This window comes from Battus philenor, unplaced genomic scaffold, assembly GCF_028537555.1.
Source record: "Battus philenor isolate CCGP_79_NKW_IND1 unplaced genomic scaffold, ilBatPhil1.0.hap1 SCAF_19, whole genome shotgun sequence".
Lineage (NCBI taxonomy): Eukaryota > Metazoa > Arthropoda > Insecta > Lepidoptera > Papilionidae > Battus > Battus philenor.
The window spans coordinates 1,837,227-2,081,019 of NW_027181681.1; the positions used below are offsets into that span (position 1 = coordinate 1,837,227).

Here is a 243,793-nt window from a genome sequence, read left to right on the forward strand (position 1 = left end):
ATCGAAGATAGGTTCCAGGGTCACGAAAATACTAGTTTTTAAAAAGAAAATTGAACGAAGTAAACATTTAAAAAACAAAAATAATATAACTCTGCTAATAAATAAATTGGAATAATATTTACCTTTTTTGTAACCAGAAACCAGAAGTAAAAATTTATATAAATTTATTATTCTCTTTTAAAAAAGCACGACACACTACATTACAACACACTACGTAATTGAAACTGAACTCTAAAAGTAGCAAAACAAAGTGAAAATAAAATTGTATTCAAATTGCGTTGATTTTTAGTTAGAAATGAAATCCGCAAGTTTTGATGGCATGGCGCAATTAAAACAAAAGTGTTGCCATCTTACAGAAAAAAAAAATTCAAAAAAAAAATTTAAAGACTCGAACTCGAAACAACGCAACCTCGAAAGTCTAACGACGCACAGTGAAAATTAGAACTAATTAAGCAGCGACGCAACTTCGAAAAAAAAACGCAAAACGAAACGACGCAAAGCGAGGTCAATCATTTATACATACAAAATTTGTTTGTATGTTGTATATATACAGGATGATTGAAAATAGATTTAAATAGGTGAATTTATAGTGTATAATTACAGTCCATTAATATGTGGTACATCATAATAAATAAACTAATGATAATAAAGAAAGGCAAGCGTTTACGAAATTCGTATTACTGCGTATTAAAATTAATTATTGTTTACTGTCTGTCCCTATAGACTGTACTGCGTTTTAATTAAAGTTATTTGTCGGTCGCATTCTATTAGAAAAAAGAATTTATTTGTAACATATTTGAGAGTGATCACTTTATATAGGATGATTGGTAATAAGTAAGAAAAGGACCAATATTTAGCCACTTCCGCATATGCAATGCTTTCCTTTGCATGTGCGGAAGTGGCTAAATATTAGTCCTTTTCTTACTTAGGATGGACTTCTGCGAGGTAACGCCCGAATCCATTAAATAGTAGTATGTAGCGGTACTAGCACCTGCGCTTCGCTATCTTAAAAGAGTTTTGTTAATCCGGTCCAAAAAATATACTAAACACACATTGACAGGAAATAAGTTATAAATACGTTTTTTCGAAGTTGCGTCGCTGCTTAATTAGTACTAATTTTCACTGTGCGTCGTTAGATTTTCGAAGTTACGTTGTTTTAGCTTCGACTCTAATTTTTTTTTTGAAATTTTCTAAAAGATGGCAACACTTTTGTTTCTAATTCATCAAGCCATCAAAACTCGGAGATTCCCTTTCTAACTAAAAACAATACAATTTGAATACAGTTTTATTTTTACTTTGTTTTGCTAATTTTAGAGTTCAGTTTCAATTATGTAGTGTGTTGTAAATTACTCGTACACGTACACTACATTGGTTGTGCTTTTTTTTAAAAGAAAATAATAAATTTATATAAATTTTATCGTGTTGTTTCTGGTTACAAAAAAGGTCCAGGTTCCAATTTATTTATTGGCAGAGTTATATTATTTTTGTTTTTTAAATGTTTACTTTGTTCAATTTTCTTTTTAAAAACTTGTATTTTCGTAACCCTGGAACCTATCTTCGATATTTACATGGTTTGCTATTGAAAATCTTAATTCACTTTGCGACGTTTCAATTTGCGTCGTGTTTTTTTGGAACGTAACCGCGACGCAAAGTGAGGTATTCGTGTAATTTATTTGAAATTTGACATGACATATGATACAGTTTTACTTATGATATTTTTTATATGGCTCCCTCTTTCCCCCTGCTATGTGTTGGACAGGGACGTTATATTTCAAGTGTAAATAATTTTATGAGATTTTTTGTTTCGCTCCTTACCTTCCTCACAAATTCTGTGTTTCCTCACATTCTTCACTAAATTCATTCTTTTTCTGATCTTCTTTCACAGATCGCTTTGCTTCTCTTATCTACATTCCTACTAATGATGTTACGATGTTAAAACTTGGATCTTCATACTGAACCTCATCAAGCAGATAACCGATCAACAAACCATAGATAAGATTATTCTCGGGATTTTTTTAAGAAAATCAGGAATATGAATATTATTCGACAAATGAAATTATTGGTTACTTTCATAGCCTCGTGTCAGCATGCAGAATAGATTGCCGATGTGATCTTACAGTTCTAAGAGTCCACACATCGGCAAGCGTAGTGTACAACATCCACCCACACAACGAAACACTCTGATTACTATGACAAGGAAAGATTTTAACTACATAAGTTTGTATTGAATAAAATAGTTTTTAATCCTTAAGCATAGATTAAAAACTGCAACATACCATTTAAACATAAAAAGAGTACTCCCCCTAATAAGTAAATGCATAGTGTTGTATATCTGCAACGTAAGATTTTTAAATAAATAAGTATCACAAAACTGACATTTTTTTTTCTATTCTTCCCTGCATTGTAGTTGTCGTAATGTCATGATGTCATGTAAATGTCAAGCATTTATGGGTTAAACAATGGAAAATTGAATAAAGAAAATTAAAAATGTAAAATTGCGGAACGTGTGGTGAAGGATAAAAGATGAATCATAAATACGAGTACAATGTGAAAAGATGCCGCGAAAGTGAAAAAAAAGAATATGAAAAAATAATTGAAAAATATTTCCTTGTCCCAAAAATAAGATAGGGGAAAGAAAGAGAAAATCCACCTTCGTGGATGGTCTTTTTGTAAACCTATGGTTGAGCTCCATTACCAGTATGGGGACTTCTTACAGTTGACAAGACGAGGACCCCATTAAAGTTTCATGTTAAAGGTTACGCTAGTAAATACTTGTATGTAGGAGGCGGCCGAACGGGATCGGCAGAGGACAGATCCCGCTCGGAGACGACGCCGTCAGCGCAGGGACGCGCCTCGCAACGGCCCTCCGGTGAATGGTGCTCCCCTACCATAAACGGGGCCTTCGGAGTCGCGGGAGTTTAGGGTGGTAGTCCTAAACTCCCACTAGCTTCGGCGACTCTGAGGCGGACGATGGTTCGACGCGGTCTCGTACCATCGTGATAGCACCACTAGGGTTTGGGGGGTAGCGTATACACGCATACCCCGGGACGGGCTATCGAAAAATAGCACGGCGCGAGGGAAGACCGCGTGGCGATCTCTGACCGGGAGATACCGCGGTCTCCCGTTAAGTGGGTAGGAGTTTTAGTGGGTAGGAATCCCACATACCCCTGTCCTCCCCCCAGAGGCAGGGCATCTTGAACACCGGAAGATTTCCCCCACCGAAAAAAAAGTAAATACTACAGTAATGATTTAATCTACCTCCAACAAAAGATAAGTAAAGCTTGATATTTCTCTACAACTCCGAGTTCTCATTAAATCGAGTACTTTCGAGTTGTTTCGAGAGCAATAAACATTTATAGATGGTTAAAATAATAAAAGTCGTATGCTATAAAGATTTATTTCTTAAAACACCCGAGTGTAAGAATAACAGAACTAATAATAAGCATATATTATGTCAGGGGTGTCAAACTCGCGGCCCGCGTAAAAATATTCGTATTTATTTCTCCCGTAATATAAAAAAATAGTAACAGAGAAAATATTTCAAGCAAGAGAACAATGTAGTAGTCAAAATAAAAATATTTGTATTCATGAACCAAGTTAAATATGGGTTTGACACCCCTGCATTACAACGTTGATAGACCTAATGAGGTGTCAAAGAGACGAATGAGATAAACATTCGTGCGCTTTAAGATTAACATTGTGACAGATGTTTATTGTTTGCTTTAAGAAGGCATGTGCCTGTGTGATATATTATTGATACTTTTATAGAAAAGATATTTTCTCGGCAAGTACATAGCTTTATCTTCTTTTGGAGGTAGTAAAGTTCGCGGACTCCCTGGAACAAAAGCCTTATATGAGAACATAATGACTTAAGGGCGTCCGAGAAGGCGGAACAACTTTGTTGGTAGCTATTGTTTGCCGCACGCGCTTTTATCAGAGGACTGTGCAATTCATTGCACGACTACTGCTGCATAGCGGAAGTAGCTATATATTAATCTCTTTCTTACTTAATACGCAAGAATACCAGCTTTATTAAAAAAAATCTCTACTGCTGGACATAATCCTTCCTTAAAGATTTCTAATAAGATGAACTTAACACCTTTGTGTACCCACGTTGGGACTGGGCGTTCGCTTGCCCACTGCAACTTCTACTTGTCAATCCGCTGAACAATGCTTACATTCGTTCGTCTAGAAATTCCTCATTCAATCTCGTAATAAAATACCTAGCATAGCCCTCTCCGTGAATCGTTGAGCAACTGTAAGCTTGTGTCCTAATGAGTCTTATTTATAATAATATTATAAATATAGCACAAAGCACGTGCCTCTTCGAGGCAAGTAGTAACCATCTGGAGTGTTCTATCCAGTTCAACCGTTAGGGTCACATGCAGAATGGAATGGAACATGGAAAGTCCCTGGAGATAGGGCGAAAAGCGTCGTACTTTGATTAGTACAGGCCGGATTGGTGGTGTCATAGTGGAGGCCAAACCTGTGTGACGTCCGTAGCTTTGCTCAGAGCAAAGAGAATGTTGATGTGGTTCTTAGGAATCTATAACTAATTAGGGCTTACTCGGTATGGAAGTAGTAACCATCTATAGCAAAGAAAGTCATCAAGCGTAGAGAATGAATCTGTTACCAACGATTGCTGACAGTGCGTATAAGTTGCAATCTCAATTGACCTACTCCAAACATTGCCATGATGACCGGTATTGCGGTGCTAGTTTCTAGCGACTTCCTGCAACCTTAAGGCTCGTCTTCGATATACCTGGGCGGTCTGGTCTACCTACGCTGCTTCTACCGTCGTGGTCGCCACTAGAACCTTTTGTCCTCAACGTAAGTTGAACAAGCAAAGTGTCTTGTCCACTCGCACGAAACTCAAAGAGCTTCGTCGATGTGCTTGCTTCAATTCACATTATCTCGATTTAAAAATAAGTTTATATACATTACTAGCTGATCCCGCAAACGTTGTTTTGCAAAAAAAATTAAAGTTTTTAATTAACAAATGTAAGATAAGGGTTGATAGTAGAGGGGTGAAAATTTAGGTTTGTATGTATTTTTGTATGCTGTATCATAATAAAATAAAAACCAAAAAAAAATTGTCTAACAAATTAAAAATAAAATTTAAAGGTGGACCACCCTTATCACTTAGGGGTATGGAAAATAGATAGTAGCCGATTCTCAGACATACTGAATACGCATGTAAAATTTGGTAAAATACGGTCAAGCCGTTTCGGAGGAGTTCAAGTTCGAACACCGTGACACGAGAATTTTATATATTAGATAAAGGTTAGTACGTAGTGTGTTTATTTTTAATTTACGACTTATGTATGAAATGGTTGGTAAATTATTTATATGTTTGTAGAAATGTGTTGTCGTTCGTCCGTCGTCGGCGTGCGACAGGTCGTTGACCCCTGGTTCGTTACACCCGAAACCCGGCGCGCGCTCCGTCGCCGTGCTTAATCGCCGCTAATTCGGACAATAAGCCCGCTGCTGCTGTGACAATAATTCGCGAAATTTACGGACGTCTCGTTAACTTAAACTTTTTTTATTTTATTCCTCAATTTTGTAAACAACTATAAATAGTTGAAGTATTTCGTGTGAAAACAGTATTATGTGGCTTATTCTAGTATATTGAAAATTTATATTTCGGATATAGAGAACTTAAGGAGTGAAGACAGGTTTTTAATCCTAACTGAGATGAGAAAAATCTACGGTACATTGTCCTAAACTTCAAGGCATTTAACGGTCTATAGCGCTTGGGTAGCCACATGAAATAAAATAATGTATAATTGAGTAAAATTTCCAAATTGTATTGTTAATATGTATAATTTTTAACTGTATTTACCCATAAGAGAAAATTGTGAAGAAAAAATTGTAAATAATAATAAGACCCTGGGAGAAGAAAGATCCGTATCAAATAGCAGCAACCCTCTCCCAACTGTCTGCGTTTAGTAAAAGCGAAAAAAAATATTGTAAAAAAAATACAAGCGATACAAAATAGAATTAATAAAAAAACTTAAATGAGTAAATAGGAATGCTGTTCAAGACGGAAATATTTTAAAATTTCTTGTAAAGACTAAGTAATATAGCTATTTATACATTTGCAGTAATATTATCATTAAGAGTTCCCACAGTCACGTCGCGCCTGAATTGTTGGCTTGTAGTAATGTTTGGCAATGTCGTCTTGTTACACTTTAGGAGTTACTTTTTAATTATGTTTCCTCTACCATAGTTAAGATATGGACTTTGATTTCTTTAATCGACTGCTGAGTAATTCTTGCAAGAACTCATGAAAAATGTGGGACATATTTTGACTCCATGTTGTTTAAAAAACTCTCATTTCAAGAAATATCATTCAATTTTAATAACTCTTTTCCTATTATTTTCCTTCCGTCATTTAAAGCGGTACTGTGGTGATAAATAAATTAAAATATGTGATGGGTCATCATCAGTCAGGGTAGCACCAGGGGGAGGCAGAAATCGAGCGCAACTAAAACACTGAAACTGCGTCGCGGTGTTTGATACAAAATAACGAAGCGCTTTTGACTTTCTTCTCTTTCTTCACAGTTTATCGCAAAATTTTATTTATGAACCTTTCTTGCATCACTTATTATCCTTAACCACAATTCTTATTAGATTAACATAAATAACTATAAAACGATATAGTATAGACAAAAATTAGAGACAAGTCTCGATAGCGCAGAAGACATTGTCACCCTATTAATAAATAAGTTCTAGATAAAGCACTAAACGATATGTTATTACAATTTTTTGGTAATGACAGTATTAGTGGGTGAATTTGTAAAAAGGCAAGAGGGTTTATCGGATGGTTTTTGTAGGTGCTAATCCAATGTAAACCGATTTCGCTGTCAAGGGTATACAAAGGCATGTCATAGGATGACAAAACATTTTAAATAAAACAGATTATGTAATATAACCTCTATGGATATAGACATTATTTTGACTTATTTTCATGTTCTTATATTCTTAATTATATGTAACCACAAAGAATTAAATGAAAAAATTAAAACAAGTGTTTAACTATTTCAGTAGTAAGACGTAGTGCTGGTCACAGACGAGAAGGTTTCTCAAAGGTGTCATGAAATTTTGTTTTACAACGTGGTCTTAAAGTCCATCCCTATTTAATAAAAGTTCTAATTTTAAAAGTCACAATTACATTATTTAGGAAATGATTTTCACTAATTTTCTTATTAAACACATTTAAAATATTATTTTTGCGATTCCGTAAATAAATGCATATTTTATAAGAATTGTATTTTTGGTTGCGAATAAAAAATCTTGTAGCCTAAATTTAGTTTTTTAATACGGGCTCTAAATTTAATTAGCAAATACATCATATTAAGATAATATACAGGAAATTTCCCGTCGAAACAAATAAAACTTTTCTTATAAATAAAAATTATTAATTTTATGTCCGTCTGTTATTACAGATGCAATTAAAAACGTAACGTATGTGTATTGAACAAACATGTATTTCATAATGCATTTCCTGTTGATGCTCTCAAATTAAGAAATAAAAATAAAACACTTGTTAATTCGCGACCTTGATTCATTCTAGCATAAAAATCCAGAGGATAGCTCTCTCCACAACTCCTTGAGAAGTTGTGAGGCCACGTTTCAATTCCACAAGTCATTATTGGTAAAATACGTTCGTATACCTTTTTTTGACACACTGAAGGATATTGGACGAGATGATAGTACAATAGATTTTGTTATAAAATAATTTTCGTTTTAATTTAAGTTTGTATTATAAAAATACATACTTTATGCTATTATATATATTCACAAGTATTTTTAAAAAGTGAAGACGAGTTTTTTTTTAATCCAATCAGCGAACTAAAGGCAACGGTACGATTTGAATCAGACACACTGACATAGTTGATATTACGCGATGCGGAAAGGTTATATGAGGATAAATATTGTACAATGTTTAGTAAAGATGTGCGTAACATTAGCTTTGTGTATTGTATCGTAATACAAATAATACATTGTTTTATACACTATCTTTTGCATCTTTAAATCTAGAAATGTTACTGAATACCTATAAGACATATTAAATTTTAATTCGTACAAAATGTACTTGTTTTTGGCCAGTCGCAAGCTAATAAAAAAGGTAATAAAGTATCATCTTATTTAATGATTAAATGTATTAATAATTAAAAACAAATTACGAACGTAAAAAGTTTTCTATTCAGTACACTTAATCCTAATATAATTTTTTTGTTAAACTCTGTGGAATGTTTGAAAAAAGAATAGCGTGGTTTTTAATATTTTCTTGATGATTTTAGCATTTTTTCCAATTTCAAAACTTTGACGTGCCTTAAACAAAACATAAAAAAATGGTTGTTCCGTTCTCTTGCGCTAGGCAAGCTATCACACTAATACATTTAAATAGATTGAAGAAAATAATAAAAAATTATAATCATTATTTTATCAGTCGATTGTCCCCAACTGCAACGCTTTGCGCTGCCTGTATGCAGCGACTGCCAGCGGTCTTGACTATGTGATCTGACTTAAAAAAACATTATTGGACAATAATTAACAAAATTCAAACTCAAATTAAAAATAAATTGGCGGAAAAAGCTTATTATTCAATAAACGAATATTTAAATGACAAGAATTCGGGCATTCAAGGCAGTGATGTCGCCTGATTATTTTGATTTCATTTAGGTTATAAGCAGCTTCATCGGAAGGAGCTCCACGAACTTAACAAAATGAAACAAGCCTGACTTCGCCATTTGATCGAAGACGTTCGTACGAAGGTAGACCACACGCGTGTGAGTGTAGGTGTACGACGGTTGATGAAAGCGAGGAACACTTGGCGATCGAAAGAGGGATACGGGTCGTACCTCGGAGTGCGGCTTAAGGAGTCAAATGTCAATGTCAAAATTCAGAATGGTTATATTTGGTGTATCTCTTTGTTTACACATTATTTGTATAAAAAAGATAAAAATCATAAACAGCGATGTTAATGCCAACATTAAAAACAAGTTATTCCAAATTTAAAAGTGTTTATTTTTTAATTTAAGCCGTAGAGTTAACAAAATAATTAGCAATGCCTTTATTTTTTTTTAATAAAAGCAGAATCTGTACAAAAATAACGTGTAGCATTAACATGGGATAATAGCATACTTATAGCAGTATAATAGCATATAGCAGACGCGTTCGCTTATAGATAAACAAAATTTACTGTAATATTAAAAAAAATGTCCTCATCATTATCATTTCAGCTGTAATATGTCCACAGCTGGACATTGACTTTTCCCATAATTTTCGAATAGGACCTGGTGGAAGCGGCCTACATATAGCCTCTTTATACGGTCTCAAAAAAGTAGTTTGTTTATCTTATGAGTTTGCGTCCGACGCTGCAGTCCTGAAGTTATTTCTGCGTCTTAAAAACGTTATAAAATTTTTAATTTGTTTACGAAACGTCTTGAACATAAATTTTAAAGGTTTATTAATTTGTTTAGCAAAACAAAGATAATACAGAGGTGAAGAGTTGCGGAGACAGCTTTTAAGGCAAGGAGCGTTAACCTGTAAACCTACACGAAGGCCTGAATAGGCGTCGACGCCGCAATTTGCGCCCGTTTATTGCAAGTGGGCGGCCTGCTCACAAACTACGGACTTAGATGTCAACGAAAAAATCTCGGGGTTATAGATCTAGATAGCTCCGCTACTGGGGACCTCTCTTTCCAGCAAAGCTTCAAGAAAATGTTAGCGAAGTCTGACATATTTGGCCCCGATTCTCCGCCTTGAGGAAACGATTAAGAGGAAGATGTACCGAACTGAGGCTGCCGAGGGAGCCTTCGGGATTTTGGAGCGAGGTTTAAGACTCTCTGCGCTCTACCCCCTAAAATCAGCGGAAAGAATCAGTTCCGTCAAAAAAAATTCAAAATGACTGTAATCATTATAAAAGTACTGTCATAAGATCTTAATTTATAGGATGATTAATATAGTAATTTCATCACGAGAATGCTACAAAATATTTTAGAGGAATTAAATTATGTTTATCTCCGCACTTGACATCAGATGTTCGTGAAAGTGAAGATTTTTATCCTCTGACTTTCTTGTATTAAAAATACAACGACGCCATATTGGTATGTCTGTACATCTTCGACGTGTTTTATATTTCTCTGTCCGAAATTAAAAAATAAATAAATAATTGATAGGTTTAGTTTTGGTTGTGTGTTACGGAATACCTTTATGGTATATTAAATGCTTATTACAGATAGTTAAAAGCATAAACTGTCTTGAAAAGGAGCGGCTATCTGTGAGCAGGCATGGCCAGAATTATTTAAGTGCCGGAACGAATCGATTCACAACTAAGACGAATTTAATCGATTTTTTAAAATCGGCGCGGTGCGTCCGTAATTACGGTGTGTTTAAATTTTGATTGCTGCATATAATGTTTTTTTTTAATGGGCGAAAGTGCATCGTTCGTGCCAGCAGTTTACTGAATATATTTTTTTTAATAATTTTGCAATACTAGAGAAAATTTTGTTATTTGAATAATATAATCATATTAATATAGATAGAATTATAAATATAGATAGAATATTTTAAATTTCACGTTAGTTTTTTTTAAATTATAACGTATTTTAAATAAATTAGCACAGTTTAAATATTTGTTATAAAGAAAATTCGTTACAGTTCGTCCATTGAAAAATTATGAGGACGACTTATGCTCAGGAGTGACGTTCTGTGACTGAAAGAATAGAGAAAATTATATCCATTATTAGTAAAGTGATGACAAAAAAACCTCGACTGAGTCTCATGGAGTATTCTGACATGCGTTTGTAATCATCAAGTTTAAGTTAATGTATGTTATGTCATTACAAGAAGAGCTTGATTTGATAGTACCCTTTTTGTTTACTTCATATTAAGTACAGATTCCGTCTGTTACAACTTCTTCACTAATATCTATATCCACTTCGGTACGGTAAGTATCGGCCACAAAAACATACACATAGCCGAGCGTCGAATATAGTCGACGGCCGTAATATGAACGCGCACGGCCTAGCGTCGACTTTACTCGTCAACCAAGAAATTTTAACCTAACTCTGCTTAATATGCTCTGTGATAAAATATAAAATAACCAAATTATAAAATGTTAAATTAAAGATAGGGTAAAGTAAAAATAATGTGATTACCAAAAGCTGTGATAGTAAAGAACGAGGCGAAGGAAGTGAGGCGATTAATGAACGGTAGAAAGTAAGTAAAAGAAAAATAGATCATTTGAAGTATGACAGAAGAGCATGGAAATAAAAAAGAAAAGAAAGTGAATCATTAAAAGATAAAAACGTCTCTGTCCCATATATAAGAAAGAGGAACGAATTAAAAAAAAAGCAAAAAAAACCTAATTCTGCAATTATTGTTTATTACAATAATATTATATGAACGTAATGCGTATCTGTATCAGCATTTAATGTAAAACACTTTCATCATAAGTATGTTAAAGAGCAAGACGAACTCAGTGTCGCGGCAGTTAGATCCGGCTGTGCGCATTCACCTGTGGCCGTCGATTATAGTCGACACTCGTACCGAAGCGGTCAAAGAAACCCTTGGACACTAACTTAAGTAATGCACACCAATACTTCTGCGTCGTGGTTACGTTCTAAAAAAACGACGCAAAGTGAATTAAGATTCTATAGCAAACCATGTAAAGATCGAAGATAGGTTCCAGGGTTACGAAAATACAAGTTTTTAAAAAGAAAATTGAACAAAGTAAACATTTAAAAATCAAAAATAATATAACTCTGCCAATAAATAAATTGGATATACCTTTTTTGTAACCAGATTCGACACGTAAAAATTTATATAAATTTATTATTCTCTTTTAAAAAAAACACAACACACTACATTATAACACACTACGTAATTGAAACTGAACTCCAAAATTAGAAAAACAGACAAGTGAAAATAAAACTATATTAAAATTCCGTTGATTTTTAGTTAGAAAGGGAATCCCCGAGTTTTAATGGCATGGCACAATTAGAAAGTGTTGCCATCTTTTGGAAAAAAAGAAAGTTAAAAGAAAACTCGAACCCAAAACAACGCAACCTTGAAAATCTAACGACGCACAGTGAAAATTAGTACTAATTAAGCAGCGTCGCAACTTCGAAAAAAACGCAAAACGAAACGACACAAAGCGAGGTATTGGTGTATACAGTATTCAATGCAATATAAACGTCGCACAGTTGTTAAAATAAAATTACGAAATGTTCTTTAAATTAAATTGTTTTACACAATACGCGCGTTAGGGTTCCGTGTAGCGATCTATTGCGTCTAAATTTCCGCGAAACGACCCGGTGGCATGACTCCCTCCCCGCGTCCCGCGCGGCTTGTTTCTTTGGGGTGTGAGTTTTAAATGTTAACGAATTCTTGGACCGTCTTGTATTTTTTATATTTATATTTTATATTATTTTTTTAATTTTTCTTTTGTACACATGTGATTACTATAGATGTTTAAAATGAAGAAAAAGTAATCAAAATAAATTACCATTTTCCATCTTTTGGATTGTCATCATATAAAGGTATTATCATGATATTGTGACCAAGTCAGCCATGTTACCTTTCACATTGTCGACAAATAGAAGCTTATCCAAATTTTCTGAGCTTCTCCGTGCAATATGACTTAAATACTTGAGTATTTCACGCAAACAAACTGAATAGTTGATAGATATAACTTTTTGAGCGTAGACAAAAATATGCAGTCTTTTGGCAGCCTTGCCCACTGTCAGCTAGTTCTTTCTATATTATCATTACGTTATTTATCATTTCTGAAACTATTGATTAATGTACGATTCTCACAATACGGTAAAATAGTAGTATGTAAGAAAAGGACCAATATTTAGCCACTTCCGCACATGCAGTGGTAGTCGTGCAACAAAGTACACCGCCCGCCAGCCCGCTGATAAATGCGTATGCGACAAACAATGCCTCACGGCTGTGTCAAAAACAGAGTGAGGCATTGTGGGAACAAACACAGAGTGTGGCACCTCACGGCTCACTCTTTGTCTGACACTAATCGGTGTAACATAACTCCTGAAGATGCCCCGTGGAGAGGTGAAACACGTGTTGAGTCATTTGGCGGTGGCAGTTGTGTAATTCGGATTGTTTGCCGCATACGCATTTATCGGTGGGCTGGCGGGCGGTGCACTTTGTTGCACGACTACCACTGCATGTGCGGAAGTGGCTAAATATTGGTCCTTTTCTTATTTATACCTGTACCGTGTAGGTGAGCCTTCCACTAGGAGGACCGATGACAAGGTCAAGTTTGTGGGTAGATGGATGCGGTTAGAACAAGACTAATAACTGTGGCGATATTTGGTTTAGGTCTATGCTATGTAGGGGACGTATGTTAGCTGATACGATGACGATGGTGATATTTATACCTGATGGTACAGTCTCTAATTGTATAAAGGACATCGTCTGTGGTGTCTATAATACTTTAGTTAGGCGTGCCGGTTGTCCTTATTGGGTGCCGGACGCTGTGCCACGTGGGCGGACTCGAACTGCCTTGCGACTTTCTCCTCGATCAAGGAACAGAAATCTGTTTATTATCCATTTATATTAGCAACTTTTGATATTTTATAGTGATAACTTAAGTATATCGAAGATACAACCAATTGGAATAGTAATAAAAAGGTATAAGATATAAGTCCATAGAAGAGAGGTAAATATTGCGTTATAGATGTATATAATAGTAATAAGTAATAAAATAATGGACGCAAAATATAATTAAAATAAATAAAAAATTTGTAAAATATATTATGTTTGCATTTACTATATGATTATTACGTTGTTTATCATAATAATTATTATAATTGACAACAAATACATTCACTCCATTAAACCTTTAAATTTATAACTAATCACCCTGTAGAAGGAACATCTCATCATCCTGATCGTCCATCTTACGTTATTTTTAATTAAAATAAATATTTATTCACAACATTTATTTCGTAATAAATATTTATTGCGTACAACTTAAAATTGCGTACAATACAAAATTCGAATCCCGCTTCCAAGCCATACCACTCGCATAGCATTGTTTTTTGTCCAACCTCGGAGACGACAGCACGCGGGACCAAGGTATCCTTTTGGCCATAGGTTCAATGACCTCCTGGTTTTTATTCCTTTGTGTTCGAGAACAATTTAAGAGGGTCGCCCCAAAAAAAGGTGACAATTTGTTTATTCTTTTCAGGTAAACACAATATATCAACAAAGTAAGGTAAATTTTACAGACAGTTTTTGGATATTTATTCATGTGCAGAGAATATAACAAAGAAATATTGGCGTTCGAAAATCAAACCGGTCTCTTGGCGACGGCTCATATAACATAGGGGTCGCCAACCCTCGATCGTTCTAGATAAAAGCGTTCCTGGAGTTTCTTCTACCATTTCTTCTTCTCCAGCTTTCTGAAGAGGTTGAAATGTTCAGGCCGAAGTTCCGCTTTTTAAGACGCCTATGTGTCGGAATACTAAACGGATTTATTGACGAATGAACCTAAATAGAGGTTCCTCGAGGGAGTCGTTTACCGATCTGAGATCATGACATCAGGTGAAATTGTAGTATATAGGTACCTGCTTCGAGTTTCCCCGGGGAGACCTGAGTTTCCTTAAAAGAGGTTTTATTCTAGGTGTCTTGTGCCATGCCCAACCAACCAGCGGAATCTAACATTACAAGAAATGTGGCGAAGGATGGAAGTTGATACAAGAATGGTAGGTAAACGAAAATCTTGAATGACAGATGATGTGAAGAATTAAAAAACAAAAAAGCAGAGAATGTAAAGGAAGAAAGAAATTTTTTTATTAAGAAACAAAAACTCGCTCTCCCGTTTTCGGGGCCACACAAAAAAAATACTGTCTGAATCTGCACATGCCGCACACAACACAATGTTAAAAACCTTGACAATGTCCAGGGCATTGTAAAAAACAAACAAGACAAAAATTGTTACTTATTATTTCAATTTATTTTAAAATAGTTTAACATTTATGTTAGGAAATCATTTAAGAGACTTAGCAAACATTATATGCAGAAACGTGAGCAAAAAATACGGATAAATAAATTATTTTCATGCAAATTAATGTTTTCGAATTATGTACACATTTTTAAATGTATAAAATACACAAAAAAATAAACTCGTACATATAAAAAATATTATACAAATGTAATATTAAAAAGACATTTTAAAACATACGCATTTATCAGCGGGCTGGCGGGCGGTGCACTTTGTTGCACGACTACCACTGCATGTGCGGAAGTGGTTGAATATTGGTTCTTTTCTTACTTAGGATGGACTTAACGCCTGATTTCATTAAATAGTAGTATGTAGCGAGACTAGCTCGAGGAGTACCTGAGCTTCGCTATCTTAAAAGAGGTCTGTTAATCCGGTCCAAAAAATGTACTAAACTTACATTGACAGGAAATAAGTTATAAATACGTCCCGTTAAAGATTATGCAGCTAATATTACATGAATAAATAAAAAACTGACGTACCTAAAAATTTTAAATTGGTTGCGTTCGACACGCTTTTTAAATGTCAACACAGTCGTAACCTTTTTGATTGCGACTGAAAGTGTGTTCTGAACATTAACTGCTTGTACAGCCTTCTTCGTACGATATACAATTAAAATTTATCGATAGAGTTACACGAAAAGGGCGTCGCTGCAATATATCTCAGAGGACTCGAGGCGTCACCCAGCGCCGCCGTGCCGTCTGACATCGATACACTTCCTAGAACGAATTGCTATCAAAGCGTACAATCAGATTATATATCAACACGTCTCCTTGTCCTGAATTACGTGATTGTGTGATTAAGCCGTGTGACTTCATATGTATCAAATTACAAAACTAAACAACCAAATCTTTAATTAATAAACCTATTTTTTTGTTTCATGTCACTATTCACGTATAATCTTTTAACTAGATCGTCTGTTCAACTTCTGGACATACTGGTGGTAGTCCTGTGCTGATAAATGCCCATTTAAATAACGGTTTAAAATTAAAATTAGATTTTTTTTAAAATTTATGTTTTACCGTTATCGAGTGCAATGGTCCCCAATAGAGTACCGCGGTATGTAAGCGTTCATCGTTTTTATTTCTGGGATTATAAAAGACCTCAATCTTTAGTCACAAACTTCCAGCATAAACTAATTATATATTTATGCTCTGTGTTAATTTGAAGGAATTTGAATCACACTGAGTTCCCCTGTAACCACCACAGCGCCCGTTCTTGGATTCATCCTTGGCTTATCTGTAGTCCAATGTTTAATAAACTAAGGTCAATCAAGGTGTTTATAATTGTATGTGAATGTTATGTTGAATATCTGATGAACTCTTGTGAACATTGTTTTTAGATATATTTTTTTTACATCGTTCGCGGAATGCCTAGTTACATTCTGTATGTGAGCGATAGGAAGGGTAATATAGACAAAGGTAAAGGAGTCTTTTTCTCGAAGTACAGTATTTAATATGGGAAAATCCATTTCCACCACTACGGACGGATGAAATAAGGATCTCATTAGATGCCGTATATACACAACATTAACACCACACTGCTCTACTCGGGTAGAGCGGTTTTACTACGTGCGAACGTCATCGTACAGGAATGCTCTAGCTTCTGTTTTATTTTTAAGTTCACGAACTCTTCCGCTCCGTAAACTCAGTTCCGATGAAGCTGTAAAAGTCCCCTAACAGCATCAACTTCAACCGAAACCAAGCCAAGCTAGCACATCTATCAGATATAAAAATATCACAAATTTCCACCGTCTGCTTTACTTACAACCCTACTGGTTGTACTGTTGTTTGTCGAAGTCATCTCGTTGTCTGTAGACAATGTGGCTAAAATAATATAGACTCAGCGCGCCCCAGCTTCACATCTAACTCACTGCATTCGGGAGCAGAAATTTCCAGAACTGCGCTAGCCAGCTCTAAGAACCATTAAATAGGAACCTTATAAAGTATGGATAAACGTAATTAATCAACGCTTATAAAAAGAACGTAAAAGTTGGATAACTTATTCGATTTATCTCAACAACACAGTAAGTAACGAAAGCAAGGTTGCGTCAAGGAGACAAATCGATAAATATTCTCCTCTTGCAATATCAACGAACAGAACGGTGTGGGCTTCGGTGAGAGAAAAAAAACGTAAATTTAGATTTGATATATTAAGTTCCACATGTGAATAAGCTTTGTGATATTTTATATTCGATTTGTGACTTGTATAATTGAAAGCGGTGTGGGTCTCTTGAATGTAAAGGTCTAAAAAAGGTTCCAGAGTCCACTGACTCGCAAGCGCAACGTAATACGTTGCTAAGCTCGTCGGAAGACCAGGGTCTTCCTCACGAATACAGGCAGCTTTTAAGCGGTCTTATTGGAAATGTTTGGCAGTGGTCTAACGCCGAAACGATTTTGGCAATTTCTCTACGAGATCGTATCGGAAACGAGAAGATATATATACGAACGAAGATTACCATCATAGCCTAGTGAATTGGCAAGTTGAAGAGGCAAAGCGCGATTTCGTTGGGACCTTAAGCCTCTAGAGTGGTGATCACGGACCAGCAAGTACAGTAAAAGATGCCCACTAACAAGAAGGACGGGTACTGTTTTGGCCCAAATGACCACAGGACAAGGGTGATCGCGCGACTTAAACACAACGAGAGTCCCTTGTGTTTCTGTGATCTTATAGGTGGACCAGACTGTGGTGCATGTAACTACAGTCCCTTATTCAGTGCTTACTGCATTAAGCTAGGGAAGAAGGTCGGAAGTGTCAGCATTTCCTCCCTAATAGGGGGCGCAGGATGCCGCCACAGATTACTATACTCCGAGGAGGATAATAATGAAGTTATAACTATGAACAAAACCTAAGTTAGTTGGGTAATAATCAAAAATAGTTGTGATATAGTAATAAGAAAACATATTTAGACAGCTGAGACAAGCAAATATTATAACAAACAAATTAAAATAAAATGTAATATTGTGAGAAATTTGTCGACGAATAGAAGGCGATGTATGAACAGGCTGTAAATATAAGTTGTAGAGTGAAAGATATTGTGAAGGATGGAAGAAGAAAAATGAGGAACAAAGTATTTAAAAAAATCGTAAGCAAAATCCCTGTCATAGATTTAAATAAGAGAACAGAAATCAGGTCGGATGATTTTGTTAGGGTTGCTTGAAGACTTTGGACGCAGACCACTTCCCACTGTTCAACTGGAAATCTATGTGAAACGCCTTTGTTCGTTTGACGGCAGATGTATGTATATTACATTAAACCTTATGTAGGAATATTCTGGCTATAAATACCAATCATTCCTGTCATTCCTTTATCGTGGTCTGAATGAATTCTTGTCTTTAAAAGAACGGATATCTATCGGTTGTATCTGTATGTATATATCTATTTTCTTTTACTTTAGATAACCACAGACTATAAAAAGATGTGTATGAAATTAAAGATATTTTATCATTTCTACATTTATTCGTGATCATCGTTTCAGCCGTGACAAGTCTACTATTTGTAGGTTTCTCCTAAAGACTACCAATAGGACTAGATAAAAGCGACTTGCTTACATCTGTTACAATCACACATAGTGTCTACTTCAAGATAAATAAAAAGGCACAGTGAATAAACTTCTGATCTGATGAACTGTACCTGATAATACCTTGACATCAATAATCAAATTTACTTTGGTTACAAATAAAACTTGTTTAAATAATTTAAGGATCTTAACAAGATATAACCTTAAAACAATACTTTGTACATGCTTTACAAAAAAGATATACTAAAATTACTTTAAAAAGAATATAGTTAAAAGCCCGCTCGATTTAAAATAACTTCGATAAGCATGTAGGGAGTGTAATAACAGAAGTATTTAAGTATAAAAGTTTGCGATATACCAAGAAATAATTTGGCGGAGTCGTGACAGTAATTCCAAGATGGCGGCCAGGCCCGCGTCTGGCGCGCCTTGACCCAGTCGCCGGCTGAAAGGACAATGTCATTGTTCCATTTAAATCCCCGCCGCATGGTCGCCTTGCCTAGCCTGCACGAGCGGAATACTTTCATTTTGGAACGAAACGTACTACTATTTTTTTATTATTATTGCCTTTTTATCCTGCTTTGCACAGGCTATGTTATCTAATATTAGCTTAATATTTGTGGTTTCTTGGTTTGAGTTTGCAAGGGCCTCCTTCGACATTTTCCTTTCCTTTCTATCCTATGCCACTCTATGCCACATCTTTCTCGTCACTGGATATCTTACTTTACTTAGGTTAAAGGGTGGTAGTGTAGTTTTTCCTGTTGACTAGACGTTTTGGGGAAGTCAACTAATATACAAAATTTTATGGAAATGTTAAGTATTAATTATTGGCTCTAATAAAACAACCGTACTTAAAGGTTTTATATTTTTACTAATATAAAAATGTTAACGTAGTTTTAAAACGTCTTAGCGACAGCGTTATGTTTTCTCTCCAAAATCTTTGAAGCTTATGTCAACCTCGGGAAGCCTAAGGAGATATTGGGAGGTTGCTAACATCTCTTGTCATTAATAAAGAACCTCCTTGGAATGACTGGGCACGTGGGCCCTTTAGCTGGAGCAATTACTTAATAGACCTGTACCATTCCGTTTTTGCCTTACCTTGTCAGAAATATATATATATAAGGAATTCAATACATATGTCTATATCCATGGATCATGTTACGAATAGATAAACCACAACTTTTATATTTATAATCTTAAATCGTTAAATTTTTTACAAATGCTTAATTTTCAAGGATAATAAAGAGGTTAACTTCTCATACAATCTTTAATTAACTTTGAGTTCTTAAAAAAAACTATATTGCAGATAACGTAATTATCTAAAGGAAGCCATTTTATACCGTGGGTGATATTTTGTATTTCAATATTTAATTAATTCCGAAATGAACGCTTAAGAACGCCATTAAAATTAGCAAAATGGCGGACTTTTATGCTTTGGTAATGCAAAATTATCATATAAAAAGATTATTTGAATTAACGAACTTAAAGCGGTCGTTTTTAATGTAAATGTGAAACTATAGAGATAGGTTTATACCTACATATTTATTTCATCGAAACTATCAATGAATACAGGAAAATAGATAAAAAGATAAAATTAATTCCGTGGAATAAACCAATGTAAGTGTTATTGTATGGTTTGTTCGTTCGAATTCTTCGTAAAATACAAGGAAAATTTCTAACTCGGACAACAGGACAAAATAGAATTTTTTTTTCCAAAAACACTAGTCATTATGCAGGGAAAAAATGTTGACCTTTGGTTTTTTTTCTAATTTATGCTTGTCATCGTTGCTATTAAAAAGTACTATCTTTACACATTTTCACGATTATTAACGTAACTAACGGCTTAAGAATAAAAAAATATAAAAACTTTTTTTTATAACCTTTTTGAAGCTGTCAGTAAATGTTATATTTTTTCCCGCTCAAATCACTGTCTCTTTCTTTGGTGTTATAACAAATTAAGTTATCTCAATTGTAAAATAATAAAACATGTAAAAAAACTTTTAGACGCCATTTAAAGATGTATTAATCAAAATTTTTGTCTAAAATCTATATAATACTAGCTGATCCCGCAAACGTTGTTTTGCAAAAAAAAATTGATATTTTAATTTACAAATAAAAAATAAGGGTTGATCGTAGAGGGGTGAAAATTTATGGTTGTATGTATTCTTGTATGCTGTATCATAAAAAAATAAAAACAAAAAATTTCGTTAAAAAAATAAAAATTTTTTTTAAGTGTGAACAACCTTTATCACTTAGGGGTATAGAAAATAGATAGTAGCCGATTCTCAGACCTACTGAATACGCATATTAAATTTGGTAAAAATCAGTCAAGCCGTTTCAGAGGAGTTCAAGTTCGAACAACGTGACACGAGAATTTTATATATTAGACGTTGTAATATATGTTATAATAATTAATCTATCATTGGGAAAGACAGACATATTTAGTAAAGGTAAACTGTACAATGTATTTACAACCGCAATTGTTATATCTAAAATTTATATACAAAAAGATGTGGAATCTTTTTTAAAGATAAAATTCTTATTATCTTAACTCTTTTGAATGACAAGTTTGTCGACCCCTATTAATTCTGATACGTGGCCATTCACTTTTGTGGGATAACCTTATTGCTTTATATTTACATCTTTTCTTAAATTCTAGAAAAAGCATGTAACAAAACATTCTTATACAAAGGCAGAATAGAAATATAACAAAGCTATTAAACCACTTTTTAAGTTACCTCATTATATGTAATAACATATACAAACGACGAGCGATAAAATACATGATTTCCATCATATTAGAGTTACATAAACAAATAAAACTTATATTATTTACGTAAAATGAAAAATTAAAGAGTGTTGTTTTAAAGTAATATTAAACATCCTGTATGTAGTAACATAACTCCTGAAGATGCACCGTGGAGGGGTGAAACATGTGTTGAGTGATTTGACGGTGGCAGTTGTGTAATTCGCATTGTTTGCCGCATACGCATTTACCAGCGAGCTGGCGGGCGGTGCACTTTGTTGCATGACTACCACTGCATGTGCGGAAGTGACTAAATATTGGTCCTTTTCTTAGTTTGGATAGACTTCCGCAAGGTAACGCCTGATTCCATTAAATATCTTGATTCCAATAAATAAACATCCTGTATGTCAGCGTTTCCTAATGTGGGTCTGTAAGGGGGCAATTCAAAATGGAGTCGACACGAAATTTTCTACTTCATTAAATTTGTTACACCTTTGCCCAATGAAGCCGGTATATAGCCGCCTGAGCCGAAGCTCTCTAGGCAATCCTTGAGTTTCACTACCATGACAGAGGATTTAGTCTAAATCGAAAAGTCCTATTGTAGTGCAAATGACTTTTATCTGATTATACACATATCTCTCGATTTACACGGTAGATACGTTCCTGAGAAAAACGTGTAAATCGAAAATTAAAATTTTTTAAGCCAAAACAGTGTAAATCGAAAAGCTTGCAGAAAATGCATAATTTTGCTATTTAACAGTTGTGATGTTTTTCGCAATATTTTTACGTGCACGCAGAAATAAAAATAAAATGCATTCACAAGTTAAAATATTTAATATATTACGGCTTTAATCACAGCCGTTAATTTATAATGATGAAAATTATGTACTTACTTGTACTTTACGAATGTGGAAAATTAAATCTTTCTAAAACTGTGAAACTTTCACTCAAATAAAATTTTCCGTGGATAAAACTTTAATTTTATGCGAAGAAATACAGATACAGTGTGCGTGTGCAGCAAGTCAGCACATAAGCTCGGGATTCCCCGTGAAATGTGTACACAGCACACGTGTTCAATCACAGTAGCATTTAGTAGAGAGCGATAAAAACAAAAAAAAAACTTATTTGGAAAACCGTGTAAAAGCGAAAACGTGTAAAACAAGTATCGTGTAAATCGGGTGATAGGTTTATAGCTTTTTTTAATTCTCGTTCCCATCTTTGGGAAGGACAGGGTTGTTTTTGTCTTATTTTTTTTTATTGTCCTGTTCATTTTCATTCTCTACTATCATTCTTCACAAAATCTATCGTTCAATTTTTTCTTTCCACTATTCATTCTATCTCTTTCTCTTTCGTTCTAACTCTCATTCATAAATCGCCTGTTATTTCTCTATTTTACAATTTTGTTTACATTATTTCACATTTTTATTAACAGTTTTATGCTTACTCTATTACATCGTTTACCTTGTTTATTTTTGTAACATGTTTAACTATTACTTTATAAAAACTGAGAAACGATTCTCTACTTTTCGCATCTTCTAACATAGAGGCGATGTTTCCTTCTTTTATTTTTTCGCCCGACCGGCATTTGGAGTCGACCCGGAGTCCTCCGAATGCGGGACAGTGGGCTGATAATATAGCTTAGGAATAAATTTCTATACTACTGTATAAAGGATAAAGTAGAAATCGACCACAAAAAAAATTGTCTGAGTTTCTTGTGGGCTCTTCTTAGTTCAGGGTGCTGTTGGAATTCTCGTCACTTGAAGTTAAGGGATGCCTTGTAGGGGAGTTCAATCTGATTTAAGTTTCTATCAAATTGGGCTGTTCTGTTCTTTTCATGATATACACATATGGTCACTTAAAGGTGGTTAGACGCTGTATGAAGGCCGCTTCCAATGACCTGTCTTACAAATCTCTGAGAGAGTTTTATGTCCAACACTGGACATCTTTCAGCTGAATTGATAATGATGAATAAGTATGTAAGAGTTCTTCGGAAATTATTATTATCTTTCTTCATAGTCACATGTGCAAAGTAAACTTAAAGGAAAAGATCTGTATTTTCAGCTCATAGACGCCCATAGGCACAGGCCTCCCCCAAAGGTATCAATGGGGGATATTTATTTATTTACTTTATTGGAGATAAGCAGTAACAAAAGGTAGTAAGAGTATATAAAATTAGTTACAATTGTTACCTTCTAACTATCTCACTGAAAACATTTAATGATTTATGGTCAAACAATGACAGAACAAGTAAAAACATTAATATATATGGGTCAAAGATTATGGTTTATATACTTATATTATGTTTGTTTTTTATATATCTATATCACATATTTATATTATGGTTTAAATTGTATTGTGTGTACTCAATAATTTGGAACGAAATTGTCTTTTAAAATATACGAGAGAGCACGAGAATATATCAATATCACTAATATATGAATTGTGGAGGTCACACATTCTGTATAAGGGTGCACGTTTACCGATAATATACCGTAATAGCCACGCTTGGCCTATATAATTAATGCACAAAGCGTGAATTATATAAGATTGTGTGCCAGGAATCGAAGCCGTGATGTACGATCGCAAGTCCTCTACCGCTGGACTACTCCTCACTGTATTATATATACAAATAAATACATATTTATTTTGCGAGAGATAAAAAATGAGGGCGCCGCTCGCTAATTAATTACAATATTCAGTTGAATGTACACACGCTGCCACTCGGGGCTCGCCGACCAACTGGGTCAAATGATACAAATTGCAAATTGTAGATAACATTCACTAGATATGCTTTCAATTTAGCTTGCTCTGATAAAGTGAACTTTAATACAATAAATTAGAGTTTACGTTAGTGTAATTGATGTACATAGATGTAATATTAAAGTGGTCGATTGTAGCGTGAGTCAAGCCCATTTGCGACGGCTCTATCGCGGTAGTTGGTTCGATTCCGAAGTGCAAAATCATTTTATAGATTACCAATGACGTCCAACGATCATAACAATCTATTATTTATTTATGTTAAAATAAATAAAGTATATTTTTTAATAGTCGTGCAACAAAGTGCACCGCCCGCTAGCCCGCTGATAAATAACAGAGTGAGCTCTGTGTTTGGCAATAATCGGTGTAACATAACTCCTGAAGATGCCCCGTGGATGGGTGAAACACGTGTTGAGTGATTTGACAGTGGCGGTTGTGTGATTCGCATTGTTTGCCGCATACGCATTTATCAGCAGGCTGACGGGCGGTGCACGACTACTATTGCATGTGCGAAAGTGGCTAAATATTGGTCCTTTTCTTACTAAGGATGGTCTTCCGCAAGGTAACGCCTGATTCCATTAAATATTCCAGTACAATACGTTAGGTGATGCATCTGACAGATTTTTTTTTTATTTATTACCTCGCGGATTTCGAATCCGCGAGCCTTGAGTCCGACGAAGCTGTGAACGCCAAAACGGCTAACAGCGCGCATCAACATTCGAATATTGCCAGTAGCTGCATGAAGTGACTCGCGGTCAAACCTCCACGACCTTTGGACATGCTCACCCCACGGAGCGCTTATCATACAACAGCGTTGGAACCTTCGCTTTGAACACCCAACAATACTTGATCCAAAGAATTTAAGAATTCTGTTGCGAAGTTGGATTCAAGTCAGTACTGTGACAAGATACACACAATTACAGATACAAAATAAATTTAAAAAATATATAAGAATTAAAGACAAATAAGAAACAAACAGAATATGACAAAATAAAACACTGATAATTAATTATAATATTTCGACAGATATATTTGATGTGTCGCAATAGTACTCGTATGAAACAGGTAAGGATTTCATCAAAAACATTCAGTGGCTGAAACACTGATACTCAATCATGAAACCGCAAAACTTCACTGGCTGGTTAGTGAAAAGAGGAAAAAAAAAACTACGAATTCTGCCTATCATAGCTTGCAAAGACAATATAAAAAAATTTTAAATTACTTTTATTATACACAGTAATCGCCATCTTTATTAGGGTAATAGTGGTTTTTGTGATAGCCTCTCTGATAAAAGAAAAATCGACGAAAGATGACTTCCTGTCATACTGTAGAGAAATAATTAAAAAAGCAATTCACAAAAACCAAAGCTAAATAAGATTAATAAAAATGTAAATAAAAAATAAGTAATAATGATAATGACTCTAAGTAAATTGTACATAAGTAAAATTATAAAGCTAATGTGCAATAAATGTAAAACAAAAAAATAATGTAAATAAACAGAAATAAAATGATAAAATGCTAATGTGTAACGAGAGAGGAATGAAAGGTCACAGAGCGAAAGAGAATGGAAGAAGAAATGTGGAATGAACACCGAATAAAAGATCATAAGATGCATAAATGAAGAGTAAGAAAATAAAAAAAGACTGTGAAAAATTATATAAATGTAAACAAAAGTCCCTGTCCTACATCAGATAGAGGGTACGAGAGGTTTTCAAAAGCAAAAAAAATAGTGGTTTTGTACATTCGAACAGATGCCCACTGCAAGGAATAAGCCTTCTCCAATAATATCTATCGGGAGATATACCATAATCGCCACGCTTGTAAGGTTGGTGATCGTTGTCTGGTATTACGGTATACAGAGGATACAGCTGCCAAATCTCTAAAATCTTTTTTGCGAGCAATGGTACTCCTATGATTACATAGTAGTACCATTGCTAATAAACAAAAGAGTTTTTATTCGAATTTTTAAGTGTCAGATTGACATCTGTCATTCGTTTAATTAATTATAATGCACAAAGTATGAATTATGTAAGATTATATCCTAGGTATCGAACCCGGGACCTTTGATAGTTATTGTTAGAGCTCCATCATTAAGCTACCACTGCTTTAAACATATTATACTTAACAAGTATTAGCAAAATTGTACGTATATAACATTATACGTAAGTTTTGTTAACAGCTAAAATATGCTAAACGTGAAGTACACTAGTGTAATTAGGTAGTGTGTAAATTATGTACAGTCGTAGCTTTGTATAACATAAATTTGCTGAATCATTTGTTTTTTTTTGGCAACAAGCTTTTTACTAAGTAACCTGAGTGTAAAGAAATTATTGCAATTTATTTAAACATACATACTTTATTAAGAAAAGGACCAATATTTAGCCACTTCTGCACATGCAGTAGTAGTCGTGCAACAAAGTGCACCGCCAGCCAGCCCGCTGATAAATGCGTCCTCCGAGTTCTGTGTTTGGCACTAATCGGTGTAACATAACTCCTGAAGATGCCCCGTGGAGGGGTGAAACACGTGTTGAGTGCAACACCACTGCATGTGCGGAAGTGGCTTAATATTGGTCCTTTTCTTACTTAGGATGGACGAAGGTAATGCCTGATTGCATTAAAAACATACTTTATGTAACATCTTGTCCAAAATACTGCAATGTTTGGATACGAAAACCTTTGACCAGTGTGTTATCAGGCCGCTTACGACGGGCCTACGCCGACGGATCGCCTAGAGAGCAATGAAAAGGGGAATTCTCGAAGTTTCGATTCGAGATCGAACCAGAAATGGGACATCTACAGAAGAACCAAGATAGGCGACAAGAGAGGCGATCACATGGTAGGTCTCTCACTGGGTGAACATGTTATATATATATTTATGTACATATATATGTGTGTGTATATATAAGCATATATATACATAATAGTCATGGAGACTGTCTTTTGCTAAAAAGAAGATGAAGTAGGTTTTACGATTTAATCTCTGCTGATGACAGATAAAAAAATGATTTTAAATTTTGTTCATTATGAAAAATAGTTTACTGTGATGTTATATTAATAAATATAGAATACTTGACCACAAAAATGCATTAAATGTTATTTTTGTTTGAGGATACGTTTTTTATGTTATTTTATATGTAGACCTTCAAAATTAATTATCGTATATAGATGACTTGCAAATAATCCTATTTTATTTGCAATTTAACATAAATATTATATATATAATGACGTCATCTCAAACAGTAAAGTTAAATATAGACAGCAAGAGATATATGCCGAGTTTATTATTACATCGTAGTCACGTTTCAGATAATCTAGAAAACATTATCTCCAGTAATTATAACAGCTTATATGTGTGCGTTTGTTTATACAGGATGATGGGCTATAAAAGTAAAAGATTTGAATGTATAGCTCATTTGCTGATAATTTATAGTACATCGATAACAAAGAATAAAATTAGAGTGTCTGTTTGTAATAATAACATAACGATATACAAAAATTACATTTTAATTTTTTAATCTGTCTGTTAGTTCCGGCTAATTTTGGAAAAGGCTAGACCGATTTTGATTGGATTCATACTGGCTTATAGCTGATGTAATAAATAGTAAGTTGGCAACTTTAATTAAAAAAAAATTATAATTAATGTTTTTTTTTGTTAAATCCCACGTGGACGAAGTCGCGGGCTCAGCAAGTCTTATCTAAAACTCTATCTGTTCTTATATTATAATTACGTAATGATTATATAGTAAAAAAAGGTTTTCTGATTCATGTTACTACAAATTAAAATTAATTATTGATTTACTGTCTCTCTGTTATTACTGTCAGAAGTTATTGACCAGTTGTAATACAATTGAAAAAAAACATTAATGCAATATATTTCAGAGAGATAATTTTATACATGGTGATTGTAATTAGATGTAAAATCTTAAGAGAGTTTTGTTAATAAATAAGCTATATATTTAGCTCTTTAAAGTGACTAGGATTAAAGTGAGAGGTGACCTCGGTTTGGGCTTTCATTCATTCGTTCATTCATTTGTATTTATTATTCATATTGAATATTTTATAATCACCGAGCTTGAATATTATGAGAAGCAAGTCATTCTCTAGTTTCAGTTAAAATCCACATTAAAAAATGTTTTTTTTAACAAATTTTAATTTAATAAAATTCCAAAGATCTTAACATAATAATTTAGACGTTTCTTTTGAGTTCTTCTCTGGAAGGGTTTGAAAATCTCGAAGCTTTTAGTTGAAGTTGTTTTAGGGAAGTTCTATCTGATTGAAATTTCTATCTAATCGAGTTCTTCTAGCATTCTTTTCAAGAGTTTATAGCTGAGGAACAACTGAATGAATATAAAAGCTAATAAACAAAAGAGTTTTTATTCGAATTTTTAAGTGTCAGATTGACATCTGTCATTGATATTTTTTTCTATTTTAATCTATTATTTTGGTGAAATATAACGTTTCGATTGAAATTCAGTTTTATTATCTGCACGAAACTACATTTATAAGATAATTTCGGCTGAGCATTAAAACGCAAACATACGGTGTTTGTGTAAACGCACACACATAACCGCTAGTATAAATGTGTTGAGAATTTTGTGTGTAGATACGTGTTAATACAGTCCAAGGTGACGAAGCGTCATATTGGCTGTTTTTTTTTCATTTATTATTCGCACCGGTTTCCGACCTTGTGGCGTGCATTAGCGACGTACAACTAAAGAGGAAGTGAATCGTTATTAAAATAGTTTAAACTAGGTATTTTTTTTCCTTTTACAGTTTTTTTTTAAAGATTTTATCGCTCGCCGTGATAAATTCGAAGGAAGACACTCGAGTTGGAAGATATTAAATGGAAATATTTTGCGAGATGCGGTTAGCAACTGTGGAAGTATTTGTTCATGAAATATTTGTGAACTTTTGGAAAGCAACTTCTTCTATGTAATAATTAACACAAAAATAATAATGCCCCATTTTAACTAACTAAAATATAAGCTATCTGCTCCTCGTTTACATTACAGTAATACCCCGCTTTACGCGACCCTGTTATACGCAGTTTCACTATAACGCGAATTGCAAATTTCGCGCTCAAATGCCTCGAATTACGCTAAAGAGTGCATATAAATATAATATAGTCATCAACTTCTCTATGGTGTCTTGACCATCTGTCAAACAATTAAAAACAGTGTTGGTTGTTATAAACGTATTTTACAAGAACGTGAACAAAACGTTACCCAAAAGACAATAGATGTATTTTTCCGTAAAAAATAAGAGTATGTATTGCATAAAGTGTTCCTAGAATTAAAGTGATTGATTAAAATGATTTGTATTTTTTGTAATAATTTTTGACTATGTTTAATCATAAACCTCGTTATACGCGAATTTCAGTTAACGCGATTTTTTTTTGGAACGTATCCCTCGCGTAAAGCGGGGTATTACTGTACTTATATACTTTATATATTACATTAAATTTCTAGATCTAAAATACGAAAAATTTTAATGGAAGCTCACTGCAAAATTTAGGCATCCCTCAAAGGTTGTCAAGGTCTTGATATCGGTATCTATAATCGGTCTTGTACTGCCCGGATCTACAGACACCACTCGATTTTTTATAGCTAAATTTATATATAGTTTTTTGTATAAACACATGAAGACATTTAACACTTTTTTCTATCTTTGTACTAAATCATAAAATGACTTTTGCATTATGGCGGAGTAGAAATTAAAAGAAAAATTAGCAGTAAAAGTATTAACAGTTTTTTTTACTGTTTTAAAATATTGCTTTTAGTAATTTCAAAACCAGCCAGTTACGAATAATATAACCAATGTGATTTTATTGCATTCTTTAAATTTTAAAATGTAAAAAATTTTGATGGACGTTTTCTGAAAAATCTAGACCTTCCCCCGAAATCGCTACGATGACCGGTCTTTCACCGCATCCAGATACTTCCAGCAGCCTTAATTACATCATCAGCCCACCTAGTGGGCCTACTCACGCCACGTCTACCGATTCTAAGTCACAACTTGAGAACCTCGTCTTAGCGGCCATCGACACTAGTCGAAACGCTTGGTACACCTCCAAGGAAACTCCACAGTGTAAGGGTGGTTGAGGGTCTACTATCTCGTCCTATAAACAGGGTCTTTTTTATGGTTACACACACACAGAGAGTACACAGAGATAACAGTTACAATAGTAATAAATTCACTTCATTTTCTTATTTTTTTGTCATTCTTTCATTCATTCATATGTCATTCATTGATTCATGCATACTTTTTTATTCATCACAACAGAGAAACAGGGTCAGTGAGATAAAGTCATGAAGTTGCGCAGCGCATTCTTCAAAAGAATCCTTTAAAAAGATGACAGATTCGCTACTCGCCTGCGGTGTTCAACACTGAGAAGTTTCTTCAGATTCGGTTTTTTAAGAGAATCAAGAGCTTCGAGTTTTAAGCCGGGCCATCTATAAGGTGTCAGCAGTATTCTATACAAGACTGTACCTGTGCTTGATACAGAGTAGATGGCCCCGATGTGATTGTTAAATTATTATATTTTTATGTTAACTAGATCATGCTTTCAGCTTGTTTATTTCAAAATAAATAATAAATTAATTGTTTTCATTTCAGGAAGCTTCCCATATTTGTGATACAATTGTGATCGATATTATTATTTAAATTATTATCAGAATATTAATTATAATTAAAATAGGTCTAGGTCGAGTTAAAACTAAATACAAAATAATGGTGCATCATTAAATAAATAAATAACATAAATAGTCGTTGTTATTTGTCATTCAGACACAGTGTAGGTGTATCCAGTGGTGATAGAATGAACTTTCGTATAAAATCAGTTTTTTTTATGGCCACCGCTATTGGTGGCCTCTCGTACCTCTAACTTTTTAGGATCAGGGACTCTATATTAATTTTTTTCAGTCTTTTATTTATCACTCTCTTTCACGCGTCACAATATCTTTCATTCTTTACTTTTGTTCTTCAAAATATCTTTCGTTTTGCTCTTTTATACCTTCTTTCTTTCCTCGCCTTTCTTCCATCATCTTCTTACTCTAAGGTGGCTGGGTACATTTTATTTATTTTTATTCTTTAATCGCGAAATCAGTTAAAATGTTATTACTACTGTTACGCAACCTGTTCCACGCACTACTCGCTCAATATCGTAAGACTGCGTAGTAATCGGGAACACAGGCGTCCGCAAACATGCCCTTGGCGCTGTAGTATCTGAGTTTTATATAGTTATGCGAAGCATCATTATACTGAACTCAAAGTACATTCGATGCCTTCGTATAATTCGTCCAGAGTTGACATGTGTCGGTCAAGCCGCTGCTTTAGCGGTAGGCTCTGAATAAAGCGTCTAGCATGTTGTACCTGATTGCCAGGGCCTTCTTTCTTTTTTCTTCGTCTTTTAAATTCTCTGTAAGCGTATGTTCGATATAGTTTTAACTGCTTACAACTCAAACTGGTGCCTATAAATATACATTGTGGAGAAATAAATAAATAAAACGTTCAAATCGATTAAACATAGCTAAAACAGGACAATATTATTTTAATAGCTGAATAAATAGTATATTATTTCAATGGTGTCTGTTCCTCGGTTAAAAGTACTGTAGGAATATGTTATGTATATCTTTGATGCAGTAATTTCATATTTCTATTTCCTAACTCACGTTTATGGTTAGGTTTATAGAATCACATAATTATGCGCAATTAAACGCGTCGTAATGAACCGCATAATGCAGGAATTATACAAAAGAAACGAGTAAGAACTCAAGACTCCTTCAGTAATTAATTTAATAGCGCTTGTTTAATAGACTAAGGTCAATCAAGGTGTTTATAATTGTATGTGAATGTTATGCTGAATATCTGATGAACTATTGTGAACATTGTTTTTAGATTTATATCGTTCGCGGAACGGCTAGTTACGTTCTGTATGTGAGCGATAGGAAGTGTAATATAGACAAAGGTAAAGCAGTCTTTTTACAAATCGACTGTCTCGAAGTACAGAATTTAATCTGGAAAAATCCATTTCCACCGCGGACGGATGAAATAAGGATCTCATGAGATCCCGTATATACACAACATCAACACTTCACACAGCTCTACTATAAAACTACTCACCACACCACAACACCCGTTCTTAGAGCCGCCCGCTCCCTAACCGCGAACAGCGTGGGCGAACCGAGGTTGGATTTGGATCCATTCTTGGCTCGCCTGTGGTCCACGCTGCCGTCCCAAGCCGCATACACAACATCAACACTACACAGCTCTACTCTGGTAAAGCGGTTTACTACGTGCGAACGTCATCGTACAACTGGAATGCGTCTGCCCAGCTTCTGTTTTATTTTTAAGTTCACGGACTCTTCCGTCCCGTTAAATTAGTTCGGATGAACCTGTAAAAGCCCTCGGGTTAACAGCATCAACTTCGAAACTAAGCATTAAGCAAGAAACATTCATAAAGCCTATGCTAGAGTAACATCTATTAAAACCAACAAACTTAGCATCAGTGTATAATATTACTAGCTGATCCCGCAAACGTTGTTTTGCAAAAAAAAATTGATATTTTAATTTACAAATAAAAAATAAGGGTTGATCGTAGAGGGGTAAAAATTTATGGTTGTATGTATTCTTGTATGCTGTATCATAAAAAAAATAAAAACAAAAAATTTCGTTAAAAAAATAAAAACATTTTTTTTTAGTGTGAACAACCTTTATTACTTAGGGGTATAGAAAATAGATAGTAGCCGATTCTCAGACCTACTGAATACGAATATTAAATTTGGTAAAAAATCAGTCAAGCCGTTTCAGAGGAGTTCAAGTTCGAACACCGTGGCACGAGAATTTTATATATTAGATATAGCGTACTTAAAATTCAGGAAAAAACTTGAGAACTAAGTTGCAAAACCGCTTCCATAAAATATACACACGTTTTAAATAATTTAATTCTTCACAGATACAAAATTTCCGGTATAAATGTTTACCTATAGTGTTACTTTAATATGCAATATCCAATCTGTATTTTCAAAATGGCGTCTATAACGTTGTCGGCAAAAAAACAACGTATGCATTCAGTTCGTAGTTTTAAATTTAGTGAAGCCATTAGCGAGTAGCGTTGCTTCTTTTTAACAATTACAAAAACATTGATATCGCATTTAATGGAAGAGATAAAGTAATTCAGAAGTCTTCGATACTGTATATTTTTTACTAGTACGATCATTTGTTATTCGTACAAAAGATTTAAAGAGAGGTTAATTCCAAAAACCAGAGGTTCAAGTAAAAGATAATATGGTAGTAATGAAAAATGTTTTAAAAATGTGTATTATTACATATTAAAATTAATTATTGTTTAATATCTGTTCCTGTCTGTCGCCTAATTGGCCAGTCATATTATAATACAAAAATAAATTAATGTCACATATATCACAGTGATCACTTTATAGGGGATGATTGAAAATAGGTGTAAAAGATTTTAAGATTTTTGTTTACAAATGAGGCGTATATTCATCCGTTTAACGTTTTTAATACTGAACTATTTCGGTCGCAACAATTGTCTTTATATCTTTGTACTGTTTTCGGTAGAATTAGCGCACGTTTCCCAATAGCGTATAAAATCAATCGTTGTACGGTTAGCATGTATAGCTGCCGGGTTTTGATGTAGTTCGCCCGTTTTGTCCATTTGTTTTAACAACCGTCTATTGTTTTTTGTATTCACGGATGAAGCTCAAAGAATTGATTGTCTAAAGTGGTGGTGGGTACATCACTCTTGCACTTGGTGGAACAACGTAGTCAAGGTCGCTGAAGATGTCAGCGCAAGTCCTGTCTTCGTAGCTATCTTTGAGGGTGGCCTATGTCTTGCAGTCTCTATCGACCGCTATGATGATGATAGAATTTAATATAGCTTATTTGTTATTGGAAACGCTTGCTTAGGCTATAATATCTTCATATAACATTCTAGTTTTAAGCTTCCTAATATCCCAATGGTGTTAAAATATCATCATCAACATCATTAAGGTTGTAAATCGTCCATTACTGGATTTAGTAAGTGATAAAAGCGGCCTGCATCCTGCATTGTGTTTTAACTACGTAGTTTTTATATCATAAGTACTGTATTTAATATTTACGTGCTTCATACACCATATGTCGATTGGTCAGCGAATCGTACGTGATTTCGATAAATGTGTATATAGCTCGTGTGTGCTGAACGGTATCTTTTTATTTTTTCCTATTTGCTACGACCTCCGACGTGTTATTTTTTATATTGTTTTTTATTTAAATTTATCAAAAAGGTTTTATTTCAATACAGGTAGACTGTGTGGCCACAATTGATAACCGCACGCTCCATTTTTTTTGGCAACCATGACTGTCCAATCTGGAAGGAATAGCCGTCTGCGATAAGACCGCCATTTATTTCTTTTTTCTCGTTCTTTTGTTTAATTATTATCATATTTTTATTGTCTTGATCTACGTAAATAGATAAATAAATAAAAGATATTTTAGAACTATCATATTATGATACTTACGGTAAGTAGTCTTCATTCCAGAACCTTAGAACTCAGCGGCCCTCTGTTCTGCGCGCTATATGGTCTGCTGCTACTTCAACTGTCTCTTGCCGTGTGTCTTTAGTTCTTGAATGTTGACCTTTTACCGGCAAAAGGAAATCCTATCAAATATCATGTTTCTAAGCCTCACGGTTCCAGAAATAGAAGATAATATTTCGGTAGAAATTTCTTGTATTTATATATATATGCATAAAAACGTATATGCATAAATAAAGAACACTTCATAAATTCGATCTTCCTAATTTTCTTGTCATTCATGACAGATATATGACGGAAGAGAATTCATCTTACCAAACAACATGGCGGCGCAAAAACTTTTTTTTTTATTTACGCGGCAACGGCGATGACCTTTTTCGGTCGACCGGTTCACGCTTTGTTAAAAAAGGGTATCAGGTATAAAGGCAAAAAAAAAATACGATTATACCTTCGCTTAATCGGTTTAAGTATTAGCTTGAAAATTGTCTGATGTTAAATCCGTGTCCCGTACTAAGGTAACCCACCGGCACACTGCCCGCGTTGATGAATCACGACAATTCTGAGAAGCGCTCGACAAGAATTCGCTTTCGACAAACATCCGCCCGACTTCCCGTAGTAAGGTCACAGCGCGTGGACACACGAAACTAATAATATTAAATTAAATATATAGATTTTTTATATAATATTGGCTTCATTGATTGAAATGAGATATTTAATATTGTTGGAAATTTTTAATTCATAGTAGTTTACGTGTTAAACGCCATTTGTCTGATATGAATGTGACTTTGATATTCGTAAAATAAATTCTAATTTATCATGTAATGAATACAAGAAGTTTATTAAACGGGCGAGTAATTTGCGTCTATTTCAAAGAATATTTATGGCTCTTGGTACATGAGTGTACCCGACGTTTTATATAATTTTTGTGGTACATTTTAGATAAATATATAATATGTCTTAACATTCAAATACCGATTTGAAATAATTACAGTCAGTTTTCGACTTAAGACGGGGTTCGGTTCCACAACTTTTAACGTAAATCGAATTAGTCGTAAGTCGAATTTCATACAGAATAAATAATATAATATGATGGACATATATGTTTGTATTATATAAGCAAATATAATGGCTTTTATTTCTGATTTTTAATTGTTATTATTTTAGTTGGTTAATTTAATAACTACAAATATAAATAAGTACATACACCAATACCTTGCTTTGCGTCATTTCGTTTTGCGTTTTTTTCGAAGTTGCGTCGCTACTTAATTAGTACTAATTTTTACTGCGCGGCGTTAGATTTTCGAGGATGCGTTGTTTTGGGTTCGAGTCTTTAATTATTTTTTTGAAATTTTCCTTTTTTTTCTAAAAGATAGCAACACTTTTGTTTCTAATTGCGCTATGTCATCAAAATTCGAGGACTCCATTTTTACCAAAAAACAACGCAATATGAAAACAGTTTTATTTTCACTTTGTTTTGCTAATTTTAGAGTTTAGTTTCAATTACGTAGTGTATTTTAATGTAGTGTTGTGCTTTTTTTTAAAAGAGAATAATAATTTATATAAATTTTAATGTATGTATTTTGTACTTTATAAAATATTTTTATTTTTAAAAATATTTTATATAGTATCAATTAATATATTTCTTTGACAAAAATTATATCTTTTTGTATACATTTTAATTACGTATTTAATTGCAGTTCGGGAAAAATTACGTTATTTGAAAAATTACTACGAATGAATGTATGTATGTATAAATGTATGTAACCTAGTAGATGCATATTAGAGTGGTAGTAGGAAACGTATATAGTAAATAAAACTGTTGATTAACGAAAATAGCCCAACAGATTTAAGTGGTAGTGGGCATGCTACATAGTGTGTAGAACAGATTACCACGTAGAAAGTCCACCCACAAGATAGACAGATGATCAGATGCTGGATGCTGGCGGCTTCCAAATGATCTTATTCGAAATCTTTGTGGAAGGCCTATTAGATGATGAAGCCTTCTATTCTAAACATATTTTAACGTAATGTTTGTGTTACAAGTAAGCTTTATATAATTAAAATTCACAATATCTTTGTTCAAGGTAGCACTTCCATGCACTTTTGAATCGTAGATTATTTTAACATTATACGAGGTAAGATATCGCCGGTTCGGAACGCTCATCTGTTGAGAAGAAGTGACCAGAAACTCAACGGTTACTCTTTTAAATGAAAATTAACGATTTTTAATATGTACATTATAATAACAACCATGTAAATAAGTCAACAAACTAAGTGTGTAATGTGTGTAACATTTTGATCAACAAAAGCGCTTGAACGGTATAAGATTTATTTAAAAACATACTTTTAATTTTAGATTTAAAACTCAGAAAAAGAAGGCCTAAGATATCTCGTGGAACTGTATAGACCTATTAAGGATTTGTTAACTTTTTGAATATGGAATTTAGGTGTTGTGGCTTTATTTTTATTTATTGAGCTTATCATGTGTCTTACTATTTTTAATAATATATTTTATAAAATATTATGGCGCATAAATAATGTTATAATGTTATTTCTAATCATATGTTTTACATAAATATAGAATAAAGATAATATATATTTAAAAACATTCTAACGACGTCATTTTTAAAATTCGAACTCTCTAATGTGAATAAGGTCGCATCTACCATTGTTTTAGAGGCAATAGCTTCAACATTTTCCGTAAAATATCACACGGAAAATCCTGTTTATCAGTTATTGCCGGCGTTATCTGTGTCGGCTGAGTAATTAGCAAGATAAATTACAACACCCGGCACTTGAGAGTTGCATTAGCTAGAATACAAACTGCAACAAAGGGAAAATATTGTCTGTGTTCAATTTTAACCGACGTATTAATTTTGTTGATTTTTTTTTATAAACTTATTTAAATACTTACTTTGTTTTGTATTAATTATTTTAATTTATTATATGTCTTTAATTACTAATATAACATATTATGGTACGCGAAGTTCTTTTACAGATTTTACCAAAAAAAAAAAATGTTTCAAGAAATGAAATTAATTTTGTCTAAAATTAAGACAAAAGGCAAAGTTTTAAATGAACTGATTGAACAATATATCAATTTCTTTATTTGTAAAATAAATTCCGAATAGTATTATTTCAGGGTTTACATTCATATACTAGCTGATCTGACAGATGTTCTTCTGAATTAATAATCTAGTAAAATCTTAATAAATTAAAAGTAAATAAATTCCAAATACGTTTAGTTATATCTTAAATTATATCAAGGGAGGAAAGAAAAATAGATCACGGATAATTAACCACAGAATAGATTATGTGTTCGATTTCTAGAAAGTTCTATTTTCTGATGCGTAGATTATTAATGTTTATACTTTTTCGCGCTATGCGAAAAGGCATGAGTATTTAAAATTGATGTCACATACACTCTTGATAATACGAACGTCCTTGTGATTTATTTATAGACACTGCAAATGCAAGGCGCATTAAAAATTACATTTTTTCTGCTTTAAAACCACCTACAAAATATTAGGAAACTTAAACATGAATGAAATCGGTACAGTCATAAAAAAGAAATTAACTTTTGATATATTATACAGATTGTATTTTTAGATTAATCTATAGCACCGGGTGATGTATATTTAAAATTAGTTATATTATTTATAAATGTTTGTTAATATTTTAACCATATATTTGTGGTATTTATGAGTACATACCAACTCTCTGAAAGGAAGCGTTTCAGTCACAATATATATATATATAAGTTGTAAAACGTGTTAAGATTGTATGTTACAACCTTTTTGTACCAAGCTTAGCCTTTATAAATTAGCCTTAATAAATTCTCATGGCCCCCTATGTAGATTTATATTAAAGCGTAAGGGTTAAACTGATGTCTAATCCACTTTCGAATTACCCCTCTGCGGGGCTTGGGCGTGGGGCCATAGTTGTGAAACACTGAGTTAAGATCTTCTTCCCAGTCGTGCACTCTTTTAAGAGTGGTCGTGGTCTACGTGTTTGGCGGAATAAAAACATTCATTTATTGGGTTTTTGGTGACAGTTTTGATGAGATCTGCGCATCTTGTTGAAAAGCATCCACGAGATCGCTTGCCATCCACTTTGTCTTGCACCACCATACGTTCTTTTTAGTCGGGAGACGTCTAAAAACTATAAGTAGATTCAAGGGTCATATAAAGATAGATAAAAAAATAGTGACAGACACGTGATAAATATAAAAAAATAAATTAAAATAAACTCGTAACGCCTACATTTCATTTTCAAAAACTTAATAAATCCTTCATGGTTGTGTGTATGTATGTATAATAAAGTTTCACTACATATTTTAGATCGTAGTTTTAAAACTAAACTAGTATGCTACTAAATGAATCTTATTTTAGCATTCAAGAGTTTTTAATTGATCAAAATGTGTTGAAATTAGTTAATTAACTCATTTACATAGTCAAAATTGTTAAATTTCGTTTGAAATGAACAACTGTTGAGTTTCTGGGCAGAGTTCTTCTCGGAAGATCCGTGATCACAGCAGCTGGTAATATATTTATAATGTCAAAATAATTGACGATTCATACTTATAAATGCCTATATTAATAAAGATAATTTAAATTTAAATATATCCATGGAAAGAATATAATCATTTGAGAACAAAACATTGGAGCTATGACGAAACAAAATGGCCGATAAGCGAGGACAATCTTCGGACATAAAGTGCTTTGCTTCTAGTTTTATCATACAACTCCTTCTACGAAGAGGGTCATTCGAACATTCCTTATCTATGTAGGTTGGAATAATAGGGATAAGCGTCAGTTATGTTTAGCCTTTATTGAATACTGGCGGCAAATGTTCAATGTTTGTTTGCATTTTTTTTTCAACTATGTACTGTTCTAAATATTATGGCCAGTGTTTAAATGCCCTAAAAATTTTATTTTTACTATTAATATAGTATTTAAAAATGGAATTCCACGAAGTTAATTCTAGTATTTATGAATAGAAAATTAATCTTTTTTCACCTGAATACTCAAACAGTTTTTTTTTATTCTTTTGTCATATATGGATCTTTAGGCCACAGCAAACTTATTACATTTTAAAAGGTGACTTATAAATTGAGGGATTATTACAAGTTTCCGCTTATAGCATTATTACATACATTATGAGGACGTGCAAAAGGATTATAATCCTACATAGAAAAAAGTTACTCAATAAACTCTATAGCACATACAGGATGAGGAACAAAGCCTTACTAGATACACATAAACTTATACTCATATACTCATGCATATATACATGTATGCATGTGCATGCACACACACATATGCATACAATGTATAAATAAAAAAGTTGTTATTTTAAATTCGAGAACCAAAGCAATTGTTCATGTATCTGCACCTTAATGCATGTATTGACACTAAAAACGTCAAATTCTAATTCTTCGACTAATTCATTCAACCTACGCGGAGCACGCATCAAAAATCTAGTTCACGGACCCTTCCGCTCCGTGAACTCGGTACCGATGAAGCTGTAAAATCCTTAGGACTAACAGCATTAACATCTTCAGAAACAATAGAATACAATACGCATCAAAATGAGCTATTTCAATAGTTACTGCGACCATTGGGAACACATATTGTATCTGTTGATGTTAATGCTCGGAGGCTTTTGTAGATTAGCCTAGCTTAGAAACCAGCGTGAATTCGTGAGTTAAATGAAGACATTTACACGAATGTAGACTACACGCCTTTAGGTGTGTAGTATAAGTGTAGGAAATACGGATCCTGCTTTGGATTCTGATCACGGTGCGTGGATGCGCCTCCATAAGCAAAGCTGGTTGTGAACTATATGCTGCTTGATTTTGATGCATCGCTCTGGTGTTTCAGTGTAATATCTAATTCGAGGAGTTGTTGTTGTTGTGAGGTTCGCGTCTTCAGTGTTCCTATTGTCCAAGGAGGATACTTATCAAAGTTTAAACATTTAAATGTGGTACTTGTATAACTTATGTTATTTGCACTAACACTATGGACTTCTTTGGCTGACTGTCGTTCAATATGCTATACACGGGATATCTCTACATGATCGAAGCAAGAATGGGAAAATCCGTAAACGAACGAATGTGAATCAGTCCAGTGGATTGGCGAGTTGAATTGATAGGAGACAGGCCACGCAGCACGTGCAACTGATGGCCGCTGGAGCCAAGGTTTTGGGTGTCAGAAGACGCCGGATATCTACCATCTCCAACAGCAGTGCACAAGTGTAAACATGCTGTTAATTAAAAAAGTAAATTCTTAACTAAAGTTAATAGAGATGATTTTCGAACGCCAACCGAATTGGTTTTAAAACGCGTTGCTTCATGTCCATATGTGAGGCGGTGCCGCACGCACCGGCGGCTCCAACTGATTCTTTACCAGCTCCGATATCTATTCAGCTAAAATGTCTTCAGAGGAAAGGATCACATTTTTCTCCGAGAATCGAGTAGATATCAATTAGTCAACACAAATAGAAAAAAAATGGTCAAAGTCAGGGGATGCATATGACACAAGTTTTTTTTTTAATTTATTAGCACGTGGATTTCTGATCCACGAGAACTGAGTCCAAAGAAGCTGTAAAAGCCAAAACGGCTAATGGCGTCCAGCACCAATCGACTATAGCCAAAGATTATTTGCAGTTTTATACATAACGCGCAATATACATTTATGTTTCCTCAATAATTCCACATAAAGCTCGAACATGAAATGTCAAATATAAAATCATAAGCAATAATTTTTATTTCTCACACAAAGGTATATTTCCCAGAGACAATCGCAGTCCACACCTGCGTATTCCATTCATCCGGGCGCTGGTTACCTTGTTCGGTAAACATTAACATTTGTCTATGGCACGCAGCGCTGCAACTTTTAAATATGGCGTACAATTATTTACATTTCCTTGTACTTATTGCGCACGTGTTTGCGACGATTTCTCCTTCCATTGTCTAATATATGCTTAACTTGCATTTGAATGGATATAATTTTAAATTTAGAATGTTATTTTACAAGACTTATCAGTAACATAATTGAGATAAATAATAATTAAACAATTATGAAAAAATAAAAAGAGTCAGTCACCCAGAGAGCGATAGGGAGGGCTATAATAGAAATAAGGAGATCCTTGCCATGTTTTTCCGTGTTTGGTAGACCCCCTACTTACCTGATATTGATTTCCTGTAAATTTCTAACTGTAGTGAAGTTTAGTGTTAAAAACTTAAAGTAAAAGCACATGTTAATTTATACATTTATTAATTGAATTTAAATTAAAACTACTCAAAATAAAATTTTATCTGTTATGTAAATTATACGTAACATTGAATAAACATAAAATAACATAAGCAATATTTTTTTACTTCAAAGGTACTTTTATAAATAACGTAAATTTTTTCATATTATAAGATAGTATGATGTAAGTAAATAGGTACTATCAATGTATGTGTAGAGATCCACTGTCGTCGGCCCCCATTTTCATTTCACGGACCCCTAATTTTTTTTTCGCTGACGTAGACCCCTTGCAGGTTGTCATAGACCCCTAGGGGTCGATATAGACCACTTTGGGAATCACTGTTCTATATGAATTGTTCCATTTATAAAATTATTATCTACGGTCTACAATAAAGTTTAAAAAAAAATAGATTAAATATAGATAACTATACATAAAATTTCGAGTAACATTTGAGGAGGGAACTCGGAGCGAAAAACAAAAGAATATGACGAGGGAAATGATACCTAGATAGGTGTTTAGGGTAGTGTCGTGTCTGGCGAAAGCGGAAGGGCAAGTGCTTTAGCGTGGGGTTTGGCAAAAGGGGCTCGCTCGTATCCGCAATCCCCTTGGGGTGTTTAGCGACACGTGTAATAACTATCGATCTACTCGACTTGCTAAATTATATAACTGGTTGCTAAAGAAATTTGAAATACCTAAATACAGTCTCCACAGTACAGACTTTTGATCACTTACTCAGACACATCTCACGATTCGCATCGAAAAGACGTAACCACGTGACCTTATGTGAAAACCTTAATATACCTCTGTTCAGCTTACCGGACTTTCTCAAGAAAAAATCTACAGCAGAATCTTTTGATGAGTTGGCCCGGCACATTGTCCTGAATCTCAAGGCATTTAACGGTCTGTAGCGCTTGGGCAGCGACTTAAATAAAATAATGTAGCAACTAATGTATAATTGTGTATTCCAAATTGCATTGTTAATATGTAAAAATTTTAGCTGTATTTACCCGTAAGTGAAAATAGTGTAAAAAAAATTGTAAAAAAATATTATAAAACGCTGTCGTGCCTCGCAGCTGGGAGAAGAAAGATCCGTATCAAATAGCGGCAACCCTCTCCCAACTGTCTGCGTTTAGTTAAAGCGAAAGATAAATATTGTAAAAAAAAACCACTAGCGATACAAATTAGAATTAATAAAAAAAACCTAAATACAGTTCTGAATAAAAGTCTATTTAATACTTTATGACCTTAACTGTATCGTTGATCCACCTAGTGGTCGCAACAAGAACCTTTCGACTCCAACAACCATCTATCGCCCGAGCCAGCTGATACTTCAGACAGCCAATTATTCAAGTTACATCTATACGTTTGTAATATTAACTACTCACTTTTATTACTAGAGTTTATCAAGTGGGCTCCGTTTCATCATCATTTCAGCCACAGGATGTACACTGTTGGACAAAGGACACTCCTATATATTTACAGTAGAAACAGCCTGAATCTAACTACCTTAAGAAGGTCATCTCTCTACCTCTCTACAACTATAATTAATGTCACATTAATTTATTTTTCACAAACTCTGCAGGGACAAATATTAAAAAATAATTAATTTTAATAATGGTATAAGAATTTTGATATCACTTTTTCTTAATATATTATTAATATGTTACTTATTGCTTCTGAAACCATTGATTTTTTGTTACAGTGATACTATACATTTTAACAGCAAATAACCTATACATTCACCCCTTTAAAACTTTTACACCGATTTACAATCATCCTATATAACACTTGAGTAGAGTGTTTCACCGCCATTTCCTTATAAAATAAGCTACAAACTAGTTGTTATTCCACAAATCCCACGCAAAGTCCCTCAACCATCTCCAATTTAAATTATGGGTTTTATTAGTACGTGAAATGTATTCTCACCTTGACTCCAATGGCTATGTTTTGACAGTATAATACAATCAAATAGAGAATAATGCTTACAAACACAAAGTTATGTTTATTTTATAAATTTATTAGTTTTAAATGAAGGACGTAGATCTGTGTAACAGTGTATATTTTTTTGTAACGTATTACAAATAATTTCGTGTTAGAAAGTCATGTTCACAGTTACCAGTTGAAGTTAAGATATTAAGAATGTACGGAAATGTTTCAGTAATTTCCTGTCATCTTAATGGTGAAGATGGTGGCCGCTGGAGCTCAGGTCTTGGAGAGGAGACCCTGGATCGGCTAGGTATAATGGCTGGGGGAGTGTTCATTCAGAAGGTATACTACCTTGTTAGTTAGATGAAGCTGGAAATGGCTTTCTAAGGAGGAGGTCTATGTCCAGTGGTGGTAGTGGTGATAGTAAATGATGATGAAGTAGTCAAGCAGCGTGGTTGTCACAACGATGTGCCGCTACTTTATTAAAGCGAATGCCTTATATTTAACAATTTAAATACGGTGATGCGATGCATTTTGTTTTTCAAAATTCGGTGTACCATATATACTTTTAACCAAACTTCTGGAGTAGATTTAGTTCTTCAAGGTAAGTCATATGCGATGTTTCTGGATATATACCTGATACATATTCTTCTTTGTGAGTTTTACTGCTGAGACGAACATAACCAGACAAACATGGTAGTTAAAATAATATAAAATTAAATTTATAATCTGCACACAATGACAGATATGTCATTTTGAAATGTGTTTCCATTTTCAAATAAAAAAAGATCTACTTATTACAAGGTCAAGTTCGTCGTAATAAACTAGATACTGGCAGCTTCAAAAGAGTCTTATTGTAAGTCTATGAAGGTTGGCTTATATTCAAGAGTAAACATATTAGAACTAGAATGCATATGATTAAAAAGCGTTGAAATTAAATTTCAAACTGACATATTTAATTGTAGCATAGGATGAGCAGTGGTAGCTTAGCGGTATAGAACTTTGACTTACGATCCATGGTTGTGTGTTCGATTCTCGTAAACATAATTTGCATTGCTCACTAACAATTTTCTAGAGGATGGATAGCAGCGTCCTTTGCATACCATAACACCACACTACCATCATCAACCTGCCAAGCGTGGTGATTATGGTATATCTCCCCATAAATATATTTAAGAGAGGCAAATACGGTGGGCGTTGACGGGTTGAAATGATGTCGACGACGAAGACTAATGGATGGCTGGTTCTTTTGGAAATTTACTAAGGAGGCCTATTCAGCAATAGACATCTTATGGCAGAAATAATGATGAATAGTTTAACAAATTAACAGATGTCTGTCTTCTAGAAAATTCTAATTCTATATATTTTAAAATAAATTATGCTGTTGTCTTAGGTTTATTTCCCTCTACCTGTACTACATTTACAAATTTTAAGAAGATATATCTAATATATAAAATTCTCGTGTCACGGTGTTCGAACTTGAACTCCTCTGAAACGGCTCGACCGATTTTTACTAAATTTTATATGCTTATTCAGTAGGTCTGAGAATCGGCTACTATCTATTTTTCATACCCCTAAGTGATAAGGGTTGTTCACACTTAAATTTTTTTTTGACGAAATTTTTTGTTTTTATTTTTTTATGATACAACATACAAAAATACATACAACCCTAAATTTTCACCCCTCTACGATCAACCCTTATTTTTTATTTGTAAATTATTTTTTTTGCAAAACGACGTTTGCGGGATCACCAAGTAATCTATATTAGTGTTTGAAGTTATTAGATATTTTTGTATACGGTTTATCGATATTAAACTGACAACACTAGTCGTCCGCGCGGAAGTAAACACGCGCCAACCTCTTATTTATATTCAAGGACTTTTCGTGTTTTTGACGAATGTGTTTACCTATTGTTTCGTGTATTGGCTACGAATCATGTAAATGAATTCACTCGACGATACAAATGCGTTTCTAGCTAGGACTTCATTATTCATATTTATATTTTAACTTCGCTACGAGTATTGTAATGTAATGTACGGCAATTGGAAATGGGTATAAAAATTTAAAGGGTTGAGTATAGTAAGAAAAGTACCAATATTTAGCCACTTCCACACATGCAGTGTCAGAGCTCTGTGTTTGGTACAAATCGGTGTAACATAACTCCTTAAGATGCCTGATGAAGATGATGGGGTGAAACACGTGTTGAGTGATTTGACGTTGGCAGTTGTGTAATTCGTATTGTTCGCCGCATGCGAATTTATCAGCGGGCTGTCGGGCGGTGCACTTTGTTGCACGAATACCACTGCATGTGCGGAAGTGGCTAAATATTGGTCCTCTTCTTACTTAGGATTGACTTCCGCAAGGTAACGCCTGATTCTATTAAATAAAATAAATAAACTGCATATATTAGTGTGTTACGGGCTATAGAATAAATATTAGGCAGAGTGTCCACTTAAAAGGTGGACATCCACGATGCTCATAGCTGTACAAGGGTTCTACTCCAGAACCTCAAGGTACAAGCAGTTATCTATGTAGCTTACCTATTGCTCTACTGCTCTATAAATGTCAAAAGACTTACAGCATTGGTCTTAGATAAAAAAAACACAAAAGCAATTATCCACTGTGTTGAATACATGATAGAGAACTGGTTTTATTATTGCCACACATAAATAACTGTATTGACATCTTTAATTCACAGGACAGTTCTACAGGTATATTACTTCGTTTATATAATTTTATGATAATTGTATTATAGTTGAAAGAATATAAATATTCATTTCTCATTACCGTGTTTATAGCTGAGTACACGTGATTATCGTGTACTATTATTATACAGGATGATTATTTATAAGTATGTAACCTTTAAAAAGCTGAATGCATGCAATGCATTGTTCAGAAATAAGTTTCAAAGATTTTACAACTATTTTCAATAACAATGTAAATTGTGATGAACTCCATTGAAATGCGATAGCCATCTTCTAGCAGTACAAAAACCGCAATGACATTTAGTAAACAATAATTAGTTTTAATATGTAGTAATACGCTTTTTCTTACTATATTATAATTACGTTTTTATAAACATATTTATTTAATATTCTTTATCATACATGCTAGGATACATTTAAATAGTTTCACAATTATATAAAAAAATACAATGGGCGGTCTTATCACACAAGGCAATCTTACAGACAACCATAGTATGGAAAAGGTAGAAGTAATAATAATGGGTAGTTGACGTGTAAAAACATACGTATTTACAAACAAACTTACATAAACATACATAGACTTACATATTTAAACATACATACATATGTATATATAAATTGACAACAAATACAACAAGTGAATGTATGAATATACATTCACTTCTTTAAAACTTTCACGTACATCCAATTATCCTGTTAGTAGTTTTAAAATACCTTTACACCATAATAAACAGTGTTAAAAGCGATTACATTGTCCAGAATTGCTTTAATCTGTCAATCTAAAATGTTTTTAATATCTCGATAATTATACTTACGGATTTTACCACCCGGTTAACAGAATATGCAACAATGACAATATATTTAATGCTGAAATATCCGAGTTGAATATATTTAAAGACTTTGAAGATGCTTTCAGTGATGAAATACTTGAACACTTTTTGTATTTTTTTTTCTAAAATATCACTGGGAATGGCGTCCACCAGCCTGTACACACGGCATGGGTTGACACCCCTCTTGATGGATCAGCTACATAATCAAAGTCACAGGACGTCATTGGGCGCAAGGAGAGCAGGATCGGTTGTGGTGATCTTTGAGGGAAAGCCAATTCCTTGCTTTTCATTATTCATTTATTTATTTATTTATTTATTTTACAGAAAGCTTACAGACTAATAAAAAAATTTAAGATACGACAATTGCTTGCGACAATTGCTTTTGGCTCATATGAAATAAAAATTGTATATCACTCTAACGAAAGTGGAAGCTTAGCGACGTATTTTTTTTAATATAAATTGTCTTTGTCTTGTTTTATTATTACTTAAAGAAATGTTTACATTTTTTTTATTTTATTTATTGATTTATATATAAGCTAGAATAATTACGGCCAGAATTATGTACGCTTAAAATAAGCAAACTTATTAAATTATGTACAATGTTATACAAAACCAATGTAAAGTCTAATTATATTTTGCTGTTGGCGTCCATGTTAAAAATAAATAAATAATTTTGTTTATTGTTGTTCGTATTGAATGACGAGAAATATTTTGAAGATTTAATGTGATATATTACTTAAATCTGTTTTATAATGGCGCGCACTAAAATTCCATGACAGTAAAAAATGAACACGAAAACCGTAAACAGTGGCTCAAAACCGTTTGGCCATGGCGGCGAGGTCGCGCCTTTGCCCACAGATAACGAATATACGAAACGTTAGCGTCAATGTCAAAAGGTTTTTTTTTTCAATTTAGTCGTATGAAAAGCATTAAAATTTGTATTTTTAATACAAGGTCATACAGGGTGATTGTTTATTGCTGCAAAATTCATAAAGTGATAAATATTTAGCTCATTTGCCGCCTAATTGGCAGAATAGTATAACACTTTAATTGTTTTGAAATTTGTTTTGATTTTTAAATTCTGTAATTTTTTATCACATTTTAAAATTTATCTTATTTTGCCTTACTCTAATGTTTTGACGACGAAAATGGACAGGTCATAAAATGAGAGAGAAGAATGAAAAAAAGTGTTAGATAATTGGTATCCGCTGGACAGCAACAGACCTAGAGGTAACAGAATAAGAGATGGAAGGATGACGATATTAGGAAAATGATTCAATATGGATACGAACAGCAAGAGATAGAATTCAATAGAAAACTTTAAAGAAACGATTTAAAGACTGTTACCTTATTATTATAAATAAATATTTAATATACAGGCTTTTTATGTGTAAAAACAGCAATAATAGCTATTTTATTTATATATTTTAACAAATCTTCTTCTATTCAGCCGATATATGCTCTCTACAAGGCATGAGTCTTGCGTTACCCGCATCTTGCGACTTATCACCACCTGAGTCGTTGGTGCAGTTAGTGGGTACATAGTCATTCTGCGTCTTCTGGCTCGTGGTCAACAGTCTGGAATCTTTCGGCTCCAATAGAGATCAGTTGCAAGAGTAATGTGCTTCCTTCACTGCCACTTCAAATGTGCGATTCGTCAAGATACATTAGTGACTTTGGTTTTCCTGAGGATCTTCTCATTTCTGATTCGACCACACAGCAAAACTCCGAGCATAGCCCTTTGTACCTTGAGTATTCTACGGCCATCGTAAGCGACCGCGGTCATGTTTTTGTTTCTGTTATTTTAATGTATTGTACACGCTAAACATAATTATTAGTTTTAGATTAAATATAAACGTAAGAAATAACGTTTTAGATAATTCATATTGATAAATATTAAAATTAATTATTGTTTGCTATCTATTCCTCCAGACTTTGTATCTCCGGTTTTTAAAAAAGTAATGTAATACCGAGTGATTACTTAATACAAGGCGATTAGAAAAGCTTTTAAATGATAAATGAGTTATACATTTAGCCTTGTAAAGTTTTTACATCTATAAACAATCATACTGTATAATACTATTTATGATTTACAAAATATACTGATCAAATAAATAATAAACATAAAAAAATTAGAACGGAAATTAAAATTAGAAACAAAAAAAACAGAAGTTCTATAAATAATTTACAACGGTCGCAGTAAAGACAAATTATGTTTTGATTACAATACTGTCTACCATTTGCATGTTGAATTTGTAATTTGATTAATTAACATAACACTGGCAACACCGTTTATTTCGAGACGCTTCGAGGTTGCTGTATAGATGAATAAAACAAACATTTACTTCCTCGTTGTCTATGGTAATAATTCTGTGTACAGAAACTGTTATGGTACGAGTATAATTGTACGAGGAGTTTGACTAAAAATAGTTTTATTTATCCTATTTACGTTATTTAACAAACTATTTTTTTTTTCGATTTAAAATTCGAATTGACAAACAATTTAACTGTAGAACATTTCTATGTATTTTCTTAAATTTTCAATATACTGGATGGTTAGTTATAAAAATAAAAACGTAATGAATGTATATCTCATAAATCAGTGAAAGGTTTCTAAGCTAATACACTTATTTCTAATCATCCTGTATAAAGTATCCACTCTAAAATGAGTTACACTAATTTATATTTTCTATTGAAATTCGACAGACCAAGAGAAACGCTTTTTCTTTATATTAGTATATTATCATTACTTTATTTATTATGTCTAAAACATTTGATTTTTAAATATGGAGCACCATATATGCATTGACAGAAAATCGACACAACCTCCCATTAAAGCCTTTACACCTATAACCAGTCATCCAAAGGTTTATGATATTATTATTTACGAGGTTTAGTGTTGAAGGCTTATAAAAGGCGTAGGCGGCCAAGTCGGAAATTAAAGCCCACAGGTTATTACAATACGAGACCATTAGCAGTGGCCAGATATTTCCGATTTCTTCGGACAGACCTGAAATAAACATCTATAAAAATCGACATATTAAATATACCATACAAAGAAAACAAATATATTTATAATGATAAATGTTTAATGGAATCAGGCGTTATTTTGCGGAAGTCCGTCCTAAGTAAGAAAAGGACCAATATTTAGCCACTTCCGCACATGCAGTGGTAGTCGTGCAACAATAGTGCATAAACAAACAATATGTTTATAATAGATATAATTAATTGAAAAAATATCAGGAGGGCATAGTGTATTTACAAGGCACCAAAGAAACGGCCTGTGCCAAAAATACAACCGCAAAAAGTCTTATTTGTAATAAATGGAATAAGTTTATTGAATAAAATGCCGCAAAACGTTATTGGACTACCATTTACAATATTAAAAGTAAATTGACGGAAAAAGCTTATCATTTAAAAAACGAATATTTAAATAACAAGAATCCTTGGCAGTGATGTCGCTCGATTACTTTGGTTTCATTCAAGCTATATCTGATAAAGTTTATATATATAAATCTGTTTTATTAAATTTTATTAAAAGATGTGTTGTTGTAGAGTTTGTTCCTGCTTCGTCTACACAACTATAACACCTTGAGAAGCAGATTAGAGTCAAAAGTAAAATAAATTAAAAAATGAATAAATAATAAGTTGAAGATAATGAAAGTTCTGCTAAGTTCAAAAGTGAAATAAATATATTTTATCTTTATGTATACGAGATCGATTCAACAATGAGAAGCTAAGCGGATTGACAAATTGAATTGGCTATCGGCACACCATTTAATGCAGAATAAATATATAGATAGACTGGAAATCTAAACGCAGGCTTTATTAAGTCCTGACCTGAAGGCTCAAATTATGGTGATGAAAACTTGCCACCAGAAAAAAAAGTTTAGCGAACTTTATAAAGACGATTTTATTATATACAACGTGCAACTCAATAAACCTACATAACGCTCGGACATAAAAAAGCCAAATAAAGAATTACAAACAATAATTTTTAATTTTAGCAAAGGTCTCCTTGTAAGGAACATCTTGGAAGTGGGCCACTTTCAATCGGTCTTGTTGAAAGTGTAGTAATGTATTAAGAAAGCACAACCCAAAGAAAACTGTGATAAAAAATAGAATATGTCAATAATAAAATAAAGAATAAAAAAAATGTACCTAGCCACCTAAGAGTAATAAGATGATGGAAGGAAGGCGATGAAAGCAAGAAGAAATGAAAGATATAGAGATGGAAATAAGGTAAGAATAAAATAAATTGAGAAGAATGACAATGTGTGAAGAATAAAGATGAAAAATCTAAAAAACTAAATTGTAAACAAAGACCCTGATCTCAAGTAATTAGGGGTACGAGAGGCCTCCAATAGCGGGGGCCATTAAAAAAAAACCTATGTCCAGCTGTGGAAGTCGACTAAAATTATGATTTTGATACATTTTGTTAAATATATAAACGCATCCTTATCTCTTTATGAGCGAAAGTGCATATTCTGATAGTTATTACGCGAATGAAGGAGAATATAGTTAAATGTCAAACTTTTGCCGCCATTTTGAAATAGCAATTACCGGTGAATAGGTACAAAAAGACCAGCTGTCTAAGCACGACTGAAGGTCGTAACCAAGGTGAATATATTTCGCAGTTCTCTCCGCAAAAAAAAAACGGCAATTAAACGAATTAAGAATAATTAAAAGCAGCAACCAGACGTATTATGTAACGCGTTAAAAACAGTCGGTATTCGCCATTTTTGTTTTGCGCTATGCCACTTCATGCGTTAAATCGCTTCTCTTTTTTAATCTGTGTACGGTTTGACATGGCGATTTACGAAAAAAAGTAAATTGTAATTGAGATGTTTTTAATTATTTTAAGGTAATTTCGTTTTAATGGCATTGTATTTAAACTAATTAATTTATGATTAATAAAACTTCCTTAGGATTTTATTGTAACAATATTATTTAATATTATTTATTGAGATTATCATACGCTGGATGGCTGTTTCCAACCGGTTTTATTAGAAATCTATCGGGGAGACCTATGCCCAGCTGTGGACATTTAGCAGCTGATATAATAATAACGACACGAGTTTTTTTTAATCTTACCTCATCTTTTTTGTAGACAATTGTTTTATTCTTCTGTTTGTATATAAACGAAAAGTGTTATTTCTATTATTTAGTTGAAAATTTATCATTTATTTTCTCGCGACTTAATGAATATAAAAAAAATAGCCTATATGGTAGGGTAGAGACAATATAGCGTTTCACCCTTTACAACATATTTACATAGTGTTACATTTTTATTTGTATATTTTTATATATACACATAAATAATAGTATTTTTAAAACAAATTATAATTCGAATGATTTGCTTAACAATCTTTCTTTGCGAAACTTTTAAATGACTTTCATTTTATTAAATTATACGAGATTGAAATATAAATAAACTTTTACAAAAATATATGTAATGTATATAAGTGTGTATGTAAGTACGTACGAAAAACATATATTCTTTTAACATATTATATAGGTAAATATGTGTGAAAGACAAGAGCCCTACACATTGATATCATATAACTACGCTACAATATCACACGAAGAGGTCAAGAGATAATAGTTATAAACGAGCATTTAAAATCAATCAATAACACCGTCATGGCTGTCACGACCATTCTCGACGATTTATATTCTCTTTAAATAATTCTTGAGTTATATTATTACGTAATAATGTTTTATTTTATTTATAACTATATATAGCCTCATAGTGTTTTTATAAAGTGTATGTGTGTGTGTCCAAAGCGGTAATAATGTTATTCAGGCAAAAACATCCGATCAAATTGAAGTTCGGCGCTTTCACAGGCTTTCGAGTCGGAACGGTAAACGCGTACTTAATGGCCTATGCTATGGAGACAATTTAAGAACTCGGTGGCCCCTAAATCCGCTAATATTTCATGTAAATCCTGAAGCAGAAGTTCCAGGGAGATCCCTAGAGGTAATATACGTGAATGAGATATAGGTGCCCTCCGCTCTTTGTCTTAAGTCTAAATAATCCAATAGTTTAGGTATGGACAGATATAAAATCACGGGTTTACAATATGATAGCGCCATACCGATCGTAAATCTTTTCAGAAATTATATGATAAATATAGATTCTATATATATGTCGTGACCTCTTTAATTTTTATTAGTTAATCAATTCCGACATAAATAATGTGATGGAAACTTCACTGCTCATATGACATTTGCATATTTTTTTTCTTTTCACATGGCCGCCGCTATGGGAACCTCTCGTACCCCTGTTTATTGTGGGAGAGTGACTTTGTTTTTATTTAATAATTTTTTCATATAAATATTTTATTTTCGCACTCTTCTATCGTTCCTCCTATGATCTTTCGTAACTTTATTTTCTTTCTTTCAATAATTCTTCTTTCTTTCCCTTTCATATCCATTTTTCCTTTTATTCGATACCATTCTTTCTTCTTCTCATACCATAAATATTACAATTTCTTTGTTATTATTCTATAACACATTTTTGATCTTCTCCGGGTATACATTTTTTATATATATTATTTTATTTACTTCTTTATATATCTGCCTATTTTTACTTTCTATTTATAATTTTTTAATGTTAGCTCAATTCTTGTTTATTTTTATCACGTTTTCCGCAATCGTTCTTACATTTACATATTACATGGGTTGAAGTCGACAGAGGGCAGAGGATCCCAAACATGTGACTTAGTAGCAAAAGCTCCAGGGCTCCTTGGGGAGTCACAGCTTATGCCACTGCATGCTATTATTTAATCGAATTGGAAGACTGTCCTGTTTCTAGATTTTTTTTATCGACCTCGCTATTGGGAGCCTATCGTACCCCTATATTGTTTGGGACAGGGACTTTATTTACAAATATTTTTTTCAGGGTTTTATCTTTATTCTACACTCACTTTAATTCTTCTCAATTTCTTTTATCCTTCACAATATCTTGCAATTTTTTTTGTTCTTTCATTCCTTCTTGCTTTCATCGTCTTCCTTTCCTCATATTTTTACTCTTAGGTGGCTAGGTACAAAATTATTTCTAATCTTTATTTTATTCTTACATTTTCTATCATTACCTGCTTCTAGATTTCTTTTTGGTGGATGTTCCATGGAATGATTAGGGTTAGTCGTCCCCACAATGGAACCTCTGATTGGAACTAACATACTAGGCACCCTATACCGACACAGCCGATTAGTGCTCTTACGTGTCAAAATCAGTGTCGAACAGTAGCGCGAGGCAATCTTCTACTAGCGCCATCTATCGGTGTCGTCCGAAGTAATATCGATCCTTTCAAATAAGCTTTGCTTAACACTTAAATATACGTTATAAAATTCAAGACATTGTTATAACGTATATTTAAATATGGTTTTACATAAGCTACTGCCAGGTTCGACAATGATTCTATAAAGAATAACCTGCAAAAGAAACTCGATAGTTACACTTTTTTTTAATGGCCCCCGTTATTGGGGGCCTCTCGTACCCCTATCTTTGGTGGGACAGAGACTTTATGGGCAATTTTATTTATTCACATAATTATTTTTTATTTTCATTCTCTACTTTCATACTTCACATAATCTTTCATTCTATTCTTTTATGCCACAATTCTGCTTTCTTTCCCTTTTGCTCTGTTTACCTTTCTTTCATCCTCTTTTCATTTTACATTTTCTTAATTTCTTTTTTTATTGTATCACATTTTTATCTATTCTATATCACAGTTTTATATTATTTTATTTTATAGTTACACATTTGACGCTAATTTTACAAAATTTCCTGTTATAAATAAATAGTCTGTTTGTCACTTTATAATCAGTTTTAATACTAATTAATCGTGGGCATGTTTATATCCTATATAATATTTAATACAATAAGAGACTTTATTAATTAATTTTGGTTTAACATAAGCTTTAAACTTGTTCACGGATAAATTAAAAATAGTTTCTGGGATATTATTATAGAAGCATATAGTATATGTGTATCTACCCTTTTAGTCCATAGACACCCACTGCATGGTTTCTCCCGAAGATATCTAGTGAGGGATATACCTTCACAGTGAGGTTTTATAGATCGCAGAAGAAGTTGCTGCCTATGCTTTGAAAATTTGTTTGTGAGCCTATATAATTAATGCATAAAGTGTGAATCATATAAAATTTTAATCCGGAATCGAACCCGCGAATTATGATCACAAGTCCTAGATCTCTGTCGATTGGCTACAGCTACACAATTTAGCGTTTAGCGTTAAGTTTAATAGTCAAGCAAATTAATATCAGCGTTAATATAACATGTAATTGATAAAATAAATGTGAATTCGCTAGATATATAATATTCTTAGTGTACTATAAAAATGAACTAAGCATCCAGAGCAAAAAAAAAAAAAAGATCCGTGTATTATAAGGTAGTCTTTGGTCGTATAAAAACAAGATGATTGGTCCGCTGAACGACGCTCCGGTCGCATGGTCGTGCATGTGATCCGCGAGCGTGGTGAACACGTGACTTTATAAATACTAGATGCATCACCCGAGAATAATGATTCAGAATAACTATTTACCACGATCGTGCATCTTAGCAGATATGCAATTAGATTTATAATCTGCACACCGTGACAGGCATGCCATTTTGAGATTTATTTATATTTATAGATATAAAATCTCACAAGGTGGACTGACTTTGTTAAGGTCATATAAATCATATACAGGCTGATTCAAAATGATCTTTTTGGAGATCTATGTTACATTTCAAACTGCAATGTTTAATTATACGATGTATAAGATTATATAAATAATTCGCAAATTCGAGTCCTATGATAGAATTTCGTTATATAGAATTAGCACTGCTCGCAAACAATCTTGATACTTGGAGGATATAAAAAGGATAAACAGCAGCGTCCTCTGCGTACCATAATACACACACTGCGATGACCAAAACGGCTGACACGCGCGGTTATGGTATAGCCCTTGAAAGAAAATAATGTAGCAACTAATATGTAATTGAGTATTCCAAATTGTATTGTTATATATATATATATTAGCTGTATTTACCCATAAAGGAAATTGTGTAAAAAAAACTGTAAAAAAATTATAAAACGCTGTCGTGCCTCGCAGCTGGGAGAAGAAAGATCCGTATCAAATAGCGGCAACCCTCTCCCAACTGTCTGCGTTTAGTTTAAGCGAAAAATAAATATTGTAAAAAAAAACCCACTAGAGATACAAATTAGAATTAATAAAAAAAGCCCCTATAGATATGTTTGGAGGAAGCCTTTACCTTGCAATGGGCGTCTATAGGTTGAAATGACGATGCATAAGACGAGTATTTATAACAACAGAATTTATATGTCTATACTGATTTAAATACAGTTAGTAGAGTAAAGGAGTTCAGTATATTCAATAGGTATGCACGGCTATGGGAGATGGACTGAAAGATTTTGGAAACAGTTAAAATTATCTTTGATTAATACACCAATATAAGTACACAACGAACGACTGGCGATTCAATTCGTTCGCCATTCACTCGTCTCTGAGTGATTCCATAAAATGTCTGTGTCCCTACAAGTCGATTAACACAATAATGACTTTAATATCAGTGTCATTTGCAAATATCTATATACAGTAGTGGTTCTAAAATAGATTCTTGTGGAAATCCACAATATTTATAAACGGTTTTATTTAGTTCGACCCGTACGGAATTTATTTGGATCAAAATTAGAAATTGAAATTTAAACACCTTTCCGTTGTCAGATTGATCTGAAATTTGGTACACACATTTAATTTAGATGACAATACAATATAATAAAATCAATAACATTATAAATCTAAGATGGCCGCCGATACAAAATGGCGGATTACATATTTTTACTTAACCCCCTCAATATGGGTATCAAATGAAAGGGCTACATTAGTAAAACACGATGATTATGTCAAAATTTAAAATTCAAGATGGACGCCGTTCCAATATGGCGGACTAGGTACATATTTTTCCACAACCACCACAGTATGGGTATCAAAAAACCGTTTAACTTAAAAGTTTTTTAAATGTATTTTTATTAGATACACTGACGCATAGCGAACGATATATGGTAAACCTTCATTCAAGGCTGCAGGAAGGAAACCATGCGATAATGATCCCTGATAGTTCTGTAAGACTGAAGATATATGTCAATGTTTACGTATCAATGTTGCAATTGTTATAAACACGAAGTACTATGCCCGTATTTGATCGTAATTTAAACCGGACTAATATTGCTGCTCAAAATGCGTTTGCAGATACCGAGAATTCGAAAATGCAGGATGCAAAGGGCTGTTTTTATTGTTAGAATCAATGTTCCACAGATATTAGCGTCCGTACTTTTTTTAACATTCGCGTTTATTATTTCCGATTTTTTTTGCACACGTTTCTGCATGTTACAGTGTTTAATTAATAAAATAAGTCTCTTAATCTATCTAAACGATGTACTAACAATGTCTAGTTTTAACTTTACAGTTTGCGCGACCACTTTCACATTCCTACTCTATATTGCCATCAGGTTGTGCGGCGGCTACCGTATTCGTTACATCGATGAATCTCCCGATCGCATCTTGAGTTTCGTCCGTGTAATATTGGTGGTACAAAGGGTTCCTAGCCTGAGAATCCTTTTAAGGTAGCGAAGGTAAAAGTCTCCCCTCGGCTCGAAAGGGCCTCTGTATATCACGATTTAATCGGATTGAGAATCCGCAGAGGTCCTAAATTGCTTCGGCGAACAAATTCAATCGCTTTTGTCGGAAACGGGAGGAAACCACCTGTCATATATATTTAAATAGCTAGCGAAAACGTAATGTTTTACGTATTTTTAAGTGATGAAATTGGAAAACTATAAAGGGGTGATGGGCTATATCTAGTAGTGAACGTCCTGTGGTTAAAATGATGACGACAATAATGAAGTATCAAAATCAGCGTCATCACCAGCGTACTCTAGCCATATTTAATTTGTAAAAACATCTGATTGGAAACGAGTCTAAAGATGAAGAATCATATTTATCACCCTAAACAGTGCCACTATTATGTTTTTAACTAAAACATTCCATTACAAATAATTCAATATGAAATATCAAATTTATGTTTTGTTAAAAAAAGCGTAAAAAGAAAATCTAAACTTTTTAAAGTCACGTCACCCTCCCATTAATCTCTCATCTGTCATTTTGATATATCTCAGCTTTAGATAAAGAAAAAAAAAGTTAAGATTTTATCTTGCATCTTACGCATTCCACAACACAAAGACGTTCAGGAGTCAATCATTTTTTTGAATAGAGAACACCTGCTATAGGGTTGACCCTGGAAGGGCGACCTTATTGCTACACAAAGAAATAAAAAAATGTATTTTCTACTCGCATACAAGTATTTTATATACTGTCATAGTTATATAAAAAAAATCAAGAAATGTTGTATTGTACAAATTTTTTTTTAAGAATTCTGTTTTGGTATCTGATATGTTTAAAGTTACGCTGCTATCCATTTTGGTTTTGTACAGCAGCTTCTTCGAAATTGAGCTCTCGGGAACAGGAGGTCCGAAAGCTAAAAATTAAAACTTATAGATCATTTCCCAAATACGATGACGTCTGCACGAAGAGGGACTATACCCCTGTGGGTTTATAGTGTTGTACCTGTAGTGTTATGTAGGTTAGAAAAGAGAAGACTTTGGTTGGGAGAGATGCGGGCCTCTCATGCCCACTACCCACTCTCCCTTGAATGCGAAGTGTCCCATGTCCCATGAATTATTCGACAATTAACGATGTTGTGAAAGTGTCCACAAAAAAAGAAAGCAAAGGATCAGGGTGTGTTGGGAACCTCGAAGCTTTCAATTAAATTATACCATTGCTGATCGTCGTGACCATCACAGATCACATTCTCTTGACGAACCTGCGCCTCTGGTTGCCATTGTCATCTAGATGTATCTTTGTGTATATGTATCTTTGCAGTTTGATCTGTACCAGTGCATTGGGCTTTTCCCTTGTGGTCTTCGATCTTGCCTTTAACAATATGCATTTCGAGATTTTCTAGATCATTATGAGCAATGTAACCAAAGCACTTTAAGACTATTTGTAGGTAAATACACGAAAGCCTTTCTCATTTTGAGTGCCTTGAGTATCGAGATGTTTGTAAGTTTTGCCGACCAGGGCAAACGTAGCATTTTTCTCCAGCGTCCATCACATTGTCTAAGGTAGCAACTGGCTTCTGCCTCTTAATCTTAAAAATATTCCTCGCCTATTTCTTCTCTTCTTCTCTTTGTCTCCTGCCGTCTTTAATCACCATCCTCACATCAGCCTACAGACACTCATTACAAGGCATGAGTTCATGAGGCAATTCTACTAATAGTTGGGATATACCATCATCGCCACTTTTGGCAGGCGGTTTGGCGATGGCAGTGTTATGGTACGCAGAAGATGTTGCTGTCCATCCTCTAGAAACTGATCCCTCTGTCGCCTCGTTCGGAAATGAAGCTGGGTTATTGTATGCAGCGCCCACATGGCACCTTCAACTATTATTTTGCGTCTAATTTCGATATCAGTGCCATCACGATGGAGTCCATTCTGATTCTAGTTTCAATCAAGTCAACCCCTCTTGAACAGTTTTTGTAATACACACTCTATATAATCCCAAGTTGGTAATAATAGCAATAAATTATAAACTAATAATATTTTTAAATGATGTAATAAGATGAACAGTACATCCATTTGCTAGACACATGACCTTTAACAATGTAGAACTGTCAAGGATTTTGTAAGAATAAATCCATTGCAACTATGTGTTAGGCTTATGTTGTATGAAAACTATGCTTTGTTTATTGACTTTGTTTTAAATAAACTTTACTGTATTAAAGAAAATAATCAATGTATCGCTCTTTTGACTATTGTTTTATATTAAAATTATTGTAGTAAAATTTTTTGGTGTAATGTTAAATTTAATATTCTTATACATCCATTTATTTTTAAAAGATGTGTCATTATCATTAGTAAGAAAAGAACCAACACGTGTTTCACCCCACGACGGTGCATCTTCAGGAGTTATGTTACACCGATTAGTGCCAAACACAGAGGCACTTGTTGAGTGAATTAACGGTGGCGGTTGTGTAGTTCGCATTGTTTACCGCATACGCATTTATGAACGGGCTGGCCGGCGGTGCACTTTGTTGCACGACAACCACTGCATGTGCTAAGTGGTCCTTTTCTTACTTAGGATGGACTTCCGCAAGGTAACACCTGATTCCATCATTATCATTGTTATTTCAATTATGAAACGTCCTCTTCCTTTTGTTTTTCTTTTCAGCTGATGGACGCCCACTGCAAGGTTCAAGCCTCCTTCAAAGATCGCAACGGTAACCAATCCTACACTACCTGCATTCAACGATTTCCCGCGACCGTCGTCTCTGTGTCTATGTTGTCGATCCACCGAGTGATGATTGCCACTTCAGAACCTTGCAGCCTCAACAGCTGTCATTTACACGAGCAATGTGCCCCGCCCACTGCTACTTCAAAAGAGCAATTCTTCGAGCTATGACGTTGATTTTAGTTCTTTTTTTAGATCTCTTCATTTCAGATTCGATTTCGAAGTGAAACTCTTAGCATAGCCCTTTCCATTGTTGTCTGGGATGTCCACTACTGAATACAAATGTCTTTCGTACATTACCAAGAGGACCAGGTGAAAGCTGGCTATATCCAACGTCCTCCGGCAACCTCAGCAAAGTCATCTATACACTATATAGGCGAATGTTTTATGCTGTGCTTGTCAATCCGTGGCTTCCACTTTTAGACCTTTTTAGAACTTTTCAATTTGCCAATTCGCTGAGTTTTATCGGGATCACATTCCATATTCCATCTTATAGAGAAAATTCAACTGTCCAACTACAGTGTATTTGCCAATGGATATGTGTAATTAAAAAAAATATATCTATTCTTTATTCAGAAATTCAGACTATAGTAGCACAGCCAAATATCATTGGCGAATATAAAGCTCAACGAATCCGCTGGCTTGGTCACTTGGAGCGAATGGGATCGGATCGGAGCGTGAAGGTAGCGTACCTGGAAAAACCGAGGGGTCGAAGACCAGTGGGTAGACCCAGGTATCGCTGGATCGATCGCGTTGAGGCAGACTTGCGCGAATTGAATGTCAACCAAGGGCAGACGATTGCGCAAGATAGAGGAAAGTGGAAGTCCCTCACTTCTGAGGCCAAGACCCACTTTGGGTCACTGAGCTAGCGGAGTAGTAGTATTCTTTATTCAAACTAATGAATTATTTAATTTTTTCATATTGTTAATTTTCATTGTTGCAAGCAGTCGAACATAAAACGGGTAATCACGCACGTAGCGTGTATAAACGTTGTCCGCGTCGTAAAAAGAACCTACGGACGGTGATGGCACATAAAAAGTTATGGGTAATTAGCATCGAGCTACGAAGGAGACAGCCTCAAAGTTCTGAGGTCGGACGGCGTGCGCTTGGGTCAAGGCAAGACACCGTCAACTGTGCGCCGTGTTGCGTTTAACATTATATAGTTTTCGTTTCATAAAATTAAAATAAAGAATAGATATATAGTCTCCGGATATATCCTTTACATGTGCTTTTATGTTTTACATAATATACATGGTGGGTATATTGATGTAAAACCTTTTAAAAAGTAAATATATAGGATATTGTTGTGAATTAATGTATACCACACGCCCTATCCAAAATGTTAGAAAGTGTTTTCAATTTTATAGGAATACTAAATATAAAAATTGATTATTGTTTAATATCTGTCCCTACAGATTTTTTACTGCCAGAAGTTGTTGACCTGTAACACTGCAAGAGAATTTCAGAGAGATAACTTAATACAGGATATTTGAAAATCGATGTAAAAGCTTTATAAGATTTTTGCTGTGAAATGATCTATTCATTAATAGCTTTGAAACTTTTACAACTATAACCAATCACTCCGTATCAAGTGATCACTCTACAATATTTTCAATTTAATGCGACAGACAACTTCTAGCTATACAAATTCAAAGGTACAGTACCCGACGATAGATATTGCACATCGACCTTTGGAAAGAGACAATCGGCTAATTTCGGAAATATTATATTCTTAAAATCCCTAGCTAATTTTGAATCAATTTTGGTCATTAAGAGAAGAATGCTGAAAGACCACAATTTAATATGATCTAGAATACAAATTGTATTAGTAGTCTATTAAAATTTACGTAAATTGCAAAAGAAGTGGTTATGTAAACAGTTTCTAGAACTGGCGTCGAAACGTTCTAGAACTTTCGAACTCTCGTCCCTACTGTGACCCATTTGCGTAACGGTTCGATTAATCTAAATTCGATACGTTGCGCGCCGTAATGTTGCCAGTTATATCCACATGCATTAAACATAGAGACAATCGACACTTGCGCTATCCACAAAGGAACCGCGAGAACGAAATTCAAAATGGCGGCATGCAAATATTGTTTTGACGAAAGAATGCGTGCGCACGCACCATGGAAAATGTCTTAGGAAATATTTTTAAAGGGGAAGCTATAACTGACAAACTGCATCCTATAAAACGATAGATATAATGACTGCGCAGCATTTTGCGGTGGTAATAAAAATTTATGAAACAAAAACTACCAAAGAAATTCTACCAATAATTTTAAAAGTTTTTTTTTTTAATTATATTACAATTAAAGAATGATTTGCTTTATACGAAAATGATTAATTAAAAACACTATAAGTTATCTTAGTTTTCATAGAATCTTTGGTAGAGACCAACACATCAATTGGTTAAGATCTTGTGTTATATTAAACTTAATATAATGTCAACTTTTAATGTTAAATAAAACTATAATAGAGGACTACCAAGTACAAGATAAACTGACGTTAATTACGCCAGGAGACGCTATATGCATACCGCTTTCAACAGGACCTATTGGAAATCTCTGTAAGTTGCCTATATGTCCAGCTGTGGAAGTCTTGTGACAGGGATAATGATAACAATAATATAAATACATTCCAATTTTAAAACTACTCATAATTTAAACATTAGCAGAATAAAAAATAAGTAAAATACTATAATAAAATCTTTTTAATTTTAGTTTATTTCTTCAGCTTAAAATTTTATTTACAAAATACGTAATACGTTGTAACATACATCATTATATCAGTTGATAGACGCCCACTGCAAGGCACCGGCCTCTCGCAAAGGTCTAGAAAGATCTTTAAGTAAGAAAAGGACCAATATTTAGCCACCTCCGAACATGCAGTCGTAGTCGTGCAACAAAGTAGTTCACTCTGTGTTTGGCACTAATCGGTGTAACATAACTCCTGAAGATGCTCCGTGGAGAGGTGAAAACGTGTTGAGTGATTTAACGTTGGTAGTTGTGTAATTCGCATTGTTTACCGCATGAGCATTTATCAGCGGGCTGGCGGGCGGTGCACTTTGTTGCACGACTACCAGTGCATGTGCGGAGGTGGCTAAATATTGGTCCTTTTCGTACTTAGGATGGACTTCCGCAAAAATAACGCCTGATTCCTTTATATACAAAGATCTTTGTCACACATATTTTCTTACATTTTGAAAGATTTTAAATATTTCAATTGGAATCATTAGCTAAACACTTTCGACTACACACTAAGTGCGTGCGGTATTTTTTATAGATAATCTATTCTATTGTTTCAGTGTATTATTTATAAACATTTCAAATGTAACAATTGGGACAGAGGAAGTCCGTGCAAAACTATCTAAACTATGCTATGTTGTAGAGACGTTATAAACATGGAAATGTTGAGATTCATAGGAGCATACATATATATAAATATAATACAAATTTTCTTAATGCTCGTACATTAATAAGAGCAAATCGATTTCTTGCGGATATCATTATTATTTAAAACGTAATACGTCCAGCGCTGGACGTGGACTTCCCACATAGATTCCCAATAGGACCGCTTGAAAGCTGCCTACATGTAGTGTCTTTACCAATATTTCACTTGTACAATCTCTTCTCCTTCCTATCCATTATTATGCTGATGCCAGCCATATTAATATTACAGAAAAACAACTTAATAAGCTAGATCACCTTCAAAATTTTTTGTATTTGGTAAAATTCAGAAACATGGTATATTTGGTCTGCGCAAATATGACCATGTTTCTGAATTTCGTAATAAGCTCAAGTGGTTGCCGATTCGACTTCGCCGGAATGCCCGCATCCTTTCTCTATAGTATTTTGTTTAACCCGCTTACTCCCTCTTACCTTAAATCTAGATTTCTTTTCTTACGTGACTCACATGATAGACTTAGATTATCGGAGAACTTGAAATTGACTATGCCTGCTCATTCTACTATGTTAATAGAGTAATTTTTTATTATCGTCGCTGTCAGTTTATGAAATGAGCTACAAGAACCAATTTGAGGCGCTAAATAGCTGTCATAATAGTAAAAAACTGCAACATACCACTTAAACGTAAAATGAGTACTACACTTAAAAGTAAATGCATTGTGTTGTATGTCTGCAACATAAGTTTTTTTTGTTAATAAATAATTATGAGAAAGGTTTTATTTAAACATCTATATCTTTTTCCCTGCAATGTAGTTTACATCTGTAACTGCAAAATTTATATTTTTTTTATGTATAAATGAAAGTCATGCATTTAAGAATTAAGAGTATATCCTTCGCCTCTAAAATAGGATATTGTGTAGCATCTCTTAATTATTCCTATGTGTATATGGTAATGTATCTATATATATGTACGTACACCTTAAACTGCCCCCTCCTTCATGTCTCTCATCTCCATCCAAAGGTTGTCTGGTAGAGATCGCCTTCAACGATAAAATCGCCTCTTGTACCATACAAATTGTTCCATTTTTTCTTCTATTTATTGCCTATGGTGTACAAAAAAGTGTTAATAAATAAATAAAAACAAGAATATGACTGCAAAGGTCGTCTGTCCTCCTTGGAAGTAAACATCCTGCGCTGGGCTGTGCAACTGCGGGTCTGTGCTTTTCACTCCAAACCCTTATTCATGCAATGTGAATACACCTTCTATAAACCTTCTGATGTTATTTCTATTACTTTGACTCCATATTGGTACTTTTCTAATGTTTTGATCACTTTTATTTCACACTACAATGTTCTAAATTTAAAATATAATAGCACTATTTTTAAGTGTAACACTATTAAGTGCTATAATTATATCCAACTTTAACTCATCGTATCGAAAATAAAATGTGCTGTGTGATTGACATCAAATATTTTTATATATTAATATATATATTTAAATATTGTAGTTTCAATACTAAAATTAAAACTATATACTTAAATATATTTTTTTTTCATATCACACAAGAGACCCTCACAACAGATAAGCATTATAAGTCAATGGAAGTTTACTTTATAGGTTTAGGCTTTTAAAATTAAGTCTAATTACATCAACTTGGCTGGAAATAGTCTGTAATAATTTCTGAAGGTCAGTTGGTCACTACCGATGCAGTCGGTCGTTGTATCAGCTCCAAAGATATCTTTAGGGGGATATACCACTATCGTCACGCTAGGCATGCGGTTTAGCGATCGCAAAAAACTAGAAACTTGTTCAAGAGTAATGGAAACTGGACACTCGGTGTTTGGCACTAATCGGTGTAACATTACTCCTGAGGATGCCCCGTTGAGGGGTGAAACACGTGTCGAGTGATTTAAAGGGGGTAGTTGTGTAATTCGTATTGTTTGCCGCATGCGCATTTATCAGCGGGCTGACAAGCGGTGCACTTTATTGCACGACTACTGCTACATAGCGGAAGTAGCTATATATTAGTCCTTTTCTTACTCAGGATAGACTTCCGCAAAAAACACCTAAATCCATTAGATATAATGAAAATCTTATAATATAAGATTGTAACGAAAATCGAACCCACGACGTACAATCGCAATTCTCAGTACTCTACCGCTGAGCTGCAACTGTTCATTACCTAGTTTCTATTGACGTTGATTAATGGGACATTCTTCATATGCCCTACGAAGAAAGGCAAAAACTTTGGCAATAAAAGACATATACAAGAATTTATTGAGTGGGATGATCGTCATCATCTTATTAACTTATATATGCCATTGCAAGGTATAGGCCTTACTTAAAGATCTCCATCAAGTTTGCTTCGTTATCTTGATTATGTCATCGATCCACCGTCAGCCCCGATGGCTGTCGATTGCGCGACCGATATGTCCCGCCCTCTGCTTCTGCAGACTAGCTACCTCGGTGATCTTGGTTCTTCTTTGGATCTTGCTAAGCTTACCCTGACTAAAAATACATACTAATAAAAATCTATCTAGTAGGATATTTGAATAAATTACGCCATTACATTTCATGTAATTTTTGTGTAAGAAACACGGAAAAACCAGACGATCGAGGCCGGCCAATATAAACGCTACACTTTCACTCGCGTCGGCGTTCGGCGAGTTTGATTCCTGTCCAATATATATTAGTCTAACTACTTATGAATTAAATAATAATGTAGATATCTATGTTTATTGGTCAATTAATTTGTCTGATTTTTGGAAGCAATAAAATTATTTATGCCATGTGTATTTCGAATTTAAATTTAAAGAATAAATTAACATTATCCGCGTACTGTACAGCAGTGGTAGCTCTGCGGTTGAAGACTGTGATTTACGATCGCAGGTCGCCGGTTCGATTCCGGGGATACAGTCTTATATAACTCACACTTTGTGCAATAACTATTAGGTGGATCGGAAAGTAATATCGCTTTCTTAAGTTAAATTCACACGACTTCATTTTTAACAGTCTTTATTTCTAATCAACAATATACTCACCTTCGTTATCAACAATCTTTTGCCATCTAGTATACAACGCCTTTCAAGTATAAGCTACCAAATGATAATCAAATCAATCAAATCAAATCGATATGCGCAGAAACGACATTACTTTCCGGTCTCCCTTTTCTGTCTCTCTTTCTCCTCTCCATATATGATTTATTCAGCTCACAAAGTTTCCAGGGGATGGGTAGCAGCAATATAATTACACATTCGATCGCCAACATGTCTGCCGAGCGTGGCGATTATGGTATATCCACCATCTTTGAGAGAGGCTTATATCTTTATTCATTGTCTTCATTTATCATCCCGTATATTGCCATAACACAATTAACGTGCGTTCGACGCATTGGGAAAATGATTTTTGTTTACGCTATTTGTCTCTTAGCATTTTCAGATCTACCGGGTTAGTTATGCCCGGTATTTACGAATTTAATTACTTTAAATCATTTACTATCATTTTCTAATCATTCTATAATTATGAATCTAGTTACGGGTTTATGGCCGTATTTATTCTTTTATAGTACAACCAAAAGTACCGCAACTCAGGAAAGTAGTGCCGAGGCAAAAAAAGCATAAGCGCCGTCGCTGCGAGCGTTAACAGCGGATTGACAGTTTGGAGCGGTCGATTCTCTCCCCCGTCCCGCCGCGCGCATACCTAAGGCGCGGTACAACTGTTTCGGTAGCACTACAGCCCAATAATTTCACCATTACATTACTTTTACAAATACAAAAGTCAGATATCCGTATTTAAATGTCAACGTACAAAATATATGTAATTAAAAAAGTGTTTCGTGCCTTGGACGCTCCCAATTACGTATAATTTGAGCTACTAACAGGAGTGAAATGGATGAAGGCGTGGGTTTAATGCATAAGCCACGTTGTCTTTCATTACGTTAGTAATTACACAAGTCATTCAGTTATGTGTTTAATTTACATATAGTATTGTGTATGACAAAATTTTATATTGTATTCACTATGCAGTAAAGTGTACTATTTATATTATTGGTAAGTAATAACAAGGTAAGGATTCGTTTACATGCATCTGTAGTATACACGGTGAAGATACGTTCAATTACTAGCTTATTGGAGTAATTTCAATAGAAAAACAATCTTTTTAGTAAGTCTTATAGTTGATATTCTTTATTGCACACGCTAGAAAAAAAAATATAGTTGTATAATAGTATAAAATGTATAATGGGCGGTCTTATCACACGAGACAATTTCTTTCAGACAACCATAGTATGGAAACAGTAGAGGGATATTTAACGGGTAGTTGACGTGTATATATAGACAAAACATACATACATATACATATAGAATCTGCTTATAAATACGTATATATTTATACATTATATTATTGATATAAATGTTTAATACTGATCTCTTAGGTCGTCAAAGATGAATGCTGTAAGAGACGAGAGAACGCCTTAATATAATATTTAGATGATTTATTTCACAAGTCTTATTATTATTTAAAAAAGTTTTTAAATATTTTATATATAAACTTCACTGGCCTTTTGTTTATTTATTCTATTTTCAAATAATATCATGTATTTTTCTGACTAGCGGGAATATTAAATAATTTTATATTTTCATATGTGTATCACAACTTTTATATGCATTATAAAACAAATGACTGATCGTATTTGAGCGGCCATTTTGAATTCCGATCATATAAATCTAGTATCACCTCCGTAAACCTGTCTTTGCTTTTATTTATTATAGCTTTCAAAATCCATGTGCGGTATACGTGACCTACTGTTTTATTTATGCGTCGTCAGTTGATTTGAGATTAGAATTATTTAAGTGCGGTTTAAAGCGACCCGACTGTCCGACCGTCACGTAGCAGGTATAAGCTGCGCACTTGATCTTAGATGGAGGTCGCGGGGATAGGGTGACAAGGTAACACGGTCTCGTCCCGGACGCAAAGTCAATAAGGTCAATAAATCTAATATATAAAATTCTCGTGTCACGGTGTTCGAACTTGAACTCCTCCGAAACGGCTTGACCGATTTTTACCAAATTTTACAAGCGTATTCAGTATGTCTGAGAATCGGCTACTATCTATTTTCCATACCCCTAAGTAATAAGGGTGGTCCACCCCTAAATTTTATTTTTAATTTTTAGACAATTTTTTTGGTTTTTATTTTATTATGATACAGCATACAAAAATACATACAAACCTAAATTTTCACTCCTCTACGATCAACCCTTATCTTACATTTGTTAATTAAAAACTTTAATTTTTTTTGCAAAACAACGTTTGCGGGATCAGCTAGTACATACATAATATTACACTTAAATACGTATTCATCATCACATAAAAACTCTATCATCATTTCAGCGGTAGGACATTCAATATAATGAAAATGTCCTGCATTATCTTCCCGAGAGATTTCCAAAAAGACTGGTTAAGTCTGACCAGTACCACTTGCCAACCCGCTTGGATTTGTTGGTTACATTAGGCTTTTTGGTTATGATTTCAGTCTGGAGTTCTGCAAAAAGATAATAAGTAAAACATTAAAAAGCAATAAATAAATAAATAAATATAATACTACTACCGTTTTGGAAGAAGTTAGTGCTGTTAGCCCTGAGAGTCTTTAAAGTTTCATCGGAACAGAGTTTACGGGTCAAAGGGTTCGTGAACTATTCAAAATTTAAAATAGGCTATCGTATTTCAGCTTGCACAACGTTGATCGCATAAAGGAAATATACCTAGGTGAGTTTATGTGTAGCGGAATGTAAGGTAAAGCAATCTAAGGATACTGATCCTACTTTGGATCGCCCTCATTATTCGCGAGGAAACCTATCCCCCCCCCCCCCCTAAATTTTTGTCTTGTCTCAGCGGGCTGGTTTCCGCAACCGAGCGGCATTGCGCTAACTTTGCTTCGAGGTTGGTCTTAATCACGACAACCCAACTCCTCGGAATGTCCTAGCAGACCCTTGATTTTGCCGGCACTTGGAAAGGCACCTCGGCGATCCGAGATCGGTAAACCTGTACGGTGCTACACACGTACACCGAAGTACGTGAGCAGCAGTCTCATCCTCTTCCAGGCACGGTCTGCAGAAAGGACTGTCGACTCACCCCTTCGTTTTAAACAATTTTCTTTAGTCTTTTTTTCAATAGATGATCAAAGGTAACGTCTTTGCACTGCCAAAAGCTATAGACCTGTCACATTCCTGTGATTGAAAATAGGTGTAAAAGATTTAAAAGATTTTTGCTGTCAAATGAAGTATACATTCTATCCATGATAGCTTTTAAACATATAACCAATCACCCTGTATAAATATGTTAATAAAAACTTATCGATTTTGATAGATAACATGACATATTTTAAATTTCATTTTTAATATTCGATTTTCAATTCTTTTGTGCATTATGAATACGTATTTTTCAATATTCGCTTATGAATTCTTTATAGAGGTTCAATGGAGAATGCCGCCATTTTATTATATCGATTGTAATTCACGAACAAAGGTCGGTATGAATTCCGTAAATACGTCAAATCTTCCGAACAGAAACTCTGGGAATGTGTGAGGTCATTATTTCATACCGTTGGACATAGCTATTCTTAATTTAAACTTAGAAAGAATTTGATATAATCTATATTTTATATTAAAATAACAACTCGCTATTTTTCATTGTAGTAGAAGTGTTTAAATATATAAAATAATAGAAATAAATTGTACTACAAACAAATAAATTTAGGTTTAATAATCATTTACAAAATATATATTACAGATAATTCAGAACGCACCCTTACATTGTTATTCTAACCAATAAGGAACGCACCTTAATCGAGTCGTAAAAGAGTTATCGATATAAATTATCTAAAGTGGATATTTATATATGAATATCGAATGAGCTGATGTTGTCAATAAATGCTGAAAGCCATCATGTAACGAGTTGATGACATTAAATAATTTTTCTATGGACAATAACATATAAACGACCAAAACAGTTCCTTGATTAATACATTCCATGCCATGTGGGGCGTATATGATCCACGCTGCACTTTCCGTACAGGCCATTTGCTGTTCCCATTAAAAAAACAAAGAATTTTTAAACAAATGATTAGTAGGATCTAATATAGATAACTTCACGTATGTACATACGCTATATATATTGAAATTTATAACTTTTTCCCGCTAATTATAACTTTGCAGTATTGAAAAAGTGTTAAACCACGCGTCCTTAACGACTTTTTTAATTTTTATAATGTGGGTCGTATATGCACCGCGCGGCCTGAATGGAAAATCTTCAAAAATTACCGTGGCATAGAACGTGTTAACTATATACCTTGATAGTATTATATAGTAAGTTAACTATATATTAAATAACATGTCCTAAATTTTTTATCAATCTCATGGTCTCCCTAGCATGAAGGTGAATCCTCAACGAAGTAATCATCGAGCACAGAGCACGTACCGAGAATGTCCGACGTATATCAGGAATTGTAATTATCCGTTGCCGCTATAAAATGTTTGCTTTTTTATCTCCTATTATAGAATACTAATTATAATCTGTAGCCAATCCTTGATTCTATGATTGAAAGTAATCAACAGGATCGTATATATTTAAAATAAAGTACATAGTATTATTATTTGTTTCATAAACATAGGAACATGTAATGAATGGAAATGAATGAGAATGATGAGAGCAAGGGCGGCTCTAGCTCGTGTAGCGCCTGTGTGCAACGAAACCCTGGCTGCCCCTAGGCCTGACCCTCCACCCCGCGGCTATAACTATTAACTTTGCGATGCTCTTAGCTGTCTCAGGGGGCGTCACGGCGCTCCTTTCGGTTCTGTATAATGCAGGGTGTGAAATGCACACGGGTGCCGCCGTAGTGTTCCAAACACGCCCGAATTTGAGAAGACCTACCCACAAGAAACTCGGACTGGTTTTTTTGTAGTCACTTTAATACAGTAGTATAACAATTAATTTCTAAGATTTGTTACCATTTAAAAAAAATCATTAGGCATTTGTATTACATTGGTACAATGGAAAGAAAATTGAACAAAGAATGTGACCTTATAAATTTAGGGCTCCAGGCGAGCCACGGCTCGGGCCGCTACATGCTATATTTACCGGATCGGAAGACCGCCGTGCTCTTAGATTCTTTCGGTAACACTTCATGAAGTTGTCAAGGTCAAGGGCCCCCATGACGTAAACCGTGTTTACGAGATCATACGATGTATGAAAGACGGTAATGAAAACAAAAAAATATGTGAAAAAAATATATAATGTTGAATAGTCCCTGTCCCACACAAGATAGGGGGTACGAGAGGCTCCTAATAGCGGAGGCCATAAAAAAAACCTTGTTTGAGCAACTTTCTCGTAAGTTCCTTCAGGAATTTCGGTTCGGGTCATTACAATTCATTTAACGTTACTGGATAAAAATCAATATCATGTAACTCGGTGTAGTTACGCAAGTGAATAAACATTTGAAGGTTCCCTGATTTGTTACGTTACTCGTTCAGTTTTATATTACTCAATCACTTCAAGTTAAGTTGTCTTAAGTATAGATTTACCTTGATTAATGATAAGCTACTTCAAGCTTATCCAAGGTTCAGTTGTTTAGTTAATGATAAATATGTTTCAATATAACGCTTTATTATATATAACTAGCTGATCCCGCAAACGTTGTTTTGCAAAGAATATTAAAGTTTTTAATTAACAAATGTAAAGATAAGGGTTGATCGTAGAGGGGTGAAAATTTAGGTTTGTATGTATTTTTGTATGCTGTATCACAATAAAATAAAAAACCAAAAAAATTGTCTAAAAAATTAAAAATAAAATTTAGGGGTGGACCACCCTTATCACTTAGGGGTATGGAAAATAGATAGTAGCCGATTCTCAGACATACTGTATACTCATATAAAATTTGGTAAAAATCGGTCAAGCCGTTTCGGAGGAGTTCAAGTTCGAACACCGTGACACGAGAATTTTATATATTACATGAATTAGGTTAAAAATTGTACTTTATATGAGTCATATATGACGGTGTAACTAAGTTGTCATTATTTTTTGCGTAAGAAGTTCACAACTGTACATAGGCCAATACCACAGATTCCTGTACCGGTTGGAAGTGGCCTGCATCAAGTCTATCTACCTTATGGATGGACAGTCCACACTGCGCTTGCGCTCTGGGATATGATCATCCTAAAGCCTATACGTGTATTGGGTTCTGTGCGCTATGTGACTGCCATTTCAACATGCCAGTCCGTTGGGCTGTGTTGATCACTTACTTTTGCACAGAAATCCCGAGCCAACCCTTTTCATTGCCATATTATTTATTTAATATTTTGCACTGCGACAAACCGGTAACTTGTAACAGTAAGTTAATAAATAATTCTATTGAGTGTAAATAAGAGATATGGAATTCAAAAATTTTATTATTGATTCAGAACTCCTTGAATAAAAAACTATTTAAAATGGACTTCTGAAACTTTTATCCGTCTTACATTAACAATGCAATAAAAGATAGATAAGGCTGTCTTTATTAACAGAACACAATCGCAGGTCTACAATAGATGGCGCTGGCTGCGGTCTTGTTTACAGATTTTATTGCTGCCCATTAAAATAACTTTGGAAGGTTTCGATTCCGGATCCAATATAATGTAAGCTTGTGTATTCGCATAATGCATGTTTTATCTTTTGTTTAGAAACGTCTACGAAGTTTCTTCCTCCATTTGTCTCAACGCTAATGCTTTTCGAAGCAGTATAAATAGTAAGGTATTAGTGAAAATAGATAACATAATATAGCAACTGCGAGATTTACTCCCCTCCCGCACGAACTATACAAATGAACATAATCAGACAGGCGACAACAAACATGTTCCAAGCCGGTTGATCACCGAGAAAGACTGCGACCAAAACCCTTGCTAAGGAAAAAACTAATATAGAAATACAAAACTCCATACCCGGATCAACTTTGGAGGAGTCCTTCATCCGCGGAGGAGTTCTTGTGGATTAAAGAAACAAACTAGTATGAAACAAGAAATTCATAACTCTGTAACTTTTCTTTCTACAAGAAAATAAAGACTATTATTGTTACTATTACTATTTATTTTATTATTAAGACTATTGCTATTACTATTGCCACTACCACTACCACCGCTACTGCCACTGCCACTGCCACTACTGCTAATGCTGCTACTACTACTGCTGCTGCGACTACTGCTACTACTTTTACTATGACTCTTACTACTATTACTATTATTATAAGTAGTAGTAGTAGCTGAATTGACTTGTCTTGCGCTGCCCATATCCAGCGACAGTCTTCAGTCTACTTAGCATAGCCGTTATTGGCCCGTTCTGGACAGACGAGTTTGAATTCACTTAATTTCAAAAATCTTTTGTTAAGAATATAACAGATAACGGTAAAGTACGGCTTTAGAGGCGCTCATGTCTCAAAGAAGGTGCATTAATATTTTGATAGTAAAATACTTGGTTAGAAAGAAATTAAAAATATACGATCAGTTGAAAAAGCCCGCGATTGCTACTCTTTACATTTTCAGTTCAACATATATATGCGAACAATATTTTCAAGCGTACACATTATCAGGAATAAACTGAGAAGTTCAGTCTTATTAATGAGTACTTGGAATCATGCCTAAAATTAAAAACAACATATCAGGCTTTCTCAAGCTTTCCAAAGAGATATAAGCACATTGTTCATTTTAATAAATGTGATATGAGTGTAAAAGTTACTTTTATTAAGTTTTTATTTTATTTAGTATAACAAAAGTTTACTAAACAACCAGATTTACTCCCATTTTTTTTTCAAATTGCCATAATGTTTATATTTAGCTCTTTGACTAGAACTTTGCTCACCACCACGTGACTAAGTGAACGTGTCAATGTCAAGATGGTGCTGTCTTCTATGAACACATGTATAATATAGGGATAACATACTTCCTACATAAACTGTCGTTTTTTTTTAAATATAGCAATTATCGGATACTTACATTTTTTAATAGCAATATTGTTGTTAACATGTCAATGTAAATTGTCAAACCATCTCTCTGCAGTAATATACTTAGAACAAGGCGGTTTTTTATTCAACTATATCAATTCTAAAGGAAATACAACTTCGTTTTCGTTCAAAAATCTAATATATAAAATTCTCGTGTCACGGTGTTCGAACTTGAACTCCTCTGAAATGGCTTGACTGATTTTTACCAAATTTAATATGCGTATTCAGTAGGTCTGAGAATCGGCTACTATCTATTTTCTATACCCCTAAGTGATAAAGGTTGTTCACATTTAAAAAAAAATTTTATTTTTTTAACGAAATTTTTTGTTTTTATTTTTTTATGGTACAGCATACAAGAATACATACAACCATCAATTTTCACCCCTTTACGATCAACCCTTATTTGTAAATTAAAATATCAATTTTTTTTTTGCAAAACAACGTTTGCGGGATCAGCTAGTAGGATTATAAAAGTTATTGAAACTTTTTTTGAATCCTATCGTGGTAAAAGCGTGTACATTCCCTATAGAAATGATTGCTGATTTTCTACGGTGCGTCTTCCTAAATGAAGTAAGACTCGATCTCAAAATAAATAAATGTTGTTAAAAAACAACAGCCCGAACGGACATTTCTGTTTAGATACGGTTAATAGATCTCTGTTAAGCGTCTTGATTTGTTACGTTGTAAGCGGTAAAAAAACATGTAATGTATAAAAATAAATAATATTTATTCCGCCTATGTACTGACTTATGATTTCTCCAGAATCATAAGACAGAGTTGACATTTGATAGAAATATTTTTTTACCGTGTAGAGATCAGCTAACAGCCAATTTAAAAATCGCTGTACCAAAGATAAATTATATTTAAATTTTATTAATTATTTTATAGTGTAGATATCAAATATAAAAGAAATGTCTTAGCGAAGAAGTGCCCTTGAACATTGTTTTATTATTCTTTTGTAGTTATACGATAGCAAATTAAATAGGTTACAATAAACGATTACATTTCCCGCCTTTTTCAAATGACAAATAGCAAAAGTAACCGCCATTTTGTAGAATTGTGTAGAACATTTTTTTTTTAATTTATTGCCAGTAATTAAAATGAAGTAAATCTCCCTTGCATTTCCCGGTGCTAGCTTTGTCGGTGATGTCTGGTCGAGCGGCCGTATTAGCTGGAGGCGACAGGAGGCGACTGGCGCCCGTCGTGCAGTCGCGCCGTCGCGGCGCCTTCGCCCCGAACAGGGGAGCACCCTACTATCAACACTCGATTGCCAATTCGCTTTTTATAAATACTTTGTTTTGAACAAAAGAATTCTTAACTATTTTCACAATAACATAGAATTGATTTCGTTGTCTTCGTCACGTTGTATCTTCTGCTAATTTTAATTCTTCACATTATTTTACATTTTGAATTTTTGACACTGGCCGTAATATATAAGAAGAATAATAAAGAAATTGTATCCATGGAAAAGGCTTTCCTGGGACCAGGTGGAAGCATATATTAATATTGTCGGAAGACTTTGAGTGCAGGGCGTCATCTGTCCACCTGGAAGGTGAACGTGCAGCGTTGCACTTGCCACGTGGTCTCCATTCCAGAACCTCAAAGCCCTAGTGGACATCACTTCAGCTTACTTCAGTTCAACACCACACAAAAACAAACACTTCCAAAAATATTCCTAAAACAATAGTTAGAACAATTTGTTTCCGACCTGTATCATGTCACATGGAACTTTATTGCAAAAGCGTACGCAGTTACACACAATATATACTAAATTCAGAGCATAGAGTAATGTTATATATATCTCTATTTTTCTTATATTTACGGCCATTTTGCAAAAAGTAGTCGCTGAATGAAGGCACTACGACAACGAGGCCACATCACCAGGTCCTGGTTCGATTAGGTCTAAACCACACTTAGTACCATATTAGCTGAACTAATAAACATTGCTGAAGACCAGGAAGAAGGCGCAAGAGAGTGCGCGACAAAGTTTCCAAGGGTTACGATCCTCAGTAGTGAGGTACATGATACAGGGAGGACGAGGATGACAATCCGGGTAAGACAAGACAAGTTTTTGTAGTTCTCATTGAAGAAGGTAGACATATTATCTATTCTAGTGTTTCAAAATAAGTTAGTCCAGTTAAGCTGATCTTGAAGTAGTAGTCGTGCAAATGACATGTGTATGCGGCAAACAATGCGAATCACACAACCGCCACTGCCAAATTACTCAACACGTGTTTCATCCCTCCACGGGGCATCTTCAGGAGTTATGTTACACCGATTAGTGCCAAACACAGAGTGCTCTTTGACTCTGTGTCAGCGGGCTGGCGGGCGGTGCACTTTGTTGCACGACTACCACTGCATGTGCGGAAATGGCTAAATAATGGTCCTTTTCTTACTTAGGATGGACTTCCGCAAGGTAACGCCTGATTCCATTAAATAAGCTGATCTTAGTTAACTACCAATGATAATAATATGAGAATCCAATCATTAATTACATCATCATCAAATTAAATTGATGATATAATAAATAAGGTAGTAAACATGAACTATGCCTTAATCAAGAGCAATATCGGAAACAGAAGACTTCGCCATGATGATATTATTACTAACAGACGTCCACTGCAAAGGTTACTTTACCTTTTTTACCTTTACCTTTTACCAGCTCGTGTTCATCAGTAGTCCTTGGAAAGACCAGGCTTCTCAGGAGTCGAAACCTATTGTTTCTGGTGACGCATCTTCTCCGTATCTCGTTGCAGTCTCCAGTGTTGGTGATAGTGGAGCCCAGGTGTACGTGGATCATAACTGCTTCGCATACTGCTATGGTTTGGACGTCCGGTTGGTAGTAGGCGCGGTGTATGATCATCATTTTTGGTCTTGTGATGATGATTACAAATCCAAACTCTAATGCTAATGCATAAATAATCATAAAAAACTGTAGCGTTTGCAGTACCGTTATTTTATTTTGTATTATCTCCATAAGTACAGACAGAGTTCAATAGATTTATTGTACATATATATATATAAATCAATTGAGGTCGATACGTTTTGTACTTGGAACAATAGTTTGCGGTTACTTATAACTGTAATCCATATTAAGTGTTGTTTGCTTCAAACGCAATTGTATTAAAACAATACACGTATGCGGGACTTATAAGTATCTATGTCCTTTATCTTAATCTGGGTAGAGGAAGCGGTTTCTGTTTTTTTACGATAAATGTGAAGATCGCTATGATCGGATTTTCGCTGTGAGAATCAAAAATTAGTAGAATCGTAAAAGAAAAAAAGATTAAACGAACCATGCTCGAAAATTTGTTTGTCTCGAGTGGCAGTAGATGGAGCACATCGTTCATGCAATTGATGATCGTAAAGGCCGATTCATTCTTGAGTGCCAACCAGGTAGACGCGACGTAGGTAGGTCCCCCACTAGGTAGACTGACAACGCTGGGAGTGGGCAGCGCTGGACCGATCATTAAGGCGACCTTTGGCGAACGCCTATGCAATGAAGTGGGCGTCTATTAGCTGAAAAGAATAAGTCACTTTCAATAATTTATTTTGCGTCTAAAAACATGCATTTTATTTTCATTTATTTATTATAAAATTTAAGTTGTATTAACTGTTACAGCCGTCAGCGTAATTTGTTATTAAATATCTAAATAATTAAATAATGCATTCAAATGTACTAAACAACAAAAATATTTAAAGTCGAGTTAAAAATTGTATTAACACATGCAACTAACATTTATTTATTCGTAAATGTCTTTTTGTGTGTTTAAGTATGACATACTATTTTTTCTCCGTGACAATTTGAATCAATTCGAATTTTTGAGTACATCTTATATTAAAATAATTTATTCAATCTAACTTGATTATATATAAATATTAATCAATATATAAGAGATAAAACTAAGAAAGAATATTAAGAATTATACTAGGCAAGCAAGACAAATTGTGTTACCAGTTAACTAAGATAAAAAAATGCTCACAATGTATCTAAGGCCGGTAATTTTGCAGTACGACATAAATTCGTGATTTAATTAAAAAATAAATTATTTCTCTGCAAAACAATAATAAAGAGAAATTGTTAAATATATATAATCAAATTGTTTTTACTTATTTAATAATTTAAAATATTATATATATATTCAGTAAATTAGTTTTTATTTTTGTATATATATCATTTGTAAGTGTCAAAATATGTCACTTAATTTGTAAAATGTTATGTCACATTCACATAAATTAAATTTACGCAAATTTTCGCATTAATGCCATCAATTAAGTAAATTAATAAATAAATAAATCATGTTTTATTACTATAATTATCAGTTGTGTAAAATTGAACATTGACAGTTACCAATTCATGTAATGTGGCGCCATCTTTTAGCATATTTAATCACTAAGATGACTGCCTATAACAGTTAAAACTAAACACGCCTTACTTTATAGTTGACAAATACGACAATAATATTTACATATATCAATTCACACTTTACACGCGTACAAATATATGTACAATATAAATTAAAAGTGAATTCACTATTTCATACATTACTTGTTGTTGTAATTTACGCTTTTTGTGTTCAGTTCCAAATATGGTTAAATCATTTGATTTATTCCCAATTCAATTTTTATTCTTTCGAAGAAGTTGAATAGAAGTCAGTATTATTTATAACACATATCCTTGAGAAGTAGTATTTCGTCGTTTCTACCTGCAGACGCCCACTGCAATGCATAGATTTCCCCTAAAAATATTTATGCGTAATATACCATAATCGACACGGATGGCTGGTGGATTACCGATTGCAGTGTGATATTATGATACGCAAATGACACTGCTTCACATCCTCTGGAAATTTGTGTGTACAGTGACAATCCTATATAATTAATGCACAAACTGTGAATTAATTATATAGTCTCTTTAATTATATATGTTTTATATATGAATTAATTATATATCTCAGTCTGTCTTTACTGATAGGTTCCTACTGCTCACATGTGATTTTATTTATAATACGTCGATATTTTTTATTCACAATATATAGACAGCAAATATTTATTTCATTGCTTCCTACCTATTCAAACTCGAAAATAAATTTGAAAGAGTTTATTCGAATTTCAAAATAAAACGATGTATTTAAAAACTAATATGTATCTGTGGTCAACTTTTCAAAGATTTTTGACAATGGACATTTTAACCATGAATTGTAATATTAAATGTAATTATTTCAAAGATTATATAAATATTCTGGTAATTTTTTCTATAACTAATATTTTCGAGTTAGTGGACCGTGGTAAGGGCGATTAGCCCTATAATATGGCAATATTTTAATTATGTAGTTCGATCGGTGGGGTTGCCACTTACGGAACACGCCGCCGGTGAACTTGGAGCGTTGTGTAACCGCGCGCAAATGGGTCAGCAGGGGTCAAACATTTGCGGCCGATCAACATGCACACAGATAACATTACAAATACATTCTAATATTATTAAAGTTTACCAGATGCATCTAATAAACTAAAGTATACTCTCAAAATGATTTTTTTAACAGATAACATGTTTTATTTATCACATAAATAGTAGTTTGTTTAAATTATTTAAATAATTCCAATATATGCGAAATTCATTCTGATTATAGTTTCCATCAAATAAGTATCTTCGGGCGTTCTTTAAATGGTCACTGTAAATTATTATTTCCAGATAATAATATAATTGATTACAAAGGTTACAGAGAATGTAATAAGACACAAAACATAAAATTAACACATTATGAGTCGTGTAAGCTTTAATTAAATCTGAAGAATATAAACAAAATACAGATATAAAAATAAATAATATACTGTTATACAACAGTGATTAAATCTGTGACCAAAATTAAGTAATAGTACATTAAAGTAAAAACAGTGCATGTAATATTATAAGAAACGTGACGAGGGACGGAAAGTGATGCATAGAAGAAAAAAGAAGAAAGGGAATGTCAGATAATATAAAGTAATATAGAAGGACGAATAATAGATCATATGAGAAAAAAAGAAGTATAAAAATAAGACGAAATGTTAAAAAAAAATATGTAAAACAGTTCCTGATTTCAATATGATATGGTACGGTAGGCTTAATAAATGGTACCATCATAAAAAAAAGTTGTTGTGCCAAATATTTGTTTTAATATGACATTTACATTTATTTTCGAATTTTGAATTTTTTTATTCGAAGTATCGCTGTCAAAGATGAGCCAGATAATCTATTAAAATTATAACCTCAATTACTTCCTTGAATAGGATTTAACAAAAGAATTTTTTCGTCGGCTACTTCGCTAATTACGTAGAAAGACATAAAAATGGCGGCAGAATTCATTTAGGCAGCCCATTATTTGATAATACTGAAGAAAACAAAGTTGACTGCGCTGTTATTTCTTAGTACAAAGGTAACAGTATAATACAAGGTAGTTAACAATATAAATAACTGTTTACAAATAGGACACAGAGTACAGTTAAAGATACCAATGTGGTTAAAAGATTGAAAAGAAACCACGTGCTTTTCTTGGATACGAGGCATTGGACTCTATTAAAACCCACGTTCACATAACACATATGATTATAGTTTTCCAACTGATTTCATATTATATCTGAATAATAAATGAAACTGTAAATATATATTTTTAGTAAACTATGTCGGAATATTACATTTGGGAGACTGGAGAGTAATGTCGTTTCTGTTGACATTTTTTACAGAAAAACCGATTGATTTTTACCGCTCCGGCATTGAAAATTTGTATATTAAACGGCAAAAGGTTGTTGATAATGCAGGTGAATATATTGTTGATAAGAAATAAAAACTTGTTAAAAATGTAGGCGTGTAAATTTAACTTAAGAAAGCAATATTCCTTTCCAGTCCTACTAATTTATCGAAGAAAATATCACCATCATCACCACTACAAAACTTCTGTAAGCGCAGCGCTGAGCTTCGTTTTCAACCAGTCCTATTGGAAATCTATGGTATGATATTGCTTTATCATTCTAAATAAAAGTTCCAGATTTACAAGATTTGTTTTTGACATCGGCAAATTCGAGTTGACAACACTGAAATTATTCTCTATATAAAAACACTGGTTGAGGCCTTTTCCCCGAAATATATATTATAATTTTCAAAATTCGAAGTGGCTTAAACTAAATTTCAAATAGAAATATTTAAAAAAAGAATTGTCCAACGAATAATCTTTAAACTTTTTGCACATATTTATCCGCTTTATTGATATTGAGAAAACTGGCTGTCGGGGAAAACCCGAGTTGTGGTGAAAACGGATGAACGCGACCTTAATTCGGGGCACGTACCAACTGATGAAACTTCTACCGCGAACGCACGTTTAACGAAAATGGCGGGAATTTTTTTTTTACATGTCATCTGTCATAGATATCACTAAGTAATTAGTTACGAGAAAATATTTTTAAGCGTAGATTTTTGAAGAAATTAAATATTGGCTACAATTCGTATGTTCTATTTCCGATTCATAAACTCTGATAATTAAGTAATTTCGCCATTGCTCAAAAACGGTGTAAAAAAATATATACAGGATGAAAGTTTATATACACATTAGATGTAATAGCATTAAAAGGGTTAAATGCATAGCTCACTTGTCTGCGAAAACCTATAAAGCTTTCACAGCTATTTCAAATCACCTAATGTAAAGTGATTCTTTGAAAGATGTTATGTTTTCTATTGGAAACCAAAACCTTCTGGTGATACAATTTTATATAAATTTGTAATAAATAATGTTTTGAATTTTGAAAGCGGTTTTTGTTATTATATTGTCAAAATATTTTACGAAATCATTGATTTATACATGTGATATACCATACATTAATTGATGACAAAAGAGCTATATATTCACACCTTTAAAGTTTTTAGACATATAACCAATCACTTTGTGTATAAACTATGTGTATACATACAATAAATGCTTAGTTCTTATTTTTTTCCTTTCTTAAGGTGAAGTAAGTAGATTAAAACTATACTAGTGTATGTTACATATAAGTTTGTAATGTGCAGTAAAGATAAAAGTAAATGAAGATAAAGTAAGACGCTGAGAACGCTCTTCATACGAAAGATGTATTATATATCAGTTGATATAATATTAATTAAACTCATCGACCTCACACACGTGTTCCTTATTACACGGAGCTGCAAATATCACAGCCCGCACTACTAGTGGACGTACCCAATGAATTAAACAAATTTAAAAATTAACTAAATCTTTACAGTTTCTGTTATAAATATTGATAATAAATTTTTAAAAGAGATGTTTAATAATTGAAAAATGATTTTAATTTTATATTTCGAAAACCATTAATAAAATTATATTCATGACGAAACAAATATTTGTAACTTTTAAAATACTTGTGTTTTTTTTATTGTTCAGTAAAAACGTCATAGGAACTTTATTAAATGGGATATAACTAATAAAGATTGAAAAAAAAAATACAAATTTTAATTAAACATTATTTAAATGTATGTGCATATCCATACATGTTTAGTTTTTTAAGCTAAAAATTTTTGCCGAGAAGTGCTGTCACCAAATATCAAATATTACAGAATTATCCAGAGGTGTGAATAAAGGTGTTAAATTTTAATATTTATATATGTATTATGTTGTGTTTTTAATAAATATGATTTACCCTATTTTTAATAACTTTTGCATATATTTTTAAATAAGTATTTTGGCACGATATATAACGCAAAACAGTAGACATTAACGCTTCCTCTAGTAGTTAGAAATAAAATCATTATTACCTCCATGACTTTAAATTATTATTCCTAAGCCTAAAATAGATTAAAATGAACTAAAAAAATCATCCAACAGAGTGGCGCCCGTGAGTCATGCGACGGTGGCGCCGCGCGATTTATTGCGGACGTTTTTAACACTACTCGGTTTTGAACCGTCCCGGGAGTAATTGTTTTATGTTCTGTATCATTTTTTTGTCCAGCTTTTTAAAGAAGTATTTAATATTAGAAGTGACGTTTTGCAATTATTGTTATTTTTTTTCTTTCCATAATCTTTTATTTACTTATGTACACCGATAAAAAAAATCACTGTATCAAAATCAACAGAGGATTCAATGAGCGGTCTTATCGCAAAATGCGATTTATTCCAGACAGCATTAATATTTTCTTGTAACAAAATAAAATGGCAGACACTCTTTTGTAATAAAGTACACTCTTATCTGATAAAGATTAAAAAATACATGATAAATTAATGAATATATGTAATTAATAACATGTATAATTAACAATAAGACTAAACAATTTACATTGAATTTTCGATTTTATTAAATATGCCTTGGATTCTCCTCTTAAGACTGAATAGCTTGACAACAAAAGTTTGTAAAAAAAATCTGCAGTGTTTCATGTTAAGATAAAAATAGAATATATAAATCACAGATAATACGTAATAAATTTATAATTAAAATATGAATTTTAAAAAAAGAATATTTTAAAACCAAATTACATATGAAAATTCGAATCTGACGTAAATGTCTGTATTTTTAAATAAGTTTGAATATCGAATATCATAAATAATGTCAATCGGTGTACATAAATAACGCAACAGTCATTATAATGCACACCTGTTTGAAGGTCACGGCAATGACAAAGGTGCCAAAATTAAAGGGAGACACCGTGTCATCACCGTGCGATAAGGGAAAGTCATTAGTGATTAAACGTCACCAACCATTACAAATACTGACATTTGCACAGATAATACAACGTTTTATGTACTTTTTAAGAAGGCAAAGGTAACAGACCTGCAGCCAGGTTAATTTCACATGTTATCATAATTCCTATAATTTCGTTCCCCTACTCAAATTAAACACATATTAGATGTTGGTGGCCTTAACCGATTAATGTTTCTTTGGTTTTGTTGTGACATCTTTTTTAGCATTCTACACAGTTACTAAATATTACAAGAACCTACTCTAGTGGGATCGAAATACAGGTTGGGCCATTAAGATGAACAGATTTTAAAAAGCTTAAAATATAAAATGTACATAAGATAGAAAACACTCGGTTTTTAAAAAAAAATTCACTGAAGTGTGTGTGATCTAAACGTACACATTCTTCTAATATATTATTGTGATAAAAAATGTGAAATTGTCATTTAAAACTTCCGGGAATTAGGAAGGCAGGTAATTTTTTTTCTTAGGTTGGTAGGACTGTCTATAATATTCGCCTTGTGTGTCATCAAAGTCAATACTAATATTATTCCGCAACCACCGTATTCCTGATTTGGCACCGTGCGACTTCTGGCTATTTAGAAAACTCAAAACGACAATGCGGAAACGTCGTTTCGACATGTGGAGGTAAAAACCGAATCGAATAAGGTCTTGAAAGCTATAGCAGAAAAAGACTATTCCGACTGTTTCGACGACTGGAAAAAGCGTTGTCAAAAGTACCTTTCATAAGACGGGGATTTACTTTGAAGGGCATGAATTTGATTTTGAATTCACTTTATATTTTTAATTTCACAGTATTACATCGCAAATTGGCGAAAAAAACCCGCCCGCTTATATGTCGCTCGTGGGATTGCAGACATTTATTCACGAATATTATATTTCAGTTAAACAATCGTCGTCGATTTATTAGCATAAATACAACTCTTGAAGTATCCCCCGAAAAAAAAAATCCAGTGGTACGAGATCTGGTCTCCGTGGAGGCCATGGATAGTTCCCTCAACGCGATATCTCTTCTCCAATCGCGTCTGGTACCCTCATAGCTTTAAGTTTAAAGATGGCTTAGGAGGTGTTCAATCTGATTCTAGTTACAGTCAAATTGATCTCTTCTTGCAATCACCTCATCATGAACACAAGTGGTCACTTAAAATGATCTTATGTGGCTGATTATATAAATAAATAAAATAAATCTCTTTTTTTTAATGAGCACTTTTTTACCAACTGTTAATAATTCATTGGATGTATGGGATGTTCCGCCATCTTGTTTAAAAAATTACGCAGTTGTGTTAAGAAAAATAACGCAACATTGCTATATAGCAGCGCTAAGTAGCAATGCTATTTTGAAATTCGCGCGCCTTTGTTATCCCTTCTTTAATTAGACAATTATTAATATGATATATACAAGTGAAATCAATCTAAATATCAACATATCCCGAGTTAGAACAATTGCGAAGTGAACGCAAGCTAATTCCGCTTACAAATAAAATAATTAACGACCGATTCTAAATCCGTTTCAAGCTCTGTAGTACGAGGGGCCCTCGTGCGTGCTCTAGGAATAAACCCTACGCTAAAACCACGGCGCGATCTGTACTCTTATAATCCTAACCGAACTGTTAAAAAAACGCGGCGTTTTTTAAAACGCTTCTAAAATTTTTATTTTATATTTCATTTTTATTTATGTACCGATAATTTTAAATATAGAAAAAATTCGGAAACCAATATAAAAGGGTTGAATCCCCCAGAATATATTAGCTTAATTGTCAGCAAAAAGTTTTTATACCTATGTCCAATCAGCTCGTATTAAGCGATCTCTTTGAAATATGTTACAATTTTTTTTTAATTTTGGAATATGTCAAGCCAATAACTTCTCGCAGTATCCTACGGGGGTACTCTACAGATAATAAAAAAAATATTTTAATATGTAGTAATTCTAATTTTAAAACGATTTTTCGTACTATATATTTTTGCATAGATTATCATACATTGATTGAAAACAAATATGCAATAAATTCTAACATTTGAAATTTCTACAAATCAATCAACCTGTATATTAACCACAATTGTTTTAAATAATAAAATCTTAAATGACATATCTTTTAGTTACTTCCCGTTGATTTTATACACGTTCTCTTATGTTTTAACTTAAATAAATAATCACATTTTTTAAAATTAGAACGTAATTTCGTTTTTAGTAGATACCAACGCCCGTTAGTGTTGTCCGTTGTGCTATTTAGAGCGGTTCACTCACTGCTCTTCTTATGCTTGTTTCTCGACCGATTGCCTATTCAATCGATCTTTTTTTTTAACCTTGCGTAAGTCAAGTGTTAGTTTTATTAAAGCAGTTGCTTACAGAACGTATTGTTAGACATCGCACTTTGATTGTAACAACAATATTTTTAACAGGAAACTAAGATAATACAAGTGAAAATTAAAAATAACAAAACCTGTACTTTTGTTAGTTAAATAATTAAACTTCAGTACTCTTGTCAGCATAAAGACAACCACTGCAAGGTACAGAGTCTTCCCCAAAGATATTCCATAGGAGTATATATCATAATCGCCACGTATAGTAGATGAATTGGCGATCGCAGTGGGGTACGCAGAGAACGCTGTTACCTGTCCTTTGGTAACTTATTTGTTACCAGTGGCAATCTTATATAATTGATGCACAAAGTGTGAATTATATAATTATCCCGAGAATCCTACTAAAACCCCTGTGTTACTACTGCTCATAGGGCAGTTTGAAATATAGGTTCAACGCTATTTTATCATAAGCATTTGACATAGGCCACTCCTATAGATTTATTTCATTACTACTATTTTATTATACACTGTGGAATAACCTAAACTTTAACCTGTTTAAATGTAGACGCATTTAAGAATAAGTAAGCAAGTGGTAGTGGCCGCTACCAGACCACGTAGCACAGAACAGATGAACGCTGGGTCCTCAAGGTTCTAGAGTGACCAGAACAAGCAACGACGTCCACTTACACAGACAGATGACCTGTTGAAGGTCATTGGAAGATGTTGGATTCGTGCAGCTTCCTACTAGTCCTATTGGATATATTTAGGTAATTCCTATGTTCAGCCTTGGACTCCCAAAACCGCTGTTTAAAAAGTAAACGGTACAGCAGTTCCGGTCATTCTTAAGTCCAAATATAATAATGGAATATTATGATAAAATCTGTCTTGTGGCATTTACAGAATCTGCAAGTTCGAGATGGCAAAGCGCAAAGGACGCTTAACCTAAAACCTCTAACATAGCGTAGCATGGGCTTGAATCGCTACACATTACAGTTTCAGCGGATTAGGAGGCCATCAATAGAACCACATCATCGTTATTTCAGCTGTAAGATGTCCACTATTGGTCATTTGCCTCACCCAAATGTCTATTCAACTTTTGGGACTCAATGTATTTCAACTTACCAATCCATAGAACATTTGCAACAACAACAATACAGACAACTCACAATTTATGAGGATAGAAAGGAAATAAAATACTCAAACAAAATTATAACAGTTATGAATTTCCTTTATTATAAGACCTAAATTTAGAATGCCTAAATATATTATACTAAATAAAACTTTAAAAAAATTGCTTAACCTAAGTTGGATAAGTAATAAACAATTACACTTTGCACTTAAAAAGAAAAAAAAAATTAAATGTTAGACATAAGTCTTTTACTCGAGATTTAATTTTTTTTTTTAATTAAATAAAACTCAAAAACCATTACTTATCCTGAATTTGGTTAGCAATGAATGTACAGACTACCAAATACAGGAAAAAAATTAAAAAAAAATCTTTAAAGATTTTATACGTTATTTAGAATTTAAGATTTAGTGCCACGAAACATAAACTAAATAAAAAACTAAATAAAAGTAAAAAAAAATTCTTAACGAAAACTGACTTATCAGAGAACATACAGTATACAGTATATTAGGAATAAAAACTGAGTTTTAAATGTAGATAATAACAGATAGTATAAAATCATCCAAAATGATTTTTATTTTGTTAGACTCCAGTAACATTCAACTGAAATATAAAAGGATATATAACCTAAATTAGATTAACAATGATAGACAGATAGACAATATACTAAATACAGAAAAAAAAAGTTTTCAACGTTAGAAAATAACAGATAATATAAAATCGATTCACGGCCTTTACTTTTTAATATTTCAATTTAAGGTTAGTGTATCGAAACATTCAACCAATTAAAATGTAAAAAAATGACCACAATTGTGTTAAAAATAAACCATCAGACTAAACACCGATAATTTTTTTTTCAATATTAAATCAAATAACAGATAATACAAAATGTTTCAATTTAAAAAAAAATATTTTTAATCGATCTATCGATTTGAATGATTTCAATTTTCTTTGAATTCGCAAACAGTTATGAAGGATGTAGAAACAAATATATAATGAATTTATAAATTAATATCATTTTCATAATTAATTAAATTCTTTAAATGATTTATAACGGAATATATGAACAACTCGATTTCTTCAATCTGTTCGGCTTCTTCTACCGAAGTCATCTTGTACGTGTTGTGTGCATTCTGTTGGTGCTTTCGACGTATTGCGTCGTGGGTCATTATGGAAATCTTTTTCTTGATCGCCATCATACCAGCTCTTGATTGGACGTCTGTTCTTCGCAGTTTTCTCTGCTTATCGTCTCGACTAGACGAATGCTTCAATCGTTTAGGGTTACCCTCAAAGCTACGAAGAATTATAATTATTGATAAATGTTTACACACATTTATATCTTAAAACAAGCTGGCAATATAAAGTGGCGCTGGGCAGGCCACTTGGCACCTAGAACAGATGACATCTGCGGCCATAAGATTCTGGATTGGACTCTACGACTGGCAAACGCAACGTACGTTTACAACGTTCACTTGCAGGGTAGACAGAGGACCTTGTTAAGTTCGTGAGACACTGGATACAAGTCAAGGTCTATGCCCAGCAGTGGACCACCTATGGCTGAAATAATGATGATTACTTCCAACCACCCTCGTACCCACGTAATTTAATAATAGCATTAAAAAAGAACACAATTAGATTCCCGTTTGTATCAAAATGCATTCTTCCCATGACATACACAAGTGGTTCCAATAAAAAACGATATGTCGAAAATAATATGAAGTAAATACAATACGTAAGTAGTACGTAAGTTTAAAATTATTAGGGTAAATTTCTACCTTTGTATTATTTTTTTTAACTCTTTATTGTATAGGCAACATTAGAAAAAAAAAAAAAACAAAGTTATAATAACATGTAAAGGAATGACAAAACATGTATATAATTACATATAATTAACAGCGAATTAAAATAGATGAAAACGTTATTGTTTAACATAAAAAAGATGGTACAAAATAAATAATAACTTCTTGCACTTACGTTTTGTTTAACAACAGGTGCATTTCGATTGACAATTTATCGAAATACGGATCTAGGTTTCCCGCCTCAATTCTGCTCTTCAAATGCACGGCCACTAAACCTAATGAATAATTTCAAATAAATGTTTCAAGGGTATTTTTAAATTATTTATATTTTCTTCCATTTTGCGCAGGTACTCGAATATATTACTCGACTACAATGTTTGTGAGAAATTAAAATACCTTTTACGCTACTTCTCTGTGTTTTAAATACAAATAGCTTATACATAATAGTGCATTTATTAATAATAAGTTCTAAACAACATTATTATTACGGAGAAAAACGTTAGCAAATGTCAGATTACTAAATTTTACTTAAGATACAATTAACTTAAGTTCTCCACACAATTGAAATCATTTGATAATGTAAATATACCTTTTAATGTATAATGATAGAATTGTTTTAATTAAGTGTTAATTTCACGGTAAATTGAATGAATTGATGATTAAATAAATTTAAATTGAACAAGATCAAATTAAAATTATTAATGTCTTTTTGTTACTACAATTTTTTACTTTATAATTTTAAGAATAACCAACAGATTATCCTCAATCATAATCAAATACAAAAAACAATTATTATTAAACCTAATTTTCATTTTAAATGTAAATGACCACAGCATATATAGATTTTAAGTATTTTTTTTAAAAAAATTAAAATAATAGAAGAAATAAATTAAATTGACAATTTTAAGGTTATAATTAAAAAGTAAAGTAATTTTATTAAAATAATCCTATTTGCATAAAATAGAATAAATATAATATTTTAAAATTTGCCAGTCTCGAAGTCGGTCGGAGTTTATAATTTTTGCAAATCATTCCTGGCAGCTTATATAATATACTTAGAAAAACAAATTTTAAATTTACGTTTGACAGTTACTAGGCACAGGCATATTATAAGCTAAATGTTTCTTTATTTTTTAAAACTGCAACACCTGTGCGCTAATTTTTTTAAAGCGACATTATTTTTGTTCTAATGAATCTGTTCGTCTTCATTCTAAATTTAATTTTATGAATCATGAATTTGTTCGTTTTGTATTATTTACTAATTACAACTATATAAGCGTAAATGAATAGTAAATAATACAAAATGTCAAAAAATATTGTATCCTACTAAGTGGACTGACGACATAGGAGTCGTCAAAGTCGCTGGATTCTGACAGTATATCACCGCTGAACCTGGTGATATTTGGGCTTTACCTATACCTTAACGTGGGCGTCTCTAGGCTGACAATAATGATAATGAGAATAAGAGGGTGGTCTAACAAAATCACTAAGATTTCAAACAATTATTCTAGAAAATGCAGAAAGTTTAAAAGTCATAAATCCTCTAGTGTGCTCCAATACAAAATATTTCTGTATTTGCGATGTTTTTAGATAGTCTTTGACACCTAGTATAGTTCCTATATGCTAACTCTGAAGATCCCGACATAAAGAAAATTATCCAACTAAATATCAGCACAGAAACAGTTTTAAGTTTTAGTTTAAGAAAACCTTTTAGAAAATACTATACTTTTAACTGTCCAACCTTAGAAAAGAATATAATAAAAACAACTACAATTGAAAAAAAAGTTTAGTTTCCAAAGAAGTTTACAGAAGAAATAAGTTAATATTAAATAAGGTACAAATAATGTGTATCTTTATCTAATGAAAGAGTATGTCTTAAGTTTATAAATGGTCATTAGGTATTTCTATAAAACGTTAAAAAAATAATTTTATAAAAAATAAAATTGTTAAAATACATTTCATATCACTAACACGCTGCGCCATCTGTTGATGAGTAGCAATAACAATAAATATTTGCATCCTTTATTGTCCTCGATCTTACAAATATATCTCCATCTATATAAGTTCCATTGTAACCTATTTGAACTAAATTATTCCATAGATTAGATAATATGCCGTTTCATATTAAATATTTAAAATGCCGTTTTGTACTTAGGAGTTTAATTTATTAGTAAATAAACTCATCGGATCATTGAATAATGTAAACAAAAATGTAGTTTTTTAAGCCAAGCCTCGGGTAGTATTTTTATATCTATATTTTATTAAAAAAAATTAGCAGATAGACCAAATTATTTCGATCTATATCAGTTTAAACTATAATATTTCTTTTTAAATTAAAATTAATTCTAGTTATAAAAACACTTAAAAAAATAAATTGTTCCATAAAAGAAAAAAATAAATTCAGTAACATTATGTAAATTTTACAATATTCTTATTATAAATTTAAATTATATTTATTTACCATTTTTTGATCTTAGAAAAGTTAAAATAAATTATTCAACTTCGTTCAAAATGTATATTCGTCTAGTTTATATTTAAAATATTATTTACCGATTAATTAAGAGAGATTTTTACTTTTCAGTGACATTTTATATTCATGTCTGCTATATAATCCTGTTTATCTAAAGTTGAAGTATTGGTCAGTTATACGAAGCAATTTTGATTGTAAAAATTCCAGGATCAGCATACGCGCAAGCAGGTATAAATGTAGAAAAAGCAATATAGAAAAAAGAAAAGCAATGTAGAAACTTCGGCAATTATTACTTTTTAAGAGTATATTGCATATTATTATTACTTATTGGGTATTGCAACATTTTAAAATTATCTAATTTTTTTTTAATTATAAGATTTGTTATCTATCGTCTTTGTGATAAATAAATATATGAATAAAGAAATGAGACAAATATATAAAATGACGTGTCTTTTTTTTTGTTGGAAAACAGCAATATATTGCATCAGCATTATATCTGTTTCAAGAAGTCCTGGCAATAGTCCCAATGGTCGCTTCAATTAATTACAACAAGCAATTATTGTACTTATTTTAAAGCAAAATAAGGAGTATTTTTGTGTAAACGTACCGACTGAAAATACGAAGTAATTTTGCTCGCATTTCATTCATCGCTCGTTAAATTCATTCAGCTGAGAAACGAACGAAGGCTCGCGGACCTGTGACTAATAAGTGACTTCGGAACCGAACAGCATGTTTGCCAACATGACGACGTTTGCAATATTTTCGCGCCAAACGTTTATGTTTTAGATCACCGGATGTAATATTACTTTTGTATGGTAATAATAATTAAAATAAAATTAAGTAACGTAATATTTTTATACAAATTTTACGAATATAGACTTAACCAACAAATGAGGTATTACATTTGTTTAAATTTTTCAAATTGTAGGTTATCGCTTTAAAATTAGTTTATTATTTATTTCATATTACTAAAGACGGATCAGCAAATCAATCGATTACTGTTCGATTAGCTTTAGTATTAAAATTTACATGCAATATGTAATAAAATATATAAAATGGTAAAGAATATCTTATTTATAATGGAAGCTATGCTTTATTTACCAACTGCTACTGCGCATTAGATTTGTATACTTTATATCTAAAATAATTAACAAAGGGAATGGTGTAGAGCTGAGAGCGTCACTTTTGGTGTAATAATATGAACTTCTTACTGTGTGCAATTGGTATTTATTTCTTGTTTTTGTTTTACAATTTTTTTATGTTAGACATTGCATGACAATCTGTCATTTCTCCTCCTTTACGTTTTGAATGTTAAATAATATTTACTTGATTATGTGGCTATTCGCCACAGAGCAATTATTCGCTCTATCAATGTTGCCTTTACAAAAAATTAAGGCGCTTTTAATAAGAGCCGTGAAGAGGGCAATGTTCGGGAATTCTAGACGAGATATGGAACAAAGAGATATGTAAACAAGACAAAGTAACCGTCAAAGCCCAGAAGATTGGCATATTGAAGTGACAGATAAAATAGCGCGTCGAATAGATGGCTGCTAGATACTTTTGGTCCTTGAAAGGAGCCGACACACCGTCTACAAGGACAGATGACGTTATTAAGGTAGTTAAACAACAAAAAACAAAAAAATAATGTCAAACCAAGTGATATTGTAATAATCCTATATAGAAATAAAATAATAAAAATGTAAAAGAGTAATGAGAGATGTATGAAAGGCGTTACAGAGCGAAAGGAAAAGACAGAAGAATTGTGGCAAGAATGAAAAGAACGAAAGATCATACGATGTATGAAAGACGGTAATGAAAATAAAAAACATATGTAAAAAAATTAAATAATGTTGAATAGTCCCTGTCCCGCACAAGATAGGGGGTACTAGAGGCTCCCAATAGCAGTGGCCCAAAAAAAAAAGTAGTCGGAAGACATACGACTAAAATTATGATAATGATGATGACATATTTTATAAGCTATTATCATCATCATATCAGTAGATAAACGCCAACCGCAAGGCATAAACCACGACTTTAACTATGCCGTCGGTCCATCTAGTGGGTGGCCAACTCACGCCGCGTCCACTGCCTCGTGGTTGTTACTCCTGAACTTTTCGGCTCCAACGGCCGCCAGTTGCACAAGCAATGTACTCCGGCCACAATCACTTCAGCCGAGCAATTCTTCATTCTACGTCTGTGACTTAAGTTCTTCTGTGGATCTTCTCATTTTTGATTAGATTTTGGCAGGGCAGAGAGTAATCAATATTCTATATATTGAGACTACATTCGGCATGGCTTGACCATAATGATATTGCTACAAGTATATGTATATCTTTGACTATCAGTGTAGCACTCACTTAAGATTGTTATTAAAAATCAACATTTTATTATAGCTTACATTATATCACAATATTAGACCTGGTGGTTGCCACTTTATTATATGTAATGTTTGTATGATTATTCCTCCTCCATGATTCGTCGGCATTGTCTAAGTCGGTCTTCGGTGGTGTATATTCCTTCGGCTACTTTGATATCGAGCGTGATTTGGACCTGTTCGGACCAGCGCATGGCGCTGCGACCTTATTGGTTGAAATACTTTTTCTTACAGTCTGTATTAATAAATAAAAATTATTTTTAAATTATTTTTATTTTAAATTCTTTCAGAGTCCCAATTAACATATTTACAACGGGCATATATAATTACCTTGACCATCCGATAGTTTAACGTAAATAAATCATTCCTCGTCGAACTTTGAATTTGATTTACGGCATTACATTATTTACCTCACGAGGAAGCGTTGAGCCTTAAAACTTTTATAATTTAATTAAAAAATACATTCACAATTTATTTAAGACAGCGTTCTAATTTAATTTTTTTTTCTTTTCTTTTCGCTTTTAAAATTATAATAAGTCACTGCAATTGCGGCTCCTTTAAATAAACTTAAAATTGGCTTTGTTTACAAAACCAAAGCTCTATACACAAAGATTTACTTATTTGTTATTTTTTTTTAAATACGTAGCACCATTAACATTAATAGCCATGAACTTGACACACAATCTTTTTAATTGAAAGATTCTGGTACTAGATCGAAACTTGTGCTGTCCCATAAATCAACGTCATGTTCCAGGGCCATGCTACTTTTTTTCTAGAAGTCAGGGCTCGGATCCATAATCAAAGGAAAAATATATGTTAAGTACAATCACACTACTCTGATAAAGTTATTACTAAACAAACAAAACTCTCGCGGCGCTGGCAGCTTGACAAAACCGAACGGGAACCTTGAACTGTTTATGGTTCGGATTCGCTTTAAGCTGATCATTCACGGAAAGCGTTTCTGGCGCGCGGTGCAAGTTTTCATTCTGCGTTTTTTTCGCACGAGATTTCACGCATGACCACGTTTTCATTTTATCCGCAACAGACGTTCTTTTTTTTAAAAACGAATAAAAAAATATTTTCGAACTGGCAACTTATAGGCATGATCTGTCAAATCCATAATAATGTTTAATTTAATCATATTTAAAATATTAATGTCAATAATATACGTAAATAAATTGCCAAATAATTAACAAAAATGGTTTGCATTATTAACAGTTGTTTTTTAATCAGTTAATATCTAATCTCTTTTGTGGATCACAGCAAAGGAGAAAGAAACTAGTTTGAAAATATAAAAAAATAAAGTTTTAATTTGACTTAATGCATATTAAAGAATTATTTTACAAGAATAATGTTTGTACCAAAAATACAATTTTTGATTCTCCTCGCTAAAGAACAATTTTTTTTTCTTAATTTAAATTAACAACAACATGTTTTTGATTTCTAAGCCTTACAATAAATACATTTATTACTTATGAAGTCCAATGTTGGTATAAATATAATAAAATTGATTTCTATTTTTAATTCTCCACGATTTTTTGACTTTTGAACAGAATCCATGGTCACGTAATAAAATAATTAAACATAAGATTAAAGTATTGGATTTTTATTTGTCATAGTTATTCCGATATATATAAAAGTATAATCTGTTTTATTATTTTTTTTAATGAGTTATATTTACGTAAATTTAACAAGCCATTATGACACATTATGTTTATGTCAACAATTGCACAGAATTATAAAGATTATGCAATGTATTGCGTCATATTTATTCATATTGACGTCACGAATCTGTATCGATTTCTTAAAATACTGGCATTTGTCCCATTCGCCGAAACATAAGATCGACTCCATTGGACAGTTTTAATGTCATATTGTGTAATACGCTAGAATAAAGATTATTTTTGTTTACACGTTTCGATGACATCATGCGATTCATTCATTACTTTCGTTGCTTACGTTTTTATTTTTGTGTCTAACCACATGTTTTAAAGGATAATGAAAAAACATACCTCTTCTCATGTTTATAAAATAAACATATCCTCTGATTTACACGGCACTTGTTTTACACGTTTTCGCTTTTACACGGTTTTCGAAATATTTCTTTTTATTTTTATCGCACTCTACTAAATGCTACTGTGATTGAACACGTGTGCTGTGTATACACTTCACGGGGAATCCCGAGCTTATGTGCTGACTTGGCTCAATATGAAGAAGTTTACAAAGATCTTACAAAAATTCGAAGCAATTGTTAATAACTGATTTTATTACCATCTCTCATAATGTAAATATTTCTGCTTCAAATATCGAAATACAACAAATAACTTGGAGTGATGAAAGTGAATTCGAACCTTCGATTCCGAAAAAAAGAATGAGAGTAATTTTTGACAGTGATTGAGGATAATAAAACACCTTTGGTTTTATTTTATGTTCTTTCAGCGTTTCCGTAATATATTAAACATTTTAACTTGTCAATGCATTTTATTTTTATTTCTGTGTACACCTTAAAATATTGAAAAAAAAATCACAACTGTTAAATAGCAAAATTATGCATTTTCTGCAAGCTCTTAGATTTACACGGTTTTGACTTGAACATTTTTAATTTTCGATTTACACGTTTTACTCAGGAACGTATCTACCGTGTGAATCGGGGGATAGGTTTATGTATATACATATAATTATGTATGTATTAAATTGAATAATATTTCAAATGGTGGCCATATATATATATAATCTAGGCATAATTTTATTTCATCTATGCGTTATTAAAAAAAAAAAATGAAATCCAATCGCTAAAGATAATTAAAATTCGAAGCTCTGGTAATGGCATATACGTATCAATTGAGTTTAAAATAGTATATGATGTTTTATGTAGGCAGTTTGAATTAGTAATATACTCTGAAATGTTTTCTCTGAAACTGTTTCAGAACGACCTATCGATATGCAGCGGTGCCAAGAAAAAATATCTTCGCGATAGTACGTTCCAGTGAGAATAGTCACCCTTGCAGCACAGTTTCTTGGAAAAAGCGTTTCGTTTGCCAACATGCGGCACGCCCGCCAAAACGCGCTCGTTTACAGAACACGAACTCTTGATTAATGTTGCGATATCGCTAGCCATCAATAACATATCTATTGTACACCATATTTTTTTTACTACAAAAGTAATGTTTCGGTGGAAAATACATTCATAGCGTACTTGAAGTAGAAAAGTTCTAGGTCTTTAGTTAAGACAATTTATTTAGTTACCAGATAAAACTATATTTCACACGAGAGATAATAATTATTTCGATTCGAAGATCTCCGAGAGGACAAACTCGATTCGATCGGCTGCTAATGTGAGACTAGACTGGAGACCCGACGAGATGTCTAAGTTAGCGACGTAAAAACATCAGCGGTCACAATTCGTCAACGGGGGTCCAAGAAATTTTAATATTGGCTTGACTCCTATCAATGTAGGTAGATAATATTTTAAGAAGCTCAGAGACTGTTACTTGTAAAAACTTGCATATACCTTCTATATTTAGTACAACGTGTCTAAACTTGTAAAACGCCACCGCCGTCCACAATGCTTCTTTAGAATGGAAATCATCCGGAAACCGTTAAATTTTGAAAGTGGTTTGTGGAAATAACGCCTTGAAATTTTGGGGTAGAGTGTACCAAATTTGTTCTACGCCAGTTTTCATAATTTTCTTTTATATTTTCTTTCATGATTATTTTCAAAAAAATATATTTTATATCACATTGTAATTACTTTTTAGGCGTTACATCTGTATACAAGAAATATCATAATGTAGTAATACAATAAAATAAATTTTAATGCCATCTGTACTAAAAACACGCAACACTTTTACTTTTTTATTACCTATGGTTTAACCATGTGTTAGACTACTTTTATTTTTCATTGTGATATTTTATAAGTGTAAATAATTTCAAAAGTATTTTATATTAAGTTGCCGTTTAGGCTCTGTAAATTTAATAATTATTTAATTTTGTTGCTGAATTTAATATTTTCATACTAGCAATCCTAATTGTCTATGGTTTAGACGTCGTCTGACGGTTGGCAGGTACATCCGGGCCACGGAAGAAAATAGGGCCCTTTTTCAAGCGTACGCCATCGCTGGCGTATGGTTGTATATTTTATTGACAGAAAAATCAAAAGCCATCCAATATGGTGAGTACAGAACTTGTTAATTTAACTTGAAATTGTGTAGCGGTATCCTTGTTGTAATATTGTATAATGTTATTTTTACAAATTTAGTGTTAATTCTTGAAATAAAACTTAGTTTCCATCGACGGTCGTCTTTGTGTCGGATGACGTTTTCAAAGTGAGGTGATATGTCCAAGTGTTGTGCGGCCGCTGGATTATGCAAATTGTTCCGATAATTCATAGTAATTGCATGATAAATAATAAAACGATTATGAATATAAAACGTACGTGTTTTAGATTTTAGCTTTTGGAAAATGTTTATGTAGCGTATCGAAATAATGATCGGTTTCATGGTTTGTCCAGGTGAATTTCACGGTAGACGAAATCAGGGGGATGATGGACAAGAAGCGGAACATCCGCAACATGTCTGTCATTGCCCACGTAGACCACGGCAAGTCCACGCTGACGGACTCGCTAGTCTCCAAAGCCGGTATCATCGCTGGAGCGAGGGCCGGCGAGACACGTTTCACCGATACTCGCAAGGATGAGCAGGACAGATGTATCACCATCAAATCCACGTGAGTCCCTTTTCGTTTGCATTTGTCGTATGTTTAGTCTTCTTACAACCTTATGGATTGCATTTAAAAGGTTAAGGTACATATCCATATCTAACATGCTGCCACCCGAGCCTTGTTACCCATGCGTCGGATTATTTTTAAAGTCATGAATATTTATTGAAAATTCGTATATGGCCATCATTTACGAATCATGGAGATGGAAATATGTTATGTATAAGATCTATGAAAGTTTTCAGATAAGAGTAAGTCTTGTTTAAAATAGCGTCTGTGTATCCACCTAAATTAGCCTCTGAATGATCGTATTTTGTTTTAATAGGGCAGAGGTAAGTTCGTGAAAAAAAAGACAAAACATTTAATTCTAATGCTTAAAAATGATGATTATTCTTACCAATACACCTGATTATACATGACGACCTTTAAGAATGGCCATCTGATTGAAAAAAAAATCAAAGATGAATTTAAAATATTGTGAAATATGTTATTATCAGACTTCTCTTTGCAGTGCAATCTCCATGTTCTTTGAACTTGAGGAGAAAGATTTGGTCTTCATCACCAACCCTGACCAGCGTGAGAAGGGTGAAAAGGGTTTCTTAATTAACCTTATCGATTCCCCTGGACACGTTGACTTCTCGTCTGAAGTGACAGCCGCTCTCCGTGTAACTGATGGAGCCCTCGTGGTTGTGGACTGCGTCTCAGGTGATTTATTCATCCAAATATTGAAATAGAAACATTCTGATTGTAGTTTAATTTTTATCGTAGTTTCTCCAGTACATGTTACACAGACGTGTTTACAAATATGAATAAAAAGTGACATTAGGTATTAGTGTACTAAAATAAACAATGTATAAAAGTAGAGAAATATTCATTATTAATGCAAATAACTTTTTTGTTTACAAAAAACTATTTTAAATCATTTGACTCTGGAATGTGAAAGTAAATGAGAAATTGATGATGTGGCATTATTGCAACAGTTGAGTGAAAGATCTGTAGAAATTTATTGCACAGTTATATTGTATTATTTCAATGTATGTTATTGCACTTTGCATTGAAATAATACATCTATTTTTATTCTACAACATCTGTTATAATTTTATATTACAATGATTTTCAAATTTTTCTATATGCACATTGTAGGTAGGATTTGACATGTTTTTATTAATGGATTTGTATATTGAATTGATTATTAATTTTGAAATAGTACTCTTGTTAGTTTTTGTAAATTGAAATCTATAACTTTTGTGTTTAATGCCTTTTTCTTCTAATTGCTGGAAAATCTGAAATGAATTCACACCTATTCAGTACTTTTGTTTGCCTCAGTTATAGAAAAGACACAAGAGAGAGTACATTGTTAACTTTTACCTATTTATTAAAAAATATGAACAGTTTTATCTGTACTGAGTCAGTATGGGAAGACAATCCTGAGTTCGGAAATTAAAATGCAAATCTAAACAGTCCTATTTCCTAATCATGTAGGCATAGAAGTAATATGTAAAGGTAATATAAAGAACTTTTCAGTCTACCTGTAGACAGACATACATCACTTATAATTCGATACAAGCAATTTCTATAAGCATAAATTAAGTAAAAATGCATCAAAACATCTGAACTAATAAATCTATAGAAGACATAGATATATTTGCTAACAGAAAATCAAGATACAAATCTAAATTGTTTATAGTAAAATTCCAAATTTCAATATATCATGTTTATTGAACAGGTGTGTGTGTACAAACGGAGACTGTACTGCGTCAGGCCATCGCCGAGCGCATCAAGCCAATTCTGTTCATGAACAAGATGGACCGCGCCCTGCTCGAGCTCCAGCTGGAGTCTGAAGAACTGTACCAGACATTCCAGCGTATTGTTGAGAATGTCAACGTTATCATCGCCACTTACAATGACGATGGTGGACCTATGGGTGAGTCCTATTTTTAATTATATTTTTCTATGACTTGTGTTGAAAAAATTTTGCAGGTATGTAAAGAAATTCAATTGTATATTTGTTGATAAAAAATGTAATAGTAATGAAAAATCATTTTGATAATATTGCATATATATAATAAATTATTTCTTAAGTTTTGTTAAGATTTCACAAAATTATCAAACATATATAATATGTTGAACACATTACAAAAAACATAATGCTACTAAAAAACTACTTTCAATATATTGTTGTTTATGTTCAATGTTATATTCAAATAAAAATTACAAACCCGTGCTTTACATTAGCATGATTTACTTTATTATTTATTATCTTTATTTGTCTCGTGTCGCACGCGTGGCCTATGAATGGCAGTTTTTACACAGTGGAATACTTTTGATAAGCTATCATCAAACCATTTAGATCTGAAATCATTGTTTATCTGCATTAATGAATTTTTAAATTGATAATTCTTTGCTTTAATTTGCATCCATCTTTGAGCTTAATATTTTTCAAATTAGACTATTTCTAAGCACCAATATCCAAGAGTTTAATCTAAACAGACTAAATAAATATTACATTAGAAATAAGGCCCATACATAAAGTAATTAAAATAAAGATTCACATTTGACATATTAAATTCATGAAAAAAATGTTTCAAGAATATTATATTGGACCAAACATAATATTGCTATTGTAATGAACACTGGTGTTTTTTATTAGTGAAGTGTCATGTGAAGATATAACTTCTATATTTTTTTTTACACAGATTCTGTTCTATGCAAGAGTTTTTAATGATATTGTAACATTTTCCTTCAGAGTAAACTTAGTTTTTCAATGTATTCATATTATTTCTGTTCACATAAAGAATGTAATAAATTATCAGTAAGCTGGACTAGTTTAAAATTACTTGTAAGAGGGATAATTAAATGCTCGCTTGCCAGACAAACAAGGACGATTGATTGGTTTTTTAACTCTAAAAGGTAGGTTCGATCACGTGAAACGACAACTGCCTACAGCAAGGCATAGGGCTTCCCCGAGATTGCAGCAATGATTGGTCTTGAGCTGCTCGCATCCAGCTACTTTCTGAACTATGTCATCAGTCCACCTGGGGTATTAGGGGTCAATATAAAAAATAATAGTCAAATATTTGAAATAGTTCAATAATTACGTATAAAGTTACTTAAATTTTTGCTGACTTAGGCCAACAATAAAATCGTTGTGAATTCGATTAATTTATAATGCTATTTTTCCTCAATCATTAGAACAAGTTAATCAACATTAGGAGCGATGTGCCGCATACAAAAGACACGTGTCTGAATGGCAATGTAACATAGACGCGAATTCACAAAATAATATTTCAATATTAAATGTATTAACTCTAATACATGCAATATTATTATCATTTCTTATATATTACGTCATCGGGTAAACACGTTAATGTGTACATATTATGACAAGTGTTTGCTCTGTAACCAGTTTGGTTAATGTCAGGCTAGTTTTAGGTGCATATGCACTAAATAACGGGTAGGTCGTTTAGGGTGAGTTCGCACGAATAATTTTAAGATACGCCCCGTATTTACTACGTTTGTATGAGCTAAATATAACTTTTAAATGATAAATGAAACTTACTGCGTAGTATATAAATGTTTATCAAAAACTCCTCGTAAGTATTTTAACAGAAATGCGCCGCTATTATAGGTCTAGATTATTGCGGTATTTGAAGTTTTTATACCTTGTGTAAAGTATTTATTTTATTTAATTACTTAATAAACACAATTTGACAAAAAAGCCAATGATTGATTTAAATTACCGCCACAACATAAATTGGCACTTCGAAACAGTACTCTTAAGAATCAATAGTCTTTATATTTTCTGAATCGTACAAGTTTCTGTGCAATTTTTAATTTTTTGCCATGATAGCCATATACACAATATTAGAAATAATTCTATGTTATAGAAAATGGGAATAAATCAAAGACGTCACCGCCATTTCCTGTAATGTGTCAAAAAACAAAATATCGAAATATCTTGAAGCTCGAGCCGAGTCTTCCGAGTGAGCCTTCATGTTTAGTTACCGTAAAAATGTAGTAAATGTCAATTGTTTCTTATCATTCGTTATCATTGCTTTAATTACAAATCATTAACGTACAAAATAAAAAAGCGAACTAATTATTCAGATTTAATCTAGTCGGGAAATTTTTTATTATCTGGAGCACCCACCCAAGCAAGCTCGCGTGGTACGGCACGTGATGCAACCGTGGCCAATCGATAGCTCTGGCAAGGTCGTGCGTTTCGAAGCCCCAGTGCACGCGCCTTTCGGCACCCTTGCTTGTTGCAGTTTATAAATCTCTTAACCATCTGACTTTATCTATTGAAATGACTTGCACATTATTTTATTTAGAAGTTGTAAATGCTCTTGACCTCACCAACAATTGTTTTAAATTCTCGAATAAACTAGATGCTGGTTTATTTGGAATTTTATACCAAAATTCCTAATAAAATCTTACCGAAACATAGGCGTCGATGATAAGCTAGACATAATGAAATATGTACTTTTTAGTACATTTTTAACTGAAGCGCAATCGCTTCAAAAATAAATCTCAAAAAGTTGCTTAAATTAATAGTGTATGAAATAATGGTGTCAGGCTTTGTATATTTTTAAACTGCATGAAACTTCACGCCACGTATTCAACTTTAATAATAATCAATAAGCATAAAAAATAGTTTAAAATAATGTTGTTTTTGAAGTATTATTATTTACACAATTACCCTTAAAATACATATCTTCTGTGTATAAAGATGTTAGTAGTCTAGTAATAAAATTCCTAGTCCCAAGTGTTGCCAGATTATTGTATTAAGTAAATCTTTGGTGTCAAAGTGGACTTACAGCAATTGTCTTAATTTAGCTTAATTGCTGTATACTGCATGTCATGGCAATACAGAACTAAATAAGATGACAAACGTATTATAAACATGATTAGTTTGTATAGAACATTAATTTTATTTTTTGTCATAGTTACATTTATTCTGTAATTCCACCAATTTCAAGTGTGCATCGTTTCGTTTGTCTAATAGGTGAGGTGCGCGTCGATCCCAGCAAGGGTTCCGTGGGCTTCGGATCTGGTCTCCACGGCTGGGCCTTCACCCTGAAACAGTTCTCCGAGATGTACGCCGACAAATTCAAGATCGACCTTGTCAAACTTATGAATAGGTACACAAAATATTTCTTACCTATATATATAGTTTTTAAAATGATTCACATGATAATTGTTCTTAACACATTCCATGCCATGTGGGGCTTATACGACCCCCGCTGCACTTTCCGTTCAGGCCATTTGCAGTTATCATTGAAAAACAAAGGATTCTTAAACAAATAATTGTAAGGTCTAATATAGATAACTTCACATCACGTATGCGCGTACGTAATGCATATTAAAATTTATAATATTTTCCCGCTAATTATAGCTTTTCAGTATTGGAAAAGGTAATACATGTCTTAAACTCAGTTTTAATATTTGAAGTGGGTTGTATACGCACCACGCGGTCTGAATGGAACATCTACAATAATTGCCGCGACATGGAATGTGTTAATGATAGAAACATAACTGGAGTATATGGAGTATATTCCGCCGCTTTTCTGAGTGGTTGCTTTCCGAAGTGGTAGTGTAATGTAAGTCTAGTATTCGCCTTTGATATAACCAAAAGAGGTTCTGACCGCAGCTCTTACGCCCAGACTCTCCATGGAGCAATCAGTCTAAGCTACCTAAAAACTTGGCGGCCTCGAATTGGAAGTAGTGTACAATGTAATATCCTGAGCCACAGGTCATAAGAGAACCATCAATCTTTACTGTGCTTGTTTGCTCACTTCAAACTTGGGTGGAGTTAGTTCTATACATTTTATTTGAAACATCTAAATATCTATTCTCGTTACATAATCTTTCACATCAGGAGGTAATTATCAAAAATGGCCTAAGTCCCCTTACCAAATTGTCAAATAACAACTATATGCTAACCTAACAAAAGTTTATGCACAAAATTACTGCAATCATTGATACACCTATGGTTATATATTATCAGTAACATATAAAAAAAAATGTTACATTGTAGTGTATTATATATTAGTAATATAAACACGATGAAATTTTGGATTTAATTTACTAACTGAATTGGATTTGCCAATGTTTGAATTTGCGATTTTTTTTATTTTTTATTATAACATACATTCAAGAAGTTTATCTTCATATTGAGCTCAACAAAGTACCTAGTCTATAAAATTAAGATTCATGAGTTCCATGCAAATTCACTGCCTGAACACGGGCATTATTTTGCCATATTTCCATCTTATAAATTATAGATTTGTTTGTTGAACAAATATTTAAATATATGCTTTAAACATGTATTGAAATTTCATGAAAACCAATACCATTTGTTACTTGTGTTACCAATCTTTGTTCCTTGCAAAATACCTGGATTTTGCGTTTTAACAAGACTTGGTTTTAGATTTCGTTTTTGATGTAAAATATTTTATACAGAAATGTTTCTACTAAAGAATCAACCATGGAATGTTTGACCTTAACCCACATTTCTTAACAATCTGTTGAGAGTTACCAGCCAAAAAAGATCAATACTACTCCACACATTTTTCGATTGACACTTCGTAACCACGCCCACTTTCTGAGATGATAGGGATGATTGGAAAAAATAGTCGACAAATTAGCTATTATAATGACCACATTTGAAGCTTTCACTACTTATGTATAAGGTGTATAACCTTTAAAATAAGTATATACTGGTTTAAAAAAATATTTCTTCATTTTAAACAATTTATTTTCACAAAAATAAGACACTTTATTTAAATACAGATTAAAAAAGAATCTGAATATTTTTTAAAATGCTTTATTACTAACATAGTCCATATTTATTTTATTCAATATTAACTAAATAGTGCTTCATTACAATAATGCAATGGTAGACTGATTTATATTTGAGTCCCCTTGATGCTGAGTGAGCTTTCCATAGCATACAACAGCGGCAGACAGGGACTAATATTATTTTCTCAGTTTAGATTGGTGCTGCCTATCTATAAAAACTAAGATACAGCACTATAAAGATGTATTATATTCAGTTATCAGTAGTTTCAATGCACATTATCTTTTTAATTTTAAATTATTATTTTTTCCTTAACAATAGTTATTAATATTAGGGGGACTAGAAAAAAATTTCGTTTCTGTCGGCATATTTTACAGAAAAACCGAATTGCTCCAGCATTGAAAATTTGTATACTTATTGTCAGAAGGTTGTTGATAATGAAGGTGAATATATTGTTGGTTAGATATAAAAACTTGATAAAAATGCAGTCGTGTAAATTTAACTTAAGAAAGCGACATTTCTTTCCTGTCCCCCTAAACCACATATTTTTTTAGGTAACAATAGTGTGTTTGTTTGCCAATTTTAGATGACTAGCACTATTGTACATGCTATAAGTAAACATACAACATAATATTTGATCGCTAGTATATAATGGTTTAAAATCATCATAATAATGATTTCTATGTTTAATCATATTTTTCTATTGTTATAGACTATGGGGAGAGAACTTCTTTAACGCTAAGACCAAGAAATGGTCAAAACAAAAGGACAATGACAACAAGCGTTCCTTCTGTATGTATGTACTGGACCCCATCTACAAGGTGTTCGATGCCATCATGAACTTCCGCAAGGAGGAAATTGACGGCCTCATCAAGAAGCTCGGAATTACCATCAAGCATGAAGATGCTGACAAGGATGGCAAGGCACTGCTTAAGGTAATATTTTTATGTAAATAATTTGGGTGCTTTACAACTTTGTACAATAGTGTCTACAAAGGGTTCAAGATATTCCCAAAGTGGTCCAGGTGGACCCTTGCAGGTCCATGGGAGACTCAACTCAATTCAATTTTTGAAAATGAGGAGCTTTTGATAGAGTAGAACTAAAATGTTGGTTTGATTTCACCAATCAATTTAGGCAAATAACAAGAAGCTCAGTGACTAGTGCAAATTATACATTCAATAGAAGAGTGTGCATAACACAAATTGATTTCCAGATTAGATGACATTTTCTATTAGATTTGAAGAATATCAGTTTTTGTTGATTCTTGACTAATTTTTGATGTTATGACCAAAAGGATGTATCACTTTAATTTTTAAGTAAATTAATTTTTAATAATTAAATACAATAAAAGTATTCAAATAATATCGATATGTTACAAGTACTTTTAAAGTAACATACAGGCGGTAAGATTAAATATAGTCCCAAGTGTTGCCAGTTACTTAGTAAATCAGTTTCTGGGTGTCAAAGAGGACTTACAGTGAAAGTCTTTCCGGAATTGGTTGCAAGTTCACATTACTTGTGACCCCATAAATGAAAGAAACATTTTTTTAACAAACAACATAATAATGAATTTGAAAATAAATAAACTGCATTTCTCCTACCTTTATTTTTCTTACTTCATTAATAGGAATTGTATCTTTGTTGATCAGGTTGTAATGAGGAGTTGGTTGCCAGCTGGAGAAGCTCTTCTTCAGATGATTGCCATCCACTTGCCGTCGCCGGTGGTTGCCCAGAAGTACCGTATGGAAATGTTGTACGAAGGACCTCTGGATGATGAAGCAGCTATTGGTATCAAGGTAAATAAGGCTTTAATTAAAATGATTAAATTTCGCAATTTGCATGAAAAATAAATTTTTGATTTGATTCACTAAATCTGTTAATGTGTACAGAGCTGTGACCCCGAAGCACCTCTGATGATGTACGTGAGCAAAATGGTACCGACCTCCGACAAGGGCCGATTCTACGCCTTCGGTCGTGTGTTCTCCGGAAAGGTGGTCACGGGACAAAAGGCACGCATCATGGGACCCAACTACCAGCCCGGCAAGAAAGAGGTAATTGTTGTACTACATATAAATAACTGTTGATGTCTCTTGTCATCTTTACGATTTTTGCATTTAAAAGTATTATTATTTGAAACAATATATTAGTCTTTTATTAACAGAAATGTTAAAAAGAAGGACAAGGTAGATATATTTTTCTGTGATAACTCTATGAAAATGTATATAATTGTATCTTTATGAAATATAGCTTGAAATGAAGACAATTGTTGTTTTTGAGAAAAATTCTTGCAAATATTTAAATCAAATACAACAGTATATGTAGCAATTGCTGTCCAAAGCGGTTTTAAATTTAATAATTTTAATTTTCGTTATTACAACTGGTTAGTAGTTATATAAAGCAACTGAAAAAAAAACGTTAGTATGATAGCATTATCATTCTTCACATTGTTGTGTTGCTCATTTTGTTTTAAATCCCTTCCCCGTACCGTGCCGCGTCTGAGCGCGTGCGATGCGTTGCGTCCACGCACGAGGAGGATGACGGCCCCCGGGGAAGCAGAACGACACTCGCGCGCGTCCAAACGCTGCACAGGACCTCTGTCCTCATGTCCCGGGACTGCAAGCTACGGCGCATGCGATACATTATCATCAATACATAAAAATAACTGACTTAAATGGAATTATCTTGAATCCTTAATTTTAAACAATGCTTTCTTTTAGGATCTGTATGAGAAGACAATCCAGAGAACAATCCTCATGATGGGTCGTTATGTAGAAGCCATTGAAGACGTGCCCAGCGGTAACATCTGCGGTCTGGTTGGTGTCGATCAGTTCTTGGTGAAGACTGGAACCATCACCACATTCAAGAACGCGCACAACATGAAGGTAGATACATTTGACATAATTTATGTTTTAATTTATTTGAATGTACAATTGCTAATATCTTGTAAGTTAAACATAATTTTTTAAAATTATCTTGACTTATGTAGTAGTTGATTATACTTTTAGTCCCATTGATGCTGGGTAAACTGTACATTGCTTACTCAGGCGGCAGACAGGGACGCAAATTGATGTCTCGGGACGGATTGGTGAGATGTCATTTATTATAGACATTTTGCAACAATTTTCTGAGAAACATTTTAAAAACTCTTGACCCCGCCGAAGAGCTCTATAAGTTGCAAAAGCTTAACTCTATTAATAACAACATTCTAATAAAGATAATTATATGAATTAAATACGGTTCTGTTGTATGTAAAAATTATATATTTTAACTTTATATAATACACTGTCTTAACCCTTTGGTCTATGATCATGAGTCTGACTCGTGAATATAGGCCGATGGTTTAATTAACTACATATTAATTTATAATCTTTGTTTCACTGATTAATTGAATAAAATTGTACCATAGATGTCTTTAAATTACTAGTTGTACCTAAACACCATTCATTATTTAACAGTTTCATTCATAGCACTGAAATATATGTCATGCAAAATACATATTTTTCATCAATTCAGGTACACGGTTGAATGTAACGACGCGCATACTATGTTTTTGTTAACAATGTTAATAAAAAAAAATAATAATAATAATACAATTTTCACTTAACCATGCATGTAGCACAAGTTGTAAATCACTGTTTTACTAAATGTACATCCCAGTAGAATAGAACAGATTGAAATATTTGATCACTATTTTGGCATAGATAATGTATTCTAGTTTTAGGATTCTCGATAGTGGTGCAGGCATATTTATTTAAAAAAACTATTGTGTACAGGTCATGAAGTTCAGTGTATCGCCTGTGGTTCGGGTGGCGGTGGAGCCCAAAAACCCTGCCGACCTGCCCAAACTTGTGGAGGGGCTGAAGCGTTTGGCCAAGTCTGACCCTATGGTACAGTGCATCAACGAGGAGTCCGGCGAGTACATCGTTGCCGGTGCCGGAGAGTTGCATCTTGAAATCTGTCTTAAGGTATAATAAGCCAAAAATTAATTGTATTTGGTGCACTTGATACAAATTTGTTTCACAAAATAAAGAAGTGTTCAAAATTTTAAAAGAAAAAAATTCTTCACATCTATGCAATAAATAATGTTGTAATATAAAATAATACAAATTTATCTTATTAGAAATAACATTTTGATGGCACTGTGCTACTAATTTGTCAGAGGTGAGAATTAAAGAACTTTAAAGTTACATTTAAAAAGTTTAGAATAACAGATAAACGAAACTATAAAACTATACCAAAATTGTATTTAACTTGATATTAATATTTCAACAGGACTTGGAAGAAGACCATGCATGCATTCCCATCAAGAAGTCCGACCCGGTCGTGTCGTACCGTGAGACCGTCAATGAGGAGTCCGACCAGGTCTGCCTGTCCAAGTCGCCCAACAAGCACAACCGTCTGTTCATGAAGGCCATGCCTATGCCCGACGGTCTGCCAGAGGACATTGATGAGGTGTGTAGAAGATTTTAATTATGTAGATCATGTATTGTACACACATTAGTAATAGCTAATTCACATAAAAATTATATTATTTTAATAATACATTACATTACATATGAATATGAGATAACTAAAACATTTTAATGAATATAAATATACTAATGTGTTTATCGTTCATAGGGCCGCGTGAACTCTCGTGACGACTTTAAGACCCGTGCCCGTTACCTAGGCGAGAAGTATCAGTATGATGTTACTGAAGCACGTAAAATCTGGTGTTTCGGTCCTGAGGATACCGGCCCGAACATTCTCGTGGATTGCTCAAAGGGAGCTCAGTACCTCAATGAAATCAAGGATTCCGTGGTGGCCGGTTTCCAATGGGCTACCAAGGAGGGTGTCATGGCAGAAGAGAACCTGAGAGGTGTTCGTTTCAACATCTATGATGTTACCTTGCACACGGATGCTATCCACAGGTATGAGATGGTTCCATACAGATTATATTGACAATATTTAAATTCTATCAACAAATGATTTTTTTCTTCTGCATTGATTATTAAAATGCTAATGGCTTCATTAAACATGCCATGTGTGTTTGCTCCTAACAGAGGTGGTGGTCAAATCATTCCAACAACCAGAAGATGTCTGTACGCGTGTCTGCTGACAGCCAAGCCTAGAATCATGGAGCCCGTCTATCTCTGCGAGATTCAGGTCTGTATTGAAAATCATTGATATAATTTTAAAACTGGATTCAGAGATATATTGTTTTGACTTTTTTTTATTAGAGAAACCCATTAAAAATAATAAAAAATGCTATAATGCTAGGTAGTACATTGACAAACTTTCAAATTATGCTTTAGATGCTTGTTTTCATTCTTACAAAAATTCTTTACTAGAGTTGTATCATAAAAAATAGAATTTAATACGATAATGTTACATGTATGGTACATGGAAACAAATGAGCAGTAAATATGTTGTATTATTTAAAGATCAAAATTGACAAGTCATATTAATAAATTGTTGTATAGTAATATTGTAAGAGTCGCTAATTTTTCGTGTAAAAAGCCACGTGACATCCTGAGCGGACGGGCGCGCACTCGCCCGGCCGCCTTTCCGACACGTGGCAGAGCAACAGTTCTTTGTTTCGGCATCGTCGCCACCCACACGCCTTGCCTGAATAGGGGAACTAACATCCTGAACTAAATTATAACAATCACCTTGTATTGGCCAATCCTTTATGAACAAGATTCATTATCTTGCTTTAAAACATTCTCTAGAAAGAGGGTACACTCAATTCTAAACTTTAGTAGAGCCTAGTTTAAGTATTCACTTTGGCTCCTTAATATTTAAAACTCCTTACAGGACAAACCCAGATTTAAATGCTCTAGCTACCAAAATATACTTTTTTAAAAGTTGACTAGACATGTAATAATTCTGTTAAATGTAGAAATTAGATGCGTTATAATTAGAAGCGCCCTGAATGTATTCATATACATATACAAAGGTTTGTAGTGTGGAAGTCTGGAGTGAGCTTCTTTCCTGCTTCATTTTGTTACCATACTATTATTTCCAAAATATATAATATAAAATATATATTCTCTATTCACTTCAAATCACATTTAATGGTTCTTGTTGAGGTATTTGATATTGTTGTTGTATAACTGTGTACCTCTCATGTCAGATTGTATTTAATTGTTATGATACGTAGTGCCAATAAGGGTACAAAATAAATGATTCATCTACTTTCCATATAAGTAATATTCTAAAACTGGTTGTGTCCTGCAGTGTCCTGAGGTGGCCGTGGGCGGTATCTACGGCGTGTTGAACAGGCGCCGTGGGCATGTGTTTGAGGAGGCGCAGGTGGCCGGTACGCCCATGTTCGTGGTGAAGGCGTACCTGCCCGTCAACGAGTCGTTCGGCTTCACCGCCGACCTGCGCTCCAACACTGGTGGACAGGCCTTCCCGCAGTGCGTCTTCGACCACTGGCAGGTCCTGCCCGGTGACCCGTGCGACCCCGGCAGCAAACCCTACGTCGTCGTCCAGGTAACGCGCAACGCTTGCTCTTTGCCTTTACCCTTCCCCGTACCGTGCCGCGTCCGAGTGCGTGCGGCGCATTGCGTCCACGCCCGAGGAGGATGTCGGCTCCCGGGGAAGCAGAACGACACTCGCGCGCGTCCAAACGCTGCACAGGACCTCTGTCCTCATGTCCCGGGACTGCAAGCTACGGCGCATGCGATACATAACAATAAATGTATTCTTATTATAAATACTTAAAAATATAGAAATATGAAAAATAGTATGATAATCTATTCGTTTCAACTTATGTTTATGTTAAGTAGTGTAAAATAAGTTTACTATGCTGTAAACATGAAGTCAACCCTCATCAGTTTGTATTACAATGAAACACTTCTGCTCAGTATATTATATCAAGTAAAAAATCAAATCTTTATGCTTCATTATAAATTTATTTATGGAACAGAAAACAATCAACTTCTCTAAGATATCAGAGTTTTAAGTTTTTATATGCTTTTGGTCACCATTTAAATTAATTTCTGTACTGTTTTTTTACAAGCAAACTTTTTTGTTCTTAGGACACGAGAAAAAGGAAAGGGCTGAAGGAGGGTCTCCCCGACCTGACCCAGTACTTGGACAAGCTGTAAATGCCGTAGCGTTGAACAACAAGCCACACTGTAATATATGTAACATTAACATGCGCCTCACGCACCGCACCTTGTTTTGTCATTTAATTTGTCATTTATTGGAAACAATTGTACGCCTCCGGTTTGTAAGTGGCGGCCGTGTTGGAACCTCAATAAACTGTTGATGCAAGACTTGCACTGTATTGTCAATACTTTCCGCGAGATGTGATACTAGACGTGGCTAGCCCAGCGTGCGAGCCGCGCCCTCAGCCCGCCCGGCCCTTTTAATTATACTGTAATTAATTTTTAAATTATAATTTTTTTATTGTACACCACTGTAGTTTAATTTCGAGTAAACGCTTAGGCACGGTTGAGAGGGAGAGGTGAGTTGTTTTTTATACACATGGCTTGTTATATTTGGTTTTGGTCATATAAAAGTTAATATTAAAATAGCTGTAATAATTCTTTTCTTTTAATTTTCAAAAATTTGTAACCTTTTTTTTGTGTTACAGTATCCTTCCTGAATCTTCAGTGCTTTTAAAGGTAAGCATATTTATGTATCCATTTAAAAATAATAGTTTCTTTGGGCTTTTATAAGCATAGAGATTAATATTAAAAGCACAAAGAATGTATTTACAATATTACCCATAGCTACTTGAATTTCAAGATATATAAATACAATTTAGAGAATTCTAGAATTAGATCTCTTATAAATATGATGTATATGAATTAAAAATCATTGGGCATATGTAACAGCTAAACATACACTACAAAGAATATGATCAAATCATAACTTGTTTAAGTTGTTATGATGAATCAACAGACCTGTTCTGATAACTTTGAGGACACCCTTTAACATATATCTGAATGACGTAACATAATTGCTTATTTGCAACAATTTAAATTATAACTCAGAATAAAAAGTGCTTTTATCTTTTGCAGGATTATCCAGTGTGGGTTGGGGAGATGTGTTGTTTTATTAAGGTAAATATATCAAAATTCGTTTTAAAAAGTATTAATGTATAGAGAATATTTGCATAATTGTAAAAAAAACTTATAATTTTGATGGCAGACAGACAGGTTTCCCTTTTTAAAGAGTGTGTCTAGACTGGGGATGGCCTTACTGCGGCTTGCGAGCCACATGTTGATGCTCTATGAACGATTATTTTTGGCTCCGATTGATCGTCGAATTATTTCAATATTTATATAACCCATGTCAGCTCCTGGGAAATTGAAACAAAATACCGGTGTGAATAATAATTATTATTTTTATTCCACCATAAAATTTGCAAAATTAAAACACCGATCATAATTTACTATCGTAAAAATTTCTAATTTTGAATGGCTCGAAGTATTAAGAGGAACTTGACCGACCATTCGTAAATAGTAATTTAGATGTCAATTACATTACTAATATTCTTGTATAGATCTCACTAGTTTTTGTATAGGTTATCAATTATAATATTGAGATAGTTTACTGTTAACATTAATTACCTAATAAATTATGTTGTTGTAATTTTACAATGTATGGTCTATCTAGCTGTTAGCTTTTTTCTCTTAAAATTTACTTCTTACCCTCAAAGATTTTGAGCATTATTTGATATGATGTTAAACTTCCCCTTTATGCCACCGTGACGGTCATTACAAGCTCAACAGGACTGAATTATTGTTTGAAATAAACCTATAGTTTGTATCTACAACACAATTATAAGATATTTTATCAATTGTTGCAGGTTATAAGGGTTGGCTACTTCATACTGATAGATAATATAAACAGTAAGTAGATGAACTATTATGTTTTTATTACAACAGTATTATTTTAAAATTACACTCGATTAAGGAATTTAAGTTATTCCACCCTCTCGCCCCCTCGCAAAAAGATTTATTGTGGAAAGCGTCTTTGTAACGAAATAATCCCAAAATTACATTAGCTGAAAGATTCGTGCTAGAATTAAAAATATACCTTTTGATGATTTATTAACCAATAATTTAAATTTTTAATAAATATTTAAATGGCCATCAATAATTTCCATAACAAAAACTATGACTAAGTAAATATATATCACAATAAATGTAAAAGATTCTTTATGGGCTCATCTACCGGTTTATAGAGTTTCCTCGCGTAGGTAGTTTGAACTGAAAAACAATATTTTATACTTTAAAATGATGTTAAAACACCCCCTGATGCCACCATGACGGTTTATAACAAGCTCAACAGGACTGAAGCATTATAGTTTTGTGGAATATAAATTCGCATGGAATGTGCAACTAAATTAGTTTTTTTTTTTTATTACAGGTTATGTTGGAAAGCCTTTTATTGTTAGAGAATACATGGACTTCACTTTTTAGATCTGTAAAGGTAAGCCAATATTTGTAAGCTTTTTAACACCCAATCCCTCTCGATTGCCGTTAAAAGTATATTTCAATTAATCTTTATTTGGTAGTGCTACTACCATGTGTAATTGATGAATTCATGTATCAGCTAAAAACGTAGTTTTCACAAGAGGAAATGTAAATTTACCCTTTACATGATGATCTTCACAGACCTGTTCTGAATTATTTTGAGGTCAAAATTTTATTAACTGATTTTTATATTATGTTTTGAAACATATGTTATGATACGAACAAATATTTACAGTTTTTTTTTCCTTTGCAGGTATTCAAGTGTGGAGAAAAGAAAATGTCTTTTCAGTTGTAATGTTTAAAATAATAAATATTTATGATGATATACAATGGTTATTTTCTTAAATCCTTATAAATTATTTAGATACATGCACTAAGCAAGTAACAATGGCGACCATTGTAATATCTAATCATTAGTATGTAATATTTAATTTATGCATACTAATGCTGGGAGTATACAGCGCAGTTATATTTTATAACGCAGCACAATTTCTAGAGAAAATTAAGACTTGTACACTTGTATTTAGTATTACTCTTATTGATCGTGATAATTGTAAAATCCGGTCATCGTCAAAACTGTTATGACTGATCCGCAGCATATCAACCCATAAAGGTCTTGATTTATACATTTACATTATAAAAAACAATATAACACTAGAATATTCTAAAAACTATCTTTTGCAAAACAAATAATTTGAGGCATCAGTGAAGTAGAATAAGTAAAAAAAACCTATTGAGATTTCTCGTTTTTAAAATATGCATAAAATCCCATTTGTTACCTACGTGAATATATTACAATAGACAAATGTTTTTCATTCTCTGCGGTTTTTTTAATTAAATTTTCCTTTTCACGAGAATTTTTCCCGATGTGATAGTGCGATGGCAACACTAAAACGTCAATGTGTTACGTCAAAATCGAACTACTCAAGGTTACGGCTGTGCGCATGTTTTTTTAAAATAAGCCACATCCGACTAAATTAATTAGTCAGTGCGATTCATGCTGAGTCGATCGTTCCGGCGCTTGTCGGAATACTTCAACAAAATGTTACCCGAAGTTGTCTTTGTACTGGGAGCGCCCGGTGCCGGCAAAGGAACCCAGTGTTCCTTAATTTCAAAGCATTATGGTTTTGTGCATCTTTCCGCTGGTGACCTGCTACGAGAAGAGAGGCAGCGTCCTGGTTCGCTGTACGGCGAGATGATTGAGGAAAAGATTCGCAACGGAGAAATAGTTCCTGTCGAGGTTACGTGTTCACTTATTTACCAAGCGATGCAGAAGTGCGGTAAATCCCGATTCCTTATCGACGGTTTTCCACGTAACAAGGATAATCTGGATGGGTGGAACCGTGTGATGTCGGACAAGACGAAGCTATTGTTCGTTTTATTCTTTGAGTGTCCGCAAAATTTGTGTACGGAGAGATGCCTCGGCCGCGGGGCTGCCGGCAGCGGCCGTTCTGACGACAACCTCGAAAGCTTAAAGAAACGATTCAACACTTACATAAATGACACGATGCCAATTATCAACCACTATGAGGAGCTTGGGCTCGTGAAGAGAATAAACGCGGAGTCAGTCCCTGAGGAAGTGTTTAAGGGTGTTAAAAAGGAGTTTGACGAAGCAGGACTAAATGTACTAGGTAATTAAATACATTTAATATTAAGTAGAAAAATATCTGTGTGGCATTATTTGTTAAGGATAATATTGAAAATAGTTCACTTTGTGTCCATTTAATGTTAGAGCCAGAGGCCATCAGTTTAGGTTAAGAGCATAATTTGCTTAATTCTGTAATAAGAAAAAAAATCTTGCAGTTTGAAAATGGCGTTAGCAAATATACAGTGATTACTTTTAAACTATAAGTTAACATGTGCTAATTAGCTATAACACCTTGCATACTAAATTATATTGCAACTGCTATCATTCAATAATTGCATTTTATACCATTTCAATTCATATTACTGAGAACTATTGTTAATAGTCATAATGTGCAGTGTTTGCATTAATAATTATTCCTTGGGTCACAATTTGTATTATTTTTGTTATTGTATGTGTTAAACTAAATTACAGAATTATCAATGAAGTACCTAATAAAATGATATCATTTGTGATATCAGCTATAAATCAAACATACCTGTCAATCACTGTCCCATTATGAAAGGGTTATATAATCAAATTAAGTTAATAATTAAAAGAACAATTACAATGCAAGATCATGAATAAAAATGTTCATACGATGTAAATACTATTAAATTATTTAAATTATTAAATATTTCTTTTATAAACATGTTTAATTAGGTAAATTTCATGTTCATTATTCATTTAAACCATGTTGAAGGTTATTTTTGTGTTTTAAAAGTAAAATTGCTTTGTTGTTAAAATGTTCTCTCAGAATTTGCCACATCACTATGAATTTCAATTATGTCTTAATATAAACAGGTTTCTATTGGGTTTTACCTATTGGGATTACCTTCATTTTAAAATTCTAAGCAGAAATGTAGCATTTTATTTAAATAACTTGTAGTTTGTAACAAAAATTAAAAATATTATAAACTGTGTTCTAAAGGTTAATTAATGTGAATCATGATTTGTGAAATAATGCTTATCAAAGACAATACACTTAACTTGTAAATGTGGCTTGAGTAGATATGTAGGTAAAATAAAAAAAATGTTACCATGAAAATGCTTTTGTAAATTTATGTATTTTAGTTGATACAGCCTGATTGTTACAAATAATAGTTGAGAGTGATATACAGATTTCAGATAGTTGGGTGTTCTAGATCGGTGTTTCTTAATGTTTTTCAAAAATGGAACCCTTTTTAGTAATCACTTTTACTGTGGAGCCCTTGGTTTGTGGCAAAGGTATGATTTTAACATTCTGTAAAATGACGATATGCAACAAAAAATATTTAAAAAGTAACTAATTCAAAGAGTAAGTAAAAAATTGTCCTGATGGCGCCATTACAGACATTACAGATGAGTTAGTTGAATTTAATAGTAATGTTAAATTGTAATTACTTTTTTATTTCCCTGAATGTTAAAAAAATTGCGTAACACTGCGAAAAAAATTTCGAATCCCTGAGTGATCTCCTCGGAAAGTCAAGATTTTGCGGAAAACAGCTTACACTGTTCTAGACTAAAGAAATTTGCAAAAAATCGTCAATATTTATTTTTGTGAAAATATTCTTTTTACTAGATACAAAACCGATGCCTAATAATCCATAGGTAAAACATCCGAAAATCCGATCTCTGGCTATATCATTTAAAATTAATATTTAATATAAGCATTTTGTAGTCATCCACCGATGTTTCTATTTGAAATAAATGTTAATAAGGGGAAGTGAATAATTAGCAGAAATATAATAAAATTTATTAAAAATATTTACGTCTGTGATTTTGATCGCCTAATGGCGATTATTATTTAATTTTATTTGTTTCACGACTCGGAATATATTCCAATCTTAATGCCTAAATTACATTAGAAACAACTTATGTAACTTCTAAAATATATTGAACCACGAAATTTTTATGACTGTCTTATGTAAATTTTTGAAAGCCATAGAATATTAAATTTTGATCTTATCCCGTTACATGAGCAGAAATACAGACATGACGCCCGTCTCCAACTGGTCATAGACCTCTTTGATATATTTCTATTAACCCTTAATAGCCTAGTTTCAATTTTGATACCAATCTTTTAAACCGAATGTTCACATTACTATTAGTTTTTTTTACAGGTTGACTGTACGAATTTTACTGTTGTATAATATTCTTTCCAACGAAATTAAAAAAAAATCAAATTTTCCCTTCATCTAGACCCTCAAGCAAACACAGTAATATTTAAAAAAAATCACTTTCGTAAATCAGGCTATTAAGGGTTAAGACCGGTGGGAAGCGGCCTGCATCAGCGCCTTCCGATGACGTCAACAAGGTCAACAGTCCAAGTGGAAGGGCGACCTGCGCTGCGGTCGCCGGCCCGTGAACTTCCCTTAACAACCTAAAATTAATATAAAACACTAATTGTTTAACAATATTATCAATTTTCTACGCTATAGAATACGTGACTTATAGCAATTACGTATACACAATAACATAGTGCAAAGAAGTTTAATAGTTTTGAGTGACCTTACGATATAATGTTCCAAGTATAATTGAGTTTTTATTCACACACGTTCTGTTGGAAATTGTGGGAATATTATATTTTTTACAATTTTAATTACATCAAATATAGTAATATTATGTGCGATATAAATTATATACACGAGAAAAGTCTTAAATGTCCAATAAGATTAAAATAACACCATTAATAATTTTTGTAGTTTATTGTTATATCTGTATTATTAATAAAAATACTTTTTATTTGATTACTAGTGAAAGACAAAACTGTGAAATCCAGTGATACGAGTTTATTTTAAATTTGGAGTTAACTGGCAACTCGCCAACTCAGTTTCGGAACGATTCAAAAAGTATATAAAATATAGCCGGCTGAAAATAGGCAGAGAAAAAAAATGAAGTGCATTGTTTTTAAGCGAGGCCACGCGGAAACATTTACTTCTCAAGTATTATTAACCTTCATAAAAGTTCCTGCAAACTGATATTCATATTTTAATAATTTAAATACATTTCCTTTTGGTTCGAAAGATTAATTTGTGTAAAATATTACACAAAGACATAATTTTAGGAAGTATGCTGAATATTATAATTATAGTAGAAATAATTGCTTTTAACATGTCAAAACTTCGACGAACAATTGACGCGAAGTGGGCGCTTGTATTCAAAATCATTTTGTGTATTTATATTTTTTTAATTATAATTATACAGATACAACATTCCAGATTAGTTTATTTTACTGATACATAGCTGCTAGAGCAATATTTTTCATAATATCACTTAACATCTCAAAGGTTGTATAATTGTATAAAGTCAGAAGGGTTTGGTTTTGATCGAATTTATGAATATTACTTATTTCAGTCTACTAATAAATTTCTTAATAAGGAGAAGAAATACGGAAGCCATTGATGTATAATAATTAGAGGTACGGAAATTTCGTATTTACGAAATAGATGCGAATAAATGCGAAAATTACACATAAATGCGAATAAATGCGAAATACAAGGTAGTGTTCGTATGATGGATTATTAAATTATATGGGACGCCCTAAGAAAGATTTGACAGATAGAATACTAGAATTTAAGAAAGATGGTCTGTATGTGTCCGACACAAACATTGTGATGTGCCAATATTGTAACATTCGTTTGGATGGTGACAAAAAAGACACTTAAAGAAATCTTCTATGCCATGTGCCTCAGCAACTAAACGGCATTCCGCAGATGGCAGCATTAGCAGATGAAACTTCGGATAGGCAAGGAAGGTGCGTTTTTGCTATCCTTTTTAGAACTATCGACTACAAGGTAACTCAGGAATGTTTTTTAGGAAGTGTTAACTTTAACTAAACTGCTAATGCATCAATATGCTCTCGATCAATTATCGATACTTTGAAAGACTATGAGATTAATTATTCCCAGGTAAAAGGCCTGGTATCAGATTCCGCACGATATATGTCTGCTTGTTTCGACCTTTTGAAAATTTTAATTGGAGAACATATTCTTCATTACCAGTGCTGGGCTCATAAAGTTAATCTTGTTGGTGATGTTTTTGTCAGCGAATTCAAGGAAATAAATATGGTTGTAACAAAAGTTAAGTCAGCTTCCCTTCTGTCAAGAAAAATGAAAAGTTCTTTCTTAAAATACTTGAATGAACACGTGCTTCGTCTCCCAGCAAAACTTTATTAAACACCTATTGTCACCAGATAGAACTCTTGGTTCAAAAGTTTTATATCTTAACGATTATTTGGATTACATACTTGACTTTTTTGATAAACTGGAGAATCCAAATTCTAGTGTTCTATTTTTTAAAGAATGTTACGTTGATATAACTTTTAAGCAAAAATTAAAAATTCAAATAACTTTATCTCTGAGTTCTGCCCCAAAATAATGAAATTAATTGATGAGTTAGAAGGGACAAGTTATCCAATTGCACACCTGTTATGGAACAAATTAGAGGATTTAAAATCATCGCTTGAAAGGCAACGTCAAGGTTATTTTGATGAAAAGACGTCACTATGTCTTAAGGACTATGAAGGAACTGATGAGGCAATGAAAACTATGTTAAAATCAGCAAGCGACAAAAGTTTCAGTAAGCTTTCTCTTCACATAAAATAAAATAAGACGCACGAGGCTTTCTTTCACATTGGCCAATTGTTTTCCCCATCTGTGGCTGCAAGTTCAACCACATTAAATATAAACGTAATGCTGGAAAGCTTTTCGAAAATTCCTTTTTTCCAAGGATTTCCTCAAAATGATCTAATTGATGGGTATGCGCACTTTCATAGGTTAATTCTTCGGTCTATTAAAATAAATGAAAACCTCTGTAATGGACGTATTAAACCAATGTAAGGGACATATTGTTGGCCGTCAAATGCAACTTTCCGTCCTTTGCTGAAGCAGCATTACAGAGTATTTGGAGTCCAACCAACAGCGTGGACGCTGAACGCTTCTTCAGCATATACAATGTCGTCATAACGGACCGAAGAACGACGCTTAAGGAGTCAAATGTTGAAATTTCTACAATGTCATCTTTTAATTAATTAAAATTGTTTAATGTTAAGACTAAATTTTGTATTTTGTTAAATTTTATTTTCATATTTAGTAATAAAATTACTAAACAAGTATTTTTGTTTAATAAATACCTTATTTAACAAAATTTTATAATTTTAAAAATATAAATGCGAAATATATGCGAAATTTTATAATTTTAAAAATATAAATGCGAAATATATGCGAAATTTTTAAATTTTGAAAAATGTAAATGCGAAATTGGTGATTTTTTTTTTGCGAAATTTCCGTACCTCTAATAATAATTATTAGTAGAGCTTGTGTATGAAGCCCACGTGCTAGACTGTCGAAGGACCGACGTCGAAGAGCGCATTGGTGCTCATTTCTTATTATCGTGAGACCTTACAGCATGGTTGCACAGACTTATTAAAATTAGGGGCCACTCGGACAAATCATGAATTGATGGCGGGTCGCCCGCCAGAAGTATAGGAAATTATTTTTTTTTGGTTTTATTCTGGAATAGAATTCAATATTTTTCGAATGTACGAGAGTATTGTTTTTGCTGTCGGCGGGCCAGCAGTATTCGACCGGCGGGCCGCGGTCTGTTCATCCATGCCTTACAGGATGTGTTCTCTCAGTATTGATGCACGCATGAACGTAAACACTTGAATAATTGTGCTGTCGGTAACTTTGCAAAGATATGCAAACGTTTGTTGCCAAACTTCTGTCACCCTAAGAGACCTCTGTCTAGGACTTACAACTTTCTTTTCGGTTTACTTTGGAAAAATATTTTTGTATATCTACTTGTGCTCTCAACTCTCAATGTCGGACCAGTTGCACACTCAGCCAAAAAAAATACATGAGATTTCACTTTTATTTAATCGAAAATGGAGAATAAATTTATAAATATTTTCGCAAATTTGACATTTTTGCTGCACACTATGGCGCCGGAAATTCAAAATGGCGACGACAGCGTCAAAATAACATCGGGTTAAAATTGAAACACGTCTCGTAAATGCAGTCTTTTATTAATAATACATTTAAATATAAGTACACAGGATCAATACATTGTTAATTGTAAATGAGAAAAAACTTTTAAACATTAATACATCAAGAGTGAGTGCATATTAAAATTAAAATAAATATCGTCATGACCTCACCGGACTTATAATAGTTGACAGTAAACGTTACATACAGATTATATATAATTAAATCATAACCACATGTCGAATATTCGGATACCTTGACTAAAATCGATGTTTTGATTGAAATCGAAATAATTTTTATATAGAAAAATCTGAGCTCTTCTGAGATCGGCGCTCGTTTGGAACTGACATAAACATTTTATCTTGTAAAATGTCATAACATATCTGTTTGTACAAATGAAACGGACAACTATAACCAATCTCAGATGTACTCTAGAATAATTCCTTTTGTTAATGTATCTGTCTCCATACTTTTTTAACCTCTGTGACATTTGGTATGGCGGGTGCATCCAAAAATTCTCTGATCATTACAAATAAGATTCATGTTCGCTATGGACGGACATACGCAGCCAGAGAACATTGAACATCAAATAATTGTACGAATGTTTTAAATGTGAAGATATTCTTTGCTGGAGTAGCTATTTCACTGTTTACATATTTACTGTGTATAGAAATACTACCTATACATAAATTACAAATTTCTCTAGCATTTAATTTTAATTGTATACATACAGAATGGTAAAAGTTTATCAAAATGGCACATATATACCTTGAATTTACAAATCTTTAAATCTCACAGTAAAGCATTACATAAAATGGCTGCCATAATGGTTTTATCGTCACTAATATTACATTCAAACATTCTGAGAAACAGATATTTTTTTATCATTAACATTTTATATGTCCAATGACATATACATAGCTTCAGGTTTGAGGAGGCGGAGAGCTGTTAAAACTTAAGTCCTGGGTTACCGCAAGGATATCAACTAGGACTTATTTTTTATAGATCTGATTGGTATTAGGTTTAAAGTGGTGAATAAATACATACATATATATATATATATATATATATATATATATATATATATAGGTATACATACATATATATATACATACATATATATATATACACGCACATACAGCTCATTTGCTGACAAATAATGTTATATACACTACTAATTAAAAAAAGGTTTTAGATAATAATAAATAATGTAAAAGAGTAAGAACAAGCGTTTTCAGATTAATACAGAAGTTATTGTCACATTTGATTAGAAAAAAATTAATTGATGTAACATATTTTAGAGTGGTCACTTAGATACAGGGTGTTTGGAAATAGGCGTAAAAGCTTTAATATTTTTGGTGATAAGATTCATTTCTTTACAAATCACCTGTGTGATATTGGACTGGGAGAATAATTTTACAATCCAATCATTACTATGGAGCTCAATCTGATTCTAGTTTAAATCAAAATGGGCTCTTCTGGAATCTTATCATAATGTACACAAGTGGTTACTGTAAATCCTAAGTAAAGTACATGATTAAAGTAATAAATGACCATAGTTGAGAAAATTTAATGAAATTATTTTGCAGTGTGATTAAATTAAAACAAAACCTCAAGTATGTTAAGTCTAACCAGGGTTGGTAACATCTTCTTTTATAAACCAATTAAAACTCCGTATCAGATAGCGGCAACTCTTTCCCAACTGTCTGCGTTTAGTAAAAGCGAAAATAATTATTGTAAAAAAACACTAGCGATACAAATTAGAAGAAAAAACCAATTAAAGGTTTTTCAATATAATAACTTGTCTATATATAGACGTTTAGATGGAAAAAACTAATAAAATTTTAAAATATCCAAAAGGCGCTAATAACTTACAAATTATTTTCTAATGTGAGCAGTGTTCTCGCATTTACTGGCATTTGATTTGACACATCGGGTGTAAGAGTAAAATTGATGTCAGTTCAACTGGGTTTGAAATTGTACAGCGATGCCTTTATCGCATAACAGCTTGTATATAGAGTAGGCAAAACCGATTATTTTCTGTTATTAAAGATTATTATTAAGTGCCAAATCAAATGCCGGGTATTCTATTAAATATTTTGTGACACGTGCAAAAGTGAAGTCAAAAAGCTAGCCGCAGTTCACCAACCCGTAAATGTAAGAAATATGATAGGTTTATTTATTACATAAAGTCGAATTTTGTTTCAAATGTTAGTAGCTTATTCTATAACATGCCGAGATCATATCTCTAGTACAATACAATCAAAAAATAATTGTTAAGCCGTTCCACGGACAAACTACGAGGTAACATTAAATAAATCATTTCTTACCACAATTAAACAGTCAAACGAATATACAACATTTCCATTTCATTGCTTTGGTCTGTACGCTCAAAATGAAAAATGAATGTGTAAAGAAAAAACTGCTTAAAAATATCGAATAATATTTATAGAGATTACAACCTAAATTAATTTTCATAATTTAAAAATATCAACTGGACATTCGAATAAATTATAAATGAGCAAATATAAGTTGGTAGAAAAATCCTACTGCTTCGGTAGGATTTTAAAGTGACAATACAGCTTAGTAATAAAATGCTGTTATTACAAGATATATGTGAAAGTGATAATAATAAAACCCTTTGAGTTAGTTGAGGGCTTTTTTTTGGCGAAAGCGCGTTTAGAAACTTGGTAGTTTTGAAGGATGCCATTATTGGTGAACGCAATATGATTTAATCAAATTAGGTTCTTTTGGATTTCTTTTTTTGACCAACTTATGGCTATATTAGATCCTTAGTCCCGAAAGTGGTCCCGGACTCTTAAGGGTCTACGGGAGACTCGACAGAGGTCTACGTTAATGTGACGTTAAATGTGGGCTCACTATTTTTAAGCCATGAATATTTGCTTTCGATAGTAAAGAACTAAGATATTGGCTTGACTTTACAAATTACCAAATTTTGTCGAGTTTTGGTAAAATGGTAGAAAAGTAGCTGTCAATCAGAACTAGGTAAATTTCGAAAGTGGCTTTGTGAAAAAGTTTGGGCACCTCTGCTATGATACAAAGTGTAAAACATCACATAAATAATTAAACTTTATTTATTCTGACTTGTAAGAAATATAGGAACTTTTTTGTGAAAAACAAAGATGGCCGTTATGCCGTTACGGAATGACATGAATAAAGGGAATGTTTATTATTCTATATTTACGTAATTAGTCAATTGTTAGTGTAATAAGTTATCTTAAACTTTTATTGTAATTCATTTGTAAGACATATAATTATCATATTCAAAATTAAGAATCCATTAGAAATGAATATATTGTACATTTAAAAAATCATAAAAAGAACTTACCAACATTAACATATTGGCGCCAAATTTCAAAATCATAATTTTTTTATTGTCTATGCATGCAATTTTTTTGTTCTATAAAACAGCTGTCTAATTGTAATCTTTAGGAGAAACACAGAAGATTTAAAACTTTGTAGATTCTACCTATGAAAACTCAAATGCTATTAAGAGCATAATCAGAAATTTTATAGAAAGGTTATAACTGTCTATTTCTACATTTAGCTTTTTCTATCTATATAAAAATAGAGATCAACTGTATGACACATAAAAAAAACTATAATTATATGTACAGAAAAGGCAGTGAAGAAATTTCATATTACAACGGAGCCTCTTTCATTTGTGTTAATAATACAATGGAAACGATGAATTTTAATTACAAATATAGCTGCCTTTAATAGTGTTATGTCTTTTTTATTTTGCAATACAAAATCTTAAATCCTGTAATGTACCAAGCACTTTTTATTATACAAGAAAGGGACAGATGATTGTAACAGGAGTTAACAATTGTAAAATGTAAAGATGTGTTTACATGGTGCAAATTGTCGATTTTATATTCGGTGAATAATTAATGTCATCTGTTTCTTTATAGATAGATTTTGGAACAAACATTGAAGTAACCTATAGTGTAAAATGTGTATTTTCTTGAAATAATGTTTGCACAGATACATAGTTAAAAAGTAGAGATGAGTCTACATATATAGTATTATTAGTTTTTCTGCAAATTTTCCCTGTAACATTTAATGTCTATTTCATTAATTAAATATATTAATTAATACATTACTATGTTATGAAACATGAAATAATATATTACTAATAGTCTAACCAAATCTGAATTGGAAGGTCGACCATCACTAAAGTAATTATTCAAGAAAAAGAAATCCAGTGTTTCTATCTGTGTAATTAATTTGACTACAATAAATAATGAAATACTGGCAATTCTTAATATAATCAACCTAATCGTATATTATGAATTTATACGATATAGATTCTGTCACGTTATTTATGAAATACTAGGGGCATCTAATCAAAATTTTGTAATAATAATTTTTAATTAAAAATTCGAAATTTAAATTTGTTTACTTTGTTATGATGATGTTAAATAGGTGGGTATTTACGAATGAAAGAAAAAGATTTATATACATACAGAGTTTCCTATAAATCAACGTCAAGCGAAAATATCGATTGGTTAGCTAATTAATTTAAAAAAAAATATATGTCATGTATTTTTAAGTGTTGCAATTCGTAAAAGTAAATGAACTGTATGCTCCCTGTGTTGTTCTTACTATTACTATAAATGTTTACGCGATAATAATATGACCTTATATCGGTCTTAGATCGTGATCGCCACTAGAGTGCTTTTTGGCTCTAATTCCAAGGACTTGTGTACGAAATCACCGAATGGGATATGATCGCCAATTGTACTTCCTTATTTTGTTGGTTTTAAAGTTTATAATTTGCTATAGACGTATATAGCATATATTATTATTGAAAATATTTATCGATGCAGTTGTATATAGCATTGATAAAGCCATATTTGTGATAATAAAGCCTGAGTAATATGAATTACTGATACATACAATAACCGATGATTTAGTGTTGTAAGCATTACACCGGCGTGACCTGAGTGTACTGATCTTCGGTTTCCTTGGCGAAGGACAGGAACACTTCTTCGAGCGTGGTCTCGGAGACGGAGTAGTCTTCGACAATGGGGTTGGACTTCTTGAGTGCCTCCAGTTCGGTGAAGAGCTCGCTGTAGCGCGTCGTGTCGTTGATGTGGTAATGGAGCATGGTCTGCAATGAACATTTCAGTCATATTCATGTTTTTGTACGAATCTCTTCATCACCATCCTTTTAGCAGTAGGACGTGAGGGAAGTCCTGTTCAGACATTGGAAGACATAGGCCACCGTCACAGATTTCCAACAGGGACAGGCCAGGTAGTGTGTAGGACAGCAACGTTATCAGAGATCATCAGAAGACGCTGGGTGCAAGCCTTTTTAAATTGGCCCTATTGTAAATTAAAGGTGGATGGAGGCTTATATCCATTAGACACCTTACTAAAAATGATGATATGATGAACCAAAATTGCGTACAGCAGGGGTGAGCAACCATTCAAGGGGCCGATTCAAATTGTATATTTTGTATATGGCGGGCACAATGTAAAGGGCCGCACATAATGTCACAATTTTTAATGGGCATTAGAATAAGAAAATATACAAATTTTAATGTAAAATAAAAATAAACGAGAAAAAAAAAATATACTTGAAAATTTTAATGAGAAATTTGACATCGTCTTTTTGATACAAGCGTATATATGAACACAATATGAACGCAGCTTTCGAATAGGGCATCGCTCAGTTTTGATCGGTGGTTACTATTAATTATTTCGGTTTAGCATGCACCACCATTTTATTACAGTAAATTTTATAACAATATATTGATGAGAGAAAGTCGATAAAATAAATTCAAATTTAGAAATGCCGTCAAGGTCGCATAAACATGTTTAAAGAGCCACGTCTTGTTCATCCCTGGCTTAGAGCATTGCTCATTTGAATTTTTTTAGTTAAATAAATTTTTTATAACGTGTAATAAAGAACAAAGGTAACCATTCAACAAACCGTCGCTTTAAGTACAAGAGTGCAGATAAATTTTGTGTAAATCTGACATTTTCGTTTGACACATGTCAATGTCAAATTAGAGTAGCCTCCAATTTGACATTGACATGTGTCATGTCAAATTGGAGGCATTGTTTAGTCAACCGTCCCACTCGCACACGCATACATATACATTTATTTATACTGTGACTCCTTGGCTAAAATAATAACATGTGAATGTACGTTGAAGTGGCAATGACTAGCGCTTTGATCGCCGCTGGGGTTTTGAGCTTCTGGAGCGGACACCACGGCCCACGTTCACCCATAAGTGGGAAAGATGACCACGCGAATGTCGTCGTAAGAAGCTGGATGCATATCGCTTTCAACTGTACCTATTAGAAATCTAGGAGGTCGTTTATGTCATACGCCTAAGGTTCTACGACAAAATGATGATGACAGATTAAAACGGCATCAGGTAAAACACAAAAAAATAAACAAACAGATATAGATAAAATATTATGATTCAACTATTCAGTATTGTAGGTACTATAACAAAAGAGCTTGTGTAAATTTAATGTATGTATTAATACATATACTTGCTTATACAATATTTGACACAAAGCATTTATTTTATAATATTTCAATTTACGAAATATTGTTATACTGATTTGAAAGTTAAGAGAAGTACATACCTTGTGTTCGTCCTTCAGGTCACAGTTGAACTTCTGGTGCAACTGAGACTTTAGTCGCTCGACGTCCGACTTGCCACCGTCAGTCACTGGTAACACATAATTAACTCTTTACTAAGTGAAACACGCGCCAAACGAGGGGGGGGGGGGGAGACGGAGAGTAAGTGTGGTCGCTAAGGGAGGACTTTATAAGAGTCAAGGTCACTCAGAAACCAATGGAATGAGCAAAGCCGGGAGTTTCACTGCGAGATCGAATGAGAAATAAGATCTGCTCGTCTGAATTGGCAGTAGCATGTTTTCGAGTTAAAACTGACGCGGCGCAGAACCCTCCACAAGGTAGGTCGAAGATATACTGATGGTAGCAGGAATATATACCATATATTAATTATTTAATGCAATCAGGCGTTAACTTGCGGAAGTCCATCGTAAGTAAGTAAAGGACCAATATTTAACCACTTCCACACATGCAGTGGCAGTCGTGCAACAAAGTGCATCGCGCTAGCCCGCTGATAAATGCTTATGGGGCAAACAAGAAGACTGAAAACAGAGATGTGTTTGACACTAATTGGTGTAACATAACTCCTGAAGATGCCCGTGGAGGGGTGAAACACGTGTTGAGTAATTTAACGGTGGCAGTTGTGTAGTTCGCATTGTTGTCAAGTCTGAGGTAGCTTACTTCTTTTCAGCTGATGGACGCCCACTGCAAGACATAGGCCTCCAATAAAGCTCATGACCTTTCCGGATCCAACGACTAACTACTACTATGTCATTGGTCCACCTAGTCGGATCTGACGCCACGCCTACCAGCTCTCTGTTGTAGCAATGCGCCCCGCCCACTGCCACTTCGGACGAGCAATTCTTTGAACTATGTCGGTGATGTTGGTTCTTCAACGGAACTCCTCATTTCTGATTTGATCTCGCAGCGAAATTCATAGCCTTCTCCATTGCTCTCTGGGTAACCTTGAGCCTTTAAGGTCTGTAAGTGACCAGGCCTCAAGAACTTAGATCTAAAGAAGAAGTTTCGAAGCTATTTATAAAGATAAAACAATTGATGATTCACTACATGTAAATGCCTTTTTTGATTAAAATATTTTGAATTAGAATATGGTCCTTGTGGTAGCTGACCGTCTGTGGCATGGCGTAGTTTGAGTTGAACAGCGTGCCCGGCGGCGTGGGCCGCCCGGAGCGCTGCCGCCGAACCCAACGCTCGAATCCTTCCGTGAGACATTATTGCGATCCGCGAGCAAAGCGCCTCCATTTCATCCATACTGTGAACACAAAAATGTGCGAGTGAGATAGACGTATTGTGAGAAAGAGAAAGCGATAGCAAGAGACGGGAGAAGTAGAACGATTGTGAACAGGAAAAACTGAATCGATTTCCGATTCAAGCGTTTTAATTTTTTGTGTTCCAGCTCGTTTAGTCTCTAATTTTGCCTAGCAAACCTAATAAACTCCCACAACGTTAAGCAAGTCTAGATATTTTTGTCTCATAATAGCGATAATGTCTATTTCTCAAGTTACAGTTCAAGAATTCACGGCTTCGTTACATACTCTAGAATTCAATTTCCCCGCGCTTTCGCTCATAACTAGCCTGTATGTCACGCAAATAATATCCTGACAAGCTTTGTCGAGTATTTCATTTCTACACTCCTCGAATAGAGATTTGTATTGAGGAACCACTAAAGATTAATTATTACATCCGGAAATAGTTTGTCCTGTTAGGGAGCGGCGTAGAATTATAGTATAGATATTTAATTATCGCTTCCTATATTGTATTGTGAAGTTTATTAGTAGTGCAAGTTGCGATATCGACCTTTGGAAAGGGACAATTGACTAATTTCGGCTTCGTAGAGCACTATCTCTGTCGCACGAAATACAAACAGTCCGGTATCTATTAGGAGCTGTAAAAACAACTTTTTACTTTTATTACAATGTCTCATTTTAACAATAGGTATAATTGTGTTTATTATGTACAGTTGTAATTTTACTAAATAATTAATTACGTAAACATAATGTGAACATGTTTTTTTTTTATTTTACTCCAACCTAAAGCCACTACTTATAGAATAATTGGTGTATTATATACAAAGAATAAAAATAATTATTAAAAGAAGCAAATGATACTTATTTTAGTAAGGTAGTTAGGTGCAATATTTATAGTGTACTAGCTGATCCCGCAAACGTTGTTTTGCAAAAAAAAATTGATATTTTAATTTACAAATAAAAAATAAGGGTTGACCGTAGAGGGGTGAAAATTTATGGTTGTATGTATTCTTGTATGCTGTATGATAAAAAAATAAAATTTTTTTATAAGTACGAACAACCTTTATCACTTAGGGGTATAGAAAATAGATAGTAGCCGATTCTCAGACCTACTGAATACGCCTATAAAATTTGGTAAAAATCAGTCAAGCCGTTTCAGAGGAGTTCAAGTTCGAACACCGTGACACGAGAATTTCATATATTAGATTGGTGTATTTTACACAAAGAATAAAAATAATTATCAAAAGAAGCAAATGACACTTGTTCTAGTTAGGAGCAATATTTATCGCCGGGTACTGTAAAGCTATAACCAGTGTATAAAGTAAAGGTGTTAGTTGTAAGTCCTTGTATACTTAGAGCTTTGGTAGCACCTGTGCGAGGTGACGAGGGTGGCGCGGCGCGCTGCCAGGTTGCGGCGCAGGGCCGCCCACACGCGGCGTCGCGCGGCCACGTCCACACCAGCCGTGGGCTCATCCAGCAGCGCGACCGCAGCCCCGCCGCACAGCGCAGCCCCTGCTGCCAACCGGCGCGCCATGCCGCCGCTGTACGAGCGCACCGCACGCGTTGCGTACTGCTCCAGACCTGCGCACATACCCTGATCCTCAAATATCTCGTGTGCGTCTTGTCAATATAGTACCTCATGAGAATACTGCATGTAGAGTTATCCTTTATCGTTTTCGAACGTGAGACTATCCCTACATTGACGTGTGAGATGTAGAATTGCATCTGGCACCTGGCGTGCCCTCCCTGAGTGCCCAGGTGCGACCTCTTGTCAGTGCGGGTCGATTCCTCGCCTTTTGCCTTTGTCGCCTAATTTTTTTACTATTTTAACTTAACTTGATTTGCGAAGCAGTTTGTACTTTATAATATTTATGACGGTAGAGTCATAGTCTAGTTTTCTTGTACAGTAATATATATAAGATGACGACATTCTTGATAACACATCTTTGAACTTAAGCTACAAGAATTATTCTAACGAAACTGAGAGAGGTTTTTTGTTAGCGCTTTATTCGGAAGCTCTATTAAAATCACTCATATATCTCATGCAGTGAGCTAAATAAACAAACATCAAGCCGCCTGTTCTTAAATATCTCGTGTGCGTCTTTTTGATCGACATCTTCTCCTTTACACTACTCATATACTTCAAACAGTGTGCTAGATAGACAAACATCAGTCCATCTGTTCTTAAATATCTCGTGTGCGTCTTTTTGATCGACATCTTCTTCTTTACACTACTCATATACTTCAAACAGTGTGCTAGATAGACAAACATCAGTCCATCTGTTCTTAAATATCTCGTTTAAGTCTTTTCAATCGCACTCTTGTCTGTTTCACCACTCATATATCTCAGAGTGCTAGATAGAAAACTTTTCCGCCCCAACGACCCTTAGCTGCACGAGAGAGGTGCCCCAATCAATCACTGCCACTTCAGATGAGAATTTTTGATCCGATATCGCAGCGAAAATCTGTATATAGCCGGTCCGCATTGCTCTCTGGATGACCTAGAACCTTCTTATAAGGCAGATCGTAAGCGATCAGGTCTCGGATCCGTATGGCGCATTGGTTAAAGACCTTCATTTTCAGGCATTGCACTATTTTTTACTTAGAAGATATTTAAAAGTGCTTTATTGACATCGGTATTCAACTTTTTTTTGTTTCGGTGGGGGAAATCTTCCGGTATTCAAGATGCCCTGCCTCTGGGGGGAGGACAGGGGTATGTGGGATTCCTACCCACTACCCCCCCCCCCCCGGTGGTCGCCCTCAGCGCTAAACGGGGGGACCGCGGTATCTCCCGGTCAGGGATTACCACGCGGTCTTCCCACGCACCGGTGCTATTTTTTGATAGCCCGTCCCGTCCGTATGCGTGGATACGCTACCCACGAAACCCTCGTGGTGCTATCACGATGGTTCGAGACCACATCGGTATTCAACTTAGATTAACTTGGCTGCAACACTTACCTACAACCTCGATCCAAGAGTTGACTTCTCGGTCCACGTCCTCAGCAGACAGTCCCCTCAGCGTCAGCACCAGGGCTAGGTTATCGTATCCGCTCAGGAACTCGTCTAGTCCGAAGAACTGCGGACAGTACCCCAGCGAGTGCAAATACTAGGAGGAGGGAACGAATAATGACTATGTTAATATAATTTTTCATAATTTCCTAGTTCCATATAGTCGAAAAATTATATCAATCAATATATTGTTCTGTATAGAAACCAACGAAATTCAATGTTTGAATTGTATATGTACTAATTACTAACAACTAAAAAATACCAGGTCATAAAAGCCTTTGTTTATTGTAATAAGTAAAAACTAATTTGACAAGTAATAATGTGTGACAGATATATATGGGTGAAAGAAAAAAAATATTAATGTGTGTATATATATAAAAATATAAAAGTGGACGTCAAATAATAATATGACATGACAGTGCACTGTTTCTAACAGTTAATACAGATTATTAATTATTTTTATTTGACATATGTCATTCGTCATCACCACAGATTAAAGTAAAAAGGATGCATAAAAAAATTAATACCAAATAAATAAAAATTTTGAGAGCATTGGCAATGTTATATATAAGACCCTTCTCACAGTCTTAGAGTCATCAGCTGATTTTTGTATCCCAAAGAAACTTCTTGAAAACTTTCTAAATTAGCTGGAAAACTTAATCATTTGTCATAGATGGTCTCAACATACTTTCCCACGATTTTTATCGATGTGCTGGCCATTTGCGAAAACAGTCCCACGCGTGGGACACTGTTCGCCGTTCAGCATCTTAAAGGTGGTCGTCTTGCCGGCACCGTTAACGCCCAACAATCCGAAGCATTCGCCTGAATTGAATATTAAAAACAAATATATAATTTTCTAGGCGTTCAATGTTTAAAATGAATGCATTTTATAAATAACTATTTATAAGTAGTTTTATGAATAAGAGGCAGTTAACAAATATATAACCTACATATATATAATATATTGAAAAAAAGTAAAAATTTTCTAATGTTCAGAGAAATTACATCACCATATTTTGTTGCATATAATACTGTGATCAAAAAGTAAGGGGAATTGGTAATTGAATTATTTGTAATATATGTAAATTCTTTATTTATTCTTCCAAATCACTTTCATTCCCTTCAAAGTATACCCGTTCTATAAAACGCACTTTTGCTATTTTAAAAGCAATTTTAAGTCCTTCAATCAGTCGGAATAGTCTTTTTCAAGTACAGCCTTCAAGACCTTCTTCGATTCGGAATTTGTTTTCCCAATCGTGTCAACACGGCGTCCCCGCATTGACTTTTTGAGTTTGCTAATTAGCTAGAACCTTTGAGACCTCGGAGGTCCTTCACAGCTGAAAAATTCTTTCATAATAAAATATAAACAGGAATAGTCATACTGCTCCAATTACGAACTTAAAAAAAGAAGTATGCAGAGTGTAGTGTGTATATTGGCAGCATGTACGGAATGTGTTCATAGTGTGTGGATTATGTGCGGTGTGTGATTTATAATTCCTTAAATTTATAGTATGGTAAGGGCAATATTGCGTTTTAATCAGCGGCGCATCAAAAACGGGGAATTCCACATAAAAAAATTCTTTATTTACTCGAATATAAATGCATGCGAAGGTCGAATGAATAAAACACATTTTCTTCTTCCGGACTTTTACCTCAAGACCTAGGCGGCCCTAGGAAGAATCCCACAGTATATATGCAATATATATTGTATATAACGCACGGAACCAAATTAAGCGAATACAGTAGTTTTTGGCGATTTTTTTCAAATTAATTATGCAATTTTGCTACCATTGGAGACTTGACGCGTTTTACAAAAACACGTCTAACTCGGATATAATTAAACCTTTTGTCAAACAGACGCTTGGCAAATGTTATAGACAGTCCTACTAATCTAAAAAATGACCTGCCTTCCTAATGCTCGGTAGTTTTAAATGACAATTTCACCTTACTTTTTGATCACAGTGTACATTTTGTCTATGCCAGCTATAACCTAGCCTAGCAAACTTAAACCATCATAGCTGGACTGATTAATCTTGAGACACAGGGACTTCGGTCAGCCTATGGTGTAATGATGGACCATGATGTTTGGTCTGATTAGGTTCCATGAGTCGTGGTACCATGCGAGTGGTTTGGCTGCGGGGATGAAGTCTCTGAGGAAGTGAGGGTTCAGTATTGGTTTGTGATCTTTTTTCCTTCCCGACTACGAGAGGGTTACACTGCGGATTTGGGGCTGTGGTGTATAACCATCCTTCACAGCCAAATTAATACTGGCAGCGAAGCCAAAACCAGGTCCACCTGAATGGTTTAAGATGGTCTTCCGTATAACAAACGCAAAGAAGTCCGGGAAGACACTCACCTTTTTTGACAGAGAAACTCACGCCTTTGACAGCGTTGCACGACTTCTTGATGATCTGAATGTAGTTCTTGTGAACATCATCCACCAACATGGCCTCTTGTATTTGATCAGGCGCTGAAAAGTATATGTGAACATAAAGTCTATATCTTAACAAGAAAGATATCTTTGCAAAAGATATATCACTCTCCAAGTCGCATGTGTTTCAGTTATGTCTCTATCTATATCTTTATACTTAAGACTCAATTTTGATAAAGAGTTACGGCTCGTTTAGAGTTTGAGGGAAAGAGATGGGCTTATAAAGATTACACGTAAAAGAGAAAGACGGATAGCTTTTGTATTGAGAATGTAAACTACAGATTTTCAGAACGGCAACATCACGCGCGCGGGCGTTTAGCTTTCCCGTACCTAAAAGAAGCAAGTTTAAACTTTTGTATTTATTTAGGTTGACAGTCCTAAGGCTGTCAAGTGTGAAAGAAAATTATTGGCTCTAATGGATTCCATAATTTCAGACGTTTTAGTCCGCTTTACCGAGTTCTAAGTCTGAACTAAAAGAGCCGAAAATATAAAAGATATATGTTTAGTGTTAGCTGCCTTATTCTCTCTCTGGGCCTTACTGAGCTGAATGAGTTAAAGATATCAAAGAGTGTTGTATATACCAAGATCAAAAACTCTTTTCTTGTCAGGGATACATTTTGCCCATCTCTATTACGAAGTCTAAAGTAAGTTCACGGGATTCAAAAAGTGCAACATTGCGTGTTCTTTAGCCCCACGATAAGTCAATTCCATCACTATAGATTTTTTCTCATCATCAGACATAGACCGCCCCTATAGATTTTCAATAAGACCAGTTGAAAGCGGTCTGGATCTAGCGTTTCTCTATAACTCTAAAAACATTATCTGTCTACATTCTGGTCGGACGTTCTACGTTGCGTATGTAGGTCTGTGGTCTCTAATTTGGAACCTTAAGGCTGCAGCGGCCATTTGTGGTTGCGATATATGGTCGGCCCATTGCTACTTCAAATTTTGAATTCGCTATGCCGTATCTGTTAGATTTGTTAGTCTATGGATCTCATTGTTAGATTTCGTAGAGTGATAAGGAGCATAGTCTTGTCTATGGCTCGATGAGCGAAAGTGATTTTGCCAATGAATGAATATAAAAGTGAGAGAATGCTAGCTTAAAGTGAATGTACCGTATGTCATTATTGATGGTCATACATTGCCTGTAGACTTCTCTTTGTATCACACTAATAAAATAAGACATTACGATTATTTATTTAATAAAAATTTAGTCTCACGTAACGTGATCGCCTTGCTAACGTAGGTTTTTTCGGCGCGCACCATGTCATCAGCGGCTGGTGCTGGTGGTGGTCGGTAGCGCTGGTTGAACAGCCTGTCCGCCAGCCGGTTGAACACGCCGTGCTGCATCAATACCACCAGCGTCTGCGAAGACCACCATGTTAAAATATTACTTTAAAGACAATCAGCAACCTATACTGGTTACACATAGTTTTACAGTCATGGTACTAGGCCAGATCTTCTGAGAAACAGATTTCTTTCTCCCTCTCAAAATAGGGAGTTCTTCCCCTGTGATTCGAGCTCGGAACTCATCTGCTATAACTGGGAACTGATAGTTTTTTCTTGGCCCTAATCTCTTACTTGACTCTTATCCCGTAGCTTCTCTCCTGTGATTCGGATTAGAAGTTAGACTACCTTAATTGGGATATCGAAGATTTTCCCACGCGCACTCTTTCACAGGAGGTTAGTATCTCAGCAGTGGGAACATTAAGTTTTAATTGTAACAATTAATTTATCAAATCAATTTCTCTTTATCTTTATTTATCTCTATTGCATATTTATTTATTTTATTATATACACACGTACAGACACATCTTTTTATGTAACACTCTAGAAAGCTTGTACAGTCTGAAATTTAGTGCCTCATGGAACTACTGTCCTGGTCAGTACAAGCTGATCTGCCTCCTTTTGTCTTATCTAGTCTATATACAGGACGATTGATTAGGGTGAAAGTTTAAATGGAGTAAATATAAGCTTAATTATCATCAAAAAGCTTAAAGACTAACACCTTTTAAATCGCCCTTATAAAGTGATTACTGTGAAATATTTAATGGAATCTGGCGTTACCTTGCGGAAGTCCATCCTAAGTAAGAAAAGGATCAATATTTAGCCACTTCCGCACATGCAGTGGTATTCGTGCAACAAAATGCACCGCCCGCCAGCCCGCTGATAAATGCGTATGCGGCAAACAATGCGAATTACACAACTGCCACTGTTAATTCACTCAACACGTATTTCACCCCTCCACGGGGCATTTTCAGGAGTTATGTTACACCGATTAGTGCCAAACACAGAGTCTCTGTGTGCGGAAGTGGCTAAATATTGGTCCTTTTCTTACACTGTGAAATATGTATAACATTTTTTTATTAGAATGCGACGGGCCAATAACTTCTGGCAGTATAAACACTGCAAGGATAGATAGCAAAAAAAATTTTTATTTTTAAATTTAGTGATTTCAATTTTGAAAACGCTTTTTATTACTATATTATAATTACGTTATTTATTAATTTGTAACCATTGATTTTTGGATAGGGTGTACCATATATGAATTGACAGTGAATAAGCTATACATTTACCCCGTTGAAGCGTTTACACCTATTATTAATCAGACTGTATATATCTGTTACTATTAATGGCAATAAATTGTTTTTATTATTATAACATGACAGGGAAGAAGTTCTTATTTACTTTATTGGAGATAAACAGTAACAAAAAGTAGTAAGAAAGTACAAACTAGAAGCATAGACACATAAAATTAGTTACAATTGCTACCTTATGACTATCTCACTGAAAACATTTAATGATACTTACCATATAAATGATGAACTGGAAAAACAATATGATCATGTAGCTGCCCGGGGAGTACTCGTCGATGCAAAAATAGCATCGCGGGTTCTTGTTTAGCTCTAACAACAAAATGAGAATTATTTTAGTATTTATAGCGTTTAACGTTCATCGTATAAATAGCTCCCAATATTTCTTCACGCTATTTTAAATTACATCAATTTATATACAAATAATAAATTGTAGAAAATACTTATTTATATATTAAATAGTAACTTAATTTTATATACATCACTAATTATAATAATTTGGTAAAAAATCCATACTGTTTATATGGGAATTCTAAACATATTTTTTCGACGTTTTTTCCTAATTTGACCATAATATATTACATAGATGCTATTATATGCGATAGCTTTTATGCCATCTTTTAGGTTGTAATATGATGCCTTTGATGAAGATATTTTAGGACATCGAGTACTTCAATTAAAGAAACTTATCTCAACTTAGTACTTTCATTTACCAAATTTCGAAAATATTCGACTTTCTTGATTATACTAATTTTGATATATAATAAAATAGAAATATGTCTCATGACAAAATTTAACAAGGTTTTTTAATGTTATTAAAACTCAGTCAGATACAAAAAGTATAGCTAAAGATATATATATTATTATGATATACTATTTGCGCAAAGGCCTTTTCACCCACCTATTACTTCATCAGCCTGGTAATATTACAACTGAAAAAAGGTTTTTATGGAGGTTTATGAAGCAATACACGGGGGTAAAGTGCGAATTGTTATTACGTACCTTAAATAAATTATTTTTACTTATTAATTATTACTTAAAAGCGTCATTGACTTATTTCAAATGACAAGCCGTGATAACTTGGAAAAACATTGGATCGCTGAATGATGGCGACTACGAAGCTGCAATTCTATGCAGTGGTCCGAACCACTTGATGACCAGCACAGACGGACCTGTGCCACTTCTGACGTGTTCGTCTGAAGTGGCAGTAGTAATGTTAGGACTTTTATGGATCTTCTTATTTCTGATTCGACATTGCAGCGTAACTTTAAACATGACCCCATCTATTACGTAAAATAGATTGCCATATTATCAAAGTATAATATTGAGTAGGGAGAAATACGAAGCAAGGCTTTTGACGTCCAATAGTGGGATATGAATGTGCTGTCAACTTACGGCAACAAGCCTCGGCGTCGAAGCCTGATTCTGGAACGAAAAGCGTTGGACACTTGCGTCGGTTGAGTAAGCAGTAGCTGTTGAGTCTTGCCACGTTGGCCGCCTTCGTGGCAGCCACTCTTAGCGTGTGTGGCGGCGCTATGTACCCAATCACAGTCACCAGGTAATACGTGAAGTCCTTCTTTTCGAACAAGTCGGATGCCTGCTTTATAGATGAAGTGAACAGACCTGCAATTTTTTTATATTAGTATCACGCAGAAGAATCTAATTTCAAAATACACCTATCCCTCGATTTACACGATACTTGTTTTACACGTTTTCGCTTTTACACGGTTTTCACAAAAAAATTCGAAGCAATTGTTAATAACCGATTTTATTACCATCTCACATAATGTAAATATTTCTGCTTCAAACATCGAATCGGCACAAATAACTTCCAGTGATGAAAGTGAATTCGAACCTTCGATCCCGAATAATGAATGATAGTAATTTCTGACAGTATTATAATAATAGAACACCCTAGGTTTTATTTTTTGTAATTAAATAAAAAACAGTGTCTCCGTAATACATTTTAACTTGTTAATGCATTTTATTTTTATTTCTGTGTACACCTAAAAATATCGCAAAAAAATCACAACTGTTAAATAGCAAAATTGTGCATTTTCTGCAAGCTTTCCGATTTACACGGTTTTGACTTGAAAAATTTTTAATTTTCGATTTACACGTTTTTCTCAGGAACGTATCTATCGTGTAAATCGAGGGATAGGTGTATATATATTTTTTACAATATTAATTAGACCTGGGGTGTCAAGCTCGCGACCTGGAATGAACATTTATTGTGGCCCAGTAAATATATCAGTCGGCATAATTTTGAAGTAGTCCTGGCAAATAAAATTACTCCCGAAATAGGTAACATTGTATCAGAGAAGAAATGTCAAGTGTCAGAACGTAAATATTAGAAGCAACAATTTAACTTTGTGTATGTTTATTGCAATATATTAATCTAAATAAAAAGTAAAGTATTGTTTTAATTCCAAATCTAAAATTAAAAGAATAATATTTTATAAATCTTATTCAATTCAAGTGTTTTTAGTTGATCGAAATGTGTGGAACTTGATATGTTGACTCATTTATATGAATGATATTATAATGTATAAATCAAACATTGTTAAATTTTATTTAAATGAGCAACTGTTGAGGTTCTGGCCGGCTATTCTAATCAGATCAGTATTCCGATGCCGATGGTAGTTTTCTACCTAAGCCTTATAGCTTCTGAGATATCATAGTTAGTCACTACCTTTTTACACAGGATGATTGATTATAGTTATAAAATCTTTAAAACTTTTACACTTATTTCCAAAAATTTACCTAATTTTTTTTTTCAATTAAAATACGACAGGTCAGTTACATTCTGCCAGTATAAACTCTGCAGGCACAGATAATAAAAAATAAATAATTTTAGAAAGTAGCCATTCGAATTTTGAAAACGCTTTTTCAAATTATATTATATTTATATAAATAGCTTGTATAGCTTACCATCGATAAAGATGACCACATATATATATATATATATATATATATATATATATATATAAAATAATTTTTTGTCAATCAATTTTTGTAATATCAGACGTAATGTGTTTAGGTATTTTTAACATTAAACCGTAGATTTTTGTACAGAGTGTAATATATATTAATTGACAGTAAATGATCAATACATTGACCCTTTATAACAATAACAAATCACGCTGTATATATTTTTTGCTAAGTCTCTACATGTCGTCGTATTATAGATTATATAAAATACATTTGTGCAATGGCATACCAAAGATAATGAGGCACCCGAAAAGTAGTGTGCTGGAACCGCGTTCACCGAAGAAGAAGCTCACCAGATACATCACACCGAAGAATGCTAGACTGCCTAGCAGCAGCACAAAGAATATGACACCTGCGAAAAGATAACATATATTTCACTTCCTGAGAAAAACGCGGGAAAAATAATAATATTTAATTAGAATAGAATTAAGTTGGCACAGATAAAATAATATAGAGACTTGATGCGAACAAAGTATAAAGGTTATTTATTATTAAATTTAAATGAACCTCCTTCGAAGGACTCTCCTTGACTGACTATACAGTTATTCCAACGTTGACTCCACGTTTAGAAGCAGTTCTGATTTTCTTCCTTCAGAAGAGCCTTCAGGTGCTCTAAAGGATTTCCTTTCAGCAAGGTTTATATAATAAGAGTCTGAACGCGGGTTGCTAAATCCAAAGAGTATGGCAGGTGTTGACAGATAGTTATGTATATTTTTTTGATAAAAAATCAGATACGAATAACTCAATTACATAGAGTAGTATAATATAATTATCAATTAATATTCCTAATAGGTTGTTTAACAATTGGAATAACTTTTTTCTCGACTTTTTGTTCAAAAAAACTTTTTAAACATATGCAATGATAATTGTTCTCTTGGGGATAATATTAAATTTCCAAAGTTCCAAGTCTATAATTTTTGTACTTCCTTACCACCCCCTTGCTACTATGTTTTAATGGAAAAACTCGACTTAAATTATTCTATTATTACTTAAAACAATGTTATTGGAAGTTAAATTAAATAATTTTTACTTATGATTATAAAAAATCTATAAAGTTACCAAAATCGACGTATTTTAAATTTTTCTTTCTTACTTTTTTTTAATTTTTAATAGCAATTTCTCGATGTATTCAAAATTTATTTACAATTTTAAATTACTTCCTATTACGGTATAATAATTGACGATTAAGTGTGTGTGACTACTTAAATAAAGAGATTTAAAACTTCAAGTAGGATGTTTCCAACTTGTCTTATTGGAAAACTAAAGGGGTGGCCTATGTCCAGTAGTGGACGTATTATGGCTGAAATGATGATGAAACAGTTGGAGGTGGTAGTAACGATGAGACAAAAGATTGGTAGAGCTTTTGTGTATAAAGGTGAAGGGTTACCCAGGAAGTCCGGCTGAGTGAAGGTGCGGTCGTCATCGAGGACAGCGGCTGCAATGACGGTGGGCACCAGCAGGGTGAGGGTGCAGACCGCGGCGTGCGCCAGCAGCGTGCAGCCCCAGTGGATCGCTGGCAAGCAGCCCGCCAGCACGTGTGCGTGCCGCGCGCCTGAACGCCGCTCCTTGCACGGCAGCGACACCAGGTTTATACTCGTCGCCAGTACCACTGTTCAAAACATCTCTTGATAATAAATCCTGCCACTTGAACTTTTAAATTTTATAGGCCAAGAGGACACAGAGCAAAAGTGAAAGAAAGCAGAATTGTGACATAAAAGAATAGAATGAAAGATTATGTGAAGAATGAAAATAAAAAAATTATGTGAAAAAAATTAAATTGACAATAAAGACCCTGTCCCACCTAAGATAGGGGTACGAGAGGCCCCAAATGGCGGGGGCCACAAAAAAAAATTTAGGTCACTTGATGGCCTGCGAGTCCCGACCGACGCCAAAATTATCATCATGTTTACAGATGATAGGTTCTGAATATTTAAAACCACGGGGAAATCTCTGGGGATTACAAGGTTACGTGGAATTCCGACCCACTAAAGCCTCTTCGATTGTCGCCCTCGGCGCTGTGTAGAGGAGCCTGGTATCTTCAAGATAAGGTTCAATTGCAGTCTGTCGCGATGTGCTATTTTGTGGATAGTCCATCCTGGGGTATGAATCACGTTACCCTCAAGGTTTTGAACCTATGACTATGTTTTTTAGTTTTTTTTTTATAACTACTCAGATAATATGTGGATATACCCATTAAAAAGGTACGGACACCCACCAAAAGTAACAGCAGTGGACCACATGACGGCCAAGATGATGGACTTGGGCTGCACCAAGTTGGCGTCGAGGGCGGAGTCGTCACGGTTATAGGGCAGTGGCAGGTTGTGGGTGGTGACCGAGTCGCCGTCACCCCAGATAGAGTGTCGGGAACCAACTGCGTTGGCCAGCAGGCCCAGGGCCACAGGCGCTGCGTGGCGGATCCGCGTCGTGAAGAGCACCTGCAACGGATAGGTATAGCTATCGCTAAATTTCTAATGCGGTCTGACAAATGGACAAAGTTTAGATGTTCTAATTGCATTATTGGAAGCTTTGTACTGAGTATACGTTTGTGTTCAACCGAAATCGCAGTAACATTATGAAATTTTGTTTATTCCTATTATTTGGTATGTATAGCATAAAACGAATTTTATATCTTTATTTGTGCGCCTGCGTATAACAAATTTAAAATGGAGTAAAATTCGGTGCGAGCTATACTGTTATAAGATGTACTCGATCCCTTGATGTTAATTTGTTATAGAAATAAATACTGCAATGTATCTGTCCGCAATGGATCTATGCGTGTATTGCTGGTGATGACATATAAATTTGTGAAGGTCGTTTACGATTGACCTTATACAAAGGCACCAAGATCACCCGGAGAGCAATGGAGAGGGATTCACTCTGAGTTTCGTTGAGAGATCAGAAATGAGGAGATCATAAGAACGAAGATCACTGACGTAGGTAAAAGAGATGCTCGTTTGAAGTGGCAGTGGGTGGAGCTAATCACTCATGTAACTGATGGCTGTTGAAGGTTAAAGGTTGTCGAGTGGCGACCACGAGCTGGTTCAAGTGGCGTGCGAAGGCCCCTCACTAGACGGACAGACGACATAGGACAGGTCGCAGAAAGTCATTGGTTGGATATAATGAAGACCTTAAAAGCGCAGATGATTAGTACAGATTTAGTATAATACGAACGCAATGCCGTAGACATTCTATACCAGTTAAACATTAGAGTGGTTCTCATTCAAATGAATCAAATAGATGAGATAGTATTAAATTATAATATATTTAAAATTATATAGTAATTTTTTTTAATTTAATTTATATAATACTGTAACCAAAAAGTAAGGTGAATTTGTTTATAAAATATATATTGTTTATATATATATCCTTCTAAATCAATTTCATTGTCTTCAAAGTAATCACCGTCTGATAAAACGCAGTTTTGCCATCGATTTTTCCAATCTTCGAAACAGTCGGAATAATCTTTTTAAGGTGGCCTTTAGGACCTTTTTCATTCGGTTATGTATCAGGCCTTTTGAGTTTGCTAAATACCCAGAAGTCGCATGTAGCCTAATCAGACGAATACGGTGGTTGGGAAACGTTATGAGTCCAGTTTTAGTGTCTTATTTAAAAAAAAAAAACGATTTGACTTCCATAGAACTTTGACGCATTTGACGAAATTAAAAAATTGATAGAAATACGAGTAACTTGCAGATAATTAATCCGTGGGAGTTATAATAAGTGCATTGCGTTATCGTCAGCGGGGAATCGAAAAGGGGAATTCCATAGAAATTTAATTCTTTAACCCTTAGTAGCCTGATTTACGAAAGTGATTTTTTTAATATTACTGTGTTTGCTTGAGGGTCTAGATGAAGGGAAAAATAGATTTTTTTTTTAATTTCGTTGGAAAGAATATTATACAACAGTAATATACGTACAGCCAACCTATAAAAAAACTAATAGTAATGTGAACATTCGGTTTAAAAGATTGGTATCAAAATTGAAACTCTAGGTTATTAAGGGTTAAAACATCAGTAACAATTTGATCGAAGTTATATATATATATATATATATACTTTTATTTCGGATTTGGCGTTGTTATTACCTCCAAGATCTACCGACCCCAGGATGAATCCCACAAAACCTTTTGACAAAACACACTGAAAATGATATAGGCAGTCCTACAAACCTAAAAATATTACACGCCTTCCTAGGGACTTTTAAATGACAATTAAACCTTACTTTTTTTATCACAAAAGTACTTTCACATAGCGAAAGCCCAATTTTAAAAGTTGATAATGATTTTATTAAAAAAAATAATCATTTATTTTCCAAATTATCACTACATACATTATTTTATTTCAATGATTTAAAATATAAACTCCCTTTATTGCTTGCAGTAATATGATCTAAGTTCGTCATACTCCTTTGTGTAGGAACAAAGTTCGTAATATATATGTTTATGTACGTATGTTTGTATTTATGTATGTTTTGTTCACGTTAACTACCCATTATTTACACTTATATTGTTTCCATACTGTGGTTGTATGGAAGAAATTGCCTTGTGTGATAAGATCGCCTATTGTACTTTTTTATTTACTATTATTATGCAATTATGTATATATTACATATCATGTACAATTAAGAATATTAAAAATAGTTTATTAAATGAATATTTAAAAAGGTACTTGGTGTTTTATGAAGAAAAAAAAATTAAAATTGCCAGTAATAAAATCAAAAAACTATATACCTTTGCATCTGTATCATTTAGCTCTATTCCAACTACGTATTTGTTGTATTCCATTATATCCTTATTGCCATACTCAAGTAGAGCTGAAAATGAAAAAAAAAAACGTTTTTAACAGATACAGGATGATTGGAAATACACATAAATACCGCACTACAAATACCTCACTTTGTGTCGTGGTAACGTTAAAAAAAAGACACGACGCAAATTGAAACGCCGCAAAGTGAATTAAGATTTTCTATAGCAAACCATGCAAAGATCGAAGATAGGTTCCAGGGCCACGAAAATACTACTTTTTAAAAGAAAAATTGAACGAATTAAACGTTTAAGAAACAAAAATAATATAACTCTGCCAATAAATAAATTAGAATATTTGCCTTTTTTGTAACCAGAAACAACACGTAAAAATTTATATAAATTTATAATTCTCTTTTAAAAAAAGCACAACACACTACGTAATTGAAACTGAACACTAAAATTAGCAAAACATAATGAAAATAAAACTTTAAAAATTGCGTTGATTTTTAGTTAGAAAGGTAATCCCCAAGTATTGATGGCATGGCGCAATTAGACACAAAAGTGTTGCCATCTTTTAGAAAAAAAGAAAATTTCAAAAAAAAATAATTAAAGACTCGAACCCAAAACAACGCAACCTAGAAAATCTAACGACGCACAGTGAAAATTAAGTAGCGACGCAACTTCGAAAAAAACGCAAAAGGAAACGACGCAAAGCGAGGTATTGGTGTATAAATATTGCTTGAAAAGAGTGAATGTAAAACTCATTTTCTAAAAAAGTGATTTTAAACAGGCCAATAAGTTCTGAAAGTACAAAGCCAGCGAGAACAGATGAACAATAATTATAATTTTTCTTACTATATATATACAATATCATACATTGACAGCGAAAAAGTTATACATTCATCTCTTTATAGATTTTACGCCAATTACTAATCATCCTTTAGAACAGTGTTTAAACGTGGAGCCCTCGCACCACAAGGGGCAATTTGATTGTTAAATAGGCAATTCGAAAATGGACTCGATACAAGTTTAATCACTTCGCTTTAATATAAAAATTATGTATGTTACATAAGCAGGCTAGAGGATTATAGAAAGGTAAAAGTAATGTAGAACATTAACTGCGTAAATAGAAATTAATAATCATATAGTTAGTAGATGAATCTAAATTACTTGGACAAAGCTTAATGCGATTTTGTCCCGTTAACAGATCATTTTTAAGTTTTTCACCTAACATATCTTTTTCTGATTTAAATTTATGTTGATAACTTCTCTAACAACAATGACAAGGTTTAAACAACGACTGTTAGAAACATGAGCCGGTGGACGCAGCGTGGGAACGTTTCCCACTAGGTGGACCGAAGACATAGTAAACGTCACCGGATTTAGCTGGATGCAGGCAGCGTATGACCTGTCTTATCAATCTTTGGGTGACACTTATGTCATGCAGTGGGCGTGGTTCAGGAAATATGATGATGACTCCTCTTATCATGTTTTACACTTCTTCTTGGTCGAAGATATGAGTTGCCTCCTTAAGTTTCTTTATACTGCCTTTCTAAGCGCTTCCGTCACTGTCACCACTCGCAGACAGTTCGCCCATCGAGCTGATGATCGCCCTCCTGGTCTCTTGCGCTACCTAGACTAGATTATCCTTAATGATCCTAAACTTAATTTAAACTACAGCCAATCAGCGCTCACGGAACCGTGTGAAAGAGACAGGTAGCTACGTGAAAGAGAGATGGATGTCTCAATTTTAGTTTTTTATGTTCTAGATATCGTTTATAACCTTTTCTAACCACAGATTAAAAATATTTGAGTTTTAAATATAAGTAACTTACAAGCGACAACATCGTTCGTAGGCTCAAACTCAACGTTGGAGTAACGTTGCTCCAGCGAGCGCATGGTGACCCCGGACCCGTTGATATTGTAGAGCACCCTCACATCGGCCATGTCGGAGTACAGGTTCAAATCCATAGCGGCCGCACTTGTGCTCTTTTTGTCTTCATGCACCTCAACCGTGATGTACGTGAACATGATCAGTGTAAGAATCGGGATTATTATTTGCTGAAAAAAAGAAAGCAGTAGACAATTAAAAATAAACCTAATCACATTGTCTTAAGACTTAATTTCATATAAACGCGCATTCGATGCTGAAAACGCCTTTTTTTTGCTCTCAAACATTTGATATTAATCGCAACTAAATGAAAACATGTTAGCAGTAAAACAAAACATCGTATCGAATATTCAATTTAATTCAAATAAATTTTCACTATTATTATATTATAGATATCTTAATATATATAAATCTCGTGTCACAATGTTTATACTCAATGGACTTCTAAACCACTTAACCGATTATAATAAAATTCGCACACCATGTGCAGTTCGATCTAACTTGAGAGATAGGATAGTTTAAATCTCAAATTATAGTCGCAATTTTAATTTATTGCTAATTATTGTCTGTTATTATTTGACAGTCACAATTATCTGTTAACTCCAAATGATTCTAACAGATGTCGATACCTTTCGACTGGGTTGAGTAAGTAATCAATAGATGGCGCTGCTATGGTAAATCTACGAACGTGTCATATAAGCTACATTTTAACAGCATAATTACCACGTGTTGTTGACGCTATAAAATTAATTAAATTTATTTTGTAGTGAACGAAATACCGTATAATTCAATTATTTCCACTTTTTAAATTTTCACAGCAACGCGTGGCCGGGTCAGCTAGTATACTATAAACTTTGGTTTTTGGGACAGTAAAAACAATTTAGAAGTAATACCAACCAGTATCAGGACAGACCACTTCCTGGACCACATGTACATTAGCTGCCTCTTCAAAAGCACTTGCATCTGGCGCCAGATTAGTCGACCACCGGTCACATTCATGTGAGTAGCTTCTGTGATAGTTTAAAAATATTGTAACATTTTTTTTCGATTCATGTCGTCAGTCATTAGACTGAAACATAGTCGACTAACTAAAACACAGTTGACTAATTAAAACACAGTTGACTAACTAAAACACAGTTGACTAACAAAAAAAAACAGTTGACTAATTAAAACATAGTTGACTAACTAAAACACAGTTGAATAACTAAAAACAGTTGACTAATTAAAACATAGTTGACTAGCTAAAACATTGTTGTTTAACTTAAAACACAGTTGACTAACTAAAAAACAGTTAACTTACTGAAAAACAGTAGACTAACTAAAACAGTTGACTAACTAAAAACAGTTGACTAACTAAAAACATAGTTGACTAATTAAAACATGGTTGACTAACTTAAACATAGTTCACTAATTAAAACATGGTTGACTAACTAAAACTTAGTTGACTAACTAAAACATGGTTGACTAGCTAAAACATAGTTCACTAACTAAAACATAGTTGACTAACTAAAACATAGTTCACTAATTAAAACATGGTTGACTAACTAAAACTTAGTTCACTAACTAAAACATGGTTGACTAACTAAAACACAGTTGACTAACTAAAACACAGTTGACTAATTGAAACAGTTGACTCACCAGGGGATGCAGCATCCACTGCGTCTTCAGTGAATGTGGTGTCAACATCGCTGCACAATCTGTGGTAAACATTAGACATGAACATATTCCTAACCCTGTAACGGACTGTAAAAGAGTTCAAAGCTTTTACATAACCAAACACCCTGTATACCTTAACAGGTAAATTAGACAAGTTATTTTATCCAATCATATCACAATTTATTTTTACTTTGGACAAATGACAACAATTACAACTTTTAAGATATTTCAAAGAAACCACGACGTTTAGACATCACCCCCTAGTAAGTAAAATCCGTTCTTAGCTGATCACTAGGCGAAAGGAATATTCCTAAAAAAATTCAAGGCTCTACATTTTATGGTTTTAAAGATTTTATGGAAATATCTTATATACAGCGTGATTGGGTACCGGTGTAAAGGATTTGAAAAACTGAATGTATTGCTAGTCTACTGTTAATTAGTATATGGTGCAACCTATCCATAAATCAATTGTTTTAGAAATAATAAAAAAAGCTCATAATAATATTTTAAGAAGCGTTTTAAAGATAGGAATTACTACAGATTAAACTTAATTATTGTTTATTATCTATTCTTGCAGAGATTGTGTTGCCAGAAGTTATTGGCCTGTTGCATTCCAATAAAAAAATATCATATTTCAGAGTGATCACTTTATATGGGGTGATTGAAAATATACGTAAAAAGATTTTCGTTGACAATTATGCTATACATTCATCCCTTTTAAACTTTTTCACCAAAAACCAATCAACCTGTATTTAAGAGTTTATTTACTATCTTTTTCTGTAGACTTTGTATTGCCAGGTGTAATTCGCCTGTTGCATTTCAATAGAAAAAAAATATATTAATGTAATATATTTGACAATGATCACTTCATATAGGATGATTGAAAATAGATATAAAAGCTTCTAGCCGAGAGATGTGCTATACATTCTCCCATAAAAAATTCATTCATTCACCTATAATCAATCACAACAGACCATATTTATATAAAACTAACATTGCATTTTAAAAATGTAAATTGCAACTTGAGCCAGTAAAGGTCATCATCAACACCATTATTATAGCCATATGAAATTCATATGATATAAGTTCCTCCCGTAGATTTCTAAGAAGTAAGTGGCCTGATTCCAGAATCTTCTGACGTGATAAAAGTCCCGGCGGCTATATGTTCGCTATGTGGCCTACTCAGACACTAGTGTTAATAATCTCATGTCATTATGATTTGGAAGTCAATTATAAATTAATAAATCATTAAATTAATAAAAAGTTACTCTATAAAGACTTACTTCAAGAACACTTCCTCCAGGGTTGAGATCCCAACGCCGATGGAATCGATTGCTAATTCAGATCTTTTCGCCTCCAACACCTTGAAGAGTGCGGGGAAGCTGGAGGTGTCTTTAGCTGGCAGGTTGTACGTGATGGAGTTAAGGCTTTTCTCCCTCACCCCGGCGTCCGCGACTACTGATCTTATGCAACGGGTGATATTTTCCTCCTTGGGTATTCCGATGGTGGTGAACGATAGACGGTAGCCGGTGCCTGGTGATAAATTTCTTAATTCAATAGACGATATTTATTGTATTGAATAAGCTTCAGTAACCACCTTCAAAACATCAAAGTATTGATTTTTCTAAGCAATGATTAAGTGCGGTTACATGATAAATAATCTAGTTTGTAACATACTAATTGTTGCATTAAGACTCTTGTCGAGTCCATTCTCAAATTGCCCCCTGAACTTAAAACTGAACTGAAACCAATTTTTTTCATATAACCTCAATATTTTCTTCTACGTTTCTTGTTAAAATCAAATTCATGTGATAAAAGTAAAATTGTTACAAGGATTTTATTATAAATGCGTAATTACTGCTTGCGGCAATTGATTTCCACACTGTAATAACCTCTTCTGTCCTTATCCCCCAATTTCGGAAGGTTTTCCTTCTAGAATATATATATCTTCCTAATGAGGGGCGATAACGCCTCATTTAATTTACTATATTTCAAAAAAAGAACCTTTTACAGTGAAGAGGAATTTTTGTTGGACATGTAAATGGAATCGGACCTCTCTCAATATCAAACGTCACTTTCTTTTTCTACCATACACAAAATAAGGAGTTTTATACTCTAAGTGGAAAGCACATATTTTTAACGAGAGAGAGGGAGAGCGAGAGAGAAAGAGAAAGACTGACCGAGCGCGCGCTTCAGGTGCATGGTGGTGGCGTGACAGCGCAGTTGTCCCGCGTGTAGCGCCGCCACGCGGTCACCGAGGACATCTGCTTCCTCCATGAAGTGCGTCGTCAGCAGCACCGTGCGGGATCCGCGCAGTGACTGTAATACCAAATCTTAATCAATAAACATTACGCTCTCCTTTCTTTCTAAATCCCTGCATTAGACTACCCAAAAATAATTTCTGGAGGTATATAGAAATAGAAAGAAATAGATGTGCCAGGTTTGCTGCAAAATCGAATCAGAAATAAGATTTTCAGAGAAATAAAGGTCATCGATGTAGCTCGTAGCAACGTAGAAGAATTGCTTGTCTGAAGTGGCAGCGTTTTGCGCAGATGGCTCTTTCACGAGCGACCCCACTAAGTGGACCGCAACATAATTAATGACGCGAGAAGTCGTTGGATGCGTTCAGTGTAAGACGGGTCATCGTGGCGATTTTGGGTGACGCCTATGCTCTTAATAAGATATTTTTAACTGTACACACATACAAAATAATTGCTTACACAAGTACTTATAAACATTATCGTATAAATATATAAATTTTGATCGCCAAAAAGTAAAGTAATTATTTTACTTTGTTAATCAATTTTTGCGGTAGTACCCAGCGATAGAGGACCAAAACTTGCGATTGTAGGTCGAGGCTTCGATTTCCAGAACACAATCTCTTACATTATTTGCACTTTGTGCATAAATTGTACAGGATTGCCACAGCTCACAAACATGTTTCTAGAGGATGGGCAGCAGCAACTTCTGTACATAACTTTACCACACTGCAATTGCCAACCCTCTTGCCAAGAATGGGGATTATGATATATACCTCCATCTTAGGAGACCAATGCCCTGCAGTTGGCATCAGTGGGCCGAAAACGAATGAATGAACGAATAGTGTACAAAGAAAGGTCCGATTAGTCTAACTAAAATTTCTTCATTCATAAATTTGTGATTTATTTCAAGGAAATCGTTTAACTTAGTAAAAGGACACTTAAATATTCAACAAAAAATTTTTTACACACGATTCATTCTCTATGGTTATCAATGTGCATTTGGAAATTGATGCTCGGATTTTTAAAGATTTTTTATGCCTTTTTTAATGGAATTAGATGATAGATCTTTGCAACACATTTAATTATGATCAAGGAGTATTTTTAAATCAAATAATAGCTTATATATTGGCTGCCTCACAACCTCGATTCGTATATTCTCATATGACGGGTGTTCGGTGGCAGGATTCGGATTTCAAATTCAAATTTTGTTGTAACTTTTGGGAAAGGAATCAACCATATAGACAACATAATTTTTAAGAAGCGAAATTCGCAAAATTATGCCTCCGGACATCCTGTATATAGTAAACCACAGAAACTATTAAGTACAATCGAAGCCAGAAGTGTTATCAAGTACAATCCAAGCCAAAAGTGTTATTAAGAAATTGTAAATACCAGAAGCAAATCCCAAAGCTCCCTGCGGGTTTCCACGTCCAGGCCAGATGTTGGCTCGTCCAGTATCAGCACACGGGACCCTCCAGCCAGTGCACATCCCAGCTGCAGCCGTCTCTTCATACCTCCGGACAGCTGACCGCTCTTGGCAGACTTCTTCTCCCACAAACCGAGCTTCTCTAATAGCTGCTTGCATTCTACTTTCGCTTTTTTGTACGAGTAGCCTTTTAACTGAAACAAATTGCTTTATGTTAATCTTCTTTTATAGACCGTGCCATCGATATAGATGACCACAGATATAATACATTATATCTAGTATGACCCTTAATATTATAGGCCGCTTACTTGACAATGATTCTTTATGACATATATATATATATATATATATATATATATATATATATATAAATTGATTTTAAATACCATAGTTACCCGAGTTCTAAGGGTATTGGGTATTTGGTTCAAGCCTGAGTTCATAGGCTACCCCTAGGGTATCGACCAGAAACGCGACTTATTAATTTCTCGACCTCAGATGTCTCTTTCTAGACCTCAGCTAAGGTTGTCACTTGCAACGTATAATTGAAGGGACCTCAGAAAGGTCAATTGGTTTCTATTATCAAGTTAAGGCACATTGATAACATTTTACATTAAATCTTAAAACTATTGTTAACATAACTTTGTCTGCTAATTTCGTTTATAACAAAGTCTCTTTAAATTCATTTCACTAAAGGAAGCTCACCTTTATACACACTATGACCCACATGTCATCTTACACACTACATGAATAGGTCGAATCTTTGCCAAGTACAAAGCGGTAACATAAAATTCACTCCCTTTAATTTATTATAAAGAAAATTGAGAACATTAGTTTATCATTCATAAAATTGAATATAAAAACTCACCATGGTAAAGAACAGGATATGTTCCTGCACGGTGAGGTCCGGGAAGAAGAGGTTGTGCTGAGGGCACAGTCCGAGCAACTTCCGCACCTCATCCTGCTCGCTGACTGTGTCCAGTCCTTCCACGTAAACCTTGCCCGAAGTAGCGCTTAACATACCTAGAAAACACATAACATATCCTGTTGGTTCGGCTTCAATTGGTATCCTGGGTAACTACGTCATCTCTCAGTTGGGGCAGAGGGCGATCAGAATGCGCCACCATCCTGATCAGTCCTGAGCTTTGAGTTTTAACTCGGACCACGTCTTTTTTATTTTGTTTAGGAAGACCACGTTTTCGCTTTTCATGGGAATCCCAGTTTGCTTCGCTACATTGCGGAGGTTCTTTCGGAGCATGCGGCCTTTACAGGTATTTAAACTTCTGATCGATTAGGGTTCCATTGCAGCGTTCCCATAGATCATTACTGGAGATTTCCTGGGTCACTATATAGCCAGAATTCGGCATCGGTTCGTCATCCTAGATTAGGTCTACTCTATGATACTTAGATTTAGAGCTCTTACCCATATCATTTTGTACATAAGAAAATTGAAGCTCTGGTATTTCTGCTGTGTATATTAAAAGGCAATAAAAAAGCACAAAAACATATATTTAAGTTTATGCACGTGAATAGTCCACTGAAAGTAGTCCTCCCGCTTACCCTCTTATTTACCTTGCGGAAATCCATCGTAAGTAAGAAAGGGACCAATATTTAGCCACTTCCGCACATGCAGTGGTAGTCATGCAACAAAGTGCATTGCCCGCCAGCCCGCTGATAAATGCGTATACGGCAAACGGCGAATTACACAACTGCCACCGTCAAATCACTCAACACGTGTTTCACGCCTCCGCAGGGCATCTTCAGGAGTTATGTTACACCGATTAGTGCCGAACACAGTCTCTCTGTGGCTGGCGGTGCACTTTGTTGCACGACTACCACTGCATGTGCGGAAGTGGCTAAATATTGGTCCCTTTCTTAATTAGAAAAACACTCACCAGTTATTATATTCATCAGTGTGGTCTTCCCTGCACCATTGTGTCCCAGCAACACTGTGATTTCTCCTTTGTATATATTCAAAGACACATTAGACAGTGTTACTTGCTTCGGAAACACCTGCAAATATATTTTAAATATTAAACTAGATAGAGAAAGATAAAAAGTGAAAGCTGTACTGAGATTTTTTGTAAATAAATTATATAACATAAAAAATCAACCATTAATGTATTTTAAAATAAGTTATAGGTGTAAAAGTTCAAAAGGAGTGTGTGAGATATTTAACCCATTTGTCAGTAAAAAGTTAAAGCTTTTTATTGACACATGGGTTAAGTTTTTAACCATATTTCCAATCACCCTGTATGAAGTGATCACTGTAATAAACATTAATTTATCTTATTTATTGGATTCGTCGTTGTTTCAGCTCAGATGCCCACTGTAAGGCTTAGCCTTACAGTGGGCATCTATGAGGCCTCCCCCAAAGATATCTATGGGGGGATGTAATATAATCGCCTTGCTTGGCAGGCAGGTTGGAGATCGCAGTGTGGTAATATGGTACGCAGAAGACGCTGCTGGCAAACTTCTGGAAACTTCTTCGTATGCAGTGGCAATCCTATATAATTAACACAAAGTGTAAATTATATAGGATTGTATCACAGGAAATAAACCCGCGACCTACAATCGCAAGTCAGTCCTCTACCGCTGGGCTACCACCGCTCATATTCGTTCATTATTCTATTGGATAACGACAAGCCAACAACTTCTGGCAGTACAATATCAACAGGGAAGGAAATAAAGTAATAATAATTTTAATAATAATATGTTATAATTCGAGTTTTAAATGTTCAAAGTTAAAACGTTTTTTCCTATTATATTACCTTTACTTTATTATTTCTATAACCATTGATTTTTGGATAGGATATATCATGTATTAATTTACAGTAAATGGGCTACACATTTACCGCTTTAAAGATTTCGCAAAATATAATATAAAATAATCGAAAAAAAAATCGAAAATGTTAATTGCACTATGATAGAAAGAAATAATGACACAAAAAAAATATATCGGACAACGAAAGGAGACATTATAAACAAATATTTTTTTCTCCAATATTCTCGAAAAATATGCTATGCAAAAAGCTCTTAAAAAATTACATTTAATATAAAAAGCTCCAAAGATTCGACATAAATTTAAACAAAGCAATAAACTAAAAAATAAAATTAAAATATATAAAGATAGCTGTTAAACAAAAATTCAAAGATAAAAAAAAAGTATCTTAAAATCGGCATAAAAATAATCGCACCTTAGTAATGTTAATAATTTGTATGCCGGTCTCTAAGTCTTTAGGGGCCTCCTCGAAATATAGAGGATCGTGGGAGATGGGATCCGCCAGGGCTTCCGCCTCCACTTGAGGAGTGACCTTCTGCTGACTCCAGTACTGCCTCTGCAATAATATTAAGCATATTAATAATTAATTTTGTTTCATTTTTAAATATTATAAGTCGTGTTAACGTGCTACCAAAAGTGCTGTACCGGCCTGTAAAGTTAATAAATCCTTCATGGGTCCAAGTGTAAGAATATACAGGTTGTTATGTAGTAGAGTGTAGATATTTAGCAGGTGTATAGAGTTGGTCTATACAAATATATGATAATATTGTTATTAACTTAAATCACTTAGATTCTATTGTGGGTTATGTGCTTATTTTAAAAATAATGAGAAATAAATTGCAATCATATATTACGTTTTTTTTTTTAACAAATAACTCAAAAAGGATCAATTTTACAGGAAACCGGTTTTTCACTATAATTACAGTACCCGACAATAAATATTGCACATCGACCTTTAGAAAGAGACAATCGGCTAATTTCGGCTTTGTAGAGCGTTATCTCTGTCGCACGAAATACAACGACTAACAAAACGTCACATAGGTAGTGTGGGACAGAGATAGTGCTCTACGAAGCCGAAATTAGCCCTGTCTCTTTCCAAAGTTTGATGTGCAATATTTATCGCCGGGTACTGTAAAAAACTAAAACGTTTCAGACCATGGTGTCAATACTAAAATATTTTTGTACAGACTAACTGTATCCACCTTCTACATAACATCCTGTATAATTATTCCACAACATCAACATCTTAGATCTTTTCTTTTTTAGTTTTTAAATAAGTTAACTGCCTACAATATTAAATGTCTTGGTCTCATATAGATTGTTTGATTATGTCATTACCTGAAAGACAAAAGTCCAGGGCAAGGCTTGTCCGTAGGGTCCAGGGTTGACGAGAGCGAGGTACCATGTCAAGAGCGCGAAGATCAGGATCTGGAGCACCAGCAATAGCAGACATAACAGAGCGGAGGCGCTATGTTGTCCATGTCTAGTAAACATGTTTGCGAACGTCATGCCGTGACCTGCCAAAGGTAAATGCCGTTCGATTATTGATTGAAGAATTCTTTTAGTAACCTACAGTATCTCCATTCCTTCGTATTTTAGTCTTTTATATATAGAATGCAAAGAAAATCTTTTTCTTATAAGGATTAATAGTGTGCATGTCTGTATCTTAGGACAGAAAGATCCCAAATGCACTTGGCCTTTGGACGTGCCATGGACAGGCTTTATATGCAATATATTACCGGATACTGAGTCAATTAAGCGGAATACACTTTAAGCTAGCTGTACAGTAGACTACCAGCGCCATCTATTGGCGTTGTCAGAAGTTATTGAATCTCCAACGCCATCTTTTATCAATTTATTGAAACTTTTCTGTGACGTATACAGGTAGATTGCTTACAAGTACAACAGCTTTAAAAGAGTGAATGTATAGCTCGTTTGTCAACACCAAGCTTTACAGATTGTACACCTATTTCCTATCAACCTGTGCAAAATGTACACTCTGAAATATGTAACATTAATCTTTACTTTCTGTTTGAAAACGACTCTCAAAGAACTTTTAGCGATACTTTGCAGGAACAGATATTAAACAATAATTATTTCTATACGTAGTAATCAGAATTTTAAAAACGATTATTCTTACTATATCATTATTACATTAATTATCATTTCTGAAACTTAATTTTTGGATAGGTTGTACTTTACATTAATTGGTAGCAAATAAGCTATAATTTCATCTCTTCAAAGTTTTTATACCTATATCCATTCTCTAGTATTTGGTGACCTAGAGGCAACAGATTCATGATCACACGTAGATTTAGAGCACAATGTGTATTTTATTACCAGATATTAAGCTCGTGGAGTGGGACTCACTAAACAAAAAAGATCTGGACAATGGACTGTTGGCGCCATCTATTGGCGTCGTTCGTAGTTACAGTATCACCAACGCCATCTCTTTCAAATATTAGAAACTTCTTTGAGACGTATACATTTATTCCTTTAAAGTTTTAGCACCAGTATCTATTCTCTAGTATTTGGTGAACTAGAGACAAATGACAGATTCAAGATCACGCGTGGATTCAGAACAAAATGTGAATTTTAGCACCGGATATTAAGTTAATAAAGCGGGGCACACTATACAAACTACAGCTGGACGGTAGACTAAAGGCGCCATCTATTGGCGTCGTCTGAAGTTATAGCATCCCCAACGCCATCTTTTGTCAAATTTAAAAAAACTTCTCTGCGGCGTACATTAATTTGTATTAATAATAATTCCGTTATATAAAAGTTACGGAAACATTTTTAGAAACAGTATGTTGGAGTACCGTATTGTTCGAGAGCGATGAGCTCCTCCCAGAACATGAGCAGAGGCATGTGCGGCGCCAGTCCCGCGAAGGGAAGCAAGGTGCGCGGCGGGCGGTGGACGTTGAACACGCGCATCGGTATCCAAAGAGCTATGTACACAAACATGGACATCGTCACCACGTATTGACCTGAAACAAACGAAGGGTGATTAGATTTATCACTTCTTAGTCGTATATTTTGATGTTAAACAAATTCAGAGTGGACGAGAAATTTGAGGTGACCTACATATTTAGCAGCGAATTTAATTCTAAAGAAATTCTTGTAGGATTCAGTGATAATAGAGCTTAGTAATTAATTTCTCTAACTACTACGCTAAGAATATTGAAAAAGTAACCACAAATAAACCGAGTAATTGTGGTTACTTTTGAGTGTTTGAGATCTTCTCAGATCCGGGCACGTTTGGAACCTTTGTAACTTCAAGATTAAGGATGTGTTATAGAAGACACACACACACACACACGCACACACACACACACACACACATACATATTAGGACCTTGAATAAGTTCTCGCTGTCTTTTTTTTTTTCAAAAAAAAAATTTATTTAAAATACAATGCTTACAATGACATTACTCAAAGTATTGTCCATCATTAGAGACCACTTTCTTTCATCTCTCTGGTAGCAATTGAATCCCCCGTCGGAAAAATGACTCATCTTTCGAGGCAATCCATTAATCAAGCCATTTTTTGGCTTCTTCAAAAAAATGGAAGCGCTGCTCGCTTAAACCGTGCGCCATCGACCGAAACAAGTGGTAATCGGAGGGGGCTATGTCTGGTGAATACGGCGGGTGGGGTAGAACTTCCCATTGAAGTGTTTCCAGGTAAGTTTTGACTGGTTTTGCCACATGTGGCTGAGCATTAACATGTAATAAAATCACTTTGTCGTGTCTCTGCTCGTATAGTGGCCGCTTTTCTTTTAGGGGGCGACTCAAACGCATCAACTGAAGTCGATAGCGAGCTCCCGTGATAGTTTCATTAGGTTTAACCAGCTTATAATAAAATTACGCCCCGCTAATCCCCCCAAATGCAGAGAAGAAGCTTAGAACCATGGACATTTGGTTTAGGCGACGATGTTGATGCGTGACCCAGCATACCCCACGATTTTTTTCACTTTGGATTGTCGTAGTGAATCCACTTTTCATCCCCAGTGACGATACGGCGCAGAAAACCTTTTCTCTTTTGTCGTTGAAGCAACAATTCACACATGAGAAAACGTCGCTCTACGTCTCTCGGCATCAACTCATACGGCACCCAATGTCCTTGCTTTTGGATCATTCCTAACGCTTTTAAACGTTTTGAAACTGTTGACGCATCTACTTGTAACGTTTTTCTAAGCTCTACTAACGTCTGACATGGATCTTCTTCAAGCAATGCCTCCAATTCTTTGTCTTAAAATTTTGTCGGTGCTCTAGAACGCCCTTTGTCTTCAAGGTCAAAATCATTACTTTTGAAGCGCCTAAACCGGTCTCTGCACGTTGTATTCGACAAAGCATTGTCACCATATAACTCAACGAGAATTCTGTGTGCTTCTGCTGCAGATTTTTTCTGAATAAAGCAGTGCAATAAAATTCCCCGCAAAAACACTTTATTTGGCACAAAAGTACACATTTTCACAAAAGGCAAATAAATATGTAGTTGACACTGTGGTAAACTCTATTCTACTATAATTTGAGGTTACATATAGCACTACATTGGTGATTTGTTACCGTACGAAATTCCAGGCACAGAGTGCCGCAACGCCATCTTACAAAAAACAGCGAGAACTTATTCAAGGTTCTAATATATTTCAAATCTATGGAGAAGTTCTTCGTCAAGCAATGGATGTTCTACATTTGAAATGACATTTCAACCGTTAAACGTCCATTGTTTGACACAGACATTCCCCACAGATTTGAAATTGGAACGATTAGAAGCAATCAGCGTCTTCCGATCATCTTAACATGGTCTTATGTCTTCCTTGTGAAGGGACGTAAACGTACAAAGGCCTTTCTCACTAATTTCCGATAGAGCCAGTTGTCTGCGACTAGCATCCCGCCTCTTCCGACGACATTGACAAGGTTTTGTTTTTGGAACCTCTTGTACTCCACTGTCATGAGTGGACAGGTACTATACTAATTTTTCCACACGACTTATTTCATCCATCTAAATGTCTTTCATTTATTCTTCTATAACATTTTCTGGCATTCCTTTCCCTACCTGGCTTTCCTTCTTTACATCTCCACGTTCCCATGGCCATCTATTAAATATACTACGAATTACAATTGCATTCCTTACATTTACTTTTTGTATATTTTTATCACTTTTTACATTTTGTATCTTTAATTTACCAATTTAAACCTTAAGGTTGTGTAACCATTTTATGGGCGGACCGTGATTCTCCTCCAAAACCTTTAATCTCCAGGAGCCATCTGTTCTGCGCAATATGTAAACTGTACATTAATCTAAAGTAAATAAACACTCACTGTTCTTGATCAAGTAACTGGACGCGAACGCCATGGTGATCAAACTGATGAAGTGCAACGCCAGGACTATAGCAATCAGCACAGGGTTGGAGTGAGGAAGAATTGGATTTGAGGTGACGGTGAGAAGCGCCGCGTTCACAATACAGTACACCAGACCCGTGGGCACCACGTTCAGGAAGTGTGACAATTGGAGCATGTATCTTGACACGCCCGACATTTTTATCAATTCCTGTGAAACAAATTGATATCTTTACACACACACATATATATATATATATATATATACATATACATTTAAGTCACGCCATTAGCAATAACATAAGTTTACATTAATTTCATTTAACAATGTAAAAAAATAAATATTAGAGGGACCTGATTAAAGTAATGTCGCTTTCTCAAGTTAAATTTACACGATAACATTTTCAACAAGTTTTAATTTCTAATCAAAAACATATTCCCTTTCATTGCCGACAACCTTATGCAAACTAGTATTCAAATTTCCAATGTAGGAGCGGTAAAAATCAATCGGTTTTTGTGTAAAATATGTCGAAAGAAACGACATTACTTTCCAGTACCTTTAACATGTTTGCCTATTCTAGGCGTTCTCAGCTTTGCCTATAATTATGCTAGCTTATATCTTAATGTTAATTAATGAATAAAGTAAAAACAATATTAAATGCATCTCTAAATAATAATAAAACAAGACACTAACAATCTTGTATATATATATATATATATATATATATATATACACACACTAATAATAAAAATTTAATTTTTACATCCAAATAATGTACACACAATTACTTACATGTAATACCTAAAAGTTACATTAAAACAGAACATGACCAAAAGCCTGTTTGATGTGTATCGGTAGTGTATAATACATGGTAAAATTGAGCCAAATATAAAAAAGATTGTAAGCACTATGCAGTGCCATGCTTCAAATTAATAAATTCCTTTTCAATTTTAACAAATTATTATCAATTCTTTATTGTCTTGAAATACCTATACTTCTGGCGGCCGGCTCGCCATCAGTTCTTGATTTGCCCGAGTGGCCCCTAGTCTTAATAAGTCATGGTATAATAGGTTACGTTGATTCAAACACTTGAATCACCCAGTAGACTAAACAAATGTTGACGACTGATTGGGTCATTTTACACCTCTTTTTATTTTGACCGAAGAGGTTTGAAGAGAGATAGAGTTTTGTGTTACCTCTATACCCGTGGTCCGTTCATCCAGCAGCCGCGACATGAGGAATACGAATACAAGGAGAAGTGAAAGCCAGCAAAGCACCATCAGCGGGTCGGCCAGGGACGCGATGACTGGGTTCACGTTACCATTCTTTTTTACGAACGGAAACTCTTGAAGCGTCACGTTCTGGAAGATAATTTTTTTACTTACTTCCATCCACGTTCAGAATATTCTAGATTTTAAAACCTTTTACGTACCATGCCCCACTTTAGCCTCTCTAAAATTCTTACGCCACCTTATGTAACACATATATATTTTATATGAAAGTGTCAAACTCGTGTTGAGTACAATTTTGAATTGCCCACCGATGGGGATGTGGGCACCACGTTGGGTAACACAGTTCTAGTGGTAATATTTTTTGACACAACTCTGAATAAAACATGATTGTGAAAGCGCCTTTTGTTCTACCAATAGATCGTGGAGATTCCATCGTCATCATTTTGACAACAAAACGTCCACTGCTAGCAGTAGAGGTCTCTCCCATAGATTTTTTATAGGAAAGGTTAAAAACTGCTCTCATTCAGCTTAACGTGGTAGTCTATGTATCTTATAGGTGAATTTACTACACTACTTACTAGTCTAAAACCTTAAGGCTTCAGCGAAAATTCATTCTGCGCGCTATGAGGCCTGTTCACAGCCACTATCGTTGGCTTACGAAATTTTTCATTCCTATTTAGTGCTTTTTTTAAAAGGTAGTTAGAGCATCACCAATAGTATCATCAGGCACATGGCTCGTATAGACGATGGTCGTTGGGGCTGAAAGGTTCTCGAGTGGTGACCACGAGCCGGCAGACGCGACGTGGGTAGACCCCCCACAAGTGGACCGACGAAACAGTTAAGATCGCAAGTCGCTGGAGGTCTTTGCCTTGCAGTGGGCTTCCCTCGACTAAAAGAAGACCAGAAGTAAACGACATAAATCAGCGGGTTGGTAAGATGAAGACGCAGTAAGTAGGCTACACAGTTTACAGAACAGATGACCACTGGGGCTTTAAGGTTCTGTATCTATCTGATAAGATGCCCAACCACAAGTTTGCGAAGTTCCGACCACCTTGACGCACTGGCCGCTTCCAATCGAATTTATTCCAAAAAAAAAAATATATAAAACATCAGATATTTTGATTGACTTACTTGTTTGACATCAACTCCAGTCTTCAGTTTTTGGTACGAGGTGTCGATGGCCCATTGCAGACGCATGAAAGTTTCATAAATTGTACCTGTAATTGTACACATGTTTATTCGCATAGTTTTTATAGTACCACGTTTCATTATTAAAAAATAAATAAATGACAGAGTATTTCGTTGTCTATGACGTTGCTTGATTACACCTATCCCCCGATTTACACGGTAGATACGTTCCTGAAAAAAAAGTGTAAAACGAAATTTCAAAATTTTCAAGTCAAAACTTGCAGAAAATGCATGATTTTGCTATTTAACAGTTGTGATTTTTTTCAATAATTTTAGGTGTACACAGAAATAAAAATGAAATGAATTGACAAGTTAAAATATTTAATATATTACGGAAAAACTGTTTTTTTTTTTAACTTAATTACAATATACATTAAACAGAAGAACAAAAAAGAAATTACTCTCATTCTTTTTTTCGGAATCGAGGGTTCGAATTCACTTTCATCACTCGAAGTTATTTGTGCCGATTCGATGTTTGAAACAGAAATATTTATAATATGAGAAGTGGTAATAAAATCGGTTATTAAAACAAAAAAAAACTTTTTTGGGAAACCGTGTAAAAGCGAAAACTTGTGAAACAAGTACCGTGTAAATCGGGGGATAGGTGTATTTTGATTTCATTTTGATAATACCTGATTAAATACCATATAAATCTGTATTATCAAACTTTATTAAAAGATGTGTTGTTGTGCAGTTTCTTTCTGTTTCTTCTTCACAACTATAACACATTGCGAAGCAGCGTCAAAAGTAAAAGAAATTAAAAAAATATTAAGTTGGGGACCAATAAAGGTTGTGTTAAAATTTCCAATGTTGTAAATGAATTTTATCTTTATCTTTTAACTGAAAGAAGGCAGCGTTATGAGGATCAGTATTCATTAAAACCTCCTTTTCTAGATACTACAATTTCACCGAATTCACCGGAGGCTTCATGAGGTGACTAAGTTCAAGGGCTCCCACGTCGATAATGCCCTCCTAAGTAGTCAGACTCCATGGACCCGAGAGGACTGGACCTCAACATGGTCAGTTCCTATTACCCGGTTAACATTACTCAGGCTCGGAAAGCAGGTGGAAGAAACTCAAAGCAACCCTTCTATCTAGAACAGTGTTTCCCAAAGTGATGCCCACGCCCCACAGTGGGGCAATTTGATTATTAAGGGGGACAATGCTTGAATGGACTCGACACGTGTTGCACCCTTTCGATTTAATATAAAAATTATTGTGTTACATATGGGGGGAGTAAGGATTTTCGAAGGGCCAAGGTGAAGTATATATGTAGAATATATATATGTAAGAAGAGACAGGAAGGTTTGAGAAACACTGTTCTAGATCAGAGAGGTGACGAAATAAGTTTAGATTCCGAGGTAACTCACCAAAAGACAGGTGAGGCTCCAACGTCCCGTCCAACGGGTTGTACAGGTTCGTCATAAAGTTTTTCTTTATACGTATTGTGTAGTTTAAGTGCTTTGGCAAATCGCTTACCATATCCTGCGAACAAATCGATTGAGTGCAAATTGAATTTCTTTTAACAACTTCACATCGAGACCATCAAAGAAAGAAGATTTTATTATCGGTTTGGCTTAAAAATAATACAGGCAAATTTTTGTAAGAACTACATTGGGATCCGTTACTCTTTTACTATGTTTTTTTTTGTATATTTATAGTCGGCTGCAACCGTTATTAAAAATGGGATTTCGAAATAAAATACATTAAATATGTAAATAAAAATACAATGATACAATATTCACTAATTTACCTAAGTTAAATAACTGTCAACGTTGAAGTATTTCATAGAAAAGTAGGCGGCAAGTTAAGGGTATACTTATTAATAACATAAATAAAGTACTTTGCTGTCTCTTGCAAGATATTTCCTAGATGGGAACGATATACATAATTTTCATTTAACCCTTTCCTTACCGCAGTACGTTCTGCCGTGACGCTACTGAACCGGGCAATGCGCCGTGAAGTGTGCATATTGCATGGCGGTAGGCTGATGTTCGAATTTTCTCATTTGTGTTACAAATAAAGATTCTACTGGTATATTAATTAAAAATAGAAGTTAGGATAATTGTTAGTAATTTATTTGGCTGGGATAAATCTTAAAACAGGGATCTACACATAAACCCACATTACAACGTGAATGCCGTCTAAATCCAGCGCTGGTAACGAAAGGGTTTTTGGGGGCCTCTCGTACCCCTATTTATGGTGGGACAGGGACTTTATTTGCAATTTATTTTTTCACATAGTTTTTTTATTTTCTTTTTCTTCTTTCGTACTTTATTGTCTCTTTCGGTCTATTATCTATCTTTCATGCTACAGTTCTTCTATCTTTCTCTTTTGCTCTGTTCAATCTTTCATTCTTTCCTCTTTTGTTATTACATTTTTCATCTTACATTTTTTTTAATGCACATTTTTATTTTACATTATTATTACTTATCCTATAATTATTCTCTATCACAGTTTTATGTATTACTTTGGTTCTATTTTTTCCTTTTTTATCTATTTTCTATTTATTTATTGTGTTTGCGTTTTGTTCCTTTCAATGGCACATTTTGCAATTGTTTTGCAGAGGGCTATGAATGAGTTTTTATCTATTCCGCTTATCAGGGAGGCTATTGACTCCTCCCTGATTTTTACGCCAGTAACGAAAGGGTTAAAACCGACTATAGTCGATTTATAATTAGAGACATTGCTGATAGTGTTGAAATATCATTTGGCTCAGCCGAAACCATGACGGATATTTTGTCTTAAACGCGTCAAGACTTGATTAGTCGATCTCATACTGCATTGGTACGCGACTTTTTGGTCAAAACATCGAATCATATCGATCGGCGTATTCACCATATTTGACTCCATGCTTCTAGCTGTTCAGACAACTCAAAGGGGATAAAAATCGTCTTGAAGACTATCCTGCAAAAAGCGATGGCAAGTGTGTTTTGCCATACGAGGTTTACTTTGAAGGGAATGAAATTGATTTGGAAGAATAAATAAAGAATTTACATTAGATAAACAAATTCACCTTGCCTTTTGATCATAGTACTATGTAGTCGTAGGCACCCCATATATTTTTCTCTTTGTATATATTATAACGCTTGTTTTTCAATATATTGTTAATATAATAACTTATTATTAATGCGTTAAAGTTTAAATTACGATACAAGAAATAGAAATAAGCTCGTAACGCCTACATTTCGTCTTCAAAAAGTTAACAAACCCTTTACGAACAATGCCTTTCGTTTTTCTACCTATTGTGTCGATAAAGGTAGTGCTGCTAGCCCTAAGGCTTTTATAACTTCTTCGGATATGAGTTCACAGAGCGGAAGGATCCGTGAACTGTACTATAAACTCAAGGCTTTAGTATTTCAGAACCTACTTATGACACTGAGATGGAGGTTGGGCCAGCTAAGACGAGGCTTTCATGTTGCCAATGTTACTCTTTTTTAAGTAAGAAAGGACCAATATTTAGCCAATTCCCCACATGCAGTAGTAGTCGTGCAACAAAGTGCACCGCCCGCCAGCCCGCTGATAAATGCGTATGCGGCAAACTATGCGAATTACACAACTGTCACCGCCAAATCACTCAACACGTGTTTCACCCCTCCACGGGGCATCTTAAGGAGTTATGTTACACCGATTAGTGCCAAACACAGAGTGAGCTCAGTCCGTCGCCGTTTTGTAATTTACTCTTTTTTTATTTTAAATCTAAAATTAAAAGTATATTAATATACTAGCTGATCCCGCAAACGTTGTTTTGCAAAAAAAATTGATATTTTAATTTACAAAAAAAAATAGGGATGATCGTAGAGGGGTGAAAATTTATGGTTGTATGTATTCTTGTATGCTGTATCATAAAAAAATAAAAACAAAAAATTTCGTTAAAAAATAAAAAATATTTTTTAAGTGTGAACAACCTTTATCACTCAGGGGTATAGAAAATAGATAGTAGCCGATTCTCAGACCTACTGAATACGCATAATAAATTTGGTAAAAATCGGTCAAGCCGTTTCAGAGGAGTTCAAGTTCGAACACCGTGACACGAGAATTTTATATATTAGATATTAAAATATTCAAGAGTGTTTAGTTGAATTGAAATGTATGTAACTAGGTTTGTTGACTCATTTACATGATTGATATTATAATGTACACGTGAAAGAGAGCAACTGTTGAGTTTCTCACCGGCTATTGTCAACAGATCAGCGTTCCGAGTTCGGTGGTAGCTTCCTACATATAATGTTATAATAATTGTCGATTCAAAAGCGCGTATAATTGTCCATTTGAATAAATATTTTCATTTTTAATGTTAAAATTTAAATAAAACCTCTTCGGTTGTTTTAATAATTACCTTCATATACTTAATTGGTTCTGCATTAACATAGATAACAAGCTATGCGTCATACATGCAAATGTTTCTGCTTAAACGCACTTCATTGTCTTTGTTAACATAGGAAAACTAAATTTTAAACTTATGTGTATGTAATTAAAGATTATATTAGCAAACCAGGTCACACATGACCAAAGTTAACTGCATTGTAAGTGTATTACTAGCATTTAAAATGTACTTATCAATTACGCGAAAGAAACGTACTGAGAAATGAAATATTATTCAAATAAAAAAATCCTTATTAAACAGCGTGTATTACATATGTTATTTTCAAGACGAGTGTACCACCTGTGTGGTTTTCTCGCCTTAGCCCTTTCGCTGCGAACAGCGCCTTTTGGCGGTCGGCTGTAGACGCTTTTTCTCAGCAAACAGCGCCTTCTGGCGCTCGGCTATAGACGATTTCTCTCAGCGAAAAGCGTCATTTGGCGTTCGGCTATAGACGCTTTTTCTCAGCGAACAGCGCCTTCTGGCGCTCGGCTATAGACGCTTGCTCTCAGCGAAAAGCGCCATTTGGCGTTCGGCTATAGACGCTTTTTCTCAGCGAACAGCGCCTTCTGGCGCTCGGCTATAGACGCTTGCTCTCAGCGAAAAGCGCCATTTGGCGTTCGGCTATAGACGCTTTTTCTCAGCGAACAGCGCCTTCTGACGCTCGGCTATAGACGCTTGCTCTCAGCGAAAAGCGCCATTTGGCGTTCGGCTATAGACGCTTTTTCTCAGCGAACAGCGCCTTCTGACGCTCGGCTATAGACGCTTGCTCTCAGCGAAAAGCGCCATTTGGCGTTCGGCTATAGACGCTTTTTCTCAGCGAACAGCGCCTTCTGACGCTCGGCTATAGACGCTTGCTCTCAGCGAAAAGCGCCATTTGGCGTTCGGCTATAGACGCTTTTTCTCAGCGAACAGCGCCTTCTGACGCTCGGCTATAGACGCTTGCTCTCAGCGAAAAGCGCCATTTGGCGTTCGGCTATAGACGCTTTTTCTCAGCGAACAGCGCCTTCTGACGCTCGGCTATAGACGCTTGCTCTCAGCGAAAAGCGCCATTTGGCGTTCGGCTATAGACGCTTTTTCTCAGCGAACAGCGCCTTCTGACGCTCGGCTATAGACGCTTGCTCTCAGCGAAAAGCGCCATTTGGCGTTCGGCTATAGACGCTTTTTCTCAGCGAACAGCGCCTTCTGGCGCTCGGCTATAGACGCTTTCTCGTACCTCAACATCGTACATTTCACATTAACGAAACGAACGAAAAACAAAAAATTTTGTCTAAAAAATAAAAAAAATTTTAGGGGTGGACCACGCTTAACATTTAGGGGGATGAAAAATAGATGTCCGATTCTCCACCCTGGCCGATATGCGCCCTAAGATTCACGAAAATCGGTCGAGCCGTTTCGGAGGAGTTCAATCACGAACACCGTGACACGAAAATTTTTATATATATGATTTAAAAACATTCAATTTGGGGTACTACAACATCACCTAACGCATACTTGATTTAAAATAACTATCCACATGGTATATCTCAAAATTTGTCCAGTTAAACATTTACTCTCATAAACTCAATGGCGTCGAGTATTAAATAAACAAAGTTTGTTTTTGCTTCTACAGTTCCTGGGAGTTTTTGTTGTTTATATGGACTTTGTATTTTGTACTCGTATAACGGTCTAACATCTGAGGATGCCTCTTGGAAGGGTGAAATACGCGTAGAGTAGATTAACGGTGGTAGTTGTGTTTCGCATTGTTTACCGCACGCGCATTTATCAGCTGGCAGTGCACTTCATTGCACGACTACTGCTGCATGGCGGAAGTAGCTATATATTAGTCGATTTCTTACCTACGTTACCTAATAAAAAATATTTGACGTCAATTTCACAGTACATTTTATTTTCGATACGATGAGTTAAAGTTGGATACAATTATAACATATTTATACATATATATGTTATATATATACATATATTAGTTCCTTTGTTAGTTAGGATGAACTTCCGCGAGGTAACGCCTGATTCTATTAGACTCATATACATTCTTATACGCGTATTGCGAAGAATAAGTGAACTTTTTATTCAGCTTGGCATGCTGATCTTGAACCTTTTATTGTCAATGTGGAGGAAGTGGTTGAATGCTGGATGGGGGTCTTTCAGAGACGCCTATGCCTTGAGGGCTTCTATCATCTGACATAATGATGATTGAGAAGCAACAGTCAATATTGTATTTTTTTACCCTTTATAACCTAGAGTTTCAATTTTGATACCAATCTTTTAAACCGAATGTTCTTGTTCTCTAAATGTGTGTTTGTACAGTACGTATTGGCGGTTGGCTGTACGTATTTTACTGTTGTATAATATTCTTTCCAACGAAATTAAAAAAAAATCTATTTTTCCCTTCATCTAGACCCTCAAGCAAACACAGTAATGTTAAAAAAAATCACTTTCGTAAATCAGGCTACTAAGGGTTCAATTTACTGCACATAAATTTTATTGTAACGGAGAAAATTTCATAGAAAAATGATTCCTTATGGAATATCGTCTTTTGCTTTAGTGCAATGAAACTGGAATAGTAAATGTTGACATACATAATGTTATATAGATTCACAATAAAATCGAACAGTTTATTTCAATGCGGATATATCTACAAGTGATGCGCGTGTAACGTGACTAGTTTTTTTAAATGGTCGCCGGTTTTGGACGCCTCTCGTACCCCTACTTATTTTTAGGTTAGGGATTTTTATTTCTTTTTAATATTTTTTTCACTTTATTTTTATTTTTGCGCTCTTCTTCCATGCATATTAAGATCTTTCATTCTTTTCTTACATTCTACATTTCATCTGTATTGCCCTTTCATTCCATTTTTCCAATATTTTTGGGTTAGGGATTTTTATTTTTTTTTAATAATTTTTCACTTATACTTTTATGCTCTTGTTCAATGCATCTCAAGATCTTACATTCTTTCCTTACATTCTACATTTAATCTGTCATGTCTGCCATAACCACGTTTCTTAGAACTTTACCACCTTTTTAATTTTTTTTAAATCTAAATTTACTGTCAAATGTTACGTAGGCAGAAGCTTTTCAGTATATTTACCTCTATTCGTATAGGATACAAGAAAAATTAATTTATTTATTGCCGTCTTTTAAAAAAGTTTAGTTTCACATGAGTTTAATTACAGAGATAAAATTTTTATTCCGTGCAACAGACACTAACGGTGTGAGATACGGCCGATCGTTTCGACGAAATGCGATAATGTTAGTACAGTTTCGAAGAACCTGAGCGTCACAATATACCCGTGCGATTAAACACGACCGTTGGATATACATTTGAAAGCTAACCTTTTGTTATATGATTCGATGTGTTATGAATGGACTTAGCGGAATGGGTCAGAGGGCTTCGTTATTTATTTTAATCACCAGAACGAATTAACCCTTAATAGCCTAGAGTTTCAATTTTGATACCAATCTTTTAAACCGAATGTTCACATTACTATTAGTTTTTTTATAGGTTGGCTGTACGAATTTTACTGTTGTATAATATTCTTTCCAACGAAATAAAAAAAGTCTATTTTTCCCTTCATCTAGACCCTCAAGCAAACACAGTAATATAAAAAAAAATCACTTTCGTAAATCAGGCTATTAAGGGTTAAAGAAATAAGTTTATAGTCATTACTAAGCTGTATTTTCATACGATGTATTTGTAATTTTATACTATTTTCAAATTTATTACGACGTAATTCAGTCGTGTCAGTGTTGGAAGGTAACCTTAAAAATTATTCAATTCAAAGTGCCAGTTAATCTATAATAAAAAGATATTTTGTTAAAAAGAATAAAAAAATCAAAATATCTTTTTTAAAGTAGTCATTTACACGCGCATATGAATTGTCGATAATTTTAACATTATAAGCAGTAAGTTAACACCGGATGAACGCTGATCTGTTGAAAAGATCCGGCATGAAACTGAACGGTTGCTCTTTTAAATGAAATATAAAATCATTCATGTAAATGTGTCAACAAACCAAGTTCCACGCATATCGATCAAACATGATGATCATCTCTTGAATGCTATAAGATTTATTTAATATAAATACCTTATAACTTTCTATTTATAACTAAGAAAAGAAATGTCTAAGACATATTATGGAATTATTATATGTACACCCAAACTTATGAAGAATTTGTTATCTTTTTAAACAGTTTTATTTAGTTCGACCCGTACGGAATTTGTTTGGGTCAAAATTAGAAATTGAAATTTAAGCACCTTCCCGTTGTCAGATTGATCTGAAATTTGGTACATACATTTAATTGAGATGGCAATACAATATAATAAAATCAATAACATTATAAATCTAAGATGGCCGCCGATACAAAATGGCGGACTCCATATTTTTCCTTCACATCCTCAATATGGGTATCAAATGAAAGGGCTACACTAGTAAAACACGATGATTATGTCAAAATTTAAAATTCAAGATGGACGCCGTTCCAATATGGCGGACTAGGTACATATTTTTCCACAACCACCAAAATTTGGGTATCAAAAAACCGTTTAACTTAAAAGTTTTTTAAATGTATTTATTGAAGACGAAATGTAGGCGTTAAGAGTTTATTTTAATTTCTTGTATTTATCACGTGTCTGTCACTATTGTTCATATAAGATTTTAAATTATGGCGCATAAATAATATATTTTTAAAATACATTAGCAATAATTAGAATTCTGCTTTTAAACAACAATCTCTTTAAAAACATCTCTTAAGGAATACATAGTCTATGCAACTATTTTTTTTGGAAAATAAATATAAAATTAAAATCGGCAACCCATTACAAACACGCAAGGCTGTAAACAGTATACGCTGTTACTAAAGTACCAATTCTGATCGAAGTCAATTAGATGTTTTTTATTTATTATTGTATTATATTTATAATATGTATTAAACCTTTTTTATTATAAGTATATATGTTATATACATATGTATGTATGTCTAGGTATGTTTATGTATATTTATGTTTATTTGTTTGTGAATATGTATTTTTTGTACACGTGAACTACCATTTATAAGTACTTTTATCTTTTCCTTACTATGGTTGTCTGTAAGAGATTGCCTTGTGTGATAAGACCGCCCATTGTATCTGTCTGTATATTATTGTATCTGTATATTATGTATCTTATCGTGTACAATAAAGAATATTAAATAAATAAATAAAATATGCGAGTCGAGCCTTATTAACGTATGATAGAAACAATGTTGCAGTACCTGAAACACCACCAGAGCCTGGTTCCCATTCAAGTCATCCATGTATTGGGCGATATCCGCGACATCGGACACCGGGTAGTATCCCTTGGACATCAAACCTACTGGACACAGAAATCATATTAACTTCTTTTATAGAAATAAAAAAGACTTTAGAATACTAAAAAATGGAAGGAACTTCTCACTCGGGAAACTCTTGAGGCGTGTGAGTTTCAATCTCTCTCCTACTCCATCCATCAGTTCTGCTGCGAGCTTCGTGTCCGGAGTATAGAACACTAGCGTAGGGCCTGTGATACTGTCCAGAGGCATGGGTTCCTGTAACAATTAAAACAATATAAGTTAGTTTCAATCAGTTCTTCGACAGTCCAAGCCCTTTCTGCCCCTGGACATTCTCGACACGGATTCGAGGGTCTGTGTCTGAATTCCCACACTCAACCAGGACGGCTTCAGCTTCCTGATCTAGGCGGGATGTCGATGTGAAGTAAAGCCGTGTGGATACCGAACGCGACCTGATATGAGAAGATCCTACAACAATCTTGTTTGCGGTTTTGTTGTAATTATCTTTCACAAACGTCCAATATTTTCTAGGAGCTTTAGTTTTAATAGACTTTTTAAATTTATTTCTATATATGATAATTCAGATATTCTTGCAAGGCATATACCGATTATATTTGTACTTGGAATTTCAATTAGGAGACGAAGGAAGAAATTCAAGTGACACTTATTTATTAAAATCAATAGTTACTTGTAGATACAGGCTTGCTTAGTAGACCATAGAAAGCGAGGCTCTTTTTAGTCAATAGACGCCCACTGCAATGCATAGGTTATCTAGCGACTTCCTATATTTGTGTATATATATGTACAATTGACTTCGTAAAGACTAACTTAAGTATGGATAAACAGGGAATCACAGAAGCACCAAGTTGAAAGTAATGCGTCATTTGCGGGTGCGAAACCAGGGTGTTTGAGCCTGGTACAATGCAAAGGATACACGCATTAGGTCAAATCACGCAGATCAGGTCTTGCCGCCGAATTTAACTAATTCGTTTATTCTTAAAGAGCTTAGAATAAAGACTTGGCTATCTACACTGCTTGCGTAGAATACTCTATTACAGTATGTATAGTTACAGTGTATATAATACACACACACACACACACACATATATTTATATATATATATATATATATATATATATATATATATATATATATATATATAGCTGATTCCGCAAACGTTTTGCAAAAAAAAGTTTTTAATTAACAAATAAAAAATAATAAGGGTTAATCGAAAAAGGGGGAAAATTTAGGGTTGTAGATGAAGATGTATTCGTGCATGTAATAAAAATTTTTGTCTAAAAAATTGGGGGTGGACCACCCTTAACATTTAGGGGGATGAAAAATGGTTGTTGTCCGATTCTCCGGCCTGGCCGATTTGCGCGCTGAGATTCACGATAATCGGTCGAGCCGTTTCGGAGGAGTTCAATCACGCACACCGTGACACGAGAATTATATATATAAGAATATATATAACATTAGAATTATAAGATGAAATTGAATAGTCTCTTTTATTGCGACCTTAGTAAATTCCGTCATGTTGCGACACTTAGAAAAGTACCTCTCGGCTTTACTTATAAAGTTACAACATAATCAATGAAGCGAAAAACTTGTTGAATTGTTCAGTACAAGATTTCAGCTCTTCAAGACAATTATAAGGATTACTTGTTTACGTCAATGGATTTTAAAACCAAATGATATGCTTAAGGCTTACAATACCGGGATTCCGGGATCCCAAATACCGGTATCCCGGGATCCCAAATACCGGTATCCCGGGATCCCAAATACCGGTATTCCGGACGACTTTTGTCTGGTATTAAAACCGCTATTTATGTAAAAATACCGGTATTTTGCTATAAAATTAATTGATAACAATTATATTTATACAGTATTAATATAATTTAAAATACCATTAATTAATAACACAATTTCTTTTTATATTGATGATTAAATGATGAATGAAATTATATAATGCCTTACGAGTCTATTATATGCAAAATGTAACATAGAATGTAATATGTACAGTATTTTACTTACAAGTTTTTGTATCTATCTACTCCCGTTCTCTATGTAATAAAATAAAAAATATCTACTCATTTCAGAACACTATTCATTGAATTTCATACATTATTTGTTAATATGTCAATATAACAAACGAGGTAAGTAAAAATATGACTAGTAATTTTTTTTTATTTACCGGATATTTCAAATATCAAATACCGGTATTCAGATTTTAGTTCGGTATTTTAAGCCCTAGATATGCTTAATGCTTTTGATTTTAGACCTTTTTTTTATCACAGACATCTATAAGTGACGTCACTCGAACGCAACGAAGAATTCTTGGCAACGTCAGTTCCGCAATGCAAACATTAAATACAGACAGTATGGCGCCAAATGTTCCATTCGTCGCAAAATTAACAATTTAAACAGGACTTTAACGATTATTTTATGGGTCGTATTATTCAAAATATTTTATACTCATTAATTTATTACGTAAAAAAAAATAAAACAATTATTGTACATAGTTGTCTTTCTATAATGAATAGTATGCAGATTAATGACATAGAAAAAGCTATTTATTCGCGGGGTATATGTTTCATAAATAAGACGTAAATACAGAAAGCGTGAATACGGAAAAAAAAATATATATATAACAATTTAATTGAAGTTTTTGAACATTTTAATTAATTAACTCAAGGCTAAAAACAACTTAACACAAGTCTCTTGTTTGTCGGTTTTCAAAATTTCCTTCAGATTCAGACTGACCAAGGCTTTGTTACATAGACAGAATGTTTATACAGAAATCGCAAAGCGTCTTCACACCCATATCGTCCTATTCCATTCAAGTTTGAACTCGCACAGAGTCTTCATCATTTTCCGCAGTGACACTAGGCCACACTATTTTACTTTTTTTATTAGTTCATTTGACAGTATTTACAAAGGATATCGGGTTGAATGCCTGTAGAAATACTTTTATTACGTACTTATTAGATCTGCAGGAAGTGGGTCACTTGTTAAAATTAATTACAATGTACTATATGAATATTAATGTGTGCACACAGAACACTTTCATTAACATTATTTCAATTCTTGGATGTCCACTAAACATTGGGGACTGTAATGTCCCTTAAGTTAAATTCACACAACTACATTTTTAACAAGTTATTATTTCTAACTAACAATGTATTTACCTTTGTTATCAACCTTTTGCCATCTAGTATACACATTTTAAATTCCAGCGCAATAAAAATCAATTGGTTTTTCTGTGAAATGTGATGTCAAAAACGACAATACTCTGGTCCACCTAATAATTATTTATAAAATGCTGTCAAGAATCTTGACTATTGGACAAATATCTGACAGAATAATGTGATGGTTTATATCTTTATATTGATCAATCAAAAATTCAATTGCAAATATAATTTGGTTACATTCACCTCTGATCTGTCTGGCCAGCCTTTATTGTTTATCTATAACAATTGTCTGACATCATTCAATACTTTTAAACATTGGCATACCCAATTGAATGGATTGTGTTTTAGTACTCTCTGTTAATGTTTTTATTTTAAATAAGCTTCTGGGTATGACTTTTGGCCTTCTCTTAAGTTTTTAAGATGTAGTGTTGTATATGATTCTGTATTTTACAATTATATTAGAGATTAAATAATTTACTTAAGCAATTTTCAAAATCTCTGATAATTTTCTCTTACCTTAGGTTATTTTAAAGATAAAATTTATAGCAAAGGCTTCCATCTGATAAGTAATAAAAAAATGTAAATATCAGAAAGTAGTTTCTACTAGTAAAGCATGTATCTCACCTATTCACATACTGAGAATTTTACAATACAAAAGTGCTTTCCTCTAAACACTTTTATTCTTTGGAAATTTTCATAAAAATATCTGATCTCTGGGTAAACATGCAGCACTATGACTATGTATAATGACTAGTAGTATAACATTACTGCTTAAAGAGTAATTAAACAACTAATAATGTGTTGGCCAATGGCATGGATAAAATAGTTAAGTATAGCTCCCAAGATAGTATAGTCGGCCATTCAATTCGATTTGCTGTCTGATGTGGTGGTGAGTGTCGTGTCGCCAGCGGCCATAGGGACCGAAAGGTCTTCGAGTGGCGATCACGAGCCAGCGTGGGTAGGGTCCACTAGGTGGTTCAACGTCATAGTTAAGGTTCCGGGAAGTAGCTGAACATGGGACATCTTATGACCAGTCATCATGGCGATCTCTGGATCAGGCCTATGCATTGCAGCGTTTATGATGACATGATGTAATTGGAAGAGATTGGATATAGGCCATGTCCCACCAGTCTTCTTGTGAATATACAGAAAAGGTCTACAACTAGCAGTGGATGTTTTGCCACTGGAATAATGATGAAAATATCGGTAAAACAAATAATAAGGGAGGTCAAACCAAATGTAAGATAAAAAGCCATGTGAATATGTAAAAAGGTTTGTATTTCATACTACATAAAATAGATATGCATATATTTTAAAAATTACTGTAAAAAAAACAGTAAATAAATTACATATGTACATATTGTTAATCTGATTCTATTCAAAACAAACTTTTCTGTATTTTATCACTTTTTAATTAACATAAGCTGATTAAAAACTGAAATGTCATCGAGAAATGATTTTGGGAGCAAATCCCACTATTTAAAATTATCATGTATGCATGCATGAATATTTATAAATGTATATTCTATACATATCCTAGGCTAGCCACTACGTCTATACCTATTCTATCTCCTCTAGATCTATTATCTGTTTATGGTTTGACTTATATTTATGGGAAATCATGTGGCGGTTTTCTCAATGAGCATCAAGGGCAACACACATTATCACAGATACTTTATATTTTCTCACACTGAAAACTATAGCATCCAAGTTTTGGATCTTCTGACGTCATCTTATTTTGGAATATAAAATTAATAATATATAGATATCAAAGCTAAATTTTTAGTTTGCTACAATGACTAAATGTGAATTTAAAAACTATGGACTATAATCATATGCACACAATGAAATTTGGTTCATTAGTTAGTCTAAGTAAGATATTTAATGATATTAATATACAATAGATATATATATATATATATGCTCAAATAATTATCCACTTTGAAACACTTGTATATAATCACTTGTATATAATGTGAATAACACCTGAAGATTTCAATTTGAAAGAAACTTTAATCAAGTTGATCCTCAATACCTTATATAGCCAGTGTGTATGTGGATTCCAAAATGTCCCGATCCTGATCCATGAATATTCTTATACAGCAGTCAGAGCAATTAATTACCAAACTTCCAAATTTAGTGTATTACTTAAAATACCATTACAATTTTTTAAATAGACATATATAATATTAAAAATCTATTTCTTTTATAGAATACTAGCTGTGCCCACGACTATGTCTGCATGGAATTTAACAAAAAGTTTATTTAGTTTTCCTTTGCATTTAAGAATTTTTCTAAAATAAAAAATGATCTATGTTAATCGTTGTCATACCAGCTACTTGCCAGTATTAATCAGTATTTATTTTAAAGTAAATACATCACAATTGGTCCAGCCATTTTAGAGATTAAGTAGAACAAATAGACACAAAAAAATTAAAAATGTAATTTTGTTTTATATAAATCATATATTCATATGCATGTTGTAAAAAGCAGTTGTTTTAATATAACACACACACCATAGTATTTATTATATAGATTAATAAGGTATACCTAAGATATACCTCAATAAATTTTGAGATATGTAACTGACAATCATTTAATTGGCACACACCATAACCAATCAATAAACATTTACTAATGTAAGAAATTAGATTTTGTATAACATGAATAGGTATTTTTTGGATCACAGTCAGCACTTGTTGCTTTTGTTTTATTGAAAAATCATACATGCCTTTGTTTACAACTTTTTGGGTTTCTCATCAGAACGGTGACTGTTTTTACACTAGATTTCTTTATAGAAACTAAGTGAGAGGCTCATGTAATAAGATTTAATTGAAGCTGTTATTACATGTATTGCACTGAATTGGAATGTTGAGACGTTAGCTCTTAAGTTATTTAGGTAGTCTATCTATGCAATGAATGGGAGCAAGGGCTCTCAAGAAAGGTTCTTGAATATGGCTCAAACATAGAGTGAAGAATAAATAGCCACTTGAAGGTTTTGGACTTGTAACAATATACTGATTAGTGCAACATAGGACTACAACCTTATTAAGATTAAATATGCTGGATACATGTTACCTCGGCCTATGACCAGCAGTGGATGTCTTACAGCTAAAATGATAATTCCAAGCTATGCAACTTTATGTTTCAAACATTGATTTCTCAGTGAACAGCTTCATGTTTAAAGAAATTGTGTGAAACTCCAAGACTTTACTACAGTTTACTAATTAATCTGATCACTTAAACTCAGAAGACCATGTAATTTTAAAGCACTATATATTTATTTTGGAGCCTTGCATGAAACTTGTAAGTCTTTGAGTTGCATTCTTTGGAACTTCATGTTTTTGTTATGCAATATTCTACTACAATATATTTGTATTTTATTAGAATCATGACTAGGCATGTCATGATAATGATCTCGGAACGAAAGTAGAGATGCCTCGCAGATGCGACTGCATTCACTATTATTACACTCTACCTGTACGTGTAAGTTAATATTAGTTTAATATCTTCATGGCAATAGGCAGTGTGTTACGCAAAGCACCTCTCATTAATTTATAGTATAAAATACTTACAGGATTGTATATTTGTATTTCGCTTCTATGATGCTTCGGCATAGGACTAATTATGAAGTCCTTGAAGAGGAAAAGGATTATGAAGAACACTGCCGGCGATATGAGCTCCACTCCTGTGTTAACAAATCTTCGTGCTCGCACCACTAGGTGCTTTAACATAAGCACCCGAAGTGTCCCCCGCATTTTTACTGCTTGCACTAAGGGCACTACTTTCTCATAAACATATTAAAATCACGTAAGTTATTAACTGATTACTGCGATGTCGGCAAAATGTCATTAATCGCCTATTATTAATATCAAACACAACGTAATTTTATTCAATGACTCATTTCAAAAGTGAAATTTTATAATAAATTAAGAAATAGGAGATACGAAAGCCGTAAATGGTTCACACCATCACTAACACTGACAGACACTGACAGAATGAAAACATGAACTTTGACACAAAGTGTATACCATCCATAGACAAAAGTATACTCTTTTTATATTTTTTGTGCAAATGAATGTTTTTGGTAAGTACACAATTTAAAAAATAAGTTGAATCGTTTGAATTTGAAAAGGATTAAATTAATGTTTATATAGTTTTAAGGCAGTATTTTTTGGTTGGTTTTGTTTGGTTCTCATAATATTTTAATTATTTAATTAAAATTATCTTGGTATTGTAATTATTTAATACAGTACTATTTGTACCAGCAGCTTTACCAGTCTTAGTATAAAAAGGCGAATTAAAGGTCCTCAGTAAATATTTCTGTACCAAACCACGTGTAATATTTTTTCAGGTTTTAGATGTATGTAAATATTATTTGTGTATTTAGGTATCGAGAGTTTTAATAATAAAGAAAGGTTCTCTATCCTACCTGAAATTAAATATAAACTAAACCGAATGGTTTTTACTGGCGGAATGCTTGCATAGATTAAGGTAAAAAGCTACCTATTTAAAAACCGGCGGAATTATATCACGCCCCACAGGGGCGCGGTGCATAAGTGGATTGTTGTGGCGACGTTTGTCAACACCAGGACACCGAGTAGCGCTTTAGGTGTTATTCGAAGTCTGTATGTCAACATGACGATTATTCTCTTTGCTCTGGAAGTGTAGCATCGGTCCGGGCTCACACGTTGGCAATTGGGCAATAACGTATAAAACTTCTAGTAAGTGTAGGGTAGTATGTAAGAAATTTCCTAGAGTTATAATTTTTTTTATATATTTTTTCTGACTTGAATAGTGAAGAATATAAAATAAATAAGTGTATTGTGTACGTATATCATTTACATTAATTAATAACTGTCAAGGAACATTAATTATTTGTAATATATACTTGTGCCAAGATAGTAAATAAATGTCTTGTGATCTGTTAAAATAATCAGTCTTTGGAAACTAGATGTTCGCATTCGGCGGTGAACAGTGTAATTGAAAATGTATTTTTAGAGATTATTAACTATGTTAACAATTTGCTTGCTTTCGAATGCGAAAAGAAGCTCCGAGTACACATCGATCTACGATAAGAAATAATCGAAATGATGCAAAACTAATCAAGCTAATGAACAAAAAATCAATCGTCAATTCATTACCGCTGTTAATTAAAGTTCAAGGTGTGATTGTTAAAAACTAACACGGGGATGTTGTATGTTTTCTTGGCTTTATATATTTTAAAATCAGTTCATGGCTGTGGTGTTGGAGTTACGCCACCACTACTGCGACCGCCTCCGGGATCTCGGGACTGGAAACATTGGGAATTGCCTCCTTACAATGAAGATTGGATAGGCTTCATAAATTTACTTGGCACCAGACAGGTACCAGAAAAAACCACTACGCAACACCCGATGTTTTCTGATGATATTATAGACATAGAACATCAACCTGGATTCCCGAAAAATTGGCAAGGTGTGTAATCATTACGTACTTAAAGTTAAAATACAAATTTGTTAAAAATTTAACTAGTGTAAAAGTTTTAAAGGGGTGAATATATTTATCATTTACTGTCAATTAATGCATGATATATAAAAATTTTAATTGCTACGTATTAACTGTCATAAAATAAAATTTGTTATTGTTTACTACTTGTTGCCACAGACTTTGTATTACACGAAGTCCTAACAGAGTTTCAGAATGATCACTTTTAACAGGTGATTATAAATACATATAAAATATTTAAAGCTTTTTTCTGCCAAATGAGCTCATACAGGTTGTGTAACAAAATCTATATTTATATTTAATATTACATGGCTTATTTAAGTCAAGATGAGTCTTCGACCCGTTCGGATATTAAATGCCACACATCCGAAAATAATAGGCGAATGAAATTCACTCTATATATTTTTGTATTGTATTTAAAATTACATATTTAATAAATATTAAAATAGCATGGAGGTGAACACATCGTTTACAAGGCTTTCTATCTATAAAGTCTTATACTATTAACTCATAATACACAAATGTTCTTAGACAGTTTTAAATTATCTGGCAGCGTATTGTAAGAGCGTAGATATTGAATATTTCTTTCTAGCCCCGTTTTCGGGACCTCTCATTCAACCTCTATCATAGGTGGACAGGATCCTTATTTACATTACAATTTTTAAATAAATTTAATCAATTTCTGTACTCATCTTTCGTCCTTCTCAATGTCTCTCATTCTTACATTGCGTATTGAAAGATTACCTAACTCGATGAAGTAATATTTTACCGCCATGCCATCTCGAAACCGATATAAATACAAAATGATAAATAATCTTCATCGGTGGAGAAAAACCTGATACACTATACATTGTTTATGATTACCATTCTATTTGATTTAGGTGTCATTATTACCATCATCATATCAGCCAATAGCTCACTATAAGCACATTCATCACCTAAAACTCGCCACGATCACCGGTCTAGCGCTGCCAGCATCTACTGGCTTTGACGACCTTGATAAAGTCGTCGGTTCACTTCATGAAGGGCCAACCAAAGCCGCTTTTACCTGCTGGTGGAACGGAAGTCGACTGCGACCCGCCCATATCAGACGAGCAATTCTTCTAGGTACGTCATCGAATTTGATTCTTCTGTGAATCTACTCATTTCGGATTCGAACTCGCACCAAAACTCTAAACATAGACATCTGTATAGCTCTCTAGGTCAGAGTTCCCCAAACTTTTTTGCGTCGTAGACCTTATGTTTTTCCGTGTTGGGTACACCCCCTACTTACCTGATATTGATTTTCTGTAAATTTCTCCAAGTTCAAAATGTATTGCGACCACAAAGCGAATACCAACATCCTACAACTTACACAATTTTATAAACATATATAATATTTTTTTTACTTCATAGGTACTTTTATAAATAATGTAAATGTTTTGATATTATACGATGTGTGATCTTAGTAAATTGGTACTATCAGTGTATGTGTTGAGATCCACTATCGTGGTCTAACCATTTCTAACAACAATGTGGTCGTCATGTATTATCTATGTAAGTAATCAAAATTGTTTCTTTTACAGATCTCGGTATAGGTTTTACCGGAATGAATCCACCTAAGAATGCCGAAATTAAAGGCTTCGTGGGACAACCTATGGTCTGTTTTGAACTACCGAAAAAAGGAAACGGCAAAAGCTGGTATTTAAGGTACAAGGTCTATGTAAGAAAAGGACCAATATTTAGCCACTTCCGCACATGCAGTGGTAGTCGTGCAAAATAACGCCTGATTCCATTACATACAATGTCTATATTTATTGTTTACTTTTTGCAATCGAGAGTTTTTTAACCGGAATACGCTATGCAGTCTGTAACTATATAAAAATAGGTAATAGAGAAAATATCTTTTAATATAAAAGACACGAAGTTAATTGAAATAGGTTCCCTTCTCAATCTTATGTATTTGCGAAGGTCGTGTGACTTGAAATGTCTTATGGAATAGATGACAAACTCTTTCCATGCTATCTTCACGCTCTTTCCATACTATCTCATTCTCGGCATTTCTCAAGGCAGTGGAAATGAAGAGTCCAGTTAGTGATCTTGATCAGATAAGATCAGAGGATAGATGAACGTGCACATGGACTTTTACCGTCTAAAAATAAATTTGACGGAGGCTTACGCCTTTCAGTGGATATTAGACGAGGTGATAAAGTTTTTATTGCAGATGGTATTTCGACCCCCACGCGGGCGTGTGCAAGAGGTTCATATACAGCGGTTCAGGAGGCAACGGGAACAAGTTTATCACTCAGTATAACTGCAACGTTACCTGCGTAAACCCTCCACAACTGCGCTGCCTTTCGGAGAACCTGTTGGACTTCAACATGTACCTGAATACCCCTCGACGTGTGATCGCTATACACTTGTAATTTGTACTACGTAAGAAAAGGACCAATATTTAGCCACTTCTGCCAAACACAGAGGCACTAATCGGTGTAACATAACTCCTGAAGATGCCCCGTGGAGGGGTAAAACACGTGTTGAGTAATTTGGCGGTGGCGGTTGTTTGATTCGCATTGTTTGCCGCATACGTATTTATCAGCGGGCTGGCGGGCGGTGCATTTCATTGCACGACTACCACTGCATGTGCGGAAGTGGCTAAATATTGGTCCTTTATTACTTAGGATGGACTTCCGCGAGGTAACGCCTGATTCCAATAAAAATTTGTACTACATTAAACGATTTTCAAAATTAAATTATCAATTGTTGCTCCAAACAATACGTTTTTTTACGCTGTTTGTCGGATATTAAAAACGATTTCTCGAAACTGAGTTTGATTGTCAGAAGAGTAATCACCAAAATACGAATAAAAAAACTCCGCTTTTTTTCTTTTTTATTTCTCCGTCTTACAATATGCTTTATTAGTACATACTGCATTCAAGTAGTAGGTATACAAAATTATATGATATATATCTAAGACTCGACTTCGTGTAATTGAGAAAGCTCCCGTTGCCAGATTTCAAAAATAAATTCAAAAAATATTTTTGTGATTATAGTTACTATTACACGAGTGTTTCCTAGCGTGGGGCTCGCGCTCCACAGGGGAGCAATTTCATTATTAAAAGGGGCAATTCGAAAGCAGACTCGACACGAGTTTAACCTTTTGTTTTTATAAAACATACATGTTACCTAGGGCGGGCGGTAAGGGTTTAAGAAAGGCTACGGAGGGGCATGGCGCAAAAAAGGTTGAAACACTTGAAAGGACTTCATAGCAGATACAAAATCTTGGTAATACCGTGTTCACTTTCATGTTATTTCAATGCTAATTATATATGTAATTTTTTATTCTGTTAAAAATATGCCTAAAAGTTATTTAAGCTGCTCTTCTTTGATCTGAGGCATTTATTATCCAAACAAATGGAATACACATCTTGACGCTATGCGATGTAATCCATCTAATATTAAATAAATATTTTTTTTGATTAAAACGTGTTTGCTTACGTCAGTTTCGTAATGTGTCTTCAAGAGAACAGTGTGACTTCACAGTCCATTCGCTAATATAATATGAGATCGGATAATAAACATTATACAGGACAGTCATCAAAAGCTAGTCAATTATGAACAAAATCATCTGGAAATTTAATTTCAAAATGTCAATGAGATATATTTTTTGGAATAATGTTTTCTGTAATTTTTTTGAATTTAAATAATTTACCTTTTTAATATACCTTCTAATTTGAATTTGAAGAATTTAATACAAGTTGTAATAATTTTATAAAAGGTAGTTTTATTTTTCTTAAACAGCAACACTACTCGACCTCGTCACTATTTTGTGACAACTTCCAGTAAAAGGATTGTGAGTGGTGGGATTGAAACAGCGTTTTGATTATTGAGTCGGGAGCTCGGTCACTCGTTCGATAACCATCGAAGTGATAAGTTGTCTAGTGGAAACTATGCTAGTTGGCCTATAAGAGTATTAAAAGTGGAATAAAAGTATTAACTATGCTGTGAATAGGAGTTTTTCTGATAAAGTATACAAAATAAAACATGAGCATATAAATTATTTTCACAATTTATTTTAACCTTGAACATTATAAACCTAATAAATAAATACAATAGCAACACATTAAAAATGATAAAAAGAACGCGATATTACAACACGATATGTCATCGACGGTCACAGATAATAAAAAAATGTTATTACAGCTGTCAAACAGATTTATTTATTTTGATAAGCGCTCGCATGTCTGACATGTTACTTCTAATTTATTTCTTTTGTTCGCTCAGTTTTTCCGGGCGGTTTAATGTAAACATCACACCTATTTCTCCTCTTCTTTCAGCCATTACAGTTTTAAATTAAGAACATCAGTTCTTCGGCTCTACCAAGTCTGCTTTTGTCGTAAGTTGAATCGGCTGTCATGAACGAACTGCATAAAGCCGTCTTCCATATTGCCATCGTATGTCTCAAAGTCTTCAATAATGTCCTCAAAATCTCTTGATATACAGGTTAGCTTGTTAAATATCTCACTATACATCACCCTTGCCGAAATCATGTACCGCAGCGCTGCCTGGAATAAAAAAATATTGTAGTTTTGCAACATTGTTGGCGACTGACTGGATGATATAAAACCTCTTTATATTTTTATTTGTTTTTTTATATTTTCATAATAACGTTTTGTGTCGCGATGCATAATTGCATGTTCGTTCGTTGTCAGTTTGTTACGTATTATTTTACTGTTACCTAGTTTAATAAAATTATTATTAAATTACATTTTCATTTATTACAAAAATTATTAAACAAGATCTTATTCAGGGTGACCTCTATTGCACCTAGTTTGAAGTTACAGAGCGCTGATGCATAACCTACACGTACAGTAACAGCATGAGGGCTCCTTCAGGACCTGGACATGGTCTGTTACATTATTTCACAGAACTAGAAAGTATTAACCGCTGGGCTAATACGTTGAATATTGGATCCATTATCTTACACACAAAGCGAACGTGTTTTCTCCGGGCATGTGACTTGACATTACTAAGGAACAACTACTAGTTCCGTTTTAGATCGAATGGCCCCTAAAAAGTCACACTACGACAACCAAGGGGTTTTTTTATCATTAACGCTACAGGACGTTCACAGCTAGACATAGGCTTCCATCATAGATTTACAATAGGTTTGGAAGCTCCATTCATTTAGTGCAGTGATTCCCAAAGTGGTTTATATCGACCCTTAGGGGTCTATGACAACCTGCAAGGGGTCTACGTCAGCGAAAAAAAATTTGGGGGTCCATGAAATGAAAAAAAGGGTCCACGATAGTGGATCTCAACACATACACTGATAGTACTTACATCATACTATCTTATAATATCAAAACATTTAAATTATTTATAAAAGTAACTAGAAGTAGTATTTTGAGTAGTTTGAATTTAAATTCAATTAATAAATGTATAAATTAACATGTGTTTTTACTTTAAGTTTTTAACACTAAACTTCACTACAATTAGAAATTTACAGGAAATCAATATGGAGTAAGTAGGGGGTTTACCCCACACGGAAAAACATGGCAAGGGGTCTACGACACAAAAAAGTTTGGGGAACTCTGATTTAGTGTGTACCTATGACTTTAACAAAGTTATCTTTACACCGTATGGGTGAATTTCCTGCGCCTGTCTTTAATGGCTACTTTTACTTCGCTAATATTATCATCATAATAATAGCCACAAGACGTCCATAGCTGGACATAGGCCCAAAAGAACGGTTGAAAGCGGCTTGCATCCAGGGTTTTCCGGGCTTAGATCCTCTTCACTTCATCCTATATTCTTTTCTTATGTATAAAACTTGTTTCTGTAGAGTTGTAAAAAATGGCAAAAAAATCGTAAATACCATGTGATCGTCTTTAAGCGCGCTGTTAAACTCCGTAGCCATGAAGTCCTTCAGAGCCTGCACTTTCGACGCTCCGGCGGCTGGGAACATAGAATACACAACATCTTTTTAACATTAGCCTGTTAACGATTTAATTTTAAATAATCTAGTATGATAGACTACGATTTATAATGCCGCAATTAAATCTGGAAACGCATTATTCCGCATTGCCCATGTTTAAAAGAGATTCACGTTTTAAAAAGATTTTAAATAAAAAAATATCGCTCCAGTAATAAAAATCATTCACAATCACATTTATCTCCGACAAATGTATTTTCACGTCAATTAGTAATAATATTGTAAACGTGCAAACTATAGCTTTTATAAGATTTTTTACCGTTTTCGATCTTCACTATACCGTCTCAATGCACCTAATATAGAGCCTATCTAAGCTGTGTCTACCAACTCATGATCGATTGCACATCGCTGTCTATGGTTTATCTTTAGATCTTATTTCATCTCGCAGTTTTTATTTCACAGCAATCGTATACTGTATTTATTAAAAATCATATTAAAACTGCGTGCATACTATGTAAAAATTCTCTTCTTTGTAAGCTAATGTCAGTGGACGTAATTTTTTTTATGTACACAAACCATAGACCGTTGACCACTAGGTGAACTAACGAGATAGTCCAGATGCTGTGAAGACGCTGGATTCGGATAGAGACCGGTTATTTTGTCAATCTTAGGGAGAGACATATGCCTTGAATTTGGCGTCTTTCAGCGTCCACGACGACGCCACAGACTATAAACAATATTTACATTACACAACTTTAGAATGAGTTTTTAGTTACGAAATAAAAAAAAAGTAAAAATTACAAAGCTGCCAGATATTAAAGAGTATTTATTAAAAAAAATTAACGTTTAAAACTGACCAGTTAAGACACTGTCGACGCGTAATTTGATTAAAACTGTGTGCCCGCGAGCATAGGACAGCTTGAAGTTCGACGGAGTGCCGATCACTCCCATTTCTCCCGCGTCCAAAAGCGTTAGATTATTGCAGAGACGTTCTACCTCTTCCATGCTGTGAGAAATTTAAATTATACAGAATGATTAAATATAGCTGTGAAGGCTTTAATAAGGTGAATGTATAGTTTGACGTCATCGTCGTCTTTTTGGCCATCGCCATATTTAACAGGCAGGTTAATGCTCGCAGTGTGATATTATGGTACGCATATGGACGGTACTGCCCAGTGGCGTACCTAGGGAGGGGCGGTGGGTGCGGTCCGCACCGGGCGCACTTACCTTGGGGCGGCATTTTTTATATTTACTTATAGTTGTAAAATTCATTTCATATTTATTTTCTTTCTTGAATAATAAATGAAAATTCTGTTCCTAACATTGTAATTTTGTTTAGAATTTTTTTAACAATTTCAATCAGTGTCGCTAGTTGCGAAAGAAGCTTCTCAAAATTGAAGTTGATAAAAAATTATCTTCCTTCTACAATGAGTCAATTAAGACTACAAAATCTTGCAATATTGTCAATAGAACAAGAAATTACAAATAATATAAATTTTGAGAGCATTATACACGATTTTTCTAGTATGAAAGCTAGAAGAGTAGGTATTATATAAGAGTGCATACAAATATGTCTAAAAAAAATTACACTGTGTATTAATTAATATTGATTAAATAACTTAATAATTTATTTTTGTGTATTAATTTATAAAAACCACTATTTGATTGACTTATAATAAAAAGGGCGGCAAACTGGAGATCGCCCCGGGCGGCAAAAGTTCTTGGTACGCCACTGGTACTGCCACCACTTTCTGGAAACATGTGAGCAGTGGCATCCTACATTATTAATGTTCAGAATGTGAATTATAAAAGATTTAGCCCGGGAACCGTGTCCGCGACCTGTGATCACAAATCTCAGTCCAGCTGTGCACTGCTGTCCACTGCTCGTGCAATTAGCAACTGGTGCAGCTAATATCGATATTTTTTTTACACAGGATGATTGGTTATAAGTTTAAAAGCTTTAAAGTAGTAAATATTTAGCGCATTTACTATAAATTAATGTATGTTACACCATAACCAATGGTTTTAGAAATAATAAATCGCGCAATGATAATTTGATAAGAAATAAATACATTTAAAAAACTTTTTAGTCTAACGGTTTATAAACTGTTTTATTTGATACCCATATTGTGGTGGTTGTGGAAAAATATGTACCTAGTCCGCCATATTGGAACGGCATCCATCTTGAATTTTAAATTTTGACATAATCATCGTGTTTTACTAGTGTAGCTCTTTCATTTGATACCCATATTGATTTTAGTTAAGGAAAAATACGTAATCCACCATTTTGTATCGGCGGCCATCTTAGATTTATAATATTATTGATTTTATTATATTGTACTGTCATCTAAATTAAATGTGTGTACCAAATTTCAGATCAATCTGACAACGGGAAGGTGCTTAAATTTTAATTTCTAATTTTGACCCAAATAAACAAATTCCGTACAGGTCGAACTAAATAAGACCGTTTAAAAATGTTTTCAAAGTTTAGATTACTACATATTTAACTAATTTATTGTCTGCCATCTGTCCCTTGTATTGCAAGAAGTTATTTTCCTGTCACATAATGATATACAATACATATAAGTAAAAGCAGTTAAAGATGGTTTATTTTAAATGAAAGGACAATTGTTTAAACATTTTGTTTACTTGTGAGAGGACAGGATGATGGAGCGTCCGTACGTGAGGCCGTGCTCCAGGGCCTCCCAGACGAGGCGACGCGCTGCAGGGTCCACGCCAGCTGTTGGCCCGTCTAGCAGCATGACAGGCGCACCTCCGCATAGTGCTGCACCTGCCGTCAGCCGCTGCGCCATGCCGCCGCTGTAGTGCGTCACCGTGTAGTGTCTGAACTGCTCCAGACCTTCAACACAAACATCAGAGCTTTTCTTTCAAAATACATCTTTGATAAATGTTATATTAGCTCAACGAGAGGATTATTAACGGGGTTTTTATATGGGATCGAATCAAAAATAAGATACATAGACGAACATAAGCAACATAGTTTAATGAAACGGCAAATTTAAGTGGCAGTGGACCGCATAGCGACAGTAAAACTAGTATAGACTTTAATTTTTTTTTAAATTTAATTTTTTTTCCAAAATATGGCTACACTTTTGTTTCTAATTGCACCATACCATCAAAACTCAGGGATTCTCTTTCTAACTAAAAATCAACGCAATTTTAATACAGTTTTATTTTCACGTTGTTTTGCTAATTTTGGAGTTCAGTTTCAATTACGTAGTGAGTTGTAATGTAGTGTGTTGTGCTTTTTTGAAAAGAGAATAGTAAATGTATATAAATTTTAACGTGTTTTTTCTGGTTATAAAAAAAGTAAATATTATTCCAATTTATTTATTGGCAGAGTTATATTATCTTTGTTTTTTAAATGTTTACTTTGTTCAATTTTCTTTTTAAAAAGTAGTATTTTCGTAACCCCGGAACCTATTTTCGATCTTTACATGGTTTGCTATAGAAAATCCTATTTCACATCGTCGTCGTGTTTTTTTGGAACGTAACCACGACGCAAAGTGAGATATTGGTGTAGTCAATTTTTTTCTTTAATTTTCTGCGTCTGTATGCGGGTGAGAATGCAAAGGCAAAACGAAAAACAAAAAGGATTTCTTTGGAAAATCTTCTTTGTAGAAAATACATTAAAATTTATAACTGTATCATCGTTTCCCAACATGGGGCCCACGTCCCAGAGGGAAGCAATTTGATAAATTTGAGGAAATAAAAGTGGGCAATTGGAAAGTGGACTCGGCTCAAAATGCCGTCGTGATTTGCAGCTGAGAGAAGGATTCGTATTTAATAGCGACAATGCTCTCCCAACTTTCCGTGCTCAATAAACAGGAAAAATATATTGCAAACAATACACCATTTCAATACAAATTAAAAGTATTTAAAAAACTCTTTCGCGTTAATATAAAAAATTATGTATGTTACACAGCATTTAGCCATTTAGTTAGCCATTAGCATATTTACACGTGTTTTTATTGTTATTCTCTTTCTTATCGATTTGAAGTTTTGACTTTTTTATTCTATTTTTAGGTATTTTATGATATTAACTAACGCAAATGTATAAAAAGTTTAAATCAATAAATAAAAATAGTATCTCAGCAATTTGACAATTAACTCTTTTATACAATATAAATACCGAAATGGTATGTAAGCGTGCGACACAGAACGTGAAGAAAGTAAACCACGTGTACAAAAGTGTTGGTTGATGTTCGAAAGAAAGAAAGGTCGTAAAAAAAACCAGAATAGATAATTTAATTTTAATCTCACCAATAATTTTGAACCAGGTATTGTTTTCAATTTTGATATCTTCTCGTGTAATCCCACGAAGCACCATCAACGTACGGAGGTTCTTCTCGCCGGAACGAAAGAAGTCCAGGCCGAACGTCTGGTGGCTGTATCCTAGTTTTCTTATGTACTAAACAATAACATAATTATTACAATTTGTTTTACACGTGAATTATGAGATACTTAGATGTAGGAAGGTGTTCGAAATAGCGACATCAAACCACAATGCAGACTGATGATCTTTTTTAGGTCAGGTGGCATTGAATGCAAGCATGTAATAAATTTTTACACAATGTCAAAAGTTTTTGATTTAGGCTTTTCGTCGCCATACCTAAGGACTGTCCTACTCCTAATAAGTTCTATTTACATATATATATATATATATATATATATGTAAATAGAACTTATATATATATATATATATATATATATATATATATATATATACATATACACAATTATCTGCAAGATTGTGAAAATTAGTTAGTTAATGCACTTCATGTTATTTTAATGTATAAATTGTTACAAAACACGAGTTACAGAACCCTCTAAACATTAAACACTGAACCCTAGGATCAAGAACACGCGTAACCCTGAAATTATTTATAACTTTTTGTGTACGGTTCTCGGAAATTCTAACCGAGTACTATCTCGAACTTACTAGAACCTTATCCGTAGTAGAAATAAGTGTACTCCACATGTCGACAGTTTAGTGTTGTTTTTCGAGTTAAAAGATTAAGATCTACAATCAGTGATATAAAAGTGACTATTTGGTAAGTTGATTAGAGAGTAATTTCCTAAGCGATTCGGAAACAAAGTTTGGATTAAGCGCACGTATACTTTGTGTTAAAGTAGGGTGACCATTTAATTTGTGAATAAAAGACTCCTTGTGAACCAGTGGTGTTTCATTTCGAGTCAGAACTCACAGAACGTAACAATATGTTTACTTAATTGTACCGACCTTTGTAGCGTTTTCATTCGCAAAATATCCATTGCCGAAAATTATTCCTTTTGTGACGAACTCTTTACGAGTCATAACCTTGAACGCTGTGGTCTTGCCGCAGCCGTTCATACCGAGAACGCCGAAACATTCACCTGGTTATAAATAAAATTACATTATATATAACCTATTTACTGCACATGATTTTTTTTAAATTGTACACTTATTGTCAATTATATATTGATTTGTTACGGTAATTAACACCACGCCACATTATCAACCACATTAATTTGAATTTAGAAACAAAAAAAAATGCGTCATAACGAACTGTCAGATAGTCATTTATATATTTTTAATTATTTATTTGTTGGAAAACTTACAGTAAACATTCATCGTTATAATTAACAAAATTGAAATGTCTGTTTACATATTTTTACATTAATTTTACATATTTATCATAAGTGAAATAAATAATAAGTGTATTACAATAATTAATAAGTCGTCACCGATTTAAGACAAGTTTCTTCGTAAAGAAAGAGAGTCTTTGCAACCGTCGCATTGTACTGCAATTACAGGCCTCCCCCAAAGATATCTATGGGGACATATACCATATTTACCACGCCTCTCAAACAGATTGATGATCGCAACGTTGTATTATGATACGCAGAGGACGCTGCTATCAATCCTCTGGAAATTTTATTTAAGCAGTGGCAATCCTGTATAATTAATACGAAAAGAGTGATTTTTTTAAAATGGTATCCCAGGAAACGCACCTGCTACCTATGATTGCAAGTCTCAGTCTTCTACCGCTGGACTATCACTGCTAAATGTATTAGTACTTATTTTAAAATTGTCTATATTTAATTACCAGGTACATTACATACGATGATATAATTTTATGTACATAAATTCGAATAAACAAAGAGAGGACAGACGTGTGTTAAGGTTGTAGAAAGACATTAGATTTAGTCAGCTTTCTACAGGTCTCAAAGGAAATCTAAGAGGCCTATTAACATATGTTGTATGTCTGAAAGGGTGATGGAAAAGGTGATGACGGTATAAAGACAGAAAATTGACTAATTACCTTTTCGTACAGAAAAATTGACGTCCTTCAAAGCAAAGGTTCTCGCTTTGAACAGGGTAAAATATACCTTCCATGTTCGGCTTACCAGCATCGCCTCCTTTATAGTTTCCTTTGCTGCAGAGAAAAGATTAAACACAAAAATAATTAAATAACGCAGCGGATTGGCAAGAAATGGCAATGGGCAGATAGCGCAGAGAACTGATTTCCGCTGAAGCCTTAAGGCTCTAGAGTGGTAATTATGGACCAGCAAGCAAAGTACGTCCACCCTCTAGGTGGATACAAGTTCATACCGTTCCTATAGGAAATCTCTGGGGGAGATATGTACTGATCAGTGGACGTGCTACGGCTGAAATGGTGATGACGTGATTGATTACCTAACCATCACTGTAGACTATCATAGGATCTCCAACGCCCAACCATAACACGAGACGAGGTATGAAATGAATACAAAGGATGAAAAGGAATGCAAGAATTTATGATGAACAAAAGTGAAATGAGTGGTGACGTTAAGATTGAAGGAAGAGGAGTATTAAATTAGAAAATTTAATAAATAAATTATTATTGTAACTATTATCTTTGTGTACCCAGGACAGGAGAAAGAAAAAAACCCATAACATGACCATGGCGACGGATTCAGGGTGATCCGCTGCACGTGTGTCCTGGCGCTGCAGTGGCGCGAGAGCTAAATATCGCTTGTCTATGATAACGGATGGGAAACTGCAGCTCTATTCTTGAGTTGAGGCACCAGGCTACTGCCATTGAAACTACAGAAGTATGCGAAGGAGTTCCAATAGTTTGAACAAAAGATGCTGAAGGAGACCAAGGGGTTTCAGCCGGTAGGAGTCAGGCATAACTCTTTCCTTGCCCCCGCAGCGGAGGGGAATCCCATGCTGGATTTATCCACGAATATAAAGACTATCTTAGTTGTTCTATTTGTATCTGGACAATTTCTAAACTATCTATATGTCTTGATTCTTCATTATATTACTAGTGATCATTTGCTAGCAAAACCGTCTGAACAGAAGAGGCCTAGAGCTAATTCGATGATCAGAGTAGATAGATATCACGGTAGATGCGAGGCATAAAACTGGAGGTTTGAAACGTTGGGGTTGAACCAACAAGTCTACAGATAAGTAACTAGCAGCAGGTAAGCCTTATTGATCTCATGATTGGCAATAGTCAATCATCATCAAGGTTCTTGAGTGGTGGAGTAAGAGCTGATAGATGTGGCGCGGGTAGCCTCCCCCCCACTAGGTGGACAGAAGACGGTTAAGTTCGCGAGAAGTCGCTGGATACGAGTAGCACAAGAACGGTCATGGTGGCTATCTTTGAGGAAGGCCTATGATTTGCAGTGAGCGTCCATCGGCTGAAACGAAGAAGAAGAAACACTCGGAGATGACGATTATTCAGGAGACTGCCCAGTTTTGCATTATTACAATATTGCCTCGTACATTGTCTGCAGGGGATTCCCCGGATATTTGTTTACTCACGTCTAGCGATAGTGTTTCGGACGTATTCCTTTTCGGCGGCAATGTCCGGACAATCGTACTTCCTGGTGGGTAGCGTGAGTGTGTGCCGCTTCTCCAACGCGTTCCATAGACGATCTAACTGCTGGTATTCCATCAGCATTACTAGACTCTACAATACAATATTCAAATTTGGAACTCGGTTTTTTTTTAACTATGTACATTAGTTAAAGATATTCGATCTATTCATGTGAGTACTTCATGTAAAACAAACACAGCTCATAGAACAAAAAATATAAGAAAACAGAGGTAAAGTATCCGTGGAACAAAAATTAAAAAATCTAGACTTGTACCAATTCGTATTGTATTCGAATAGTTGATTGTGTCCCTTTGTTGGTTATAATACAAGAATAACTCATCTCTAAAACGTATCTGAAGAACAAGTATGTATATTTATTTATTTCAAATAAGCACTCCAACAGTAATCCATAATAAATATACATTATTATAGTTTAATTTAAACTTTATTAAAATACGTGTTGTTGTGGAGTTTCTTTTTGCTTCTTCTCCACAACTATAACGCCTTGCGAAGGAAAGTAGTGTAAAAAATAAAAGAGAATAAAAAATAAATAGATAATAAGTTGACCATCAATAACAGTTCTGTTTGATGTTTCAATGTTGAAATTTATCTTTATGTTATCCTCATCTACGGCGCTATTCCTTGTTCAGGAAAATAAAAAAAAAATAAACTGTCAAACTGTGTAATTTTAATTACTGCTTTGACCACTCACCCCAAATACCAACGCCTGAGCTGAAACAATTATGAGCGGTATTCCCATTCCAAATTTCGTCATTGCGTAATGGTTGAACCAATAGCCATGCTCCATGGACCTGTCTGGATAAAATTTCTCATAATTGTTATATATATTGCGATACGAAAATCGTTAAAAAATATTCTTTTATTTCCTACTGGAGAAATTTTGAACTCTCTTGATATCATGTATATTACTTGCATGATATCATGTATATTACGACTATGGTACTTTTATTATAGCTTATTGATTGTATAATGAACGTATCATTTTACAATATACAATACATACATATGTACGAGTATCTGTACATTTCGAAGTATTATACGAGGACTTGGACTATGGGCGCCAAAACGTGGTCTCTTGCATCAGGCTTCATGGGTAAGTTAACTTTCTCTCACTAAGCCACTAGAGGCCTAGTTTGAAATTTCTCTATGAGTTCGAACTGAGAATGTGCAGATCAATAGACTCTCAAAGGGGCCTGGGACAACACTGTATAAGATCACTACCAACTGGTCTAATTTAAATCTATTAAAAGGTCTATGAGAATGGTCCAATGGCTAAAATGACGATGAAATCTAATCCTACTGTCATGGGGACCCAGTGACGTTAATTTCTTAGTTATCAATTTTTTTAAGCATTTTCTGCCCTGTCATTAACTTCCTTACTTTTACTTTTGTTAGTTTACGTTGTATTTTCTTTTATTTATTCACTCTTTTAATAATTTTTGTATGCGTGTGCGTGTGCGTGTGCGTGTGCGTGTGCGTGTGCGCGTGCGTGCGTGCGCGGGTGCGTACGTGCGTGCGTGCGTGCGTGTGTGTGTGTGTGTGTGGCTTTCTTGCAATCGAGCCTACCGGGTCGTGGTCGCCACTCGTCAATCTTGATGATCATTGACTATTGCCAATTATGAAGCCAATGGGACTTAGCTACAGCTATCTTACCTATCTATACACTTACGGAAAGCATACCAAAATATCCTTTACCAATTTAGTCGCTACCAAAACGACTACACCTATCCCCCGATTTACACTTTGTAGATACGTTCCTGAGAAAAACGTGTAAATCGAAAAACTTGCTGAAAATGCATGATTTTGCTATTTAACAGTTGCGATTTTTTTTTTCAATATTTTTGGTGTACACAGAAATAAAAATAAAATGCATTGACATTAAACAGAAGAACAAAAAATAAAACCAAAGGTGTTTTATTATCCTTCACTGTCAGTAATTATTCTCATTCTTTTTTTTTGGAATCGAAGTTCGAATTCACTTTCATCACTCGAAGTTATTTGTGCCGATTCGATGTTTGAAGCAGAAATATTTTCATTGTGAGACATGGTAATAAAATCGGTTATTAAAACAGAAAAAAACTTATTTGGAAAACCGTGTAAAAGCGAAAACGTGTAAAACAAGTACCGTGTAAATCGGGGGATAGGTGTATATCGCAAACGTATCATATATCGTATCGTAAACGTACATAAGACTGGTTATTATAGCGATCTTTGGGGAAGGCTAAGCTTAGGTGGCCATGATACCCAGTGTAAAATACAAGAGGAATATAAAACTTACCGCAACATACGTCGGTGTAGACATCATGGGGCCTGTCCGTGTCGTTGCAGAACTGATGGTAGTACATGCAAATTATGTTGTACCGGGCCGAATCCGTCATGCGCTTTATGGTCAGCATGAACATGTGCATCGGTACGAACATGCTCAAGTGATCCATGATCAACATGGGCATAGCTTCCGCCTCTAACGCGTCGAAACCGAACCTCATGAGTGGCGAAAATAGACCTGGTAATTAGTGAAGATTTTGAAGGATCCATATTCTTAATTATTTGTTTTAAGTAATATTGGTATAAACTACGGGTGATCACAATGTACGACGTTTGACAAGTTGGATTGACAACCTCTTTACTGTCGTCGAAAGACGTTGAATCCAGGCCACTGAAGACTATGTCCAATTATTTAATGGAATCAGGCGTTACTTCGCGGAAGTCCATCCTAAGTAAGAAAAGGACCAATATTTAGCCACTTCCGCACATGCAGTGGTAGTCGTGCAATGAAATGCACCGCTATACACTGTGTAACATAACTCCTGAAGATGCCCCGTGGAGGGGTGAAACACGTGTTGAGTGATTTGACGGTGGCAGTTGTGTAATTCGCATTGTTTGCCGCATACGCATTTATCAGCGGGCTGGCGGGCGGTGCATTTCATTGCACGACTAACACTGCATGTGCGGAAGTGGCTAAATATTGGTCCTTTTCTTACTATGTCCAATTGTCGATGTCTTACGACGGAAATGCATCTAATGAATGTGCTAGTAAATAAAGTCGAAACTAATAATATATACACTTAAATATTTTTACAGTATACAACGATGAAATGAAATGTAAAACATCACATATGATTATATATATAAAATACACTAACCGAAGTATATTAGAAGTATCAAGATGATCAAGCCAGTGGTCTTCTCATTGAAGAAGAAACTTAAGAAATAAGCGAACACGTAGTAATTGATTCCGCAAATGAAAAGACCAACAAAGAACGCCTCTAAAAATATTATCAATATTTTAATTATGGTATAGCTAAGAAGAAACAATCAGTTTATAAAGCACCCACTGCATCGTTGCTTCTTAGATAAAATATTAAATACGTAATCTATAACGTGGGCTTAAAAGTAGCTTTTATAAAGTAACGTAAAAATAATTTAACATTTCATTTGACACGTTGAGTGGACAATGAAGTCTGTAACATCTCGTCTGGGTCCCGCTTGTGGTGCGGCGCGAAAAAATACAGACTCCTCTGTCGTGCGGAAGACGTTACTTCTGTTTGAATCGAAATAGCAAAGAGGTAAATATACATCTGAAATGTGCCATTGATCCTGGGTTTTGTGGTATACATACCTAAATACGGTTTTTTTTAAACTTGTGCCGCACTTATTAAACAAAATGTTGATGCAGTGCGGAACGAGGTTTAAAACACCTTGTACTCGAACAGCACCCTGCGCTAGCTTCAACCGGGAAGCGTTGTAAATAGAATTTAATTAAAATAATTTGGCTATGATTAATAATTACAACTTAATTTTATTTACTAAATCTGATTAAAATTAAATTTATCGTTACTTTCATTTTAAGTTACTATTTTTTTTGGGAGTATACCTTTTTCAAAGTGGTACGGGGTGCATTAGATCCCGTACTTTATTTAACTTACATATTCTAAACTTAGTTACCGAACCATCGGCGGCGGTAGATTTAAGTGCATCAATTCATTATTAATAATAATCCAGACGAAAGTCCTTGATTTTTTTACTTCATCCCAAAAAAATATTTTTGTTTAGTAACGAGGTGGGGTTTACTAGACCTCGTAACGCCGCAATGTCTGGTTTAAGAAAAGGTTTAAAACGCCCTGTACCGCGTTTAATGGAAAATATAGTAAAATCAATGCCGCTGAAAACGTGTTAAGCCCATTTTTATTGTCCAGACAGAATTATTAAAGTGATCTTTCAAACACAATTTAGTAGGTAAATGAAATGATTGTAATTTGCGTAATTAACTGTAAAAAATATACAGGGTGATTGGTTATAGATGTAATAGCTTAAAAACTGTGATTGTTTAGCTCGCTTATCACCAAAAAGCTAATTTCAATTACCCTGTACCAAGTGATCACTCTGAAACTATAGGAATATGATAAGCCAAGAACTTCTGGCAATAAACAATAAATAATTTTATTATGTAGTAATTCGAATTTCGAACGCTTTTTCTTACCACATTATCATTACGTTATTATTTCTGAAACCATTGATTTTTAGACATTGTGTACTATACATTAACTGGCAGCAAAGAAGCTGTCCAAAATTTAAAATTTTACATCTATAACCAACACGTAATGTATTCAATTTGATACGTAAAAATGTTCGCAAGAGATTATTTATTTTACCAATTATTATTCTAGTCGTTTAGCAATCAAAGCACTAACTCATTGTTGCGGCATTATCCAAAGTCCCATCTTTATCGAATATAGCCACCGATAACATGGTCCCACTACAGTGAAACAGTAGATAGTGAGACAGGTGGTACAGCAGGGTGACCACCCAGTACAGAACAGGTGGACAGCCTGCCATTATATGAGTGTATCTAGTGTTCGTGATTCTCTCCTTGCAAGGTAGCGTGACGTCATTTATTGCTGTCGCTAATATTACTGAAAAATTTAAAAGAAATATAAACAAATGCTTGATATTCACTTTATATTTCCACACGATTTTTGTCGCTGTTGCAAAGTTACAAAATCATCTTTTTATTTATTTATTTACATCATTATTTATCATTTGGTGTTCTCTGCCAGTAATTTATAATAATCCATAAAATCCTCCTCCTTCTTCAGGAAAAGTGTGTATAAGGTTTGCTCGTACATTCCCTGTCATGGGTACACAAGGACAATTTTTCCTTAATAATTTATTCACGTTCTTTTTTATTTACTAAATCTTGTATTCCTCGTGATATCTCTCTCTTATTCTTCTTTTTTTTTGTTATATTACCTTTCATTCCTTTACCTTTCATACATCGCCTCTTTTACATCACTATTCCTTCCAGACTGCAACTTAATATTATTTTTTAATTCCTCTATATTTATTAACATTTTACTATTCTTTAATTTATTGTTTTTCTCTTTATATCATACATTTATATCACATTTTTATCAAATAATTTCTTAGTCACAGTTTTCTTCTCTTTCTTGTCCTACTGTGTGTAGACGTAGTTGCAGAGTAGTGGAAGGAGAGTAGGAATAGAGAAGGAGATGGAGAGGGAAAGAGATAGAAGAAGGCAGGATGGATAGAAGATGAACTTCTTAGATCAGGGATGCATTTGCAACATTTAAAGTTGATGAACGCATGGGTGAACTCAATCTGATTCTATATCAATCATTATAAATGACCCTAAGTAGATAATAACATATATAAATAAATAAAGGAGATAATAATTAAATCTGCACAGACAGAAGAGAAATAGTAATATAATCTTTGCCGACATTAATCGTGTTAAATGTGTAATGCCCAAAATAATGACGGTAGTAATGGCCTGTGATGATCAAATTATAAATAATTTACTCTAGACATATGCCATTCGGCTGCAGAGGATTACAGGTGGCTTAAATAACAGAAAAAAGACCTTGTTAGAAAGTGCGGGATGCAAGCCGACCAGGTTTTATTGACAATTTATGTGGAAGGCCTATGTATATAGACCATGGTTGCACAGACTTATAAAGACAAGGGGCCACTCGGGCAAATCATGAACTGATGGTGGGCCGTCAGAAGTATAGGTAATTAATTTTTTTTGGTTTTATTCTGGAATAAAATTCAATATTTTTCGAATGTACGAGAGTATTATTTTTGCTGTCGGCGGGCCACCAGTATTTGACCGGCGGGCCGCGGTCTGTGCATCCATGATGTAGACACATTACGGCTGAAATAAGTAGTTACTTACCCAATACTACCCAATCGCAATTTCTTGTCCAGAATAAAAAGAATTAATTAATATAAGCTTACTGTAAGTCGTTAAAGTTGCGAATAAGTAACAGTTGATTTCGTCTTTCGGACGAATCCAACTCCAATTCCCATAAACAAGTTGCATGTTTATCGCCTTCTCCGGCAACCGGTTGAGCCGCTGAGCCGCGATGATGTTACTGAGCAAATTCAGACCGACGGAAGCGGAATGTTTCACGCTTTTATCGTAATTCAACTTCGCCTGATTATCGTCTACGTAGATATCAATTATGTTCCTCGAAAACGTCCACTTGTGCGTTTTACATTTCTCGCAGTCACATAATTTATCTGAAAATATATTTATTTAAATATAAATATTCGTTTATAGATAAAAGTATCCATAACGACTCCGACAATTTTTTTTGTAGACATTTTTACAATAAAATCAATCAAATTCAGATGTCTGGCACGTGCAATTACAAGTAAAAAAAAAACAAACATTGTCTTAATATGAATATGTAATATCCGTTTTTAATGTAAAACACTCTCATCACAAATGTGTTACAAGAGCCGGCTGTGCGCATTCACCTGTGGCCGTTGCCTATAGTCGACGTTCATACCGAAGTGGTTAATAAAATTCATTCCTAAGCATTATAATCACTTAGAAAATACTTATAATATGAAAATAATTTTAAAAGAACTACTAATATTTTAAAGCCCATATAAAGATATGATACTTGACTATCTTTATATCTAGTTTTGAAACGATGTTCATAGCTATTTTCATATTCTTATGCACATTGATCAAATTGTTATATACACATATATATGCTATTAGTGGACGGAGGTGAGATACCACCCGAGCACATTGGCGAGGAAGATGATAAGCAACTGTGATGAAGATGTATTTACATATATACAAAGATTTTTTACAATTTATATGACACTAACGCAAAGGCATCAAGAAGCGGACAGATAGAGAAAAAAAGAAATAGAATAAGTAACAATGTAAACAAAAATGAAAGTAAAAAAATGTTTAACCCTGTATTATAAAAAGTCTCTGCCACATAACGATGGATGTGAGAAGTTGCGAAAAAAAAACGCAATGGCAGCGTCTACATCACTGATGGCATTCGAATTCAAATCGGCGTTCGAAATTTAAATTCGAACGCGCAAGAATGATTTTACATAAAAGTGTTGTGGTCGTACTGGCCAGCAATACGGAGCCCAAATGCTACATATATACACAGATATATGTATATATATATATGTATGTATGTATATATATATATATATATATATATATATATATATAAACATATTTGTGTGTGTCGACTATGTACCGTCATAACATTTTTTTATTATTCTCTAAGAGTCTCTTGTTCAAATATCATAGATTGTTTTAAAAACTCTCTCGTAATTTAAACTTATTTTGAAAATAAAATAAAAAGATGTACACCCACCGTGATCTTCTTTCTCCTTCTGTCCTCTTAATATCAAGTGGGGGTAGAAGTTCTTTAACTTAGTAATGGCCTCATTTTTATTAGACAGGTTGCTACGAAGGTTGTAGGTAGCAACAGGGGCATCCACTTCATTATACATGTTTAGATCCATTAACAAATACTCCTGCTCTCTCGGATTGTTTAACACGTAAGTTAGAAGTAAGCAGAAGATGAAGGGAAGGAAGAATTGCTGAAAAAGATAATAGATCGTGAAAGAGATATCATCATAATCACAGCTTTAAGACGTCCACGTGCTGAATGTAGGCCTCCCACAGCTGGGCCAGCATCATCATCCGATGACCTTGACAAATCTGTCCACCTTATGAGTGGATGTCCAACGCTGCACTTGCTAGTGGTCTTAACTTTAACACCTTAAAGTCCAAGTGACCATCTGTTCTTCGCGCTACGTGACCTGAATACTGCCACTTGACAATCCGCTGGGCTATATCGCTAGCTTTATATATATATGGATATACAGTTGATGAATTCTATAGTTATCGTAGAAAAAAAATCATGTAATTTTTTTGGTTATGATTGTTACGCTAGGGACTCTCGTCCCATATTTAAATTCCTCATCCGAAGCCGTAGACCTAGACTTTTTTTGGGGCCCGTATTTTTGGGGGCCTTTCGTACATTCCCGTCTTCGGCACATGGAGGCAATTTTGGCTTGATAACTTTCCCATGTTCTATTTATTTCCTCACTCTTGTAATATCCATCTTAATATCTTTCATTCATTCTTTTTTTCCTTCACATTATCTCTCGTTCCTGTTCATTCCTTTACCTTTCATACGTCGCCTGCTTTCGTTTACCATTCATTCTCTTACTCTACAACATTCATTTTGTTTTCTATATTTATTTAACATTTTACGATTCTTTTATTTTTTATTTCTTAGTCTGTGTGTGTTTTTCATAATTTTTGATTACGTTTCCTTTAACTTTTCAACAGTAATCCTGAAAGATCAGACGGCTTGTCTTTTTGTTCACCAACGAGACAATGGTCATTTCTTCTATCATTTTGTGCAACAGAGACCTTAGAGGTGGTGACACCTGGCCCTACTTCTAGGAGCTATGTTTTCCTCATAGCCCCTTTCTTGTTCTATAATATTACTAAAAAATAATGATAATAACATACGAGACTCAAGAAAGCCATTAGCTTCCATGCCGAATAGTCCAATTGCCTCTTAAACAACTCCCGGGTCTGCGTTATGAACAAAGTCCACCCGTGATTGTAGGTGAATTCATCTGAAATAACATTTTATTGTTACTTACTGATTATACAGGATGATTGGTTAAAGCCTTATATGTTAGGACAAATGAACTAGATAACACAGTTAACGTAGTATTATATAATAGAAAAGTAAAGCAAAACTTAACACGTTTACTGCTGCTCGAAGTCATATTGACCTACGCATACTTTTTTTAATGGCCTACTATTGCCCTCTCGTACTCCTAACTTATTTTTGGGTTAGGGACTTTTATTTCTTTCAATAATTTCTTCACTTAATAGTTTTATTTTCGCTCTCTTCTGCCATGTATCTCAAGATCCTTCATTCTTTTCCTGACTTTACACATTTCATCTGTCTTACCCTTTCATTCCCCTACGCATATCTTGCATCGTGTGCGTAGAGAAAACTGGTGTTTATTTCCCCACAACGGGAGCAATATCTCATCATTACTTTGAACTACAAAGGTATGACTATTCCGTTTATATATATGCATTAAAAACAACGATATTACAATGCCTTATTGATTGACAGTTAATTTGTACCGTCTGTGGGCAAATATGATATCACGTCGCAATGAAAAAAAGTATTCTTGGGGTCTATATGACCTTACAACGCACTAGCTGAAACTCGCAGCTGAAGTTACCGTGTTAATCTGCTTCCGATCGCCGTTACAATTACACGTTTTATTTATCCGCACTAGTTTATTCCAAACATTAATGAGATAAATATCCTAAGATAAATTCATAGGTAAAGTATGATAAACATGGTAAACGAGTTAGATTCTGACGATAAGTAAAGTAATAGTATAAGTAAATAAGCTAGACATTTGCTTTAAAATCTTTACACTTATTACCAATCATCCTGTATGCATATATAGGATGGGCCATAAATTTTTGCACTTTTGAAACATGTGTAGAAATAAAAGTACAAATGCTATTTTGTTTATGATTAATTTACCGTAATTATCATTTATTAAAATTTATTTTTAAAAAATTACATCGTCGAGATGTGCTCCGTCTCGCCTTTGGCACCCGCGCGCCCCTTACTCTCACGGTTTTGGAGAAATCAAGTGTTGCTATTTGCAAAAATTTTTGGCCCATCCTATATATGTGTTGCCAATTAATAAATATCATAATATCATATACATATATGTATTGTTGCAGGTATATCGTAAGATATGGTTAAAGAGTTTAAATATGAGACGCAATTCTCACCTGGATTCTTAAGATCCGGTTCGCTTTCATAGAACCCGTTCACGTGAACATCTGAGCATAATCTGTGGCCAAAATAGACACATGTCAAGAATGCTACGAATTGGTTAATACAGACGCCATAGCTCTTGCTCCAAGCATTTTCTTTTACGTAACATGATTAAATAACTTTTGCTAAAGTACCTTTTATTAGGCATAACATTCACAGTAATACTTATAATTTATTTAAGTACAACTTATTAAAATATTTAAGTAATAATGGGTGTGGTATATCAGTTTCACATGAAAGGCATTAGTTTTTTAGATAGTTTATCGTCTCAATGCGGTTCCCTGCAAGAATTATAGAATATACAGAATATATAGAATACCCTTATACAGAATGTGTGACCTCCACAATTCATATGTTAGTGATATTGATATATTCTCGTGCTCTCTCGTATCTTTTAAAAACAATTTCGTTCGAAATTATTGAGTACATACAATGTAATTTAAACCGTAATATAAATATAACATAAATATATAAACAAACATAATATAAATATATAAATAAACATAATATAAATATATAAACCATAGTCTTTGATCCCTGTTTAGTTGTTTTTATTTTTATTTGTTTTTTCATTGTTTGACTACAAATCATTATATGTTCTCAGTGAGATAGTTATAAGGTAACAACTGTAACTAATTTTATATTTCTAAGCTTCTAAGTTTGTACTTTCTTCCTGCCTTTTGTTACTGTCTATCTCCAATAAAGTAAATAAATAAATTGTATGCTTATACAATGTTATAAATGTTTATGATATGTTTCCAACTAAATATTGTATCTAAATAAATAATTACTGTTGAATAAACATCAAAGGATTCGACTGAAATGATAATTATCGTAAATAGTTTAGAAATTGCTTTATAATTTAAATAAATCAAGACTTAATTCACGTAATACTAATAATTCCATCCAAGTCATAGTAAAGCTTTACTGAATGATTTGAAAGCTCCATTCACGGACTTAAGTAAAGTATATTTAAATATGATATTTATATTATGACTGGAGCAGTAGTAGTTCAGTAGCGGACTATGTATTGCGTTCGTAGGTCGCGGGTTCAGTTCCCGGTATACAATCTTATACACATATTGTGCATTAATCAGCGAGAGAGATGAACAAACTAGCTCGGTACCCCGAACTAGATTTGTTTGTCTCTAGCACGCATAATTTTAAACAAACTTTATCGAAGGCGTGGTTTGACAGTTCTGGAGCGTGATGATAGCTTCATATTAACTTTAGTGTATTGGCTCAACTTAAAGGCAATAATGTATTTTTTATTGTTTTTTACTTTCTGCGTTTTTTATGTTTGTGTATCAATGTGCGAAAACATGTAATTGGTGTATAGTTTTTATTTAGGTTTTTATTTGTAGTTGTAAGACACTGTTTGTTTTCCGAATAAAATAAAATAAATAAATAAAAATTAATTACAAAGGATTGCCACTACGTATCATAATACCACAGTGCAATGGACAACCTGCCTTCCAAGCGTGATAATTATAGTATGTACCCATACTGATACAGACTTTACTGTTCATGATAATATATAAGATTTCCAAAAAAATTTTTAACCGTTTCACTGCTAGGCAATTCATGCAAGAACGCACGAAAACAACGCGACATATTTTGACTTGACGCTGTCAAATAAAATACTCTCGTTTAGACAATCAATCGATTTTAATATTTTTTTAAGATTGTCCCTTACGACGGTATCAAGCGGTAAGGTGTAAAAAATAAATAAAGATATGTTATAGATGTAGCATCGGAGGGAGGCGTACATCACGGTCAACAAAAATACAATGTAACTGCGACGCAGTTTTCAAGACAAAATGACGAAGGACTTTTTCCGCCTTGTAGCAGTCAAACAGTTAAAATTTAAATTAATTTATTTATATCTCTATATACACGTAATCCCTTATGTATGTCATAGAAATAATGCCAGAATAAATCGATGAATAAAATCAAACAGTGAACTAATGGCACATTCTTCAACTAAGATGGCTATGATTTGTGAAGAATCAACAAGAAACTTTACCACAGTAGCTGGACATTAATGAATAGAGCTTACTTGATAAAGGCTTCTTCGAGCGTCACGTGACCAATTCCTAACGATTCCAACTCGAGTTCTGCTCTTATCGTTTCCAGCCGGTTGCAGAGCGCCGGCATATCAGTGGCCGGCGGTATGTCATACACGACAGTCCGCATGATCTTGTCACTGAGCACTGCGTCGGGGGACACCTCCCTCACTATCGAAGTCATCTTGTGCAAATCTGGTGACTGCATAGTCGTCATAGACAACCGGTATCCGCTACCTGTGATTAGAACATCACTATTATCTACATCTTCGACTATAAGTCAGCAGGCACGGCGTGGATAGACCCTCCACTAGACGAACCGAACATAGGAAGAGAAAAGAGGAATATTTAATGGAACCAGGCGTTACCTCGCGGAAGTCCATCCTATGTAAGAAAAGGATCAATATTGAGCCACTTCCGCACATGCAGTGGTAGTCGTGCAACAAAGTGTACCGCCCGCCAGCCCGCTGATAAATGCGTATGCGGCAAACAATGCGAATTACACAACTGCCACCGTTAAACCACTCAACACGTGCTTCACCCCTCCACTGGGCATCTTCAGGAGTTATGTTACACCGATTAGTGCCAAACACAGAGTCCAAAAGTTGGTGGCAGGCGGTGCACTTTGTTGTACGACTACCACTGCATGTGCGGAAGTGGCTAAATATTGGTCCTTTTCTTACTTAAGATGGACTTCCGCAAGATAACGCCTAATTCCATTAAAAAAACTTTCGGCCTCAAAATCAATAAAATAAAAAATAAAATATAATTGTACTATTTATAAGTGCAATTAATGCTATTAGTGTAATTTTTTAAATTAATTAGCTTCAAAATGATTATGAAACTCAATAATTTATGTTTACATTAATGTAGTTATCGTAATTTTTTTTTAGTTATATATGAAATAATTATCATCTTTTTGTTTTGTGTTACACACTTGAGCTAATCACTTTCTCTAGGCGTGCCTTCATTGCAGAAGATAGTGATTTTAATGTACTATTTTTTTTCTTCTTTTCAGTGGAAAAATGTCCATTGCAAGGCATGGGTGTCACTAAAAGATTACAACGACCGGTCTTCGAAACGACGGACCTAGTTCTATCTGATGGGAGAGCCTAACCTCGCTGCACCTACCACTCGGGAACCTTTCGGCACCAACGGCCATCCATTGCATAAACGATTACCAAGTTGCAAATATAAATAAATTAAAAAGAATCTTCTTATTAAGTCTTAAGTCAGGTCCATACTAAGATAATGTAAAAAAAAAATTACCAATAGCATTTTTTAAATACATGGGAGTTGCATAACAGCGTATGATGCCAGAGTGGAGAGCCACCACGCGGTCTCCGAGGATCTGGGCCTCCTCCAGAAAGTGCGTCGTCATTATCACAGTTCGATGACCTCGCAGTGTCTTGAAATCAGTACAAGTGAAAATACATTATTAATACATTTCAATGAAAACTTTTTTCTTTTTAATGGACTAACAGTATCCATTTAAAATTAGCATAGCTTTTAGCAAATAGCAGATATTCGTTTAACAACGGCGATATGCTATTTTACTGTATTTTCATTATTCTGTTATTTTAAATTTCGATCGTATGTAGCTTGAAGCGTGACAGATATATGATGTTTAAAATTATGTTTCCTCGATAAATACTTACCAACAATACATCCCAAAGCTCCCTCCTCGCTTCCACGTCAAGTCCTGTGGTGGGTTCGTCCAATAACAGCAGGTCTGCATCGCCGCACAACATACAGCCTACTTGCAGCCTCCTGAGCATGCCGTGCGATAATTTCCCCGGGGTCCACGACGCCTTGTTGAACAGGTCCAACTGCTTCAGAATCTCCTCTGAATACTCTAAGGCTTTTCTCGACGAATCGCCTCTTATCTAATAAAATAAGAAATATATATTCAATTTTGTTAATAGCTTGACAAATCGAAACCTAAATATTCTTTTTTCGGGCGGTATTACAAGCACTTTTAAGTCGTCAATCAAAACAAGGCATTTTAAAATACAATAGTGACTGCAGGTTTATTTATTTTGTTAAAATTTCGAGCTATCATTGAAAAAATCACTTAAAGTATATGCTACAAACACAAACATGTAAAAGTGTGTAATGAAACAAAATTTGTCTGTAAAACTGATCGCTGACTACACGCTCACCAGTGACGAAAGTGAATTTAAAACATTACCCTCCAAGAATAACGCTTTCAAGGTTTTATTTTCTATGTGTTATATAAGCTGAAATATATTAACTATTTTATAATCCCTCTCACCTTTGAGAAAAATATTAAATGCTCCTTAACTGTCAAATAGGGAAAATATATAGAGTGCTGAGGGCAGAGGGCGATTTTCCCTCGCAAATGCGAACGATGCGTCATCGTGTCCAACCCTTCAACGAACACTCTGCCTGATGTCTGCTCCAAAATTCCTGTAAAAACCGAGAAAATCAATTTGAATTAAATCAATGAAAATTGTTTTAGATTCCCATTAATCAACGTCAAATCGAAATTGAACTACAGAAAATTAAAAAAGTCAACTTTTTTTTTAATTATTGCCATTCTAAACAGTAAATGAATTTAATACGAGTACAATCTTTCTTCTTTCTCTACTATAACAACAAATCTTAGCTTTTCTTTATTTATTTATCCAATTGTAACCTTGTGTTATCTTTATATAAACTGCAAATCCAAATTAATAATGCTATGGTTTGAATTTGTAACAAAATAGCTTTTTATTAAATCGTGTATTCAAAATCTATAAATCCAACCTTGTAAAAAAAATGTAAGACTTTTTTTTAAATTGATACGTAATCAACGATTTATAGGGAAATTTGTGTAGGATACATGTATTGTTTGATCCTCAAAGACACTATAGAGCAGTGTTTCCCAACGTGGGGTCCACGTCCCACAGCAATTCGATTGTTAAAGAGCCCTTTTCGAAAGTTGGCCGTTTTTCTCTCTCAACCAAGTCTCTCTATTTTGGCCAAATGTGCCAAATCAATTGCCAATCCGCTTGCCAATCCGTTGGGCTACTTCGTGTGCCTACAAATCTCCTCATTCTTGATTCATTATTATATATATATATATATACCTGCAATAATAGAAATGAGCGTAGTCTTCCCAGCTCCGTTATGTCCAATGATCACTGTTATATCACCTTTGTAAAACTTTATTGATACGTTGTCCAGTGCAAACACGGTGGCGCGGTTGCTTTTATGAACCTGCGATTATTAAAATCGTTTTAATATAGATTTAAATACGGGCTGATTGATTGTAAATGTAAAAGGTTTAAATCATGGTTGCACAGACTTATTAAGACTAGGGGTCACTGGGAAAAATCATGAACTGATGGCGGGCCGGCCACCAGAAGTAAAGGTAATAATTTTTTTTTGGCTTTATTCTGGAATAGAATCCAATATTTTTCGAATGTACGAGATTATTATTTTTGCTATCGGCGGGCCGCGGTCTGTGCAACCATGTTTTAAATGGATCAATATTTATCTCATTCTTTATCAGAAAGTGATCACTTTAAAACATATTACATTCATTTAATTGTTCTATAGAGAAAGTCACAGGCCAAAAACATCTGGCATTACAAATCTATGGCGAAAGATAGGAAACAATTATTAATTGTAATATAAAGTATTTCGAACTTTAAAAATATTTTTCCTAGGTTTTATTTATATTAAGGTATTAAATGAATACATATTTAAGTAGTTTTTAAATATTGAAAACTTTATACAGCTATTTACAACTAACCCGTGTAAAATAAATACTTTGAAATATTCTTCCTCTTGATCCGAATTTTGAAAACGCTTGTTGTTACCATCGCATTATCTTCTATTTTTTAAACCAACTGTATTTCTATAGGATGTCGTCGTCGTTTCAGTCCACAAAAACTCACTGCAAGATATAGGCCTACCCACAGATATCTATGGGAGGATAAACCATAATCGCCATACTTAGCAGGCGGATTGGCGATAGCGGTGTGATATATTACCCAGAAAACGCTGCTGCCCATCCTCTGGAAACTTGTTTATAAGCAGTGGCAATCACAGCACAAAGTGTGAATTACATAACATTAAATCTCGGGAATAGAACCCGCGACTTAAAATCGCAAGTCTCGATCCTGCGCCGCTGAGCTATCGCAGCTCGCTGTATAGCATGTGTCATATATTAATTGACAGCAAATTAGCTATATATCTAGACCTTTATAGCTTACTAGCTGATACCGCAAACGTTGTTTTGCAAACAAAAACTAAAGTTTTTAATTAACACATTAAAAATAAGGGTTGATCGTAGAGGGGTAAAAATTTAGGTTTGTATGTATTTTTGTATGCTGTATCATAAAAAAATAAAAACCAAAAAAATTGTCTAAAAATTTTTAAAAAAAATTTAGGGGTGGACCACCCTTATCACTAAAGGGTATGGAAAATAGATAGTAGCCGATTCTCAGACATACTGAATACGCATATGAAATTTGGTAAAAATCGGTCAAGCCGTTTCGGATGAGTTCAAGTTCGAACACCGTGACACGAGAATTTTATATATTAGATATATCTTTAACCAAACACTCTGTATATGCAAACTTACCATTTGAACTTTGACAACGTTGACTATCTCCTGCGCGTTTTCGGGCGGCTCCTCGAAATATTTATCGTAGCAAGGGTCACGGTTGACCTTCCCTATTAGCTCGGACTCTATGACGTCAGATTTTTTACTCCAAAATGACTTCTGAAATTTTACCAATGATTTTTTGTATCCATAGAGCATCAAGGTTTCCGTTTTATTTTTATTTTGTTTATAAATATATATATATATATATATATATATATACATATATATATACATATATATATATAATATATATATATATATATATATAATTTCTCCCTAAAGTTAACATTGAAAAATCAGCATACATTACGTAAAGAAATAGATGGCAAACATACTATGAAATATAAATGCATAAAATTATTGAAAGCAAAAATTAAAAATAATTAAGAATAATCTTTTGACACAAAATCAAAATATATTATATAAAAACCCAACTCTTCATTTACATTGCCATAAATTTAATAACGAGTTTTTGAAATTTGACAAAGAATGGAGACGATTGAACTGAGTTCGTTGCACCGGTACATCACTTCAAGACTTAGTTCGAATAAATCGACTTTATCAATGCTTTACCTTATCTACATTACTTATCTTCTAGTTGAAGTTAGGTTGCATATGCCACTACGTACCTACTGCGCAATTGTTAACTAGCGGATCCCAACTCACGACGCATTTTAACGGCCAGAGCATTCAGATCTCTTAAGACAATGCTTATTCAACGAATATAAGGTTCTCCGAAACTATGTTTTTTGAGAAAGATGTCAAGGTTGCTGACATCACGCTTTTTAAGAAAGGGACCAATATATAGCTACTTCCGCTATGCAGCAGTAGTCGTGCAATGAAGTGCACCGCCCGCCAGCCCTCTGATAAATGCGAGTGCGGCAAATGATGCGAATTACAAAACAAAACACAACCAGTGACACCCAGGTCGATGTAACATTACTTCTGAGGATGCACCGTAGTCCCTCCACGAAACACGTGTTGACCGAACTAACGGTGGTAGTTGTGTTTGGTATTGTTTGCAGCACGCGCATTTGGTAATTTAAAGTTTTCACTTATAAAAAAATACGTATATACGAGAGAAATAAATAAAAATACTGTAGTTAGATGAACTCATTACCAAGCTGTTTCAGGAAATCTTATAGGATTATGAGAGATAGTGGAAAATCGTGTTAAAATAGCTTTTTATATTTTCTTTATTTTGTTTTCTATTTATTAACAAAAAGGTTTTAGCAAACCGTGTAGACTATATGCCTAAACCGTATTACCAATAAAAATACAATGTTTTACACTGTAATAGGATTCTTTACTACTACTAAATTTATTGCATGATAAGTCAGAGTCGTTACACTGTATGTTCTTAAATCGTAGACAGATGACTACAACAATCACAGTAAAAACAGACAAAGTATATCCTTTTCTTTGCTTCAAAAATAAATGAAAAAAGATTTAAAAGATATTTAATGAAATCAGGCGTTACCTCGCGGAAGTCCATCCTAAGTAAGAAAAGGACCAATATTTAGCCACCTCCGCACATGCAGTGGTAGTCGTGCAATAAAATGCACCGCCCGCCAGCCCGCTGATAAATGCGTATACGACAAACAATGCGAATCACACAACCGCCACCGCCAAATTACTGAACACGTGTTTCACCCCTCCACGGGGCATCTTCAGGAGTTATGTTACACCGATTAGTGCCAAACACAGAGTTTATTACAAGTTTAAAAGGAACGAACGAAAGAAGAAATTACAAGATTAAAAGATACGAAATAGAGAATACGAAGTGTAAGATTACCTGACATAAGAAATACCAGGGCCACTGGATTCCAAATTTCTTCGGCCTCACCAGCTCTAAGTACCAGGACAGAATAAAACATATGCCGATCTGAATTAGCTGCATTATACACGAGAGCTTCACGCTACCGCTCTTCGCGCCGTCTTCGTATTGATGAAGCTGTCCAGACCAGTTCGAAAAATCTATTCCGCCATCTACAGTGTGATTTCTTATAGATGTAAATTATCTAAATATATGAATGTATAAGTCAATTCCTGTCAATTATTATATGGTACATCCTGCACAAAAATCAATACTCTCAAAATTAATATATATGATAATTTAGTAAAAAGTTTTTAATACGGTTTACTATTGTCCATGCAGACTTTATACTGACAGAAATTATTGGCCATTCGAATTTCAATAGAAAAAAAATATTACACATTATAGAGTGATTTGAAATAAGTAAAAAGGTTTAAAGCTTTTTGATATGCAACCCGCTGTACATTCACGCGTTTAAAGCCTTTACATCTACAACCAAACACCCTGTATAATCTCAAATGAATAATTTTTTGTTGGCTATGACATTTCTACTATACAAGTTCCCTAAAGATAGATAGATAGATCCTTAGAGAGACCTCAGAGGTCGTAATCCATAAAGCAAGATCAATGCTAATGTGTAGAATTCAGATAACTCATTTATAGCCTGATGTACAGTTCTGAAAACAATTTCCTTCATCCATTAGGATTAGTTATAATTTTGTATTACTTACATTATTATTATTAGTATAAATAAATATATTTTTAAATATATGTGAATAAAATTGGAACGCTGGATATTTTATATCGATATTCAGCTAATTTATATTATACAATTAATATTTAAAACACAAATAATTCTCCTATTTAGAGAGAGAACGGAAAAATTTTTAGTAAAATAGTTGCATGGCGCTTTTTTCCCACATAAACCACAGACTAAATTAAAAAACGTCAATCACAAAAAAAATTGTATACTATAAACCATTACAATAAAATTAAGTTATCATTTTTCACAAAACACAGTACGGGCCACGCGAAGCGAAGGCGTGGAAGGACATCTAGTATACCATAACAATTAAATCAAAAGCTATAAGACATAAAACATTCGACAATAATATTGGTATACTTACCTAAATAATTTGCAATATACACTTGATGAAAGAACCATATGGATGGAGTATGCGGCAAGAGTCCTTTCAGAAATATACCAGTCTGTGTAAATCCACCAGCTCCCAATATGCTGATGGGAAACCACGACCCAATGTACGCAAACATTGAAACTGATATCGTATGTAGATCTAAAACGTGCATATTATTAGAAATATACAAATTTTGCGTCATAAATTATAATATTTATGTATTATTTGAGGTGTTGTTTGCTTTAAACCCACTGATTTACAGATCATCGAGTGACAATCTGGGTCATGATTGAAAATCAGTGTTTCGTCCAACTATTCATTCTGATCATATAACCACATACTACTATGAGACACATAATAATTTTAGTCAAATGACGTTAACAGCTGGTTAGGTTAGGTTAGGTTACCCCTGTCCTCCCCCCAGAGGCAGGGCATCTTGAAAACCGGAAGATTTCCCCCACCAAAAAAAAAAAGGTTAGGTTAGTTTTCCAATAGGAGCGGTTGGAAGTCGCCTGGATTCAGCTTCTTCCGAGGACCCTAACAAGGTCTGACTTATAGACCAGTATTTTCAAACCTTTTTAAAATTTAAAAAAACGAAGGAGTTAAACACGTGTGGATTCCATTTTCGACTGCACCAATGTGGCGTGGGTCCCACGTTGGGAAATGCTGCTATAAACGGACTTTACAAGCTGCTTTTGCCGGTCCCAACTGCCGTCTGCCATGTGGACTGCCCATTGCCCATTTCAACTTGCTAATGCATGATTCTTGTCACCGAATCATGATCATGATCTAATTTATATATTACAGTTTAGTTTTTGTGTTCAATTTTGATTTTTCTTTAGTTATATATGTGTTAAATAAAAGATTGTCTTTATATATCTAGTTGCTTGAAATACGACTCAACAAAAATTAAAAAAAATATTTATTACAATTTAGGAAGAATAAAAATAGTCATGATTGTATACTCAAAAAATACTTGATGGAAATAAGCTACATGATGGAAAGCATCTCTCACCCGTCTTGGTGAGGTAACTGTACACAAAAGCCATTGCAATTATGGTCAGAAAGTGCAAAAACCACCCGAGGAACATGATGACAGGGTGGGCTTGGATCGGAACCGCATAGCACAGCATTGTGCCGCAGACGCCGATGATAATTGACGGCGGGATCGAATTCAACAACTGGGTGAAGCAAATCATAGTTGGAGTCACACCCGCCATTTCCACGATCTCCTGAAATTTACAAAAAAAGTCATTAAAATTTGCATGAAAATATTTCTTTTAGATATGCTCTATTTGTTTATTCTTACAGTGGCCTCCCAGGATATTTACAAAAATCGTAATTAATTAAAAAATAAAATAAAAGACCTCTATAGTGATATAAGGCACAATAAAAAACTGACTGTACCAAAGTTTTAATTACAAAAAGTCTTTAATTCAATTGTCCTAAACGAAATCAGATTTTTTGATAAAATGCCGCAAAACATTATGGGTCTACCATTAATAAAATTCAAAACGCATATTAAAGGACGAAAAAAGCGTAATTTTCAATAAACGAATATAAAAGAATCATTGGCAGTGATGTCTGATTATTTAGATTTCATTTAGACTATATATGAAAAAGTGTATATGTATAAATCTGTATTGTTAAACTTTATTAAAATAAGTATTGTTGTGTAGTTTCTTTCTTATTCTCCACAACTATAACACCTTGCGAAACAGACTAGAGTCAAAAAAGCATTAAAAAATAAATAGGTAATATATTGACGGTAATAAGAGTTTTATTAAAAGTTCCAATGTTAAATAAATTAATTTTATCTTTTATATATTACAAAAGGCGAAAACCAAAAAGCATTAGGCGTTGATAAAGAAATGAATTTGTTATAATTCAAAGTGTACCTGAATACCAGAGGATTTTTCTTCATTTATCCGTAACATGATTAACGTGAAGGAGAGCATCGGCGCAAGGAAGGTTATTCCGTTGATGACAAAGAATACGACGTCAGTGACTTTGCGAGGGTCTGGCGCGTGGCCGCTGCGTCGGAACTGCTTCATTGTGATGTTCTAAAATTGTTGTAATAATATTTAGGTTACTTTTTAAATCGTGAAAGCAAGTTTAAATATTCCACGAAATACAAACTAATCGACTTTTGTTTTGCAGAGTAGTAGCAAAATATACATAACAATAACACGCCCATTTAGATTTTGAATTAAGAATGTTTTGTTTTTTTTCTTTTCTGGTTATAATTCGCTTTTTTTTTTGTTCCAAATTTAATTTTAATGTCATTGCTATAAATCGCGCTATTCTGTCATTGTTTTTTTTAACTCTTTGGATATGGAATTAGTCTGTTAGAGGTTTTTGCGCCTAATTACGTTATATAGACTCTCCTTTAAGTCTATATTATCTATATATTCTAGAATATTCCTTTACCTGCAAATCCCTGGGCGAATTAGATTTCATTTTTATAAAACTCGAATCAATTGCCCATTGTAACCTTAGAAAAGCCTCGCCCAGGTCGTCTGAAAATTATAATACAGCCAATTTAAGTAGGCATCATGAATGTTGAACATTGTACGCACGCTGCCAACCACGCATACTTACCCAGGTATTCGTACGATCTCCGCCTTGACATCGAAGATACTCTTTTCTTCAATGACTTTATGTGTATTGTGTAATTAATGAAATCTGGCAAGCTATCGCCTTTCATGTTCTGAAAGGTGATCATTTATTTAAAAATTAGTGTAATATTTATTTAAAAGCCGCATACACAACATCAACACTACACAGCTCTACTCGGGTATAACGTTTTACTACATGCGAACGACTTCACGTAACTGGTACGCCTCCGACTAGCATGGTTTATTTTTAAGTTCTTAATTTTATGGACCCTTCCACTCCGTGAACTCAGCTCTGATGAATCTGTAAAAGCCCTCGGACTAACAGCATCAACTTCAACCGAGAATAAATAAGCAACATACATAGCTCCGAAGAAGCTGAAAAATTCCCTGGGCAAATAGTACTAGCTTCATTCGAAACAATAGTCAATATACACACTTAACCCTTTCTACTCCAATGTCGAGTGTCACTCGACACTGATTTTGTTCCACAAGCTCCATTGTCGAGTGATACTCGACATGGTGTAATACTTCTTTCACGGAAAATTTTAAAACAGAAAAGATTTTTGTTACTAAAATGTTTGAATCACGAATGAATGAAACATATTCTAGAATCGCAAGATACTATAATACAATTAAATTTTATCGATGCTACATAACAGCTTTGGAGTGGAAAGGGTTAATACTATACTTTGGACTTCGTATTGTCAGACTTACAGGCATTAATAAAAATCCCACTACGTTATTTATTACTAGCTGATCCCGCAAACGTTGTTTTGCAAAAAAAAATTAAAGTTTTTAATTAACAAATAAAAAATAAGGGTTGATCGTAGAGAGGTGAAAATTTAGGGTTGTATGTATTTTGGTATGCTGTATCATACTCGTAATAAAATAAAAACCAAAAAATTTGTTTAAAAATTAAAAATAAAAATTTTGGGGTGGACCACCCTTATCACTTAGGAGCATGGAAAATAGATAGTAGCCGATTCTCATACCTACTGAATACGCATATAAAATTTGGTAAAAATCGGTCAAGCCGTTTCAGAGGAGTTCAAGTTCGAACACCGTGACACGAGAATTTTATATATTAGATTTCTAAAACCATTGACTTTTGGAAAGAATGTTCTATAAATTAATTAACTACAAATGAGTTAATACATTCACCCCTTCAAAAACTTTACATCTATAACCAATCACCTGTATACCTCAAACACAACAACGCCGTCCACGTTTTGCATGGCTTTAAAACTAGCTTCAGAATTCCTCGCTCTCGGTGACAGGTAATATCTCTGGTACTTCTCTGTTGAAAAAATGAATATATAATAATTAATCAAGTTTATGAACATGGCTGTTGGGAATGAAAGGTTACCCAAGGTAGACAGAAAACATAATCAAGGTCACAGGAATGGGTAACCGTAGCGATCATTGAGGGAGACCATAGCCTTGCAGGGAGCGTCTGACGGTTGGTATCATAATATTGGAAACACTCTGCCACTACAACCTCTAATCCGTTGATATTAAAAACGAATCAATATTATTAATATTTTTACAACATAATCATTAATAATTGATTATGATAGGACCCATAGTCTCCGGTCTTATTATATACAGATATACAGTCTTATCATTTTAATGTTTAATTATAATATGTTTCTAACAGATGTATAAATGTAAATATCGAATAGGTTTATGCTTAACAACTTAGTTTTAAATTCTTAAAAAAATAAATGTATAAATTTTGGTTTATTGAATTTTAAATCAAACACCCTATATAATATAATAATAAATGATGATGTTTTAAATTGTGTAACGGTTATCTTGATCTCACAATTGATTCTAACCTTCAATTGAAGCCTCACATCGAGGTTCTTGCGGTCAGGCTTAGTGCTGCAGCTTATGCCGTCAGGAATATAAAACGCTACCCTGATATTAATACAACATGGATAGTGTATTTTAGTTATTTCCACAGCATTATTTCATATAGATTAATACTTTGGGTATAGGTGCGTATATTGAAAATATATTTGTTTTACAAAAGACACCAATTTACGACTAAGGGCTACGCATCTCCTTGAGGTAGCGGCTTAAAGCGGTCAACATTATAACATAGGCTAATTATAATAAATTAAAATAAAATAGGGAACACCAAAGTTTCGACTGCAAAATTCGCTATTTAATTTCTAATAAACAGAATCAGATTTTTTAATAATATTCCGCAAAACATTATTGGAGTACCATTTACAAAATTAAAAAAGCATATCAAAGGTAAATTAATAAAAAGGCTTATTATTCAGTAAATTAATAATTCAATGACAAGTATTCTTGGTAGTAATGTCGCCTGATTATTTTGATTTCATTTAGGTTATATCTGATAAAGTGAATATATAAATCTGTATCGTTAAACTTTATTAAAAAATGTTGTTGCGGTGTTACTTCCTGCTTCTACACAATTATAACACCTTGCAAAGCAGTATAGTCTAAAATAAAATAGATTAAAAAATAAATAGGTAATAAGTTGTCAATAAGAGTTCTGTAAACACATGGATGCACAGACCGCGGCCCGCCGGTCGAATACTGGTGGCCCGAAGGTAGCAAAAATAATACTCTCGTACATTCGAAAAATATTGAATTCTATTACAGAATAAAACCAAAAAAAGTGTTCGAAGAGTAATTTGAATCTCGCGCGCGCGCTATTTGAATCTAGCGCCCAAAACTGCTAAGTCAAGTAACATCGCTTGCCGCCTTTATATAAAGTTCAAAATAGGAGAGAAATCAAGAATTTTCTAGCGCGGTGTGAGCAAGCGAGATAGCAATAGTCCCGAATTCCCGATTGCTAGCGTAAGTACGAAGCTTCCAAAGTCGTAAGTCAAATAACATCGCTTGTTTATATAATTTGCCATTATAAAATTGTCTGTGCAACCATGTGTAAAAAGTTCCAATGTTGACTCAATGATGATTTATCTTTATCTGTATCGTTTGTCCACTACGCCATATCCAAAGAAGAAACAGTATATCAGATAAAGTTAACAAACCCACGACATACTTGGCAAGGGATTGTACATAGGCATGTAGAGAGCCTGTGAGATTTGCTCCATCAACATTCGTGTCAGCTCTGTGTCCGGAGTGTAAAATACTTGGGGTGCAGTTGCCTGAAACAAATTAATGTTACTACAAAGTAAGAAAAGGACCAATATTTAGCCACTTCCGCACATGCAATGGTAGATAGTCCGCTGAAAGTATTCCTCCCACTTACCCTCTATCATCAGAAAAACGGTTAATGGAATCAGGCGTTACTTTGCGGAAGTCCATCCTAAGTAAGAAAGGGACCAATATTTAGCCAATTCCGCACATGCAGTGGTAGTCGTGCAACAAAGTGCACCGCCCGCCGGCCCGCTGATAAATGCGTATGCGGCAAACAATGCGAATCACACAACCGCCACCGCCAAATTACTCAACACGTGTTTCACCCCTCCACGGGGCATCTTCAGGAGTTATGTTACATCGATTAGTGCCAAACACAGAGTTCTCTCTCTATCTCTGAAGTGGCTAAATTTTGATCCTTTTCTTACTTAGGATGGACTTCCGCAAGGTAACGCCTGATTCCTTTAAATGTTATTACAAACTTACAAAATATAAACTGACATAAAGAAAATTAACACTCTTGCGGCTAATACAATTAAAATACTTTTCTTGTAATATAAGCAGTTCTTTATTACAATCGTGTATAATCGTCAGTTTAAAATTAAATTTATGATAGTTCGTAACGCGCCAACATCTAAGAACAACAAGAAACTTTGTGGAGTTTGTGTTTTTTTTTAATTAGAGCGATTCGCTTCCAAACATCTTTATCTTGAACATAGTCTGGAACAGAGTAATATGCCATTTGGCAGAGCCTATGCTTAAAACGTACAGTGATAAATGTACCGCGTCACTTTTTTTTAAATTGTATACATTGACCTACAGATGAACGAGACACTTTAGGTAGCCTAAGGAATAAAAATGAACTTCCTTAGGAATAAAAATAAACTTCTTTAGGAATAAAAGTAAACTTTTTAACAATAAAAGTAAATTAATTTAAGCCGTAGAACGTAAATCATTTAAGCTGTAAAACGTTTGTTCCAGGATAGATAAAGCCAATAAATAACATGATCATATTGCTAGAAAACATACATCATATGCATGTTTTCTAGCAACTTCTGTCTTTTTGGTATACGAAGCAACTATAAATTTCGTACAATTTAAGAAAATTCATCAACACTTATGTATAAATATATTCCATTATTAGTATGACATATTGTTTGAGCCACCTGATGTTTTAAGTAGGAAATAAATGTTTTACATACCGTTGGTGTTGTTCTCGGGATGTCCTCAGTGATATTGGTCACGATATTACGAAATCCAACAAGAGGTAGCAACAATAAGACAGGTGTGAACATCTCCAAACACGTCATCACATACCGACGTTTTCTCACTACGAAATGTTTCCACATCAGCACTGTGAATACTGCCATTGTGAATTCAAACCGTTTTTGCACCCGTTGATATAGTTAAATTTTAGCAAAAAATAGTTTTAAATAAAAGCTAAACATAATTTTGTATTGTAATCTCTCTGTGATGTACACTAAATGTCATCTGTGTTATGACAGTGACGTTGGTTAAAGAAAATTCTACGAACGGTTGGCAGTATTTTGTTAGCAGAACTTACTGAATTAAAAACCTCTGAGGAGTCTCTTATAAGTTCTTCAATCAGTAATATAGTGTTAGAGTATACCCCTAGAAGGCGATGAAAGTAAGAAGGAATGAAAGAACAAAATGAAAGATATTGTGAAGGAAAAAAGGTAAGAACAAAAGAAATTGAGAAGAATGAAAGTGAGTGAAGAATAAAGATTAAAAATTTGAAAAACTTATTTGTAAACAAAGACCCGGATCCCAACAAATTAGGGTTACGTGAGGCCTCCAATAGCGGAGGCCATAAGAAAAAAAAAGAGTATACCTCTTCCGCTCCGTGAACGAAAAAATGTATAATGTAGGATTTTCTTATAAACTTGTTATGGTATTAATGCAGCATCTAAATCAAAAATAAAAGGACAGTGTAAATGCCTTAATGGATTAGAAATTGTTAAAATTATTGTTCTAAATAGACTTGTCATATCACTTAGTGACGAGGGCAAATAAAATGCGAAGCATAATACTATACTTTAAAATCCTGATAGCTATATATCTGCTATTTACGACAGCAATATAAAATAATCGACTCTAGGAAACTTCACTTTTTTTGCGGCTTTACTTAAGGCTTTCAATAAAAAATATCGACAAATCTCAAGACAGTAGTGTAAATGAAATCGTCAAGATAGACAATTCGAATAAGGCTGCCACTTGGAAAATCGGTTTATGATAATCTAAGCATTATGGAAGAAAATGTCATCACCATCATAGTGACCGCCGATAGATGCTCTGTGATAAGTATAGTCCTCTCCAAAAGATCCCCACGTTGGCGGACTTTACGCAGCCAGTGATTTGCTGCGACAGGGTAGAGAGGCGAAATAACTTCTTTACAAACCTGACTAATGGTTTTCTCTTCATCACACTAAAAGACACTAAATGCGCCATTGCTTAATGTGTAAAAGTACAACTAAATAAATAACAATGGTATGGAGGGAGGCCAAGATCTTTAAAAACAAGAAGTTATGTCTAAATAAGTTTACCGGCATTGACCAATCGTCTCTGTGTAGACGACCTAGTTTTGAAACTCTTCTTCACTATAAATAATCATTAAAACTGCATGCTATTCATCTTTTCACTGAAGCATTCCAGGCTTTTACTTTGTAGGACATCATTTGCAAGCTTATCGTCATACATCCTCAATCAACCTTGTCAAATCAATACCTACATATTTAAAGATGAGAATCTTAGACCAATGTCTTCTTTTTCTCTATTATGGCGCAATGGAGTTGTTGACTCTGCCGTCCTTGGTGATATCTTAAAGGATTGTACTCGTATAGAGGAATGAAATAAATACATTTAATTTTTTTTTAAGTTAAACGGTTTTTTGATACCCATATTGTGATGGTTGTGGAAAAATGTGTACCTAGTCCGCCATATTGGAACGGCTTCCATCTTGAATTTTAAATTTTGACATGATCATCGTGTTTTAAAGTGTAGCCCTTTCATTTGATACCCATATTAAGGGGCTTAAGGAAAAATATATAATCCGCCATTTTGTATCGGCGGCCATCTTAGATTTAAAATGTTATTGATTTTATTATATTGTATTGTCATCTAAATTAAATGTGTGTACCAAATTTCAGATCAATCTGACAACGGGAAGGTGCTTAAATTTCAATTTCTAATTTTGACCCAAATAAACAAATTCCGTACGGGTCGAACTAAATAAAACCGTTTAAAAATTGAAGAGAAATAGAATTCCGCTGAACATTAGCTTTTAGAATCTTCTACTTCTACTTTTCAGCCGTTGGATGCCTACTGCAAGGCTGTCACAAAGATTGCAACGATGAGGGGTCTTGCACTGCCCGCATCTAGAGACTTTTTGCGACCTCAACAATATCGTAGCTCCACATAGTGAGGACTCTACCCACGCCACTTTTTAAATAAGAAGGCAGTATTCTCTTATTAGACATGTACACTTCTTTGTATTCTTTAATAGAACTTTATTTAAAAAAAAAAACTTATTATACTTCATTGTGACAGTAACAATTTAACTGTAAGTGATATAATTTGGTTAAAATGGCCCGCAAGGGACAAGTATCGATACAAGATTCTGTTGAAACTAATGAAGAGTTAGAGGAATATTTACATGCTCATGCCAGCCAGCTTATATGTGAGTTGAGAGAGTATCAAAATAATTTTATAGCCTTTTGTCTGATAATAGCAAATCATCCTTATTTCGGTCATGGAATGTTCGTTGCTGAATTGGAAGCGGCCTACCTCCAGAGTATTCCAACAACCTTATTAAGGTCGCCTGTCCTCATTATGGATGTACCTTCTACACTGTGATTGCTGCAGTCATTTATTCTGCGCTCTGGGACCTGCCCACTCCCACTTGTCAATTAGCAAGGTTATGTTGGATGCTTTCGTCTACGATTCTCCTCATTTAGACAAATAATAGAAATAAAATGTAGTTCCTTTGGCAGGTATGGAAGTATACTCAGAGTTCTGCGGTCCGTGTCTGGCAACAGGCAACGCTATAAGAAAAGGAAAGTTAGAAATGGGTCAAGACAGAATCGCTATGGTGAAGGTATGTATTATCTAATAGATTCAAGCGTTACTTTGCGGAAGTCCAACTTAAGTAAGAAAAGGACTAATATATAGCTACTTCCGCTATGTAGCGGTAGTCGTGCAATGAAGTGCATCACCCGCCAGCCCGCTGATAAATGCGCGTGCTGCAAACAATGCGAAACACAACTACCACCGTTAATTCACTCAACACGTGATTCATCACTTCACGGGGCATCTCTCATTCTTCACAAATCCTCTCTTTTTTACATTTTCTCTCTTTCTAACAGCATTCTTTTACATCTCATTTACACATTGCCTCGCATTCTTCCCACACATTCCTTACAGATTTTTGTTTTTTATATTTCCAATTATTATTATTATTTAATATATTTTTCTCTAACAGTTTTTTTTTAAATATAATTTATTTCAATATATTTCTTTAATTTTTCTAGTTACTTATGTGATAATACGGTCTTCTTATATGGTTTTGTTTCGTTTCACCGCAAGAAAATATGGCGGCTTTCCTCGTCTTCCAAAAAGGAAGCGATGTTCCTGTAATGATAATCCTTCCCATTTCACATGGAAACAGTTACGGAAACAAATACTTGAGTACTATAAATCAATATAAAACCTCACAAACTATACAGAGAAAAGATAACAAAACAAAACTGATCTTAAGTTGAAATTTTTCGACCAGACCTTTTAGGTATTCTACTCGTATATAGTAAGTAATAATAAATTTCTCGTACATTTCAGGCACTAGCCAACACGATAGATGCTCTATCAAGATTTAAAGACAAAAGCGAACCGGTCTTCCTCTTCATTGTGGTGAGCACAGCGTCCAGTGACTCCTGTCTCTTTTCAATCTCCTTCTAATCTTTAAGTTGAGATTCAAAACTTAAGTTAAATTAGTTTGGAATCAACTTCTGCTATGATCTAATTCCTGTCTTTTCCTGACGGGAGAGATAGTGGAAATGGAGCATCTGGTCACCAACGACGAAGCTTAGAGGAACATATATGGACGGGTCGAAAGGTAGCTGGCCTTAGATGGTCATCATCAGTGGTCTGCAAGTGCCTTCGGAGCAGAATTGCGACTGCTCGTGCTTCCACAGCGTAGACGGATTCACTTTAATATGATTTAACAGAACTGTAGATGGGTCGTTAAATCAATAGATATATTTAATTTGCTTGTATATATTATGGATTAATACTTTTTAAGTAAGAAAAGGACCAAGGCAAACAATGTGAATCACACAACCGCCACCGCCAAATTACTCAACACGTGTTTCACCCCTCCACGGGGCATCTTCAGGAGTTATGTTACACCGATTAGTGCCAAACACAGAGCATTCTGTGCCAAACACAGAGGAGTCTTTGTCGTATACGCATTTATCAGCGGGCTGGCGGGCGGTGCATTTCATTGAACGACTACCACTGCATGTGCGGAAGTGGCTAAATATTGGTCCTTTTCTTACTTAGGATGGACTTCCGCGAGGTAACGCCTGATTCCATTAAATATTAATACATTGTAATTTAAAATTAAGCTTAAATATAATGTTTGCGAACAGAAATAAATGACGTGTAATGAAAATTAGAAAATGTAAAATTAATTTGTTTTGTAAAGAAAATCAGTAAATAGCTATAACAGGAATCAATACTCGGATGGCTTTTAATTAAAACTCCAATAATTACTGAGGTTTTTACAATGACGTAGTGCGGGGAATACCTTCAAGAGTAGATAATTGAATGGCACGTTCGATAAATTCAACTGACCCATTTAAATTTACAAAAAAGCTTATTATAATTAAAAACTGCTGCAAAAAAGGTTGCCGATCTCTGACTTAGTGTATCATCATCATTTCAGTCGTTAGGTGTCCACTGCTGGACATAGGCATCCCCCATAGATATCAACGTGCATCCAAAATTTTTGACTTTTGACAAGGTTCTCTCTCTGACCACCTTTTGGATTGACATCCTACGCTGGAATTAGCAATCTGTATTCTACTCTCCTGAGTTTTAAAGCACCAGCGTCCATATACAGCCCCTTCAAGTAGGTTTTGTCAATTATTTTCTTTAGTCTACGTTTGTATTCCTAGTTTATAATTACTAACAAACGGTAAAGAAAAATATCGTCAGGATATGTTGTGTTAAAAATTCGAAAGGTTAGTAAAATCTGACAATGAAAGCTAGCAAGTATTGGTTAGTTGTTTAGTCTTCTTGTGGCATTAGAAGGGGAAGCTGACTCGTGCGATGTTCGGTGCAAATGGGATCGAGCTGTGCCGTGTGATCGAGGAGGAACTGCAGCTTACGCAGCGTGAGATCGACACCGGCGTGGAGCGACACAAGCTGGAGATCGACGAGCTACTGCCAGAAGAAGCTGTACGTTCGTCTATATAATCACTACAGACCTTTTTATTTATTTATTTTATTAACACGAAACTACTGACCATTATACAGTGTTACTATATATTTGTAGATGTAAAGGCTTTAAATAGGTGAATTTATATCTCATATGATGTTAAGTGATTTCACGGTGGTAGTTGTGTAATTCGCATTGTTTGCCGCATGCGCATTTATCAGCGGGCTGGCGGGCGCTGCACTTTATTGCACGACTACTACTGCATTGGCGGAAGTAGCTATATATTGGTCCTTTTCTTTATTAATTTTTAACACAGGAGAAGATGGAAATAGAAAAGAGACAAGAAGAAGAGACGCAGAAAGCACGAGAGCGCCTACGGACGTTGACTCTAGCAGCTCGCAAGAAGAGAGTGGCGGAGAGAATGTCCCGCAATCTCTTCCATCTCAACTATATACTCTACTGGCCGCATTGTCACGGTGCCCACGTCGACCTCTATGAGAAGTGGGACCAGATTAGTAAGCTTACTAAATCGTGTTTTATTTTATTTGAGTGAGGCCTACAGCTAAAATGAAAATGTAGCCATTTAACACGTTCACTGCGGGCCCAATTTTGAAGAACTTTCAGCTGGTGCGGCTGAGGTCGAATCAGCCTCAAGCTGAACTTCCTAGTAGTGCGGTTGAGGCCTTTTCTGCCTCATGTTCATCAATATTTTTTTACAATATTGAGTCCAATGCTTCGCAGGCATAAAGAAAGCTATATTCGTCTTTGTCATACCTCATACGGTTGAGTGTAAACAGCCGCCGCACTAGAGAGAAAACACGAGTTTTACGCGCCGCACCAGTGCAAAGTTTACCATGAGGCTGAATCGACCTCAAGCCGCAGTGAACGTGTTAATTATGTATATCTAAGCATTGAAACAGTCATATAGCCTATTTCATACAATTTTCATTTCATTTAGAATAGAAAACCGCTCACTCCGTTCAAACTCTTACTGTATATAACTCTTTAATGTTTCGGATTAAAAATCTACATGTTTTTGTTCAAATTAATTGCAACAGCCTGTACCACTTACTCTTTAATAATAAATAAAAGAAGTACATTAAGAAACTGTTATATTAACTTTACAGATCACGATATATTTCAAAGTAAAGGTTCATAATACACCTTAAAGGAACGAAACATTTTATTAATGGGTAATCAGTTAGAGAAGTATTTATATAATAAATGTTTTGTCAACGATATCTGTTTCATAAAAGCAGATTAAAAAATTCCTTACCATGTATGATAATTTTACTTATTTAAATAATTCCTATACATTGTTTAACGGAGAGTTTATTGTATTAGTACCTTCTGGCAGCCATTTGGACGATGTAGAAATAAATTAATGATAGTAGGCGAAAAATAGAAAATTTAATGCCATAAAAAGAAAACAAACAACATGAAAAGAACACTATACTAAGTATTAATACTAGATATATCAGTGTATAAATATAATATATTATCTATTTACATATATATAACATTACTTTTAATAGTTTTTATTAGATAAATTTCTGCAAAAAATAGTAAGATGTTTCGCTCTGAAATTAGACATCCAGGTGGGTGCGAAAGAGGAGTTCCAGTTGACTGAGGAAATGGTCCCGGAGGCGCTGTACATGAGCGACGTGGAGCCCAACGAGGCGTGCATCCACGCGCTCCTGAACGGCCCAGCGCTGGTCGTGCTGTTCAAAATGTTCGACACAGACACCAGGGACTTTGTCAGTGAGTGATGATTTTATATCTGAGCGCCTTTAGTCAAATAATTATAATGCATACATTAACACGTTCACTGCGGGCCCAATTTTGAAGAACTTTCAGCTGGTGCGGCTGAGGTCGAATCAGCCTCAAGCTGAACTTCCTAGTAGTGCGGTTGAGGCCTTTTCTGCCTCATGTTCATCAATATTTTTTTACAATATTGAGTCAATGCTTCGCAGACATAAAGAAAGCTATATTTGTCTTTGTCATACCTCATACGGTTGAGTGTAAACAGCCGCCGCACTAGAGAGAAAACACGAGTTTTACGCGCCGCACCAGTGCAAAGTTTACCATGAGGCTGAATCGACCTCAAGCCGCAGTGAACGTGTTAAACATTATTGTAATTCTTTTAAAAAAATAAATTGTTGAGTTTCTTGCCAGCACTTTTGCAACAGATCAGCATACTGAACCAGTGGTTGTTTATTACGTATAATGTTAAAATAATTAACGATTCAAAAATGTGTCTCGATACCTAGTTGAATAGATATATTGAATATAAATTTGAGTTGATTTTGATCGATTAAACCAAACATATCCGCCATTTTGCTAAAACATGATTAAAAATATTCCTAAAAGAATCGAGATCTGTTTATGTCTTAATGAATGTCATTTTGTTTAAGAAATTTTATTAACATTTTTGAGATAGGTGACATATTTAAATGATGTCAGCTTCTGAAAGTCTGTCTTCTGAATATTTCTTTATATGAAACATGTGTGTATATATATATATATATATATATATATATATATATATATATATATATATATATATATATATATATATATACTACTATAATCTTTCAAGGCTTTGCTACGCACCTTCGAAATGTAAAATACTTGATATAATATATTTTATATTTACATATACTTTTAGGTAATATTATTACTCCCTACTTTCTTTATAGACTACTGCCAGATTTAAAATTTTTATTTAATGGCAATTGGCGAAAAACTCGGTAGTTACTTATTATTATTTTTTTTACTTTTCTTTTATATTTGTAGAGAAAACCAGCTATACATAATATACATGATAATCTTTTATAAAACAATACGCATTATTGATCAACTATTTATTGAAATTAGCTGTGAATTATTTCGCGCGTTAAAAAAAAATATTAATGATTTAAAATTATTATCTGATTTTAGTTTATTTTAAATATAGGCATATTCGCTACAAGATACTTTACACACATCCAAGGCCTGTTCATCTAGTATTATAGTAGCATAATGGTGTATATATATATATATATATATATGTATGTATGTACAAACGCTTGCAGAGCTTTTGCGTTACACGTTATACGAAGAGATTCCAGTTCCGAAGGAAGACGTACCCCCGGAAAAACAGGTTCCCCTCGTACCGGCGTACGAAAGGTATGCAGCAGTGAGCAAAACTGCGCGCGAGGTGCGCAGAGAACGCTACGAAGAGAGAATGGCGAAACTGGTAAGTTGCTATAAAATGTCGATGATTGAAAGAAACAGTAAAAATATTGGAAACAAGTTCATTATGTTCGAACGAATTTCTTAACGTGGTTACGTACCGATGTTAGAATTCTAGCCTCTAGCTCAAGAAGTCGGTGACCAGGTACCACCACTTCTTATACAAAGCAATTTATGAGTATTTCCTTATATTCGGCTGTCAGTGTAATAAGGTAGATCACAAAGAAAAATCGCCATAAGTGCGTACGACTTTATAAAGGAACATGGTATAGATATGTATATATGTATATATAAGTATTCTTGTATGTATGTATAGTAATGTATGTAATAACCTAAATCGCTTCCTCCTTCATGTCTCATCATCCACAGGTTGTCTGGTAGAGATCGCCTCGAGTAATAAGACAGCCTCTTGTACCTCTACATAAATAGTTTCTATCTTTTTTTTACTTATTATTTATGGTGTACCAAGTGTTAATAAATGAGATAAATAAATCAGTTTTATACTATTCTTACATATTAATTTCCAACAATAACGAGATTTTACAACACAGTCACGCCGACAAATATATTATGTTATATAGTACGAGTAAATTCTACTGCAATCCAACGGCATATTCTGATTAAGTCTTTTGTTATAAATAATTAAACTTAAAGTTAATACATTATAAAATGATATATATAAGAAGAGAACACGCTAAGAGTCGTTCAGTTCTTCTACTTTTATATTCTATTACAGAGACAAGAGAGGGAGGAGCAGGAACGTTTGGCGGCGGAGCAGGCGCGTTTGGCGCGGGAGGCTGAAGAAGAGAGGCAGCGGTTGGAGAAGCAGCGACAGGAAGAAGAACGAATGGCCAGGATACAAGCGGGGGTGAGATGGCAAACGTCATTTGTACAAAATATTATTAGCTCTGAATTGATTATATAATGATCATTTATAATCATCGATATCATTACGTCAGTCGTAGGATAAACCTATCTGTTGATTTTGAACAGGACCAGTTGAAAGCGATCTGCATACAGCCTCTTCCGAGGACCTTAAAAAGATACCTTTTGGGTGCAGGTCCAACGCTGTTATCTCCGTAGTTTTTGTCTCTACTATGTTATGAGTGCAGTGAATCATTCACGAATATCTAAACAAATAAATAAAATTAGAGTGTCTGTATGTAATATTGAAATAATCGCTTTTTAATACACGCATGTGTATATATATATATTTGACATATACCAATTTTTATAATTTTTGTACAATTTTTTTTTAAATTTTTGTTTCTGTATTCCGGTTAATGTCTGAAATGTCTGGGTCGATTCGGACAGGACTTGTAATGGCAGGTAGCTGATGAAATAAGGTGTAACTTAGGCTATTTATTAACTGTAAATTCTTAAACGAAAATGAAAACTATATAAACTTTTTCATCTTCTTTTTAACCGATAAACGCCTATTGTATGGTATAGGCCTGCCCCAGAGATCGTCGATAAACATAACTATGTCGTGGGTCCAACTAGTGGGCACCTACTCACGCAGGTCTACCGGCTCGTGCCCATCAGCATCAGTTGCATGAGCGATGTGCTCCGCTCATTGCCAACTTCAGACGAGCAATTCTTCGAGCTACTTCGGTATTCTTGGTTCTTTTGCAAATGTCACTTCTCATTCGATTTCCCGCAGCGAAACTCTGCGCGTAGCTCTCTCAATTGTTCTCTGGGTGACCTTTAACCTCCTTAGTAGGTTCATCGTAAGTGATTACTTCTCGGATCTATAAGTCATCACCGTTAACACATATTGCTCAAAGACCTTCGTCTTTTGTAGTATTTTCAATGAGAAGAAATTTCGTAACTTCCTGAAAAGTGCCCATAAATATATAAATAAAATCCACGGGGCATCCTCAGGAGTAACGTTACACCGATTAGTGCCAAACACCGAGTCAAAGCACCGAGCACTAATCGGTGTAACATTACTCCTGAGGATACCCCGTGGAGGGGTGAAACATCTGAGTGATTTAACGGTGGTAATTGTGTAATTCGCTTCGTTTGCCGCATGCGCACTTATCAGCGGGCTGGCGGGCGGTGCACTTTATTGCACGACTACAGCTACATAGCGGAAGTAGCTATATATTAGTCCTTTTCTTACTTAGGATGGACTTCCGCAAAGTAACGCTTGAATCCATTAGATAAATAATTTTTATTGTTAAATTCCACGCGGATGAAGACGCGCGCGCAGCTAGTTAAAAATAAATTAGACAGTTATAATGTTGTTTGACAGTTACTAGACTGTATTAATACTAATTAATACACCTTGTTTGTTTGATTTCGAAGATCAAATAGACGGGACGACTGTATTGCTGGCTTGTGGTTTTGTTTTTTTTGTCATTATTGCCTCGAAATAATTGAATCTAAATTACCATTAAATTTATGTTTCAATGCTTAGCTACCAGCGGAACCGGAACCCGGTGAAGAAGAAGCGGGTGAAGAAGTAGCTCCTGAAGAAGGAGCGGAAGCGGTAAGGAGACTAATTTTTTAAAATAATGATTGATACTTAGTGTAAATATATGTGTAACCATATATCTTCTATAGGCTGCAAGTATCAAGTCTTCTTTTTAAATGACGTGTTTCTAGGTGCTAAATTCGTTAGAATATTTTATTTTTGTTAAGATTATATATTTTATTGTTCGTTACTGCGTGGATGTCAAGGTTTTTCTTCGTCACAAGGAGGTTCTATGTACTAAACAACCTGGTACACAAACATTAGACCAATACCTAGCGGTCGGTGAGTTTGAACAATTGAATTTGGCTCCATAATTACTTGGGTAATGATTGTTTGTAATATCACAAAATATTTAAAACTAATTGGTGCGAAAATGAGTAAATAGACGTGCGGAGAATGCAGAGTGCTCCAATTAATATTAATATCATTCGCAAAACTCAATTAATTCGACCGATGCTTATTATGTCATTGTCGCATTGACGTTCTTATGTCATTCCGTATTACTCAAATTTATATGACATATGTGGAGTTGCCCACAGACTAAACAATGAAAAATTCGAAATTAAAATGTAATTGTTTTTTTTTTCTTTAACAATATTTATGGCCAGAAATGTATATTCTTTCTCTTTAATACTGGTTGCATCAAGATCTACACATCAATAAAGACAATGTGTTTTTAAAAACATTTTAGCTCAAGCCATGAATTTATTAATACAAAAAACACAACTTCTGTTCTCGGAACTTTGAAGTCAATTCATTGATCTTTGTTGAGTTCTAATCTAATGTTTACCACGGTTCGATCGAATTTTACTATTGAATTATGAATATGTGTTTGCTGTATATATACAGGATGATCGGTTATAAGTGTAAAAAAGCTTTGAATGGATGAATGTACAGCTTGTTTATCAGTAACATTTTTTGAAGCTTTTTAATCTGTTTCAGATCATATTATATAAAATGATCACTCTGAAATAAGCAACGTTATTTTTTGTATTGGAATTTTACAGAACGGTAACTTCTAGTAGTACAAAAGCTGCAGATACAAATGGTAAACAATAATTAATTGAAAATGCCTTTTCGTGGTACCGTATATAAATTAATAACTTTACATTCTCTCCTTTAAACCTTTACATCTAAAATAAATCACTCTGTATGCACTTTGTATTGCTTCCCTCCGGAAAAAATCCAACGATTAAATTTCTAGGAAGCAGAACAAGAAAAAGTAGAGGAAGAAGCAGTGGAGCCGGAAGAGGACTTCCACTCCGATGTATCGATAGAAGGAGAGGAATACATTCCACCTGGAGGTCTATTTGTGCCGGGACTTTACGCGCCGCCCAATGAGTTGGCAAAGGCGAATGGACTTGCTTTCTTCTTTCCTAAAGTTAGTACAGAACTGATATTTTGTAGTCATCGTCAAAGTTTCGGCCATAGGATGTCTAAATCGTGATTTCGAGGCAATAATAACAAAAGAAGACAAAACCCCAAGCCAGCAATACAATCGGCCCGTCTATTTGATCTTCGAAATCAAACAAACAAGGTGTATTAATTAGTATTAATACAGTTTAGTAACTGTCAAACGACAATATCACTGTCTTATTTATTTTTAACTGGCTGTGCGCGCGTCTTCATCCGCGTAGAATTTAACAATAGAAATTATTTATCTAATGGATTCAAGCGTTACTTTGCGGAAGTCCATCCTAAGTAAGAAAAGGACTAATATATAGCCTCTTCCGCACATGCAGTAGTAGCCGTGCAATAAAGTGTACCGCCCGCCAGCCCGCTGATAAATGCGCATACGGCACTACTGGAGATAGGCCTTCCTCATAGATATCCAATCCGATCGGTTTAAAGCGATCTACATTTAGTCTTCCGACGACTTTAACAAGAACTTCTGGCAAGGCCGGTCCTAGGGTTTTGTGCGTTCCTGGCAAAACGAAATTTGACACCCTGTCATACAACAATATAGAAATCTAATGCAATTTTAAAAAATATATTGAAAAGGCAGAAAAAAGTTGTAAAAATAAATCAATAGTTATATACTTTAGTTTAAGCGATAAAAGAAGGGGGAACTTTGAAATGTAAGTTACTTTATAGGAACACCTGTGTCTGTCCGGCGAAGGTTCTCGCATACGTGTGACAAACACATTTTTGTACGAGTATTATGTTATTTGTCATAAATTAATGCAAAAATATATTATTTTTATATCGCCTCAAAATTTGACACCCTTAGACGTTGCTCGAATTCTTATCCTGCGCAAGTGATCTGTTGATATTGTAGGCTGGGGTCGTATTCTGCGCTTGCTGATCCGTGGTCTCCACTCAAGAACCTTAAGGCTCTAGCAGCTGTCTGTTTTACGTACAATGTAGCCTTCCCAGTGCTACTTTTATTTGCCAGTACGTGGGCCTATGTTTTTTTTTCTTTTTTTATCCCTGTTTGGTTTTACAGATATGTTTTCTACTAACATTTGTCTTCTTTCTTTCCTTACAGTATCTTTCATGATTTTTCCTTCTTCCATCTATCATCAATTTCTTCACGCCATAATCATTATTGTCATTCAACCATCGCTTCTCATCCTTCTTCTCCATGCTCAAAGTGTCACAGATTATTTATCGGCGGGCCTGTGTTGATCACTTTCGTTTCTCATCACATCTCATTCCTGATTCGATATCGTGGATGAAACTCTAGTATAACCCTCTACTATAACAAGATTTGATATAATGATAACAGTAATAATATATTGCCTAGATATTAATAACAGGTATATATTTATGTTATAATAGAGACAAGAGAAGGCAGGTTTTTATACTACCCTGGTATGCTAAAGTGTAAACAATAAAGGATAACATGATGACGCAGATAGTCACAGAGATAACAACCCTGGAGTCGGAGCATCTCCCTCCACACGTGCTGGTGATGTTTTCTGTGGATAAACGCTATGACGTTCGCGAAGCCATGAAGCAGTTCCACGAGGAGATACTCCAGGTTAATACCGAATTGTATTCCTTTCAGCTGTAGTGGTTACCACTAATTATATATAGGATGACTTTTTATAGATATATAAATACATTTAAAAAACTTTTAAGTTCAACGGTTATTTGATACCCATATTGTGGTGGTTGTGGAAAAATATGTTCCTAGTCCGCCATATTGGAACGGCGTCTATCTTGAATTTTAAATTTTGACATAATCATCGTGTTTTATTAGTGTAGCCCTTTCATTTGACACCCATATTGAGGGGGTTAAGGAAAAATATGTAATCCGCCATTTTGTATCGGCGGCCATCTTAGATTTATAATGTTATTGATTTTATTATATTGCATTTTCATCTAAATTAAATGTGTGTACCAAATTTCAGATCAATCTGACAACGGGAAGGTGCTTAAATTTCAATTTTTAATTTTGACCCAAATAAATAAACAAATTCCGTACAAGTCGAACTAAATAAAACCGTTTAAAAATAGCTTTAAAGCTTTTATAACTGTTTATAATCACCTTGTATAAAGTGACCATTGTAAAATATGTAACATAACTTTTTTTTGGAATGCAACTGTCCAAAAATATAAAGGCGGGAATAGATGGTTATAAAAACAGCAAGGGGCCTATTGCAGAATAATGTGCAAACTAGGCAAGAAGTTATATCAATTTAGACTTTACTTTGCCTGAAAAGTTGTCTGCAAAACAATCTAATCATCCGATATCCCTTCCATGAAAGTCAACTTAAGAATGGGGGGGACATCCGATGGTCATAGCATCAGTTCTGGGTTAGGCTCCGAGGATTGCTGCTCACTAGAGTACTAGCTCAGATATACAGAGTCCCCAAATCGACTCTTAGATAAGTTAAACAATAAAATAAGACATATATATTCTTGTACTAACTTTTTATAAAAGTCTCTGATTTACAAAACTTGACTAGATAGTAAATAATGATTAATTTAAATATATGTTAATCCGAATTTTGAAGTTTTTACTACATATATTATCAGTACGTAATTATATTGTAAATCATTGATTTTTAAATTGGAAGTATCATATATTACTCGATGCAGATGAGCTATATATTTAACCTTTTGATGCTTTTACATATATAACAAATCATCCTGTATTAATATCGGCATACGTGATCTTGTATTTAGATGAATTTTATTTATATTATATCTATATGAAAATTAAATAGTTTTTGTTTGTAACAGGCGGGCATTTTCGTAGGTGACAACCCGTACGAAGCAGAGCATCTGGCATACTCAATAAAGCAATATGATCAGATGACACGGCTCCGTAAACAGTAAGTTACGATCTTCTGATCTTTGTATATCAGGGGCAGGGGCGGCTTAACCTTTAGTGCAGGGTGTGCAATGGACACGGGCCCCGCTGTTTCAGGGGCCGCCGCGGCACTCCCTGAGCCAACTAAGAGCATAGTCTTGGACCTTCATGGTACAACAATGATATGACAAAAGCGGTCAGCTGCTGTGGCCAAATTCGAAATATTTCGCTTCTATTTAGCTATCCATAAAACTTAAAACACAAGACGAAACATGAACTATCGCGGTTCGCCGCTTAGTTTCGAAACAGAGATGTGCTACAGGCACAAAAACAATGAGTGTTATTCTGCCGTCATGAGAGGAAAGGCCGTAACTAATACCATACTGTAAGCTATACCTACTTATAAAATAGCTTGTAGGAATATAAAAAACTTTCTTGTTACGACGGCAAAGTTAATAGTTATAACCGCGGGGGTGGGAGGGGGGTCAGACCTAGAGAACTAGGGTTTTATTGCACACGGGCGCCACACGAGCTAGAGACGTCTCTGATCAGGGGTGTCAAACTCAAAAGATTACGTAGAACGCTAATGTAATCTAGTAATTGGTCACAAACTTAAAACTTCAGCCATGTTAAAATTATCATCAATTTTCCACGGAATTTGAAAACCTCACCGATTTTATTCATTATTTATTTACAAGTTCCTTAATGCTTAGTAGAAAGAAATAATCAGATATTTGCGCAGAAATGGGAATCGCAGGGAAAATAACGACTGTTGTAACTGCGCATTTAACATTTCACTGTAAACATTGCGCATAAATCTGCGGCATGTTAATAGTGAAATTAACATACCGCAGATTTATATTGTTTTTATTATATTTCACATGTAATCAATAAATATTCTGTGACAGGCCCGTGTCTAGTGGTGGAAGTTTTAATTCAAATAAACCTAAACAAACATGGAATACTAACAACAATCTCCTATTATGATTTTTATAAATGACTTGGGAACGTAAACACTGTTATAATAAAGATAAACAATACACTTTTTTAATTACTTTATTAAAAACCGTCGGGTAATGATAAAAATATGAAAGGTGTGCTTTTTTCTTTTTTATTATTATCTTTCTGAAGAGCTGGTAGTGAATTTCTTTTCCATCAGCAAAGATCGCCTGGCTCTGATGGTGTCGCGCAGACGCAGCGTGGCCTTACTAACCCTCGCCGGGCTGAACCCGTGCTACATCAGCAGCGACCTGGACTCTGGCGAGAGAGACTGCCTCGCCATGTTCCCGGTTGGCTACGGAGATGATTACTTTGAAGAGCCTAGCGTTATCGAGGAGGAGATCCAGGTAAATTACTCCTCTTTCTCTCTTTACCAATTTTTTTTCTTCTCGAAACATTGATTTGTTTTTCTTTTATTTTCATTACTGTCTTTGAGAAATTGCGTAGAGTGATAAGATCGCCTATTGTACTTTTTTGTATGCCATTATTACTCTTTGTTTGTCTTTCTCGTGTCACGTGTCGCGTACAGCCTGCAATGGAAATTATTCATGACCGTTTTTACAATAAATAATATTAAACACACTGTAGTTCTATTCTAGAGGAGCCCAACCTGTGGATCGCGAGCAACAAAAGCTTTTTAAAGTATTTTTTGTAGCTCCTGATAAATGTACTCGAGTACCAATTACATGTTTGTGTAGTTATATTTGAAAATATAAATTATTTGAAATTCATACACCGATCAGTATTAACTTACATCTGAAAGATATTCCATATTTGGTGCGGTAAGAGCAGAATATATCAACCTTAGTTAGCAGAGAGAATAGAGTAGGAGAATACCATTGGTTAATAGAGAGGAATGTCGCCAGACCTTTTTGATGTTCTGCAAAACAGTAATAAGAAAAACAATAAAAAGTTTAAAAAAATAAAAAAGAACAAGAATAATGAAAATAATAAATAGTGATAAAATAGAAATGTAATTTAAGTGCGATATAAATAGTAAGAAATTAAATAAGGATTATAAATAAATAAATCGTTATACAAATGATAAAAATAATAAATGTTAAATTTTAGAAGTCAGGAAGGAAGGCATGGTGCATGTAAGGAAAGTATAGAAAGTAATGAGAAACACTTAAGGAAATTAGAGGAAAGAGTGAAAGACACTGAGAAGGATGAAAGATTGTTATGGGAATAAAAACAAAAAAAGAGAAAACATTATTATATAAATGTCTATATATAATTATATAAATGAGAAGTGTCGTCATTCATCAAATTTGTAATAATTATTACGAGAAGTAAAATAAATATGTTTTATTATTAATATTTAAATTCAATATATATTTTGTATTTTAATTTATATATTGTCAATAAATGGTAAATTCTGTATTTTAATAGCTTTTAAATATGTATTTAATAGTGGTGTGAAAAAAAATATTTTCAAAAATGGCTCGAATTATGACGACACTTGGCCACCCCTGGTCTCTTTATTTCCAACTTGTTTCTCATCAATTTACTTTATCAACTCATGGTAGGAATGTCATAAAACACGCATGAAGGCAATTGGCATAGTCTGATTCTTAAATCGATATTTGTTCTAATTCGTCAATTCAGATTTTTATTAACCCTCTGTAATCATTGCTATAAAATTATTCAGTGTTGTTGTACTTGCATTTTTCTATTCACAGGAAATCGCTCCAGCGCCGGAACCCGAGCCACCAGCCGAAACGGAAGTACGCATATCCATTGTTTCATTTTTTTACCAACATGGTATTATTTAAAGTTACTACTTATGTATGTACGTCATAAGACTAAAGCAAGAAGTGTCTAAGTAAGAAAAGAAAGCATTTGTCAGCGGGCTGGCGGGCAGTGCATTTTGTTGTACTACTGCATATGCGGAAGTGGCTAAATATTGATCCTTTTTTTACTTAGGATGGACTTCCGCAAAATAACGCCTGATTCCATTAAATAAATAAGAAGTGTCTTATTTGATTCAAATTAAAATAATGTCTAGCTTCTCTATAATTACATCCTTTATCTCCAAGGTGCTTTACTTTCAAAGAGATAAGAGCCCACAGCAAACAGAATCGATTTTTTATTTTTAAAATATTCTTAGTTACAGAAATTCATCCCAAATCATTGTTTAGGTTAATATGCTATTTAATACTTTATTTTATGCAAAACTTAAATTGTTTTTCAGGGAGAGAAAGAGGAAGAAGGCGGCGAAGCAACTTAATATCTATATAAGTGCATTATTTTATCATCGATCATTAAACATGATTGAAATATTGTATTAATATTTAATTAGTACTTCTTGTTACTTCAATAACATATGTATAATACATTAATAAATGTTACCATCTCTTTACGATTTATTTTTAATAGTATTTTAAGTATGAGCTTCAGGATAAAAGAGGTTATCTATTCTACGACTACGCCGCACACGGACCGGAACGACTTTATCAGTATTATTCATCTTTTGGAAATAGAACAAAATTAAAAAATTGTGCAGGAAATTTAAAATCAGGGGCGGCTTAACCAGGGGGCGCCGCGGCGCTCCATGAGACAGCTCAGAGCATCACCTTGGACTATCATGCTCGCTTAGTTTCGCAACAGAGATGTGCTAAATAATAATGATATAATATTGGCATAAAACAATAAGTGTTATTCTGCCGCCATTAAAAGAAAGGTCGTAACTAATACCATATTGTAAGCTATACCTACTTATAGCTTGTTGGAATATGAAAAAACATTCTTGTTACGATAGCAAAGTTAATAATTATAACCGCGGGGTGGGAGGGCGTCATGCCTAAGGGGGCGATAGGGTTTCATTGCACACGGGCGCTACACGCTAGAGCCACCCCTGTTGTAAATATAAAACCTATTATAAGTTCGCGTTTTTTTAGTTTACGCTCTTCCAAATTTATATAGTTTGTTTCTTCGATCAGTGTTTTTGATCACAAAATATTGTTTTCCAATCAGACAGGCTAGTCAGTATCTTCAGGTTTAGTTTAGTAGTCATCTTCAGTCTATCAGGACAGCTAGCAAAGGAATTGAAATAAAGTAGACGATTTCAATCAAGCGAGGCTTTTATTCAAATAAAACTATACATTTAAATCTAACAACAATTTCCTATTATGATCTTGAGGAATGATTTGGGAATGTAAACACTCTTAATAAACAAAAATAATACTTTTATAATTTAGCTAACAACCGTCGACAAAAGACAAAAGCAAGTCAGGCATATAACTTTAAAATATATTTATAATCTGTGCAAGATGTAACGCGACAATCGAACCAATTTCAATGAGTCTGCTTATATTTGAGAAATCTTTATTAAAAACACCAGATTCCTTCATAGAACTTATTAAAACATCTGTTACGGTCGTGTTACACCTTGTGTACATAAAATAAAATAGCACAATTTTGACTGCTATAGCATTGCTTTACTTAAAAGCTACATTTACAGCTAATTACACTATACGTCGTTGTCATATGTATTATGTTGATTGTATATTTTGACAATATGACTAGATACAGTAAATATACGTGTAAAAATATTGCAATGTGTCTGCATTCGAATTTTCTTAAATATTAAATATCTATTTATTATTAAAAATATTATTTCTGATTTTAGCATATAGCAGATAATAGTTTTGACAACGACGATTATGTTAAAATAGCCGTTAAAATAATATAAACAAAATTTAAGTAAAAACAATTTAAGATTTA

General features: G+C 34.1%; 7 protein-coding genes and 1 long non-coding RNA gene across 8 annotated transcripts; 5 read left to right on the plus strand and 3 right to left on the minus strand.

Moving 5' to 3' along the window:
* Positions 1 to 98,961: 98,961 nt before the first annotated feature.
* eEF2 (eukaryotic translation elongation factor 2) lies at positions 98,962 to 113,815 on the plus strand. The gene is made up of 15 exons (XM_068764281.1): positions 98,962 to 99,068; positions 99,408 to 99,622; positions 100,125 to 100,318; positions 101,340 to 101,537; positions 104,619 to 104,754; positions 107,125 to 107,347; positions 108,062 to 108,208; positions 108,302 to 108,463; positions 109,130 to 109,294; positions 110,186 to 110,377; positions 110,685 to 110,864; positions 111,033 to 111,322; positions 111,455 to 111,557; positions 112,632 to 112,889; positions 113,438 to 113,815. Exons 1-15 carry the CDS (start codon positions 99,066 to 99,068, stop codon positions 113,504 to 113,506), a joined length of 2,535 nt encoding a protein of 844 aa, XP_068620382.1. The 5' UTR covers positions 98,962 to 99,065; the 3' UTR covers positions 113,507 to 113,815.
* A 1,160-nt stretch (positions 113,816 to 114,975) lies between these two features.
* On the plus strand, positions 114,976 to 116,207 carry LOC137921613 (uncharacterized). Its single transcript, XR_011107484.1, has 3 exons — positions 114,976 to 115,261; positions 115,782 to 115,844; positions 116,142 to 116,207. It is a non-coding gene; the product is annotated as an uncharacterized lncRNA (long non-coding RNA).
* Positions 116,208 to 116,802: 595 nt separating this feature from the next.
* LOC137921434 (UMP-CMP kinase-like) lies at positions 116,803 to 117,714 on the plus strand. The gene has a single exon (XM_068764194.1). It carries the CDS (start codon positions 116,886 to 116,888, stop codon positions 117,525 to 117,527), a length of 642 nt encoding a protein of 213 aa, XP_068620295.1. The 5' UTR covers positions 116,803 to 116,885; the 3' UTR covers positions 117,528 to 117,714.
* Positions 117,715 to 127,910: 10,196 nt separating this feature from the next.
* LOC137921622 (phospholipid-transporting ATPase ABCA3-like) lies at positions 127,911 to 181,753 on the minus strand. The gene is made up of 32 exons (XM_068764421.1): positions 181,347 to 181,753; positions 174,709 to 174,838; positions 174,527 to 174,627; positions 166,284 to 166,398; positions 164,857 to 164,942; positions 163,690 to 163,854; positions 162,475 to 162,703; positions 159,973 to 160,140; positions 158,489 to 158,667; positions 157,566 to 157,706; positions 156,264 to 156,381; positions 155,237 to 155,391; positions 154,338 to 154,565; positions 152,865 to 153,003; positions 151,968 to 152,217; positions 150,667 to 150,725; positions 149,926 to 150,038; positions 148,973 to 149,198; positions 147,123 to 147,205; positions 144,609 to 144,828; positions 143,781 to 144,002; positions 142,623 to 142,745; positions 140,798 to 141,025; positions 139,620 to 139,714; positions 138,029 to 138,173; positions 136,734 to 136,847; positions 135,066 to 135,199; positions 134,327 to 134,474; positions 132,739 to 132,949; positions 131,231 to 131,373; positions 130,109 to 130,194; positions 127,911 to 128,615 (listed from the first exon to the last, which is right to left on the minus strand). Exons 1-32 carry the CDS (start codon positions 181,527 to 181,529, stop codon positions 128,430 to 128,432), a joined length of 4,923 nt encoding a protein of 1,640 aa, XP_068620522.1. The 5' UTR covers positions 181,530 to 181,753; the 3' UTR covers positions 127,911 to 128,429.
* A 983-nt stretch (positions 181,754 to 182,736) lies between these two features.
* LOC137921752 (uncharacterized) lies at positions 182,737 to 185,852 on the plus strand. The gene is made up of 3 exons (XM_068764569.1): positions 182,737 to 183,228; positions 184,824 to 184,947; positions 185,462 to 185,852. The coding sequence occupies exons 1-3, from the start codon at positions 182,964 to 182,966 to the stop codon at positions 185,661 to 185,663; spliced, it is 591 nt and encodes a 196-aa protein (XP_068620670.1). The 5' UTR covers positions 182,737 to 182,963; the 3' UTR covers positions 185,664 to 185,852.
* A 1,717-nt stretch (positions 185,853 to 187,569) lies between these two features.
* LOC137921624 (linearmycin resistance ATP-binding protein LnrL-like) lies at positions 187,570 to 197,127 on the minus strand. The gene is made up of 8 exons (XM_068764422.1): positions 196,989 to 197,127; positions 195,499 to 195,612; positions 194,436 to 194,569; positions 193,457 to 193,604; positions 191,822 to 192,032; positions 190,030 to 190,178; positions 189,116 to 189,195; positions 187,570 to 187,802 (listed from the first exon to the last, which is right to left on the minus strand). Exons 1-8 carry the CDS (start codon positions 197,125 to 197,127, stop codon positions 187,614 to 187,616), a joined length of 1,164 nt encoding a protein of 387 aa, XP_068620523.1. The 3' UTR covers positions 187,570 to 187,613.
* Positions 197,128 to 197,731: 604 nt separating this feature from the next.
* LOC137921625 (ATP-binding cassette sub-family A member 17-like) lies at positions 197,732 to 224,010 on the minus strand. The gene is made up of 18 exons (XM_068764423.1): positions 223,843 to 224,010; positions 222,543 to 222,648; positions 220,705 to 220,799; positions 218,783 to 218,947; positions 217,900 to 218,116; positions 215,728 to 215,921; positions 213,909 to 214,049; positions 212,407 to 212,536; positions 211,590 to 211,744; positions 210,973 to 211,200; positions 210,584 to 210,722; positions 209,308 to 209,551; positions 207,203 to 207,264; positions 205,895 to 206,004; positions 204,723 to 204,951; positions 203,383 to 203,607; positions 199,343 to 199,567; positions 197,732 to 197,859 (listed from the first exon to the last, which is right to left on the minus strand). The coding sequence occupies exons 1-18, from the start codon at positions 224,008 to 224,010 to the stop codon at positions 197,732 to 197,734; spliced, it is 2,961 nt and encodes a 986-aa protein (XP_068620524.1).
* A 2,233-nt stretch (positions 224,011 to 226,243) lies between these two features.
* Positions 226,244 to 242,297, plus strand: LOC137921627 (uncharacterized). Its single transcript, XM_068764426.1, has 15 exons — positions 226,244 to 226,337; positions 226,651 to 226,754; positions 227,492 to 227,563; positions 228,965 to 229,114; positions 229,411 to 229,609; positions 230,685 to 230,855; positions 232,169 to 232,332; positions 233,065 to 233,196; positions 234,751 to 234,822; positions 236,012 to 236,188; positions 237,665 to 237,790; positions 238,999 to 239,090; positions 240,228 to 240,414; positions 241,750 to 241,794; positions 242,262 to 242,297. Exons 1-15 carry the CDS (start codon positions 226,244 to 226,246, stop codon positions 242,295 to 242,297), a joined length of 1,821 nt encoding a protein of 606 aa, XP_068620527.1.
* The last annotated feature ends 1,496 nt before the right edge of the window (positions 242,298 to 243,793 follow it).

Bases quoted from the DNA above. Each gene is read 5' to 3' on its own strand.
- eEF2 (XM_068764281.1), top strand. The intron at 99,623-100,124 runs GTGAGTCCCTTT...TTCTCTTTGCAG, and splicing joins TGTATCACCATCAAATCCAC to TGCAATCTCCATGTTCTTTG. The intron at 112,890-113,437 runs GTAACGCGCAAC...TTTTGTTCTTAG, and splicing joins AACCCTACGTCGTCGTCCAG to GACACGAGAAAAAGGAAAGG.
- LOC137921434 (XM_068764194.1), top strand. From the start codon at position 116,886: ATGCTGAGTCGATCGTTCCGGCGCTTGTCGGAATACTTCAACAAAATG.
- LOC137921622 (XM_068764421.1), bottom strand. From the start codon at position 181,529: ATGCGGGGGACACTTCGGGTGCTTATGTTAAAGCACCTAGTGGTGCGA. The intron at 174,628-174,708 runs GTGAGAAGTTCC...TTCTGTGTCCAG, and splicing joins ACGCCTCAAGAGTTTCCCGA to TAGGTTTGATGTCCAAGGGA. The intron at 130,195-131,230 runs GTCAGCTACCAC...ATGTGTTACCAG, and splicing joins ACTACGCCATGCCACAGACG to TGACTGACGGTGGCAAGTCG.
- LOC137921752 (XM_068764569.1), top strand. From the start codon at position 182,964: ATGTTGTATGTTTTCTTGGCTTTATATATTTTAAAATCAGTTCATGGC. The intron at 183,229-184,823 runs GTGTGTAATCAT...TTTCTTTTACAG, and splicing joins ATTCCCGAAAAATTGGCAAG to ATCTCGGTATAGGTTTTACC. The intron at 184,948-185,461 runs GTACAAGGTCTA...TTTTTATTGCAG, and splicing joins GGCAAAAGCTGGTATTTAAG to ATGGTATTTCGACCCCCACG.
- LOC137921624 (XM_068764422.1), bottom strand. From the start codon at position 197,127: ATGCTGATGGAATACCAGCAGTTAGATCGTCTATGGAACGCGTTGGAG. The intron at 189,196-190,029 runs GTCAGTTTTAAA...CTATGTTCCCAG, and splicing joins CGTCGACAGTGTCTTAACTG to CCGCCGGAGCGTCGAAAGTG. The intron at 187,803-189,115 runs GTATTTACGATT...TTTTTATTCCAG, and splicing joins CGCTTAAAGACGATCACATG to GCAGCGCTGCGGTACATGAT.
- LOC137921625 (XM_068764423.1), bottom strand. From the start codon at position 224,010: ATGGCAGTATTCACAGTGCTGATGTGGAAACATTTCGTAGTGAGAAAA. The intron at 222,649-223,842 runs GTATGTAAAACA...AATTTGTTTCAG, and splicing joins TCCCGAGAACAACACCAACG to GCAACTGCACCCCAAGTATT. The intron at 209,552-210,583 runs GTAATTTTTTTT...TTCTAATCACAG, and splicing joins GTATTTAAAAAATGCTATTG to GTAGCGGATACCGGTTGTCT.
- LOC137921627 (XM_068764426.1), top strand. From the start codon at position 226,244: ATGGCCCGCAAGGGACAAGTATCGATACAAGATTCTGTTGAAACTAAT. The intron at 226,755-227,491 runs GTATGTATTATC...CGTACATTTCAG, and splicing joins ACAGAATCGCTATGGTGAAG to GCACTAGCCAACACGATAGA. The intron at 230,856-232,168 runs GTGAGTGATGAT...AAACGCTTGCAG, and splicing joins AGACACCAGGGACTTTGTCA to AGCTTTTGCGTTACACGTTA.